Here is a 288,358-nt window from a genome sequence, read left to right on the forward strand (position 1 = left end):
ACACACACTGCATCCGCTACACACACTGCATCCACTACACACACACTGCATCCGCTACACACACACTGCATCCGCTACACACACACTGCATCCGCTACACACACTGCATCCGCTACACACACACTGCATCCGCTACACACACACACTGCATCCGCTACACACACACTGCATCCGCTACACACACTGCATCCGCTACACACACACTGCATCGGCTACACACACACTGCATCCGCTACACACACACTGCATCCGCTACACACACACTGCATCCACTACACACACATACACACACATACACAGGTCCCCTGTCTAAACACACTGCATCCACTACACGTGGCATGTATATTTTGTGCATTTACCTTTAGAAATAGTTTTTTATTTTCCAAAATGGTAAATGTACAGAATATCGGCAAATTATATCGGCTATCGGCCTGAAAGTTCACAGAATATCGGTATCGGTATCGGCTCTAAAAAATCAATATCGGTCGATCCCTAGAGCACAGCCCACTCACCAGCCTATTGGCGGTCCTCCATCACAGTCTCTCTTGTCACACAGGTCAGAGAGGACTTCAAGGGGTTCACTGCACACTACAAGAGCTCACACATCACAGGTCTTGGATCTCACCCCGTCCATGCAACCCTCAGCCACCAACTAGCTGCCATGGAAGACAAAAGAAGGTGGAAACACTCGAAAATTGGAGGCCTAGCAGACAGCGTCCCTACTGCAGAACTGCCTCATTTTTTGTGCAGACTTTTTACGGCCCTCCTGCCGCTATTGTTAGACAGCATGTTCCGCCTCCCTTAGCCTTCATCAGCCGCGGATCAGCCACTAGCAACTTATTAATAAAATTTCAAAATAGCCTGGACAAGGCCGCCATCTTAAACGCAGCCAGAGGGACAATCCCATATCGGTTCATAGACATGGGCCGTGCATTTTTCTCCAACCTTTCCCGTATGACGTAGCAATGGATTGTTTTACCCCCACCAAGGCATTGGGAAACCCCTGTGGCTTTCCTGGGTCATGACCGGGAATAACCCGGTTACGCTAGTTCCCCTATTACCACCAACTCCCCCCCCCCCCCCCATTCCCCAGCTCCGCACTAATAATTTCTCACTTTACTCCAACATGTGGAGCTGCCACCCATGTGGAGTGCACCGCTTACCCTATTTTTAAGATCGTATTCACCTTTGTTTTTGTTTTTTATTAGTTATTATTATGTTGTGATTCCATTTCCTGAACCTACTGCTTCTAACAACTACACTAAGTGCCTCGGCCGGCGGTTTACTCCGTTTACTCTAACTTACTCTAACTCACTCTAACTTACTCTAACTCACTCTAATTTTTTTTAAAAACCACAGTCAGCCTTAAGATTGAAGATTAACACAGTAAAGGAGTTTAAGCATGCGTGGGATAGGCATAAGGCTATCCTAACTATAAGATAATGCCAGAGACTCGTGAAAGTATTTAGAATTAGTATTTAGTATTTATTGGGCAGACTAGATGGGCCGAACGGTTCGTATCTGCCGCCACATTCTAAGTTTCTATGATTTCTGAGACAAATGAACACAGGACTAAATAAAGGCATCAAAGAGGAAGAAGAGTGAGAATATTTATTGAGTTTCTGCCTGTGCTTGGCACTTAGAGACAGAGTACATAGAGCACAGTGTATGTTACAGATTAATCACTGCTTGCATTCTATGCACTTAAATAACAGTATCTACAACATTTCAAAACACAAATCTCATTACGTTATACTTTGCAATGTCACACAAATTCAATTTTGGATATATATATATATATTTATATATATTTATATATTTAGCATTTTTTTCAAAGAATCAGTGGTTTATCAGATTATCTGATAGAAAGCTTTAAGGCATTGTTCAGGCCAAAGGCAGTAAACACGTGGTTCGCTGGCTGATTTTTGTAAATGTCCGGTTATCTTGAAATGTTTTGAAACAGTCAGTACGAGGTTTAATACTGGTGATTTCGACGTTCCAGCAGTTCTGCACATGCTGATGGGGATAGACTTGATATATACAGGCAGGACTGCGATGGGCCGTTGGGCTCTATAAACTGAGACAAATGAACGTGAAGAAAGGACTGAATGAGAAAACCGGTGGTGTTACACAGCTGATATAAATAGTGGGTTCAGGCACGCTCCATGTGTACATTCAATCAAGGCTGGGAAAAGCTGTTGTAACTCATTGCTTTTTGACCAAGGTGGGCTAACCTGCTGCTGCTGTTATCTTCAGCTTAAACAGCAACCCAAAAGGAAGTGGTAGATCTGAATAAGCAAACCACACCATTAAGCTGTAGCCACTGACATCTCAACGTGTGCCCTGTACGTGGGATCTACGATAAAAATGCAAAGCCTTAGGTTGATGCATGTGAACATGTATCAAGGTCCCAGGGTTGTGTCTAAGAACAAACATCAATATCTTTCCTTTAAGAGAAGAACAGACAGGGAGGTCTTTGATAATGGGTATGGACATCCATAAAGGTTATGGACTCTGAAAAGTACTTGTATTGAGGTCTTTCGATCATGAGAACATACAATAAAATGTTTGGTTCATGAGGAACCAAGGTCTTTGGTTTCTGCATCAAGATTTTTGGTTTCTGAAAAACACAAACATCGAGGTCTTTGGTTCATGATTATAAACATGGATCAACACCTTTAGTTCAGGACAATACAAGGCATCACGGTCTTTGGTTCATGAGTTAAGTCACCTATCAAGTCCATATATCAAGATCTTTCATTCCTGAAAGTTTGCAAGTATTAAGTCTACGTTGCGTTATGTTTAAAGGAGATACATTATGAAATATAACACAGAGAATTGTGAGCATCCCGACCACAAGATTAATGTTAAGTAGAGAATACAAATATATAATTTACTGAGTGACTGTTCTATTTAGTTTTTTGGTGATCCAATGCATTTATTCTTGTCCGAGCTGTCATCCTGAGATAGATATCAGATGTGTAGATCGAGGAAGTAATAGGTGATGGACACAGATTGTTTAAGGCGAGAGATATTTTATCCCTAGAAACGTATTGTGTCGGATTATGTTTGTTCTTAGAATGTGTTACATGAAGAACATTCAGATTCAGTCACATTATAAATGGAGACCACAGCTGTACGGAGGTGTTTGGTCATAAAGCTCTATATATCTGGCTATGAATGTTCTGTAGTGTGGCCATGTGACAGGTGGAAGAAACCGAGTACAATTCTTTACTTTTTCCTTTGCACAGTGATGGCTCTTTACCATGACATAGCACAGACTGTATGTATAATGGGGTGTGACATAGCAAAGGGCGTATAGATAATGGGGTGTGACATAGCAAAGGCCCTATAGATAATGGGGTGTGACATAGCAAAGGGCGTATAGATAATGGGGTGTGACATAGCAAAGGCCGTATAGATAATGGGGTGTGACATAACACAGGCCGTATAGATAATGGGGTGTGACATAGCACAGGCAGTATAGATAATGGGGTGTGACATAGCACAGGCAGTATAGATAATGGGGTGTGACATAGCGCAGACCGTATAGATAATGGGAGGTGACATAGCGCAGACCGTATAGATAATGCGAGGTGACATAGCGCAGACCGTATAGATAATGGGAGGTGACATAGCGCAGACCGTATAGATAATGGGAGGTGACATAGAGCAGACCGTATAGATAATGGGAGGTGACATAGCACAGACCGTATAGATAATGGGAGGTGACATAGCACAGACCGTATAGATAATGGGAGGTGACCTAGCACAGACCGTATAGATAATGGGAGGTGACCTAGCACAGACCGTATAGATAATGGGAGGTGACATAGCGCAGACCGTATAGATAATGGGAGGTGACATAGAGCAGACCGTATAGATAATGGGAGGTGACATAGCACAGACCGTATAGATAATGGGAGGTGACATAGAGCAGACCGTATAGATAATGGGAGGTGACATAGCACAGACCGTATAGATAATGGGAGGTGACCTAGCACAGACCGTATAGATAATGGGAGGTGACATAGAGCAGACCGTATAGATAATGGGAGGTGACATAGCACAGACCGTATAGATAATGGGAGGTGACCTAGAGCAGACCGTATAGATAATGGGAGGTGACATAGCACAGACCGTATAGATAATGGGAGGTGAAATAGCTCAGACCGTATAGATAATGGGAGGTAACATAGAGCAGACCGTATAGATAATGGGAGGTGACATAGCACAGACCGTAGAGATAATGGGAGGTGACATAGTGCAGACCATATAGATAATGGGAGGTGACATAGCGCAGACCGTATAGATAATGGGAGGTGACCTAGCACAGACCGTATAGATAATGGGAGGTGACATAGAGCAGACCGTATAGATAATGGGAGGTGACATAGCGCAGACCGTATAGATAATGGGAGGTGACATAGCACAGACCGTATAGATAATGGGAGGCGACATAGCACAGACCGTAGAGATAATGGGAGGTGACATAGCACAGACCGTATAGATAATGGGAGGTGACATAGCACAGACCGTATAGATATTGGGAGGTGACATAGCGCAGTGTGACAGCATTAAGGGAGAACTTTCCTATCAGAGAATAGATGAGGAGAGTAAGGATGAATGAGACTACATTTCCTATCAAAGTAAGAATGAAGAGAAGGTGTTTCACTATAGACAATGAAGAGACGTACTTGTGATGATATTTTTCATGTTAAACCTGACCCGTTTGCTGTCCATGCAGGCTCACTATACAGTGGGAGCCATGTCAGTGTAGGACGGACCCTGATTGGTATAAAATGGTAAAAATTCTAACATTTCTTTCTCCATGTTCAATCATTTCTCCATTGCCTGGAACATTTTATATAAATGCAATCCTCTCTTTATAATCAGTTGAAACATAATTTTCCATGTAAATAATTTAATTTTGGTGATAGAAAATCTTAACTCTTCAAGTGATGAGGAGAGAGCTTCTGTTTAAGCACTGAAAGAGTTAATGCCAAATTACCAGGTGCCCCCATGCCCCTGAGGCATGTGTTTTGTACTTTTTTTCCCAACATTAAGTAGCTCCTGAACTCAGATAACTGTCCAAACATTTTCTACTCACTTTCCACTTCAGTACACTCGATGGTTTCTAAATAAATCAGAATATTTTATCTCCCTCATTTGCCAATAATGTCTAATCTTCATCCGCTGATCTCCCAGCAGCCGTTCCTACACACAAAGTCACAAGTTCATCCCAAACATAAAACTATCCAAAGTAAAAATGGCCAAATACAGCGGTGAGAAAGCACAGTCTCATTTTCCATACCACTCTTAGATGGATCATGCTTTATCTTGGAGACTATTAGATTGGGTATCATAATATTCAACATGATACAAACCACTACTGGCGGATCCCGCCCGAGCCACACACTAATGTTTCAATGTCCACCCTACATGACTAAAAGGTTGTCCATCCCAGTGAGTTGAGTTTATCAAAGTCTCCCACGTTTTAGACTGGTGCAAAAACAATACTTTAGTCCTCTTTCATCTAACTGTAGAGGAAGTATTAAGGGGAGATTTGATAAACTTTCCCATTGAGGTGGATAGTGTTGGAACCTTGAAGTATTACTCAATTTGTTAAGCTTCTTCAGGAAGGTGTTGGGTATCAGTCAAGGCCACTAAAAGGTGTAACACATAATAAGTCTATTTAACGAGTCCACGTGACTACTCGTTATAAATGGTGCACGTATTTTGCTCTGTTTGCTGTCCCGAAATGTGAGAACTGGATTTCTATCAAGAATCCTCAGGCTGATATTGTCCTTTTAAGGCACATATGGTTCAGAATGTCTTTCTTTGGCCAACCACACCTCAATTAAACCATGTGCACAGACATCTGTGAGGAGCCAGGGACAGCTCCGTACTGTCTGCTGTCACAGGGGTTTGTTGCCTGCTGATTGGCTGAAGGGCTCCCAATCATGTGCATCGTCTCCATGCCAGTGGAGAGGTACTGCCTGTCCCCAAAAGCAACATTGGATGGAGAAGAGCAGAGTAAAGTGCCTTGGGGTGCAGCGAGTTTCTCTGGGCTTGCCGCCAAGCGGGGAGAGGCTGGGAAGTTGTATCCATACAGATTATAAGGATTGTGAATAGAGAATGCGTTGTAGGAGCTCTGCTGCATGTGGCTGCTACCAAACATGTGTGACGATGAGGAGCTGGAGGAAGGGCTGCCCGTCTGCATCACATACTGAAACTGGGAACTTGGATATGACCCCAGCTGGCCACCGTACGATTCCATTTTGCTGTTGTTTTGTAGAGATGTTGAAGTGGGCATCCCAGAGATCAAGGATGAAGTCCTCTGGGGCATAAAGGTCTCGGAGGCTTGAGGGGCAGAGGAGTTTCCACTCTGCAGTCTGTTGTATCCACTATCACTCAGTCCAGGGTAGTTCTGAAGAGCTGCCATGTTGCTCCTGGCACAGGCCGGGTACTCTGAGAGATTTAAGTTGCACAGCTGGTTTTCTCTACAGCCAACATTGAAGGAGTTAGGTGCCAGGTGGAAGGTGGGTGGTGAGCATGATGGGGAGAGCAGGTGGGAGGAAGGAGACGGTGTCCCAGTGCTGGAAGTGGTGGGAGATGTCCCTGTGCTTCCACCTAGAAACAAAGACACAAAAAGGAAACGTGTGAATCTTTAAGTAAGACTGTGGACTATCTGATCCATCCTAGTTTCCACATCCCTTAACCCCAACACTGTACACCTTACTTGGGTTATTTATATTGTAAACTCCTGTACAAGCTCATCAAGGAAGCATGGATTACTAGGGGCTAATTATCTACATTCTTTCTTGCCTGTAGCATGAGGCACATGAGAGGGCCAGGTATTATGATTTAGGTCTTTCCTGTGACGACCCGTCCGTGTGGGATACGTACATGAAGTGACGGGTGGATGCTGTTGCCCTCACAGAGTTAAACACATTTGTGACATGGCGTTGTGTCTCATTTCCTATTATATCCATATAAAATCCAGCGCGTTACCCTGCTTTGCTCTCGTGCCCTCTCGTGGGGTGCCAGGCCAGACGGGCAGGTGTGGGGCATGTGATGGTGAGACGGCTGCTTATTTCACCTCCCTTGATCATGGGATAAATGAGTCCTCAATCTACAGCCAACTGACCGAGAAGGTCAGCGATCGCTTTCCACCTGCGAGGAGACTGCGCCTTACCAGGCCTCATTAACCATATCACTGCCTGAGAAACTGATCCCAATCTTACGCTATGGTTAACTAATTAAATAATCATATTAACAAACCCTCACATGCCAGCTTTACTATCCTCACAGTATGAGTGAATTCTGAAGGATAGACATTAATAGCATGGATTGCCTACCCCCACACTACTGGAACACAACTCTCACTAACCTCAGCCTCCTGGAGGCGTTTGGGAGACCATTAATGAGAGCCACTGATCAGGCAGTTTAATGACACAGACACCTTCATTCCAGCTACTCCATAACATAGAACTTCAATCAAGCAGTTTAATGAGACAGACACCCTTATCCCTACAACTAAATGAGACATACACCCTTATCCCTACAACTAAATGAGACAGACACCCTTATCCCTACAACTAAATGAGACAGACACCCTTATCCCTACAACTAAATAAGACAGACACCCTTATCCCTACAACTAAATGAGACAGACACCCTTATCCCTACAACTAAATGAGACAGACACCCTTATCCCTACAACTAAATAAGACATACACCCTTATCCCTACAACTAAATGAGACATACACCCTTATCCCTACAACTAAATAAGACAGACACCCTTATCCCTACAACTAAATGAGACAGACACCCTTATCCCTACAACTAAATGAGACAGACACCCTTATCCCTACAACTAAATAAGACATACACCCTTATCCCTACAACTAAATGAGACATACACCCTTATCCCTACAACTAAATGAGACAGACACCCTTATCCCTACAACTAAATAAGACAGACACCCTTATCCCTACAACTAAATGAGACAGACACCCTTATCCCTACAACTAAATGAGACAGACACCCTTATCCCTACAACTAAATGAGACAGACACCCTTATCCCTACAACTAAATGAGACAGACACCCTTATCCCTACAACTAAATGAGACAGACACCCTTATCCCTACAACTAAATGAGACAGACACCCTTATCCCTACAACTAAATAAGACAGACACCCTTATCCCTACAACTAAATGAGACAGACACCCTTATCCCTACAACTAAATGAGACAGACACCCTTATCCCTACAACTAAATGAGACAGACACCCTTATCCCTACAACTAAATAAGACAGACACCCTTATCTTGCTGATAGACACCCTTATCCCTACAACTAAATGAGACAGACTGTATTGGGTTGCATGCCAGGCTGCCTGCCGTGCCAATCAGGGAGGCTGGGCACCAAAGGGCAGACCATAGAAGGAGCTCCTTTTCAGAGCTTTCTGCAGGGTCCTAATGCTCTTAGCATAGAACGAGCGTGTCTAATGATTTCCTTGTGCGATTTTTGTTGGGAACAGTTCAGAACGGTGGAACGGGACCCAAGAATATAGGCTCTCTATAGCCCACTGTCTATACCACCTTCTTGCCTTCCCACCTTGTACTGCGCCTGCAAAGGGAAGCTTGATCTCCCCTCCTTCTTTTAAAATGAACCCTCCCTGCCATCAACGCCTTCCTATTACGCTCTATTTCTGGGGGGAGAGGGAGTTCACAGCAACAAATTAAATGGACAGGATCAGATTACGTGGACAAGGTCAGATTACGTAGGCACGGTCAGATTACGTGGCCAGAATCAGATTACGTGGCCAGGATCCAATTAGATTCAGATTAAATGGAAAGGATAAGATAAAAGGGACAGAATCCTACCAGTCTGACAGAATCAGATTAAATAAAGAGGATCAGATTAAAATAGACAGTATCATACTAAATGCACAGTATCATACTTAACAGACTGAGTCAGATTACATGGGCAGGATCAGATTAAATAAACAGGATCAGATTAAAGGGACAGCTCTAGATAAAATAAATGGTGTCATATTAAATGAAGGAAATATTTTCATTGGTTAAATTCATAGATATACAATCAGTATGTGACTGAGTGGAGGAAAAATCTAGCTGGCATTTTCAGATGTGGCTAATCATGTGCTGTTTATTGGTGATCAATATTCCAGTTATGTAAACCCTTTGCTGCTCCAAAAGACAAATAAATCCACTTTTCACCACCTCTTCGTCTTTTTATTCTGTCTGTATTTTTTTTTTCATCCTTAACTGAAAGCATGGTTTTATGGCCTCAGCTGGCCGACAGATGGAAAAAAAATATAGAAAATGTAAAAAAAAAAAATCCAGACCATTGTAATCCCTGTATCTGGAGCTCACCTTGCTGCTTCTGCATGGTCGTAAAATCTTCAAAGGTAAGAGTGCGGACGGGTGGCCTCCAGAAAGCGTACGTCTCCATGATGGCCTCCAGACCCGTGCTGGAAATGAGAGAATGATGAGACAAATGGGAAGCAGACACCATGTACACAGCACTCAATAAACGTCTCAAGCAGGTATTCTCCTGACAGCCCGTGAATAAGGTCTGGTGGTTCACTATGTAGACCATAAATTTCACTAGCACTCTGGGTTCATAGACTCTGTCTATCGCAGGAAAGCTGCACCCCCTGGAAACCCTATTCCTTCTAATGCCACATTATCCAAAAATCTTGCTATTTCACGCCTCCAAGAAAACCTCTTATTCTATTCCTATAGGAAAGCCTCTCTAGCATACTTGCTGGATGTAGCGGAATGAACCTTGGACTGTTACCCTTATTCCTACTATGGGCTGTCCGTATCTTGCCCCCCCCCCCCGTTATTTCCTATGTTTGTGCTCATAGTCCCTGGATCATCTTGTTCTTTTCCCTGTTCGTCTGGCCGTTCGGTAAAACAGCAGCTACCTCGCATATTAAAAGCGGATTGTTCGACCACCAAACAAATTACCGAACGCCAGAGCACCCATATGTGGAGTGGACTGCTTGTTATCCCCAGTAACCTCTGTTCACACCACCACCAACTGCTATAATCTGAACATTCCAAGTGGTCGGCTGGGTGGCCGCCATTCGTATGTGCGAACACGTGGCGGCGGCAATCTTTAGCCACAAGTCATCGAGTGCATTGAACTAAAATCGGACACTCGATGGCACGAACACCACTGGGACTTCCACCCTCAGTTATGTTCGTAGGGATTCAGACTAACAGAGTGGCGTTCGGGGGAGAAAACTCCCAAACAAGATACACAAAAGAATGCCTGCATGCCTTGTCTTTCACCTATTTGATACTCCCGAAAGAGACACCGACCGCACAGCCTAATTTCATGGAACCTTTTTGGGCAGGCACCTCGTGTGCGGTCAGTCTAAAATTATACCCCGGTGGCATTTCAGCTGCGTTTGTGGGTTCTGAATGCTTTTTGGATATATTGGGCACTCAGACACAGGCTATCTGGGGATATAGGACTTAAGGGGGTATCTTGTGGTGAACTGTATGTTTTGGGGGGCTGTGTGTGGCTCCATTAAAATCAGTTATACCCCCAGAGCTGAGTGTCGTCCAGTTGCTGGGGAGGAGGTGGGAGAATCCTGGAGTAATTTTACAGTGTTTGGCTGTTCCCTTGGAGTATTCTACTTGTTCATGAGTGTATGTTGGATAAACCAGCAGAGGAGAATTCCTGCTACACTGGAAAACCTCTCTATTACATTCATGCCGGAAAGCCACGCTATTCAACACCAGCCAGAAAACCATGCAGTTCCATGGTTTCGAAGCAGCACTTCGAATAACCGAACAACCGCACAAACCAGAGACTACCCTGAAGCTTGTTAACACCTATTAACAACTTGGAATGTTTCTCACCGCAGTGTTCTAATTGTTCGTCTGGGTGGCCACAATTCCTATGGACAACCACGAGGTGGCTGCCATCTTGTTCGCATGAATGCAGGCAGCAGTGTTTGGGCATGAATCTCATGGAACTAAAATCGGACACAGAAACTCCCGAACACCGCTGGACTTCCATCATCGCCTGTGTTAGTTTTCTATACAACTTAGAAGGGCACTGTTCAGTGGGATCATTCATCTGGATGAAGGGAACAAGCTCCAGGGTAAGACTATTGACTCTGTTCGGTAGTTTGTTCGTTTTTTAAACTACCGAACTAGACTGACCGCAAGCCCTGATTCTCTGGAACTGTTTGGGCATGGGACCATGCCTGCGGTCGGTCATATAAATGACTTCCAGGAAATTCCTGAACCCCTGAACTGATCTGGGTGATTTTTGAATATGTTGGTCACCCAGATCAGGGCTATCATGTAACAATTGTGGTATTTTATGTATTTTTAGGGTACTTTTGGGGTGTTTTAAAAAAAAGCATGTTTTTTCTGTGCTTGGAGGTAATTGGATTAGCATTAGTACAGTTACTGATCCAATTATCTCCCAAGCAGAGGGGAGGGATTGTATGTTTGTGTAGGAGTGTCATGCCTTGTAACCTTATTGTTATTGGTCTGTGACATTGTAAATCAGTCTACCATCAGGTCCATGTGGGCGTACCCCTTGCATGGGGATTGTCATATAAGGCCAAGCGTGGCTCCCATTAAACTGAGATTCGTTTTACCCTTCATGAAGTCTATGCTCATGTTTGGGGGATTGCTATACTCACTATACTCCCTTGGATCACAACACTTGGTCTTATAAGAGCAGCCTGCTTCACTCTCTGGACTGGGAGAGGTCTACCCACTGGAAGCTGGATTTTGGTCTTGGGTCCAGGGTTGGTGGAGGACAGCAAGACCCCAACCAAGCTGCGGCGGTTTGTGGGGTTTACGGTGGTTATGGTGTTCCAGTGCAGTGCTTATGGTGCTCGCAAGTTCTAGGAAGCAGCGATTGATGGAGGTACCCGAGTATTGATGTCTTAAATTTTAAATTCACCTTATTCCTGATAATAATTAAGTGACTAAGAGTGAATACTGATAATCTAACAACATATGTCTGTTCTTAAACCCATGAGGGAATATATGCATGTATGAGACTTTGTTTTCATGCTTTGTACGTGCCCCCTGCAAGCCCCAAACACACATTCTGACTCTGCCTCAATGCACGCCACCACAACGCCGCATACATAGTTATTGGGCATTCTGTATGTTTAGATCAGACAGACGGCAGCCATTCATTGTGTATGTTCGTGTCACATGGCTCCCTAGATATAGTGTGGACGACTGAAACACAAACCAGCCCAAACAAAGTAGGGTATTTTCCATGTGCCCTGCGCACTGTGACGGTTATTTATTCTGCCTTTGCACTCCTGTTATACATCTCTACTTCAGTTTGAAGGACACAAAATAGAGCTGTTCCCAGTGATATACCATATCAGAGGGAGAACTTGGCTTCAGCTCCAACCTGTTACAGCGGTATCCATCATGGGATTCTGGGTAAAGTATGTATTGTTTATCCCTCTTGCATGCTTTAATTGCTGTGAGCAATGCTGGTTTTCCCTATCCGCACGTGTACCCAGAGCAGCGTGGGGGAGCCATTCATGTCAATGTCAGTGCTGGATCTCTCCAGAAGCCACATATTAGTTTAGCTTTGATCTCAGGCAAAAGGAAAGCCAATACAAACCCATGGGTCCCATAATATATATAAAAAATCTATTTAATAATCGATTGTAAGTAACTGCAATGTGTGCGCAGAATAATTCAAATGCAACGAGAATGTTTGTACTTAGTGCCTGCATTGCTGCTAGAACACAGAAACAGTTCATGTCATTATTAAACAGGAGCTGAAACGGACAGTCTATATTACGCCTGGTTAATCTCCGTGTTGGAAGCAGCTGATTGGAGCTGACAAGGGAAGCATTTTTCACTCGGTAATTTGTCTCACTTTAAAAGATTCTTTCAGTTGTGTTTTTGTGAACTTGGCATTTTCCGGAGAACATGTTAAATGATGTCCCAGTGCTGAGCAGATTAAACCTCATTATAGATAACTGATGTCCACACTGCATCCCGCGCATGGGCAGACGAAGAGAAATGTGTTTGTGCCGGGAAACCAGCAGATTAAAGGTGGAATCTTGAAATGGGATTTTTGTAAAATATTCAACATTTATTTTATCTGCCAACAGCTGTTCATAGCATCTAGAGCTTCCAGGCTCTGTGGAGCACTCTCACATCTTAACTGTGACTTAAAGAAAAACAAAAGAATTTACCGTCAACTTTACAGAACAAACCCAACCTAGCTAACCACGCTCAGCAGAACCTTTTCAAGTAATCTTGTAGTGCCAAACTGTTTTATTGATTGCTGAGGAGCAGTACTCCGATCCCTCATGTTTTTGAAGAGCGGGACTCAGTTCCCCTGTGTTGTTGCGGAGCAGGACTCAGTTCCCCTGTGTTGTTGCGGAGCAGGACTCAGTTCCCCTGTGTTGTTGCGGAGCAGGACTCGGTTCCCCCGTGTTGTTGCGGAGCAGGACTCGGTTCTCCTGTGTTGTTGCGGAGCAGGACTCAGTTCCCTCATGTTGTTGCGGAGCAGGACTCAGTTCCCTCATGTTGTTGCGGAGCAGGACTCAGTTCCCTCATGTTGTTGCGGAGCAGGACTCAGTTCCCTCATGTTGTTGCGGAGCAGGACTCAGTTCCCCCATGTTGTTGCGGAGCAGGACTCAGTTCCCTCATGTTGTTGCGGAGCAGGACTCAGTTCCCTCATGTTGTTGCGGAGCAGGACTCGGTTCCCACATGTTGTTGCGGAGCAGGACTCGGTTCCCTCATGTTGTTGCGGAGCAGGACTCGGTTCCCTCGTGTTGTTGCGGAGCAGGACTCGGTTCCCTCGTGTTGTTGCGGAGCAGGACTCGGTTCCCCCATGTTGTTGCTGAGCAGGACTCGGTTCCCCCATGTTGTTGCAGAGCAGGACTCAGTTCCCCCATGTTGTTGCGGAGCAGGACTCAGTTCCCCCATGTTGTTGGGGAGCAGGACTCAGTTCCCCCATGTTGTTGTGGAGCAGGACTCGGTTCCCCCATGTTGTTGCTGAGCAGGACTCAGTTCCCTCATGTTGTTGTGGAGCAGGACTCAGTTCCTCCATTTTGTTGGGGAGCAGGACTCAGTTCCCTCATGTTTTTGCAGAGCAGAATGTGCTCAACCAGGTCTTGCTGGGCAGCACATTTCCAAACATTCTTTTCCAGTCTATTTTGCTGGGCCAAGCATTGTCAAAAATCTTGTAGAATACATTTATTGTGAATATTTCAAAATAGAACCTCTTCAGCAGGTCTATAAAAACACAGTGCTTTCACACAATCTTAAATAGCAGCACCTTTTACTCCAGTCTTGCGGGGCTGTATGCTTTAGACTGATTTGCAGAGCAGTGCAATTTTGATCACAATTGGACCATTTTGCAGAGCATTGTTGGTCAGTCTTGCAGAGCGCAGTGTGCGACTGCTCATATTTCAGAACTTTATTATCTTCTTTGTAGAGCAGAACTTTATTGTGCTTTTTAGAAGAGCACTTTATTACCCACCGAGCAGAGCAGGGCTTTATACTTTACTATGTGAGTATTTATAGACCCGGCAGCCTTTCTAGTGGAGCCGGCAGATACACTGAAAGGTTATTTTAGGAGTGCTGCAGGCAATTATAGACGGTTTTTATAGACTGACTTTCTGCTCCATGTACTCTGCTTCCTATCTCATAGGAGACAGCAAAATTGAATTTGACATATTCCGTTTAACCCTTTCTTCTAGTCCTCGTAATAATTCAAGTGAAACAAAACAGACCACGGGTGTTTTAAAAAGCGTCTGGCCATTCGTACGTCTCTACTTATTAATAATCGCAAGCGTTACAGTGCGCACAATGGATTGCTTTGGTTTTCCAAAGTGAATCTTACTCATTCATAAAGTACATTTCATTCTCTTCATCAAGGAAGCAAAAATCACTGCTACGAAAAGTATGCATTGAATTCTACTTAAACAACATTAGAAAATGATGCACAAAGTAACAAATGCTTCATTCAACAGCCAAGTGTGGATATAATGTGTGTCATGTGACACAGTGTGTCTGATTGGTTAGTACCCTGGGTGTCATGTGACCGATGTGTCTGATTGGTTAGTACCCTGGGTGTCATGTGACATAGTGTGTCTGATTGGTTAGTACCCTGGGTGTCATGTGACACAGTGTATCTGATTGGTTAGTTAGTGACTTGGGTGTCATGTGATAGTGTTTCTGATAAAGATGCAGTAACCCATTTTGCCTATCAGGGATAGGAAGGCCAGAGGTTCAGGAAAAAAAAAAGACACCCATCATATGTGGGAGTGAGGTTGATACCCATCCTGACATCATTCATACCTCTACCAATGTCAGTCAGCAGTTACCTCCTGCTTCACAAGAAACTAGCAGAGTCCATGATGATCATTCAGTCACCATCACTACCTATAGTTAACCACAACTTTCACTCTTAGTCATACCATCCATTCTATTCTTTAGATTAATATAACGTATTTACATCTCACATCACATTCCTATTATGTTCCACATTTAAGGAAATTATGCCCCAAAAGAGGCAAATTTGAAGTAGCAGAGGGCTTTAGATCTTACCGGTTTCGTCCAGAGTCCCGAAATCCTTTGGCGAATGGATTTCTGTCAATTTTTAACCTCGTAATCTAGGCAAAAAATTTGCAGAATTATTCAGAAGCTTTCTGGATACTGGATAACAATATACGTAGGGGACTTGGGAATAGAAAACTGTGAGACTGAATGAGTGTGTTCAGTACTCCAGAAATTATGGGTAACTGACAAGGAAATAGAACATTCTAGAGCAAAATATCTAAAAAAAAGAATTCATGAAAAGAGATAAAGCTATGTTTCTAGATTGACAATGTTGGCACAAGATTTAAAATCACCTTTTCAAATCAACACCAATTCACACCTGATTTGGGAAGTCCCAAAGCATTTCATTTGGATCCATGGCTTACCTGCTGGTTCTGGTACGCCGTCACAGTTGTGAAGACAGTCTCAGGGAAGTTGAAAGTTTTCACTCCGTCACCGGATGGGATTGGCTTTGTGGGTGATAACTCGCTGCTGAAATCCTTACGGATTACGTGGACCCGTGGCTGATATTTGTGCATTGAGTGCAGGATTATCTGTAAAAACCAAATGTGAAACTAACATTAACTCAAAGAAACGTTCTGAAAATTTTGCAAACTAAAAACCAAAACAAAAGCAAAAAAAGAGCTAGACCTTTTGTTAACCCCCTTAAGGACGCATGACGGACCCAGTCCGTCGTGCTGGGGAAGCTCTTAAGGACCAGTCCGGTAGTAAATACATAAAATAGCACTCACAACTATTTTTTACCTGGCATTTTTCTTATTCTGTTCTCCAAGATATCCTAGGTGGGGATTATACCACCAACACTGACCTCAAAGAGCGGTTAGTCCGCTCTATACTTGTGAGTACTATTTTATTTATTCACTACTGATATTTTAATACAGTGAGCACTATCAGTTGTTTTTATTTCCCCCTTTCCTGAGTATTGAACTTTCTCCTGATGGATAAGAACTTACTGCATATACCACAAGCAGGGATCATACCGCTCGCTGTATGCCCCTCACGCCAGAGCTGGTTTTAGCTCTCATAAATGTGAGTTTAATACTACCTTTTTCGTATTAGTGTTTACTTCGGATTATACGGTGAGCACTATTAGTTGTCGTTTTTTACTTTCCCCCTTTCCCGAGTGTAGGACATTCCCTTGACGGAAAATAACTTACTGCATATCCCACAAGCAGGGATCATACCGCTGTATGCCCCTCACGCCAGAGCTGGTTATAGCTCTCATAAATGTGAGTTTACTACTATCTTTCCCATATTAGTGTATATATTTGTGGCGAAACCAGCTTCGCCACTGTGAACTGGAGAGGCCTGGCTGCTAGCCTCCTGCCCTGCGACTACGGCCCATGGACATATTGCTCTATAAACACTATATTTGGGCATGTAATAATTTATATTGCTGCTACTGGCCCTTTAAAATCAGCGATGGACATATTGGGACTTTTGGGACTAATGTCCCTTTAAGACTTTGTAACATATCACAGTAATACTGTCTTAAATATTATGTAGGTATTTATGTGTTCAGTTAAACTGGGGATATGTAGAAATGTGTGTTTTATGTGTTAAATGTATCAGTATGTAATTTTATGTCTTTTACTGTCTTTTTGCAACCATGTGGTTAATGGAGTCTGACTCTAGTCCTAGATAATTGGATTACTTCTCCAATTAACTCCAGGGCAGAAGGGAGGAAGCCGGGATGCATTGTGGGGGATGTTTTACTTCTGTTTGGGCCAGATTGTGCCATGCTGCAATCCAGGGCCCAAAATATACTTTTAGTAACTTTTAAACCCCTGGTCGGATTCATGCCATTTTTTAATATGTTGTTCCCCTGAATGGATTGATTGTGGATATGTATTTTTATGTGAATGTGATGTATGGTTTTAAAGTTATGAAAGTTGTGTAAAAGTATATTTTACTCTGTATGCATAATGGGATTATGTTTCACACTAAGGGGAGGGGATGTGTGGGAGGTAACATCTATGTTATTGGTTCTTTTATGCCTCCCCTTGGGTGTGGCCTGTATGTGTGAGTTGGAAATAAAAGCCAGACTGGGTGTCCCAGTCTAGAGTTCTTGCTTAACCCTCAAAGCGATGTGTCGTCTCGGTCTTTGGGGGAATGGGATTATATGCTGACTGCCAAGAGTGTAAGCCGAGGTCTGCTTTTCTTGTTCAGCTGTTCCAGTGTTCGTGTGGTTCCAGTCGGGAGAATGGTGTTTGCAGTAGCTGCCTGTGCATCTGGAAAGGGGATTATCGCCTAAACTGGGTTTTATCCTCTTGTAAGTGAAACGGTCCGTTACAATTGGTGGCAAGCGGCGGGATCGTTCCTACAACCAGAGGGACAGCTACAGACAACACCATTTCTGGATTACAAATTGAGGGCAACGCTAGTATCCGTACAGCGACCCTAGCTACAAAGGAAATAAGAAAATGGAAGGAGACAGAGTCGCAGCTGCTGCAGCACCTCCGAGGGAGGAGGAGGAATCCGAGTTTATCAGGGAATATAGGAGAAGGATGGCTTTTTTCTCACCAGCCCAAGCGGAGCATATGGTAGGCCGGATCTACGACGAGGTACATGAACACCTCATGCTGCTAATGACGCAGAGGACCCAACAAGCTGGGTCCTGTGAGGAACCACAACAGGCAGGTGGAGATGGGACCGAGTTCTCTCCACCGGGCCCAACGGGATGGTGGGCAGCAGGCCCAGATCCCCAGCGGCAGTGTGTACCCCAGGGAGATGAAGGTGTCGTCCTTCCTCCCCAGCGGCAGGCTGAGTTACAGGGGGCAGAGGTTGTTGTTCCTGCCCCCCAGCAGCAAAGTGATATGCCAAGAAGGCAGTGTGAAGTGAAGGGAGAGGAGAGCAGCGTCCTCCCTCCCCAGCGGCAGTGTGTGTCCCAGGGAGCAGAAGGTGCAGTCCTTCCTCCCCAGCGGCAGTGTGTGTCTCCGGGAGCTGATGGTGTCGTCCATCCTCCCCAGCGGCAGGCTGAGTTACAGGGGGCAGAGGTTGTTGTTCCTGCCCCCCAGCAGCAAAGTGATGTGCCAGGAAGGCAGTGTGAAGTGAAGGGAGAGGAGAGCAGCGTCCTCCCTCCCCAGCGGCAGTGTGTACCCCAGGGAGATGAAGGTGTCGTCCTTCCTCCCCAGCGGCAGTGTGTACCTCAGGGAGCAGAAGGTGCAGTCCTTCCTCCTCAGCGGCAGTGTGTACCCCAGGGAGATGAAGGTGTCGTCCTTCCTCCCCAGCGGCAGTGTGTACCTCAGGGAGCAGAAGGTGCAGTCCTTCCTCCTCAGCGGCAGTGTGTACCCCAGGGAGATGAAGGTGTCGTCCTTCCTCCCCAGCGGCAGGCTGAGTTACAGGGGGCAGAGGTAGTTGTTCCTGCCCCCCAGCAGCAAAGTGATATGCCAGAAAGGCAGTGTGAAGTAAAGGGAGAGGAGAGCAGTGTCCTCCCTCCCCAGCGGCAGGGTGTGTCTCAGGGAGCTGATGGTGTCGTCCTTCCTCCCCAGCGGCAGTGTGTACCCCAGGGAGCAGAAGGTGCCATCCTTTCTCCCCAGCGGCAGTTTGCCATCCAGAGAGAGGAACTTGTTACACCCTCTCTCCCACGGCAACCTAACCCACCAAGGGGAGATGTTAAGCCCCACAACTGTGCAGATGGGACCGTAGTCTCTGCACTTACAGCACAAGGGATAGGGACGGTCGGTCCTGTTCCCCAGCCTCAGTGTGATGGATCCAAAGGGGAGACAGTCGGTCTCCCCCTCCGGCAGTCGAGCTGTGCACCTAAAGGGGAGACAGTCAGTCTCCAGCAACCAGGCGCCCACCAGACTACTCCCGTGGTAGTGCTGGCAACCGGACAGAGTACCGCTGGTCTCTGGCCCCTCAGCAACCCACCAAGGCAGCCTACCAGTCTCCCACCCAGCAGTGGTGAAACACCAGAACCTCGACAAAATTCTTCCTCACCCAGATGTAGTAACCGGTTAGTGTGGGTGGGCTGCTCTGTTATTTCTGTTTTGTGGGTGGGTTGCTGGACTAACCAGGGCACTGACCGGCAGAAAGTCAGGTACCCTGTTAGTCTAATTGGCAAAGGGGAGAAATGTGGCGAAACCAGCTTCGCCACTGTGAACTGGAGAGGCCTGGCTGCTAGCCTCCTGCCCTGCGACTACGGCCCATGGACATATTGCTCTATAAACACTATATTTGGGCATGTAATAATTTATATTGCTGCTACTGGCCCTTTAAAATCAGCGATGGACATATTGGGACTTTTGGGACTAATGTCCCTTTAAGACTTTGTAACATATCACAGTAATACTGTCTTAAATATTATGTAGGTATTTATGTGTTCAGTTAAACTGGGGATATGTAGAAATGTGTGTTTTATGTGTTAAATGTATCAGTATGTAATTTTATGTCTTTTACTGTCTTTTTGCAACCATGTGGTTAATGGAGTCTGACTCTAGTCCTAGATAATTGGATTACTTCTCCAATTAACTCCAGGGCAGAAGGGAGGAAGCCGGGATGCATTGTGGGGGATGTTTTACTTCTGTTTGGGCCAGATTGTGCCATGCTGCAATCCAGGGCCCAAAATATACTTTTAGTAACTTTTAAACCCCTGGTCGGATTCATGCCATTTTTTAATATGTTGTTCCCCTGAATGGATTGATTGTGGATATGTATTTTTATGTGAATGTGATGTATGGTTTTAAAGTTATGAAAGTTGTGTAAAAGTATATTTTACTCTGTATGCATAATGGGATTATGTGTCACACTAAGGGGAGGGGATGTGTGGGAGGTAACATCTATGTTATTGGTTCTTTTATGCCTCCCCTTGGGTGTGGCCTGTATGTGTGAGTTGGAAATAAAAGCCAGACTGGGTGTCCCAGTCTAGAGTTCTTGCTTAACCCTCAAAGCGATGTGTCGTCTCGGTCTTTGGGGGAATGGGATTATATGCTGACTGCCAAGAGTGTAAGCCGAGGTCTGCTTTTCTTGTTCAGCTGTTCCAGTGTTCGTGTGGTTCCAGTCGGGAGAATGGTGTTTGCAGTAGCTGCCTGTGCATCTGGAAAGGGGATTATCGCCTAAACTGGGTTTTATCCTCTTGTAAGTGAAACGGTCCGTTACAATTGGTGGCAAGCGGCGGGATCGTTCCTACAACCAGAGGGACAGCTACAGACAACACCATTTCTGGATTACAAATTGAGGGCAACGCTAGTATCCGTACAGCGACCCTAGCTACAAAGGAAATAAGAAAATGGAAGGAGACAGAGTCGCAGCTGCTGCAGCACCTCCGAGGGAGGAGGAGGAATCCGAGTTTATCAGGGAATATAGGAGAAGGATGGCTTTTTTCTCACCAGCCCAAGCGGAGCATATGGTAGGCCGGATCTACGACGAGGTACATGAACACCTCATGCTGCTAATGACGCAGAGGCCCCAACAAGCTGGGTCCTGTGAGGAACCACAACAGGCAGGTGGAGATGGGACCGAGTTCTCTCCACCGGGCCCAACGGGATGGTGGGCAGCAGGCCCAGATCCCCAGCGGCAGTGTGTACCCCAGGGAGATGAAGGTGTCGTCCTTCCTCCCCAGCGGCAGGCTGAGTTACAGGGGGCAGAGGTTGTTGTTCCTGCCCCCCAGCAGCAAAGTGATATGCCAAGAAGGCAGTGTGAAGTGAAGGGAGAGGAGAGCAGCGTCCTCCCTCCCCAGCGGCAGTGTGTGTCCCAGGGAGCAGAAGGTGCAGTCCTTCCTCCCCAGCGGCAGTGTGTGTCTCCGGGAGCTGATGGTGTCGTCCATCCTCCCCAGCGGCAGGCTGAGTTACAGGGGGCAGAGGTTGTTGTTCCTGCCCCCCAGCAGCAAAGTGATGTGCCAGGAAGGCAGTGTGAAGTGAAGGGAGAGGAGAGCAGCGTCCTCCCTCCCCAGCGGCAGTGTGTACCCCAGGGAGATGAAGGTGTCGTCCTTCCTCCCCAGCGGCAGTGTGTACCTCAGGGAGCAGAAGGTGCAGTCCTTCCTCCTCAGCGGCAGTGTGTACCCCAGGGAGATGAAGGTGTCGTCCTTCCTCCCCAGCGGCAGGCTGAGTTACAGGGGGCAGAGGTAGTTGTTCCTGCCCCCCAGCAGCAAAGTGATATGCCAGGAAGGCAGTGTGAAGTAAAGGGAGAGGAGAGCAGTGTCCTCCCTCCCCAGCGGCAGGGTGTGTCTCAGGGAGCTGATGGTGTCGTCCTTCCTCCCCAGCGGCAGTGTGTACCCCAGGGAGCAGAAGGTGCCATCCTTTCTCCCCAGCGGCAGTTTGCCATCCAGAGAGAGGAACTTGTTACACCCTCTCTCCCACGGCAACCTAACCCACCAAGGGGAGATGTTAAGCCCCACAACTGTGCAGATGGGACCGTAGTCTCTGCACTTACAGCACAAGGGATAGGGACGGTCGGTCCTGTTCCCCAGCCTCAGTGTGATGGATCCAAAGGGGAGACAGTCGGTCTCCCCCTCCGGCAGTCGAGCTGTGCACCTAAAGGGGAGACAGTCAGTCTCCAGCAACCAGGCGCCCACCAGACTACTCCCGTGGTAGTGCTGGCAACCGGACAGAGTACCGCTGGTCTCTGGCCCCTCAGCAACCCACCAAGGCAGCCTACCAGTCTCCCACCCAGCAGTGGTGAAACACCAGAACCTCGACAAAATTCTTCCTCACCCAGATGTAGTAACCGGTTAGTGTGGGTGGGCTGCTCTGTTATTTCTGTTTTGTGGGTGGGTTGCTGGACTAACCAGGGCACTGACCGGCAGAAAGTCAGGTACCCTGTTAGTCTAATTGGCAAAGGGGAGAAATGTGGCGAAACCAGCTTCGCCACTGTGAACTGGAGAGGCCTGGCTGCTAGCCTCCTGCCCTGCGACTACGGCCCATGGACATATTGCTCTATAAACACTATATTTGGGCATGTAATAATTTATATTGCTGCTACTGGCCCTTTAAAATCAGCGATGGACATATTGGGACTTTTGGGACTAATGTCCCTTTAAGACTTTGTAACATATCACAGTAATACTGTCTTAAATATTATGTAGGTATTTATGTGTTCAGTTAAACTGGGGATATGTAGAAATGTGTGTTTTATGTGTTAAATGTATCAGTATGTAATTTTATGTCTTTTACTGTCTTTTTGCAACCATGTGGTTAATGGAGTCTGACTCTAGTCCTAGATAATTGGATTACTTCTCCAATTAACTCCAGGGCAGAAGGGAGGAAGCCGGGATGCATTGTGGGGGATGTTTTACTTCTGTTTGGGCCAGATTGTGCCATGCTGCAATCCAGGGCCCAAAATATACTTTTAGTAACTTTTAAACCCCTGGTCGGATTCATGCCATTTTTTAATATGTTGTTCCCCTGAATGGATTGATTGTGGATATGTATTTTTATGTGAATGTGATGTATGGTTTTAAAGTTATGAAAGTTGTGTAAAAGTATATTTTACTCTGTATGCATAATGGGATTATGTGTCACACTAAGGGGAGGGGATGTGTGGGAGGTAACATCTATGTTATTGGTTCTTTTATGCCTCCCCTTGGGTGTGGCCTGTATGTGTGAGTTGGAAATAAAAGCCAGACTGGGTGTCCCAGTCTAGAGTTCTTGCTTAACCCTCAAAGCGATGTGTCGTCTCGGTCTTTGGAGGAATGGGATTATATGCTGACTGCCAAGAGTGTAAGCCGAGGTCTGCTTTTCTTGTTCAGCTGTTCCAGTGTTCGTGTGGTTCCAGTCGGGAGAATGGTGTTTGCAGTAGCTGCCTGTGCATCTGGAAAGGGGATTATCGCCTAAACTGGGTTTTATCCTCTTGTAAGTGAAACGGTCCGTTACAATATTGACTTTACATATTGCACTATGTCTTTCATATAAGTGGATTCAACTGGATAACGATATTGTGGATACCGTTGCCGAAGCACCGTACTTAACATTGGATTAAGTGAAACCCTTCCATTTGGCATTTTTTGTTGTGACTTATTATATATTTGGACTTCCATCTAACAAGTGGGAAAATTGTCTGGGACCTAATCATGCCTATTGATATTTTTTACAATAGTATCCCACTTCTAAAAACGCTGTACTGCTTTAAGACCGTGGCCTGTGACACTATTCAGAAGAGTCGCACAGGTTTCCTAAAGGCTCTAGCAGAAAATAAAATAAAAAGGGGAGAAACAGCAGCTCTCTGCCAGAATGAACTGCTGGCACTAAAATCATCCTAACCACCATCCACGGTGAATGCAATCGCGAGGTCGCAGTTTGTGGCAGAGGGGAAATTAAATGGGTGCCAGTCTGCATAACACATTACAATCGGCATACGGGGGGAGTAGACGTGTCCGATCAACTGATGCAGCCGTACTTGATCATGCAAAAGACCAGGGCGTGGTACAAAAGAGTGGGCATATATATAATGCAGACGGCAATCCACAATGCTTTTGTTGTATTTAAAAAGTCAAATTCTGAGCTGAAATGCACGTTTCTTTCATTTCAGTTTCAGCTAATTTCTGGGCTGCTTGAGTGCCACAGAGGGGGACCATCAGTGGAGCCTAGCAGAAGATTGAGGCAAAAAAGAACCCCCCCCCCCCACCCCAGAAAAGGTGCAGGGTGTGTTACAAGAGGGGAGTAAGAGCGGAGACCAGTTATTACTGCCCTGATTGCCCCTCTCCGCCCAACCTATGTATTGCCCACTGTTTTTCACACCCAGGCCGAATAAGTAGATTGGTTTTGGGGTGTGATTTTAGTCATGTGGGGGCATCAATGAGTATATAGTTTATATAATTTTAGTTATTATAAGTTAAAGATGCTGAGGACGTCAGGCAAAGGAGGCTTCTAAAATTCTGACTGCTGACTGACTTTTCTATTATTTTTATTTTGGTGATTTAGATCATCGGGGGTAGGGGCGGGTAGTTAAATCAAACATTCACTTTCAACATCCAAATACACATAAAAAAAAAATGGTAGGCTTTTGTAGGGTAGTTTGGGCTAGCAATTAGCTAAAATGCTCCAAAATAGGACGTGAACCCAGCATCAAAATTCAGAGTTTGAAAAAAACTGAAATGGCAGTGTCTCAAATTTGCCCCTTCAACACCCACCTGGCAAATGTACGCATAGGGTATTGCTGTACTCAGAAGACATAACTGAGAAACATTTTAAATGTTATGCTGCCGTAGCAGAAATCAAATAATGCAGAAAAATCTCAACGTGTGTGTCAAAAAGGCATATAAACTGCTTATTACCACTACACTTGGTATGAACTACCGAAAAAATGGTCCCACACTAAGGTTCTAAATATGCTATTTGAGATACACTGAGGTGTCGTCACCAATATAATTTATGAAAATTTACGCTTAAAATCTGAAATGGTCACGTCTTCACAAAATAGTGTCTAGGTCATACATTGGGGAATTGTTTTATTTAAAAGATGTTGCTGGGCATAATTGGGGGATTTTATCACAGTGGCACACATACGATTTACAAAGTACTCATCAGTAATGCCATGTGTATGTAAAAAATGCAAAAATATTATTTTACTACAAATATTGACAACAACTGGTGAAATCCGGCGGCACGTTAACCCCTTAAGGACCAAACTTCTGGAATAAAAGGGAATCATGACATGTCACACATGTCATGTGTCCTTAAGGGGTTAAGGCACAATAAACACCATATGGGATACCATGGTGTGTCTGCTTTCACAAATGGTAGGCCTGCATGGCGTTATTTAAATGGTCAAACTGCTATAATGCTCCAAAATGAGATATAGGCCCATCAAACCAATCTATGAGAATTCTAACTGTAGAAACAGAAATAGCCAGGTCTCGTATAGGACACTGTAACTTCACGAGACCGTGGCAAAGGCATACATTGGGGGTATTGTTTTACAAAGAAGATGTAGCTGAACACAATGTGGGGTTTGGTACAGGAATAGCACACATCAGGTTTACAAAATACACATTAAAAAAACCCTTGTTTTATATGTGTATGTTAAAAATCTGAAAAACACAATTTTACTATAATATTTTGCAGAGATTAGCCGTTAAATGGCTATGTAAAAAGTGTCAAAAATGGTAATGGTAAATAGCCTGAGATGTTTACTTTATATAAATATATACTTTTGTGTTGCAATTTTGTTTTCCGTGAAGACGATTAAGCTTACAAGACAAACATACCAAATTCTAAAATAGTTTCACATTGAAATTTTATTTTACTCCTTGTGGTTTGTGACCTGTAACTACAAACAATATACTGAAATCGTAGACACATTATGTACTCTGTAAATCAGGACAAATAAATGAATTTATTTTAAATTACTTTTCTTAAGTTGTACTAATTATGTACACATTATTATTGCCAAAATTGCAGAAAAAACCCCCACAGTTTTTTCATTTTTTTCTTATCTTTTTGTAATTTTGTAATAATAAATGAGAATTTATATATGTATATGTCACATCAAACTAAAGCCTGTTTTGTCCTTTTAAAAACAGTATATAATATGTATTGGTGCAGTAAATGAGAAAGATGCAAATTGCAGTTTAACACAAACAGCAAAAAATGCAAAACTGGCGAGCGTCTGAAGCTGTGTCCTTACGGGGTTAATGTGATATTTCAATTCATTATGTATTTAATTCTTGACTTATGTCAGGCAGAGAGTAACAAGAATTGTGCTATTGCAGTTGCAATTTGATCGGTGTTTGTTTTTTGTTTTTTTACACCTGGGTTATGGATCTTTCATTCAATTATTAGTTTGTGTACAGTCCAATGCATCTTATTAGAGGTATAGGAGGTATATCCGTGGACCTGTCAATGAACTTACAATCATACGAGTAACTAAGTGCTCAAATCAATAATTCCTAGTAATGTCTGACCCCTAGGTGCATTCGATGAGGAGAAAAGAAACACAAATGAGTTGCTTCTAACGCAAGTCCCCCAAAACTCCACACCCTCTTTATCCATAAACGCAACTTACGTGGCCTTGATCGTCCAGTTCATTGTTGGTGAGTTTGAGTTTGTCAAAACTGACCACCTGCCTCATCCAAGTGTCACCTGATGCTAAGGAGTCTGGGTGGATATAAACACGCGGGGGAACTGGGGAGTCTGCATTCCCGGCAACCATCCACTTGGAGCTGTGATAGACGTATCTGGGTGGGAAGGGATTTAATTACTAGAAGGTACAACGGGGAAACCAGTGCTGAGTGTAAAACAAAATGCTGGGAAAATGATGGAAAAATAGCCTAGCTTGAAAATATTCCCAAATCAATTGTTTTTAGACAAAATTTGCAATTATTTATTTTTCATAAACAAATAGCTCTGCGTGTATTTTCCTTTACATTTCATATAATTAATACTGCCTATAATTAGTTCCCAATATCCCAGTGATGATAAATGTAACTTATATTACAACCAGATCCCAGAGTGTCCCCGGAAAGGAATAATATTTTACCCCTAGAAAGTTACCTGTATCGCTTATTATCCACCGGTACGATATCCATGGCAATATAATATTGGTGATGGGGATCCAGGCCAGAGATTTTCACTCGCATGGCTGGGAACATCCTCCTAAGAGACAGTATAAGAAGCTGATGATACATTAATAATCAGAATAATTACAGAAAATATCATCCCTACACCAGGAGGCCAACATGTGCCCCTGTAACATAAACCGCGTCTAGGGACACATTGTCCAAAGACTCCCTCCTGTAACATAAACCGCGTCTAGGGACACATTGTCCAAAGACTCCCCCCTGTAACATAAACCGCGTCTAGGGACACATCGTCCAAAGACTCCCTCCTGTATCATAAACCGCGTCTAGGGACACATTGTCCAAAGACTCCCTCCTGTATCATAAACCGCGTCTAGGGACACATCGTCCAAAGACTCCCCCCTGTAACATAAACCGCGTCTAGGGACACATCGTCCAAAGACTCCCTCCTGTAACATAAACCGCGTCTAGGGACACATTGTCCAAAGACTCCCTCCTGTATCATAAACCGCGTCTAGGAACACATTGTCCAAAGACTCCCTCCTGTAACATAAACCGCGTCTAGGGACACATCGTCCAAAGACTCCCTCCTGTAACATAAACCGCGTCTAGGGACACATTGTCCAAAGACTCCCTCCTGTAACATAAACCGCGTCTAGGGACACATTGTCCAAAGACTCCCTCCTGTATCATAAACCGCGTCTAGGGACACATTGTCCAAAGACTCCCTCCTGTAACATAAACCGCGTCTAGGGACACATTGTCCAAAGACTCCCTCCTGTAACATAAACCGCGTCTAGGGACACATTGTCCAAAGACTCCCCCCTGTAACATAAACCGCGTCTAGGGACACATCGTCCAAAGACTCCCTCCTGTATCATAAACCGCGTCTAGGGACACATCGTCCAAAGACTCCCCCCTGTAACATAAACCGCGTCTAGGGACACATCGTCCAAAGACTCCCTCCTGTAACATAAACCGCGTCTAGGGACACATTGTCCAAAGACTCCCTCCTGTATCATAAACCGCGTCTAGGAACACATTGTCCAAAGACTCCCTCCTGTAACATAAACCGCGTCTAGGGACACATCGTCCAAAGACTCCCTCCTGTAACATAAACCGCGTCTAGGGACACATTGTCCAAAGACTCCCTCCTGTAACATAAACCGCGTCTAGGGACACATTGTCCAAAGACTCCCTCCTGTATCATAAACTGCGTCTAGGGACACATCGTCCAAAGACTCTCTCCTGTAACATAAACCGCGTCTAGGGACACATTGTCCAAAGACTCCCTCCTGTAACATAAACCGCGTCTAGGGACACATTGTCCAAAGACTCCCTCCTGTATCATAAACCGCGTCTAGGGACACATCGTCCAAAGACTCTCTCCTGTAACATAAACCGCGTCTAGGGACACATTGTCCAAAGACTCCCTCCTGTAACATAAACCGCGTCTAGGGACACATCGTCCAAAGACTCCCTCCTGTAACATAAACCGCGTCTAGGAACACATCGTCCAAAGACTCCCTCCTGTAACATAAACCGCGTCTAGGGACACATCGTCCAAAGACTCCCTCCTGTAACATAAACCGCGTCTAGGGACACATTGTCCAAAGACTCCCTCCTGTAACATAAACCGCGTCTAGGAACACATCGTCCAAAGACTCCCTCCTGTAACATAAACCGCGTCTAGGGACACATCGTCCAAAGACTCCCTCCTGTAACATAAACCGCGTCTAGGAACACATCGTCCAAAGACTCCCTCCTGTAACATAAACCGCGTCTAGGGACACATCGTCCAAAGACTCCCTCCTGTAACATAAACCGCGTCTAGGGACACATTGTCCAAAGACTCCCTCCTGTAACATAAACCGCGTCTAGGGACACATCGTCCAAAGACTCCCTCCTGTAACATAAACCGCGTCTAGGGACACATCGTCCAAAGACTCCCTCCTGTAACATAAACCACGTCTAAGGACACATCATCCAAAGACTCCCTCCTGTAACATAAACCATGTCTAGGGACACATCGTCCATCGTCCAAAGACTCCCTCCTGTAACATAAACCGCGTCTTGGGACACATTGTCCAAAGACTCCCTCCTGTAACATAAACCACGTCTAGGGACACATTGTCCAAAGACTCCCTCCTGTAACATAAACCGCGTCTAGGGACACATTGTCCAAAGACTCCCTCCTGTAACATAAACCGCGTCTAGGGACACATTGTCCAAAGACTCCCTCCTGTAACGTCTTTAGATCATAGTATATCTGTTTGATATTTGAATTAAAAGATATGTTGCTTTGAAGTATACTGGATAACGTGCGCACCATTTCTATGTTTTACAAGTAATTGGGGACTGTGTTACCAGGTTTGTGGATTTGGTCCCTGGAAATCATTATTGGCACAATTATCTTCATTATTAATATTTGCTCCGTGGATTGCACTGAGCTACTTTATTTGACATATTTGATATTTTTAAACATATAACACACAGTTACTGGCACTCTACCTAACTGGCACATGCTTTGATGCCTTGGTGCCTGTATGTAAACTATTAACCAAGAATAGCAGCACTCACGGAATATTCTTTCATTTACCCACTAACTCGTGACAACTACCTTTGTGACCGATGTTTCGGATCCTCCACAGGCCTTTCGCAAGATAAAAGAAGATTATTCATTGCAGAAAAGTCCTGTGAGTGCTCCTATTTTTGGTTAATAGTTTATATGTATAATGGCAAAAAGAAAACAAAAATAGCATAATATAATTATAGAAACATTTAAATACATAAAGGGAATCAACACAGTAAAAGAGGAGACTGTATTTAAAAGAAGAGAAACTACCACAACAAGAGGACATAGTCTTAAATTAGAGGGACAAAGGTTTAAAAATAATATCAGGAAGTATTACTATACTGAGAGGGTAGTGGATGCATGGAATAGCCTTCATGCTGAAGTGGTAGAGGTTAACACAGTAAAGGAGTTTAAGCATGCGTGGGATAGGCATAAGGCTATCCTAACTATAAGATAAGGCCAGGGACTAATGAAAGTATTCTATGTTTCTATAAAATACCCACTGTGTTTAGGTGGACTTTTCCCCACTAGTCGGTTAATTTTACTACAGGTGGTGGGTGTTTTCTAATTGTATTGCGCAATTTTAATTTTTTTTACCCGTACTTGCATTTTTTTATATAGTTTATTATGGGAGTGCTGTACGCAATGTTTAGATTGTTAAAATAATAAAACAGATATATTTTACAACAATGTTATGACTTCTGCATGATTTTGGGTCTCTGCCACCATTATTGTTTGGTAAAAAGCTCAAATGATCCTGATGACACTCCCGGACAGGGGCACAACATATGAAATAAATACATAACTATGTCCGTCTTCTGCTCAATTATCAGAATTTTATGAAAAAAGACAATATGTTTTGGATATGAATTTTTCATTTAAAGGATTAAAGGAGCACTATAACTCGTTTTCTATAGGGGCACTATAGGGTCCTTTGGGTCCCGCTGGGCTGAGGGGGTTAAAACCTCTTCAGCTACTTACCTTTCTCCAGCGCCAGGCTCCCTCTGTGCTGGGGAATTCTCCTCCCCCTGCCAACGTCAGATCCGAATGCGCATGCGTAGCAAGAGCCACGCGCTCATTCAAACCGCCCGTAGGAAAGCATTGCTCAATGCTTTCCTATGGACATCCAGCGTCTTCTCACTGTGATTTTCACACTGAGAATCGCGGAAGCGCCTCTAGCGGCTGTCAGTGAGGTTTAGCCCTTAATGTAAACATAGCAGTTTCTCTCATTGCATTGTGAGGTGAGCTGAAGTGGTCTGGGTGCCTATAGTTGTCCTTTAATATGAATATATATAGCTCCGTGAACATGTTTTGAATCATGCTGGTTGTGATGAGCATTCTTTAATACTTTATTTAATGCTGATGGCTGCTCACCTGCCGGCCTTGGTAATGATCATCTCCGTGCCAATGTCATGGAACCTCTTCCACAAGTCGGCACACTGCAGCTCCACCTGAATCTCGTCCATCGAAGACACCGAGAGGGCCTGGGGATCAGGAACCCGGGATGGGGCAAGGTCTGGACATGACTCATAGGAGCAGGATGTCCTCTCAGCCAAGACCTCCGTGTCCGAGCTGGTGCTATGCTCCGAATCTGCAGAGGAAGCACAGGGATTGGTCAATCCGGAAAATATGCGTGCATGAGTCCTGACTGTAAAGGACAATGTCGTCAACTCTGTATTTCTCAATTTTTATCAATGTATTACATTTAATGAAACACATATTTATTTAAATAATGTGTATTGATCTTTTGAGAAACTTTGTATCTGGCTGAGCGGCCATGTTGAGTGAGATTCTACTTGCTGCTGCTGTGATTGGTCTGTGTGAGCCGGTCTGCCCGCCTCCTGTGCGTGTCTCAGGGTGTCAATGGCTGCCCAATGGGGGAGGTTTATTAAACCGCCATGTTATAAAAAGTAGTGCAAAGTTGTAAAAACGGAGCAATCAGCAATGGAATGTAGCAACTGATTCCACTGGTTTCCATGGTAACAGCTCCACTTTTATAACTTTACATACGTTTTTGGAGCTGAACTCTTTGATGAATTCCCCATTGGATCTCCTTCCTAGTTTGGTAGTTTCAGTTACGCCCCAATAAGCTCAAGACTTGACCAGGACGCCACCAGGCGAGAGGAAGAACGCTTTCCTTCATCTCTCACTGTGAAAAGGCGGTTTACTTATTTGCTGTTGCCCTGTGTCATAGTCACTGCCTCCCCTCTCCATTCCTCACATATGAGCGCTGTCTGTTTCTGTCCAGCTCGTTGGGCCTGTATCACGTTCAGCTTTGATGGCGGCCTCGCATTGTGTGAATGGTCAGGGCTTCGTTATAGCAGTAAAAATGCTACTGAATATCTGTAATTCTCTCAGCATTTGAATTAATCTATTGCAGCTTTCTACATTAGTAACTACCTCCGGCCGTGCGTCAGCCATTAAATTAGACTTGTACATTGCCTTTCCAACTTACGTTCTTTGCACCAATAGAAACTCGTTTTATTTTAACCCTGAACGTTAGCAAACGACTTTATTGACATAACCATGGAAAATGCAATTATCCCACTGATTAAATGTGAGGATAAAACCCGTGTGCGTTAAAATAAACATCTGGAGCCATTTACTGACTGTCTGAGATCTGACTGTACACTGGTACTCCACTAGCCTGCTTGGAACATGGCTGCGATCCTGCAAACAATTAAATGGATGACATCTGATAAATATCCAGGCGCTAACTCCCTGCGGAATATAAGAGACATATTCTCTTGTTCCACAGCGTTCAAGGAGTTGTCAGAGATTTACTTTTTCTTAGTGGTGGGATCACATTCCATTCAATTGAGGATATTATAACCATATATTCTACGCCACTCATTCAGTGCCAGGGTAATGTGAATTCCCAGAATCTCTCTTCTGCAATCTGTGAGATTTAGCAAGTTGCTGGCTTTTACTCTGCTACCCACGGCGTATTTACTAACGATAATATACTGAGCATTCCGATAAAAACATGAGATTGTATGTCAGACACCCCAAACAGACACAGATCGGCTGGGACCTTATTTGGGACTCCCACCATTAAATGACCGCATGACATAATAAGGACCAGCCTTGGAGGTGAGTGACCTCTGTGATAACAAATGGAGAACAGGGAGGTGCACAGCCAATGACAGAGACACCATAGTGAATTTATAGAAATGTAGGTTATTTATTAATCTCACAATGCACAGTCAACCCATAAACCCAGATGGACACACTACGCCTCCCAATCGCCCTGAATTTGGAGGGACAGTCCCACTTTTAGGGCCTTGTCCCACTGTCCTAACTTTGTTCCCTGGCATTCTGCTTTTGGAGACACATGGGAACTGTATCCAAAAAAGTGCCGCACTAGCGCCTCATTAGATGGACTTGATTGGCAGGCAGTGTGGCGTGCGTTTATGCCAGAACAACCTGCTAATTCTGTGTCTGGAGCGCATCCGTTTCCTGGTGGTGCTCCATCTTTGGGAAGTGTCTCTTTTACCCCACCTATAGGGTCACACTGACTCTGTGCACACAATAATCTTACAGACAAACAATGACATGCAATCAGAATGACTGTACACACAGAAACCCTCACATCCACCAATACTGCGCAAATCATAACCTTTTCATTTATTTAGTAGACAATTGTGGGATTAACAGACACACACAAACCATCTTAAGTAATGAATGTGTTTTTTTTGTGAGATAATGACAGTTTTTAACAGTAATAATGGGATGGTGGACATGGGAAGGGTCACTCACACGGTGCAGGCACTGCCGATAACGCAAGAATTAACGGCTTCTGTGACGCTATAAAGGGCTTTAGACCACAATCTATTGTCTCACACATGGGCAGGAAAACGCCTTGATTGGGAGTGGGTCTATGTGTTTGTATTTATGCACACTTTTACTATAGAAGTGAAATATTTGACTAAATTAAATTGTTTGATCTACAAACAGAGAATGTGTTCGCTGTGTATAAGTCGTGTTAAGAGAACAGTCATTTTTTTTTTAGAAAAAGTTCATTTATATTCGTCTGACTACTATTAATAGGGAACAGTTGGATGACACATTTATAGCCATAATGCTTGGAATGTGAGATACCATGTCTTCAAACACACAGTGCTGGTATTGGGGGACATAATATTTAGCCATAATGCTTGGAATGGGGGAGACCATGTCTTCACACACACAGTGCTGGTATTGGGGGACAATGTTTAGCCATAATGCTTGGAATGGGGGAGACCATGTCTTCACACACACAGTGCTGGTATTGGGGGACAATATTTAGCCATAATGCTTGGAATGGGGGAGACCATGTCTTCACACACACAGTGCTGGTATTGGGGGCACATTTCCAGCCATAATGCTTGAAATAGAGGAGACCATGTCTTCAAACACAGTGCTAGTATTGGGGGACACTTTTTCATCAGACAGACGCATGGTGCTAGGATTAGAACTGAGCTTCTATGTAATATACTTATATCCTTGGGTAGAACATTGGCTTAGAAATAGAGTATAGAGAGTTGTTATTAATGGTACATTTTCAAGCCAGACAGAGGTGGTAAGTTGGGTCCCTCAGGGTTCTGTTCTGGGACCCCTTCTATTTAACATGTTTATAAATAATCTTGAAATAGGAATTGAAAGTAATGTTTCAGTGTTTGTAGATGACACAAAACTCTGTAAAGTAATACAATGTGAGCAAGATATTACTTGATGGACTGAGCACTCAAATGGCAGATGAAATTTAATGTAGAAAAATGTAAAGTTATGCACTTCAGTGTAAAAAATACACAAGCAACTTACACCCTATATCATAGTGAATAAGGGATAACAACACACGAGAAGGGTTTGGGAATTGTTATAGACAACAAACTATGCAACAATGTGCAACGTCAATCAGCAGTGGCCAAGGCCAGCAAGGTATTGTCATGCATGAAAAAGGGCATTCATTCTCGGGACCAGAATATCATTGGTATATATATCTTTATAAATCACTGGTAAGACCACATCTTGAATATGCTGTGCAATTTTGGGCACCTGTTCTAAAGAAGGATATTATGGCACTAGAAAAAGTGCAGAGGCGGGCTACAAAATTAATAAAAGGAATGGAGCATATCAGCTTTGAAGAAAGGTTAACAAATTTAAACCTATTTAGTTTAGAAAAACGTCGCCTGAGAGGGGATATGATAACATTATACAAATATATTCGGGGCCAATACAAACCATTGTGTGGAAATCTATTCACAAACCGGACTTTACATAGGACACGAGGCCATGCGTTTAGACTGGAAGAAAGAAGATTTCGTCTAAGGCAAAGGAAAGTTTTTTTTACTGTAAGAACAATCAGGATGTGGAATTCTCTGCCTGAAGAAGTGGTTTTATCAGAGTCCATACAGATGTTCAAACAGCTACTAGATGCATACTTGCAAAGACAGAATATTCAAGGATATAATCTTTCAATGTAGGGTAATAACTGCTTGATCCAAGGATAAATCTGACTGCCATTCTGGGGTCAAAAAAATGAATTTTTTTCCTAGTTAGTTGCAAAATGTGAAGCGCTTCAGACTGGATTTTTTTTTGCCTTCTTTTGGATCAACAGCAAAAAACATATGTGAGGAAGGCTGAACTTGATGGACACACGTCTCTTTTCCACCTATGTAACTATGTCCTTATGGTTACTGGCAGCAATAGGTTTGTTTGTTTGTTTTTACCTTGGCAGCTCATATTCAATTCCTTGTTCGGACAAAATACATTTTAATTTTTATCATGATTTTTGCTAAATCAGACCGATGTAAACATTGGCCTCGATTTAATATTTTTGGAAAAACTTTTCAACTGATCACATTCTGTTAGAAAAAAAAAAACCTTTAGATTCATTTTATTTACAAAAGTCAACATTGAAGTCTAGGGGGATTTTTGTAGATAAATCATTTAAAAAAAGTTTTTCTAAGTGATTGTGATCATTTTAAAAGTGTATCCAAAATAAATAAATCGAGGCCATTGTTTGAGATATCGGATGCTGTTTATATTATTTAACATGCACCAAAACAGAAGACACTGAACTCATGCCATCTTAGACGTTTATTCCACGGAAATCCTGCCGTTTGTCCAGGTTTCAATAAGGGCATTTACAAAATACTTGAAGATAATATCCACAGATGGCATTTGAATTCGATTTTACTAAAAACAAATCACAATGCGGGGATTTGAAATCACGACTCTCTGAACCTGCAGAGCACACGAACGGCGAGAATGGAAAGCATTGCATTACAAAAATTTAACTTGCAACCTTTACTTTAAAAGCTCAGTTCTGTAACTCTTGGTTACTTTTTAAAAGATCACTCCAGGTACCGTAACAAGTTCATATGAATAAAGTGGTTATGGTGCAATGAGGTCCCTGGCACCGGCTAACCTTCAGGGGTTAAACCGTTAAAGAACGGTAGGATTTAGGGACTGACCTGCTTTCCTCAACAAACCTCATTATGTGAATCCCAAATCCTTGAATTATTGCACATGCACACATCCTATAAACAGATTTTACATTTATGTAAATTACCATTTTGAAAATTGCTCCATTATCTATACAACATCTATACACGGAGACCCTATAACATCTATAGCCTTCAGAATATAATGCGAACTATTAACACCCTGATTTTCATTATTTGGATGGTGAGGCTGTTTGGAAAAAGAGAAAATGTCTCTTCCTGGGTTCAAAGTTTGAATCTTGCACATATTCTCCAGTTTCTCCATATTTTATACAATTCCAGCCACAGATGTCCTGCTCAGTTGGACATTAAACATCTCTTTGACAATATCCACAGCATTTTAGTTCAGATAATTGTAATGGTTGTGTCTATTTTGGAATGTGGTTTAAAATATTCACGTTGTTTGACCAAAATATCCTGGTACTTTCTGGAATTTAGAGAGAGTCTCCTGGTACTGAGGAGTATGACCATGAGCAGAAGACATCAGGACAATCCTAACGTTAGAGCAGTCCACCATTCCATCACGGTATGCAATCTTAGACAAGATGTTTGGCTCCTTGTGTGACCCATTCTTTTAAAAGTAGACCTCTGTGGAGCATATGTTAGTAACTCAATCCTCCAAACATGAATTACGGCTCCAAGTTTCTTTGTAGTTTTAAAAATGGATGTCTCATTGTCGTTGTTTGGTGTCCAAACTGCCCACAAATATAACTCCACACACGATTCGTGTCCTGGATATCGAGTAGTTGTACACAACACATTGTATCCTGTCGAGGCCGTAGTGAAATGAAACCTCAAGGTGTCTTTATAGCTTGTTTGTAATTCCACACGAATATCCGGACAATATCATTAATGACCCATGGGTTTGTGCAACTCCGCAAAATACGTACTCAGGGATGTGAATGATTGCAATTATATTCTGAAAGCCGTGGTTTGAAACATACCTTTTTTATTTTTACAATATAAACATTACATATGTTTTTACATTATAGAGAGCACCCCGCAAATTCTATGCAATGCAAGCTATATAGCGGATCACAGTATATACTTTGAAGAGGAACGGTGAAAGTTTCTTAAAATGAAATTGACTTATCTCCTTTATTTATATACATTCTTTGGGGCAAAAATAATTTAGAAATCCACATCTCTATATCCAAGTCCCCCCTATAAATCATTCTTATAACCTCAGTCCTTTACACCTCGAAGTCAAAACAGAGAAATCATTCAGAGAATAGACAAAATAAAACGATCTTTCTATCTCCTCTTCATTTGCAATGTTTATCCTGGCAATACAGAGACCCTATAACATCTATACAGAGACCCTATAACATCTACACAGAGACCCTATAACATCCACACAGAGACCCTATAACATCTACACAGAGACCCTATAACATCTATACAGAGACCCTATAACATCTATACAGAGACCCTATAAACATCTATACAGAGACCCTATAACATCTATACAGAGACCCTATAACATCTACACAGAGACCCTATAACATCCACACAGAGACCCTATAACATCTACACAGAGACCCTATAACATCTATACAGAGACCCTATAAACATCTATACAGAGACCCTATAACATCTATACAGAGACCCTATAACATCTATACAGAGACCCTATAACATCCATACAGAGACCCTATAACATCTATACAGAGACCCTATAACATCTATACAGAGACCCTATAACATCTATACAGAGACCCTATAACATCTATACAGAGACCCTATAACATCTATACAGAGACCCTATAAACATCTATACAGAGACCCTATAACATCTATACAGAGACCCTATAACATCTATACAGAGACCCTATAACATCCATACAGAGACCCTATAACATCTATACAGAGACCCTATAACATCTATACAGAGACCCTATAACATCTATACAGAGACCCTATAACATCTATACAGAGACCCTATAAACATCTATACAGAGACCCTATAACATCTATACAGAGACCCTATAACATCTATACAGAGACCCTATAACATCCATACAGAGACCCTATAACATCTATACAGAGACCCTATAACATCTACACAGAGACCCTATAACATCTATACAGAGACCCTATAACATCTATACAGAGACCCTATAACATCTATACAGAGACCCTATAAACATCTATACAGAGACCCTATAACATCTATACAGAGACCCTATAACATCTACACAGAGACCCTATAACATCTACACAGAGACCCTATAACATCTATACAGAGACCCTATAACATCTATACGGAGACCCTATAACATCTACACAGAGACCCTATAAACATCTATACAGAGACCCTATAAACATCTATACAGAGACCCTATAACATCTATACAGAGACCCTATAACATCTATACAAAGACCCTATAACATCTACACAGAGACCCTATAAACATCTATACAGAGACCCTATAAACATCTATACAGAGACCCTATAACATCTATACAGAGACCCTATAACATCTATACGGAGACCCTATAACATCTATACAGTGCACATTACAGCCGCTATACAGAGACCCTATAACATCTATACAGTGCACATTACAGCCGCTATACAGAGACCCTATAACATCTATACAGTGCACATTACAGCCGGTATACAGAGACCCTATAACATCTATACAGAGCACATGTATGTACGTAGTGGGCATTGGATAGCATTCCCTTCATCCCCCATAAAACCATAATTTACCCCTTCAAATAACGACAGACAACTTCTTGGAGAAAACAGGCCACAGCATTTATTAACACAACCAAATACTGTATAACTCCTTTAACATATAACGAAATAATAATTATCATAAATTGACATAAACAATTTGCATATATATATACAGTAACCAAAGAAACCGTCCTTGCCAATCTAACTTCCCCAAGGCTCTCACCTCCCCCCCCCCTCGGCATAATAAAAACATCTTCCTTTTCAGGGCTCCCCACCAACTCGGTGGTTCCCAACCATAATGCTCCCCACTGGTCGACTTACAACCCAGTGGGGACACGTCCAACCTGTTACCTCCTCCAGGTTCACCATAAGAGACAGGGGGAGGATGAGACCCGGCCATTATCCCCTTTACATCGAATCTACCATCCCTTATTTGGCAAGGACACACGCCCGCCTCGCTGTGACAACCACCCGGGCCCAAAGCAGCAAAGGGAGGGTGGGCGGGAAACTTGTTGCTGGCCCGGCTCCTAAGTGGCACTGAGGTCAGTCTAATCTGTCACCACCCACTTCCTCACATCTCACACTCCCACACGTAGCACATAGCCAATCATGCTTTATCCATCCCACACTCATACATGTGCCCCTGTCCGCTAAGCTGCGCACTCTCCCTGGGGCCTTTACAGTCGGTATACAGAGACCCGATAATATCTATACAGAGCACATTACAGCCGGTATACAGAGACCCTATAACATCTATACAGTGCACATTACAGCCACTATACAGAGACCCTATAACATCTATACACAGCACATTACAGCCGGTATACAGAGACCCTATAACATATATACAGAGCACATTACAGCCGCTATACAGAGACCCTATAACATATATACAGTGCATATTACAGCCGGTATACAGAGACCCTATAACATCTATACACAGCACATTACAGCCGGTATACAGAGACCCTATAACATCTATACAGAGCACATTACAACCGGTATACCGAGACCCTATAACATCTATACAGTGCACATTACAGACGGTATACAGAGACCCTATAATATCTATACAGTGCACATTACAGCCGGTATACAGAGACCCTATAACATCTATACAGTGCACATTACAGCCGGTATACAGAGACCCTATAACATCTATGTGACGAGAGCAATCTCGCCACATTGCATTGGAGAAGCCTGGCTGCCCGCCTGCTGCCTTTGGACTATGGCCCTGGGAGATTGGGCCCTTTAAAAACAGTATTCGGCCATACCAGAGTGTATGTCACTCATTCTGGCCCTTTAAATACAGTGGGGTCATTTGGTACTTGCCCTGTGTGAGCTGTGGTAACCCAGATAGCTATGCCATGGAGCCTATTCGTGTGATTAAAGACTTTGGCTCCATGGCGATTAAACTGTATTCGGTTGGTCTGAGTGCCATTCACCTAATAATGTGCACTCAGACCTGAGCTATCTGGGGATATGTGAAATGTCTGTGTGTTATGTGTAAAATGTGACTTCATGTATTTTAAAGTGTTTTATGTCGTTTTGCAAACATGTGGTTAATGGAGTCTGCCTCTAGTCCTGGATAATTGGATTACTTCCCCCCATTGTCTCCAGGATAGAGGGCCCTGTAAAACCATGCTTCCAGAAGGTCAAATGCACATTTGTACTAACTTTTGAACCCCTGGTCCAATTCGTATGATTTTTGAGTATGTTGTTCCCCTGAATGTTATGCGAATGTTATGCGAATGTGATGTATATTTTGGGAGTTATGAATGTTGTGTAAAAACTGTATTTTCCCTACCTATGATAATTGTATTTCCCTGTGTGTACAGATAATTAGTTTACAGGTAGAGGGGAGGGCTATGTGTGGGATGTAACTATTGTGTGATTGGTTAATGTACGTTACTGTGTGTGTGTAGCGGAGAGCCGATCTTTCACAGCTATTCTCCACTAGAGATCCCAGTGAGGCTCAGGAACAAGGTGATGATAAGTCCACAGGCAAGGTTTCTAGCAGGTAGAGTAATACAGCAATATCCCCATCGCAATCCCAATCCCAACTGGACGACACACAGTTTCAGGAGTAGTACTGACAAGCTTTATTCCACAGTTCCTTATAAAGCCCTCTCCCATGCAAGGGAGGAGGTTCTATCACTTAAGACATTATCCAATCTGTGAACAGTAACCTCCCACACATCTCCTCCCCTCCTCTAGCATGATAATCCCCTTATCATGTACATAGTTTTACCCAGGTTTTGGATGTACCCTAAATACTTGGGGAACATCCACAAATCCAATATCTCCAGATAGCCCTAGTCTGGAGGAACAACATATTTTAAAATCAGCCCATTCGGATAAAGCGTTCGGGAGTTATGGGACTTTAAAGTATTGACCGACCGCAGAGGTAAAGTATCCGAAAACAGTTCCATGCATTTTGGCCCTGCGGTCGGTCACAAACAAGGGAATGAAAACAGACGAATTCCCTGTGTTATAGAGCCTGGAGAGGGTTTGAATGAATTCTCTTGTTTGTGGGGTTCTTTCTACCGAACGGCGGGTCATTCGGTAGTTTCTATACGAATTTCTGGAAGTATGGAGGTCTCAGCGGTGTTTGCCTAGTCAAGTGTCCGATTTTAGTTCCAGACACTCGACGGCAAAACACCACTGTTCGGCAGTTTAAGATGGCCGCCGACACGTGTTCGTATCCCGAATGGCGGCCACCCAGAGGACAAAGACCACACTGCACGAATAGGTAATTACCCGTTTGCAACATTGTTGCAAACGATAATTGAAGGCACACTTTACACAGGGTGGTCTGGTTGTTCGGTAGTTTCATTCCCTTGTTTCATTCGAATGATTCTACCGAACAACCAGAGGAATACAGTACTTTACACACATTCAACTGCCAATATAACCGGATACAATGATTTCTATGCATGTTCACACACATTAAACTAGCAATATGACCAAATACAATTATTCCCATACATGTTGTAGGACAGCCCGGTACCAATCCGCTACAGTGTGTCCCTCCCCTTCATGGGAGCACCTAATAAAAAGGGCTGCAAGCTAGCAGCCAGAGAATTCTATTTTTACCGTCAACTTGAGTCCTGTCTCTTATTGGGGGAATCTGCTACAAGGGATTGCTATGCTAGGCATATTCCCTTGCTATAATCACTGAGCTCTTGTAAGAGCTTGTTCCTGCTTCGTTCTGAAGGGAGATAGCTGCAGCCTGCGGTGCTTATGGTGTCTGGTGGAGTGCTTGTAGTCCTCTGGAAGCGCTAGGAGCATCCATTAACGGAGGTACCCAGTCGGGGTGCCAGGTGATCCGTTACATTGGTGGCAAGCGATGGGATGGCGTCCTAGTGCGAGGAGAAGCAGCTCAGAGACAACGGTAACGTGTGGAGTTGTGCAGCGTCCCTATCTTCAGCAACATAATGGAACCAGCAGTGGCTACAGCAAGCATGGCGTATAGCTACTCCGTACTAGAGTTTGTCACGATGGTAGGGTTGCACCTGAAGTTTTACGGACCCAATCCAGAGGAGAAATACGTGCGGTTTGTGTGGGACATGGTGATCCGGAACCTACAACACAGGGCGTTGAGGGAAGGCCAGTGGGCACCTTGGGAGAAACTCCAGCCACAGGTAGAGTGGGACGAGGAAGAAACCGAGGTGGCCGGTGGAGATGGGACCGAGGTCTCTCTACCGGCCCTACAGGGATGCTGGGCACCCGGCCCAGATCCTCAGCGGCAGTATGTTTTACAGGGAGGGGAGACAGTCGGTCTCATTCCCCAGCGTCAGAATGGGTTATTGGAGGAAGAAACAACCGGTCTCCCTCCCTAACAGCAACCAGAGGTACCCGAGGTAGAGGACCTCATAGACTGGTCCTGGGAGGACCCCCTGCAGGCAGGTGGAGATGGGACCGAGATCTCTCCACCAGCCCTACAGGGATGCTGGGCAACCGGCCCAGATCCCCAACTAGAGCTGGAGTTACAGAAAGTGGAGAGCATCGACCTCCCCCCCCAGCAGCAGGACACTGTATTGGGAGGAGAGACAGTCGGTCTCCCTCCACAAAGGCGGAAAGTATGTATGGGAGAGGAGCTTGCTACCACCTCTCCCCAGCAGCGGATCATTGATGTGCAGGGAATAGGGAGCCCAGTCTCCTTTCCCCAGCAGCAGGGCACTGTATTGGGAGGAGAGACAGTCGGTCTCCCTCCACAAAGGCGGAAAGTATGTATGGGAGAGGAGCTTGCTACCACCTCTCCCCAGCGGCGGATCCATAATGTGCAGGGAATAGAGAGCCCAGTCTCCTTTCCCCAGCGGCAGAGTGTTCTATTGGGAGAGGAGCCTGTTACCCCCTCTCCCCAGCGGCAGCTTAATGTACCAGGGGGAGACTGTAAGCCCCCCACCGGTGCAGATGGGACCGTGGTCTCTGCACTTACCACACAGGGGGTAGGGATGGTCGGTCCTGCCCCCCCACGACAGGGCTGTTTAGCCAAAGGGGAGACAGTCGGTCTCCAGCAGCAGAGCTGTGTAACTAAAGGGGAGACAGTCGGTCTCCAGCAGCAGAGCAGTGCAGCTAAAGGGGAGATATGATAATTGTATTTCCCTGTGTGTACAGATAATTAGCTTACAGGTAGAGGGGAGGGCTATGTGTGGGATGTAACTATTGTGTGATTGGTTAATGTACGTTACTGTGTGTGTCCCTCCCCTTCATGGGAGCACCTAATAAAAAGTGCTGCAAGCTAGCAGCCAGAGAGTTCTATTTTTACCGTCAACTTGAGTCCTGTCTCTTATTGGGGGAATCTGCTACAAGGCATTGCTATGCTAGGCATATTCCCTTGCTATAATCACTGAGCTCTTGTAAGAGCTTGTTCCTGCTTCGTTCTGAAGGGAGATAGCTGCAGCCTGCGGTGCTTATGGTGTCTGGTGGAGTGCTTGGAGTCCTCTGGAAGCGCTAGGAGCATCCATTAACGGAGGTACCCAGTCGGGGTGCCAGGTGATCCGTTACAATCTATACAGTGCACATTACAGCCGCTATACAGAGACCCTATAACATCTATACAGAGCACATTACAGCCGGTATACAGAGACCCTATAACATCTATACAGTGCACATTACAGCCGGTATACAGAGACCCTATAACATCTATACTGAGCACATTACAGCCGGTATACAGAGACCCTATAACATCTATACAGTGCACATTACAGCCGGTATACAGAGACCCTATAACATCTATACAGAGCACATTAAAGCCGGTATACAGAGGCCTGATAATATCTATACTGAGCACATTACAGCCGGTATACAGAGACCCTATAACATCTATACACAGCACATTACAGCCGGTATACAGAGACCCTATAACATCTATACAGAGCACATTACAGCCGGTATACAGAGGCCTGATAATATCTATACAGAGCACATTACAGCCGGTATACAGAGACCCTATAACATCTATACAGTGCACATTACAGCCGCTATACAGAGGCCTGATAATATCTATACAGAGCACATTACAGCCGGTATACAGAGACCCTATAACATCTATACAGTGCACATTACAGCCGCTATACAGAGGCCTGATAATATCTATACAGAGCACATTACAGCCGGTATACAGAGGCCCTATAACATCTATACAGTGCACATTACAGCCGCTATACAGGGACCCTATAACATCTATACAGAGCACATTACAGCCGGTATACAGAGACCCTATAACATCTATACAGAGCACATTACAGCCGGTATACAGAGACCCTATAACATCTATACAGAGCACATTACAGCCGGTATACAGAGACCCTATAACATCTATACAGAGCACATTACAGCCGGTATACAGAGACCCTATAACATCTATACAGAGCACATTACAGCCGCTATACAGGGACCCTATAACATCTATACAGAGTACATTACAGCCGCTATACAGGGACCCTATAACATATATACAGAGCACATTACAGCCGCTATACAGGGACCCTATAACATCTATACAGAGTACATTACAGCCGGTATACAGAGACCCTATAACATCTATACAGTGCACATTACAGCCGGTATACAGAGACCCTATAACATCTATACAGTGCACATTACAGCCGGTATACAGAGACCCTATAACATCTATACAGAGCACATTACAGCCGGTATACAGAGACCCTATAACATCTATACAGTGCACATTACAGCCGGTATACAGAGACCCTATAACATCTATACAGAGTACATTACAGCCGCTATACAGAGACCCTATAACATCTATACAGAGCACATTACAGCCGGTATACAGAGACCCTATAACATCTATACAGAGCACATTACAGCCGGTATACAGAGGCCTGATAATATCTATTAAGAGCACATTACAGCCGGTATACAGAGACCCTATAACATCTATACAGTGCACATTACAGCCGCTATACAGAGGCCTGATAATATCTATACAGAGCACATTACAGCCGGTATACAGAGACCCTATAACATCTATACAGTGCACATTACAGCCGCTATACAGAGGCCTGATAATATCTATACAGAGCACATTACAGCCGGTATACAGAGGCCCTATAACATCTATACAGTGCACATTACAGCCGCTATACAGGGACCCTATAACATCTATACAGAGCACATTACAGCCGGTATACAGAGACCCTATAACATCTATACAGAGCACATTACAGCCGGTATACAGAGGCCCTATAACATCTATACAGTGCACATTACAGCAGGTATACAGAGACCCTATAACATCTATACAGAGCACATTACAGCCGCTATACAGGGACCCTATAACATCTATACAGAGTACATTACAGCCGGTATACAGAGACCCTATAACATCTATACAGTGCACATTACAGCCGGTATACAGAGGCCCTATAACATCTATACAGAGCACATTACAGCAGGTATACAGAGACCCTATAACATCTATACAGTGCACATTACAGCCGCTATACAGGGACCCTATAACATCTATACAGAGCACATTACAGCCGCTATACAGAGACCCTATAACATCTATACAGAGCACATTACAGCCGGTATACAGAGGCCCTATAACATCTATACAGAGCACATTACAGCCGGTATACAGAGACCCTATAACATCTATACAGAGTACATTACAGCCGCTATACAGGGACCCTATAACATCTATACAGAGCACATTACAGCCGGTATACAGAGACCCTATAACATCTATACAGAGCACATTACAGCCGGTATACAGAGACCCTATAACATCTATACAGAGCACATTACTGCGGGTAATAATAATATAAATGTCCGCGTCCTGTATATAAATCGTATTGTTACATTGTGATTAGCGCTGTATAATAATATAAATGGCCGCGTCCTGTATATAAATCGTATTGTTACATTGTGATTAGCGCTGTATAATAATATAAATGGCCGCGTCCTGTATATAAATCGTATTGTTACATTGTGATTAGCGCTGTATAATAATATAAATGGCCGCGTCCTGTATATAAATCGTATTGTTACATCGTGATTAGCGCTGTATAATAATATAAATGGCCGCGTCCTGTATATAAATCGTATTGTTACATCGTGATTAGCGCTGTATAATAATATAAATGGCTGCGTCCTGTATATAAATCGTATTGTTACATTGTGATTAGCGCTGTATAATAATATAAATGGCCGCATCCTGTATATAAATCGTATTGTTACATTGTGATTAGCGCTGTATAATAATATAAATGGCCGCGTCCTGTATATAAATCGTATTGTTACATTGTGATTAGCGCTGTATAATAATATAAATGGCCGCGTCCTGTATATAAATCGTATTGTTACATTGTGATTAGCGCTGTATAATAATATAAATGGCCGCGTCCTGTATATAAATCGTATTGTTACATCGTGAATAGCGCTGTATAATAATATAAATGGCCGCGTCCTGTATATAAATCGTATTGTTACATTGTGATAAGCGCTGTATAATAATATAAATGGCCGCGTCCTGTATATAAATCGTATTGTTACATTGTGATTAGCGCTGTATAATAATATAAATGGCTGCGTCCTGTATATAAATCGTATTAATACATCGTGATTAGCCCTGTATAATAATATTAATGGCCGCGTCCTGTATATAAATCGTATTGTTACATTGTGATTAGCCCTGTATAATAATATAAATGGCCGCTTCCTGCATATAAATCATATTATTACATTGTGATTAGCGCTGTATAATAATATAAATGTCCGCGTCCTGTATATAAATCGTATTGTTACATCGTGATTAGCGCTGTATAATAATATAAATGGCCGCGTCCTGTATATAAATCGTATTGTTACATCGTGATTAGCCCTGTATAATAATATAATGGCCGAGTCCTGTATATAAATCGTATTGTTACATTGTGATTAGCGCTGTATAATAATATAAATGGCCGCGTCCTGTATATAAATCGTATTGTTACATCGTGATTAGCGCTGTATAATAATATAAATGGCCGCGTCCTGTATATAAATCGTATTGTTACATCGTGATTAGCGCTGTATAATAATATAAATGGCCGCGTCCTGTATATAAATCGTATTGTTACATTGTGATTAGCGCTGTATAATAATATAAATGGCTGCGTCCTGTATATAAATCGTATTGTTACATTGTGATTAGCGCTGTATAATAATATAAATGGCCGCATCCTGTATATAAATCGTATTGTTACATCGTGATTAGCGCTGTATAATAATATAAATGGCCGCATCCTGTATATAAATCGTATTGTTACATCGTGATTAGCGCTGTATAATAATATAAATGGCCGCGTCCTGTATATAAATCGTATTGTTACATTGTGATTAGCGCTGTATAATAATATAAATGGCCGCATCCTGTATATAAATCGTATTGTTACATTGTGATTAGCGCTGTATAATAATATAAATGGCCGCATCCTGTATATAAATCGTATTGTTACATTGTGATTAGCGCTGTATAATAATATAAAAGGCCGCGTCCTGTATATAAATCGTATTGTTACATTGTGATTAGCGCTGTATAATAATATAAATGGCCGCGTCCTGTATATAAATCGTATTGTTACATTGTGATTAGCGCTGTATAATAATATAAATGGCCGCGTCCTGTATATAAATCGTATTGTTACATTGTGATTAGCGCTGTATAATAATATAAATGGCTGCGTCCTGTATATAAATCGTATTGTTACATTGTGATTAGCGCTGTATAATAATATAAATGGCCGCGTCCTGTATATAAATCGTATTGTTACATCGTGATTAGCGCTGTATAATAATATAATTGGCCGCGTCCTGTATATAAATCGTATTGTTACATTGTGATTAGCGCTGTATAATAATATAAATGGCCGCGTCCTGTATATAAATCGTATTGTTACATTGTGATTAGCGCTGTATAATAATATAAATGGCTGCGTCCTGTATATAAATCGTATTGTTACATTGTGATTAGCGCTGTATAATAATATAAATGGCCGCATCCTGTATATAAATCGTATTGTTACATTGTGATTAGCGCTGTATAATAATATAAATGGCCGCTTCCTGTATATAAATCGTATTGTTACATCGTGATTAGCACTGTATAATATAAATGGCCGCGTCCTGTATATAAATCGTATTGTTACATTGTGATTAGCGCTGTATAATAATATAAATGGCCGCGTCCTGTATATAAATCGTATTGTTACATCGTGATTAGCGCTGTATAATAATATAAATGGCCGCGTCCTGTATATAAATCGTATTGTTACATTGTGATTAGCGCTGTATAATAATATAAATGGCCGCATCCTGTATATAAATCGTATTGTTACATTGTGATTAGCACTGTATAATAATATAAATGGCCGCGTCCTGTATATAAATCGTATTGTTACATTGTGATTAGCGCTGTATAATAATATAAATGGCCGCGTCCTGTATATAAATCGTATTGTTACATTGTGATTAGCGCTGTATAATAATATAAATGGCCGCGTCCTGTATATAAATCGTATTGTTACATTGTGATTAGCGCTGTATAATAATATAAATGGCCGCGTCCTGTATATAAATCGTATTGTTACATTGTGATTAGCGCTGTATAATAATATAAATGGCCGCGTCCTGTATATAAATCGTATTGTTACATTGTGATTAGCGCTGTATAATAATATAAATGGCCGCGTCCTGTATATAAATCGTATTGTTACATTGTGATTAGCGCTGTATAATAATATAAAAGGCCGCGTCCTGTATATAAATCGTTTTGTTACATCGTGATTAGCGCTGTATAATAATATAAATGGCCGCATCCTGTATTTAAATCGTATTGTTACATTGTGATTAGCGCTGTATAATAATATAAATGGCCGCGTCCTGTATATAAATCGTATTGTTACATTGTGATTAGCGCTGTATAATAATATAAATGGCCGCATCCTGTATATAAATCGTATTGTTACATTGTGATTAGCGCTGTATAATAATATAAATGGCCGCGTCCTGTATATAAATCGTATTGTTACATTGTGATTAGCGCTGTATAATAATATAAATGGCCGCGTCCTGTATATAAATCGTATTGTTACATTGTGATTAGCGCTGTATAATAATATTAATGGCCGCATCCTGTATATAAATCGTATTGTTACATTGTGATTAGCGCTGTATAATAATATAAATGGCCGAGTCCTGTATATAAATCGTATTGTTACATCGTGATTAGCGCTGTATAATAATATAAATGGCCGCGTCCTGTATATAAATCGTATTGTTACATTGTGATTAGCGCTGTATAATAATATAAATGGCTGCGTCCTGTATATAAATCGTATTGTTACATTGTGATTAGCGCTGTATAATAATATAAATGGCCGCATCCTGTATATAAATCGTATTGTTACATTGTGATTAGCGCTGTATAATAATATAAATGGCCGCGTCCTGTATATAAATCGTATTGTTACATTGTGATTAGCGCTGTATAATAATATAAATGGCCGCGTCCTGTATATAAATCGTATTGTTATATTGTGATTAGCGCTGTATAATAATATAAATGGCCGCATCCTGTATTTAAATCGTATTGTTACATTGTGATAAGCGCTGTATAATAATATAAATGGCCGTGTCCTGTATATAAATCGTATTGTTACATTGTGATTAGCGCTGTATAATAATATAAATGGCCGCGTTCTGTATATAAATCGTATTGTTACATTGTGATTAGCGCTGTATAATAATATAAATGGCCGCGTCCTGTATATAAATCGTATTGTTACATTGTGATTAGCGCTGTATAATAATATAAATGGCCGCATCCTGTATTTAAATCGTATTGTTACATTGTGATTAGCGCTGTATAATAATATAAATGGCCGTGTCCTGTATATAAATCGTATTGTTACATCGTGATTAGCGCTGTATAATAATATAAATGGCCGCGTCCTGTATATAAATCGTATTGTTACATTGTGATTAGCGCTGTATAATAATATAAATGGCCGCTTCCTGTATATAAATCGTATTGTTACATCGTGATTAGCGCTGTATAATAATATAAATGGCCGCATCCTGTATATAAATCGTATTGTTACATCGTGATTAGCGCTGTGTAATAATATAAATGGCCGCGTCCTGTATATAAATCGTATTGTTACATTGTGATTAGCGCTGTATAATAATATGAATGGCCGCATCCTGTATATAAATCGTATTGTTACATTGTGATTAGCGCTGTATAATAATATAAATGGCCGCGTCCTGTATATAAATCGTATTGTTACATTGTGATTAGCGCTGTATAATAATATTAATGGCCGCATCCTGTATATAAATCGTATTGTTACATTGTGATTAGCGCTGTATAATAATATAAATGGCCGCGTCCTGTATATAAATCGTATTGTTACATTGTGATTAGCGCTGTATAATAATATAAATGGCCGCGTCCTGTATATAAATCGTATTGTTACATTGTGATTAGCGCTGTATAATAATATAAATGGCCGCGTCCTGTATATAAATCGTATTGTTACATTGTGATTAGCGCTGTATAATAATATAAATGGCCGCGTCCTGTATATAAATCGTATTGTTACATTGTGATTAGCGCTGTATAATAATATAAATGGCCGCGTCCTGTATATAAATCGTATTGTTACATTGTGATTAGCGCTGTATAATAATATAAATGGCCGCGTCCTGTATATAAACCGTATTGTTACATTGTGATTAGCGCTGTATAATAATATAAATGGCCGCGTCCTGTATATAAATCGTATTGTTACATTGTGATTAGCGCTGTATAATAATATAAATGGCCGCGTCCTGTATATAAACCGTATTGTTACATTGTGATTAGCGCTGTATAATAATATAAATGGCCGCGTCCTGTATATAAATCGTATTGTTACATTGTGATTAGCGCTGTATAATAATATAAATGGCTGCGTCCTGTATATAAATCGTATTGTTACATTGTGATTAGCGCTGTATAATAATATTAATGGCCGCGTCCTGTATATAAATCGTATTGTTACATTGTGATTAGTGCTGTATAATAATATAAATGGCCGCGTCCTGTATATAAATCGTATTGTTACATCGTGATTAGCGCTGTATAATATAAATGGCCGCATCCTGTATTTAAATCGTATTGTTACATTGTGATTAGCGCTGTATAATAATATAAATGGCCGCGTCCTGTATATAAATCGTATTGTTACATTGTGATTAGCGCTGTATAATAATATAAATGGCCGCGTCCTGTATATAAATCATATTGTTACATTGTGATTAGCGCTGTATAATAATATAAATGGCCGCGTCCTGTAAATAAATCGTATTGTTACATCGTGATTAGCGCTGTATAATAATATAAATGGCCGCGTCCTGTATATAAATCGTATTGTTACATCGTGATTAGCGCTGTATAATAATATAAATGGCCGCGTCCTGTATATAAATCGTATTGTTACATTGTGATTAGCCCTGTATAATAATATAAATGGCCGCGTCCTGTATATAAATCGTATTGTTACATTGTGATTAGCGCTGTATAATAATATAAATGGCCGCGTCCTGTATATAAATCGTATTGTTACATCGTGATTAGCGCTGTATAATAATATAAATGTCCGCGTCCTGTATATAAATCGTATTGTTACATTGTGATTAGCGCTGTATAATAATATCAATGGCTGCGTCCTGTATATAAATCGTATTGTTACATTGTGATTAGTGCTGTATTATAATATAAATGCCCGCGTCTTGTATATAAATCGTATTGTTACATTGTGATTAGCGCTGTATAATAATATAAATGGCCGCGTCCTGTATATAAATCGTATTTTTACATCGTGATTAGCGCTGTATAATAATATAAATGGCCGCGTCCTGTATATAAATCGTATTGTTACATTGTGATTAGCGCTGTATAATAATATAAATGAGCGTCCTGTATATAAATCGTATTGTTACATTGTGATTAGCGCTGTATAATAATATAAATGGCCGCGTCCTGTATATAAATCGTATTGTTACATTGTGATTAGCGCTGTATAATAATATAAATGGCCGCGTCCTGTATATAAATCGTATTGTTACATTGTGATTAGCGCTGTATAATAATATAAATGGCCGAGTCCTGTATATAAATCGTATTGTTACATCGTGATTAGCGCTGTATAATAATATTAATGGCCGCGTCCTGTATATAAATCGTATTGTTACATTGTGATTAGCCCTGTATAATAATATAAATGGCCGCATCCTGTATATAAATCGTATTGTTACATCGTGATTAGCGCTGTATAATAATATAAATGGCTGCGTCCTGTATATAAATCGTATTGTTACATCGTGATTAGCGCTGTATAATAATATAAATGGCCGCGTCCTGTATATAAATCGTATTGTTACATCGTGATTAGCGCTGTATAATAATATAAATGGCCGCGTCCTGTATATAAATCGTATTGTTACATCGTGATTAGCGCTGTATAATAATATAAATGGCCGAGTCCTGTATATAAATCGTATTGTTACATTGTGATTAGCGCTGTATAATATAAATGGCCGCATCCTGTATATAAATCGTATTGTTACATCGTGATTAGCCCTGTATAATAATATAATGGCCGAGTCCTGTATATAAACCGTATTGTTACATTGTGATTAGCGCTGTATAATAATATAAATGGCCGCGTCCTGTATATAAATCGTATTGTTACATGGTGATTAGCGCTGTATAATAATATAAATGGCCGCATCCTGTATATAAATCGTATTGTTACATTGTGATTAGCGCTGTATAATAATATAAATGGCCGCGTCCTGTATATAAATCGTATTGTTACATTGTGATTAGCGCTGTATAATAATATAAATGGCCGCGTCCTGTATATAAATCGTATTGTTACATTGTGATTAGCGCTGTATAATAATATAAATGGCCGCGTCCTGTATATAAATCGTATTGTTACATTGTGATTAGCGCTGTATAATAATATAAATGGCCGCGTCCTGTATATAAATCGTATTGTTACATTGTGATTAGCGCTGTATAATAATATAAATGGCCGTGTCCTGTATATAAATCGTATTGTTACATCGTGATTAGCGCTGTATAATAATATAAATGGCCGCGTCCTGTATATAAATCGTATTGTTACATTGTGATTAGCGCTGTATAATAATATAAATGGCCGCTTCCTGTATATAAATCGTATTGTTACATCGTGATTAGCGCTGTATAATAATATAAATGGCCGCATCCTGTATATAAATCGTATTGTTACATCGTGATTAGCGCTGTATAATAATATAAATGGCCGCGTCCTGTATATAAATCGTATTGTTACATTGTGATTAGCGCTGTATAATAATATGAATGGCCGCATCCTGTATATAAATCGTATTGTTACATTGTGATTAGCGCTGTATAATAATATAAATGGCCGCGTCCTGTATATAAATCGTATTGTTACATTGTGATTAGCGCTGTATAATAATATTAATGGCCGCATCCTGTATATAAATCGTATTGTTACATTGTGATTAGCGCTGTATAATAATATAAATGGCCGCGTCCTGTATATAAATCGTATTGTTACATTGTGATTAGCGCTGTATAATAATATAAATGGCCGCGTCCTGTATATAAATCGTATTGTTACATTGTGATTAGCGCTGTATAATAATATAAATGGCCGCGTCCTGTATATAAATCGTATTGTTACATTGTGATTAGCGCTGTATAATAATATAAATGGCCGCGTCCTGTATATAAATCGTATTGTTACATTGTGATTAGCGCTGTATAATAATATAAATGGCCGCGTCCTGTATATAAATCGTATTGTTACATTGTGATTAGCGCTGTATAATAATATAAATGGCCGCGTCCTGTATATAAACCGTATTGTTACATTGTGATTAGCGCTGTATAATAATATAAATGGCCGCGTCCTGTATATAAATCGTATTGTTACATTGTGATTAGCGCTGTATAATAATATAAATGGCCGCGTCCTGTATATAAACCGTATTGTTACATTGTGATTAGCGCTGTATAATAATATAAATGGCCGCGTCCTGTATATAAATCGTATTGTTACATTGTGATTAGCGCTGTATAATAATATAAATGGCTGCGTCCTGTATATAAATCGTATTGTTACATTGTGATTAGCGCTGTATAATAATATTAATGGCCGCGTCCTGTATATAAATCGTATTGTTACATTGTGATTAGTGCTGTATAATAATATAAATGGCCGCGTCCTGTATATAAATCGTATTGTTACATCGTGATTAGCGCTGTATAATATAAATGGCCGCATCCTGTATTTAAATCGTATTGTTACATTGTGATTAGCGCTGTATAATAATATAAATGGCCGCGTCCTGTATATAAATCGTATTGTTACATTGTGATTAGCGCTGTATAATAATATAAATGGCCGCGTCCTGTATATAAATCATATTGTTACATTGTGATTAGCGCTGTATAATAATATAAATGGCCGCGTCCTGTAAATAAATCGTATTGTTACATCGTGATTAGCGCTGTATAATAATATAAATGGCCGCGTCCTGTATATAAATCGTATTGTTACATCGTGATTAGCGCTGTATAATAATATAAATGGCCGCGTCCTGTATATAAATCGTATTGTTACATTGTGATTAGCCCTGTATAATAATATAAATGGCCGCGTCCTGTATATAAATCGTATTGTTACATTGTGATTAGCGCTGTATAATAATATAAATGGCCGCGTCCTGTATATAAATCGTATTGTTACATCGTGATTAGCGCTGTATAATAATATAAATGTCCGCGTCCTGTATATAAATCGTATTGTTACATTGTGATTAGCGCTGTATAATAATATCAATGGCTGCGTCCTGTATATAAATCGTATTGTTACATTGTGATTAGTGCTGTATTATAATATAAATGCCCGCGTCTTGTATATAAATCGTATTGTTACATTGTGATTAGCGCTGTATAATAATATAAATGGCCGCGTCCTGTATATAAATCGTATTTTTACATCGTGATTAGCGCTGTATAATAATATAAATGGCCGCGTCCTGTATATAAATCGTATTGTTACATTGTGATTAGCGCTGTATAATAATATAAATGAGCGTCCTGTATATAAATCGTATTGTTACATTGTGATTAGCGCTGTATAATAATATAAATGGCCGCGTCCTGTATATAAATCGTATTGTTACATTGTGATTAGCGCTGTATAATAATATAAATGGCCGCGTCCTGTATATAAATCGTATTGTTACATTGTGATTAGCGCTGTATAATAATATAAATGGCCGAGTCCTGTATATAAATCGTATTGTTACATCGTGATTAGCGCTGTATAATAATATTAATGGCCGCGTCCTGTATATAAATCGTATTGTTACATTGTGATTAGCCCTGTATAATAATATAAATGGCCGCATCCTGTATATAAATCGTATTGTTACATCGTGATTAGCGCTGTATAATAATATAAATGGCTGCGTCCTGTATATAAATCGTATTGTTACATCGTGATTAGCGCTGTATAATAATATAAATGGCCGCGTCCTGTATATAAATCGTATTGTTACATCGTGATTAGCGCTGTATAATAATATAAATGGCCGCGTCCTGTATATAAATCGTATTGTTACATCGTGATTAGCGCTGTATAATAATATAAATGGCCGAGTCCTGTATATAAATCGTATTGTTACATTGTGATTAGCGCTGTATAATATAAATGGCCGCATCCTGTATATAAATCGTATTGTTACATCGTGATTAGCCCTGTATAATAATATAATGGCCGAGTCCTGTATATAAACCGTATTGTTACATTGTGATTAGCGCTGTATAATAATATAAATGGCCGCGTCCTGTATATAAATCGTATTGTTACATGGTGATTAGCGCTGTATAATAATATAAATGGCCGCATCCTGTATATAAATCGTATTGTTACATTGTGATTAGCGCTGTATAATAATATAAATGGCCGCGTCCTGTATATAAATCGTATTGTTACATTGTGATTAGCGCTGTATAATAATATAAATGGCCGCGTCCTGTATATAAATCGTATTGTTACATTGTGATTAGCGCTGTATAATAATATAAATGGCCGCGTCCTGTATATAAATCGTATTGTTACATTGTGATTAGCGCTGTATAATAATATAAATGACCGCGTCCTGTATATAAATCGTATTGTTACATTGTGATTAGCCCTGTATAATAATATAAATGGCCGCGTCCTGTATATAAATCGTATTGTTACATTGTGATTAGCGCTGTATAATAATATAAATGACCGCGTCCTGTATATAAATCGTATTCTTACATTGTGATTAGCGCTGTATAATAATATAAATGGCCGCGTCCTGTATATAAATCGTATTGTTACATTGTGATTAGCGCTGTATAATAATATAAATGACCGCGTCCTGTAAATAAATCGTATTGTTACATTGTGATTAGCGCTGTATAATAATATAAATGGCCGCTTCCTGCATATAAATCATATTATTACATTGTGATTAGCGCTGTATAATAATATAAATGTCCGCGTCCTGTATATAAATCGTATTGTTACATCGTGATTAGCGCTGTATAATAATATAAATGGCCGAGTCCTGTATATAAATCGTATTGTTACATTGTGATTAGCGCTGTATAATATAAATGGCCGCGTCCTGTATATAAACCATATTGTTACATTGTGATTAGCGCTGTATAATAATATAAATGGCCGCGTCCTGTATATAAATCGTATTGTTACATTGTGATTAGCGCTGTATAATAATATAAATGGCCGCGTCCTGTATATAAACCGTATTGTTACATCGTGATTAGCGCTGTATAATAATATAAATGGCCGCGTCCTGTATATAAATCGTATTGTTACATTGTGATTAGCGCTGTATAATAATATAAATGGCCGCGTCCTGTATATAAACCGTATTGTTACATCGTGATTAGCGCTGTATAATAATATAAATGGCCGCGTCCTGTATATAAATCGTATTGTTACATTGTGATTAGCGCTGTATAATAATATAAATGGCCGCGTCCTGTATATAAATCGTATTGTACATTGTGATTAGCGCTGTATAATAATATAAAAGGCCGCGTCCTGTATATAAATCGTATTGTTACATTGTGATTAGCGCTGTATAATAATATAAATGGCCGCGTCCTGTATATAAATCGTATTGTTACATTGTGATTAGCGCTGTATAATAATATAAATGGCCGCATCCTGTATATAAATCGTATTGTTACATCGTGATTAGCGCTGTATAATAATATAAATGGCCGCGTCCTGTATATAAATCGTATTGTTACATTGTGATTAGCGCTGTATAATAATATTAATGGCCGCATCCTGTATATAAATCGTATTGTTACATTGTGATTAGCGCTGTATAATAATATAAATGACCGCGTCCTGTATATAAATCGTATTCTTACATTGTGATTAGCGCTGTATAATAATATAAATGGCCGCGTCCTGTATATAAATCGTATTGTTACATTGTGATTAGCGCTGTATAATAATATAAATGACCGCGTCCTGTATATAAATCGTATTGTTACATTGTGATTAGCGCTGTATAATAATATAAATGGCCGCTTCCTGCATATAAATCATATTATTACATTGTGATTAGCGCTGTATAATAATATAAATGTCCGCGTCCTGTATATAAATCGTACTGTTAAATCGTGATTAGTGCTGTATAATAATATAAATGGCCGAGTCCTGTATATAAATCGTATTGTTACATTGTGATTAGCGCTGTATAATATAAATGGCCGCGTCCTGTATATAAATCGTATTGTTACATTGTGATTAGCGCTGTATAATAATATAAATGGCCGCGTCCTGTATATAAACCGTATTGTTACATCGTGATTAGCGCTGTATAATAATATAAATGGCCGCGTCCTGTATATAAATCGTATTGTTACATTGTGATTAGCGCTGTATAATAATATAAATGGCCGCGTCCTGTATATAAACCGTATTGTTACATCGTGATTAGCGCTGTATAATAATATAAATGGCCGCGTCCTGTATATAAATCGTATTGTTACATTGTGATTAGCGCTGTATAATAATATAAATGGCCGCGTCCTGTATATAAATCGTATTGTACATTGTGATTAGCGCTGTATAATAATATAAAAGGCCGCGTCCTGTATATAAATCGTATTGTTACATCGTGATTAGCGCTGTATAATAATATAAAAGGCCGCGTCCTGTATATAAATCGTATTGTTACATTGTGATTAGCGCTGTATAATAATATAAATGGCCGCGTCCTGTATATAAATCGTATTGTTACATCGTGATTAGCGCTGTATAATAATATAAATGGCCGCATCCTGTATTTAAATCGTATTGTTACATTGTGATTAGCGCTGTATAATAATATAAATGGCCGCGTCCTGTATATAAACCGTATTGTTACATTGTGATTAGCGCTGTATAATAATATAAAAGGCCGCGTCCTGTATATAAATCGTATTGTTACATCGTGATTAGCGCTGTATAATAATATAAATGGCCGCGTCCTGTATATAAACCGTATTGTTACATTGTGATTAGCGCTGTATAATAATATAAAAGGCCGCGTCCTGTATATAAACCGTATTGTTACATTGTGATTAGCCCTGTATAATAATATAAATGGCCGCGTCCTGTATATAAATCGTATTGTTACATCGTGATTAGCGCTGTATAATAATATAAATGGTCGCGTCCTGTATATAAACCGTATTGTTACATTGTGATTAGCGCTGTATAATAATATAAAAGGCCGCGTCCTGTATATAAATCGTATTGTTACATCGTGATTAGCGCTGTATAATAATATAAATGGCCGCGTCCTGTATATAAACCGTATTGTTACATTGTGATTAGCGCTGTATAATAATATAAATGGCTGCGTCCTGTATATAAATCGTATTGTTACATCGTGATTAGCGCTGTATAATAATATAAATGGCCGCGTCCTGTATATAAATCGTATTGTTACATCGTGATTAGCGCTGTATAATAATATAAATGGCCGCGTCCTGTATATAAACCGTATTGTTACATTGTGATTAGCGCTGTATAATAATATAAATGGCTGCGTCCTGTATATAAATCGTATTGTTACATTGTGATTAGCGCTGTATAATAATATAAATGGCCGCGTCCTGTATATAAACCGTATTGTTACATTGTGATAAGCACTGTATAATATAAATGGCCGCGTCCTGTATATAAATCGTATTGTTACATTGTGATTAGCACTGTATAATAATATAAATGGCCGCGTCCTGTATATAAATCGTATTGTTACATTGTGATTAGCGCTGTATAATAATATAAATGGCCGCGTCCTGTATATAAACCGTATTGTTACATTGTGATTAGCGCTGTATAATAATATAAAAGGCCGCGTCCTGTATATAAATCGTATTGTTACATCGTGATTAGCGCTGTATAATAATATAAATGGCCGTGTCCTGTATATAAATCGTATTGTTACATTGTGATTAGCGCTGTATAATAATATAAATGGCCGCGTCCTGTATATAAATCGTATTGTTACATCGTGATTAGCGCTGTATAATAATATAAATGTCCGTGTCCTGTATATAAATCGTATTGTTACATTGTGATTAGCGCTGTATAATAATATAAATGGCCGCGTCCTGTATATAAATCGTATTGTTACATTGTGATTAGCGCTGTATAATAATATAAATGGCCGCGTCCTGTATATAAATCGTATTGTTACATCGTGATTAGCGCTGTATAATAATATAAATGGCCGCGTCCTGTATATAAATCGTATTGTTACATCGTGATTAGCGCTGTATAATAATATAAATGGCCGCGTCCTGTATATAATTCGTATTGTTACATTGTGATTAGCGCTGTATAATAATATAAATGGCCGCGTCCTGTATATAAACCGTATTGTTACATTGTGATTAGCGCTGTATAATAATATAAAAGGCCGCGTCCTGTATATAAATCGTATTGTTACATTGTGATTAGCGCTGTATAATAATATAAATGGCCGTGTCCTGTATATAAATCGTATTGTTACATTGTGATTAGCGCTGTATAATAATATAAATGGCCGTGTCCTGTATATAAATCGTATTGTTACATTGTGATTAGCGCTGTATAATAATATAAATGGCCGCGTCCTGTATATAAATCGTATTGTTACATTGTGATTAGCGCTGTATAATAATATAAATGGCCGCGTCCTGTATATAAATCGTATTGTTACATTGTGATTAGCGCTGTATAATAATATAAATGGCCGCGTCCTGTATATAAATCGTATTGTTACATTGTGATTAGCGCTGTATAATAATATAAAAGGCCGCTCTATGTATGAGCCAGTGAGGAAGGAGTTACATTGTGTCCCATGTAGACATACAGAGATCTCCTGCTGAGTTTGTACGTGAAACCTTCGCCCTCTTGTGGTCAGATTCAGATACTGCTTTAGAGCAGACTTGACATTAGAGTCATGTTTCCCATGATACCCACGTCATTAATGTAATTTATTTTATTACTATACTATTCATAATGGAAATTTAAACCAGCACGTATAGGCCGTGTTTCCAGACCGATTCTATTGGCCGTAAACGTTACATTCACTCTGGATTTAGTGACTAACCCAGTAAATTACTAAATGCTGAAAATATCCCGGACACAGGAGAAAGGGAATGGATCCGTATATAACGGAGACATATCTGCAGGATGTTTGCAATGCTCCACAATTCTCCTTGGAGTGGATAAATCTCACTGACTATTGTCAACCTGTTCCATCTACTGGCAGCTTGAGTCAAACAGACTACAAAATAGCGCCCCCTAGTGACCGGTGGAATAGTTTTCATTGAATATGGAAAACTAGCAAAAAGACATATCCAATAAGAATTAAGCTCTGTGTACTTTTAGTTTGGTTAGTCCTCAGCAAGATGCACTCAGCGGTGACAGTGAGAATCATTCCAGCATACGGTGACAGCAATGCCCTCCAGTGGCAGTTAGAATCATTCCAGCGTACGGTGACAGCAATGCCCTCTAGTGGCAGTTAGAATCATTCCAGCGTACGGTGACAGCAATGCCCTCTAGTGGCAGTTAGAATCATTCCAGCGTACGGTGACAATGCCCTCTAGTGGCATTGTGAATCATTCCAGCATAAGGTGACAACATTGCCCTCTAGTGGCAGTTAGAATCATTCCAGCGTACGGGGACAATGCCCTCTAGTGGCAGTTAGAATCATTCCAGCGTACGGGGACAATGCCCTCTAGTGGCAGTGTGAATCAGTCCAGCGTACGGTGACAACAATACTCTCTAGTAGCCTGGAACAGCTGACTTTATTATGACAAATTCCTCTCTGGTAGAATTTTGATTTTGTTTTTCAGTTATCGAATAAATAAAATGCCCTTACTATAGGCGTAATGCTACGATTCTAATAAAATGTCAGCCTTAGAACCTCTGGACATGAAAGTTTCCAAATGCCAGATACTTATTATGGAACATTCGTATTCTCTTTTTATTGTCACACAAGGTCTGGAAACAGCCGTTAGCAATCTGTCATCTACATTTTCCAGTCACTGACCGTATCTAGCTTCTATCTGTATTCTGATTAAGGTAGTAAAAAACATGTCATTGTAAATTCGTCACTTTTATTCAAAAAATATTCTCAAACCGGACATAGTAACAATCTCCTTCAGACAGACGGACATGTATTAACCCCTTAAGGACACAACTTCTGGAATAAAAGGGAATCATGACGGAATGATCCCAAGGGGTTAAGGGGATTCAAACAAAGCGCTTTGTGCTGTCCCTAGCGTCAGTTTTTGCTCATTTGTATAAAACCCTGGATACTTCCCTCCCCATGCCGTCCGTGATCCCTCCGCAGCTATTTTGGGTTTGGGAACCGATGATTTATTTCATGATCCGTAAAAATCATACAAAGAACAAAAACATAAAGCTGGCGGGTTAGAAAAAGCCTGTACTTCATCTGAGAGTGATTTCTGAGCACCTGCAAGCAGTTTACAGTACATTAAAGAGACGATTATGGCTGATTATAACGTGTTCCATGGGCAGGTTAATACTTTAAATGGGTTTCCTGGATCCCCCCCACATTTCAAGCCTTGGTAATTGCATTGTTATTGCGGACTGCGTTGGGAATGTTCTCTGTTGCTGATGTCATTGGGTCTGCCTCCTGTATACCTCCAGGGCATTCACCTTTAACTGAACTATCCGCTCCCTGAGAATTCTACAGTCAGCGGTGAGCTTGTAATGTCCATATCCCTTTATGGGATTGTGCCAGTAACGTAATATTAATGGCCAACATTTAGCAACTTATCAATGGACACTTAACACGTACCAAAGCACTGTAAGTGGGATTCTCAGAGTTCAATCCTGCAGAATTAGAGACATTCGTTTGAGTAAATTATGTTATTGGTTTTAACTTGTTTTAATTGAAAGCTAATAAATAATTAAACATTTAATGAAATGATTTAAACAAAAAAAAAAAATCCTGCTTAATTTTTGGGAATGATTTCACTGACTGAGTTAAAATGGAGCATCCACACAGATACACTGGATGACCAAATGAAACTTTGGTTCCACATACAGAGCGCACTTGGCGTTGGCTTTCCTCCGGTTAATCCCAGCTGCAGGCTGATCTGCTAGTCATTAAGGGGAACAAGCCCAACAGACGCACATTACACTTTGATTTTATCGGACCTGCACGTGTAATGTTATCCTAAGGCCTATGTATATTTTTATGGAATTAACTGAGCGTTATATGGCATGTACCGGCGTGTAATTAAAAAATAAATATTCCAGAAATAAGAAAACCTCAATTCACAAACCATTTTTAATGAAAGCAAATGAAAATCCCAATAGTAAAACCGCAGTCAAAAGTGTATTCTCCCCGTCCAACATTAACCATATCGGCGCCAAACTGGCTGGTAAAATCCCTGCTACACTATTATTATGGCTATCGTCCCTCTCTTAAAATAACCAAACTAGTGTCTTTCACATCCCACATTATTCTTACACAGCTCGGTTTCTAACGCTACACAGACATCAGATCAATAGCTTTTCTAACCAGCTCGGGTACATTTAGAAGTTACAGAGAAAGTGGCCATCTTGGAATTGTGTCGCTGTATCTAAAACATCTGAACCAGTTCCCATTCAGAAACCGGCTGCTAAGACCATGTAAGTGCAACAGCCAACTAGACCTGGCTTTACTTAATAGTTCCCCCATTCCAGCGAGGAGGGAAGAGGGAACACCCCCATACCCACAACAATCAACATTACTTATATTTGTTTGTTTTTTTAACAATTAGTGAAAAACAAGAATAGTTTTAAAAACTGCTGAACGCTAGGTAATGATAGTTATTAGAGTACAATATGTAGAGCTTTCGTAAACGGGTACGAAACGTTAGGGTGCTTCGGACGGGTTCTCTCGGGAATCGATTCTACGTGGATTCTCATCCCACCCAGTAGTTTCAGCTCAGGGGTCCTGTCTCACGGTCCTTTGTTTTCAGGTGTCCCTCTTTTGGGGACGTGAGAGACAAGTTTGAAGTAACTGCAGTACAAGCAAACAATTCGACGCGTAAACTAAACTCTGCAGGCCGTCCCTTTTATATAACCTGTCATTAAGGGGAACGTTTTGCGGCATCTGATATTGATTGATCAAAGATCTGGCTTTTTATTAGATGACCAAAAAACAGCGCCATAATGGATTGCCTAATCAGCTGAAACTGGCTGTAAGGTCAAAATGAATATCGGCAAAATGTCCTGAGCTCAGCTCACTATAACTGTGGCCACATTTTCATTTCTTTCGCTATTGAATTGTGTTACAATTGGTAAACGTATGATATCTCCAATCGGTGCATGGGCTTTGTAGCTCTTTATTAATTAACTGATATTCACACACAAGCTGCAATAAAAGGCCATTTAACATTTAAGACAGAGAATGTTGTCGTGTCCAGGTGAAGGGTTATAGAGCAACACGAGAGGACGGCAGCTGTGATAATAGAGAATTGATTGAATTACTGTTTGGGAATTTGATACCCCATGATTTATAGAAATAATTCAGAGAATGCTTCATTTCTAGATAACTTCACTGATTTGCTGCCATAGTAAGAATGGCATTATCTGAGTAGCAGGAATATAAACATAATTAAAAAAACATACGTTATAACTCTGCCCGTTTACACAAACTGCACCCAGTGCCATTAATTCTGTATAATGCATTGTACGATGCCCACTATCGCAATGCAAATGTAATCAATTCTAGATTAAAATAGGAGATACATAATTAGAAATCTACCCAACATTCAGCTCAGCACAGTAGCCAGAAATGTCTTGAATAATTGGCATGGTTTTGTGATGTTTATCTGCTGTGAATGGTCTTTATCTGGTGTGGATTGCCAATCCGATGGGCTTTTTCACTATTTTATTTATTCAATTTTTCTTTGAATGGCGCATTGCTTTCCATTTGTGAATACCAACACTATCCTGTGCTCTGGCGTTCTCATAAACAGCCTACATGAACCATTTCTGCCCCAGCAGGCCCCTGGTGTCACATGATAATGGCGCTAGTCACTAGTGGTTACTGAGGGTATAGTCCTGTTTTTGGGACTTTCATGACTTTTCAAATATTCTGCAGGTAGTTTTGATGAAGGTGATTTGCGACTGTAACGTTTACATCTCTCTATATTTCTGGAAGATATAACTGAATGTTAGAATTAGGCACCAGACCACGAAGGCTGTACCGGTCCGCTTCTCCTAAACAAGCAGTGGGATTATCGTCTAAATCAGGCACGGTGCGAATTAACCAGGGAATTGTACAAAATTCTCAAACTCGGCCGTTTTTCCAGCAACGTTTTTTTAATCCTAGAATTTGCAATTCCCAGGTCCGTTTCCACGATTCGCAATTTACCAAACAAACTGCGTAGATTGACTTTTCAAATATCTGCCTGCAAGCGCGTCTCAAGCCAGTTTTGTATTGCAGCTTATGGTTTGCTTAGCAGAAAGCTAAAATTCTGTAACATTACACTATAGATAGTGAGTAACAGGGAATTAAAGCGTTAATACACCATCTCCCAAAATAGTTACTAAAGAAGGGACACCATTCCCCGCCCCCTCCCTCACCTGACAGCTGCCTGCTTGGGGGTGTCCTGCTTGGGAATTTTAGGATCCTGTGGAGATATAAATTACATTCAGATGCTGGACAGAGTGGCAAAGGCCTGGACACAACACACATACACAGCAACAAGGCCCAGCTACACAAAACTGACACGGGGGGGACTGGCACAGGAATCCACCAAAATCCACCAGAATTCACCTATCAAAAAAGAGACAGTTGAATCTTTCTCTATTATTACACCTAATATAACATTACATTGCATATTATCATCACAGCTTATTGTATCATTACAGCTTATTGTATTATTACACCTCAATGTATCACCACAGCTTATTGTACCATCACAGCTTATTCCTTTTTTATCCAAATGTCTCTTTTTCCTTTTTTCTTTCATGGACTTTGTTGTATCTGAGTGTGCAAAAATGTAAACAATTTGAAATATTGTTCAATATATAATATAGTGAGATTTAATGATATATTGAGGTGTAATAATACAAACATTGTTTAATATAATATAGTGAGATTTAATGATACATTGAGGTGTAATAATACCAACATTGTTTAATATAATATAATGAGATTTAATGATAGATTGAGGTGTAATAATACAAACATTGTTTAATATAATATAGTGAGATTTAATGATACATTGAGGTGTAATAATACAAACATTGTTTAATATCATATAGTGAGATTTAATGATACATTGAGGTGTAATAATACCAACATTGTTTAATATAATATAGTGAGATTTAATGATACATTGAGGTGTAATAATACAAACTTTGGTTAGAAATTAGTCTGTCACAGCTATTCATTATAGCGAGTGTTTAAGGTAAATTCGAAGTTAATGTTTGGATTTAAGGCCGATAAAACCCAACTAACTGGTGTAACTGACTGGGAGAATTACTCCACTTGGACGATTTGTCCTTAAATGAGAAATGTTGACATTTCTTTGTGACAAAATTATCTACAAACAGCCCTTTGGAATGCTGGGAGTTGTGCATCAAATGAGTTAATTCACTCATTAATAATAACTGGCTATAGCGTTACAGACACAATGATATGTCTCCTTCCTCAGAATCGGATCAGAAGATAAAATATGATTTATCACCTGAAAACAATTATTATAAATCAATTGAAACCGATTATTTTCCTCGAAGCGATACTAGGAGAATATCGGTAATTTATCAGGTGGGTAAGATCTGAAGGTTTTCACAATGCAGTTGGCTGTCTGGCAATTGTATTTCCCAAAAAAACAGCTTAGAGCATGTGATGCCCGCAGACAATCAGAAGCTCAGATTGAAAGAGATGAGTTGTTATATTCCCAGCATTCCATTGTGCAGCGATATTATGTCTGATACGTTTTAAGGAAGAGATCTACCATTTCTTTATTCAATGACAAATTACTACCGAAAATAATTTATGTAATGATAATATAATACGTTTTCATACATTGAGGGCAGTCTCACCAACCATTGTCAGCTGATAATTTAATAGTAGCTTCCTCTGTAACTAATTATCTGATAGTGGATAATATTGGACGTGTGCTTATTGCATTACGTCATGAAAACATTTATTCCTTTATTATTCTATTTGGTCAGAATTTTCACCACTTCCCTGATATAGGCTTACTCTCCCTCTGCACCCACGTCAATCTCTGGTTAATGCGTTTCGCTATTTTCTTGATCTGTTCTAACGGTGTCATATTCTATGTGTGTTATGTCGGGTGTTAGCTCGATAAACTCAATAGCATTAAGCTGAGTAATAATATTCCCTGAGTCAATACATTGAGACATGAGATCCCAGGATGCATCTGGAAACCAGCAACATCCATTAATGATCATTGTTATTATTGTTATTATTATTATTATTATTATTATTATTGTTATTATTGTTATTGTTATTATTATTGTTATTATTGTTTTGTTATTGTTATTGTTGTTATTATTATTATTATTATTATTATTATTGTTTTGTTATTGTTATTGTTGTTATTGTTGTTATTATTATTATTATTATATGAATACCTCCTCCCATCCTGAATCCCAGATTCTTTATTCCATTAGATTTTCTTGTTTGCGCTGAACGCATCATAACTTTTTATTTATTTAATCTAGTTCCACTTTCCTTACTACATCTGGCTTTAATTTCACACAAAAACATCTTCTGCTGAGTATTGGGCAAGCTACTACCCGGCTAACACTATATACGGAATTAACCCTTTATCCCTGCTAACACTATGTACGGAGTTAACCCTCTATCCCTGCTAACAGTATGTACGGAGTTAACCCTGTATCCCTTCTAACAGTATGTACGGAGTTAACCCTGTATCCCTGCTAACAGTATGTACGGAATTAACCCTGTATCCCTTCTAACAGTATGTAAGGAGTTAACCCTGTATCCCTTCTAACAGTATGTACGGAGTTAACCCTCTATCCCTGCTAACAGTATGTACGGAGTTAACCCTGTATCCCTGCTAACACTATGTACGGAGTTAACCCTGTATCCCTTCTAACAGTATGTACGGAGTTAACCCTCTATCCCTGCTAACAGTATGTACGGAATTAACCCTGTATCCCTTCTAACAGTATGTAAGGAGTTAACCCTGTATCCCTTCTAACAGTATGTAAGGAGTTAACCCTGTATCCCTTCTAACAGTATGTACGTAATTAACCCTGTATCCCTTCTAACAGTATGTACGAGTTAACCCTCTATCCCTGCTAACAGTATGTACGGAGTTAACCCTCTATCCCTGCTAACAGTATGTACGGAGTTAACCCTATATCCCTGCTAACACTATGTACGGAGTTAACCCTGTATCCCTTCTAACAGTATGTACGGAGTTAACCCTCTATCCCTGCTAACAGTATGTACGGAATTAACCCTGTATCCCTTCTAACAGTATGTAAGGAGTTAACCCTGTATCCCTTCTAACAGTATGTAAGGAGTTAACCCTGTATCCCTTCTAACAGTATGTACGTAATTAACCCTGTATCCCTTCTAACAGTATGTACGGAGTTAACCCTGTATCCCTGCTAACAGTATGTACGGAGTTAACCCTCTATCCCTGCTAACAGTATGTACGGAGTTAACCCTCTATCCCTTCTAACAGTATGTACGGAGTTAACCCTGTATCCTTGCTAACACTATGTACGGAGTTAACCCTGTATCCCTTCTAACAGTATGTACGTAATTAACCCTGTATCCCTTCTAACAGTATGTACGGAGTTAACCCTGTATCCCTTCTAACAGTATGTACGGAGTTAACCCTGTATTCCTTCTAACAGTATGTACGGAATTAACCCTGTATCCCTTCTAACAGTATGTACGGAGTTAACCCTGTATCCCTTCTAACAGTATGTACGTAATTAACCCTGTATCCCTGCTAACAGTATGTACGTAATTAACCCTGTATCCCTGCTAACAATATGTACGTAATTAACCCTGTATCCCTTCTAACAGTATGTACGTAATTAACCCTGTATCCCTGCTAACAGTATGTACGTAATTAACCCTGTATCCCTTCTAACAGTATGTACGTAATTAACCCTGTATCCCTGCTAACACTATGTACGTAATTAACCCTGTATCCCTGCTAACAGTATGTACGTAATTAACCCTGTATCCCTGCTAACACTATGTACGTAATTAACCCTGTATCCCTTCTAACAGTATGTACGTAATTAACCCTGTATCCCTTCTAACAGTATGTATTGAGTTAACCCTGTATCCCTGCTAACAGTATGTACGGAGTTAACCCTGTATCCCTTCTAACAGTATGTATTGAGTTAACCCTGTATCCCTTCTAACAGTAAGTATTGAGTTAACCCTGTATCCCTGCTAACAGTTTGTACGTAATTAACCCTGTATCCCTTCTAACAGTATGTACGGAATTAACCCTGTATCCCTGCTAACAGTATGTATTGAGTTAACCCTGTATCCCTGCTAACAGTTTGTACGTAATTAACCCTGTATCCCTTCTAACAGTATGTACGGAATTAACCCTGTATCCCTTCTGACATTATGTACGGAATTAACCATGTATCCTTTCTAACAGTATGTACGGAGTTAACCCTGTATCCCTTCTAACAGTATGTACGTAATTAACCCTGTATCCCTTCTAACAGTATGTACGGAATTAACCCTGTATCCCTTCTAACAGTATGTACGTAATTAACCCTGTATCCCTGCTAACAGTATGTATTGAGTTAACCCTGTATCCCTGCTAACAGTTTGTACGTAATTACCCCTGTATCCCTTCTAACAATATGTACGTAATTAACCCTGTATCCCTGCTAACAGTATGTACGTAATTAACCCTGTATCCCTGCTAACACTATGTACGTAATTAACCCTGTATCCCTTCTAACAGTATGTACGTAATTAACCCTGTATCCCTGCTAACAGTATGTACGTAATTAACCCTGTATCCTTTGTAACACTATGTATGGAATTAACCCTGTATCCCTTCTAGCAGTATGTACGTAATTAACCCTGTATCCCTTCTAACAGTATGTATTGAGTTAACCCTGTATCCCTGCTAACAGTATGTACGGAGTTAACCCTGTATCCCTTCTAACAGTATGTATTGAGTTAACCCTGTATCCCTTCTAACAGTAAGTATTGAGTTAACCCTGTATCCCTGCTAACAGTTTGTACGTAATTAACCCTGTATCCCTTCTAACAGTATGTACGGAATTAACCCTGTATCCCTGCTAACAGTATGTATTGAGTTAACCCTGTATCCCTGCTAACAGTTTGTACGTAATTAACCCTGTATCCCTTCTAACAGTATGTACGGAATTAACCCTGTATCCCTTCTGACATTATGTACGGAATTAACCATGTATCCTTTCTAACAGTATGTACGGAGTTAACCCTGTATCCCTTCTAACAGTATGTACGTAATTAACCCTGTATCCCTTCTAACAGTATGTACGGAATTAACCCTGTATCCCTTCTAACAGTATGTACGTAATTAACCCTGTATCCCTGCTAACAGTATGTATTGAGTTAACCCTGTATCCCTTCTAACAATATGTACGGAATTAACCCTGTATCCCAGCTAACACTAGGTACGGAGTTAACCCTGTATCCCTGCTAACAGTATGTACGGAATTAACCCTGTATCCCTTCTAACAGTATGTACGGAATTAACCCTCTATCCCTGCTAACAGTATGTACGGAATTAACCCTGTATCCCTTCTAACAGTATGTACGGAATTAACCCTCTATCCCTGCTAACAGTATGTACGGAATTAACCCTGTATCCCTTCTAACAGTATGTACGTAATTAACCCTGTATCCTTTGTAACACTATGTATGGAATTAACCCTGTATCCCTTCTAACAGTATGTACGTAATTAACCCTGTATCCTTTGTAACACTATGTACGTAATTAACCCTGTATCCCTGCTAACAATATGTACGGAATTAACCCTGTATCCCTTCTAACAGTATGTACGGAATTAACCCTCTATCCCTGCTAACAGTATGTACGTAATTAACCCTGTATCCTTTGTAACACTATGTATGGAATTAACCCTGTATCCCTTCTAGCAGTATGTAAGTAATTGACCTTGTATCCCTTCTAACAGTATGTACGTAATTAACCCTGTATCCTTTGTAACACTATGTATGGAATTAACCCTGTATCCCTTCTAGCAGTATGTAAGTAATTGACCTTGTATCCCAGCTAACAGTATGTACGGAGTTAACCCTGTATCCCTTCTAACAGTATGTACGGAATTAACCCTGTATCCCTGCTAACAGTATGTACGGAATTAACCCTGTATCCCTTCTAACAGTATATATGGAGTTAACCCTGTATCCCTTCTGACATTATGTACGGAATTAACCCTGTATCCCTTCTAACAGTATGTACGTAATTAACCATGTATCCTTTCTAACAGTATGTAAGGAGTTAACCCTGTATCCCTTCTAACAGTATGTACAGAATTATCCCTGTATCCCTGCTAACAGTATGTACGGAATTAACCCTGTATCCCTTCTAACAGTATATATGGAGTTAACCCTGTATCCCTTCTGACATTATGTACGGAATTAACCCTGTATCCCTTCTGACATTATGTACGGAATTAACCCTGTATCCCTGCTAACAGTATGTATTGAGTTAACCCTGTATCCCTTCTAACAGTATGTACGGAATGAACCCTGTATCCCTTCTAACAGTATGTAAGGAGTTAACCCTGTATCCCTTCTAACAGTATGTAAGGAGTTAACCCTGTATCCCTTCTGACATTATGTACGGAATTAACCCTGTATCCCTTCTAACAGTATGTACGGAATTAACCCTGTATCCCTTCTGACATTATGTACGGAATTAACCCTGTATCCCTTCTAACAGTATGTAAGGAGTTAACCCTGTATCCCTTCTAACAGTATGTACGTAATGAACCCTGTATCCCTGCTAACAGTATGTATTGAGTTAACCCTGTATCCCTTCTAACAGTATGTACAGAATTAACCCTGTATCCCTTCTAACAGTATGTACGTAATGAACCCTGTATCCCTTCTAACAGTATGTATGGAGTTAACCCTGTATCCCTTCTAACAGTATGTACGGAATTAACCCTGTATCCCTTCTAATAGTATGTATGGAGTTAACCCTGTATCCCTGCTAACAGTATGTACGGAATTAACCCTGTATCCCTTCTAACAGTATGTACGGAATTAACCCTGTATCCCTTCTAATAGTATGTATGGAGTTAACCCTGTATACCTTCTAACAGTATGTAAGGTGTTAACCCTGTACGCCTTCTAACAGTATGTAAGGAGTTAACCCTGTACGCCTTCTAACAGTATGTAAGGAGTTAACCCTGTATCCCTTCTAACAGTATGTACGTAATTAACCCTGTATCCCTTCTAACAGTATGTACGTAATTAACCCTGTATCCCTTCTAACAGTATGTACGTAATTAACCCTGTATCCCTTCTAACAGTATGTATTGAGTTAACCCTGTATCCCTTCTAACAGTATGTACGTAATTAACCCTGTATCCCTTCTAACAGTATGTACGTAATTAACCCTGTATCCCTTCTAACAGTATGTACGTAATTAACCCTGTATCCCTTCTAACAGTATGTAAGGAGTTAACCCTGTATCCCTTCTAACAGTATGTACGGAATTAACCCTGTATCCCTTCTAACAGTATGTACGTAATTAACCCTGTATCCCTTCTAACAGTATGTACGGAATTAACCCTGTATCCCTTCTAACAGTATGTACGTTATTAACCCTCTATCCCTTCTAACAGTATGTACGTTATTAACCCTCTATCCCTTCTAACAGTATGTATGGAAATGATCAATCTGTATCACTTCTAAGAGTATGTAAGGAGTTAACCCTGTATCCCTTCATATATGATGTACGGAGTTAACACATTCATTTCCTAACCTCCCAAGCTGTCTCACATGGCTGAGGGGATGCAAAATATACTGAGGCTCCCTCTCTCAGACATTCGGGGCAAGAATTGTAGCAATCTGGACCCCAATCCACTATCCTGGAAACGGTGTTGGTTAATATACCGAGTCCCCCATCACTGTTTAACCCTCACCCTGCCATGCTGGGAGGAAAAAAATAAAAACCATATAGCAGGGAAGACATTATGTGGTGCCATATAGCAGGGAATACATTATGTGGTGCCATATAGCAGGGAAGACATTTTGTGGTGCCATATAGCAGGGAAGACATTTTGTGGTGCCATTTAGCAGGGAAGACATTATGTGGTGCCATATAGCTGGGTAGACATTTTGTGGTGCCATATAGCAGGGAAGACATTTTGTGGTGCCATATAGCAGGGAAGACATTTTGTGGTGCCATATAGCAGGGAAGACATTTTGTGGTGCCATATAGCAGGGAAGACATTTTGTGGTGCCATATAGTAGGGAAGACATTTTGTGGTGCCATATAGCAGGGAAGTCATTTTGTGGTGCCATATAGCATGGAAGACATTTTGTGGTGCCATTTAGCAGGGAAGACATCACTGCTTGTCTGATGGGAAATAAAGATGTCCGAATCGGGCAATATGCTTTTTATTCAGAGCAGTCACATATATCCCAAGATTAAAACTTCTCCTATAAAGAAAATCTGGCTCGCGAGGCACCAGCATTAACCCCCTGCGCGTGTGGCCACCATCGCAGCGTAACAGTCCCACACACCGTTAGCTGGGATGTTAATAGGAAATTGTGTAAACATGTTACTGTATGGCAGATTTACACAGAACGCCTGCTTTATTCATTATATCTTATTAGTTTTCCCATAAACACAGCCATTCGCACCTGGCCCCTTATTACATTCCAGGAGCACAGCATGAAATGTGAGTGACATCATGAGGTGCGGTGCTGGTGTACAGTCACATCCAGCCGCCATATATTCCGTCGCCACAAACTATTTTATGGAATATAAACTCCATTTATAGAGCTGGTAATTGCTACATTATTTAATAAACACATAACATTGCAGACTCTGCCCGGAGCCATGTGGTGCTGGTCTATATACTAAGCAGCCATTGAAGATCCATTAACACTAATCGAGTGCGTGCTGAGTGTGAAGAAACAGGGTTACACTCAGTCTAATGTACTGTCTTATCATTTACATATTTCATGCATTTACACACTAAACACAAAGCTTTGTTTCTGTTCCAAAATACCCCAAATATTCATTAAGAGGATAAAGTGCGGACATCTACAGACCCGTGGGGGAATTAAGGCCTGGAGAGTTTGTCATTCTCCTTACTGCCATACAACGGTTTGTTCCCTTAACTCCCTTAGGACACATGACGGAAGTTTTCCGACATTCTGGACTTTACTTCTGAAGCTGTTTCCTTAAGGGTTCAAATTTTGGGGGGGGGGGGGGGGGGGGAGGGGGTATATAAAAACAGCTTGTAAAAGCTGCCGCCCAGCCCTCCTTTGCAAACTCCCCCGTTTTTCTCCAGTCCAGACTTTCAGTCTGTGCCAGGGAACACACCAAGACTCTGTGCCGGATTGATGGGCATGCAGGCATAGACGTTCACAGCTTTCAGATTCTACTCAAAGAGCTGTAGGGATGGGGAAAGCAGGCATGTGCTAGCTCAGGAACTATGGTTCTAAAGGAAGTGGAAGAAAACCTCCCAGGCTGTCTGAGTGACTGTTAGTGTCTGAATGTCAGTGTCTGAGTGACTGTCAGTGTCTGAGTGACTGTCAGTGTCCGAGTGACTGTCAGTGTCCGAGTGACTGTCAGTGTCTGAATGTTAGTGTCTGAGTGACTGTTAGTGTCTGAGTGACTGTCAGTGTCTGAGTGACTGTCAGTGTCTGAGTGACTGTTAGTGTCTGAGTGACTGTTAGTGTCTGAGTGACTGTCAGTGTCTGAATGTCAGTGTCTGAGTGACTGTCAGTGTCTGAGTGACTGTCAGTGTCTGAATGTTAGTGTCTGAGTGAGTGTTAGTGTCTGAATGTAAGTGCCTGAGTGAGTGCTAGTGTCTGAATGAGTGTCAGTGTCTGAATGTTAATGTCTAAGTGACAGTCAGTGTCTGAGTGACTGTCAGTGTCTGAATGTTAGTGTCTGAGTGACTGTTAGTGTCTGAGTGAGTGTCAGTGTGTGAGTGACTGTCAGTGTCTGAATGTAAGTGTCTGAGTGAGTGTCAGTGTCTGAATTTTAGTGTCTGAGTGACTGCGAGTGTCTGAGTGAGTGTTAGTGTCTGAATGAGTGTCAGTGTCTGAATGTTAGTGTCTGAGTGACTGTCAGTGTCTGAGTGACTGTCAGTGTCTGAATGTTAGTGTCTGAGTGAGTGTTAGTGTCTGAATGTAAGTGTCTGAGTGAGTGTTAGTGTCTGAATGAGTGTCAGTGTCTGAATGTTAGTGTCTGAGTGACTGTCAGTGTCTGATTGTTAGGGTCTGAGTGAGTGTTAGTGTCTGAATGTAAGTGTCTGAGTGAGTGTTAGTGTCTGAATGTAAGTGTCTGAGTGAGTGTTAGTGTCTGAATGAGTGTCAGTGTCTGAATGTTAGTGTCTGCGTGAGTGTTAGTGTCGGAATGTAAGTGTAACGGATCACCTGGCACCCCGACTTGGTACCTCCGTTAATGGATGCTCCTAGTGCTTCCTGAGGACTCCAAGCACTCTGGCAGACACCACAATCACCGAACCGATTCAGCATATGAACCTTCTCAAGCATATGAATGCTGTAGACCGTTGAATAGGAACCATACGAATAGGCTTACACTCCTAGCAGTCAACTGGAACAGCATGCAATAAATCCTTCCCCCAATAATGAGACGACACTTCACTTTGAGGGTTAAACAGGAACTCTGGACTGTCTCATCCAGCCTGGCTTTTATTACAATAATACACATACAGGCCACACCCAGGGGGAGGCATAAAATAACCAATCACATACATGGTTCAGCCCACACATCCCCTCCCCTCAGATAACATTAAACCCAATTATCCGGTACACTTTTCCAGCCAATTCTGGATGTACCCCAAAACCAGGGGGTACACCTTTAAATCCAGCATCACTGGATAGCCCTTATTCAGGGGGACAACATATTCAAAATTCAAGTCATTCGGATGAACGGTTCGTGAGATATGGGGTTCCAAAGATTTGACCGACCGCATGGGTAAAGTATCCGAAAACAGTTCCATGCATTTTGGCCCTGCGGTCGGTCACAGAAAAGGGAATGAAACAGACGAATTGCCTGGGTTATAGAGACTAAGGGGAATTCGCATGAATCCCCTAGTTCGTGAGTTTCTTTCTACCGAACGGCGGGTCATTCGGTAATTTCTATACGAATTTCTGGAAGTATGGAGGTCTCAGCAGTGTTTGCCTAGTCAAGTGTCCGATTTTAGTTCCAGACACTCAACGGCAAAACACCGCTGTTCGGTAGTTTAAGATGGCCGCCGCCACGTGTTCGGCTCCCGAATGGCGGCCACCCAGAGGACAAAGACCACACTGCACGGATTGCCAATTACCCGTTTGCAACATTGTTGCAAACGGTAATTGGAGGCACACTTAGTCCTGGGTGGTCTGGTTGTTCGGTAGTTTCCCTCAATATAATGAATGGAGTGATTCTACCGAACAATCAGATGAATGCTGCATACAAATCCCAGGTAAAACTGAACACAGTATAACATATATAATATGAAAGGCAATATACTGAAATATGCTCCACAGTCTTAAAGGGACAGTAGTCCCAAAAGTCCCAATCTGTCCATAGATGATTTTAAAGGGCCAGTAGCCGCCATATAAAGTACAATATGCCCCAAATAACCCAGGGGCCATAGTCAGTAGGTAGGAGGCTAGCAAACAGGCTTCTCCAGGGCCCAGTGGCGAGGTTGGTTTCGCCACAGTAAGTGTCTGAGTGAGTGTTAGTGTCTGAATGAGTGTTAGTGTCTAAGTGACAGTCAGTGTCTGAGTGACTGTGAGTGCCACTGAGTGACAGCCAGCTCTCGTCACACGTGGATATATGTCTGGGCACACGTGGATCTTACAGGGCCAGACATATATTAAATAAAGTACAAACTGCCAGGAATTCAAAGTTAACTTTCAATTTTAGGCCAAAGTGTCAAACTGAAACCATCACTTATTGGAGAATTGGAACAATTTAAGTCTAAAACCTGAAATTCACTTTAAATTCCGTTCAGTCCCCCCTTTAGTAAATAACCCTGATAATATCTTCCGTAATAAAATCAATGTATTGCTAATCTATTAACCCTTTGTGTTCTACCAGCAACAAAACCAAGACAAATAGCCGGGACAAGTCTGATACCCGAAATGGATCGAACGGGCAACAAATAACAAATATTACACCTTTACAATACCTCTCCTTACCCCAATGTAATAGTACCAGCAGGTCTGGGTAACAGTATGAGTGTATCTGGGTAATAGTAGGAGTGTATCTGGGTAATAGTATGAGTGTATCTGGGTATTAGTATGAGTGTATCTGGGTATTAGTATGAGTGTATCTGGGTATTAGTATGAGTGTGTCTGGGTAATGGTACCAGTGTGTCTGAGTAACAGTATGAGTGTATCTGGGTAATAGTATGAGTGTGTCTGGGTAATAGTATGAGTGTGTCTGGGTAATGGTACCAGTGTGTCTGAGTAACAGTATGAGTGTATCTGGGTAATAGTATGAGTGTGTCTGGGTAATGGTATGAGTGTATCTGGGTATTAGTATGAGTGTGTCTGGGTAATGGTACCAGTGTGTCTGAGTAACAGTATGAGTGTATCTGGGTAATGGTACCAGTCTGAATGAGTGTCAGTGTCTGAATGTTAGTGTCTGAGTGACTGTCAGTGTCTGAGTGACTGTCAGTGTCTGAATGTTAGTGTCTGAGTGAGTGTTAGTGTCTGAATATAAGTGTCTGAGTGAGTGTTAGTGTCTGAATGAGTGTCAGTGTCTGAATGTTAGTGTCTGAGTGACTGTCAGTGTCTGATTGTTAGGGTCTGAGTGAGTGTTAGTGTCTGAATGTAAGTGTCTGAGTGAGTGTTAGTGTCTGAATGTAAGTGTCTGAGTGAGTGTTAGTGTCTGAATGAGTGTCAGTGTCTGAATGTTAGTGTCTGCGTGAGTGTTAGTGTCGGAATGTAAGTGTAACGGATCACCTGGCACCCCGACTTGGTACCTCCGTTAATGGATGCTCCTAGTGCTTCCTGAGGACTCCAAGCACTCTGGCAGACACCACAATCACCGAACCGATTCAGCATATGAACCTTCTCAAGCATATGAATGCTGTAGACCGTTGAATAGGAACCATACGAATAGGCTTACACTCCTAGCAGTCAACTGGAACAGCATGCAATAAATCCTTCCCCCAATAATGAGACGACACTTCACTTTGAGGGTTAAACAGGAACTCTGGACTGTCTCATCCAGCCTGGCTTTTATTACAATAATACACATACAGGCCACACCCAGGGGGAGGCATAAAATAACCAATCACATACATGGTTCAGCCCACACATCCCCTCCCCTCAGATAACATTAAACCCAATTATCCGGTACACTTTTCCAGCCAATTCTGGATGTACCCCAAAACCAGGGGGTACACCTTTAAATCCAGCATCACTGGATAGCCCTTATTCAGGGGGACAACATATTCAAAATTCAAGTCATTCGGATGAACGGTTCGTGAGATATGGGGTTCCAAAGATTTGACCGACCGCATGGGTAAAGTATCCGAAAACAGTTCCATGCATTTTGGCCCTGCGGTCGGTCACAGAAAAGGGAATGAAACAGACGAATTGCCTGGGTTATAGAGACTAAGGGGAATTCGCATGAATCCCCTAGTTCGTGAGTTTCTTTCTACCGAACGGCGGGTCATTCGGTAATTTCTATACGAATTTCTGGAAGTATGGAGGTCTCAGCAGTGTTTGCCTAGTCAAGTGTCCGATTTTAGTTCCAGACACTCAACGGCAAAACACCGCTGTTCGGTAGTTTAAGATGGCCGCCGCCACGTGTTCGGCTCCCGAATGGCGGCCACCCAGAGGACAAAGACCACACTGCACGGATTGCCAATTACCCGTTTGCAACATTGTTGCAAACGGTAATTGGAGGCACACTTAGTCCTGGGTGGTCTGGTTGTTCGGTAGTTTCCCTCAATATAATGAATGGAGTGATTCTACCGAACAATCAGATGAATGCTGCATACAAATCCCAGGTAAAACTGAACACAGTATAACATATATAATATGAAAGGCAATATACTGAAATATGCTCCACAGTCTTAAAGGGACAGTAGTCCCAAAAGTCCCAATCTGTCCATAGATGATTTTAAAGGGCCAGTAGCCGCCATATAAAGTACAATATGCCCCAAATAACCCAGGGGCCATAGTCAGTAGGTAGGAGGCTAGCAAACAGGCTTCTCCAGGGCCCAGTGGCGAGGTTGGTTTCGCCACAGTAAGTGTCTGAGTGAGTGTTAGTGTCTGAATGAGTGTTAGTGTCTAAGTGACAGTCAGTGTCTGAGTGACTGTGAGTGCCACTGAGTGACAGCCAGCTCTCGTCACACGTGGATATATGTCTGGGCACACGTGGATCTTACAGGGCCAGACATATATTAAATAAAGTACAAACTGCCAGGAATTCAAAGTTAACTTTCAATTTTAGGCCAAAGTGTCAAACTGAAACCATCACTTATTGGAGAATTGGAACAATTTAAGTCTAAAACCTGAAATTCACTTTAAATTCCGTTCAGTCCCCCCTTTAGTAAATAACCCTGATAATATCTTCCGTAATAAAATCAATGTATTGCTAATCTATTAACCCTTTGTGTTCTACCAGCAACAAAACCAAGACAAATAGCCGGGACAAGTCTGATACCTGAAATGGATCGAACGGGCAACAAATAACAAATATTACACCTTTACAATACCTCTCCTTACCCCAATGTAATAGTACCAGCAGGTCTGGGTAACAGTATGAGTGTATCTGGGTAATAGTAGGAGTGTATCTGGGTAATAGTATGAGTGTATCTGGGTATTAGTATGAGTGTATCTGGGTATTAGTATGAGTGTATCTGGGTATTAGTATGAGTGTGTCAGTCTGGGTAATGGTACCAGTGTGTCTGAGTAACAGTATGAGTGTATCTGGGTAATAGTATGAGTGTGTCTGGGTAATAGTATGAGTGTGTCTGGGTAATAGTATGAGTGTGTCTGGGTAATGGTACCAGTGTGTCTGAGTAACAGTATGAGTGTATCTGGGTAATAGTATAAGTGTATCTGGGTAATAGTATGAGTGTGTCTGGGTAATAGTATGAGTGTGTCTGGGTAATAGTATGAGTGTGTATGGATAATAGTATGAGTGTGTCTGAGTAACAGTATGAGTGTGTCTGGGTAATAGTATGAGTGTGTCTGGGTAATAGTATGAGTGTGTCTGGGTAATGGTACCAGTGTGTCTGAGTAACAGTATGAGTGTATCTGGGTAATAGTATGAGTGTGTCTGGGTAATAGTATGAGTGTGTCTGGGTAATGGTACCAGTGTGTCTGAGTAACAGTATGAGTGTATCTGGGTAATAGTATAAGTGTATCTGGGTAATAGTATGAGTGTGTCTGGGTAATAGTATGAGTGTGTCTGGGTAATAGTATGAGTGTGTATGGATAATAGTATGAGTGTGTCTGAGTAACAGTATGAGTGTATCTGGGTAATAGTATGAGTGTGTCTGGGTAATAGTATGAGTGTGTCTGGGTAATGGTACCAGTGTGTCTGAGTAACAGTATGAGTGTATCTGGGTAATAGTATAAGTGTATCTGGGTAATAGTATGAGTGTGTCTGGGTAATGGTACCAGTGTGTCTGAGTAACAGTATGAGTGTATCTGGGTAATAGTATAAGTGTATCTGGGTAATAGTATAAGTGTATCTGGGTAATAGTATGAGTGTGTCTGGGTAATGGTATGAGTGTATCTGGGTATTAGTATGAGTGTGTCTGGGTAATGGTACCAGTGTGTCTGAGTAACAGTATGAGTGTATCTGGGTAATGGTACCAGTGTGTCTGGGTAATGGTACCAGTGTGTATGGATAATAGTATGAGTGTATCTGGGTAATAATATGAGTGTATCTGGGTAATAATATGAGAGGGTCTGGGTAATGGTACCAGTGTATCTGGGTAATGGTACCAGTGTGTATGGGTAATAGTATGAGTGTGTCTGGATAATAGTATGAGTGTGTCTGGGTAATAGTATAAGTGTATCTGGGTAATAATATGAGTGTGTCTGGGTAATAGTATGAGTGTATCTGGGTAATAGTATGAGTGTGTATGGATAATAGTATGAGTGTGTCTGGATAATAGTATGAGTGTATCTGGGTAATAATATGAGTGTATCTGGGTAATAGTATGAGAGGGTCTGGGTAATGGTAGCAGTGTATCTGGGTAATGGTACCAGTGTGTATGGGTAATAGTATGAGTGTGTCTGGATAATAGTATGAGTGTGTCTGGGTAATAGTATAAGTGTATCTGGGGAATAATATGAGTGTGTCTGGGTAATAGTATGAGTGTATCTGGGTAATAGTATGAGTGTGTCTGGGTAATAGTATGAGTGGGTCTGGGTAATAGTATGAGTGTATCTGGGTAATAGTATGAGTGGGTCTGGGTAATAGTATAAAATAGTCTGGGTAATAGTATAAAAAATAAAATAAAAAATTATATATATATATATATTTATATATATATATATATATATATATATTTATATGGCTGCTAGAGGTGCTTCCTGGGGCAGTGCTGCACAGTGTGACTGACATTCAGTGTCTCCACCCATTACCATGCAGACACTGAACGTTCCTCATAGAGATGCATTGATTCAATGTATCTCCATGAGGAGATTCTGATAGGCCATGGTGGCATTTAACCCCTCCTCCTATAAATTCCAGCCAATCCATTGCTTTCCTATAGGAAAGCATTGTGATTGGCTGAGATCATCACTTCTAATTATGTCAACCAAGGAGACAGAGCCAGCAACAGCAGGCTGGAATAAAGGTAAGCTTTTACTATATTTATGGGGGCTAGGTGGTGTTTTTAACACTATAGGGTCAGGAATACATGTTTGTGGTACTTTAAGTAAATATGTGTCTGTGAGATATGAAAAACAATCTTTCTGTCTCCTCTTCGTTTGCCTCGTCTGTGCCAGAGCTGAACTGGATTATCATGTCAATTGCTAAATCATTAATATTAATTCTAAAAGAAAACAGAGCGTAACATGAAAAAATTAAAATGATGGTCGGTTTTCCGTGAGAAGTGATGGTTCTCTTGTAATAACGTGTAAACAGTCAAATTGAACCAAAATCTGTTTATACAATCACAGATAAACTGTGCCTAATGTGGTAGCTGTATACGTTTGTCAACATTTCACATTATTTCATTAGTGGAGATCAGGATTGGTCACGGTAGCGAACTTAGATAAAGAGACAGACAGACAGACAGACAGACAGGACACATTATTCCGCTATCTAACAAAACTACAATAAATAAATTACTCCTCAATCTCCTCCAACATCACAAAGACTTTTACAATGTCACTTAATAATCCAAGTAAATTATACATAATTAAGAAGCATTTTCTCATGCACATAGCTCAATTTAGTATCTACAATATAAACTACACTAAGTTTATTAATTTTATTTTATTTTCCAAACCACACACGGAGTGTGAAATGTCAAACGTTTGCTGAGGGCTGGGTTCACGCCAGGACAGCCAGACAAAGGAATCTGGTAGCCATACGTTTCTATATATTGATCCTTCTCTAAAGGGCCTGGGCCCAGCGTGTCAGTAACAAGCCTGGCCTGAAGTAAACATGTCCTGACTGAGGCCCGGTCTGTCAGTAACAAGCCTGGCCTGTAGTAAACATGTCCTGACTGAGGCCCGGTCTGTCAGTAACAAGCCTGGCCTGAAGTAAACGTGTCCTGACTGAGGCCCGGTCTGTCAGTAACAAGCCTGGCCTGTAGTAAACATGTCCTGACCGAGGCCTGGTCTGTCAGTAACAAGCCTGGCCTGTAGTAAACATGTCCTGACTGAGGCCCGGTCTGTCAGTAACAAGCCTGGCCTGTAGTAAACATGTCCTGACTGAGGCCCGGTCTGTCAGTAACAAGCCTGGCCTGTAGTAAACATGTCCTGACTGAGGCCTGGTCTGTCAGTAACAAGCCTGGCCTGAAGTAAACATGTCCTGACTGAGGCCCGGTCTGTCAGTAACAAGCCTGGCCTGTAGTAAACATGTCCTGACCGAGGCCTGGTCTGTCAGTAACAAGCCTGGCCTGTAGTAAACGTGTCCTGACTGAGGCCCGGTCTGTCAGTAACAAGCCTGGCCTGTAGTAAACATGTCCTGACTGAGGCCCGGTCTGTCAGTAACAAGCCTGGCCTGAAGTAAACATGTCCTGACTGAGGCCTGGTCTGTCAGTAACAAGCCTGGCCTGAAGTAAACATGTCCTGACTGAGGCCCGGTCTGTCAGTAACAAGCCTGGCCTGTAGTAAACATGTCCTGACTGAGGCCCGGTCTGTCAGTAACAAGCCTGGCCTGTAGTAAACATGTCCTGACTGAGGCCCGGTCTGTCAGTAACAAGCCTGGCCTGTAGTAAACATGTCCTGACTGAGGCCTGGTCTGTCAGTAACAAGCCTGGCCTGAAGTAAACATGTCCTGACTGAGGCCCGGTCTGTCAGTAACAAGCCTGGCCTGTAGTAAACATGTCCTGACCGAGGCCTGGTCTGTCAGTAACAAGCCTGGCCTGTAGTAAACGTGTCCTGACTGAGGCCCGGTCTGTCAGTAACAAGCCTGGCCTGTAGTAAACATGTCCTGACTGAGGCCCGGTCTGTCAGTAACAAGCCTGGCCTGTAGTAAACATGTCCTGACTGAGGCCCGGTCTGTCAGTAACAAGCCTGGCCTGTAGTAAACATGTCCTGACTGAGGCCCGGTCTGTCAGTAACAAGCCTGGCCTGTAGTAAACGTGTCCTGACTGAGGCCTGGTCTGTCAGTAACAAGCCTGGCCTGTAGTAAACGTGTCCTGACTGAGGCCTGGTCTGTCAGTAACAAGCCTGGCCTGTAGTAAACGTGTCCTGACTGAGGCCCGGTCTGTCAGTAACAAGCCTGGCCTGTAGTAAACGTGTCCTGACTGAGGCCCGGTCTGTCAGTAACAAGCCTGGCCTGTAGTAAACGTGTCCTGACTGAGGCCCGGTCTGTCAGTAACAAGCCTGGCCTGTAGTAAACATGTCCTGACCGAGGCCCGGTCTGTCAGTAACAAGCCTGGCCTGTAGTAAACGTCCTGACTGAGGCCCGGTCTGTCAGTAACAAGCCTGGCCTGTAGTAAACATGTCCTGACTGAGGCCCGGTCTGTCAGTAACAAGCCTGGCCTGTAGTAAACATGTCCTGACTGAGGCCTGGTCTGTCAGTAACAAGCCTGGCCTGTAGTGAACATGTCTTGACTGGGGCCTGGTCTGTCAGTAACAAGCCTGGCCTGTAGTAAACATGTCCTGACTGAGGCCCGGTCTGTCAGTAACAAGCCTGGCCTGTAGTAAACATGTCCTGACTGAGGCCTGGTCTGTCAGTAACAAGCCTGGCCTGTAGTAAACATGTCTTGACTGGGGCCTGGTCTGTCAGTAACAAGCCTGGCCTGTAGTAAACGTGTCCTGACTGAGGCCTGGTCTGTCAGTAACAAGCCTGGCCTGTAGTAAACGTGTCCTGACTGAGGCCCGGTCTGTCAGTAACAAGCCTGGCCTGTAGTAAACATGTCCTGACCGAGGCCCGGTCTGTCAGTAACAAGCCTGGCCTGTAGTAAACGTCCTGACTGAGGCCCGGTCTGTCAGTAACAAGCCTGGCCTGTAGTAAACGTGTCCTGACTGAGGCCCGGTCTGTCAGTAACAAGCCTGGCCTGTAGTAAACATGTCCTGACCGAGGCCCGGTCTGTCAGTAACAAGCCTGGCCTGTAGTAAACGTCCTGACCGAGGCCCGGTCTGTCAGTAACAAGCCTGGCCTGTAGTAAACATGTCTTGACTGGGGCCCGGTCTGTCAGTAACAAGCCTGGCCTGTAGTAAACGTGTCCTGACTGAGGCCTGGTCTGTCAGTAACAAGCCTGGCCTGTAGTAAACGTGTCCTGACTGAGGCCCGGTCTGTCAGTAACAAGCCTGGCCTGTAGTAAACATGTCCTGACCGAGGCCCGGTCTGTCAGTAACAAGCCTGGCCTGTAGTAAACGTCCTGACTGAGGCCCGGTCTGTCAGTAACAAGCCTGGCCTGTAGTAAACGTGTCCTGACTGAGGCCCGGTCTGTCAGTAACAAGCCTGGCCTGTAGTAAACATGTCCTGACCGAGGCCCGGTCTGTCAGTAACAAGCCTGGCCTGTAGTAAACATGTCCTGACCGAGGCCCGGTCTGTCAGTAACAAGCCTGGCCTGTAGTAAACGTCCTGACCGAGGCCCGGTCTGTCAGTAACAAGCCTGGCCTGTAGTAAACATGTCCTGACTGAGGCCCGGTCTGTCAGTAACAAGCCTGGCCCGTAGTAAACATGTCCTGACTGAGGCCCGGTCTGTCAGTAACAAGCCTGGCCTGTAGTAAACGTGTCCTGACTGAGGCCTGGTCTGTCAGTAACAAGCCTGGCCTGTAGTAAACGTGTCCTGACCGAGGCCCGGTCTGTCAGTAACAAGCCTGGCCTGTAGTAAATGTGTCCTGACAGAGGCCTGATCTGTCAGTAACAAGCCTGGCCTGTAGTAAACGTGTCCTGACTGAGGCCCGGTCTGTCAGTAACAAGCCTGGCCTGTAGTAAACATGTCCTGACTGAGGCCCGGTCTGTCAGTAACAAGCCTGGCCCGTAGTAAACATGTCCTGACTGAGGCCTGGTCTGTCAGTAACAAGCCTGGCCTGTAGTAAACGTGTCCTGACCGAGGCCCGGTCTGTCAGTAACAAGCCTGGCCTGTAGTAAATGTGTCCTGACAGAGGCCTGATCTGTCAGTAACAAGCCTGGCCTGTAGTAAACATGTCCTGACTGAGGCCCGGTCTGTCAGTAACAAGCCTGGCCCGTAGTAAACATGTCCTGACTGAGGCCCGGTCTGTCAGTAACAAGCCTGGCCTGTAGTAAATGTGTCCTGACCGAGGCCTGGTCTGTCAGTAACAAGCCTGGCCTGTAGTAAACATGTCCTGACTGAGGCCCGGTCTGTCAGTAACAAGCCTGGCCTGTAGTAAACGTGTCCTGACCGAGGCCCGGTCTGTCAGTAACAAGCCTGGCCTGTAATAAATCTTTAACATTACAGTTTATCTAACATGTTTTACATGGCATGTGCAATGAGATGAAGTGATTTGGGTGATTATAGTGTCCCTTTAAAGGACAACTGTTACCTTACACTATTTTAATATAATGATCCTTTCATACAATTTTGAAAATAAATAAATTTGGTGTTAAATTAGTTATATGTTAAAAAAAAAAAAAGAGGAAAACTCCTCTGTACAGCCTCAAAATAATATTGCTCCAACGTCAAAATACTGCAACCTCAAAATAATACTGTGCCAGTCTCAAAATACTACAACAATCTCAAAATAATACTGTGCCAGCCTCAAAATACTACAACAATCTCAAAATAATACTGTGCCAGCCTCAAAATACTACAACAATCTCAAAATAATACTGTGCCAGCCTCAAAATACTACAACAATCTTAAAATACTACAACCTCAAAATAATACTGCTCCAACGTCAAAATACCACAACAACCTCAAAATAATACTGCTCCAACGTCAAAATACCACAACAACCTCAAAATAATACTGCTCCAACGTCAAAATACCACAACAACCTCAAAATAATACTGCTCCAACGTCAAAATACTACAACAACTTTAAAATAATACTGCTCCAACGTCAAAATATCACAACAACCTCAAAATAATACTGTGCCAGCCTCAAAATACTACAACAGCCTCAAAATAATACTGATTCAGAGTGTCACGGCCCGACCGCGCGGACAAGCTGAGCTAACCAGCTCGGCGGCAAGCCGGGAACCGCTCCTCCGCATCTACAACAGCCTCAAAATAATACTGCACCCGCGTCAAAATACTACAATCTCAAAATATTACTGCTCCAGCGTCAAAATACTACAACAACCTCAAAATAATACTGCACCGGCATCAAGAGACTACAACAACCTCAAAATAATACTGCTCCAACGTCAAAATACTACAACAATCTCAAAATAATACTGCCCCAGCCTCAAAATACTACAACAATCTCAAAATAATACTGCCCCAGCCTAAAAATACTACAACAATCTTAAAATACTACAACCTCAAAATAATACTGCTCCAACGTCAAAATACCACAACAACCTCAAAATAATACTGCCCCAACATCAAAATACTACAACAACCTCAAAATAATACTGCTCCAACGTCCAAATACTACAACAACCTCAAAATAATACTGCTCCAACGTCAAAATACCACAACAACCTCAAAATAATACTGCCCCAACATCAAAATACTACAACAACCTCAAAATAATACTGCTCCAACGTCCAAATACTACAACAACCTCAAAATAACACTGCTACAACGTCAAAATACTACAACCTCAAAATAATACTGCGACAACATCAAAATAATACTGCTCCAGCGTCAAAACACTACAACCTCAAAATAATACTGCACCAGACTCAAAATACTACAACAATCTCAAAATAATATTGCTCCAACGTCAAAATACTACAACCTCAAAATAATACTGCTTCAGCATCAAAATACTACAACAACCTCAAAATAAAACTGCTCCAACGTCAAAATACTACAACAATCTCAAAATAATACTGCACCAGCATCAAAATACTACAACAATCTCAAAATAATACTGCTCCAACATCAAAATACTACAACCTCAAAATAATACTGCACAAGCCTCAAAATACTACAACAATCTCAAAATAATACTGCACCAGCCTCAAAATACTACAACAATCTCAAAATAATACTGCTCCAACATAAAAAAAACTACAACAACCTCAAAATAATATTGCTCCAACGTCAAGATACTACAACCTCAAAATAATACTGCTTCAGCATCAAAATACTACAACAACCTCAAAATAATACTGCCCCAACATCAAAATACTACAACAATCTCAAAATAATACTGCTCAAACGTCAAAATACAACAATCTCAAAATAATACTGCTCCAACGTCAAAATACCACAACAGCCTCAAACTAATACTGCCCCAACATCATAATACTACAAAAACCTCAAAATAATACTGCTACAACGTCAAAATAATACTGTGCCAGCCTCAAAATACTACAACAGCCTCAAAATAATACTGATTCAGAGTGTCATGGCCCGACCGCGCGGACAAGCTGAGCTAACCAGCTCGGCGGCAAGCCGGGAACTGCTCCTCCGCATCTAGAACAGCCTCAAAATAATACTTCACCAGCGTCAAAATACTACAATCTCAAAATATTACTGCTCCAGCGTCAAAATACTACAACAACCTCAAAATATTACTGCTCCAGCATCAAAATACTACAACAACCTCAAAATAATACTGCTCCAGCGTCAAAATACTACAAGAACCTCAAAATAATACTGCCCCAACATCAAAATACTACAACAACCTCAAAATAATACTGCTCCAACGTCAAAATACTACAACAATCTCAAAATAATACTGCCCCAACATCAAAATACTACAACAACCTCAAAATAATACTGCTCCAACGTCAAAATACTACAACAACCTCAAAATAATACTGCTCTAATGTCAAAATACTACAATTTCAAAATAATACTGAGCCAGCCTCAAAGTACTACAACAACCTCAAAATAATACTGCACCGGCATCAAAATACTACAACAATCTCAAAATATTAATGCTCCAGCACCAAAATACTACAACCTCAAAATAATACTGCTCCCACGTCAAAATACAACAACCTCAAAATAATACTGCTCCAGCACCAAAATACTACAACAACCTCAAAATAATACTGCTCCAATGTAAAAATACTACAATTTAAAAATAATACTGCACCAGCCTCAAAGTACTACAACAACCTTAAAATAATACTGCACCGGCATCAAAATACTACAACAATCTCAAAATAATACTGCTCTAATGTCAAAATACTACAAGAAACTCAAAATAATACTGCGCCAGCATCAAAATACTACAACAACCTCAAAATAATACTGCTCTAATGTCAAAATACTACAATTTCAAAATAATACTGAGCCAGCCTCAAAGTACTACAACAACCTCAAAATAATACTGCACCGGCATCAAAATACTACAACAATCTCAAAATATTAATGCTCCAGCACCAAAATACTACAACCTCAAAATAATACTGCTCCCACGTCAAAATACAACAACCTCAAAATAATACTGCTCCAGCACCGAAATACTACAACAACCTCAAAATAATACTGCTCCAATGTAAAAATACTACAATTTAAAAATAATACTGCACCAGCCTCAAAGTACTACAACAACCTTAAAATAATACTGCACCGGCATCCAAATATTACAACAATCTCAAAATATTACTGCTCCAGCACCAAAATACTACAACCTCAAAATAATACTGCTCCCACGTCAAAATACTACAACAACCTCAAAATAATACTGCGCCAGCATCAAAATAATAATGATTCAGAGTGTCACGGCCCGACCGCACGGACAAGCTGAGCTAACCAGCTCGGCGGCAAGCCGGGAACCGCTCCTCCGCATCTACAACAGCCTCAAAGTAATACTGCTCCAGCACCAAAATAATACAACCTCCAAATAATACTGCTCCAACGTCAAAATAATACTGTTCTAAAGTCAAAATACTACAACAACCTCAGAATAATACTGCTCGAAACGTCAAAATACTAGAACCTCAAAATAATACTGCTCCAACGTCAAAATACTACAACAACCTCAAAATAATACTGCTCCAAAGTCCAAATATTACAATAAAACGTCCAAATATTACAACAATCTCAAAAATATACTGCTCCAACGTCAAAATACTACAACAACCTCAAAATAATACTGCACCAACGTCAAAATACTACAACAACCTCAAAATAATACTGCTCCAACGTCAAAATACTACAACCTCAAAATAATACTGCTCCAACGTCAAAATACCACAACAACCTCAAAATAATACTGCACAAGCCTCAAAATACTACAACAATCTCAAAATAATACTGTGCCAGCCTCAAAACACTACAACAATCTCAAAATAATACTGCACCAGCCTCAAAATACTACAACAATCTCAAAATAATACTGCTCCAACATAAAAAACTACAACAACCTCAAAATAATATTGCTCCAACTTCAAGATACTACAACCTCAAAATAATACTGCTACAACAACCTCAAAATAATACTGCGCCAGCATCAAAATAATAATGATTAAGAGTGTCACGGCCCGACCGCACGGACAAGCTGAGCTAACCAGCTCGGCGGCAAGCCAGGAACCACTCCTCCGCATCTACAACAGCCTCAAAATAATACTGCTACAGCAGCAAAATAATACAACCTCCAAATAATACTGCTCCAACGTCAAAATAATACTGTTCTAAAGTCAAAATACTACAACAACCTCAGAATAATACTGCTCGAAACGTCAAAATACTAGAACCTCAAAATAATACTGCTCCAACGTCAAAATACTACAACAACCTCAAAATAATACTGCTCCAAAGTCCAAATATTACAATAAAACGTCCAAATATTACAACAATCTCAAAAAAATACTGCTCCAACGTCAAAATACTACAACAATCTCAAAATAATACTGCTCCAACGTCAAAATACTACAACCTAAAAATAATACTGCTCCAGCGTCAAAATACTACAACCTAAAAATAATACTGCGCCAGCATCAAAATACTACAACAACCTCAAAATAATACTGCAACAGCCTCAAAATACTATAACAATCTCAAAATAATACTGCTCCATCATCAAAGTACTACAACAACCTCAAAATAATACTGCTCCAACGTCAAAATACTACAACCTCAAAATACTGCTTCAGCCTCAAAATTCTGCAACAATCTCAAAATAATACTGCCCCAACATCAAAATACTACAACCTCAAAATAATACTGCTCCAACTTCAAAATACTACAACAACCTCAAAATAATACTGCTGCAAAGTCCAAATATTACAATGTCACAATACTACAACCTCAAAATAATACTGTGCCAGCATCAAAATACTATAACAACCTGTGGCGAAACCGACCTCGCCACGTGTCCTTGGAGGGGGCTGATTGCCCGCCTCTTGCCTTTGGACTATGGACCAGACTTTATGGGAATGTGATACCCCAGATAGCCATACCATGGAGCCTATTCATATAATGAAAGACTATGGGAAAGACTTTAGCTCCATGGCAATTGTACTGTGTGAGTAGGATCTGCGCGCTATTCGGTAGTTTTGTGCGTGCAGATCCCAGCTATCTGGGGATATGTGAAATGTCTGTGTGTTATGTGTAAATGTGACTTTATGTATTTTAAAGTGTTTTATGTCGTTTTGCAACCATGTGGTTAATGGAGTCTGCCTTTAGTCCTGGGTAATTGGATTACTTCTCCAATTAACTCCAGGGCAGAAGGGAGGAAACCAGGGTGCATTGTGGGGATGTTTTTCTGCCAGCCAGAAAGGAACAAAAGATACTTTTAGTAACTTTTGAACCCCTGGTCGGATTCATGCCATTTTTTAATATGTTGTTCCCCTGAATGGATTGATTGTGGATGTGTATTTTTATGTGAATGTGATGTATGGTTTTAAAGTTATGAAAGTTGTGTAAAAGTATATTTTACACTGTATGCATAATGGGATTATGTGTCACACTAAGGGGAGGGGATGTGTGGGAGGTAACATCTATGTCATTGGTTCTTTTATGCCTCCCCCTGGGTGTGGCCTGTATGTGTGAGTTGGAAATAAAAGCCAGGCTGGATGAGCCAGTCCAGAGTTCCTGTTTAACCCTCAAAATGAAGTGTCGTCTCGTTCTTGGGGGGAATTGGATTGTAAGCTGACTGCCAAGAGTGTAAGCCGATTGTATGCTTTTCTTGTTCAGCTGTTCCAGTTCGGAGTGTTATTTCGTATCCAGATCGGGAGTTTGGTGTTCTGCAGCAGCTGTGCCTGTCTATGGAAAAGGGGATTATCGCCTAAACTGGGTTTTATCCTCTTGTAAGTGAAACGGTCCGTTACAATTGGTGGCAGCGGTGGGATGGCGTCCTAGTGCGAGGTAAAGCAGCTCAGAGACACTGTTTGGATTTACAAATTGAGGGCAACGCTAGCAGTCGTGCAGCGCCCCTGGGAGCAGACAAATATGGAAGGTTCTGGCTCTGGAGATGATTGGCTGGCCGAGGTGAGGCAGCGAGTGGCCGAGTATGGGGATGATATACCCATGGAGACACGCCGGGTGATCTGGAACCAGGTCATGGCCGAGCGAAACACAAGGCTGGACCGAGAATTCCGGCTGGCGAAAGAGAGGAAGTATGCTCAGCAGCAGGAGCGTTACAGCAGCCGAGTAGAGGCTGCATCCGAGGAGGTTAGCTGTCTTTTCCTGAGGCGGCGAGAGGAACCCGAAGTGGGGGTCCTCATAGACTGGTCCTGTGAGGAACCACAACAGGCAGGTAGAGATGGGACCAAGGCCTCTCCACCGGGCCCACCGGGATGCTGGGCAGCCGGCCCAGATCCCCAGCAGCAGCCAGAGTTGCCAGGTGGCCCTTACTCACAAATGTTGAGGGACCTCACGGATTGGTCCTGGGAAGACCCACAGATGGCAGGTGGAGGTGGGACTGCGGTCTCTCTACCGGCCCTACAGGGATGCTGGGCAGTTGGCCCAGATCCCCAGCGGCAGGTTACAGTTCAGAGAGAGGAGCTTGTTACACCCTCTCTCCGGCGGCAGCCTAACCCACCAAGGGGAGACCGTAAGCCCCACACCAGCGCAGATGGGACCGTGGTCTCTGCGCCCAAGTTACAGGGAGCTGAAGGAGCCGTCCTCCCTCCCCAGCGGCAGTGTGATTTGTTGGGAATTGGGAGCCCGGTCTCCATTCCCCAGCGGCAGAGTATCCAGCAGGGAATAGAGAGCCCAGCCCCCTTTCCCCCACAGCAGGACTCTGTGCTGGGAGGAGAGACAGTCGGTCTCCCTCAGCAGAGACGGGAAGTATGCATGGGAGAGGAGATTGTTACCACCTCTCCCCAGCAGCGGATCATTAATGTACAGGGAATGGAGAGCCCAGTCTCCATTCCCCAGCGGCAGAGTGTTCTAATGGGAGAGGAGCTGGTTACCACCTCTCCCCAGCGGCAGCTTAATGTACCAGGGGGAGACTGTAAGCCCCACACCTGTGCAGATGGGACCGTGGTCTCTGCACTTCCAGCACAGGGGGTAGGGACGGTCGGTCCTGCCCCCCCACAACAGGGCTGTTTAGCCAAAGGGGAGACAGTCTGTCTCCAGCAGCAGAGCTGTGTAACTAAAGGGGAGACAGTCGGTCTCCAGCAGCAGAGTTGTGTAACTCAAGGGGAGACAGTCGGTCTCCAGCAGCAGAGCGGTGTAACTCAAGGGGAGACAGTCGGTCTCCAGCAGCAGAGCGGTGTAACTCAAGGGGAGACAGTCGGTCTCCAGCAGCAGAGCGGTGTATTTAAAGGGGAGACAGTCTGTCTCCAGCAGCAGAGCTGTGTAACTAAAGGGGAGACAGTTGGTCTCCAGCAGCAGAGCTGTGTAACTCAAGGGGAGACAGTCGGTCTCCAGCAGCAGAGCGGTGTAACTCAAGGGGAGACAGTCGGTCTCCAGCAGCAGAGCGGTGTATTTAAAGGGGAGACAGTCGGTCTCCAGCAACCAGGCTCCAACCAGACTACTCCCGTGGTAGTGCTGGCAACAGGACAGAGTACCGCTGGTCTCTGCCCCCTCAGCAACCTACCAAGGCAGCCTACCAGTCCCCCACACAGCCGTGGTGAGGCACCTGAACCTGGACAAGATTCTCCCTCACCCAGGTGTAGTAACTGTTTATTGTGGGTGGGCTGCTCTGCTGTTTCTGTCTTGTGGGTGGGCTGCTGGACTAACAAGGGCACTGACCGGCAGGAGGTCAAGTACCCTGTTAGTCTGGGGGGTAAAGGGGAGAAGTGTGGCGAAACCGACCTCGCCACGTGTCCTTGGAGGGGGCTGATTGCCCGCCTCTTGCCTTTGGACTATGGACCAGACTTTATGGGAATGTGATACCCCAGATAACCATACCATGGAGCCTATTCATATAATGAAAGACTATGGGAAAGACTTTAGCTCCATGGCAATTGTACTGTGTGAGTAGGATCTGCGTGCTATTCGGTAGTTTTGTGCGTGCAGATCCCAGCTATCTGGGGATAGGTGAAATGTCTGTGTGTTATGTGTAAATGTGACTTTATGTATTTTAAAGTGTTTTATGTCGTTTTGCAACCATGTGGTTAATGGAGTCTGCCTTTAGTCCTGGGTAATTGGATTACTTCTCCAATTAACTCCAGGGCAGAAGGGAGGAAACCAGGGTGCATTGTGGGGATGTTTTTCTGCCAGCCAGAAAGGAACAAAAGATACTTTTAGTAACTTTTGAACCCCTGGTCGGATTCATGCCATTTTTTAATATGTTGTTCCCCTGAATGGATTGATTGTGGATGTGTATTTTTATGTGAATGTGATGTATGGTTTTAAAGTTATGAAAGTTGTGTAAAAGTATATTTTACACTGTATGCATAATGGGATTATGTGTCACACTAAGGGGAGGGGATGTGTGGGAGGTAACATCTATGTCATTGGTTCTTTTATGCCTCCCCCTGGGTGTGGCCTGTATGTGTGAGTTGGAAATAAAAGCCAGGCTGGATGAGCCAGTCCAGAGTTCCTGTTTAACCCTCAAAGCAATGTGTCGTCTCGTTCTTGGGGGGAATTGGATTGTAAGCTGACTACCAAGAGTGTAAGCCGATTGTATGCTTTTCTTGTTCAGCTGTTCCAGTTCGGAGTGTTATTTCGTATCCAGATCGGGAGTTTGGTGTTCTGCAGCAGCTGTGCCTGTCTATGGAAAAGGGGATTATCGCCTAAACTGGGTTTTATCCTCTTGTAAGTGAAACGGTCCGTTACACAACCTCAAAATAATACTGCGCCAGTCTCAAAATACTATAACCTCAAAATAATACTGCTCCAACGTCAAAATACTACAACCTCAAAATAATACTGCCCCAACATCAAAATACTACAACAATCTCAAAATAATACTGCCCCAACATCAAAATACTACAACCTCAAAATAATACTGCTGCAAAGTCCAAATATTACAACAAAATGTCCAAATATTACAACAATCTCAAAAAATACTGCACCAACGTCAAAATACTACAACCTCAAAATAATACTGCTCCAATTTCAAAATACTACAACCTAAAAATAATACTGCTCCAACATCAAAATACTACAACAAGCTCAAAATAATACTGCCCCAACATCAAAATACTATAACAACCTCAAAATAATGCTGCTCCAACGTCAAAATACTACAACAACCTCAAAATAATACTGCTTCAGCATCAAAATACTACAACAACCTCAAAATAATACTGCTTCAGCATCAAAATACTACAACAACCTCAAAATAATACTGCTTCAACGTCAAAATACTACAAACTAAAAATAATACTGTGCCAGCCTCAAAATACTACAACAATCTCAAAATGATAGAGCGTCAACATCAAACTACTATAACAACTTTAAAATAATACTGCTCCAACGTCAAAATACTACAACAACCTCAAAATAATATTGCTCCAACGTCAAAATACTACAACCTCAAAATAATACTGCTCCAAAGGCAAAATACTGCAAGAATCTCGAAACAATACTGCGTCATCAAAATACTACAGCAATCTCAAAATAATACTGCTCCAACGTCAAAATACTACAACCTCAAAATAATACTGCCCCAACATCAAAATACTACAACAACCTCAAAATAATACTGCTCCAACATCAAAATACTACAACAACCTCAAAATAATGCTGCTCCAACGTCAAAATACTACAACCTCCAAATAATACTGCTCTAAAGTCAAAATACTACAACAACCTCAAAATAATACTGCTCCAATGTCAAAATACTACAACCTCAAAATAATACTGCTCCAAAGTCCAAATATTACAACAATCTAAAAAAAATACTGCTCCAACGTCAAAATACTACAACAACCTCAAAATAATACTGCTCCAACGTCAAAATACCACAACAACCTCAAAATAATACTGTGCAAGCATCAAAATACTACAACCTCAAAATAATACTTCCCCAACATCATAATACTATAATAACCTCAAAATAATACTGCACCAGTCTCAAAATTCTGCAACAATCTCAAAATTATACTGCCCCAACATCAAAATACTACAACAACCTCAAAATAATACTGCTCCAGCGTCAAAATACTACAACCTCAAAATAATACTGCGCCAGCATCAAAATACTACAACAACCTGGGGGGCGGAGACAGCTACCGAACCGACAGGTCGCATCTTCAGAGGGCTCCTGGCGAAATCAGCTTTAAAGTCCCAAAATATTGGAAAATCACCCCCCAAAAAAGCACACTAACTACCCACGTAAGAAGCAGACATGGGCAGGAAAAGTAAGAAGCCCAAGCCCGATCCATCCCGACCAGGCGCCAGCATAGGAGACCTGTGGCGGCGAGCGCATGGTGCACATGAACCGGACATGGCCGCCTACATGGAGGGCATCGAGGACTCCGACGACTTGCTCTCTGAGTCGGAGGAGCTATACCAGCCCGTGACACAGGCATCGGAGAAGCCCAACCCGAAGCCTGCCAAGCCACTTGACACAGCCCCGGTCACAAAAGCCGAAATGAGGTGCTGGCGGAGCTTCGCCAGAATATCCAGGAGGACGTGGCAGGCATGCGGAGAGACATACAAGGCCTCATAGACCGCATGGAAACTGCGGAGCAAACCTCCAACACGCACACAGGGCAAGTGGCCGCACTCCAACAGGAGATGGCCCTACTACAACAGAAGCATGCGAAAATGGAGCAGGCCATGGCTGCTATGGAGGACTCACGACGCGCACAGAACCTTAAGGTAAGGGGCATCGCTGACTCAGTCCCGGACTCTGAGCTCCCCCACCTAGTGCGGCGCCTGTTAAACACGATACTGCCACCAAAACAGGCCAAAGGAGTAGGCCTTGATGGCGTGTTTAGGCTCCCTAAACCATTGACGGCCCCACCTGCAGCAACCAGGGATCTGATAATACGATTCCAGAAAAGACAAGATAAAGACGCAGTCATGGCCGCAAGCAGGGGCACCACACAGCTCAACTTCGAGGACATGTCGTTGACATTTTATTCAGACTTCGCTAAGGGGACTATGGCCTGGCGCTCTACCCTGAGGCCTTTTACCGCCTTGCTCCGTAAACGTGACTTCAGATACAGATGGCGCTCACCGCACAAACTGCAAGTGTACCACGGAGACGCCACATACCTCATAGCGGACCTACGTGAGGCGGAGACCCACCTCCATGCCTTGGGCTTACCAGCAGACGCCATGAAGCGACACCACGCTACTTACAAGCCGCATAGATGGAATCCGGCTAACTCTAAGCCCTTCGTTCCGGGTGGATCCACCAATGCTGCACAGACTGGAGCCAATACCTGAGAGCTCCCGAGGGACTGCTAGGCCTCACTGGCCACTAACACCATACCATTGCATTACTTTTCCCTGTCATAGGCTTATTGCAGTCGCTCAGCTTTAAATTTGTATATAGTTATTTTTAATTTAATTTTATATTTTGTGTTTTATGGTTTTTGTATTATTCTTGCCTATAATAGCATATGTATGTGCGGATAACTTTAACTGGATAGGCTTTTGTGAATCGTGCTCCCCAAACAATGGACACATATGCCTGTGCACTAACAGCCAGACCCCACTAGTCTTCATGACACTCACCCTAGGGCGCACACTCTAGGCCTGAACTACCCACGTACTACACATGCCCACACCCTGTTCCTTCGTACGACTAATGTCTAGTAAATGTAACGAGATTGAACACACAATGCTTAGCTTATTTAACGTACTAATTTTTACTAGCAGATGTTTTCTCAAAATAATGTTAATAAGCTAGCTTATCGCTATACCAAACGACAGGGGGTACTCTGGCATTAACATTTTTGCACCCACTGAGTTTATACAACACTGTCTCAATTTATTTTTATTTTATTATTATCTTTACTTTATGTACGTATGCGCTCGCAAACCGTACTATTGGATATTGCTATAACAAAGCTAAATATGTATAGCCACCCTAGCTACTGCCTACTTAACTAAACCCTAGCAACGGTCAACACTTGTTTATTACCTTTTTAAAATTGTCCATGACCGATAGGAACACCCATAGGTTACCCGGTATATCAAGCTACTGTCTACGCATTATCTCAACAAAACTTAAAAATTTGTGCCATATATTCTTATGTCATGTTTTGATCATTGTATGTTACCGCTTACGACCGCTATCGTGGCTGAGTAAGCATATTGTTATATCTTGCACTACAAAAAAAAAGAATTAAAAAAAAAAAAAAATACTACCACAACCTCAAAATAATACTGCTTCATCATCAAAATACTACAACAATCTCAAAATAATACTGCACCAGCCTCAAAATACTGCAACAACCTGAAAATAATATTGCTCCAACGTCAAAATACTACAAGCTCAAAATAATACTGCTCCAACAGCAAAATACTGCAAGAATCTCGAAACAATACTGCGTCAACATCAAAATACTACAACAATCTCAAAATAATACTGCTCCAACGTCAAAATACTACAACATCAAAATAATACTGCTCCAAACATCAAAATACTACAACCTCAAAATAATACTACTCCAACGTCAACGTTCTACAACCTCAAAATAATACTACTCCAACGTCAACGTTCTACAACCTCAAAATAATACTACTCCAACGTCAAAATACTACAACCTCAAAATAATACTGCGCCAGTCTCAAAATACTACAACCATAATATAATACTGCTCCAACATCAAAATACTGCAAGAATCTCGAAACAATACTGCGTCAACATCAAAATACTACAACAACCTCAAAATAATACTGCTCCAACATCAAAATACTACAACAACCTCAAAATAATACTGTGCCAGCATCAAAATACTACAACAACCTCAAAATAATACTGTGCCAGCATCAAAATACTTCAACTTCAAAATAATACTGCTCCAATGTCAAAATACAATTTCAAAATAATACTGCGCCACCCTCAAAGTACTACAACAACCTCAAAATAATACTGCACCGGCATCAAGAGACTACAACAACCTCAAAATAATACTGCTCCAACGTCACAATACTACAACCTCAAAATAATACTGCTTCATCATCAAAATACTACAACCTCAAAATAAAACGACTCCAACGTCAAAATACTACAAACTCAAAATAATACTGCCCCAACATCAAAATACTACAACAATCTCAAAATAATAAGGATATTATGACACAAGAATAAGTGCAGAGACGGGCTACAAAATTAAGAAAAGGAATGGAACATTTTAGCTATGAAGAAAAACATCACCTCCGACGTGATATGATAGCATTATACAAATATACCCGAGGCCATCAGGCCAATACAAGCAATTCTCTGGAAATCTAAGCACAAACAGGACTGTACATAGGACACAAGGTTGTGCTTTTAGACTGGAAGGAAGACGATTTTGTCAAATGCAAAATAATTATTTTACATTTTTTTTACCATCAGAACAATAAGGATGTGGAATTATGTGCCTAAAGAAGTGGTTTTATCAGAGTCCATACAAATGTTTAAACAGCAACTAGATGCATACTTGCAAAAACAGAATATTTACGGATATTATTTTCAATCCAAATATCCAAGGACTAATCTAACTGCCATTCTGGGGTCAAGAAGGGTTTGTTTCCTAGTTTGTTTTAAATTGGAAGTGCTTCAAACTGGGTTTTTTGCCTCTTTTTGGATCAACAGCAAAAAATAAATACGAGGAAGGCTGAACGTGATGGACGCAAGTCTCTTTTCAGCCATGTAACTATGTAACTATTATACTGAACCTACTTCAAAATGATACTGCTCTTACCTCAGTGTAACTGTCTTGAAAATGATACTGCTCTTACCTCAATGTAACTGTCTTCAAAATGATACTGCTCTTACCTCAGTGTAACTGTCTTGAAAATGATACTGCTTTCACCTCAATGTAACTGTCTTCAAAATGATACAGCTCTTACCTCAATGTAACTGTCTTCAAAATGATACAGCTCTCACCTCAATGTAACTGTCTTCAAAATGATACAGCTCTCACCTCAATGTAACTGTCTTCAAAATGATACAGCTCTTACCTCAATGTAACTGTCTTCAAAATGATACAGCTCTTACCTCAATGTAACTGTCTACTAAACAATACTGCTCTTACCTCAATGTAACTGTCTTCAAAATGATACTGCTCTTACCTCAATGTAACTGTCTTCAAAATGATACTGCTCTTACCTCAATGTAACTGTCTTCAAAATGATACTGCTCTTACCTCAATGTAACTGTCTTCAAAATGATACTGCTCTTACCTCAATGTAACTGTCTTCAAAATGATACTGCTCTTACCTCAATGTAACTGTCTTCAAAATGATACTGCTCTTACCTCAATGTAACTGTCTTCAAAATGATACTGCTCTTACCTCAATGTAACTGTCTTCAAAATGATACTGCTCTTACCTCAATATAACTGTCTTCAAAATGATACAGCTCTTACCTCAATGTAACTGTCTACTAAACAATACTGCTCTTACCTCAATGTAACTGTCTTCAAAATGATACTGCTCTTACCTCAATGTAACTGTCTTCAAAATGATACTGCTCTTACCTCAATGTAACTGTCTTCAAAATGATACTGCTCTTACCTCAATGTAACTGTCTTCAAAATGATACTGCTCTTACCTCAATGTAACTGTCTTCAAAATGACACTGCTCTTACCTCAATGTAACTGTCTTCAAAATGATACTGCTCTTACCTCAATGTAACTGTCTTCAAAATGATACAGCTCTTACCTCAATGTAACGGTCTTCAAAATGATACTGCTCTTACCTCAATGTAACTGTCTTCAAAATGATACTGCTCTTACCTCAATGTAACTGTCTTCAAAATGATACTGCTCTTACCTCAATGTAACTGTCTTCAAAATGATACTGCTCTTACCTCAATGTAACTGTCTTCAAAATGACACTGCTCTTACCTCAATGTAACTGTCTTCAAAATGATACTGCTCTTACCTCAATGTAACTGTCTTCAAAATGATACAGCTCTTACCTCAATGTAACGGTCTTCAAAATGATACTGCTCTTACCTCAATGTAACTGTCTTCAAAATGATACTGCTCTTACCTCAATGTAACTGTCTTCAAAATGATACAGCTCTTAGCTCAATGTAACGGTCTTCAAAATGATACTGCTCTTACCTCAATGTAACTGTCTTCAAAATGATACTGCTCTTAGCTCAATGTAACGGTCTTCAAAATGATACTGCTCTTACCTCAATGTAACTGTCTTCAAAATGATACTGCTCTTTCCTCAGTGTAACTGTCTTCAAAATGATACAGCTCTTACCTCAACGTAACTGTCTACTAAACAATACTGCTCTTACCTCAATGTAACGGTCTTCAAAATGATACTGCTCTTACCTCAATGTAACTGTCTTCAAAATGATACTGCTCTTACCTCAATGTAACGGTCTTCAAAATGATACTGCTCTTACCTCAATGTAACTGTCTTCAAAATGATACTGCTCTTACCTCAATGTAACTGTCTTCAAAATGATACAGCTCTTAGCTCAATGTAACGGTCTTCAAAATGATACTGCTCTTACCTCAATGTAACTGTCTTCAAAATGATACTGCTCTTTCCTCAGTGTAACTGTCTTCAAAATGATACAGCTCTTACCTCAACGTAACTGTCTACTAAACAATACTGCTCTTACATCAATGTAACGGTCTTCAAAATGATACTGCTCTTACCTCAATGTAACTGTCTTCAAAATGATACTGCTCTTACCTCAATGTAACGGTCTTCAAAATGATACAGCTCTTTCCTCAATGTAACTGTCTTCAAAATGATACTGCTCTTTCCTCAATGTAACTGTCTTCAAAATGATACTGCTCTTTCCTCAATGTAACTGTCTTCAAAATGATACTGCTCTTACCTCAATGTAACTGTCTTCAAAATGATACAGCTCTTACCTCAATGTAACTGTCTTCAAAATGATACTGCTCTTTCCTCAATGTAACTGTCTTCAAAATGATACTGCTCTTACCTCAATGTAACGGTCTTCAAAATGATAATGTTCTTCCCTCAACGTAACTGTCTACTAAACAATACTGCTCTTACCTCAATGTAACGGTCTTCAAAATGATACTGCTCTTTCCTCAATGTAACTGTCTTCAAAATGATCCTGCTCTTACCTCAATGTAACTGTCTTCAAAATGATACTGCTCTTACCTCAATGTAACTGTCTTCAAAATGATACAGCTCTTACCTCAATGTAACTGTCTTCAAAATGATACTGCTCTTTCCTCAATGTAACTGTCTTCAAAATGATACTGCTCTTACCTCAATGTAACTGTCTTCAAAATGATACTGCTCTTACCTCAATGTAACTGTCTTGAAAATGATACAGCTCTTACCTCAATTTAACTGTCTTCAAAATGATACTGCTCTTACCTCAATGTAATTGTCTTCAAAATGATACAGCTCTTACCTCAATTTAACTGTCTTCAAAATGATACTGCTCTTACCTCAATGTAATTGTCTTCAAAATGATACAGCTCTTACCTCAATGTAACTGTCTTCAAAATGATACTGCTCTTTCCTCAATGTAACTGTCTTCAAAATGATACTGCTCTTACCTCAATGTAACTGTCTTCAAAATGATACTGCTCTTACCTCAATGTAACTGTCTTGAAAATGATACAGCTCTTACCTCAATTTAACTGTCTTCAAAATGATACTGCTCTTACCTCAATGTACCGTATATACTCGAGTATAAGCCGACCCGAATATAAGCCGAGGCCCCTAATTTTATCCCAAAAAACTGGGAAAACTTATTGACTCGAGTATAAGACTAGGGTGGGAAATGCAGCAGCTACTGGTAAATTTCTAAATAAAATTAGATCCTAAAAAAAATATATTAATTGAATATTTATTTACAGTGTGTGTATCATGAATGCAGTGTGTGCGTATGTGTGTGTGTGTGTATGAGTGCAGCGTGTGTGTATGAGTGCAGCGTGTGTGTATGAGTGCAGCGTGTGTGTGCATGAGTGCAGCGTGTGTGTGCATGAATGCAGTGTGTGTGTGCATGAATGCAGTGTGTGTGTGCATGAATGCAGTGTGTGTGTGCATGAATGCAGTGTGTGTGTGCATGAATGCAGTGTGTGAATGCAGTGTGTGCAGGGCCGGTGCAAGGATATTTGCCGCCGTAGGCAAAAAAAAAATTTGCCGCCCCCTCCCCCCCCCCATATGTCCTGACTTCCCCTCCTCCTCCCTCAGTGGTCCTTACCTCCCCACCCCCCGTGGTCCTGACTCACCCCTCCCCTAGTGGTCCTTACCCTCCCCTCCCCTAGTGGTCCTTACTTCCCCCTCCCCTCCCATAGTGGTCCTTATCCCACCCCCTCCCTCTCATAGTGGTCCTTATCCCACCCCCTCCCTCTCATAGTGGTCCTTATCCCCCTTCTCCCTCCCATAGTGTTCCTTATCCCCCCCCCATCCCTCCCATAGTGGTCCATATACCCCCCCCCCTCCCTCCCATAGTGGTCCTTATCCCACCCCCTCCCATAGTGGTCCTTATACCCCCCCTCCCTCCCATGGTGGTCCTTATCCCACCCCCTCCCTCCCATGGTGGTCCTTATCCCACCCCCTCCCATAGTGGTCCTTATCCCACCCCCTCCCATAGTGGTCCTTATACCCCCCCTCCCTCCCATAGTGGTCCTTATACCCCCCTCCCTCCAATAGTGGTCCTTATCCCCCCCCTCCCTCCCATAGTGGTCCTTAACCCACCCCCTCCCTCCCATAGTGGTCCTTATACCCCCCTCCCTCCAATAGTGGTCCTTATCCCCCCCCTCCCTCCCATAGTGGTCCTTATCCCCCCCCCCTCCCTCCCATAGTGGTCCTTATCCCCCCCTCCCTCCCATAGTGGTCCTTATACCCCCCTCCCTCCCATAGTGGTCCTTATACCCCTTTTTTTTTGTTATTATTCATTTTTTTTTATTCTTATTATTTTTTTTATTATTTCTTATTTTATTTATATATTTTTTTTTTCGTCCCCCCTCCCTGCTTGATATATGGCAGGGAGGGGGGCTCTCCTTCCCTGGTGGTCCAGTGGCAGTTCAGTGGGGGGGAGAGGGGGGCTGGCAGAGCTGTAACTTACCTGTTGTGCAGCTCCTGTCAGCTCTCTCCTCCTCTGCGCCGTCCGTGCAGCTCCTTCTATCAGCTCACACTGTAAGTCTCGCGAGAGCCGCGGCTCTCGCGAGACTTACACTGGGAGCTGACCGAGGTGCTGAACGGACGGCGCGGAGGAGGAGAGAGCTGACAGGAGCTGCACAACAGGTAAGTTACAGCTCTGCCAGCCCCCCTCTCCCCCAGTCTGTATTATGGCAATGCAAATTGCCATAATACAGACTATGACTCGAGTATAAGCCGAGTTGGGGTTTTTCAGCCCAAAAAATGGGCTGAAAAACTCGGCTTATACTCGAGTATATACGGTAATTGTCTTCAAAATGATACTGCTCTTACCTCAATGTAACTGTCTTCAAAATGATACTGCTCTTACCTCAATGTAACTGTCTTCAAAATGATACTGCTCTTACCTCAATGTAACTGTCTACTAAACAATACTGCTCCAGTCTGCAAAATCAGTGCTATTTCACTACTAAAAGCTGAACTGGAAAATGCATTATGATTAGCCGTGGAAAACCAGGAGAATCTTTCTTTATATTTAACACTGTAACACTATAATCTCCAGATTATGAAAGGCCCAACACAGTGGCTCCAACTGAACACATATCACAATCTGGTTTATTTTACTACAGATCAAAATAGAAAATATCATCTATTTTCCAAGAATCCTGACTGATCCCATCAACCAGTATTTGTTCCTGCATCTCAATCGACAAGGATCTCGCCAGCGGGGGGCAAAGCCTGGGAACTGTTTTTTCCAAAAAGCCGCTGGTTTGGTAGCTGGATTCAAGACAGCAGAAACATGAGGAAGGAAAACACATGATCTTTCTCGGAGGCGTATGGGAACTCACACAGCTTGGAGGACTGGCTTTTAATATCAGGCTTTCAGAATTAAGGAAAAAAGTAACCAAACTAGCGGGGAATCTAGAACAAATTTATACAACTCTACGGCTGGATCAGAGATTTCTATTGAAATATTGCCAGCTGGTTGTCAAGTAGACACAATTTAGTGATGTTGAGGTATATAAAAAGTGGTATCTTAAATCTCTGAGCTGCTAACCACAATCCAATGTCAACCTCAAAAACACTCTAAAAACATAAAAGATATACGATTATAAGGTAGCGCTTAAAAAAACCAACAATTGATTTGAGAAATTTCACTTTCAGGAGTGTCCCAACATTCAAAAAAAATTCAAATTACAACCAGAATCCAATTTGTGTTATAAAGTGCTCATGCAGTTCAAAAACATAAATTGTGTGCGAAACCGTTTATGATTAATACCTTAACAAACGTGTTGTTTTGAGCCCCAGTTTAGTGTTTAGCCAATCTAAATCCTTCGATATCATACATGGTGCAATTAAAGTGCAATACGTGCAGTTAGGCCTTCCTGAACCTACAGCCCCTACGGGTTAATGCAAACTAACTAATCAAACATTGAATTATATGGAACTGAAAATCAAACTACAAAATTAAGGCAAAAAAAGTTACGGAAATTCTTCAACTCCGATCCATTCGGAATGTGCTTTTGTTCTGCAATTCTGGGTTTTTCATCTCCTACAATACTGTGTTTAGTTAATAAATCCTGGTATGTATTCAGCTCGGAATAAACACTATGAATAACTAATTGATACTAGCAAAGTATGCAGTCAAAATGATTTGAATATATCTACATATTTATCATATTTATATAACACAAGGAATTAAACAAATAAAAAGGCTGATATTAATAACAGAAGATTGCTTACATTATTTAAAGGGCTGTCTGAACACCATAACCACTACATGTCGTTGCTGTGGTTATGGTGCGCCATCAGTCAGTTCATGTTCATTTCTGTATGATTTGGCCAACACCAGGGGTCGCTGTGCTGAGGCTTAGAAGTTATCAATTTCATCTATATTTAAAGCCATTTATTGGCTGAAAGTCTCCTTTAGAAAACAGGTTAAAGCTGGTATTTGAATCATCAAAAAACAGTGTTTTAGGTAAGAACTTCTGGAGGACGGACTGTGCCAGTAAGTATCCAAGTGTCAGTGCAGGAACATTGGGTTGTTTTGTTCTCTGTATGAAACCCATGTCTGAGTTATATTATATTTTTTTCTATACAGTATATAGTACAAAACACGTATATTATTCCACTGTACATTAGAAGAAGATCACATGATTCATCCCCAAAAATGCAAATTCCTGCTACGCATTTCCAAATAAGCTTCTGTCCTTTTTCCTTGCTACCCTTTTCCCAGTACAGAGAAATTCTTTAATTCTGTGTAACATGGGCCAGCAACCAGTAACCAAACCACTGGTAGGTAGGTCGCCACATGCCACAAATAGTTGCAAACTAGCTGAAAAAATTTGTCACAGATACGTGTAGTAAATATGGGTAAATGACCGGAAATCAAGGTACAAAGATCAATGTACAATGTGTCATTTTATTCAGTGGAATTGTCAGGGTCCTGGCCCGCCTTCTCGATTTAGTTCCCTATTGTGCCATATCTGGGGACTGTCCTCAGGCAGCGAAGCGCAAGCCTATCACTAGACAAGCTTGTGCTGTGCACTGGCACTGGGGTTCTGCAAGGAGCACTTGAACAGAGCTCTCTACAAGGTCCTGCTGGTAGGGAGCTGGATGGCCAGGCCCATTATGGGCATCGCCTGTGATGCAAGACTTGTCAGTGGTGATGCCCCCTCAGACTGGCCAACGTATCCCGATTGTATTCCGTTCAATGTTGGGAGTTATGCACTAGTGCTTTGTGTAGTTACGTTAATAACGGCGAATATTAAAGGAACACTCCATACAGTCCACATATCTTGTTGACGTTCTCTATTGTCTGGAGTCTGTCATTTTTTTTTACGTTGGTAAAAGTACCAATTGTTCAATCTGACGACACACACTGAAAGTTGGAGAATAGCTACAAATAATCCCTGCTATACAGCGCCTGGCCCATCTTAATCCTCATTTACAGATTCCCAAGAAATCAGATCACACACGCGTGTTCATTGTGTAGGCAAATTGTTTACATATTAATTGACAGATTCTGTTTGTGTTACACACATTCTATAACAAGACACAATCAGACACACTACAAACTGCAGCACATTCAAATATGGTCTAAAAACATAGTTTGTTACAATGTCATAACATGTGAATAGGCTCCAATTAATTGTACACATCTGTGTACACAGCATTACAAGGGCTCTCGCTAACGTGGGAATTGTACAGAATTAAAGTGAAATCAAAGGAAATTATGTTTTTTGAAAGTTGAACTGAAAACTGCAGAGTGTCGAATTTTCCAGTTATTTTGGTGGTCCCATTGAATACTTGGTTATTGCGACTTTACTAAAAGGCCTTCATTGTATATTGATCACAGGAGACCCTAATGTATGAGCATGTGTTTCTCTGTGACCCACCAGACGATGGCATAAAGACTTGTGTAAGAGTGACATTGATTTACCCTACGGGGTTACTTTATGCACCATAACCACTACAGACCACTGTGTCTATGGTGCCAGGAGTACCCTGGTCCAGTTATCCAGTAATGTTGTAAACCAAGCCAGAAGCCAATCTAGTCATCATTTATTGGCTGAGAGTGTCAGCTGGCCACTCCTAGTCAATAAATGGCACATAATTGACATTAGCCAGCCCGAAACGCTTGTTCAGGCTGAATGGTGAGGCCTACATGATATATATAGCCCAGTTATATATCACATATAGACACATATAGCCCAGTTATATATCACATATAGACACATATAGCCCAGTTATATATCACATATAGACACATATAGCTCAGTTATATATCACATATAGACACATATAGCTCAGTTATATATCACATACAGACATATATAGCTCAGTTATATATCACATACAGACACATATAGCGCAGTTATATAACACATACAGACACATATAGCCCAGTTATATATCACATATAGCCCAGTTATATATCACATACAGACACATATAGCCGAATTATATATCACAGACAGTCAAGTATAGCTCAGTTATATATCACATACAGACATATATAGCTCAGTTATATATCACATACAGACACATATAGCGCAGTTATATAACACATACAGACACATATAGCTCCGTTATATATCACATACACACACATATAGCCCAGTTATATATCACAGACAGACACATATAGCACAGTTATATATCACATACAGACACATATAGCCGAGTTATATATCACAGACAGACACATATAGCTCAGTTATATAACACATACAGACACATATAGCCCAGTTATATATCACATACAGACACATATAGCCCAGTTATATATCACATCCAGACACATATAGCCCAGTTATATATCACATCCAGACATATATAGCCCAGTTATATATCACATACAGACACATATAGCCCAGTTATATATCACATACAGACACATATAGCTCAGTTATATATCACATACAGACACATATAGCCCAGTTATATATCACATACAGACACATATAGCTCAGTTATAAATCAAATACAGACATATATAGCCCACTTATATATCACATACAGACACATATAGCTCAGTTATAAATCAAATACAGACACATATAGCCCAGTTATATATCACATACAGACACATATAGCACAGTTATATATCACATACAGACATATATAGCTCAGTTATAAATCAAATACAGACATATATAGCCCACTTATATATCACATACAGACACATATAGCCCAGTTATATATCACATACAGACACATATAGCCCAGTTATATAACATAACACATACAGACACACATATAGCTCAGTTATATATCACATACATATAGCCCAGTTATATATCACAGACAGACACATATAGCCCAGTTATATAACACATACAGACACACATATAGCTCGGTTATATATCACATACATATAGCCCAGTTATATATCACATACAGACACATATAGCCGAGATATATATCACAGACAGACACATATAGCTCAGTTATATAACACATACAGACACATATAGCCCAGTTATATATCACATACAGACACATATAGCCGAGTTATATATCACAGACAGACACATATAGCTCAGTTATATAACACATACAGACACATATAGCCGAGTTATATATCACATACAGACACATATAGCCCAGTTATATATCACATACAGACACATATAGCTCAGTTATATAACACATACAGACATATATAGCTCAGTTATAAATCAAATACAGACATATATAGCCCACTTATATATCACATACAGACACATATAGCCCAGTTATATATCACATACAGACACATATAGCCCAGTTATATAACATAACACATACAGACACACATATAGCTCAGTTATATATCACATACATATAGCCCAGTTATATATCACAGACAGACACATATAGCCCAGTTATATAACACATACAGACACACATATAGCTCGGTTATATATCACATACATATAGCCCAGTTATATATCACATACAGACACATATAGCCGAGATATATATCACAGACAGACACATATAGCTCAGTTATATAACACATACAGACACATATAGCCCAGTTATATATCACATACAGACACATATAGCCGAGTTATATATCACAGACAGACACATATAGCTCAGTTATATAACACATACAGACACATATAGCCGAGTTATATATCACATACAGACACATATAGCCCAGTTATATATCACATACAGACACATATAGCTCAGTTATATAACACATACAGACATATATAGCTCAGTTATATATCACATACAGACACGTATAGCTCAGTTATATATCACATACAGACACATATAGCCCAGTTATATATCACATACAGACACATATAGCTCAGTTATAAATCAAATACAGACATATATAGCCCACTTATATATCACATACAGACACATATAGCCCAGTTATATATCACATACAGACACATATAGCCCAGTTATATATCACATACAGACACATATAGCCCAGTTATATATCACATACAGACACATATAGCTCAGTTATATAACACATACAGACATATATAGCTCAGTTATATATCACATACAGACACATATAGCACAGTTATATATCACATACAGACATATATAGCTCAGTTATAAATCAAATACAGACATATATAGCCCACTTATATATCACATACAGACACATATAGCCGAGTTATATATCACAGACAGACACATATAGTCCAGTTATATAACACATACAGACACACATATAGCTCAGTTATATATCACATACATATAGCCCAGTTATATATCACAGACAGACACATATAGCCCAGTTATATATCACATACAGACACATATAGCCGAGTTATATATCACAGACAGACACATATAGCTCAGTTATATAACACATACAGACACATATAGCCCAGTTAAATATCACATACAGACACATATAGCCGAGTTATATATCACAGACAGACACATATAGCTCAGTTATATAACACCTACAGACACATATAGCCCAGTTATATATCACATACAGACACATATAGCCCAGTTATATATCACATACAGACACATATAGCTCAGTTATATAACACATACAGACATATATAGCTCAGTTATATATCACATACAGACACATATAGCTCAGTTATATATCACATACAGACACATATAGACCAGTTATATATCACATACAGACACATATAGCTCAGTTATAAATCAAATACAGACATATATATCCCACTTATATATCACATACAGACACATATAGCCCAGTTATATATCACATACAGACACATATAGCCCAGTTATATAACACATACAGACACACATATCAGTTATATATCACATACATATAGCCCAGTTATATATCACAGACAGACACATATAGCCCAGTTATATATCACATACAGACACATATAGCCGAGTTATATATCACAGACAGACACATATAGCTCAGTTATAAATCAAATACAGACATATATAGCCCACTTATATATCACATACAGACACATATAGCCGAGTTATATATCACATACAGACACATATAGCCCAGTTATATATCACATACAGACACATATAGCCCAGTTATATAACACATACAGACACACATATCAGTTATACATCACATACATATAGCCCAGTTATATATCACAGACAGACACATATAGCCCAGTTATATATCACATACAGACACATATAGCCGAGTTATATATCACAGACAGACACATATAGCTCAGTTATAAATCAAATACAGACATATATAGCCCACTTATATATCACAGACAGACACATATAGCCGAGTTATATATCACAGACAGACACATATAGCTCAGTTATATAACACCTACAGACACATATAGCCCAGTTATATATCACATACAGACACATATAGCCCAGTTATATATCACATACAGACACATATAGCTCAGTTATACAACACATACAGACATATATAGCTCAGTTATATATCACATACAGACACATATAGCTCAGTTATATATCACATACAGACACATATAGACCAGTTATATATCACATACAGACACATATAGCTCAGTTATAAATCAAATACAGACATATATAGCTCACTTATATATCACATTCAGACACATATAGCCGAGTTATATATCACAGACAGACACATATAGCCCAGTTAAATAACACATACAGACACACATATACCCCTTTTATATATCACATACATATAGCCCAGTTATATATCACAGACAGACACATATGGCCCAGTTATATATCACATACAGACACATATAGCCGAGTTATATATCACAGACAGACACATATGGCCCAGTTATATATCACATACAGACACATATAGCCCAGTTATATATCACAGACAGACACATATGGCCCAGTTATATATCACATACAGACACATATAGCCGAGTTATATATCACAGACAGACACATATAGCTCAGTTATATAACACATACAGACACATATAGCCCAGTTATATATCACATACAGACACATATAGCTCAGTTATATATCACAGACAGACACATATAGCCCAGTTATATATCACAGACAGACACATATGGCCCAGTTATATATCACATACAGACACATATAGCCGAGTTATATATCACAGACAGACACATATAGCTCAGTTATATAACACATACAGACACATATAGCCCAGTTATATATCACATACAGACACATATAGCCGAGTTATATATCACAGACAGACACATGTAGCTCAGTTATATAACACATACAGACACATATAGCCCAGTTATATATCACATACAGACGCATATAGCCCAGTTATATATAATGTACAGACACATATAGCCCACTTATATATCACATACAGACACATATAGCCCAGTTATATATCACATACAGACATATATAGCTCAGTTATATATCACATACAGACACATATAGCACAGTTATATATCACATACAGACACAGATAGCCCAGTTATAAATCAAATACAGACATATATAGCCCACTTATATATCACATACAGACACATATAGCCGAGTTATATATCACAGACAGACACATATAGCCCAGTTATATAACACATACAGACACACATATCAGTTATATATCACATACATATAGCCCAGTTATATATCACAGACAGACACATATAGCCCAGTTATATATCACATACAGACACATATAGCCAAGTTATATATCACAGACAGACACATATAGCTCAGTTATAAATCAAATACAGACATATATAGCCCACTTATATATCACATACAGACACATATAGCCGAGTTATATATCACAGACAGACACATATAGCCCAGTTATATATCACATACAGACACATATAGCCGAGTTATATATCACAGACAGACACATATAGCTCAGTTATATAACACATACACACACATATAGCCCAGTTATATATCACATACAGACACATATAGCTCAGTTATAAATCAAATACAGACATATATAGCCCACTTATATATCACATACAGACACATATTTATATATCACATATAGACACATATAGCCCAGTTATATATCACATACAGACACATATTTATATATCACATATAGACACATATAGCCCAGTTATATATCACATACAGACACATATAGCTCAGTTATAAATCAAATACAGACATATATAGCCCACTTATATATCACATGTAGAGATATATAGCCCACTTATATATCACATATAGACACATATAGCCCAGTTATATATAACGTACAGACACATATAGTCCAGTTATATATCACATACAGACACATATAGCCGAGTTATATATCACAGACAGACACATATAGCTCAGTTATATAACACATACAGACACATATAGCCCAGTTATATATCACATACAGACACATATAGCCGAGTTATATATCACAGACAGACACATGTAGCTCAGTTATATAACACATACAGACACATATAGCCCAGTTATATATCACATACAGACGCATATAGCCCAGTTATATATAATGTACAGACACATATAGCCCACTTATATATCACATACAGACACATATAGCCCAGTTATATATCACATACAGACATATATAGCTCAGTTATATATCACATACAGACACATATAGCACATTTATATATCACATACAGACACAGATAGCCCAGTTATAAATCAAATACAGACATATATAGCCCACTTATATATCACATACAGACACATATAGCCCAGTTATATAACACATACAGACACACATATCAGTTATATATCACATACATATAGCCCAGTTATATATCACAGACAGACACATATAGCCCAGTTATATATCACATACAGACACATATAGCCAAGTTATATATCACAGACAGACACATATAGCTCAGTTATAAATCAAATACAGACATATATAGCCCACTTATATATCACATACAGACACATATAGCCCAGTTATATATCACATACAGACACATATAGCCGAGTTATATATCACAGACAGACACATATAGCCCAGTTATATATCACATACAGACACATATAGCCGAGTTATATATCACAGACAGACACATATAGCTCAGTTATATAACACATACAGACACATATAGCCCAGTTATATATCACATACAGACACATATAGCCGAGTTATATATCACAGACAGACACATATAGCCCAGTTATATATCACATACAGACACACATTTAGCTCAGTTATATATCAAATACAGACATATATAGCCCACTTATATATCACATGTAGAGATATATAGCCCACTTATATATCACATATAGACACATATAGCCCAGTTATATATAACGTACAGACACATATAGTCCAGTTATATATCACATACAGACACATATAGCCGAGTTATAAATCAAATACAGACAAATATCCCAGTGTTTAAATACCCCAACTACATCCTATTAACTCAATCATATAATAATAAAACCTATCCCAGTGTTTAAATACCCCAACTACATTCTATTATCTCAATCATATAATAATAAAACCTATCCCAGTGTTTAAATACCCCAACTACATTCTATTATCTCAATCATATAATAATAAAACCTATCCCAGTGTTTATATACCCCAACTACATTCTATTATCTCAATCATATAATAATAAAACCTATCCCAGTGTTTATATACCCCAACTACATTCTATTATCTCAATCATATAATAATAAAACATATCCCAGTGTTTAAATACCCCAACTACATCCTATTAACTCAATCATATAATAATAAAACCTATCCCAGTGTTGTAATACCCCAACTACATCCTATTATCTCAATCATATAATAATAAAACCTATCCCAGTGTTTATATACCCCAACTACATTCTATTATCTCAATCATATAATAATAAAACCTATCCCAGTGTTTATATACCCCAACTTCATCCTATTAACTCAATCATATAATAATAAAACCTATCCCAGTGTTTAAATACCCCAACTACATCCTATTATCTCAATCATATAATAATAAAACCTATCCCAGTGTTTAAATACCCCAACTACATTCTATTATCTCAATCATATAATAATAAAACCTATCCCAGTGTTTAAATACCCCAACTACCTCCTATTATCTCAATCATATAATAATAAAACATATCCCAGTGTTTAAATACCCCAACTACATCCTATTATCTCAATCATATAATAATAAAACCTATCCCAGTGTTTAAATACCCCAACTACATCCTATTATCTCAATCATATAATAATAAAACATATCCCAGTGTTTAAATACCCCAACTACATCATATTATCTCAATCATATAATAATAAAACCTATCCCAGTGTTTAAATACCCCAACTACATCCTATTATCTCAATCATATAATAATAAAACCTATCCCAGTGTTTAAATACCCCAACTTCATCCTATTATCTCAATCATATAATAATAAAACCTATCCCAGTGTTTAAATACCCCAACTACATCCTATTATCTCAATCATATAATAATAAAACATATCCCAGTGTTTAAATACCCCAACTACATCCTATTATCTCAATCATATAATAATAAACCTATCCCAGTGTTTATATACCCCAACTACATTCTATTATCTCAATCATATAATAATAAAACATATCCCAGTGTTTAAATACCCCAACTTCATCCTATTAACTCAATCATATAATAATAAAACATATCCCAGTGTTTAAATACCCCAACTACATCCTATTATCTCAATCATATAATAATAAAACATATCCCAGTGTTTAAATACCCCAACTACCTCCTATTATCTCAATCATATAATAATAAAACCTATCCCAGTGTTTAAATACCCCAACTACATCCTATTATCTCAATCATATAATAATAAAACATATCCCAGTGTTTAAATACCCCAACTACATTCTATTATCTCAATCATATAATAATAAAACATATCCCAGTGTTTAAATACCCCAACTACATCCTATTATCTCAATCATATAATAATAAAACCTTTCCCAGTGTTTAAATACCCCAACTACATTCTATTATCTAAATCATATAATAATAAAACATATCCCAGTGTTTAAATACCCCAACTACCTCCTATTATCTCAATCATATAATAATAAAACCTATCCCAGTGTTTAAATACCCCAACTACATTCTATTATCTCAATCATATAATAATAAAACCTATCCCCGTGTTTAAATACCCCAACTACATTCTATTATCTCAATCATATAATAATAAAACCTATCCCAGTGTTTAAATACCCCAACTTCATCCTATTAACTCAATCATATAATAATAAAACATATCCCAGTGTTTAAATACCCCAACTACATCCTATTATCTCAATCATATAATAATAAAACCTATCCCAGTGTTTAAATACCCCAACTACATTCTATTATCTCAATCATATAATAATAAAACCTATCCCAGTGTTTAAATACCCCAACTACCTCCTATTAACTCAATCATATAATAATAAAACCTATCCCAGTGTTGTAATACCCCAACTACATCCTATTATCTCAATCATATAATAATAAAACCTATCCCAGTGTTTATATACCCCAACTACATTCTATTATCTCAATCATATAATAATAAAACCTATCCCAGTGTTTATATACCCCAACTTCATCCTATTAACTCAATCATATAATAATAAAACCTATCCCAGTGTTTAAATACCCCAACTACATCCTATTATCTCAATCATATAATAATAAAACCTATCCCAGTGTTTAAATACCCCAACTACATTCTATTATCTCAATCATATAATAATAAAACCTATCCCAGTGTTTAAATACCCCAACTACCTCCTATTATCTCAATCATATAATAATAAAACATATCCCAGTGTTTAAATACCCCAACTACATCCTATTATCTCAATCATATAATAATAAAACCTATCCCAGTGTTTAAATACCCCAACTACATCCTATTATCTCAATCATATAATAATAAAACATATCCCAGTGTTTAAATACCCCAACTACATCATATTATCTCAATCATATAATAATAAAACCTATCCCAGTGTTTAAATACCCCAACTACATCCTATTATCTCAATCATATAATAATAAAACCTATCCCAGTGTTTAAATACCCCAACTTCATCCTATTATCTCAATCATATAATAATAAAACCTATCCCAGTGTTTAAATACCCCAACTACATCCTATTATCTCAATCATATAATAATAAAACATATCCCAGTGTTTAAATACCCCAACTACATCCTATTATCTCAATCATATAATAATAAACCTATCCCAGTGTTTATATACCCCAACTACATTCTATTATCTCAATCATATAATAATAAAACATATCCCAGTGTTTAAATACCCCAACTTCATCCTATTAACTCAATCATATAATAATAAAACATATCCCAGTGTTTAAATACCCCAACTACATCCTATTATCTCAATCATATAATAATAAAACATATCCCAGTGTTTAAATACCCCAACTACCTCCTATTATCTCAATCATATAATAATAAAACCTATCCCAGTGTTTAAATACCCCAACTACATCCTATTATCTCAATCATATAATAATAAAACATATCCCAGTGTTTAAATACCCCAACTACATTCTATTATCTCAATCATATAATAATAAAACCTTTCCCAGTGTTTAAATACCCCAACTACATTCTATTATCTAAATCATATAATAATAAAACATATCCCAGTGTTTAAATACCCCAACTACCTCCTATTATCTCAATCATATAATAATAAAACCTATCCCAATGTTTAAATACCCCAACTACATTCTATTATCTCAATCATATAATAATAAAACCTATCCCCGTGTTTAAATACCCCAACTACATTCTATTATCTCAATCATATAATAATAAAACCTATCCCAGTGTTTAAATACCCCAACTTCATCCTATTAACTCAATCATATAATAATAAAACATATCCCAGTGTTTAAATACCCCAACTACATCCTATTATCTCAATCATATAATAATAAAACCTATCCCAGTGTTTAAATACCCCAACTACATCCTATTATCTCAATCATATAATAATAAAACATATCCCAGTGTTTATATACCCCAACTACTTCCTATTATCTCAATCATATAATAATAAAACCTATCCCAGTGTTTAAATACCCCAACTACATCCTATTATCTCAATCATATAATAATAAAACCTATCCCAGTGTTTAAATACCCCAACTACATTCTATTATCTCAATCATATAATAATAAAACCTATCCCAGTGTTTAAATACCCCAACTACATCCTATTATCTCAATCATATAATAATAAAACCTATCCCAGTGTTTAAATACCCCAACTACCTCCTATTATCTCAATCATATAATAATAAAACCTATCCCAGTGTTTAAATACCCCAACTACATTCTGTTATCTCAATCATATAATAATAAAACCTATCCCCGTGTTTAAATACCCCAACTACATCCTATTATCTCAATCATATAATAATAAAACCTATCCCAGTGTTTAAATACCCCAACTACATCCTATTATCTCAATCATATAATAATAAAACCTATCCCAGTGTTTAAATACCCCAACTACATCCTATTATCTCAATCATATAATAATAAAACATATCCCAGTGTTTAAATACCCCAACTACCTCCTATTATCTCAATCATATAATAATAAAACCTATCCCAGTGTTTAAATACCCCAACTACATTCTATTATCTCAATCATATAATAATAAAACCTATCCCAGTGTTTAAATACCCCAACTACCTCCTATTAACTCAATCATATAATAATAAAACCTATCCCAGTGTTGTAATACCCCAACTACATCCTATTATCTCAATCATATAATAATAAAACCTATCCCAGTGTTTATATACCCCAACTACATTCTATTATCTCAATCATATAATAATAAAACCTATCCCAGTGTTTATATACCCCAACTTCATCCTATTAACTCAATCATATAATAATAAAACCTATCCCAGTGTTTAAATACCCCAACTACATCCTATTATCTCAATCATATAATAATAAAACCTATCCCAGTGTTTAAATACCCCAACTACATTCTATTATCTCAATCATATAATAATAAAACCTATCCCAGTGTTTAAATACCCCAACTACCTCCTATTATCTCAATCATATAATAATAAAACATATCCCAGTGTTTAAATACCCCAACTACATCCTATTATCTCAATCATATAATAATAAAACCTATCCCAGTGTTTAAATACCCCAACTACATCCTATTATCTCAATCATATAATAATAAAACATATCCCAGTGTTTAAATACCCCAACTACATCATATTATCTCAATCATATAATAATAAAACCTATCCCAGTGTTTAAATACCCCAACTACATCCTATTATCTCAATCATATAATAATAAAACCTATCCCAGTGTTTAAATACCCCAACTTCATCCTATTATCTCAATCATATAATAATAAAACCTATCCCAGTGTTTAAATACCCCAACTACATCCTATTATCTCAATCATATAATAATAAAACATATCCCAGTGTTTAAATACCCCAACTACATCCTATTATCTCAATCATATAATAATAAACCTATCCCAGTGTTTATATACCCCAACTACATTCTATTATCTCAATCATATAATAATAAAACATATCCCAGTGTTTAAATACCCCAACTTCATCCTATTAACTCAATCATATAATAATAAAACATATCCCAGTGTTTAAATACCCCAACTACATCCTATTATCTCAATCATATAATAATAAAACATATCCCAGTGTTTAAATACCCCAACTACCTCCTATTATCTCAATCATATAATAATAAAACCTATCCCAGTGTTTAAATACCCCAACTACATCCTATTATCTCAATCATATAATAATAAAACATATCCCAGTGTTTAAATACCCCAACTACATTCTATTATCTCAATCATATAATAATAAAACCTTTCCCAGTGTTTAAATACCCCAACTACATTCTATTATCTAAATCATATAATAATAAAACATATCCCAGTGTTTAAATACCCCAACTACCTCCTATTATCTCAATCATATAATAATAAAACCTATCCCAATGTTTAAATACCCCAACTACATTCTATTATCTCAATCATATAATAATAAAACCTATCCCCGTGTTTAAATACCCCAACTACATTCTATTATCTCAATCATATAATAATAAAACCTATCCCAGTGTTTAAATACCCCAACTTCATCCTATTAACTCAATCATATAATAATAAAACATATCCCAGTGTTTAAATACCCCAACTACATCCTATTATCTCAATCATATAATAATAAAACCTATCCCAGTGTTTAAATACCCCAACTACATCCTATTATCTCAATCATATAATAATAAAACATATCCCAGTGTTTATATACCCCAACTACTTCCTATTATCTCAATCATATAATAATAAAACCTATCCCAGTGTTTAAATACCCCAACTACATCCTATTATCTCAATCATATAATAATAAAACCTATCCCAGTGTTTAAATACCCCAACTACATTCTATTATCTCAATCATATAATAATAAAACCTATCCCAGTGTTTAAATACCCCAACTACATCCTATTATCTCAATCATATAATAATAAAACCTATCCCAGTGTTTAAATACCCCAACTACCTCCTATTATCTCAATCATATAATAATAAAACCTATCCCAGTGTTTAAATACCCCAACTACATTCTGTTATCTCAATCATATAATAATAAAACCTATCCCCGTGTTTAAATACCCCAACTACATCCTATTATCTCAATCATATAATAATAAAACCTATCCCAGTGTTTAAATACCCCAACTACATCCTATTATCTCAATCATATAATAATAAAACCTATCCCAGTGTTTAAATACCCCAACTACATCCTATTATCTCAATCATATAATAATAAAACATATCCCAGTGTTTAAATACCCCAACTACATCCTATTATCTCAATCATATAATAATAAAACCTATCCCAGTGTTTAAATACCCCAACTACCTCCTATTATCTCAATCATATAATAATAAAACCTATCCCAGTGTTTAAATACCCCAACTACATCCTATTATCTCAATCATATAATAATAAAACCTATCCCAGTGTTTAAATACCCCAACTACATCCTATTATCTCAATCATATAATAATAAAACCTATCCCAGTGTTTAAATACCCCAACTACATTCTATTATCTCAATCATATAATAATAAAACCTATCCCAGTGTTTAAATACCCCAACTACATCCTATTATCTCAATCATATAATAATAAAACATATCCCAGTGTTTAAATACCCCAACTACATCCTATTATCTCAATCATATAATAATAAAACCTATCCCAGTGTTTAAATACCCCAACTACATCCTATTATCTCAATCATATAATAATAAAACCTATCCCAGTGTTTAAATACCCCAACTACATTCTATTATCTCAATCATATAATAATAAAACCTATCCCAGTGTTTAAATACCCCAACTACATCCTATTATCTCAATCATATAATAATAAAACCTATCCCAGTGTTGTAATATCCCAACTACATCCTATTATCTCAATCATATAATAATAAAACATATCCCAGTGTTTAAATACCCCAACTACATCCTATTATCTCAATCATATAATAATAAAACCTATCCCAGTGTTTAAATACCCCAACTACCTCCTATTATCTCAATCATATAATAATAAAACCTATCCCAGTGTTTAAATACCCCAACTACATCCTATTATCTCAATCATATAATAATAAAACCTATCCCAGTGTTTAAATACCCCAACTACATCCTATTATCTCAATCATATAATAATAAAACCTATCCCAGTGTTTAAATACCCCAACTACATTCTATTATCTCAATCATATAATAATAAAACCTATCCCAGTGTTTAAATACCCCAACTACATCCTATTAACTCAATCATATAATAATAAAACCTATCCCAGTGTTGTAATACCCCAACTACATCCTATTAACTCAATCATATAATAATAAAACCTATCCCAGTGTTTATATACCCCAACTACATTCTATTATCTCAATCATATAATAATAAAACCTATCCCAGTGTTTATATACCCCAACTTCATCCTATTAACTCAATCATATAATAATAAAACCTATCCCAGTGTTTAAATACCCCAACTACATTCTATTATCTCAATCATATAATAATAAAACATATCCCAGTGTTGTAATACCCCAACTACATCATATTATCTCAATCATATAATAATAATAAAACATATCCCAGTGTTGTAATACCCCAACTACATCATATTATCTCAATCATATAATAATAATAAAACCTATCCCAGTGTTTATATACCCCAACTACATTCTATTATCTCAATCATATAATAATAAAACCTATCCCAGTGTTTAAATACCCCAACTACATCCTATTATCTCAATCATATAATAATAAAACATATCCCAGTGTTTAAATACCCCAACTACATCCTATTATCTCAATCATATAATAATAAAACCTATCCCAGTGTTTAAATACCCCAACTACCTCCTATTATCTCAATCATATAATAATAAAACCTATCCCAGTGTTTAAATACCCCAACTACATCCTATTAACTCAATCATATAATAATAAAACATATCCCAGTGTTTAAATACCCCAACTACATCCTATTATCTCAATCATATAATAATAAACCTATCCCAGTGTTTAAATACCCCAACTACATTCTATTATCTCAATCATATAATAATAAAACCTATCCCAGTGTTTAAATACCCCAACTACCTCCTATTATCTCAATCATATAATAATAAAACCTATCCCAGTGTTTAAATACCCCAACTACATCCTATTATCTTAATCATATAATAATAAAACCTATCCCAGTGTTGTAATATCCCAACTACATCCTATTATCTCAATCATATAATAATAAAACCTATCCCAGTGTTTAAATACCCCAACTACATTCTATTATCTCAATCATATAATAATAAAACCTATCCCAGTGTTTAAATACCCCAACTACATTATATTATCTCAATCATATAATAATAAAACATATCCTAGTGTTGTAATATCCCAACTACATCCTATTATCTCAATCATATAATAATAAAACCTATCCCAGTGTTTAAATACCCCAACTACATTCTATTATCTCAATCATATAATAATAAAACCTATCCCAGTGTTTAAATACCCCAACTACATCCTATTATCTCAATCATATAATAATAAAACCTATCCCAGTGTTGTAATATCCCAACTACATCCTATTATCTCAATCATATAATAATAAAACCTATCCCAGTGTTTAAATACCCCAACTACCTCCTATTATCTCAATCATATAATAATAAAACCTATCCCAGTGTTTAAATACCCCAACTACATCCTATTATCTCAATCATATAATAATAAAACCTATCCCAGTGTTTAAATACCCCAACTACATCCTATTATCTCAATCATATAATAATAAAACCTATCCCAGTGTTTAAATACCCCAACTACATCCTATTAACTCAATCATATAATAATAAAACCTATCCCAGTGTTTAAATACCCCAACTACATCCTGTTATCTCAATCATATAATAATAAAACCTATCCCAGTGTTTAAATACCCCAACTACATCCTATTATCTCAATCATATAATAATAAAACATATCCCAGTGTTGTAATACCCCAACTACATCATATTATCTCAATCATATAATAATAAAACCTATCCCAGTGTTTAAATACCCCAACTACATTCTATTATCTCAATCATATAATAATAAAACATATCCCAGTGTTTAAATACCCCAACTTCATCCTATTAACTCAATCATATAATAATAAAACATATCCCAGTGTTTAAATACCCCAACTACATCCTATTATCTCAATCATATAATAATAAAACATATCCCAGTGTTTAAATACCCCAACTACCTCCTATTATCTCAATCATATAATAATAAAACCTATCCCAGTGTTTAAATACCCCAACTACATCCTATTATCTCAATCATATAATAATAAAACATATCCCAGTGTTTAAATACCCCAACTACATTCTATTATCTCAATCATATAATAATAAAACCTATCCCAGTGTTTAAATACCCCAATTACATCCTATTATCTCAATCATATAATAATAAAACCTATCCCAGTGTTTAAATACCCCAACTACATCCTATTATCTCAATCATATAATAATAAAACCTATCCCAGTGTTTAAATACCCCAACTTCATCCTATTATCTCAATCATATAATAATAAAACCTATCCCAGTGTTTAAATACCCCAACTACATCCTATTATCTCAATCATATAATAATAAAACCTATCCCAGTGTTGTAATATCCCAACTACATCCTATTATCTCAATCATATAATAATAAAACCTATCCCAGTGTTTAAATACCCCAACTACCTCCTATTATCTCAATCATATAATAATAAAACCTATCCCAGTGTTTAAATACCCCAACTACATCCTATTATCTCAATCATATAATAATAAAACCTATCCCAGTGTTTAAATACCCCAACTACATCCTATTATCTCAATCATATAATAATAAAACCTATCCCAGTGTTTAAATACCCCAACTACATCCTATTAACTCAATCATATAATAATAAAACCTATCCCAGTGTTTAAATACCCCAACTACATCCTGTTATCTCAATCATATAATAATAAAACCTATCCCAGTGTTTAAATACCCCAACTACATCCTATTATCTCAATCATATAATAATAAAACATATCCCAGTGTTGTAATACCCCAACTACATCATATTATCTCAATCATATAATAATAAAACCTATCCCAGTGTTTAAATACCCCAACTACATTCTATTATCTCAATCATATAATAATAAAACATATCCCAGTGTTTAAATACCCCAACTTCATCCTATTAACTCAATCATATAATAATAAAACATATCCCAGTGTTTAAATACCCCAACTACATCCTATTATCTCAATCATATAATAATAAAACATATCCCAGTGTTTAAATACCCCAACTACCTCCTATTATCTCAATCATATAATAATAAAACCTATCCCAGTGTTTAAATACCCCAACTACATCCTATTATCTCAATCATATAATAATAAAACATATCCCAGTGTTTAAATACCCCAACTACATTCTATTATCTCAATCATATAATAATAAAACCTATCCCAGTGTTTAAATACCCCAATTACATCCTATTATCTCAATCATATAATAATAAAACCTATCCCAGTGTTTAAATACCCCAACTACATCCTATTATCTCAATCATATAATAATAAAACCTATCCCAGTGTTTAAATACCCCAACTTCATCCTATTATCTCAATCATATAATAATAAAACCTATCCCAGTGTTTAAATACCCCAACTACATCCTATTATCTCAATCATATAATAATAAAACATATCCCAGTGTTTAAATACCCCAACTACATCCTATTATCTCAATCATATAATAATAAAACCTATCCCAGTGTTTAAATACCCCAACTACCTCCTATTATCTCAATCATATAATAATAAAACCTATCCCAGTGTTTAAATACCCCAACTACATCCTATTATCTCAATCATATAATAATAAAACCTATCCCAGTGTTTAAATACCCCAACTACATCCTATTATCTCAATCATATAATAATAAAACCTATCCCAGTGTTTAAATACCCCAACTACATTCTATTATCTCAATCATATAATAATAAAACCTATCCCAGTGTTTAAATACCCCAACTACATCCTATTAACTCAATCATATAATAATAAAACCTATCCCAGTGTTGTAATACCCCAACTACATCCTATTATCTCAATCATATAATAATAAAACCTATCCCAGTGTTTATATACCCCAACTACATTCTATTATCTCAATCATATAATAATAAAACCTATCCCAGTGTTTATATACCCCAACTTCATCCTATTAACTCAATCATATAATAATAAAACCTATCCCAGTGTTTAAATACCCCAACTACATTCTATTATCTCAATCATATAATAATAAAACATATCCCAGTGTTGTAATACCCCAACTACATCATATTATCTCAATCATATAATAATAATAAAACATATCCCAGTGTTGTAATACCCCAACTACATCATATTATCTCAATCATATAATAATAATAAAACCTATCCCAGTGTTTATATACCCCAACTACATTCTATTATCTCAATCATATAATAATAAAACCTATCCCAGTGTTTAAATACCCCAACTACATCCTATTATCTCAATCATATAATAATAAAACATATCCCAGTGTTTAAATACCCCAACTACATCCTATTATCTCAATCATATAATAATAAAACCTATCCCAGTGTTTAAATACCCCAACTACCTCCTATTATCTCAATCATATAATAATAAAACCTATCCCAGTGTTTAAATACCCCAACTACATCCTATTAACTCAATCATATAATAATAAAACATATCCCAGTGTTTAAATACCCCAACTACATCCTATTATCTCAATCATATAATAATAAACCTATCCCAGTGTTTAAATACCCCAACTACATTCTATTATCTCAATCATATAATAATAAAACCTATCCCAGTGTTTAAATACCCCAACTACCTCCTATTATCTCAATCATATAATAATAAAACCTATCCCAGTGTTTAAATACCCCAACTACATCCTATTATCTTAATCATATAATAATAAAACCTATCCCAGTGTTGTAATATCCCAACTACATCCTATTATCTCAATCATATAATAATAAAACCTATCCCAGTGTTTAAATACCCCAACTACATTCTATTATCTCAATCATATAATAATAAAACCTATCCCAGTGTTTAAATACCCCAACTACATTATATTATCTCAATCATATAATAATAAAACATATCCTAGTGTTGTAATATCCCAACTACATCCTATTATCTCAATCATATAATAATAAAACCTATCCCAGTGTTTAAATACCCCAACTACATTCTATTATCTCAATCATATAATAATAAAACCTATCCCAGTGTTTAAATACCCCAACTACATCCTATTATCTCAATCATATAATAATAAAACCTATCCCAGTGTTGTAATATCCCAACTACATCCTATTATCTCAATCATATAATAATAAAACCTATCCCAGTGTTTAAATACCCCAACTACCTCCTATTATCTCAATCATATAATAATAAAACCTATCCCAGTGTTTAAATACCCCAACTACATCCTATTATCTCAATCATATAATAATAAAACCTATCCCAGTGTTTAAATACCCCAACTACATTCTATTATCTCAATCATATAATAATAAAACCTATCCCAGTGTTTAAATACCCCAACTACATCCTATTAACTCAATCATATAATAATAAAACCTATCCCAGTGTTTAAATACCCCAACTACATCCTGTTATCTCAATCATATAATAATAAAACCTATCCCAGTGTTTAAATACCCCAACTACATCCTATTATCTCAATCATATAATAATAAAACATATCCCAGTGTTGTAATACCCCAACTACATCATATTATCTCAATCATATAATAATAAAACCTATCCCAGTGTTTAAATACCCCAACTACATTCTATTATCTCAATCATATAATAATAAAACATATCCCAGTGTTTAAATACCCCAACTTCATCCTATTAACTCAATCATATAATAATAAAACATATCCCAGTGTTTAAATACCCCAACTACATCCTATTATCTCAATCATATAATAATAAAACATATCCCAGTGTTTAAATACCCCAACTACCTCCTATTATCTCAATCATATAATAATAAAACCTATCCCAGTGTTTAAATACCCCAACTACATCCTATTATCTCAATCATATAATAATAAAACATATCCCAGTGTTTAAATACCCCAACTACATTCTATTATCTCAATCATATAATAATAAAACCTATCCCAGTGTTTAAATACCCCAATTACATCCTATTATCTCAATCATATAATAATAAAACCTATCCCAGTGTTTAAATACCCCAACTACATCCTATTATCTCAATCATATAATAATAAAACCTATCCCAGTGTTTAAATACCCCAACTTCATCCTATTATCTCAATCATATAATAATAAAACCTATCCCAGTGTTTAAATACCCCAACTACATCCTATTATCTCAATCATATAATAATAAAACATATCCCAGTGTTTAAATACCCCAACTACATCCTATTATCTCAATCATATAATAATAAAACCTATCCCAGTGTTTAAATACCCCAACTACATCCTATTATCTCAATCATATAATAATAAAACCTATCCCAGTGTTTATATACCCCAACTACATCCTATTAACTCAATCATATAATAATAAAACCTATCCCAGTGTTTAAATACCCCAACTACATCCTATTATCTCAATCATATAATAATAAAACCTATCCCAGTGTTTATATACCCCAACTACATCCTATTAACTCAATCATATAATAATAAAACCTATCCCAGTGTTTATATACCCCAACTACCTCCTATTAACTCAATCATATAATAATAAAACCTATCCCAGTGTTTAAATACCCCAACTACATTCTATTATCTCAATCATATAATAATAAAACATATCCCAGTGTTGTAATACCCCAACTACATCATATTATCTCAATCATATAATAATAATAAAACATATCCCAGTGTTGTAATACCCCAACTTCATCCTATTATCTAAATCATATAATAATAAAACCTATCCCAGTGTTTAAATACCCCAACTACATCCTATTATCTCAATCATATAATAATAAAACATATCCCAGTGTTTAAATACCCCAACTTCATCCTATTAACTCAATCATATAATAATAAAACATATCCCAGTGTTTAAATACCCCAACTACATCCTATTATCTCAATCATATAATAATAAAACATATCCCAGTGTTTAAATACCCCAACTACCTCCTATTATCTCAATCATATAATAATAAAACCTATCCCAGTGTTTAAATACCCCAACTACATCCTATTATCTCAATCATATAATAATAAAACCTATCCCAGTGTTTAAATACCCCAACTACATTCTATTATCTCAATCATATAATAATAAAACCTATCCCAGTGTTTAAATACCCCAACTACCTCCTATTATCTCAATCATATAATAATAAAACCTATCCCAGTGTTTAAATACCCCAACTACATCCTATTATCTCAATCATATAATAATAAAACCTATCCCAGTGTTTAAATACCCCAACTACCTCCTATTATCTCAATCATATAATAATAAAACCTATCCCAGTGTTTAAATACCCCAACTACATCCTATTAACTCAATCATATAATAATAAAACATATCCCAGTGTTTAAATACCCCAACTACATCCTATTATCTCAATCATATAATAATAAACCTATCCCAGTGTTTAAATACCCCAACTACATTCTATTATCTCAATCATATAATAATAAAACCTATCCCAGTGTTTAAATACCCCAACTACCTCCTATTATCTCAATCATATAATAATAAAACCTATCCCAGTGTTTAAATACCCCAACTACATCCTATTATCTTAATCATATAATAATAAAACCTATCCCAGTGTTGTAATATCCCAACTACATCCTATTATCTCAATCATATAATAATAAAACCTATCCCAGTGTTTAAATACCCCAACTACATTCTATTATCTCAATCATATAATAATAAAACCTATCCCAGTGTTTAAATACCCCAACTACATTATATTATCTCAATCATATAATAATAAAACATATCCTAGTGTTGTAATATCCCAACTACATCCTATTATCTCAATCATATAATAATAAAACCTATCCCAGTGTTTAAATACCCCAACTACATTCTATTATCTCAATCATATAATAATAAAACCTATCCCAGTGTTTAAATACCCCAACTACATCCTATTATCTCAATCATATAATAATAAAACCTATCCCAGTGTTGTAATATCCCAACTACATCCTATTATCTCAATCATATAATAATAAAACCTATCCCAGTGTTTAAATACCCCAAGTACCTCCTATTATCTCAATCATATAATAATAAAACCTATCCCAGTGTTTAAATACCCCAACTACATCCTATTATCTCAATCATATAATAATAAAACCTATCCCAGTGTTTAAATACCCCAACTACATTCTATTATCTCAATCATATAATAATAAAACCTATCCCAGTGTTTAAATACCCCAACTACATCCTATTAACTCAATCATATAATAATAAAACCTATCCCAGTGTTTAAATACCCCAACTACATCCTGTTATCTCAATCATATAATAATAAAACCTATCCCAGTGTTTAAATACCCCAACTACATCCTATTATCTCAATCATATAATAATAAAACATATCCCAGTGTTGTAATACCCCAACTACATCATATTATCTCAATCATATAATAATAAAACCTATCCCAGTGTTTAAATACCCCAACTACATTCTATTATCTCAATCATATAATAATAAAACATATCCCAGTGTTTAAATACCCCAACTTCATCCTATTAACTCAATCATATAATAATAAAACATATCCCAGTGTTTAAATACCCCAACTACATCCTATTATCTCAATCATATAATAATAAAACATATCCCAGTGTTTAAATACCCCAACTACCTCCTATTATCTCAATCATATAATAATAAAACCTATCCCAGTGTTTAAATACCCCAACTACATCCTATTATCTCAATCATATAATAATAAAACATATCCCAGTGTTTAAATACCCCAACTACATTCTATTATCTCAATCATATAATAATAAAACCTATCCCAGTGTTTAAATACCCCAATTACATCCTATTATCTCAATCATATAATAATAAAACCTATCCCAGTGTTTAAATACCCCAACTACATCCTATTATCTCAATCATATAATAATAAAACCTATCCCAGTGTTTAAATACCCCAACTTCATCCTATTATCTCAATCATATAATAATAAAACCTATCCCAGTGTTTAAATACCCCAACTACATCCTATTATCTCAATCATATAATAATAAAACATATCCCAGTGTTTAAATACCCCAACTACATCCTATTATCTCAATCATATAATAATAAAACCTATCCCAGTGTTTAAATACCCCAACTACATCCTATTATCTCAATCATATAATAATAAAACCTATCCCAGTGTTTATATACCCCAACTACATCCTATTAACTCAATCATATAATAATAAAACCTATCCCAGTGTTTAAATACCCCAACTACATCCTATTATCTCAATCATATAATAATAAAACCTATCCCAGTGTTTATATACCCCAACTACATCCTATTAACTCAATCATATAATAATAAAACCTATCCCAGTGTTTATATACCCCAACTACCTCCTATTAACTCAATCATATAATAATAAAACCTATCCCAGTGTTTAAATACCCCAACTACATTCTATTATCTCAATCATATAATAATAAAACATATCCCAGTGTTGTAATACCCCAACTACATCATATTATCTCAATCATATAATAATAATAAAACATATCCCAGTGTTGTAATACCCCAACTTCATCCTATTATCTAAATCATATAATAATAAAACCTATCCCAGTGTTTAAATACCCCAACTACATCCTATTATCTCAATCATATAATAATAAAACATATCCCAGTGTTTAAATACCCCAACTTCATCCTATTAACTCAATCATATAATAATAAAACATATCCCAGTGTTTAAATACCCCAACTACATCCTATTATCTCAATCATATAATAATAAAACATATCCCAGTGTTTAAATACCCCAACTACCTCCTATTATCTCAATCATATAATAATAAAACCTATCCCAGTGTTTAAATACCCCAACTACATCCTATTATCTCAATCATATAATAATAAAACCTATCCCAGTGTTTAAATACCCCAACTACATTCTATTATCTCAATCATATAATAATAAAACCTATCCCAGTGTTTAAATACCCCAACTACCTCCTATTATCTCAATCATATAATAATAAAACCTATCCCAGTGTTTAAATACCCCAACTACATTCTATTATCTCAATCATATAATAATAAAACATATCCCAGTGTTGTAATACCCCAACTACATCATATTATCTCAATCATATAATAATAATAAAACATATCCCAGTGTTGTAATACCCCAACTTCATCCTATTATCTAAATCATATAATAATAAAACCTATCCCAGTGTTTAAATACCCCAACTACATCCTATTATCTCAATCATATAATAATAAAACATATCCCAGTGTTTAAATACCCCAACTTCATCCTATTAACTCAATCATATAATAATAAAACATATCCCAGTGTTTAAATACCCCAACTACATCCTATTATCTCAATCATATAATAATAAAACATATCCCAGTGTTTAAATACCCCAACTACCTCCTATTATCTCAATCATATAATAATAAAACCTATCCCAGTGTTTAAATACCCCAACTACATCCTATTATCTCAATCATATAATAATAAAACCTATCCCAGTGTTTAAATACCCCAACTACATTCTATTATCTCAATCATATAATAATAAAACCTATCCCAGTGTTTAAATACCCCAACTACCTCCTATTATCTCAATCATATAATAATAAAACCTATCCCAGTGTTTAAATACCCCAACTACATCCTATTATCTCAATCATATAATAATAAAACCTATCCCAGTGTTGTAATACCCCAACTTTATTAAAATAACTCAACCATATAATAATACAATCTTCCAGTGGTTAAATACATTAACTGCATTTTTTTAACTCATTAATATATTGATTGGTGAAATAACATTACAATAACAGTATTTAAATACAGTAAATTAAATCATTGCTATAATAATGTCCCAGAATATCATAAATGCTGTATGTTAACTCACTAATAAAAGTATGAATTAATATTAAATACTTCAACTGTTTTATATTAACTCACTCATGTAATAATATAATAATCTCCCGGCGTTTAACCCCTTAAGGACACATAACATGTGTGACATGCCATGATTCCCTCTTATTCCAGAAGTTTGGTCCTTAAGGGGTTAAATACATCATGTGCTTTATATTAACTGCCTAGTGTAATAATATAATAAAGATACCTCTTCCTCTGTATACTAACTCACTAATAAAACAATGATATCGCTGTACGAGAACTAATATACTAGATACATCCATTCCCGATTTGTATATAAAATATCTAGCATAGATAGTACACATTTTATATACATATACAGAGAGAGAGAGAGAGATACATATTACATTGTTACTCTCTGCTACATTCTAATCACATCATTCTAATATGGTAATATCACTTTGTATATTATTTAATACAGTTACTATGTGTGCAGTAATCCGGTGTGATACCCCCTATCTGTGATACATTACATGTACACAGTCTATAGATTAAACATGTAATATTACAAGTGTAAAATATAGAGATATTAACTGAGTGATACATTACATGTACACAGTCTATAGATTAAACATGTAATATTACAAGTGTAATATATACAGATATTAACTGAGTGATACATTACATGTACACAGTCTATAGATTAAACATGTAATATTACAAGTGTAATATATACAGATATTAACTGAGTGATATATTACATGTACACAGTCTATAGATTAAACATGTAATATTAAAAGTGTAATATTTAGAGATATTAAATGAGTGACTTTATATATACACAGTCTCTCTATACAGATTAATGGGGATTATTATATAGATAAACAGTCACGCTATGACAGTCAGCTAAACATAAGATACAAAGTATATATAAACCGCTTTGTGTATATTATTATTATTAATATATCCCCCGGCAGCTCAGGAGATTCAAACACAGACCTATTGAGGATTCTATTAAATCTCACGTGAAATACAGGCCAGAATTCTTAGCTGGGAAAAATATATCGACAGTTTTACCGAATTTTATTGAATAGACCGCAGTATATAATCACCGATATACTATGATAAATAAACAATATACACAACCATATTATATCACCTAAATCACTTTCTAAATATACCTATAGATTCCTGTCCCTGTATGTTACATGTCAGGGATAACATTATATTGTGATTTATTAAATCCCACTCATATATCATGATATATCATAACGCGAGAAGGCACACTCCATATATATTAATATAATAACACACACTCTATATATTCCAACACGACACTATAATATAATGGTATAATATACCGCACTCCATAAATATTATAACACGGGGACACTGTGTAATACAATATATTAAATCACACTCAGATATTGAGGACACTGTGTAATACAATATATTAAATCACACTCAGATATTATATTATAACACGGGGACACTGTGTAATACAATATACTAAATCACACTCAGATATTGAGGACACTGTGTAATACAATATATTAAATCACACTCAGATATTATATTATAACACGGGGACACTGTGTAATACAATATACTAAATCACACTCAGATATTGAGGACACTGTGTAATACAATATATTAAATCACACTCAGATATTATATTATAACACGAGGACACTGTGTAATACAATATATTAAATCACACTCAGATATTGAGGACACTGTGTAATACAATATATTAAATCACACTCAGATATTATATTATAACACGGGGACACTGTGTAATACAATATATTAAATCACACTCAGATATTGAGGACACTGTGTAATACAATATATTAAATCACACTCAGATATTATATTATAACACGGGGACACTGTGTAATACAATATATTAAATCACACTCAGATATTGAGGACACTGTGTAATACAATATATTAAATCACACTCAGATATTATATTATAACACGAGGACACTGTGTAATACAATATACTAAATCACACAACATATTTTATAATATAGTATAAGACGAGGACACTGTAATATAATATATTAAAACACACTATATATTTTATAATATAGTATAATACGAGGACACTGTGTAATATAATATATTAAAACACGCTATATATTTTATAATATAGTATAATACGAGGACACTGTGTAATATAATATACTAAATCACACTATATGTTTTATAATACAGTATAATACGAGGACACTGTGTAATATAATATATTAAAACACACTATATATTTTATAATATATTATAATACGAGGACACTGTAATATAATATATTAAAACACACTATATATTTTATAATATAGTATAAGACGAGGACACTGTGTAATATAATATATTAAAACACACTATATATTTTATAATATAGTATAAGACGAGGACACTGTGTAATATAATATATTAAAACACACTATATATTTTATAATATAGTATAAGACGAGGACACTAATATAATATATTAAAACACGCTATATATTTTATAATATAGTATAAGACGAGGACACTGTGTAATATAATATATTAAAACACACTATATATTTTATAATACAGTATAAGACGAGGACACTGTAATATAATATATTAAAACACACTATATATTTTATAATATAGTATAAGACGAGGACACTGTGTAATATAATATATTAAAACACACTATATATTTTATAATATAGTATAAGACGAGGACACTGTGTAATATAATATATTAAAACACACTATATATTTTATAATATAGTATAATACGAGGACACTGTAAGATAATATATTAAAACACACTATATATTTTATAATATAGTATAAGACGAGGACACTGTAAGATAATATATTAAAACACACTATATATTTTATAATATAGTATAATACGAGGACACTGTAAGATAATATATTAAAACACACTATATATTTTATAATATAGTATAATACGAGGACACTGTAATATAATATATTAAAACACGCTATATATTTTATAATATAGTATAATACGAGGACACTGTAATATAATATATTAAAACACACTATATATTTTATAATATAGTATAATACGAGGACACTGTAAGATAATATATTAAAACACACTATATATTTTATAATATAGTATAATACGAGGACACTGTAATATAATATATTAAAACACGCTATATATTTTATAATATAGTATAATACGAGGACACTGTAATATAATATATTAAACACACTACATATATCATAAAGTATTAAAAAATTGTCCTGCTTTTGTAATAACTTAAAACACAGATACAGAACACACCGTTTCCCATTGGAATGATGTGAAATCCCCAATATTGTTTATACCGCTTCTAAATATTTAGCACAAATATAACATACTTACCGTGAACAGTCACATTCACACTCCCATCATGTGAATGTAAAATCCGAATAAAATGCTGGCTCTGACACTGAATTTATAATATATCACAAATATATAGAATCCCTAACCCATTAAATACAAATAAAATGTAACAAGAAATGGAACGGGCAATCAGATATTAAGGAATTGGCGAATTCAGGAGAATGACAACATTATATATTATATACTATATATTAGACATGTATTATATACTATATTACATACTGTATTATAAACTATATTACATACTGTATTATAAACTATATTACATACTGTATTATATACTATATTACATACTGTATTATAAACTATATTACATACTGTATTATATACTATATTACATACTGTATTATATACTATATATTATACATGTATTATATACTACATGAAATGCCGTATTATAAACTATATTACTTACTGTATTATATACTATATTACATACTGTATTATAAACTATATTACATACTGTATTATATACTATATTACATACTGTATTATAAACTATATTACATACTGTATTATATACTATATTACATACTGTATTATATACTATATTACATACTGTATTATATACTACATGAAATGCTGTATATTATATACTATAATTAATGCTGTGTTATACACTATATTATATATTGTAGTATACTGTATTATATACTATATAAATTGCCATATTATATACTATACTACACTCTGTATTCTATGCTATATTACATACTGTATTCTTTATTGTTTTATATACTAAGTTATATATTGTATTATACATTACATACCGTATTATATTAGTATACAGTATTATTATCTGTTATATATACTAGATTATGTATATTGTTTTGTATTACATATTATATAATATTACATTATAATATATTATATGATATTTATTTTTCAAACTTCAATGTAGGTTTATAAGGTATAGCCCTCCCCAGAAAGGAATGACTCCCATTACTGCCAGACTGACTGGATATTATTATAGAGATTATTCTGCTCCCTATAGAACTGTCTGCGTTATTTTGAACTGATAATAAACAGACGGACACATGTTATATATGGAAGTCTATCATAGCTTTCATTTTTATAAAAGGTGTAAAATATATTACATGTGTTATATTTACAAGCAATGCTATAATATAATTTTATAAAGTATAATTTGTCTATTTATTTTTTATAACGCAAATAAAATGTATGATAAGTATATAAAATCCATGTTTTGAGGTATATTGAGCAGTTTTGAAGACAGATTGTAAGTAACTGGGGCCTGTGGAAGTAAGGTTCGCATGCAATCAGATTGAGTGACACTGGCACACACACTGACACTGGCACACACTGACACTGGCACACACTGACACTGGCACTCCCGGCACACACACTAACACTGGCACACACACTGACACTGGCACACACACTGACACTGGCACACACACTGACACTGGCACACACACTGACACTGGCACACACTGACACTGGCATTCCCTAGCACACACTGATTACACTGGCACACACACTGACACTGGCACTCCCCGGCACACACACTGACACTGGCACACCATGGCACACACACTGACACTGGCACACACTGGCACACACTCTGACACTGGCACTCCTTGGCACACACACTGATTACACTGGCACACACACTGACACTGGCACTCCCTTTCACACATTTTGACACTGGCACTCCCGGCACACACACTAACACTGGCACACACACTGACACTGGCACACACACTAACACTGGCACACACACTGACACTGGCACACACACTGACACTGGCACACACACTGACACTGGCACACACACTGACACTGGCATTCCCTAGCACACACTGATTACACTGGCACACACACTGACACTGGCACACACACTGACACTGGCACACACACTGACACTGGCACACACACTGACACTGGCATTCCCTAGCACACACTGATTACACTGGCACACACACTGACACTGGCACACACACTGACACTGGCATTCCCTAGCACACACTGATTACACTGGCGCACACACACTGACTCGGGCACTCCATAGCACATATACTGATTACACTGGTACACATACTCACACTGGCACTCCATGGCAACACTGGTATACAACAGACTCACACTGGCATTCCCTGGCACACATAATGATTACCCCTGGCACACATTTATTAACAATGGCACATGCGCTGACTCAAATTTTCAGTAGTAACAGCACAGACACACACACACACATGCACTATAGCCAACTCCTGTGGACACGCTGACAGACACTCTATGATACAGTGACAGACACACTGTCCCACTCACACTAACATACTGACAGACACACTGCCACACACTGTCACTGTCTGACATACCTACATTAACACACTGACAGACACACTGCCACTCACTGACATACACTGACTGACAGACACACTGTTACACACTGACAGACACTGTGACATACCCACACTAACACACTGACAGACACACTGTAACACACTGACACACACACTGTAACACACGGTAACACACTGACACACACTGACTGACACACTGACACACACTGACAGACACATTATATGAAATTATGGTACAAACAGATATGGAGATACAATGTATCCAGTCTAATAGTAAATAATACTACTAATAATATTATTCATACTTTAATTTATAAAGGATCTGACACTGTGACCTGAGATATTGACTCTAACAAATATTAGGGTGTAATAGAGAGAGACATGGACTCTATAACAAATATCAAGGTGTAATACAGAGAGACATGGACTCTATAACAAATATGAGGGTGTAATACAGAGAGACATGGATTCTATAACAAATACAAACAGATATGGAGATATAATGTATCCAGTCTTATAGTAAATAATACAAAATAGTATTCACACTACAATGCATAAAGGATCTCACACTATGACTTGAATGGGGAAATGACACACCGCACCACATACATGACACATACATGTGTCTGCCATGGTTTTGAGGGACACTCTCCTGCCATGGTTTTGAGGGACACTCTCCTGTCATGGTTTTGAGGGACACTCTCCTGTCATGGTTTTGAGGGACACTCTCCTGTCATGGTTTTCAGGGACACTCTCCTGTCATGGTTTCAAAGGACACACTCAGAGCAAGGTACTCACCAGGGTTGAGGTCCAGGCAGTGAGCAGTGTCCTCTCCTTCCCCCAGCTCTCCATGAGGACTCAGGCTCTCCATGGACAAATCCAATCCCTTCTCCTCCCAGTCCCGGAGTTTCCTCTTCTTGTTTGTCCCGATCAGAGCCTCCACCGAGAAGGCATGAGCTCTGGAGCTGAGAGTGACTGCGGATCTCCTCCTGTCACTCATGGTCTGCCCCCCAAAACCAGTCCTGGCACCCCCTTCCAAAGCCCCAACCCAAAGCCCCACCACCAAGCTGAGTCCTGGCCGAGCCCTACATGGAGGAGAAGGGGTCTGTGGCCCCTGCTCAGGCAGTTTTGGGGCCCCTGGGTGGCCAGTATGAGAGCTCCACAAGGTCCAGGCTGTCCTCTCAGTGATTGATCCAGACTGCTGGGAAAGTGTCTCCAGTGTGGGGCTGGCTGTCAGAATCCCCCAGCCCAATAGGGGGAGAGCACAGACACACAGCCCAATGGCAGGGGCTGGAGGGGGGGCTACAAACCTAAAAACTGCTTCACCTTTAACCCTTGCTGCTCCGAGAAACTGGCATCCCAGCAGAACCCCAAAGACCCAGCAGAGCAATGGGTGTCTGATTCCTGCTTTGTATTGGGTTCTCTGGGAAAGTGGGGTGAAACTTCTCCCCCAGGGGCCCTTCTGGGGTAACTGCCACTAAAAACAGGAGTTTTTAGCTTCTACCATCTGCCGCTTCACTAACCTAGAGATTGGTATCTCCTTATGTGTAATAATATCTTATATACTGTATATACACTGTATCTCCTTATCTTCATACTGTATGTACATTATATCTCCTGTATATACACTGTATCTCCTTATCTTCATACTGTATGTACATTATATCTCCTGTATATACACTGTATCTCCTTCTACCTTCATACTGTATGTACATTATATCTCCTGTATATACACTGTATCTCCTTCTATCTTCATACTGTATGTACATTATATCTCCTGTATATACACTGTATCTCCTTATATCTTCATACTGTATGTACATTATATCTCCTGTATATACACTGTATCTCCTTATCTTCATACTGTATGTACATTATATCTCCTGTATATACACTGTATCTCCTTCTATCTTCATACTGTATGTACATTATATCTCCTGTATATACACTGTATCTCCTTCTATCTTCATACTGTATGTACATTATATCTCCTGTATATACACTGTATCTCCTTATATCTTCATACTGTATGTACATTATATCTCCTGTATATACACTGTATCTCCTTCTATCTTCATACTGTATGTACATTATATCTCCTGTATATACACTGTATCTCCTTATATCTTCATACTGTATGTACATTATATCTCCTGTATATACACTGTATCTCCTTATATCTTCATACTGTATGTACATTATATATCCTGTATATACACTGTATCTCCTTATATCTTCATACTGTATGTACATTATATCTCCTGTATATACACTGTATCTCCTTCTATCTTCATACTGTATGTACATTATATCTCCTGTATATACACTGTATCTCCTTCTATCTTCATACTGTATGTACATTATATCTCCTGTATATACACTGTATCTCCTTCTATCTTCATACTGTATGTACATTATATCTCCTGTATATACACTGTATCTCCTTATATCTTCATACTGTATGTACATTATATCTCCTGTATATACACTGTATCTCCTTATATCTTCATACTGTATGTACATTATATATCCTGTATATACACTGTATCTCCTTATATCTTCATACTGTATGTACATTATATCTCCTGTATATACACTGTATCTCCTTCTATCTTCATACTGTATGTACATTATATCTCCTGTATATACACTGTATCTCCTTCTATCTTCATACTGTATGTACATTATATCTCCTGTATATACACTGTATCTCCTTCTATCTTCATACTGTATGTACATTATATATCCTGTATATACACTGTATCTCCTTCTATCTTCATACTGTATGTACATTATATCTCCTGTATATACACTGTATCTCCTTCTATCTTCATACTGTATGTACATTATTATATATCCTGTATATACACTGTATCTCCTTCTATCTTCTATACTGTATGTACATTATATCTCCTTATCTTATAGCATATATATATATTATTCTGTATATACATCATATCTCCTGTATATACACTGTATCTCCTTCTGTATAATAAAATTCTGTATCTACAATATACCCTCTAAGTATGCATTATATCTCCTGTATATCTCATATTCCGTGTATATATTGTATGCCCTATATCTATGTGTTGGTTAAATGCTTCTCTATATGTTACTTAGAGGACTCTTACTGATCTGCCCTAATTGCCCCAGAGAGTTATATTCCCACTTTTCCCATAGATTAACCTCTGAAACCCTTACCCAGAGTCCCAGAGATACTCCTGTCTGTACTACCACTAGTAACATTATTATTATTATTATTATTATTGTTATTGTTATTATTATTATTATTATTATTATTATACAGCGTGTTACAATGTTACACAGCTCTACTGCCCCAAATGAACTATTTCCTCTAAGTAAATGCCCTGAGTATTACAGGTACCCATAATGATGCTGATTGTGCATGATAATGATATGATTATCCATTATATACAGGCACACGGCTTTAATTACACTTTTTTAGCCGCTTAACATGAAATAAGTGACACCAGGATCTGAATGGAATATTTCAATGGATGGATAGTAGGTGTTATAGTTATATATTCTATTTATTTATTATTAACCAGAGCTCTGTGTCACATCGTATCGATTTACAATCACCTTCTATTCATTTGTATCATGGTCATCCACTATTTCAATTATTCTTTAGCAAATGGAATCTGTTTTAATTACCTTGTAATTACTCATTATACATTTAGTATCACAGTGTATTGCTGTGTATATTGTAACATATTATATATTGTATTACTTTGTATCACTTTGTATATTGTAACATATTGTATATTGTATCACTTTGTATCACATTGTATATTGTAACATATTGTATATTATTTTACTTTGTATCACATTGTATATTGTAACATATTGTTTATTATATTAATTTGTATCACATTGTATATTGTAACATATTGTTTATTATATTAATTTGTATCACATTGTATATTGTAACATATTGTATATTGTATCACTCTGTATATTATATCACTTTGTATCACTTTGCATATTGTATTACTTTGTATCACATTGTATATTGTAACATATTGTTTATTATATTAATTTGTATCACATTGTATATTGTAACATATTGTATATTATATTACTTTGTATCACATTGTATATTGTAACATATTGTATATTATATTACTTTGTATCACATTGTATATTGTAACATATTGTTTATTATATTAATTTGTATCACATTGTATATTGTAACATATTGTATATTATATTACTTTGTATATTATATCACTTTGTATCACTTTGTATATTGTATTACTTTGTATCACATTGTATATTGTAACATATTGTATATTGTATCACATTGTATAATGTATCACATTGTATATTTTAACATATTGTTTATTATATTACTTTGTATCACATTGTATATTGTAACATATTGTATATTATATTACTTTGTATCACATTGTATATTGTAACATATTGTATATTATATTAATTTGTATCACATTGTATATTGTAACATATTGTATATTATATCACATTGTATATTGTATCACATTGTATAATGTATCACATTGTATATTGTAACTTATTTTTATTATATTACTTTGTATCACAGTGTATATTATTTATTGTATTACTTTGTATCACATTGTATATTGTAACATATTGTATATTATATTACTTTGTATCACATTGTATATTGTAACATATTGTATATTGTATCACATTGTATATTGTAACATATTTTTTATTATATTACTTTGTATCACATTGTATATTGTAACATATTGTTTATTATATTACTTTGTATCACATTGTATATTGTAACATATTGTATATTGTATCACTCTGTATATCACTTAGTATCTTTTTGTTTATTGTATTACTTTGTATCACATTGTATATTGTATCACATTGTATATTGTATCACATTGTATATTGTATCACATTGTATATTGTATCACATTGTATATCACTTTGTATCACATTGTATATTGTATCACATTGTATATTGTATCACATTGTATATTGTAACACATTGTATATTGTATCACATTGTATATCACTTAGTATCTTTTTGTTTATTGTATTACTTTGTATCACATTGTATATTGTATCACATTGTATATTGTATCACATTGTATATTGTATCACATTGTATATTGTATCACATTGTATATTGTATCACATTGTATATCACTTTGTATCACATTGTATATTGTATCACATTGTATATTGTATCACATTGTATATTGTAACACATTGTATATTGTATCACATTGTATATCACTTTGTATCACAGTGCAAGTTTGTGTGACTGTTTATTGTGCCACATTATATCAGGTGATTATTGACATTAGTTTCGATTTGACAGAATAATCAGAATTCACTTCTCTGTATAAACAGCTCGCCCCATTCTCTATGCCCAATATTAAACCCTGGGGTAGAGATCGAGCAGACTGGGGGCGTTCTATTCCGGATATTGGGGTGCACAGCATCCAGACGCATTGATTTGGTATATGTTTCCATTCCCAGCGTGTTGTACAGTTTGAGAAAGAGAAATATTATTAACAATAAATGAATGAAATGATAGTTTTATAATGAATTATAACGAAATCCATTGGGATAATAATCCCAGTGCTGGCAATCCGTGTCCTGAGCATCACAAGCCAACGAATGTTACCGGCTTTGGGATCTTTATTCTCTCGGTACAAATCAGACATTAAATCGGAGTAACGCCGAGTCCAATCACTTCTTATCGCTATTTACTAACCTCATTCTGTTATTTGTATTTATCGCTTTCCTGTATTTACATAACTGATTCAAACATGTTTTTGATAAAAGGTGAAGATCCCAGAAAATATAGAAACCCTCGCTATTTCACACATTTCACGATATTTCACGCTATTTCAGGATATCTCATTTTAGGATATCTCAGGGTATCTCATTTTAGGATATTTCAGGGTATCTCATTTTAGGATATTTCAGGATATCTCATTTTAGGATATTTCAGGGTATCTCATTTTAGGATATTTCAGGGTATCTCATTTTAGGATATTTCAGGATATCTCATTTTAGGATATTTCAGGGTATCTCATTTTAGGATATTTCAGGGTATCTCATTTTAGGATATTTCAGGGTATCTCATTTTAGGATATTTCAGGATATCTCATTTTAGGATATTTCAGGATATCTCATTTTAGGATATTTCAGGGTATCTCATTTTAGGATATTTCAGGATATCTCATTTTAGGATATTTCAGGGTATCTCATTTTAGGATATTTCAGGGTATCTCATTTTAGGATATTTCAGGATATCTCATTTTAGGATATTTCAGGGTATCTCATTTTAGGATATTTCAGGGTATCTCATTTTAGGATATTTCAGGGTATCTCATTTTAGGATATTTCAGGATATCTCATTTTAGGATATTTCAGGATATCTCATTTTAGGATATTTCAGGATATCTCATTTTAGGATATTTCAGGATATCTCATTTTAGGATATTTCAGGGTATCTCATTTTAGGATATTTCAGGGTATCTCATTTTAGGATATTTCCGGGTATCTCATTTTAGGATATTTCAGGGTATCTCATTTTAGGATATTTCAGGGTATCTCATTTTAGGATATTTCAGGATATCTCATTTTAGGATATTTCAGGGTATCTCATTTTAGGATATTTCAGGATATCTCATTTTAGGATATTTCAGGGTATCTCATTTTAGGATATTTCAGGGTATCTCATTTTAGGATATTTCAGGATATTTCATTTTAGGATATTTCAGGGTATCTCATTTTAGGATATTTCAGGGTATCTCATTTTAGGATATTTCGGGATATCTCATTTTAGGATATTTCAGGATATCTCATTTTAGGATATTTCAGGGTATCTCATTTTAGGATATTTCAGGGTATCTCATTTTAGGATATTTCAGGGTATCTCATTTTAGGATATTTCAGGGTATCTCATTTTAGGATATTTCAGGGTATCTCATTTTAGGATATTTCGGGATATCTCATTTTAGGATATTTCAGGGTATCTCATTTTAGGATATTTCAGGGTATCTCATTTTAGGATATTTCAGGGTATCTCATTTTAGGATATTTCAGGGTATCTCATTTTAGGATATTTCAGGGTATCTCATTTTAGGATATTTCGGGATATCTCATTTTAGGATATTTCAGGATATCTCATTTTAGGATATTTCAGGATATCTCATTTTAGGATATTTCAGGGTATCTCATTTTAGGATATTTCAGGATATCTCATTTTAGGATATTTCAGGGTATCTCATTTTAGGATATTTCAGGGTATCTCATTTTAGGATATTTCAGGGTATCTCATTTTAGGATATTTCAGGGTATCTCATTTTAGGATATTTCAGGGTATCTCATTTTAGGATATTTCAGGGTATCTCATTTTAGGATATTTCGGGATATCTCATTTTAGGATATTTCCGGGTATCTCATTTTAGGATATTTCAGGGTATCTCATTTTAGGATATTTCAGGATATCTCATTTTAGGATATTTCAGGATATCTCATTTTAGGATATTTCAGGGTATCTCATTTTAGGATATTTCAGGGTATCTCATTTTAGGATATTTCAGGGTATCTCATTTTAGGATATTTCAGGATATCTCATTTTAGGATATTTCAGGGTATCTCATTTTAGGATATTTCAGGGTATCTCATTTTAGGATATTTCAGGGTATCTCATTTTAGGATATTTCAGGGTATCTCATTTTAGGATATTTCAGGATATCTCATTTTAGGATATTTCAGGGTATCTCATTTTAGGATATTTCAGGATATCTCATTTTAGGATATTTCAGGGTATCTCATTTTAGGATATTTCAGGATATCTCATTTTAGGATATTTCAGGATATCTCATTTTAGGATATTTCAGGGTATCTCATTTTAGGATATTTCAGGATATCTCATTTTAGGATATTTCAGGATATCTCATTTTAGGATATTTCAGGGTATCTCATTTTAGGATATTTCAGGATATCTCATTTTAGGATATTTCAGGATATCTCATTTTAGGATATTTCAGGGTATCTCATTTTAGGATATTTCAGGATATCTCATTTTAGGATATTTCAGGATATCTCATTTTAGGATATTTCAGGGTATCTCATTTTAGGATATTTCAGGGTATCTCAGTTTAGGATATTTCAGGGTATCTCATTTTAGGATATTTCAGGATATCTCATTTTAGGATATTTCAGGGTATCTCATTTTAGGATATTTCAGGGTATCTCATTTTAGGATATTTCAGGGTATCTCATTTTAGGATATTTCAGGATATCTCATTTTAGGATATTTCAGGGTATCTCATTTTAGGATATTTCAGGATATCTCATTTTAGGATATTTCAGGATATTTCATTTTAGGATATTTCAGGATATCTCATTTTAGGATATTTCAGGATATCTCATTTTAGGATATTTCAGGATATCTCATTTTAGGATATTTCAGGATATTTCATTTTAGGATATTTCAGGGTATCTCATTTTAGGATATTTCAGGATATCTCATTTTAGGATATTTCAGGATATCTCATTTTAGGATATTTCAGGATATCTCATTTTAGGATATTTCAGGATATTTCATTTTAGGATATTTCAGGGTATCTCATTTTAGGATATTTCAGGATATCTCATTTTAGGATATTTCAGGATATCTCATTTTAGGATATTTCAGGGTATCTCATTTTAGGATATTTCAGGGTATCTCAGTTTAGGATATTTCAGGATATCTCATTTTAGGATATTTCAGGATATCTCATTTTAGGATATTTCAGGATATCTCAGTTTAGGATATTTCAGGGTATCTCATTTTAGGATATTTCCGGGTATCTCATTTTAGGATATTTCAGGATATCTCATTTTAGGATATTTCAGGGTATCTCATTTTAGGATATTTCAGGATATCTCATTTTAGGATATTTCACGATATCTCATTTTAGGATATTTCAGGGTATCTCATTTTAGGATATTTCAGGATATCTCATTTTAGGATATTTCAGGATATCTCATTTTAGGATATTTCAGGATATCTCATTTTAGGATATTTCAGGGTATCTCATTTTAGGATATTTCAGGGTATCTCATTTTAGGATATTTCAGGATATCTCATTTTAGGATATTTCAGGGTATCTCAGTTTAGGATATTTCAGGGTATCTCATTTTAGGATATTTCAGGATATCTCATTTTAGGATATTTCAGGATATCTCATTTTAGGATATTTCACGATATCTCATTTTAGGATATTTCAGGATATCTCATTTTAGGATATTTCAGGATATCTCATTTTAGGATATTTCAGGGTATCTCATTTTAGGATATTTCAGGATATCTCATTTTAGGATATTTCAGGATATTTCATTTTAGGATATTTCAGGATATCTCATTTTAGGATATTTCAGGATATCTCATTTTAGGATATTTCAGGATATCTCATTTTAGGATATTTCAGGGTATCTCATTTTAGGATATTTCAGGATATCTCATTTTAGGATATTTCAGGGTATCTCATTTTAGGATATTTCAGGATATCTCATTTTAGGATATTTCAGGATATCTCATTTTAGGATATTTCACGATATCTCATTTTAGGATATTTCAGGATATCTCATTTTAGGATATTTCAGGATATCTCATTTTAGGATATTTCAGGGTATCTCATTTTAGGATATTTCAGGATATCTCATTTTAGGATATTTCAGGATATTTCATTTTAGGATATTTCAGGATATCTCATTTTAGGATATTTCAGGATATCTCATTTTAGGATATTTCAGGATATCTCATTTTAGGATATTTCAGGGTATCTCATTTTAGGATATTTCAGGATATCTCATTTTAGGATATTTCAGGGTATCTCATTTTAGGATATTTCAGGGTATCTCATTTTAGGATATTTCAGGATATTTCATTTTAGGATATTTCAGGGTATCTCATTTTAGGATATTTCAGGATATTTCATTTTAGGATATTTCAGGATATCTCATTTTAGGATATTTCAGGATATTTCATTTTAGGATATTTCAGGGTATCTCATTTTAGGATATTTCAGGATATCTCATTTTAGGATATTTCAGGATATCTCATTTTAGGATATTTCAGGATATCTCATTTTAGGATATTTCAGGATATTTCATTTTAGGATATTTCAGGGTATCTCATTTTAGGATATTTCAGGGTATCTCATTTTAGGATATTTCAGGGTATCTCAGTTTAGGATATTTCAGGATATCTCATTTTAGGATATTTCAGGATATCTCATTTTAGGATATTTCAGGGTATCTCATTTTAGGATATTTCAGGATATCTCATTTTAGGATATTTCAGGATATCTCATTTTAGGATATTTCAGGGTATCTCATTTTAGGATATTTCAGGGTATCTCATTTTAGGATATTTCAGGATATCTCATTTTAGGATATTTCAGGATATCTCATTTTAGGATATTTCAGGGTATCTCATTTTAGGATATTTCAGGATATCTCATTTTAGGATATTTCAGGGTATCTCATTTTAGGATATTTCAGGGTATCTCATTTTAGGATATTTCAGGATATCTCATTTTAGGATATTTCAGGGTATCTCATTTTAGGATATTTCAGGATATCTCATTTTAGGATATTTCAGGGTATCTCATTTTAGGATATTTCAGGATATTTCATTTTAGGATATTTCAGGATATCTCATTTTAGGATATTTCAGGATATTTCATTTTAGGATATTTCAGGGTATCTCATTTTAGGATATTTCAGGGTATCTCATTTTAGGATATTTCAGGGTATCTCAGTTTAGGATATTTCAGGATATCTCATTTTAGGATATTTCAGGATATCTCATTTTAGGATATTTCAGGATATCTCATTTTAGGATATTTCAGGGTATCTCATTTTAGGATATTTCAGGATATCTCATTTTAGGATATTTCAGGATATCTCATTTTAGGATATTTCAGGATATCTCATTTTAGGATATTTCAGGATATCTCATTTTAGGATATTTCAGGGTATCTCAGTTTAGGATATTTCACGATATCTCATTTTAGGATATTTCAGGGTATCTCATTTTAGGATATTTCAGGATATCTCATTTTAGGATATTTCAGGATATCTCATTTTAGGATATTTCAGGATATCTCATTTTAGGATATCTCAGGATATCTCATTTTAGGATATTTCAGGATATCTCATTTTAGGATATTTCAGGGTATCTCATTTTAGGATATTTCAGGATATCTCATTTTAGGATATTTCACGATATCTCATTTTAGGATATTTCAGGATATCTCATTTTAGGATATTTCACGATATCTCATTTTAGGATATTTCAGGGTATCTCATTTTAGGATATTTCAGGATATCTCATTTTAGGATATTTCACGATATCTCATTTTAGGATATTTCAGGGTATCTCATTTTAGGATATTTCAGGATATCTCATTTTAGGATATTTCACGATATCTCATTTTAGGATATTTCAGGATATCTCATTTTAGGATATTTCAGGATATCTCATTTTAGGATATTTCAGGGTATCTCATTTTAGGATATTTCAGGATATCTCATTTTAGGATATTTCAGGATATTTCATTTTAGGATATTTCAGGGTATCTCATTTTAGGATATTTCAGGGTATCTCATTTTAGGATATTTCAGGGTATCTCATTTTAGGATATTTCAGGATATCTCATTTTAGGATATTTCAGGATATTTCATTTTAGGATATTTCAGGGTATCTCATTTTAGGATATTTCAGGGTATCTCATTTTAGGATATTTCAGGGCATCTCATTTTAGGATATTTCGGGATATCTCAGTTTAGGATATTTCAGGATATCTCATTTTAGGATATTTCAGGGTATCTCATTTTAGGATATTTCAGGGTATCTCATTTTAGGATATTTCAGGATATCTCATTTTAGGATATTTCAGGGTATCTCATTTTAGGATATTTCAGGGTATCTCATTTTAGGATATTTCAGGGTATCTCATTTTAGGATATTTCAGGATATCTCATTTTAGGATATTTCAGGGTATCTCATTTTAGGATATTTCAGGATATCTCATTTTAGGATATTTCAGGATATTTCATTTTAGGATATTTCAGGATATCTCATTTTAGGATATTTCAGGATATTTCATTTTAGGATATTTCAGGGTATCTCATTTTAGGATATTTCAGGATATCTCATTTTAGGATATTTCAGGATATCTCATTTTAGGATATTTCAGGATATCTCATTTTAGGATATTTCAGGATATCTCATTTTAGGATATTTCAGGATATTTCATTTTAGGATATTTCAGGGTATCTCATTTTAGGATATTTCAGGATATCTCATTTTAGGATATTTCAGGATATCTCATTTTAGGATATTTCAGGGTATCTCATTTTAGGATATTTCAGGGTATCTCAGTTTAGGATATTTCAGGATATCTCATTTTAGGATATTTCAGGATATCTCATTTTAGGATATTTCAGGATATCTCAGTTTAGGATATTTCAGGGTATCTCATTTTAGGATATTTCAGGATATCTCATTTTAGGATATTTCAGGATATCTCATTTTAGGATATTTCAGGATATCTCATTTTAGGATATTTCAGGGTATCTCATTTTAGGATATTTCAGGGTATCTCATTTTAGGATATTTCAGGATATCTCATTTTAGGATATTTCAGGGTATCTCATTTTAGGATATTTCAGGGTATCTCATTTTAGGATATTTCAGGGTATTTCATTTTAGGATATTTCAGGGTATCTCATTTTAGGATATTTCAGGATATCTCATTTTAGGATATTTCAGGATATCTCATTTTAGGATATTTCACGATATCTCATTTTAGGATATTTCAGGATATCTCATTTTAGGATATTTCAGGATATCTCATTTTAGGATATTTCAGGGTATCTCATTTTAGGATATTTCAGGATATCTCATTTTAGGATATTTCAGGATATTTCATTTTAGGATATTTCAGGATATCTCATTTTAGGATATTTCAGGATATCTCATTTTAGGATATTTCAGGATATCTCATTTTAGGATATTTCAGGGTATCTCATTTTAGGATATTTCAGGATATCTCATTTTAGGATATTTCAGGGTATCTCATTTTAGGATATTTCAGGATATCTCATTTTAGGATATTTCAGGATATCTCATTTTAGGATATTTCACGATATCTCATTTTAGGATATTTCAGGATATCTCATTTTAGGATATTTCAGGATATCTCATTTTAGGATATTTCAGGGTATCTCATTTTAGGATATTTCAGGATATCTCATTTTAGGATATTTCAGGATATTTCATTTTAGGATATTTCAGGATATCTCATTTTAGGATATTTCAGGATATCTCATTTTAGGATATTTCAGGATATCTCATTTTAGGATATTTCAGGGTATCTCATTTTAGGATATTTCAGGATATCTCATTTTAGGATATTTCAGGGTATCTCATTTTAGGATATTTCAGGGTATCTCATTTTAGGATATTTCAGGATATTTCATTTTAGGATATTTCAGGGTATCTCATTTTAGGATATTTCAGGATATTTCATTTTAGGATATTTCAGGATATCTCATTTTAGGATATTTCAGGATATTTCATTTTAGGATATTTCAGGGTATCTCATTTTAGGATATTTCAGGATATCTCATTTTAGGATATTTCAGGATATCTCATTTTAGGATATTTCAGGATATCTCATTTTAGGATATTTCAGGATATCTCATTTTAGGATATTTCAGGGTATCTCATTTTAGGATATTTCAGGGTATCTCATTTTAGGATATTTCAGGGTATCTCAGTTTAGGATATTTCAGGATATCTCATTTTAGGATATTTCAGGATATCTCATTTTAGGATATTTCAGGGTATCTCATTTTAGGATATTTCAGGATATCTCATTTTAGGATATTTCAGGATATCTCATTTTAGGATATTTCAGGGTATCTCATTTTAGGATATTTCAGGGTATCTCATTTTAGGATATTTCAGGATATCTCATTTTAGGATATTTCAGGATATCTCATTTTAGGATATTTCAGGGTATCTCATTTTAGGATATTTCAGGATATCTCATTTTAGGATATTTCAGGGTATCTCATTTTAGGATATTTCAGGGTATCTCATTTTAGGATATTTCAGGATATCTCATTTTAGGATATTTCAGGGTATCTCATTTTAGGATATTTCAGGATATCTCATTTTAGGATATTTCAGGGTATCTCATTTTAGGATATTTCAGGATATTTCATTTTAGGATATTTCAGGATATCTCATTTTAGGATATTTCAGGATATTTCATTTTAGGATATTTCAGGGTATCTCATTTTAGGATATTTCAGGGTATCTCATTTTAGGATATTTCAGGGTATCTCAGTTTAGGATATTTCAGGATATCTCATTTTAGGATATTTCAGGATATCTCATTTTAGGATATTTCAGGATATCTCATTTTAGGATATTTCAGGGTATCTCATTTTAGGATATTTCAGGATATCTCATTTTAGGATATTTCAGGATATCTCATTTTAGGATATTTCAGGGTATCTCATTTTAGGATATTTCAGGATATCTCATTTTAGGATATTTCAGGGTATCTCATTTTAGGATATTTCAGGGTATCTCATTTTAGGATATTTCAGGATATCTCATTTTAGGATATTTCAGGGTATCTCATTTTAGGATATTTCAGGATATCTCATTTTAGGATATTTCAGGGTATCTCATTTTAGGATATTTCAGGGTATCTCATTTTAGGATATTTCAGGATATCTCATTTTAGGATATTTCAGGATATCTCATTTTAGGATATTTCAGGGTATCTCATTTTAGGATATTTCAGGGTATCTCATTTTAGGATATTTCAGGATATCTCATTTTAGGATATTTCACGATATCTCATTTTAGGATATTTCAGGGTATCTCATTTTAGGATATTTCAGGATATCTCATTTTAGGATATTTCAGGGTATCTCATTTTAGGATATTTCAGGATATCTCATTTTAGGATATTTCAGGATATCTCATTTTAGGATATTTCAGGATATCTCATTTTAGGATATTTCAGGATATCTCATTTTAGGATATTTCAGGGTATCTCATTTTAGGATATTTCAGGATATCTCATTTTAGGATATTTCAGGGTATCTCATTTTAGGATATTTCAGGATATCTCATTTTAGGATATTTCAGGATATCTCATTTTAGGATATTTCAGGGTATCTCATTTTAGGATATTTCAGGGTATCTCATTTTAGGATATTTCAGGGTATCTCATTTTAGGATATTTCAGGGTATCTCATTTTAGGATATTTCAGGATATCTCATTTTAGGATATTTCAGGGTATCTCATTTTAGGATATTTCAGGGTATCTCATTTTAGGATATTTCCGGGTATCTCATTTTAGGATATTTCAGGGTATCTCATTTTAGGATATTTCAGGATATCTCATTTTAGGATATTTCAGGGTATCTCATTTTAGGATATTTCAGGATATCTCATTTTAGGATATTTCAGGATATCTCATTTTAGGATATTTCAGGGTATCTCATTTTAGGATATTTCAGGGTATCTCATTTTAGGATATTTCAGGGTATCTCATTTTAGGATATTTCAGGATATCTCATTTTAGGATATTTCAGGGTATCTCATTTTAGGATATTTCAGGGTATCTCATTTTAGGATATTTCAGGGTATCTCATTTTAGGATATTTCAGGATATCTCATTTTAGGATATTTCAGGGTATCTCATTTTAGGATATTTCAGGGTATCTCAGTTTAGGATATTTCAGGGTATCTCATTTTAGGATATTTCAGGATATCTCATTTTAGGATATTTCAGGGTATCTCATTTTAGGATATTTCAGGATATCTCATTTTAGGATATTTCAGGGTATCTCATTTTAGGATATTTCAGGGTATCTCATTTTAGGATATTTCAGGGTATCTCATTTTAGGATATTTCAGGATATCTCATTTTAGGATATTTCAGGGTATCTCATTTTAGGATATTTCAGGGTATCTCAGTTTAGGATATTTCAGGGTATCTCATTTTAGGATATTTCAGGATATCTCATTTTAGGATATTTCAGGGTATCTCATTTTAGGATATTTCAGGGTATCTCATTTTAGGATATTTCAGGGTATCTCATTTTAGGATATTTCAGGATATCTCATTTTAGGATATTTCAGGATATCTCATTTTAGGATATTTCAGGGTATCTCATTTTAGGATATTTCAGGGTATCTCATTTTAGGATATTTCAGGATATCTCATTTTAGGATATTTCAGGGTATCTCATTTTAGGATATTTCAGGATATCTCATTTTAGGATATTTCAGGGTATCTCATTTTAGGATATTTCAGGGTATCTCATTTTAGGATATTTCAGGATATCTCATTTTAGGATATTTCCGGATATCTCATTTTAGGATATTTCAGGGTATCTCATTTTAGGATATTTCAGGGTATCTCATTTTAGGATATTTCAGGATATCTCATTTTAGGATATTTCAGGGTATCTCATTTTAGGATATTTCAGGGTATCTCATTTTAGGATATTTCAGGGTATCTCATTTTAGGATATTTCAGGATATCTCATTTTAGGATATTTCAGGGTATCTCATTTTAGGATATTTCAGGGTATCTCATTTTAGGATATTTCAGGATATCTCATTTTAGGATATTTCAGGGTATCTCATTTTAGGATATTTCAGGATATCTCATTTTAGGATATTTCAGGATATCTCATTTTAGGATATTTCAGGGTATCTCATTTTAGGATATTTCAGGGTATCTCATTTTAGGATATTTCAGGATATCTCATTTTAGGATATTTCAGGGTATCTCATTTTAGGATATTTCAGGATATCTCATTTTAGGATATTTCAGGGTATCTCATTTTAGGATATTTCAGGGTATCTCATTTTAGGATATTTCAGGGTATCTCATTTTAGGATATTTCAGGGTATCTCATTTTAGGATATTTCAGGGTATCTCATTTTAGGATATTTCAGGATATCTCATTTTAGGATATTTCAGGATATCTCATTTTAGGATATTTCAGGGTATCTCATTTTAGGATATTTCAGGGTATCTCATTTTAGGATATTTCAGGGTATCTCATTTTAGGATATTTCAGGATATCTCATTTTAGGATATTTCAGGATATCTCATTTTAGGATATTTCAGGATATCTCATTTTAGGATATTTCAGGATATCTCATTTTAGGATATTTCAGGGTATCTCAGTTTAGGATATTTCAGGGTATCTCATTTTAGGATATTTCAGGGCATCTCATTTTAGGATATTTCAGGATATCTCATTTTAGGATATTTCAGGGTATCTCATTTTAGGATATTTCAGGGTATCTCATTTTAGGATATTTCAGGATATCTCATTTTAGGATATTTCAGGGTATCTCATTTTAGGATATTTCAGGATATCTCATTTTAGGATATTTCAGGATATCTCATTTTAGGATATTTCAGGGTATCTCATTTTAGGATATTTCAGGGTATCTCATTTTAGGATATTTCAGGATATCTCATTTTAGGATATTTCAGGGTATCTCATTTTAGTATATTTCAGGATATCTCATTTTAGGATATTTCAGGGTATCTCATTTTAGGATATTTCAGGGTATCTCAGTTTAGGATATTTCAGGGTATCTCATTTTAGGATATTTCAGGGCATCTCATTTTAGGATATTTCAGGATATCTCATTTTAGGATATTTCAGGGTATCTCATTTTAGGATATTTCAGGATATCTCATTTTAGGATATTTCAGGGTATCTCATTTTAGGATATTTCAGGGTATCTCATTTTAGGATATTTCAGGATATCTCATTTTAGGATATTTCAGGGTATCTCATTTTAGGATATTTCAGGGTATCTCATTTTAGGATATTTCAGGATATCTCATTTTAGGATATTTCAGGATATCTCATTTTAGGATATTTCAGGGTATCTCATTTTAGGATATTTCAGGATATCTCATTTTAGGATATTTCAGGATATCTCATTTTAGGATATTTCAGGATATCTCATTTTAGGATATTTCAGGGTATCTCATTTTAGGATATTTCAGGATATCTCATTTTAGGATATTTCAGGATATCTCATTTTAGGATATTTCAGGGTATCTCATTTTAGGATATTTCAGGATATCTCATTTTAGGATATTTCCGGATATCTCATTTTAGGATATTTCAGGATATCTCATTTTAGGATATTTCAGGATATCTCATTTTAGGATATTTCAGGATATCTCATTTTAGGATATTTCAGGATATCTCATTTTAGGATATTTCAGGGTATCTCATTTTAGGATATTTCAGGGTATCTCATTTTAGGAATTTTCAGGATATCTCATTTTAGGATATTTCAGGGTATTTCAGGATATCTCATTTTAGGATATTTCAGGGTATCTCATTTTAGGATATTTCAGGATATCTCATTTTAGGATATTTCAGGGTATCTCATTTTAGGAATTTTCAGGATATCTCATTTTAGGATATTTCAGGGTATCTCATTTTAGGATATTTCACGATATCTCATTTTAGGATATTTCAGGGTATCTCATTTTAGGAATTTTCAGGATATCTCATTTTAGGATATTTCAGGGTATCTCATTTTAGGATATTTCAGGATATCTCATTTTAGGATATTTCAGGGTATCTCATTTTAGGATATTTCAGGATATCTCATTTTAGGATATTTCAGGGTATCTCATTTTAGGATATTTCAGGGTATCTCATTTTAGGATATTTCAGGGTATCTCATTTTAAAGTTTCCATTCTGATTTTAAACTAAAAGCAATCTAAGACTTTAACAATAAGATATTTGTAATCAAAGCTTTTTGTTAGTTTTTTTTTGTTATTGTAAAATATTGTTTGTTTGATTTTCCCAGTAAAAGGGACAGAGAACACATTATCAATGTGTAAGTCCTGTATGTTATGTTTTATGTTTTCTTCTAATGTGTAAAACATGGAGGGGTGTCATGTCTCCAGTGATAGTAAACTGGGGGAGCCTCTGATTAATCCCACAGAGAATTGTCAGAGAGAGAGAGAGAGAGTGTGTGTGTGTGGGTGTGTGTGTGTGTGTGTGGGGGGGGTGTCAGTGTGTGTGTGTGTGGGGGGGGTGTCAGTGTGTGTGTGTGGGAGTGTGTGTCAGTGTGTGTCGGGGGGTTTCAGTGTGTGTGTGGGGGGGGCTGTCAGTGTGTGTGTGTGGGGGGGTGTCAGTGTGTGTGTGTGTGTCGGGGGTGTGTGTGTGTGTCAGTGTGTGTGTGGGGGGGTGTCAGTGTGTTTGTGGGGGAGGTGTGTGGGGGGTGTCAGTGTGTGTGTGGGGGGTGTGTGTGTGTGTGTTTGTCAGTGTGTGTGTGTGTGGGGGGTGTCAATGTGTGTGGGGGTGTGTGTGTGTGGGGGGTGTCAGTGTGTGGGGGTTTGTGTGTGTGTCGGGGGGAGTCATTGATTGCACCATTTTGCAAATTTGCTCTATAGGGATCTTCAATGCAGGATCCAATGTATTTGGAGACATTCAGGCACCCCTTGCACGCAGGAGAGAGTTAATGATGGCAGCTTTCTGATTAATGGGGATGAATAAACATACGTGACTGATGACCCGATGGGGTGAGGTTGTTCATGGCGCTTGCTTTGGGGTGAAGTTCGATGGTAACCCCAATAACTCAGGCACTGCATTCTAGAGGAACATGGATATATACACACACACCGTGATAGACAGAAACACACTAACAAGCACACACAGTCATGCACAGAAACATACATACACACTGACAAACAAACACACACAGTCATACACAGAAACACACACACATCCATACATACACAAACACATACACACACACACACACACAGAGAAACACATACACATCCATACATACAGAGAAACACACACACACACACACACATCCATACATACACAAACACATACACATCCATACATACACAGAAACAAACACATCCATACATACACAAACACATACACATACATACATACACAGAAACACACACATCCATACATACACAAACACATACACATACATACACACACACACACAGAAACACATACACACACACACACACACACAGAAACACATACACATCCATATATACAGAGAAACACACACACACACACATACATACACAAACACATACACATCATACATACAAAAAATAAATATAAACACAAACACACATATATACATACACACACTGACATACACAGAACACATCTATGCATACAGCCATGAATACAAATATACACATATACAGAAATCAAACATACACACACATATCCCAACACAAACATATAGACAGGAAAAAACACACAAACCGAAACACACATAGACAACACATACAGAAAAATGTACACACAGGCGTGGATAAACACAGACACATAAATATACCCTCACTGCTGGTCACAATGCATTTTATTACCACAATGCAATAATGTATAGATATTTGTTTTCATATATATTAACCCTTTCACTGCCTGTGTCATGCAGTAGAACACACACTGTATCATTCTGTGTACTCAGAAAAGAGCTCATATTAATTAATGAGTATATAGACAGACAACAATAGGTATATATATAAACCACACAGACAGACAGCACTAGGACCATATATAAACCATACAGACAGACAGCATTAGGACAATACATAAACCATACAGACAGAGACATAAAGCACAGGGTCAATAAATAAACAATACCGACAGACAGACAGACAGACAGCCCTGGTCAATACATAAACCATACAGACAGACAGCACTAGGACAATACATAAACCATACAGACAGACAGCCCTGGGTCAATACATAAACCAGACAGACAGACATACAGCACTGGGTCAATACATAAACCATACCGAGAGACAGACAGCAGTAGGACAATACGTAAACCATACCGACAGACAGACAGCCCTGGGTCAATACATAAACCATACAGACAGACAGACAGCACAGGGTTAATATATAAACAATACAGACAGACAGGCAGACAGTGTATAATCTGGCACAATGAAGCTCTATTTAGCTGTAAGCTCCCATGCAGTTCTTATCATTTCGTCTGGTTAAATATCCACTCCATGACTGAAGCTATGTGGACACCTAGTTGCCAGGCCATGGACATTTAAAGGGACTTGGTTACTGCTGACACATACTCCCCTCTGGCTGCTTTGTTCCCATTCAGACACAGAGGATGAACGAGGTCTACCAGTGATGTTGGGCGATTAGTTGTGCAGTGGATTTTGTCCACACTGATCTCGATAAAATCATGACCATGATCCCTTCTCCACCAAACTTTGCAGCTGGTAGCATGCAGCCAGGCAGGTGGCTTACTCCTTGGAGCAATATATAGCTCTATGCAGGCCATGTCTGGGGAGAGCCGCTGAGCACGGTGCTTTAAAAGATAAGGTACTAGCTCCACTCAATACTATTGGAGGTTTCAGTGAAAAATCTCTAACATTTTATCACATTAAAAAATGGACATATCCCTCCCCTGACCAAAGAAACAACTTCATCATTTCAAACCTATTATTACCATTCTATAAATAGCCAGAGGACCAGGTCGGAGTAATTACAGAACATTTGTCCAATAACAGGGAAGATTTAAGTCATTTTTCTCTTACTTGACACATTTTGTATGTGATGTATGTCCATTACTTCCTGTCCCCACCTCCTGTAGACTGGGAGCTCGTTTGAGCAGGGACCTCTTCAACCTATCGTTCCTGTAAGTTTTCTTGTAATTGTCCTATTTATAGTTACACCCCCCCTCTCGTAATATTGTAAAGCGCTACAGAATCTGTTGGCGCTATATAAATGGCGATAATAATAATAATCCATGTATGTGTCTGCGTGTGCATGTCTACATATGTGTATACAGGTTAAAGATTGTGATATATACATACACATATAGGCCTATATATAAGCATAGAGAAAACAATAACTATCCCTTACTGAGATAGTGAGTGATATACTAAAGTGCCTGAATAAAAGCAGCTCAACACAAAAAGTGGAATACCTTAATCCACAATAAAGTGCAAAATATAAGAAAAAAGGTATAAACAATATACCAGCAAGTGGAGCGCTATAATGAATATTAATATAAATAATGAGGGGGTATACTCACCCCTCCAACATAGTGATACAATGTGTCCAAATGTACATACAAAGTAAAACAACAAAAAGAGAGAATATAGTGCAGATGGTTTACAAAAATAAAAAATGAATAATAGTAGCAATTGGTTGAAACCACTCACGTGGGTTGGAGCCTATAAGCTATTGGCTCCGTAAGTGACTCCTTTTTGCTCTTGAGGCAGCAACACACCCCTTTATCCCAAACGATGTTCTCCCGAAGATATGGAACAAGCAGAGAGAGAGAACCTCATAGGTGGTATTGTACAGATAGTGTATACAAAATAGTGAGATAGCAATGATTATGCTCACCTTAGACAGAGCCTTGAATTCCTGGCTCTGAGGTTTGTTGGCAATATGCTAATTTATTGGGATAGCATTCCCCACATAGTGTCCCTGGAGGCTAGAAAGGACTATATGGACTGATATAAAAAAATAACGATTTATTGTAGAGATAAAAAATAATAATAAAAACAATATTAAGACTTCTCAAAAGCATATAAGCTAAATGATAGAAAGTCCAAGTATAAAAGTCCAAACTACACTATATTCTCTCTTTTTGTTGTTTTACTTTGTATGTACATTTGGACACATTGTATCACTATGTTGGAGGGGTGAGTATACCCCCTCATTATTTATATTAATATTCATTATAGCGCTCCACTCGCTGGTATATTGTTTATACCTTTTATTCCTATTTATAAGCATATCTAAGAACGTACGGCTATTTTTGATCTTAAAAGATTTCTCTTCATTCCGTGATCAGAAAATATTCCAAACAGTGCGGTATAAAGAGGGTTTTGTAGAAATGTGACAACCGCATGTGTTAATCTGAAGAGGATTTACATTCAATTGTATCAGCGGAAGATCGAAAGAAACTCGAAACATAAATCATTTTTCTAAAACTCTAAATTAAATTATAATCTTTCATTATTTCGGACAATCCCCAACACCGCGCAAACATTTGATAAAGTGTAGAACCCTCAACATTTTAAAGTAGTCTTTGATTATATAAACAATATGTTTTTAAGCCTCGCGATGTTTCTTTAGAGAGCACTCGCTTGCATGGAGGCTGTTTGCGTAGCTGTTCTCAATGTAGCTGCATTTTGCTATCTGTCTGTGACTAAACCGTGTAGTAATGTCCTATTAAATCTCTTAGAAAATACCTAGAACCATATGTGAGGCTTTCATGCCTTTTACCCTGTCAAAGATCTCATTTATGGTATTAATCTAAAATACTCCAAAATGCTTCGAGCCAATAAAAATGTTCTCTTTGTATTTTCTTATACAATAGAGAAATGTTACATATATACAATGTGGGAGTATTGCTTTTAAACACAAGAATAGGGAGATATATATATATATATATAAATAGCCTATTGGTCTTACACTATACAGATGTTTGCAATAAAATGTTAAAGTTAGTTTCCTGTGGGAATAGAAATAAACTTTTACTAGTTTTAGGTCCTAATTATTGCCAAGGCCCCCTCCATAAATTTATCTGCTTTTTATCAGGAGCAAAGAACGACTAGCGTTTAGTTTTATTATAGCAACAGATTTAAAATGTCAATTAAATGCTTATCTTAAGGGACTATTTGTTACGTTGTACGAATGACCACTAATCGTTGTATGTAAGGGATATTAAACAATGACAATATCTCCCATCACAGGAAAATTCTCATTAGACTTTATTTTGGGAGTTGTACTTTATAAATATTTTACTGAGAGGGGGGAAACTATTTGCTTAAAATATCTGCAGAAGAATACATTTGTCAAATAAAAATAAAATAAAAATTAATTTAAAAAAAATCATAATAAAAAAATATATACATATATTACATTTATATCACTAATAGTATCATTTTTTTATTTCATTGTTTATTGTGGAACAATTTCTAATTTATTCAACCCTCTACGTACAGTTCTGCTGAGCATGTGCGTCCATATTTCTATGTTAGGCATACACTTAATATGTGTTTTTATTTTTTTGATGGAGAGTGGCAGTTGACATTTGTCATAGATCCGAAAAGATGCCATTTTATAACAAATGAAGACTAAATCGACTCGAATTAGTGGCCAGGGGTTTTATTTTATTACCATCTGAGTAATAACAGATTAACCGCCATCTTTATTACTGCCTATGGTAAAGTTGCTGTTCTTTGTGAAGCCAGATGAACGTCATTCTGCCAAACCTCATTTTAACAGCCAAGTTACGGGTGTCGTATTCTACCAAGACACAACGGTGTGAAATTCAGCTTATTGATGCGCCAGCAGGTCAGTTTATTGTATTACTGCCCTACGAGCCATGTATCTTTAACCTAATTGTATTGATTCATTGATATCGTTTTGCCAAGGTGTATGGGTCTATTCAATAAACACTGAGCTGACGGGAGTAATGACTTGTAAATAAATATGCCAAAGGCGTCAGAACAGACTAGGAAATCTTTGTCTATTTGGCGATAGTGGTGGTGGTGTACATTCTGTGAGCTCATGTAGAGCTTGTTGGTGATTTTGTGAAGCCAGCAGTTCTTTAGTAGAATAAATTAAACCAGCAGTAATTAGCATAATGTGTTTAAACAACCAGCAGTAATATTTACAGTAAAAAACACCTGCTTTTAAATATCCACTCGACTAAAGCTGAAAATCAGATTAGTTTGTAGCCCGTCAAATCATTCATTTTACCAGATCCGTAGGATAAGATGGTGGGAGGATATAACTCACATGGTGACCCAGTAATAGGAGAGATGCACAATATGTGGGTGCAATAAACAGGATGCTGGAATTTCTCTCTCTCTCTCTCTCTCTCTCTCTCTCTCTAAAACACATTAAAGACTTGTTTCTATAGCTGCTTCTATATTTGGTGTTTCCGATGTAAAAAGAATTTTACTGCTTGACACTTGCAAGTCCAGTGTGTAAAAGAAGAGAATGAATTGCCCATCTCCTGGGTCCGACTGTTGGCAGTGGGGCCTAACTGAGCACAATGTTAATTCTATGGAAAGCTGCTGGGTAAATCAGAATTGAGGAATCTGTTCTGTCATTAGATGCCCACTTAATAACCTTTTGCTTTTGGCTGCCATATTTGGAATCTCAAAATTCAATAATTTTATTTTACTCATTGTCTTAGAATTGATGGAACAATGAAGCAGTTGCCATGGAATCTCACATAAAGCATTGTACAAAACAGTATTTCTAACAATTAAGTCTTCTTCTGACCTCTCCTCCCTCGAGGCCCTACCACGGTACCGAGCGGGTTAAATATTCCTCTCTTTTACCCACCTTATTCCAGCACTCTTCCAACATCAGTGCCAAGGGAGAACTTAATATGCATGAACAGAGAGTTTCTCTAAAACCGCAATGTTTAACATTGCACAGATAAGGGGGACATGGACACTACACCCAGACAACTTCAATGAAATGAAGTGAACTGGGTGCCTATAGTGTCCCTTTAACATGACATCACTCAGAGTTTCATCTTTTCCTTAAAAAAACAAAAACATAACTTATTCTTAGAGACATCTGCAAATGACAAATGTACTTTTTAATAACATATCTTGTTGCTATATACAATCGCTTCTAAAATCAGATCTTTCTATTACAGTCCACATAGCTCATCTATCTATAGACAAATCATGGCGGACAGATTGGCTATGTTGGCTGTTTCAAACCATATGTCAAACTACACTGCCTGACACAATGTTTACATTTTATATTATTAAATGATTTATTGATTATATACATTATATTCAGTGATATAACAAGGCGAGTTATTATATACATTATATTCAGTGATATAACAAGGCGAGTTATTATACACATTGTATTCAGTGATATAACAAGGCGAGTTATTATATACATTATATTCAGTGATATAACAAGGTGAGTTATTATATACATTATATTCAGTGATATAACAAGGCGAGTTATTATATACATTATATTCAGTGATATAACAAGGCGAGTTATTATACACATTGTATTCAGTGATATAACAAGGCGAGTTATTATATACATTATATTCAGTGATATAACAAGGCGAGTTATTATATACATTATATTCAGTGATATAACAAGGCGAGTTATTATACACATTGTATTCAGTGATATAACAAGGCGAGTTATTATATACATTATATTCAGTGATATAACAAGGTGAGTTATTATATACATTATATTCAGTGATATAACAAGGCGAGGTATTATATACATTATATTCAGTGATATAACAAGGCGAGTTATTATATACATTGTATTCAGTGATATAACAAGGCGAGTTATTATATACATTGTATTCAGTGATATAACAAGGTGAGTTATTATATACATTATATTCAGTGATATAACAAGGCGAGTTATTATATACATTATATTCAGTGATATAACAAGGCGAGTTATTATATACATTATATTCAGTGATATAACAAGGCGAGGTATTATATACATTATATTAAATTATATACCACAGTGAGTTATTATACACATTATATTCAGTGATATAACAAGGTAAGTTATTATATACATTATATTCTGTGATATAACAAGGCGAGTTATTATATACATTATATTCAGTGATATAACAAGGCGAGTTATTATACACATTGTATTCAGTGATATAACAAGGTGAGTTATTATACACATTGTATTCAGTGATATAACAAGGTAAGTTATTATATACATTATATTCTGTGATATAACAAGGCGAGTTATTATATACATTATATTCAGTGATATAACAAGGCGAGTTATTATACACATTGTATTCAGTGATATAACAAGGCGAGTTATTATATACATTATATTCAGTGATATAACAAGGTGAGTTATTATATACATTGTATTCAGTGATATAACAAGGTGAGTTATTATATACATTGTATTCAGTGATATAACAAGGCGAGTTATTATATACATTATATTCAGTGATATAACAAGGTGAGTTTATTTATTTATTTATTTATTATTGCCATTTATATAGCGCCAACAGATTCCGTAGCGCTTTACAATATTATGAGAGGGGGATTTAACTATAAATAGGACAATTACAAATAAACTTACAGGAACAATAGGTTGAAGAGGACCCTGCTCAAACGAGCTTACATTCTATAGGAGGTGGGGTGTAAAACACATTAGGACAGGAATTTACACTCAAATAAGGTGGGCTGCCCTTTAGGAGAGGGCAAGAGACAGGTATGTGAGGTATTGGTTAGTCTTGGAGGCCATAAGCTTTCCTAAAGAGATGGGTTTTAAGGCACTTCTTAAAAGATGCAAGACTAGGGGAGAGTCTGATGGCGGTAGGCAGGCTATTCCATAGGAAGGGAGCCGCCCGCGAGAAGTCCTGCAAGAGCGAGTTGGCCGTACGAGTGCGGACAACGGACAGGAGGTGGTCACGGGCAGAACGGAGAGACCGAGAAGGGACATACCTATGGATCTGTGAGGAGATATAAGAGGGGCTAGAGTTGTTCAGTGCTTTATAGGTGTGAGTTAGTACCTTGAATTGACTCCTATAGCATACAGGAGTTATTATATACATTGTATTCAGTGATATAACAAGGTGAGTTATTATACACATTATATTCAGTGATATAACAAGGTAAGTTATTATATACATTATATTCTGTGATATAACAAGGCGAGTTATTATATACATTATATTCAGTGATATAACAAGGCGAGTTATTATATACATATTAAATTATATACCACAGTGAGTTATTATACACATTGTATTCAGTGATATAACAAGGTGAGTTATTATACACATTGTATTCAGTGATATAACAAGGCGAGTTATTATATACATTATATTAAATTATATACCACAGTGAGTTATTATACACATTGTATTCAGTGATATAACAAGGCGAGTTATTATACACATTGTATTCAGTGATATAACAAGGTGAGTTATTATATACATTATATTAAATTATATACCACAGTGAGTTATTATACACATTGTATTCAGTGATATAACAAGGCGAGTTATTATACACATTGTATTCAGTGATATAACAAGGTGAGTTATTATACACATTGTATTCAGTGATATAACAAGGCGAGTTATTATACACATTATATTCAGTGATATAACAAGGTGAGTTATTATACACATTGTATTCAGTGATATAACAAGGCGAGTTATTATACACATTATATTCAGTGATATAACAAGGTGAGTTATTATACACATTGTATTCAGTGATATAACAAGGTGAGTTATTATACACATTGTATTCAGTGATATAACAAGGTGAGTTATTATACACATTGTATTCAGTGATATAACAAGGTGAGTTATTATACACATTGTATTCAGTGATATAACAAGGCGAGTTATACACATTGTATTCAGTGATATAACAAGGTGAGTTATTATACACATTGTATTCAGTGATATAACAAGGTGAGTAATATTCTATATATATTATATTCACCGATTTAAAAAGGTGATATATTTATTAAACGCAATACACTCAGTACAGAACAATAAATAAATGAATTGTTTAAATTGAAGCACAACGTGTAACTGGGTGAAATGCAGACAATGGATTAATTAGGGTTAAATTCAAATCTTTATTATTCAGCAAAATGTGAAAATGTACAAATGCTTTGACTTCTGTGTCTGACATTTTATTTGATTGAAAATGTAACGTTTTTAAAGATGTACAAAAGGCAAGAAAGAAATGGAAAGAAGGAAAGGTTAGAATGTAATGAATGTGCTGATTGCACTATTTCTATCTCTATCAGCTCCATACCTACACACACACACACACACACACAATTTATAAACCTTGTATTACGAGTAATAGAATAGGATTGAAAAAGACAGGAATCTGAGCACAAAGCCAGCATTTGGTATATTATGTTTGCTATTGTTAAGCAAAATGTTGATGGTAAATATGACAAAGTATAACATTAGATTTTAGTTTTTTGAATAAAAATAAATAAGTAATTTAGGAGTGAATATTTAGTAAATGTGTGCACACCCTAATAATAATTCTATATACACACATATAGAGAGAGAGATATCTAATGGATCATGTAAGAGAAGGTATTGCTACATGTCCCGGGTAATTGTTTATATCATTCCTTATACCATCTCCATCTCACCTTACGTTCGGTTTCTGTGACAGTGTATAAATACATTCACAATCTCCCTACTGATCATTTATCCGGGACACAATCCCTGGTCAGATTAAATACAAAGTATAACTAGAGGAGGCACAAAATGGCACGAATTCCTCTAGTGATAGCATTGTGTATACATAGAACGCCTGTTTGCAGGATTTGTCACAATAACCAGATAACAAGGGAACCTAGAGTGACACCAAACGTGAATTACTTTGTCCATGTGTTACAGTGAGCCTGGAGACAATAAGCACACCCCTTGCGAACACCTATTGTTAGATGAACAAAATCTATCTGTCTGTCTGTCTATATATCAATCTATCTGTCTATCAATCCATCTATCTATCAGTCTATCTATCTATCTATCTGTCTGTCTATATATCAATCTATCTATCTGTCTGTCTGTCTATATATCAATCTATCTATCTGTCTATCTATCTATATATCTATTCGTCTATCTATCTATCCATCTATCTATCTATCTATCAGTCTATCTATCCATCTATCCATCTATCTATCTATCGATCGATCTATCTATCAGTCTATCTATCTGTCTATCTTTCTATCTATCAGTCTATCCATCTATCTATCAGTCTATCTATCGATCTATCTATCTATCTATCCATCTATCTGTCTATCTATCTATCTATCTATCTATCTGTCTGTCTATCTATCTATCTATCGATCTATCTATCTATCTATCTATCTATCTATCTATCTGTCTATCTATCTATCTATCTATCGATCTATCTATCTATCTATCTATCTGTCTATCTATCTATCTATCTATCGATCTATCTATCCATCCATCCATCCATCCATCCATGAGTGTAAACCACATATACAGCAGCAGTGAAAGGGTTAATGAGAAGGTCTGTCTCAGTTGCTATACCTGCATCTTACAAGTCCCATATGCAGCGCATTTGGCTGCCAATCTCCGAAATAGTCTAGATTTTATAATCCGCCTTAGACATCTGTCTAAAGCCAAACATTCTCATTAATAATAAATCACGGTTTCTATAAAGTATCGTGCCAGGAAAAGGCACGGGGTTCATTTAGTGAACTTTAAATGTGAAGAACCAACATGGGAATCACAAATGTCAGTTGACTATTTGTGGAAAGCAAGACTTTAGATTAGACATTCCCAGCCTCATGTTTATTAAGCCCTTATTATATACGTTGGGTGTCCTAGAAAGCAACGTTTCGATGTATTGTCAATTTCCGTACGCAGACACAGTACATTAGGTAATGGAAACAAAAACAAACATTTTGATTGGCCAGAAAAGGTTTGAAAAACAATTGACCAAATAATGCAGTTACATATAGGAAACCAATGCAGGAAATAAATGTTTCTTAATATGTAACAGACAGAGTCTATAATCCTCCCACATGTACTCTATCCCATAAACACCCAGCTCTCAGCTGTGCACATCTACAGTATACTGGCCCATGTATATGTGTCACATTACCACGCACGCACGCACTCTGATGCATTCACACACACACACACACATATATATATACACTCTGATACATTGACACAAACTCTGATGTGTGACATTTATCACAATACCATCAAGTTACACCTGACTGGCATCCAACATCACATGTTTCCCTACTTCCCTACAGCACCAGTTTCCTTTCATACTATCCAATCAAGACGATGCTTAAGGGGATATTCTAATCTAGCGCTCCAACCAATCAGCAAAGCCTGCCAGTCTATAGGAATTATTCAAAGACATATCCACCTTAGTAGACTCAGCAGCTTTACAACATCCAGCCAGACATTCCAGTACACGTCACTAAAGTCACTGGGTCGATGGATGTCATCAGCCTATTTATTATTTCTACCACAACCTGTATGGGAATGTGAAGGGTTTTCTTATAAATAGCAGCATAAGGTAATCACTTTGTATTATGTTAATTGTCTCGATATATTCACACGACATGGTGATTATTTATTTTTTGCTTACTTTTATCTACACACACACACACATATATACTCTGATACATTCACACACACACACACACACACATATATACTCTGATACATTCACACACACACACACACACACACACACACATATATACTCTGATACATTCACACAAGCATATATATATATATACTCTGATGCATTCACACACAGACACACACATATACTCTGATACATGCGCACACAGACACACACACACACACACTCTGATATATGCGCACACAATGAGCAATTCAATTTGTGATAGTTATAATCGTATATACACAATTTGTGTAGTCAAGGGGTTAATATGCTCTAACTAATGTGGGAGATATGGTCTTAGAATCTGATAATTTAATATGAATGACACTATTGTTATACTGTAGTCGGTATATTTGTGTCCACATATTTTAATCCAATCTACCTCCTACATTTGTCAATCATTCAGTTTCAATAAAATTTCAATGTAGTTTCAATGCAGGTACTGAAGCTAGTGCAGGTAGTTGATTTAATGCAGGTAGTGGAGGTAATACATGTAGTGGATGTAGTGCAGGTAGTGGAGGTAATGCAGATAGTGAAGCTAGTGCAGGTAGTTGATTTAATGCAGGTAGTGGAGGTAATACATGTAGTGGATGTAGTGCAGGTAATGCAGGTAGTGGAGGTAATGCAGGCAGTGGAGGTAATGCAAGTAGTGGATGTAGTGCAGGTAGTGGATATAGTGGAGCTAGTGCAGGTAGTGGAGGTAATGCAGGTAGTGGAGGTAGTGCAGTTAGTGGAGGTAATGCAGGTAGTGGAGGTAGTGCAGGCAGTGGAGGTATTGGATGTAATGCAGGTAGTGGAGGTAATACATGTAGTGGACGTAGTGCAGGCAGTGGAGGTATTGGATGTAATGCAGGTAGTGGAGGTAATGCAGGCAGTGGAGGTAATCCAGGCAGTGGAGGTATTGGATGTAATGCAGGTAGTGGAGGTAATACATGTAGTGGATGTAGTGCAGGTAATGCAGGTAGTGGAGGTAATGCAGGTAGTGGAGGTAATGCAGGTAGTGGAGGTAATGCAGGCAGTGGAGGTAATCCAGGTAGTGGATGTAGTGCAGGTAATGCAGGTAGTGGAGGTAATGCAGGTAGTGGATGTAGTGCAGGCAGTGGAGGTAATGCAAGTAGTGGATGTAGTGCAGGTAGTGGATATAGTGGAGCTAGTGCAGGTAGTGGAGGTAATGCAGGTAGTGGAGGTAATGCAGGTAGTGTATGTAGTGCAGGCAGTGGAGGTAATGCAGGTAGTGGAGGTATTGGATGTAATGCAGGTAGTGGAGGTAATACATGTAGTGGATGTAGTGCAGGTAATGCAGGTAGTGGAGGTAATGCAGGCAGTGGAGGTAATCCAGGTAGTGGATGTAGTGCAGGAAGTGGAGGTAATGCAAGTAGTGGAGGTAATGCAGGTAGTGGATATAGTGGAGCTAGTGCAGGTAGTGGAGGTAATGCAGGTAGTGCAGTTAGTGGAGGTAATGCAGGTAGTGGAGGTAGTGCAGTTAGTGGAGGTAATGCAGGTAGTGTATGTAGTGCAGGCAGTGGAGGTATTGGATGTAATGCAGGTAGTGGAGGTAATACATGTAGTGGATGCAGTGCAGGTAATGCAGGTAGTGGAGGTAATGCAGGCAGTGGAGGTAATGCAGGTAGTGGATGTAGTGCAGGTAGTGGATATAGTGGAGGTAGTGCAGGCAGTGGAGGTAATACAGGTAGTGAATGTAGTGCAGGTAATGCATGTAGTAGATGTAGTGCAGGTAGTGGATATAGTGGAGGTAGTTCAGGCAGTGGAGGTAGTGCAGGCAGTGGAGGTAATACAGGTAGTGAATGTAGTGCAGGTAATGCAGGTAGTAGATGTAGTGCAGTTAGTGGATATAGTGGAGGTAGTGCAGGCAGTGGAGGTAATACAGGTAGTGAATGTAGTGCAGGCAGTGGATGTAGCGCAGGTAGTGGATGTAGTGCAGGTAGTGGAGGTAATGCATGTAGTGCAGGTAGTGAAGGTAATGCAGGTAGTGAAGGTAGTAGATGTAGTGCAGGTAGTGGATATAGTGGAGGTAGTGCAGGCAGTGGAGGTAATGCAGGTAGTGAATGTAGTGCAGGTAGTGGATGTAGCGCAGGTAATGCGGGTAGTGGATGTAGTGCAGGTAGTGGAGGTAATGCATGTAATGCAGGTAGTGAAGGTAGTAGATGTAGTGCAGGTAGTGGATATAGTGGAGGTAGTGCAGGCAGTGGAGGTAATGCAGGTAGGGAATGTAGTGCAGGCAGTGGACGCAGCGCAGGTAATGCAGGTAGGGGTGGATGTTGAAAAGGCAGAAACACTGTGTTGTGGGGAAGATAGTCAAATAAAAACTCTCGATGCATCACGTTTCACACAGTGCAATGGTTTAAACCTATTGATAACAACAAATAAAATGAGGGTGTGATGGCTCTTAAAAACCACAATTTCTTAATATTCTCTAACTCCTGTGCCCTATGGAAGAGATCACTGACTCTATACAGTATAAAGGACCGAATCTATATTTTTGCAGCTAATGGCGCCACCTAATGGACAGAAAGGTTATAAGGCACTTTAGAGAGAAGTTATTTTATTGAATCACAGACGTCATTAGTTATTTATTTTGATATTTTTTGTTCTTTGACGTATTTAATATTTGGAAATCTGAAAACAAAATTTCTTCTAAGTAGCTGGAAATTCCTGTGCACAACCACAACATGCAGCCACACACACCATGCTACAATCAGACACACACACACACACACACACCATACAGACAGCAGACACACAACATGCAGCCACACACACCATGCAACAATCAGACAACACACACACACACACACACACACACTAAAATCAGACAACACACACACCATACAGCCAGCAGACACAAAACCACAACATGCAGCCAGCACACACCTTGCTACAATCAGACAACACACACACCATACAGCCAGCAGACACACAGCCACAACATGCAGCCAGCACACACCTTGCTACAATCAGACAACACACACACCATACAGCTATCAGACACAAAACCACAACATGCAGCCAGCACACACCATGCTACAATCATACACACACACACACCATACAGCTAGCAGACACAAAACCACAACATGCAGCCAACACACACCTTGCTACAATCAGACAACACACACCATACAGCTAGCAGACACAAAACCACAACATGCAGCCACACAGACCATGCTACAATCAGACAACACACACACACACACACACACACACCATACAGCTAGCAGACACAAAACCACAACATGCAGCCAGCACACACCTTGCTACAATCAGACAACACACACACTATACAGCCAGCAGACACACAATCACAACATGCAGCCACACACACCATGCTACAATCAGACAACACACACACACCATACAGCTAGCAGACACACAATCACAACATGCAGCCAGCACACACCTTGCTACAATCAGACAAGACACACACCATACAGCTAGCAGACACAAAACCACAACATGCAGTCAGCACCCACCATGCTACAATCAGACAACACACACACCATACAGCCAGCAGACACAAAACCACAACATGCAGCCACACACACCATGCTACAATCAGACAACACACACACAACACAATATACAGCTAGCAGACACACAATCACAACATGCAGCCAGCACACACCTTGCTACAATCAGACAACACACACAACATACAGCCAGCAGACACACAACCACAACATGCAGCCACACACACCATACAGCCAGCAGACACACAACCACAACATGCAGCCAGCACACACCTTGCTACAATCAGACAAAACACACACCATACAGCCAGCAGACACAAAACCACAACATGCAGCCAGCACACACCTTGCTACAATCAGACACACACACACCATACAGCCAGCAGACACAAAACCACAACATGCAGCCAGCACACACCTTGCTACAATCAGACAACACACACACCATACAGCTAACAGACACAAAACCACAACATGCAGCCAGCACACACCATGCTACAATCAGACAACACACACACCATACAGCTAGCAGACACGAAACCACAACATGCAGCCAGCACACACCATGCTACAATCACACACACACACACACACACACACACACACACACACACACACACACACACACACACACACCATACAGCCAGCAGACACACAATCACAACATGCAGCCAGCACACACCATGGTACAATCAGACAACACACACACCATACAGCTAGCAGACACAAAACCACAACATGCAGCCAGCACACACCATGCTACAAACACACACACACACACCATACAGTCAGCAGACACACAATCACAACATGCAGCCAGCACACACCATGCTACAATCAGACAACACACACCATACAGCCAGCAGACACAAACCCACAACATGCAGCCAGCACACACCTTGCTACAATCAGACACACACACACACACCATACAGCCAGCAGACACAAAACCACAACATGCAGCCAACACACACCATGCTACAATCAGACAACACACACACCATACAGCTAGCAGACACACAATCACAACATACAGCCAACACACACCATGCTACAATCAGACACACACACACACCATACAGCCAGCAGACACACAATCACAACATACAGCCAACACACACCATGCTACAATCAGACAACACACACACCATACAGCTAGCAGACACAAAACCACAACATGCAGCTAGCACACACCATGCTACAATCAGACACACACACACACCATACAGCCAGCAGACACACAATCACAACATGCAGCCAGCACATACCATGCTACAATCAGACAACACACACACCATACAGCCAGCAGACACAAGACACACAACCACAACATGCAGCCAGCACACACCATGCTACAATCAGACAACACACACACACCATACAGCTAGCAGACACACAACCACAACATGCAGCCAGCACACACCTTGCTACAATCAGACAACACACACACCATACAGCTAGCAGACACACAATCACAACATACAGCCGGCACACACCATGCTACAATCAGACAACACATACACCATACAGCTAGCAGACACAAAACCACAACATGCAGCCAGCACACACCATGCTACAATCAGACACACACACACCATACAGCCAGCAGACACACAATAACAACATGCAGCCACACACACCATGCTACAATCAGACAACACACACACACCATACAGCCAGCAGACACAAACCCACAACATGCAGCCAGCACACACCTTGCTACAATCAGACACACACACACACACACACACACACCATACAGCCAGCAGACACAAAACCACAACATGCAGCCAACACACACCTTGCTACAATCAGACAACACACACACCATACAGCTAGCAGACACACAATCACAACATACAGCCAGCACACACCATGCTACAATCAAACAACACACACACCATACAGCTAGCAGACACAAAACCACAACATGCAGCTAGCACACACCATGCTACAATCAGACACACACACACACCATACAGCCAGCAGACACACAATCACAACATGCAGCCAGCACACACCATGCTACAATCAGACAACACACACACCATACAGCCAGCAGACACCAGACACACAACCACAACATGCAGCCAGCACACACCATGCTACAATCAGACAACACACACACACCATACAGCTAGCAGACACACAACCACAACATGCAGCCAGCACACACCTTGCTACAATCAGACAACACACACACCATACAGCTAGCAGACACACAATCACAACATACAGCCGGCACACACCATGCTACAATCAGACAACACACACACCATACAGCTAGCAGACACAAAACCACAACATGCAGCCAGCACACACCATGCTACAATCAGACACACACACCATACAGCCAGCAGACACACAATCACAACATGCAGCCACACACACCATGCTACAATCAGACAACACACACACACCATACAGCCAGCAGACACCAGACACACAACCACAACATGCAGCCAGCACACACCATGCTACAATCAGACAACACACACACACACACACACACACCATACAGCTAGCAGACACCAGACACACAACCACAACATGCAGCCAGCACACACCATGCTACAATGAGACAACACACACACCATACAGCCAGCAGACACACAACATGAACCTCACACACAATGCTACAATCAGACAACACACACACACCATACAACCTGCAGACACACAACCACAACATGCAGCCAGCACACACCATGCTACAATCAGACAACACACACACACACACACACCATACAGCCAGCAGACACACAACGACAACATGCAGCCAGCACACACCATGCTACAATCAGACAACACACACACACACACACACACACCATACAGCCAGCAGACACACAACCACAACATGCAGCCAGCACACACCTTGCTACAATCAGACAACACACACACACACACACACACACACACACACACACCATACAACCAGTAGACACACAACCACAACATGCAGCCAGCACACACCATGCTACAATCAGACAACACACACACACACCATACAACCAGCAGACACACAACCACTACATGCAGCCAGCACACACCATGCTACAATCAGACAACACACACCATACAGCCAGCAGACACACAACCACAACATGCAGCCAGCACACACCATGCTACAATCAGACAACACACACACCATACAGCCACCAGACACACAACCACAACATGCAGCCAGCACACACCATGCTACAATCAGACAACACACACACCATACAGCTAGCAGACACACAACCACAACATGCAGCCAGCACACACCTTGCTACAATCAGACAACACACACACCATACAGCTAGCAGACACACAATCACAACATACAGCCGGCACACACCATGCTACAATCAGACAACACACACACCATACAGCTAGCAGACACACAACCACAACATGCAGCCAGCACACACCATGCTACAATCAGACACACACACCATACAGCCAGCAGACACACAATCACAACATGCAGCCAGCACACACCATGCTACAATCAGACAACACACACACCATACAGCCAGCAGACACCAGACACACAACCACAACATGCAGCCAGCACACACCATGCTACAATCAGACAACACACACACACACACACACCATACAGCTAGCAGACACCAGACACACAACCACAACATGCAGCCAGCACACACCATGCTACAATGAGACAACACACACACCATACAGCCAGCAGACACACAACATGAACCTCACACACAATGCTACAATCAGACAACACACACACACACACCATACAACCAGCAGACACACAACCACAACATGCAGCCAGCACACACCATGCTACAATCAGACAACACACACACACACACTGTGGCGAAACCAACCTCGCCACTGGGCCCTGGAGAAGCCTGTTTGCTAGCCTCCTACCTACTGACTATGGCCCCTGGGTCATTTGGGGGCATATTGTACTGTATATTGCTGCTACTGGCCCTTTTAACAGCATCTATGGACATATTGGGACTTTTGGGACTACTGTCCCTTTAAGACTGTGAAGCATATTCGAGTGTACTGCCTGTAATATTATATATGTATTTATAGATGTGTTAAGTTTATCCTGGGTGATTTGTATGCAACATTCATCTGATTGTTCGGTAGAATCACTCCATTCAGTATATTGAGTGAAACTACCGAACAACCAGACCACCCAGGAATGAGTGTGCCTCCAATTACCGTTTGCAACAATGTTGCAAACAGGTAATTGGCAATCAGTGCAGTGTGGTCTTTGTCCTCTGGGTGGCCGCCATTCGGGAAACAAACACGTGGCGGCGGTCATCTTAAACTACCGAACAGCGGTGTTTTGCCGTCGAGTGTCTGGAACTAAAATCGGACACTTGACTAGGCAAACACCGCTGAGACCTCCATACTTCCAGAAATTCGTATGGAAACTACCGAATGACCCGCCGTTCGGTAGAAAGAGCCCCATAAACAAGGGAATTCATTCAAACCCTCTCCAGGCTCTATAACACAGGCAATTCGCCTGTTTTCATTCCCTTGTTTGTGACCGACCGCAGGGCCAAAATGCATGGAACTGTTTTCGGATACTTTACCCATGCGGTCGGTCAAATCTTTGGAACCCCATATCTCACGAACCATTCATCCGAATTACTTGAATTTTGGATATGTTGTCCCCCTGGATTTAAAGGTGTACCCCCGGGTTTTGGGGTACATCCAGAACTTGGCTGAAAAAGTGTACCGGATAATTGAGTTTAATGTTATCTGAGGGGAGGGGATGTGTGGGCTGAACCATGTATGTGATTGGTTATTTTATGCCTCCCCCTGGGTGTGGCCTGTATGTGGATTAGTGTAATAAAAGCCAGGCTGGATGAGCCAGTCCAGAGTTCCTGTTTTAACCTCAAAGTGATGTGTCGTCTCATTATTGGGGGAAGGATTTATTGTATGCTGTTCCAGTTGACTGCTAGGGGTACAAGTCGGGGTGCCAGGTGATCCGTTACACACACACCATACAGCCAGCAGACACACAACGACAACATGCAGCCAGCACACACCATGCTACAATCAGACAACACACACACACACCATACAGCCAGCAGACACACAACCACAACATGCAGCCAGCACACACCTTGCTACAATCAGACAACACACACACACACACACACACACACCATACAACCAGTAGACACACAACCACAACATGCAGCCAGCACACACCATGCTACAATCAGACAACACACACACCATACAGCCAGCAGACACACAACCACAACATGCAGCCAGCACACACCATGCTACAATCAGACAACACACACACCATACAGCTAGCAGCCAGCAGACACACAACCACAACATGCAGCCAGCACACACCATGCTACAATCAGACAAACACACATCATACAGCCAGCAGACACAGAATCACAACATGCAGCCAGCACACACCATGCTACAATCAGACAAACACACACCATACAGCCAGCAGACACAAGAAACAAAATCACAACATGCAGCCAGCACACACCATGCTACAATCAGACAACACACACACACACACAATACACTCAGCAGACACAAGACACACAACCACAACATGCAGCCAGCACACACCATGCTACAATCAGACAACACACACACCATACAGTCAGCAGACACCCAACATGCAGCCAGCACACACCATGCTACAATCAGACAACACACACAGCATACAGCCAGCAGACACCAGACATACACCATGCTACAATCAGATAACACACACCATACAGTCAGCAGACACAAGACACACAACCACAACATGCAGCCAGCACACACCATGCTACAATCAGACAACACACACACCATACAGCTAGCAGACACCAGACACACAACCACAACATGCAGCCAGCACACACCATGCTACAATCAGACAACACACACCATACAGCCAGCAGACACACAATCACAACATGCAGCCAGCACACACCATGCTACAATCAGACAACACACACACCATACAGCCAGCAGACACCAGACACACAACCACAACATGCAGCCAGCACACACCATGCTACAATCAGACAACACACACACCATACAGCTAGCAGACACCAGACACACAACCACAACATGCAGCCAGCACACACCATGCTACAATCAGACAACACACACAGCATACAGCCAGCAGACACCAGACACACACCATACAGCCAGCAGACACACAACCACAACATGCAGCCAACTCACACAAACATACAGCCAGCAGACACCAGACACACAACCACAACCTACAGCCAGCACATACCACGCTACACAGACCACACACCGCATACAAGCAGCACATACCACAATATATAGCCAACACACACCACGTTACACACACCATACAGCCAGCACACACAACCCTAACATACATCCAACTCATACAAACATACGGCAAGCAGACAAAACACATAACCACAACATACAGCCAGCACACACCACGCTACATACAGAGAACAAATACCATACACCCAGCACATACACCACCACAACATACAATCAGCACACAGAACCATAACATACAACCAACTCAAACAGACATACAGCCAGCAAACACTAGGCACACACGACATACCGCCAGCACTGACAGCCAGCATCACATACACACTATGGGGAGGACAGAAGATGCAACACTAAATTGGAAAAAAATAGGTAGTTATAATTATAATTACATTTTTTTTTATTTTAGATTTATTCTGGGAAAATTCATTGTTTAGTGAATAACCCCGTTCAGGTCTAACTAGGCCCCTAAACGTTCTAATTTTCAATTTTGTGTAAGGACAAGTAGATTGTCATGATAGATATGTAGGTTGGGATACCACTTTATTGCCTTGGGCAAGTAGATTTTAAAAAAAAGTTCCACACCTGTGCAGCCCCTATTCCCCCACTACAGTCTCTCTTCTCCCACTACAAAAATCCTATTACTCACTACAGCCCTTGTCTCCCCACTACAGGCCCAATCTCCCCCAATACTACATCCCCTATGGTGGTGGGACCACCAGCAGAATCTCGCCCAGGGCCAATTTAATATTAAAGACGGGCCGGATATACTATATCAGTACATACATTTTTGTGTGGAGATCTTACCTATAGTATTTTGACACCTAAATGAAATTGGTTCTATGTAATTTGTTAAATTTGGGATAACCTAAGACAACCATAGGAATTAGGTTCTCAACATTAGGTTCTACACTTTGAAAAGGTCTGTTAATTACCCTTTGTACTGCACTTATCTTATATCAAAGTCTGCACTATATTTCTACCTCTGCTTTTTTACATAAACACAATATGAAGAGGAATTCCAGTTATCCCGGTAGGGGGGGGGGGGGGGGGGAGGGGGAGAAAGGAGGGGGGTTGTACCACTATACACTACACATTTAGAGCCACGTTATAGGCTCTTTAACATGTGAGTGTAATTAAATTTTTCCTTCAATACTTGAATATACTACATTATGTGATCATTTTCTGTTTTTGTTACATAAACCCTGCATTGTCAAGAGGAACCAAGGGACACTAAAAGCATTCTTAAGCGGGGATTATACCACTCACATGCCTACAAGTGGAGCTCTTACTAGCTCCCACCATTTGTAATTGAATTTTCTTTTTTTCCTCCATTTTCCAATATTTTTACTCCATTTACCACCTGTGAACTTTATGAGGCACTGCTCCATCCTTCTTACACCGTAAGAAGGTATTTGGTCAAAATAAAAATAATCCATACAGGGTTGTCGAGCTGAATCCCCTATCTCAACAATACAGTTGAAGTGTGTGGCGAATTTGATGGCAGTGGTGGGATGACTTCCTAGTGAGTATATAAGCATCCTGGAGACACCCGTTGAATTGTACAAATTGAGGGCAACCATAGTATCCATACAGCGCCCCTGTCTACAGCAGTATGGATTTATATTGAGGGCAACGTTAATATCCGTACAGCGCCCCTGTTTACAGCAATATGGAACCAGCTAGTTCCCAGACAGCGTTCCTATAGGAGGAGGAGAATGAACTGGACTGGAGGGATGCAATCCTGAAAGACGCCTGGTATGAAGCCCTGGAGTGCGTACAGTGTCGGCAGGGCAAGAGTCTTCCCAGTGACGAGCAGCGGCTACAGAAGCGTGTGGCAATGCAAATGTGTCTCTTGGGAGAGCAGCCCCTGGATGAGAGAATGACAGAACTTGAGAGCCTGGTATGTAAGGAGCTTTGGCTAGACAACGCCTACAAGGCCCTCTGGTGGTATATGGTTCGGCATACCCCCTGGATGGCCGAGCACGACTGGCCCGAAGGTGACTATTTTGATGGCCCTGGTTTACTATGGGAGGCCATGGAGGAGGACATTTATTTTGGGACATCTATGACTACAGGGTGGGCATGCATGTTTGGGCTGACGCCAGCGAGGTGAGACAAGACATGACCCACCTGGTAACAAAGGAGTGGGAGCTGGGGCAGGACTACCAACACCTGCTCAGCTCAATTCGGCCCCAATCTACCCAACACTAGGCAGCGTTACCGGGAGTGGAGACAGTCGGTCTGACTCCCCAGCGGCAGAGTGTGTTATTGGGAGAAGAGACAACCGGTCTCTCCCCCAGCGGCAGTGCATCCTACAGGGAGAGGAGGCAACCAGTCTCTCTCCCCAGCGGCAGTGCATCTTACAAGGAGAGGAGACAACCGGTCTCTCTCCTCAGCAGCAGTGCATCTTTCAGGGAGAGGCAACAGCTGGTATTTCTCCCCAACTACAGGGGGACAACACCCCTGACCCCCAATGGTACAGATGGGACCGTGTCTCTGTGCCGGATCTACAGGGATGCTGGACGGCCGGTCCAGATCCCCAACTAAAAGTTAGCCTCTGCCCTCCCCTGGTCCTTGATCCAGGAGCTAGCAACTCACCCCACTACCAAGCTGCAACGCTCGGTACAGGACAGAGCACCGCTGGTGTCTGCCCACCGAGTAACCCAAGCCAGAGAGCAACAAAGGAACTGGGAGTACCAGAGGCCCACGTAGCCCTTGGGGTCGTACAGGACCGAGACATACTACAGGAGTCACCTGGTCCAGTAATTGTTTGTTGTGGGTAGGTTACTCGACTAACTCAGGCACCGACCGACAGGAAGTCAGGTACCTGGTTAGTCTCCCCTTGGTAGGGAAGATATGTGGCAAAAGTAACCTCGCCACTTGTACCTGGAAGGGCCTGCTTGCCAGCCTCTTGCCCACAGACTGGGCAGGAGGCTGCAGGGGTTTCTTGCAGGGAAACCTGTAAAAGACTACCGAACTTGACCGACTGTTAGCACTGATTTCCCTGGAACTCTTTTGGGCATAGGACCGGTCAAAACTGACTTCCAGGAAATTCCTGAACTAATCTGGGTGATTTTTGGATATGTTGTTCACCCAGATCGGGGCTATCAGGGGATGTAACATTTATGGTGTTTTATGTGTTTTTAAGGTACATTTGGGGGTTTAATAAAATGTCATGTTTTTTCTGTGCTTGGAGATAATTGGGTTAGATTAGTACAGTTCCTGATTCAATTATCTCCCAAGCACAGAGGAGGGATTCTATTGTTTATGTATGGGTGTCAGTGAGTGTCTCACTGTATGACTCTGTTTTTATTGGTTTGTTCACTTTGTGTCCCTGTGCCCAACAAGGTCCACCTGGGTGTCACCCTTGTTGGGAAACGTGCATAAAAGGCCAGTGTGCCGCCATTAAAATTCTGTTCCTGCTTACAATCAACATAGAGTCTCATCTCATGCGTGGGGGTAAACGGCGGTATCTATTCTGGGGATTGCTATATCACTATACTCGCCAGGAATTATGATCACTAGCTCTTATAAGAGTTGTTCCTGCTACACTCTCTGGGAGCAGGCGAGGTCTGCCCACTTGAAGCTGGATCCCGGTCTTGGGTCCAGGGTGGGTGAAGGACGGCAAGAGCCGGGTGCAGCTGCATCACTGGAAGTGGGTTCTGCAGTGCTTATCGTGTCTGGTGGAGTGCTGGAATCCCTCGGTGAGCACTAGGAGCATCGATTAGCGGAGGCACCTGGTTGGAGTGCCAGGTGGTCCGTCACAAAGTGCTAAACCACAACACAAACTGTATTAGGTTCTCAAAGTATTAATGGAGGCCAGCTACTGGAGTGAATGTGTGGCTTCACATATAGACCGTGTGTGTCAGTGTCGCCTTGCTTATTAGGGAGCAGCATAGATTTTGCTTTTATTTCAAGCAGTTTAACATTTAGATAAATATTTGTTTTGGGCGGAACGTGAGAAGGTGTTTCATCACACAAGGTTTTACAAACTACTAACCTTCCATCATAATTGTTTATCGTTTGTATATCAGGAGGGTGACATGTGTGTGTCCATGGGGTATGTGGGGAGAGCCAGAGGTGTGTTAGGGTAAGGACTCCATAGGGTGTTTTATGGTCAAGGGTACATACCTATAGAGTGCGTCAGGGTGAGGAGTGTGTGTCCACTGAGTGTGTTATCATGACATTGAAAGGTATGTTACTATACTCATTTTCTCATTTAAAAAGTTTCTGAATTCAATAAGGTTTACTAGTTTATAAAAATATTAAAACCATGTACCATCTCCAAGTTACTGCAGATAGTCCCCACCTCATAGAAAACATTGTGCTGTCCCTTTCCCATTGCAGAGCCTTCTACCGGGTAAGTCTGTGATCAGTCTATTAAGCAATGACAGTAAATTGAATTAAAGAAATGGATTGCTAGAATGCTCTATAAATAAAACACAGTGACAGACGTAAGCCGTATTAAACACACATTAGATAAGAACCTTTTTGTTACGTTGAAAGAATGTCCCCTTAGAGCGCCCTGAAGCAGAGGACAGTGGGTTCACAATTGAGCTGTGTTCATGCGTGCTGCATGTAATGCGCGGCGTGCCCAGTAAAGGTGTTACATCACATGTAAGCGTGTCAAATTGTGTTAATAGAATTAAAGGCTAATGTGCACCAGGCGGCTGCACTAAAGCTACATTTCACTTTGTTCTGCAGTTTGCCGCCTGGGAGGGGGGGGCAGGGGAAGCGGACAAACTGACCTGTCTGCTCCCTAAAATGAGAAACACAAACCTTGAATGGCTGGGAGCCCGAGGGGCCCTTTGACTGACAGGAGTCTCGGTGGGGCAGTACAAGGAAAGCCCTGTGTCTGTCACTGGGGTGGGCGGATTTCAAGTTTAGACAGACGAGCTCGGAATTCACATCCAAAAGCTGCAGTTATTACAGCAAGGGTTTAATAGTGTCAAAGAATAAGCCATGCCGTCACATGGTTGTTACACATACAAGGACGGGTTCCTACCCTTTGCAAAACAATACAGAGAGTAGAAGAGGCATACATGTATTAGGAAGAAGTGCATGGCCCAGTGTCAGTATTAGGAGGAGGTGAGAGGTAGGTGTCCTGGTGTCTGTGTATTAGGAGGAGGGGAGAGGTAGGTGTCCTGATGTCGGTGTATTAGGAGGAGGGGAGAGGTAGGTGTCCTGATGTCGGTGTATTAGAAGGAGGGGAGAGGTAGGTGTCCTGATGTCTGTGTATTAGAAGGAGGGGAGAGGTAGGTGTCCTGATGTCTGTGTATTAGGAGGAGGTGAGAGGTAGGTGTCCTGATGTCTGTGTATTAGGAGGAGGGGAGAGGTAGGTGTCCTGATGTCTGTGTATTAGGAGGGGTTGAGAGGTAGGTGTCCTGATGTCTGTGTATTAGGAGGGGTTGAGAGGTAGGTGTCCTGATGTCTGTGTATTAGGAGGGGGTGAGAGGTAGGTGTCCTGGTGTCTGTGTATTAGGAGGAGGTGAGAGGTAGGTGTCCTGATGTCTGTGTATTAGGAGGAGGTGAGAGGTACGTGTCCTGAGGTTTGTCTATTAGGATGCCCAACATTCTAATTCTTCCCACCAAACAAACAAAAACAATTAATATAAAACCACAAAATATAGATATTCAGAAAATTATATTTTGCTTCCTTGCCCTACTGACTGACAGAATCTACAACATACACGAGCAAGTAACCTGGTTATTGGTAAACTAACATGTTTGTTTAACCCCTTAAGGACACGACATGTGTGACATGTCATGATTCCCTTTTATTCCAGAAGTTTGGTCCTTAAGGGGTTAAAAAGACCTTGTTAGTCTTCTTACCCCATCCTGTTGAAATAATCAAAAGAGGCAGTTCTGTGGAATCAGGGTCACATTCTCTTTTTTTTTTTTAAAGAAAATCTTTATACAAAAAAAAAAAAAAAGAAAAAAAGGTAATTTCAAGGAATAAATTTTCTGCAGCAAAATAAATGCAACCCAGGACAGCACATGATGTAATTTCCACGATAACACGAGTCTCCTAATTAGAACTCACCATAAGTTAGAAAGCCCAGGGACAGTGGGGCAACACGTTAACAGGTTCACAGAGACCAGAACCCCGGAAGGTTTGCAGCCGCTGCAGCCTGAATGGTAGCAGTGTGGAGTCACAAATAGATGTGACAGAGGTTTTTAAGAGAGACAGACTTGACGGGTCATTTGTCATAAATGAGTTAAAATCAATCTGACATGCTTTTATAAGAAAATAAATTAAAGTGAAAACACCAACGGGTTGATCCCACCAAACGTCATCAATGGTTTAAGGCGGTCCATCTTCTTCCTGCGTTCTGATTCCTTGATCTCTCTGATCCCATAAAGTCAGCAGTTATATTAATCCTGTATTGAACATATGTTGCAGATTTCACTGAAATTGGAACTTTTATAAACTGTCACAAATATGACACAGAACGTGCCTGGAGTGTTCATTTCAGGACATCAGTTCGGTTCCTTCTCATAACAGGGAAGTTCAGTAGAGTGCCTGATATCCTCTGCAGGTATCATCTAAATCCGACCATTTTACACACATCATCATAAACTGAAGAAGCAAGTTCCCGAGCCTTCTGGGCACCACTATTCAGCACATTCTTTAAGTACCCCACGTCCCCCTGCAGACGCTGGAATTCTTCCCGGATTGGGGTCAGTTTCTCCACAACCATCTCCGCCACTAACAACTTGTACTGAGCGGTTTCAATCCCTCGACTCTGACGCACGATATCCTCTGTACCTAGACCGGTCATGGCAGAGTGTATGGAGACCAAATTGGAGACCCCAGGACGGAGTACAGGGTCATAGGTAACTTCAGAGGTGAAGTCTGTGACAGCTTTCCGAAACTTCAGCACAATGTCCTCCGGGGTGTCAGTCAGGCGCACTGTAGCCAGTTTTTGAGGGTCTGACTTGGACATCTTAATGGAGGGGTCTCTGAGGGAACGAATCTTCTTGGAGGTGCCTGGAAATGAACATATGACATTGTCAGTTAAGGGAAATGGAACGGCTGATTGTAAACTCACATTATTGTGACACCTCACACAAACTTGCTGTATTGCTAGTGCAGTATCTGAGATATATTATATCAGTACAGAAGGTTTTGGGTGGAAGATCTTACCGGTTTATCTGGCAACCTGATGAAATTGGGTTCTGAGTAATTGATTAATATTGGGGAATCAAAGACACCTGGAGACATTATGTTCCCAAAGTCTTGATGGTGGCCAGCTACTGGAGTAAGTGTTACAGATAACTGATCCCCTGTGTTTCTGTTCCCCTGGTTTAAGAGATTTAGTGTTTCTTTTATAGCTGTTTAATGTTTCACTAAAATATTATTTGTGTGTAGAACGTGAAAAGGTGTCACAGCTACGCATTTAATAAGCAAAGTAACAACGTTTGATTTCTAGAAGCTTAAGGAACATCTCATTTCCTCTGTAACACCAAGCCTCAAAGACATTTGGAAAATAAAAACCAGATTATATTACACTTGCCTTCGCATCACACCTAACCAGCTTCACAGATGTAGCCACCACAGTGTGACCTGTTCACGATCTCACTGTAAATATTAAAATACTGAAATACACAGTAATATAGGTTTAGGGCCATTAAGAGATATAATTTGATGCGGTCAGCTGCCTATACAACATAAATGCACAGATTGCTTTATTGTGGGCAAGAGAGCTTACATTCCATTCACAATGTTGGCTTACTTTGATAACTAAATATCAATGAAAGCAGTGTGATAGTCTAAAGACAACCCTACACCACCAATAAAGGTAACCTGATAAAACCAAGGTACAAACTGCTGCCCTATATCAGGGGTATTGAGTCAGTATCAGTAGGTGACTGGTCGAAGCTACCGCTTTATACAGAGTCTAACCAGGAGAGAGATTCGAGGTAAACCTGTCACACGGACCTGGTGTCTTTACATGTACTCACCCATTATAGCCACTGGAATGGGAAAGAAATCTCCATATGTGTTATTAAATTTACGAGCTGTATCTTGAGTGAGTTCCAAGTGCTGGACTTGGTCATCTCCCACGGGGACATGAGTAGACCTAAAATTACAGGTGTATAGTTATATAAGAAATACAAAAAACGTGATGATCTATTACTCTACAATATGGCCACCAACTCCTACTCAGACACAAAATATGACCAACTCAACTTTCTCAGGCATTTAGAAGGCCAACACATCCTCTCCAGGCAGCAACATGGCCACTTCCTGGCCGAGACACTGTGGCCACCACACCCACTCAAACAAACAGCAAGGAAACATCTTCTCTGGACAGACAGGAAGACCACCATAACCTCTTCAGACAAACATATAACCAACAAACTATCTCTAAAGGGATAGACAGCATTCAAACTGCATTCTCTTTATTAAAAGGGTGGACAGAATCTACAGTGGGATATTAAGATGTGAAAGATATACATGTCAACCGTCCTATTGAAAGGACAAATCTGTGATTCTTCAGCAACAACAGCTAAAATACAACTCCCATCACTCAATACAGCAGAGCTGTGGAGCTACAGATCAGTCACTGCATCATATGGTTAATGGTTCCCTGTCTAATACTCAGTTCCTCCGCCAATGCTCTGAATAGTCAAACGACCCTTACTTGTAAAGCAGGATATCTGCAGCTTGCAGTACAGGGTAGGTGAACAATCCCACACTCCCCTCGTTCTTCTGGCTCTTGATCTAATGAAAGACATTAACTGGTTAAAGATCATGGGGATAGAGGAAACACAACACTGGAAGTCTCATATAATTGTCCCTGGGCCATGCGACTGAGTGGATTGTGACTTGCCTGGTTTGGTGTATACTAAATGATCAAATTGGAGGAAATGTCATTACATACAGGAAATCAGGAGGTCTTTCAGGTAGGCTTGATCATCTCCAACTGGGTAAAGACTGGGCCTCTATATTATAAATATATAGTTATAGGAACACGACAACAAAGTCATCAGTCCCTTCTCAAAGGAACAATATGGCCACCAGTCTCTTCCCATACAGGCAACACAGCCATTTCACTCTTCCTGGACAGGAATATGGCCATCACCTACTACTGGGACAGACAACATGGCCACCTCACTTCCTGGATAGACAATATGGTGACCGCCCACTTTCCGGACAGACAACATGGCCACCACTCTCTCTCTGAGATGGTTGAATATGGCAAAATAGGGGATTACTGGGCTGTTGTCAGAGTACCTGTTGTCAGTTATCAGGTTAGGACTCAGCCTGGGGATCTCCTCCAGAAGGAGATGGACTGTCCTCCGTTTCCTTCCTCTCTACAGCAGTTACGATGCGGCCACTCTGGCTCTGCCCCTTTTAAGGACGCGGTGTGTGTGCTCCGACATCATAATGTCACGGCCCGCTGAAACGTTTCACATTTTAAAGTTTTGGGGGTGTGGCTATCAAATTAAAGAGCCACACTAAAAAAGGGCTCATAGGGCTTGGATCATTGCCCTGCTGTGGTTCAAAGTTGCTTTGTTCACTATAGTGCATTTTCTAGTTTGCTGTATTTGGTACTTTGGCTCTGTTTTGACTATTCATATTCTCCTTCCCGGTGACTCTGTTTGTACTTTCTCGCCTATTCTGATTTCTGGTTTCCTTGACCTCAGCTGGTCTTGGACTACTCTCTGTCCTTGCTAACGTTATCCGGACACTCTAAGGTCCAGTATACGTTTTCTTGTTTGCACACTGCGTATGGTATCTCTGTGACGTTCCTGACAGCTGGGAGTTCTAAACATTAATTTCCGGGGTCTCAGCTGCATAACGGTGGTGAAAAATTGGTAACTACACATGTTACCTAAATCTAACAACGCACTGGGCTCATGGGAACATTTACAGGATGCGGCCCAGTTTGGTAGCTCTTTCCAAGCCCCTACCTTCCACTGAGGTAGATGCATTAGCCGCGGCATTGAGGTCAGACAGTTCAGGATCCAGCCAAGCTCTGCGTGTTCCGCAACCTGAAGGAGAACCAACAGCGTGACAATAAGAAAACAACGCTTCACGGTATGGAGAGAAAAACAGGGATCTGCTGGATACAATGTACGGGAAGAGGCAGCGACAGGAGATGATGGACACGGAAACACGTCTACTAAAGTCTTTATATATTTCCATCTTCCTGAGCATCAAATATCGTGAGACCAAAAAAAATGAATAAACCCTTTTTAGAAAGAAATGGTTTGGTTTTAATTCATATTTTGTCAAATTGAGGTGAACTCCAGTATATTGCAAAGCACAACGATCTAGAACAGTATTTTGTACGATGTATAAATATTATTTTTATGGAAAAAGTGAGCGCTGAGGAGTTAGAATGCGGGGGTTCTTGTAGGAACCAGTATTTGTTATACAGCTGCCTGAATTCACACTGGTAACTGCGTGCACTGTATGTTGCATTATAGCTACACACATTTTTTGGCATGATGCCGGTAATAGAAGGTCCCGATGTTCTGACTTTTTTACCTGAGACTGCTGGAAGATGCAGCTTCTATCTGGGTTAATCCCGCAGGCCAGCAGGCAGGCGGTCATGTTCAGAATACTCTGTCGCAGGGTTTCTGGATCCTGTGGCACGGTGATAGAGTGCAGGTCCACGATGCTGTACAGGACAGAGCTGTACCCCTCCTGAAGCTGCACCCAGCTCTGTAGCGCCCCCAAGTAGTTGCCCAGGTGGGGGGCACCAGTGGGCTGGATTCCAGAGAACACTCGAGGCTCAGCAATCTGTAACAAAAGGCACAGAATCTCACTGACAGAAACAGAAAAAAAACCCCGGCTAACTCTCAACTAATAGCGAACGCACATTTACATACAGAGTATTTTACCACAACTAGCACATTTCACTAAATTGGGAACAGACAAAAGTAAAGAAAAATCGTGCATTTTAGGTCAAAACAGATCATAGAATTTTTCAAATTCAGCAACTTTGGCCTAAAAATCAGTTCCTTCACAATCTAGATAACCCCCGGTTACATGATTTCTATAAAACGCGTGACACAAACACACTACGATTATACTGTAGCGAGGCTTTCTGGGCTTTACAATAGTGGCAGATTATAAGGCTGAGCTACCTTTCATGAAACCTTGTGAAGCCCCCAGTCACAGAGGGCTGAGTGTTAAAAGGCTCTGTCTATGGCGGATCCGGCAGTCTCAGCATTGTACTTTCACACATGCACAAGAGTACAATGCAGACGTAGGAGCACCACGAGTTGAATGGTGGTAGCTGAAAGTCAGGTAAGTATAACTCACCTTCCCCTGCCGTCATTCATTTCTGGCACTATTTTACATCGCAGCTATTGTCACTAATGTACTTTTTGAGACAACACGTCCTACGATAATAGGAATCTTTAGAAGAGGAGCATTTGTGACACTAAGAATTTAAGATTTAAGTAATTTGTCTATAGAACGAAAGATGCTCTGTGTACATGGGAGCCAAAGTAAGCCTTCATCTCGATCTATCTTTTTACACGGTTTCCATATCAATCTGTAAACTATCTTCATTATCAATGACATTAAAGGGACACTCCGAACAACATAACAACTACAACTGGCTGGCACAGTCCTATGGCAAGCAGTTAAACTGTTGTAGCAGCCCCACTTCCATTTGTCGGATTATTTACAGGAAGCGTTTAGGAAGACTGTGCGAGTCACATGCAGGAAGGTGTGGCTAGGGCTGCATAAACAAAGTGCTTTAACTCCTAAATGACAGATTTGAGCAGTGAGGCTGCAGGGGCATGTTCTATACACCAAAACTGCTTCATGAAGCTAAAGTTGTTTTGGTGAATAGAGTGTGCCTTTTATTCTATAGAGACACGGGCTTCCCCAGCTGGTAAAGACCACACTATGTCACGGGCAACCAGGTAAGTTGTCAAAGCATCTTCCAGTGAGAAAATTGCTGGCACCATAACCACTACAGTGGGCTGTACAGTGATGCTTGGTATGTACCTTTAAATAGTGTATTATGTAAGCAGAATGGCATGAAAATAAATTAACATTTTACTTTCCCAAACAAAACTCGCCTCCCCATAAAATTAAAATAAACGGTGGCTCAATTGCTTGCCAATAACTTGGTAGTAAAAGGGTTAACCCCTTAGTGCCAAAAGCAAAGGCTTCAAAAACCAAGAGATTTGCACATGGCGTTAATCACAGGGTAGATAATCACCACATGCCTCGTGCCGCATGACATCAGATCACCACCTCTGTCTGTCGGCTTCACGCTCTGACATCATACCAAGTGGCTGTTACGGTGTTTGTTTAGGCAGCGCAGTGAGATTTTCCCCTCTGAGAACCTGTAGGGCGCTTTGGAATAAAAACAAAACGTTCTGAGCGGCCCCCGCTTTAATTAGCTCGTTAACGGGAGAGTTAGTATATTAATCTTCCTGTCAGTCGTGCCTGCAGAGTTAAAAAAGCTCAGAATAAATGCTAGAGAGTGTTAGCTCTTCAGGGCAGAGAGCCAGCACTATATAGAAGTGCAGAGAAGGAAGGCGCCGGAAAATGCAAGATTTTTCCATTGATTTCTCTTAACGCTTCACAAAGTAAATGAACTGTCAGCACAAAATTTATGATACCTGCATAATGAAAGCCAGCTCTCCACCAGACGGGCACTTAGGGGTTAATGTAGTGGAACCCATTTGGCGTGGGCCCAGGGACTGGCAAGTTAACCCCATAAGTTGACACTCAGGGGACGTAACACTGAATGGGACTCAATTAGTGAGGACTGTAGCTGCGGATTCAGCGGATGGACCCTTCCCAATAGAATGTTATTCACATTGTACCCAGGGATGGAGCAGAGATGGCACTGCCTACTGGGGCCTGCATGCCAGGGCTGCCTTCTCTGGAACTACAAAGGGCATTTTAATTCTGCTGCTCTGTGCTCTCTGCGTGGGAATGGTGGCATAGGGCTGTGATTTCTCATATTCCCACATACGTTCAAACCTTGCGTACAGAAACATGTTGCTTACACGCGCACACAAAAATATGAACTCGTACACCACAGACACTGAAATAAACACAAACATTGGCAAATTATTTTTTGTATTATCAGCATTTATTCCTTTTGGGTGAGGCCAGAAAGGGGGAGGGGAGAGTCTTAAGTACAGCCCTGTATTTCGTTCATAATGTTAGATTTGACTATTTGTCAATTTGTCTGGGAGGAGATTTGCCCACTCTAATATCAAACACTTTGACAGATTGTATTGCTGTAAAGAGAGGAGGCTGAGCAGCTTTTTTTGACATGAACATGGCAGGTGGGAGATCAGTGCTCTTCCTGAATTTACAAGTAATCTGGGGAGGGTCAGCCGCTACCAACTGGTGGAATCCAAGTTACTCCCTGTGCCAGCCATTACATACAGTGCATGGCCGGGTGGATAACTCGTAGTCCCAGCTGCAGGCATTAATGAAGCGGGTATGTGGACGGTATGTGATATGGGGTGTGAAAAACCTCCCCTTTTCAAGTGAGTTTGCTACGAGTTCCTGGAGGAGCCTGCTTGCCAGCCTCCTGCCCACCGACTATGGGCAACCTGTAAACTGTGATATAAAAGTCTCCGTTCGTGTATTTGGACTATACGGTTCGGGAACCGAACAGCCGCACGAACCGGAGACCACCCTGGAGCTTGTTAAGCCTAATTGCTATTTTGTAACAATTTCCACCTCAGCGCTCTAAGTGTTCGTCTGGGTAGCCACAATTCCTATTGACGACCACAAGGTGGCGGCCATCTTGAACGCAGGCAGCGGTGTCTGGTCGTCGAGTTCATGGAACTATTTTTGGACACTGAAACTCCTGAACACCGCTGGACTTCCATGATCGCATGCGTTCGGTTTTATAACACTTAGGAAGACACTGTTCGGTGGATTCATTCGTCTGAATAAGGGGAACACGCTTCAGTGTAAGACTTGACTCTGTTCGGTAGTTTGTTCGTTTTCAAAACTACCGAACTAGACCGACCGCAAGCCCTGATTCTCTGGAAATGTTTTGGGCATGGGAGCATGCGTGCGGTCAGTCAAACAAATGACTTCCAGGAAATTCCTGAACCCCTGAACTGATCTGGGTGATTTTTGGATATGTTGGTCACCTTTGGATATAACTTTTGTGGGGTTTTCTGTATTTTCAGGGTACTTTTGGGGTGTTTGGTAAAAAGTATGTTTTTCTGTGCTTGGAGATAATTGGATTAGATTAGTACAGTTCCTGATCCAATTATCTCCCAGGCACAGAGGAGGGATTATCTGATTATGTGTGGGAGTGTCCTGGATCTCAGAACCAATGTCATTGTTTTTCCTGTGGTTTACTCTCAGGTCCCGCGGGGAGTGCCCCTTTCATGGGGACCTGCATATAAGGCCAGTTGAGGCTGCCATTAAAATATTCCAGCTTGTACGCCCAGAACTATGTGTCGTCTGGTTATTCTTTAATCACTGTTCCAGTATGGAGGATTCAACAGGGAAAGTCCTTGTAAGGACTAGAGCTCCGGGGACCTGTCGTCCAGTGCATGTTCCCCATTCGGCTCCAGGAGAGAGCGGTTCCAAGGCCCCAGTCAAGCCACGGCGACTGTGGGCAGAAGTGCTGCAGTTTGTCCCTTGTTCCAGCTAGGAAACAGTCCTTGGCAGAGGTACGCAGCCAGGGGCACAGGGAGCTCCGTCACATGGGATAACAGAGCTGGAGAATTAAGCTTTTTAAGGTACAATCAGAATTTCCTGCACACTGGTCTTAGCGCCACATCGCCGAGCTTTAAAAGCAAGCACCCTAACGTCAGCGTGGTCTGGAGGGATTATAAAAAAACAAACACTTTATTGGCACTTACAAAACAGGCACAATTGTAAGCTTTTATTTAACGTTACATTATTAATGTTAATTCTACTCACCCAGTTATGGAGAGACTATAAACACCATAACCACTGCTGCAGGCCTGGCACCATCACAGTGCAGTCTGTCAAACGGTTTAGCACCCTTTGACACTTCCCTGCGTGTTGCTGAGGGCCTGTCTTTTCAAACTGGACAAATCACGTCAGTTTATTGAATACAGGAGCTTGTTAGGCTCATTCAATGGGTGACGCTTACAGTCAATTAATGAACATAACTAGTACAGATAGTGGTTATGGTGTGTGCAGTGTTCTGTTAACCATTACGATGTACATTATGTAGCGCAGACTATGCATTAAAGGAATCAGAGTTTTCATCGAAATATTTCCCAGGTAACTTGTTATACTATTTATATTAAAGATACATGGAACAGAGAGGGATATAAAACATCTCCCAACACGTACTCCCCCCATTAACGGTCACTAAGGCGGAACAAGTCACTCTCAGACGACACGTAAGAAGGTCCACCTACATCTCACAAACGAGATCAATACATCTCTGGTCTTAAACAGATTTAAAGCATATTTTCCAAGGCCTGAGAAGGGGAGTCTCAGCCTGCATCACTGGCTGCCGGATTTACTTATTCAGCATTGGTGCTAAGGCCAGGAGAGGGGAGGCAGCCAGGTTGGACAGCAAAAGACATCTCCTGCTGCTCCATCTGACAGGAGAGATTGATGGGCTTTTCCCAGGAGCTGGCTGGGGGCACGGGGCGAGGACGCACAGACAGAGGAATGGCTGTCCTTAATACAACAAGCTCCGGGTACTAGAGGGGTGATTAATGAGGCTGCTGGAAGAGGGGAGCAGAGATTCCTCTTGGGGTTCACATGCCAAACTTCACGCCCGTAACAGCTCTGGAAAATGCAGAATTGTGCTGTAAAAACATTTGTAGGCGCTGTCAGTAAACGCCTCTTTCAGGGAACCAACAATATGAACAAACAGTACTCTGCTGGCCAAGAAAGGCGTCCCACAGGCACCTTCCTCGTTCACAGCTATCCAATAATGACATATTCATTGGTTGGAGGTTAAACAGAGATCTATGGAGAACCGATAAAGGGATGTCAATTCTGAATTCAAAATTGCCCATTTTGAAAAAAATCTAAATTTTTTGCTTTAAAAAAAATAAAAAATAAAAATTAACTGAGCTCTCTTGGCTTAAAAGTCATAACTTCCAAGTGTCTCTATTTAGGAAGGACAGACTAGTTTGGGCCATATTCCTCTGTCCCGCTTTTCTCTCTTAATCCCTTAAGGACACATGACGTCATGATTCCCTTTTATTCCAGAAGTTGTGTCTTTAAGGGGTTAATGTCCCTCTTTTCTAGGAACTCCATATTGCTAGTGTATAACAGAGCCCCACAGTAATAATACTCCCAGTAATGTGTCTGAGTGTATAACAGAGCCCCACAGCAATAATACTCCCAGTAATGTGTCTGAGTGTATAACAGAGCTCCGCAGCAATAATACTCCCAGTAATGTGTCTGAGTGTATAAAAGAGCTCCACAGCAATAATACTCCTAGTAATGTGTGAGTGTATAACAGAGCTCCACAGCAATAATACTCCCAGTAATGTGTCTGAGTGTATAACAGAGCTCCACAGTAATAATACTCCCAGTAATGTGTCTGAGTGTATAACAGAGCTCCACAGCAATAATACTCCCAGTAATGTGTCTGAGTGTATAAGAGAGCTCCACAGCAATAATACTCCCAGTAACGTGTCTGTGTGTATAACAGAGCTCCACAGCAATCATACTCCCAGTAATGTATCTGAGTGTATAACAGAGCTCCACAGCAATAATACTCCCAGTAATGTGTCTGAGTGTATAACAGAGCTCCACAGCAATAATACTCCCAATAATGTGTCTGTGTGTATAACAGAGCTCCACAGTAATAATACTCCCAGTAATGTGTCTGAGTGTATAACAGAGCTTCACAGCAATAATACTCCTAGTAATGTGACTGAGTGTATAACAGAGCTCCACAGCAATAATACTCCCAGTAATGTGTCTGAGTGTATAACAGAGCTCCACAACAATAATACTCCCAGTAATGTGTCTGAGTGTATAACAGAGCCCCACAGCAATAATACTCCCAGTAATGTGTCTGAGTGTATAACAGAGCCCCACAGCAATAATACTCCCAGTAATGTGTCTGAGTGTATAACAGAGCTCCACAGCAATAATACTCCCAGTAATGTGTCTGAGTGTATAACAGAGCTTCACAGCAATAATACTCCCAGTAATGTGACTGAGTGTATAACAGAGCCCCACAGCAATACTACTCTCAGTAATGTGTCTGAGTGTATAACAGAGCCCCACAGCAATAATACTCCCAGTAATGTGGCTGAGTGTATAACAGAGCTCCACAGCAATAATACTCCCAATAATGTGTCTGAGTGTATAACAGAGCTTCACAGCAATAATACTCCCAGTAATGTGTCTGAATGTATAACAGAGCTTCACAGCAATAATACTCCCAGTAATGTGTCTGAGTGTATAACAGAGCCCCACAGCAATAATACTCCCAGTAATGTGTCAGTGTATAACAGAGCTCCACAGCAATAATACTCCCAGTAATGTGTCTGAGGGTATAACAGAGCTCCGCAGCAATAATACTCCCAGTAATGTGTCTGAATGTATAACAGAGCTCCGCAGCAATAATACTCCCAGTAATGTGTCTGAATGTATAACAGAGCTCCGCAGCAATAATACTCCCAGTAATGTGTCTGGGTGTATAACAGAGCTCCACAGTAATAATACTCCCAGTAATGGGTCTGAGTGTATAACAGAGCTCCACAGCAATAATACTCCCAGTAATGTGTCTGGGTGTATAACAGAGATCCACAGTAATAATACTCCCAGTAATGGGTCTGAGTGTATAACGGAGCCCCACAGCAATAATACTCCCAGTAATGTGTCTGAGTGTATAACGGAGCCCCACAGCAATAATACTCCCAGTAATGTGTCTGAGTGTATAACAGAGCCCCACAGCAACAATACTCCCAGTAATGTGTCTGTGTATAACAGAGCTCCACAACAATAATACTCCCAGTAATGTGACTGAGTGTATAACAGAGCTCCACAGTAATAATACTCCCAGTAATGGGTCTGAGTGTATAACGGAGCCCCACAGCCATAATACTCACAGTAATGTGTCTGAGTGTATAACAGAGCTCCACAGTATTAATACCCCCAAGTAATGTACCTGAGTGTATAACAGAACTCCACAGCAATAATAGTCCCAGTAATGGGTCTGAGTGTATAACAGAGATCCACAGTAATAATACTCCCAGTAATGTGTCTTTAAAGGGACACTATAGTCACCCAGATCACTTCATCTCTGGGTAAAGTCCATCTCTAGTGGCTGTCAGTATCACAGCTGCTACAGTAACCAATTAAAACTCTGCCACGTGATGTGGAAGGCCCATAGGAAGACATTGATTCAATTCTTTCCTATCTGGAAGTTTAAATACACATGTGGCACTCGCAGCACAAGTGCATTAGGTCCCCAATGCTCCTCTATGAGGAACGCTAGCTCCCTGGTGGCCGTAACCCACGAACAGTCCTCAGCGGTACTTAGCCGTGACCGCTATGGAACCAATTCCGGCATAAGGACTTTGTGGGTCCACTGTCACCTCAGCAGTACATAAAGACACGAATGTTATGTAACGGTTTTCTGTATGAGGTGACCGTGCAGTTCCCGAACAACTTGGTCCAGGGTTTTGAACCAGTTTGGAACCCCCCCCAGGAGAGCGTCTTTTGGAGGGAAGGTGCCTGAGTCTAAGGGGAACAAACGCTACCTGAGAGCCAGGACGAGCACCCCGTATTGAGGCCGCAGAAGCACCCAGAAAGTTGACCAGCAAAAGCACCAAACGCCATGGAACTATTTTGGGCATATTTTGTGTGGCGGTTCCCCTACACTGTATGAATCTGAGCGCTATTTGGACAACTTGGGCACTCAGATCAGTGCTATTTGGGGATGTATTATTATACTGTTCCTGAGAGATAATTAGCTTACCGGTCTTTAACGCAATTATCTCCCAGGATCTCCCTGGGAGGGGCTTGTGTTGAATACATGCTGGGGTCTGAGCATAAAAGGCAGAGTTTGGCTCATTAAAATCAGTTGTACTCCCAGAACTATGTGTCGTCTAGTTACTGGGAGGGAAAGAGCCAACGATGCTCAGCACCTTGTTCCATCTCGTGGAGGATTCGGAGGGGAAAGTCCTTGTGAGGACTAGAGCTCCCAGGACTGTGTCGTCCATTCCCTGGGAGGAATTAGAGTTAGACCCCTATCCTGTTCCAGGACGGAGAGGCTCCAGAAGGAGCCACGGCGACTGGGGCAGAAGTGTTAAAATGTTACCCGGTTCCAGCTAGGAAACGATCCTTGGTGGAGGTACCCAGCCGGGGTACAGGGAGCTCTGCTACAGAAGTCATGGTTTCTTTGTGACAGGGACAATATAGCATTGGGAATACAGATTTGCATTCCTAACACTACTCCTTTAACCCCTTAAGGACCAAACTTCTGGAATAAAAGGGAATCATGACATGTCACACGTCATGTGTCCTTAAGGGGTTAAACTACAACAATTTTTTTTAGAAATCAGTGTATAAAAAATACATTGTTTTTGTTCAAAATTACATTTTAGTTGCAAATATTGTGGTTAGTAAAATAACTAAAAGGTGAGATTTTTTAAAAAAATTACCAAGATAGACACTGTATGTAAAGAATCAGAGAGAATCTGTAAATATATTGATAACTAAATTACTGGACGTTCACAGGGTACTACTGACTCTCCGGCAGATATCCGGCACAGAACACCCCGGCGCAGAGCACCCCGGTGCAGAACCAGGTCAGTGTGAGACAGTCCCTGATCGCACTATACTCGGCCAGGATGGGGGACACCTACACACACAGGACCTGGATTAATAATAATTATATTAAATGTTGTTACTCTCTCAATATGAAACAAACCACTTCCTGATTAATTCTATTAATCTCAATTTTAGCTCATTGTCAAAACAATTTATAACAAGTAACTTCCTCAAAGGACACAGCTCGCCTTCTGGCACTGACAGGGTTAACAGGGATTCCGTGTCACTAAAGTATTAACTCTGTAAGTGCCAGTCCCAGGTTCCCCCGGGGTGAGGAGCTATATTAACCCCGTCAGTGCCAGTCCCAGGCTCCACCGGGGTGAGGGGCTATATTAACCCTGTCAGTGTCGGTCACAGGCTCCACCCGGTGGGGGCCAAATTAACCCTGTCAGTGCCGGTCCCAGGCTCCCCCAGGGTGAGGAGCTATATTAACCCTGTCAGTGCCGGTTCCAGGCTCCCCCGGGGTGAGGAGCTATATTAACCCTGTCAGTGCCAGTCCCAGGCTCCCCCGGGGTGAGGGGCTATATTAACCCTGTCAGTGCCGGTCCCAGGCTCCCCCGGGGTGAGGAGCTATATTAACCCTCTCAGTGCCGGTCCCATGCTCCCACGGGGTGAGGAGCTATATTAACCCTGTCAGTGCCGGTCCCATGCTCCCCGTGGTGAGGGGCTATATTAACCCTGTCAGTGCCGGTCCCAGGCTCCCCCGGGGTGAGGAGCTATATTAACCCTGTCAGTGCCGGTCCCAGGCTCCCCTGGGGTGAGGAGCTATATTAACCCTGTCAGTGCCGGTCCCAGGCTCCCCCAGGGTGAGGAGCTATATTAACCCTGTCAGTGCCGGTCCCAGGCTCCCCCGGGGTGAGGGGCTATATTAACCCTGTCAGTGCCGGTCCCAGGCTCCCTCGGGGTGAGGAGCTATATTAACCCTGTCAGTGCCGGTTCCAGGCTCCCCCGGGGTAAGGAGCTATATTAACCCTGTCAGTGCCAGTCCCAGGCTCCCCAGGGGTGAGGGGCTATATTAACCCTGTCAGTGCCGGTCCCAGGCTCCCCCGGGGTGAGGGGCTATATTAACCCTGTCAGTGACGGTCCCAGGCTCCCCCAGGGTGGGGAGCTATATTAACCCTGTCAGTGCCGGTTCCAGGCTCCCCCGGGGTAAGGAGCTATATTAACCCTGTCAGTGCCGGTCCCAGGCTCCCCGGGGTGAGGGGCTAAATTAACCCTGTCAGTGCCGGTCCCAGGCTCCCCCGGGGTGAGGGGCTATATTAACCCTGTCAGTGCCGGTCCCAGGCTCCCCCGGGGTGAGGGGCTATATTAACACTTTCAGTGCCAGTCCCAGGCTCCCCCAGGGTGAGGAGCTATATTAACCCTGTCAGTGCCAGTCCCAGGCTCCCCTAGGGTGAGGAGCTATATTAACCCTGTCAGTGCCGGTCCCATGCTCCCCCGGGGTGATGAGCTATATTAACCCTGTCAGTGCCGGTCCATTGCTCCCCCGGGGTGAGGAGCTATATTAACCCTGTCAGTGCCGGTCCCAGGCCCCCCCGGGGTGAGGGGCTATATTAACCCTGTCAGTGCCGATCCCAGGCTCCCCCGGGGTGAGGGGCTATATTAACCCTGTCAGTGCCGGTCCCAGGCTCCCCCGGGGTGAAGAGCTATATTAACCCTGTCAGTGCCGGTCCCAGGCTCCCCCGGGGTGAGGGGCTATATTAACCCTGTCAGTGCCAGTCCCAGGCTCCCCCAGGGTGAGGAGCTATATTAACCCTGTCAGTGTCAGTCCCAGGCTCCCCCAGGGTGAGGAGCTATATTAACCCTGTCAGTGCCAGTCCCAGGCTCCCGCAGGGTGAGGAGCTATATTAACCCTGTCAGTGCCGGTCCCAGGCTCCCCCGGGGTGAGGGGCTATATTAACCCTGTCAGTGCCAGTCACAGGCTCCCCCGGAGTGAGGGGCTATATTAACCCTGTCAGTGCCGGTCCCAGGCTCCCCCGGGGTGAGAGGCTATATTAACCCTGTCAATGCAAGTCCGCCCAGGCTGAGGAGCTATATTAACCCTGTCAGTGCCAGACTCAGGCTCCCCCGGGGTGAGGAGCTATATTAACCCTGTCAGTGCCAGTCCCAGGCTCCCCGGGGTGAGGGGCTATATTAACCCTGTCAGTGCCGGTCCCAGGCTCCCTCGGGGTGAGGAGCTATATTAACCCTGTCAGTGCCGGTCCCAGGCTCCACCAGGGTGAGGGGCTATATTAACCCTGTCAGTGCCGGTCCCAGGCTCCCCCGGGGTGAGGAGCTATATTAACCCTGTCAGTGCCGGTCCCAGGCTCCCCCGGGGTGAGGAGCTATATTAACCCTGTCAGTGCCGGTCCCAGGCTCCCCCGGGGTGAGGGGCTATATTAACCCTGTCAGTGCCGGTCCCAGGCTCCCCCGGGGTGAAGAGCTATATTAACCCTGTCAGTGCCGGTCCCAGGCTCCCCCGGGGTGAGGGGTTATATTAACCCTGTCAGTGCCGGTCCCAGGCTCCCCCGGGGTGAGGGGTTATATTAACCCGGTCAGTATCAGTCCCAGGCTCCCCCAGGGTGAGGAGCTATATTAACCCTGTCAGTGCCGGTCCCAGGCTCCCCCGGGGTGAAGAGCTATATTAACCCTGTCAGTGCCGGTCCCAGGCTCCCCCGGGGTGAGGGGCTATATTAACCCTGTCAGTGTCAGTCCCAGGATCCCCCAGGGTGAGGAGCTATATTAACCCTGTCAGTGCCGGTCCCAGGCTCCCCCGGGGTGAAGAGCTATATTAACCCTGTCAGTGTCAGTCCCAGGCTCCCCCAGGGTGAGGAGCTATATTAACCCTGTCAGTGCCAGTCCCAGGCTCCCGCAGGGTGGGGAGCTATATTAACCCTGTCAGTGCCGGTCCCAGGCTCCCCCGGGGTGAGGAGCTATATTAACCCTGTCAGTGCCGGTCCCAGGCTCCCCCGGGGTGAGGAGCTATATTAACCCTGTCAGTGCCAGTCCCAGGCTCCCCCGGAGTGAGGGGCTATATTAACCCTGTCAATGCAAGTCCCCCCAATGTGAGGAGCTATATTAACCCTGTCAGTGCCGGTCCCAGGCTCCCCCGGGGTGAGGAGCTATATTAACCCTGTCAGTGCCAGTCCCAGGCTCCCCCGGGGTGAGGGGCTATATTAACCCTGTCAGTGCCGGTCCCAGGCTCCCCCGGGGTGAGGGGCTATATTAACCCTGTCAGTGCCGGTCCCAGGCTCCCCCGGGGGGAGGGGCTATATTAACCCTGTCAGTGCCGGTCCCAGGCTCCCCCGGGGTGAGGGGCTATATTAACCCTGTCAGTGCCAGTCCCAGGCTCCCCCGGGGTGAGGGGCTATATTAACCCTGTCAGTGCCAGTCCCATGCTCCCCCGGGGTGAGGAGCTATATTAACCCTGTCAGTGCCGGTCCCAGGCTCCCCCGGGGTGAGGGGTTATATTAACCCTGTCAGTGCCGGTCCCAGGCTCCCCCGGGGTGAGGAGCTATATTAACCCTGTCAGTGCCGGTCCCAGGCTCCCCCGGGGTGAGGAGCTATATTAACCCTGTCAGTGCCGGTCCCAGGCTCCCCCGGGGTGAGGAGCTATATTAACCCTGTCAGTGCCGGTCCCAGGCTCCCCCGGGGTGAGGGGCTATATTAACCCTGTCAGTGCCAGTCCCAGGCTCCCCCGGGGTGAGGAGCTATATTAACCCTGTCAGTGCCGGTCCCAGGCTCCCCCGGGGTGAGGAGCTATATTAACCCTGTCAGTGCCGGTCCCAGGCTCCCCTGGGGTGAGGAGCTATATTAACCCTGTCAGTGCCAGTCCCAGGCTCCCCCGGGGTGAGGAGCTATATTAACCCTGTCAGTGCCGGTCCCAGGCTCCCCTGGGGTGAGGAGCTATATTAACCCTGTCAGTGCCAGTCCCAGGCTCCCCCGGGGTGAGGGGCTATATTAACCCTGTCAGTGCCGGTCCCATGCTCCCCCGGGGTGAGGAGCTATATTAACCCTGTCAGTGCCGGTCCCAGGCTCCCCCGGGGTGAGGAGCTATATTAACCCTGTCAGTGCCGGTCCCAGGCTCCCCCAGGGTGAGGAGCTATATTAACCCTGTCAGTGCCGGTCCCAGGCTCCCCCGGGGTGAGGAGCTATATTAACCCTGTCAGTGCCAGTCCCAGGCTCCCCCGGGGTGAGGGGCTATATTAACCCTGTCAGTGCCGGTCCCAGGCTCCCCCGGGGTGAGGGGCTATATTAACCCTGTCAGTGCCGGTCCCAGGCTCCCCCAGGGTGAGGAGCTATATTAACCCTGTCAGTGCCGGTCCCAGGCTCCCCCGGGGTGAGGAGCTATATTAACCCTGTCAGTGCCAGTCCCAGGCTCCCCCGGGGTGAGGGGCTATATTAACCCTGTCAGTGCCGGTCCCAGGCTCCCCCGGGGTGAGGAGCTATATTAACCCTGTCAGTGCCGGTCCCAGGCTCCCCCGGAGTGAGGAGCTATATTAACCCTGTCAGTGCCGGTCCCAGGCTCCCCCAGGGTGAGGAGCTATATTAACCCTGTCAGTGCCGGTCCCAGGCTCCCCCAGGGTGAGGAGCTATATTAACCCTGTCAGTGCCGGTCCCAGGCTCCCCCGGGGTGAGGAGCTATATTAACCCTGTCAGTGCCAGTCCCAGGCTCCCCGGGGTGAGGGGCTATATTAACCCTGTCAGTGCCGGTCCCAGGCTCCCCCGGGGTGAGGGGCTATATTAACCCTGTCAGTGCCGGTCCCAGGCTCCCCCAGGGTGAGGAGCTATATTAACCCTGTCAGTGCCGGTCCCAGGCTCCCCCGGGGTGAGGAGCTATATTAACCCTGTCAGTGCCGGTCCATTGCTCCCCCGGGGTGAGGAGCTATATTAACCCTGTCAGTGCCAGACCCAGGCTCCCCCGGGGTGAGGGGCTATATTAACCCTGTCAGTGCCGGTCCCAGGCTCCCCGGGGTGAGGGGCTATATTAACCCTGTCAGTGCCAGACCCAGGCTCCCCCGGGGTGAGGGGCTATATTAACCCTGTCAGTGCCGGTCCCAGGCTCCCCCGGGGTGAGGAGCTATATTAACCCTGTCAGTGCCAGTCCCAGGCTCCCCCGGGGTGAGGGGCTATATTAACCCTGTCAGTGCCGGTCCCAGGCTCCCCCGGGGTGAGGAGCTATATTAACCCTGTCAGTGCCGGTCCCAGGCTCCCCCGGAGTGAGGAGCTATATTAACCCTGTCAGTGCCGGTCCCAGGCTCCCCCAGGGTGAGGAGCTATATTAACCCTGTCAGTGCCGGTCCCAGGCTCCCCCAGGGTGAGGAGCTATATTAACCCTGTCAGTGCCGGTCCCAGGCTCCCCCGGGGTGAGGAGCTATATTAACCCTGTCAGTGCCAGTCCCAGGCTCCCCCGGGGTGAGGGGCTATATTAACCCTGTCAGTGCCGGTCCCAGGCTCCCCCGGGGTGAGGGGCTATATTAACCCTGTCAGTGCCGGTCCCAGGCTCCCCCAGGGTGAGGAGCTATATTAACCCTGTCAGTGCCGGTCCCAGGCTCCCCCAGGGTGAGGAGCTATATTAACCCTGTCAGTGCCGGTCCCAGGCTCCCCCAGGGTGAGGAGCTATATTAACCCTGTCAGTGCCAGTCCCAGGCTCCCCCGGGGTGAGGAGCTATATTAACCCTGTCAGTGCCAGTCCCAGGCTCCCCCGGGGTGAGGGGCTATATTAACCCTGTCAGTGCCGGTCCCAGGCTCCCCCGGGGTGAGGAGCTATATTAACCCTGTCAGTGCCGGTCCCAGGCTCCCCCGGAGTGAGGAGCTATATTAACCCTGTCAGTGCCGGTCCCAGGCTCCCCCGGGGTGAGGATCTATATTAACCCTGTCAGTGCCAGTCCCAGGCTCCCCCGGGGTGAGGGTACCTGTATCTTGGCTGCCCGGCTCCCCAGCCCCCGGTTTCCGCTTTTCAGTCGGCAGAACACAGCACGCCTGGCCATGGGCAGCGCCATCTTTTTGGAGTCACCAGCGAAACCGCAGGAGCTACAGCCACTAGTGACGTCATATCTGTGCGACAGCTGGAACTGAATATCCCATGGGTTATAGTGTATGGGGGTTATATTGTATGGGGGTTATAGTATATGAGGGTTATATTGTATGGGGGTTATAGTGTATGGGGGTTATAGTGTATGGGGGTTATATTATCTGTGGGTTATATGGGGGTTATAGTGTATGGGGGTTATAGTGTATGGGGGTTATATTGTATGGGGGTTATATTGTATGGGGGTTATAGTGTATGGGGGTTATATTATCTGTGGGTTATATTATCTGTGTATTGTATGGGGGTTATATTATATGGGGGTTATATTGTATTGGGGTTATATTGTATTGGGGTTATATTGTATTGGGGTTATATTGTATGGGGGTTATATTGTATGGGGGTTATATTGTACGGGGGTTATATTATACGGGGGTTATATTATACGGGGGTTATATTATACGGGGGTTATATTGTATGGGGGTTATATTGTATGGGGGTTATATTGTATGGGGGTTATATTGTACGGGGGTTATATTGTACGGGGGTTATATTGTACGGGGGTTATATTGTACGGGGGTTATATTGTACGGGGGTTATATTGTACGGGGGTTTATATTGTATGGGGGTTGTATTGTATTGGGGTTGTATTGTATTGGGGTTGTATTGTATGGGGGTTGTAGTATATGGGGGTTGTAGTATATGGGGGTTGTAGTGTATGGGGGTTGTAGTGTATGGGGGTTATAGTATATGAGGGTTATATTATCTGTGGGTTATATTATATGTGGGTTGTATTATATGTGGGTTGTATTATCTGTGGGTTGTATTATCTGTGGGTTGTATTATCTGTGGGTTGTATTATCTGTGGGTTGTATTATCTGTGGGTTGTATTATCTGTGAGTCATATTATATGTTCCATGATTTATAAGATCTGTAGGTTCCATGTTCCATGTTTTATACTATCTGTGGGTTCCAATGTCCGTCGCTCTCCAGACCCCATTACCCGTGCTTTACATGGCTATTCGATCTCTGGGATTACATTACTCATATCATTTTGTCTTTATTCAATTTACCTCACTGCTTCATAATGTTCCTAAATACCCCTAACAGCTTCCAAATGTGCCGCCGCCGTCCACATCAGTCCTGCAGGCGTTAATAAACTTATTGGCAGCGCCTGACGTGTCCGATTGCCCATTACAATCTAATAACAGAGAAATACAGCGTCAGGAACACCGCCTGCAGCAAATCTCACTCATTCCGAGCTTCCCACGGGACGGACCTCAGACTGAAACTGATTATATGTCAGCTATTTACCTTATCGCTAAACCTCTCTGACACACTCCTTCTTTCTCTCATTTTTTTGGAATTTTTAGCAACTCTTAAATATAGCTTTTTATTGCAGAGTTGAAGTGAGGGAAAAGCTATCAATCGAGCAGATCTGGGTAAATTTTAGATGCTTGTTTATATTACATTATTTCCTAACATATTGAACCAGACGTCAGCAAATTATCAACAGGACCAAACTGTCTCCATATCGACTCTAATATTATAAGTCCACTAAAATGGTGAGTTTGTTTTATATAAATCTATCCAGCAATGTATTACGAAGACAGTGTTCCCAATACAATGAGTCCTGTTCATTTAATCTGCCATGCATCTTTAAGAAGAACAGGAGATTCTGGAACAAGAGCATTGTTTATTGTTGTTGGGTTTTTTTGGGGGGAGGAGTGTGTGGCGGAACCCGCCTCGCCACTGGGCATTGGAGAGGCCTGGCTGCCCGCCTCCTACCTGCTGACTATGGCCCCTGGTAAAGTTGTACTTTTGAATGCAATATTTGGGCATATTGTATTTTATTGTGCGGCTACTGGCCCTTTAAGCACAGTGAATGGACTTACTGAAACTTTTTGGACACTTCCTCTTCCCCCTCCCCCGGATCCATTGTTCTCCAGCAGGGTGTTGTCCCAGGGACACTGCCAGACCAGTGGGAACTGGTCTGGGCAGGAAAAGCCATGCCTGCAAGTGAAAACAAAGGTTTTCGACCTAACCGTTAAACCCCTGAACCTATTCAAGTGAGTTTTGGATATGTTTGTCCCCAAGTTATACTGGTTAAAATAATATAAGTTTTATGATTGTACGATGTTAACTCACAAAGTTATAAAAATGTATAAAAAGTGGGGCGGAGCCAGCAACCGAGCTGAACGGTCGCACAGCAAAAGAGCTCCGGCTTTTTCGGGCCATAAACTGCCCAATTACCGCTATTCCCAGCACATTGAGCTCCCTAACGAGACAACCAGCAACAACTAAGACAATGGGTCGAAAAACTGCCCAATTACCGCTATTCCCAGCACATTGAGCTCCCTAACGAGACAACCAGCAACAACTAAGACAATGGGTCGAAAAAACGAATATTGTGGATCTCCTGCAGCAGACATGTGAAACTGCTAGGCCCAAGATGGCCGTTTACATGGACAACTACTCAGAGATGTCGGACGACTTCTCCTCGGGAGAAGAGGCGACGGACCTCACCCCGGTACCAAAGCAGAAACCGGTAACCCAGACAGCGGATGCATCTCCGGTGACTACGGGGGTGCTGAAGACGCTCCTTGCGGACCTTCAGAAAACAATCCAAGCAGACGTCGCCACGATCCGCAATGAAATACAAGGCCTGACAGGCCGCATGGGAGCGCTGGAGGTTACCACCGGCGCCTGTACCGACCAACTGACCTCTCTCCAGCAAGTGGTTCAGGAGCTTCAACGGCAGAATGAGGCACACGAACACCGCTTCACGGCCCTGGAGGACGCACGCCGGGCTAATAATGTAAAGATTAGAGGCATCCCAGAGGCCACTCAACAGGCCAAGTTGCCGCACCTGCTCAGGCGCCTCCTGACAGCTCTGATACCAACGAGGCAGACCAAAGCAGTTGCCCTAGATGACTTCTTTAGAGTCCCGAAACCAGCCTCGGCGCCCGCCACAGCACCACGAGACCTCATCGTGAAGTTCCAGCATCATTCGTCCAAAACCGCAGTACTAGCGGCGACCAGAGACTGCTCCCCATACACGTTCGAAGGGATGGATTTATCCTTCTATACTGACCTCACTGGGGGCACCCTGGCATGGCGGAGGTCGCTCCGACCTTTCACAAAGCTGCTGCAGAAACGAGGAGTCACTTATAAATGGCACCAATCCCGCACATTGAGGATACAACACGGAGGGACTGACCATAAGGTACGAGACCTTCAGGAAGCCAAGGCCTTATTGCCGACACTGGGACTCCCACTGGACGCTCTGACTATTGAAGAGCCCCAAGGAGTGAGCCAGCCGCAGAGCAGATGGAACCCTGACAGGATCACACCCTTTGTTCCCCGACGACCTGCAGTAAACATGACCGGGACTGAGCCCACCTGAGGCCCCAGGCTGCCTATTGCTTTACCACAGGCCTTTATGGCACCAAGTTACCTGTTTTAACAGTTAGAGTATATAAGTTAGAATACACCTTGAATTGCATGTTACTCCCTTTAGGAGAGGTCAACTGACCATACCACCCCCCCCCCACGACCCTTTAAAGTGCCTAGGCTTAATTCGGACACGCACAGGCTAGTCCACTATCGGCACTGAACATACTTAACCTCACCCAGTGAGCTTGGGGATATCGTACGGCTACCCACATTAAGCCTCCGTTAAGCCGTTTGTATTTTTTCTTAGCGATTTTGTAGAAACGTTTTAATCCTTAATTTTAGTTATAACTTTTTTCAGTCTACTATGAGAATGGACCGAGGCGCTACACACTGCGACTGGTACATGACATACTTAAATGGCCAGGACACCTCCACTACAAATGGTCACATAAAATATAAGGGTTTAAGCACTAACCTGGTTAGCACAACACATGATTTAACTGCGAATGTAGCAATGATGTTTTTATAAGTTATGTACTATGTATACCAATTTCTTTTTTTCGTGAAGAGACTAATCTTAACCAAAGTCCGCTTCCCCCAGCCTCTTACACTACACTAGGACACCCACCTTGTACGACTTAGGCATGCACGGAGCACTTCAGCAGCGTTCTGATCAGAGGTTTAACCACTTTAGCTAGCAACATGCAACACAGCGACACAGAACGTAAAGATTTGTACCATATTCTTGTGCCCATTACAGTGACCACAAACCTCATTACATTTAATCCCTGTGCAAACACGGAAATAACCATATAAGCATGATCTCTACCAAACAGCGCAGAACAAACCAGTAAATATCTATGTAGTAATTATCCAACACTGAACCTAGCTATGTGTTAGCTTTTATATAAAAATGTGCACTGTTTCATTGCCATGACTGTACAATAACAATGATGTACTTAGGCTTACAAACGCTGTTGTGGCGATGTAGGCTGTCTTGTAACTTTCATGCACGCAAAAAATAAAGAATTTAAAAAAATAAAAAAAAATGTATAAAAAGTGTAACTTTTCAGCTTGGAGATAATTGAGTAGATACAGTAATTGACTCAATTATCTCCTAAGCAGAGGGGAGGAATATGCTGGGTGTGTTTCTATTGTTCCATTGTGTCTGATTGGCTGCTGTACTTGCATTGTATGTGTTGTAATGTGTTTATTGGTTGTTCTGCAAAACCCTGTGGGCAGTACTATGTTTTGTCGATTGTGAATAAAAGAGGCTGTATGTGCCAGTACAGTCAGTTCCTGCTTAACCCTCAAAGTGAAGTGTCGTCTCATTATTGGGGAAGGAGTTATTGTATGCTGTTCCAGTTTGACTGCTAGGAGTCTAAACCTATTCGTATGGTTTTGTCTATTCAGCTGTTTATAGCATTCATATGCTTGTGAGACTTTATATGCTTCTCCGGTTCGGTGATTGTGGTGTCTGCCAGAGTGCTTGGAGTCCTCAGGAAACGCTAGGACCATCCATTAACGGAGGTACCCAGTTGGGGGGCCCGCCGATCCGTTACAGAGTGGAATCTAGAACTTTCAGCTTGTAAAAGAGCTTGCCGTGAGAGGGTGTTTCCATTAAACAGGCTTATGCTGAATCATGCCATGTGTTCAACCCAGAGCCTGTCAGTCACCACCTTCAGTAACCCTTGTAACGGACCGCCTGGCACCCCGACTGGGTGCCTCCGTCAATCTCTGCTTCCTAGTATGTGAGCACCAAAAGCATGGCACTGGAATACCATAACCACCTTAATCCCCACAGTCGCCGCAACTTAGCTAGGGGTCTCGCCGTCCTCCACCCACCCTGGACCCAAGACCAGGATCCAGCTTCCAGTGGGTAGACCTCTTCTAGTCCAGAGAGTATAGCAGGAACAGCTCTTATAAGAGCTAGTGATTATAATCCCAAGGAGTATAATGAGTATAGCAATCCCCAGAGTGAATATAGCTGTTCCCTCCAAGCATGAGACGAGGCTCTATATTGAGGGTGAAGAGGAACTGTCTAATGGCAGCCACAACTGGCCTTATATGCAAGTCCCCATGCAAGGGGTTTTCCATAACATATTCCAGGGGCATTCCCCACTGGACCTGAGAGGGGACTGTGACAAAGTACATACTGTAATTACATTGGCTCTCAGGTCCAAGACACTCCCACACAAAACAAGATAATCCCTCCCCTGTACCTGCGAGATAATTCAGTCAGGAACTGTACTAAACTCAATTCTCTCCAGGCACAGAAAACATATATTTACAATAACCCAAAAGTACCCCAAAAACACATGGAATCCCCACAAAAGTCATATCTCCAGATAGCCCCGATCTGGGGACCAACATATCCAAAAATCACCCAGATCGGTTCAGGAATTCGGGATTTCCATGGAAGTCATAGTTTTGATCGACCGTGCACATGGTCCTATGCCCAAAACAGTTCCAGGGAATCAGGGCTAACGGTCGGTCTCTCTTTCTGGAGTACAAAACTACATAAATCATATGAACGGAGCCTTTTAAAGTGCATTGGACAAGGTATATTGTACGGCCCATAGTCCTGAGGCAGGAGGCTGGCAAGCAGGCCTCTCCAAGAGCCCGTGACAAGGTTCAGTTCATCACATTTCTTCCCCCCCAAGGTAAGACTAACCAGGTACCTGACCTTCTGTCGGTTGGTACCTGAGCTAGTCGAGTAGCCCACCCATAAACAACCACTTGACCTTGTGGCCTCTGGTGCCCGGCTCTGTCCTGTCTGTTCCAGGTTGCTGTGTGGGGCTCTGTCACCCCTAGTCTCTCCTTTGCTCCCAGTCTTGGCGCAGCCTGGGCTTAGGGGGCAGAGGCCAGTGTAGTCAGCTCTTCTGCTGGGGTGACCTGCGGGTATTCAGGCCCTGGACAAAGGGGAAGGGGAGGGCAGAGGCCAGCTGCTCTCTGCCCAGATGCCAGCTCCTCTGCTGGGGGGACTGGTGGATAGTCCTGCCCTGTAACAAGGGGATAGGTAAGGCAGAGGCCAGCGGCGCTCTGCTCTGATGCCAGTTCTTCCACTGGAAGGGGGTTAGTGGAGACTCTGTCCCATCTACACCTTCTATTTCTGGTGTCCTGTCTTGGCCTAACAGGTCGTCTACACTCCCAGGAGTTCCCACTGTGGCTGGCGAAAGGGACCAGCTGTCTCCTCTCCTGGTATCTCTGGCTGCCGTTGAGGAGGGGGTCCAATTATCCCTTCTCCTTGTATGGTATGCTGCAGCTGAGGAGTAGGACGACTGTCCTCCCTCCTGGCACTTCCAGCTGGGGTTGGGGATCTGGGCCGACTGCCTAGCAACACTAGGGCCAGTGGAGAGACCTCGGTCCCATCTCCACCTGCCAGTTAGGGTTCCCTCCAGGACCTGTCTATAAGGTCCCCCTGTAATTGCGAAGAGGGAACAGCTGTCTCCTCTTTCGGTATCTCCGGCTGTGGTTAGGGATCTGGGTCGACTGCCCAACATCCCTGTAGGACCGGTGGAGAGACCTTGGTCCCATCTCCACCTGCCGACTAGGGGTCTTCCCAGGACCAGTTGATAAGGTCCCCTACTTCTGGAGTCGGTAGGGAAGCATGGGTTGTATCAGCCTGGTCTCCCCCTCCAGAGTGTGGCAGGTCTGGGTCTGGTACCCAGTTTTCCTGCTCTGCATCACTATCCTGTGGCTGAACTGCATCTAGCAGTTCTACATAATCTCTTTCTAGTTACCACTCCATGGCAGCCAGGCGGGCAAGGTCTGGTCCCAGCCCCAGGACTGAGGGATACTGTAGGCATAAATCGCCCAGTAGGCATAAATCGCCCAGTATCGTGACTGGGCAGGACTGTCGAAGTCGCCAACCTCCTCAAGGGCCTTCCATAACAGGCCAGGGCCACCATAGCCTTCTGCCTCCGGCGAGGCGCCCTCCGCCAAACGGGCATCCTGTTGCATTGCGTACCACCACAGTGGCCGATACGAATTGTCTATGAACATATCCCTCTCTACTAGGGATTCCAGGTGCCTTATCCTCTCAGAAGCGACAGCCGTTTGTAGCGGAGTACTGATTTCCCACAGACTATTTCTGCTGGTATTCCAAGTAGGGCTCAGGAACAAGTAGTAAAACCAAAGAGAAAAGCATCGACAGTCAGCAAAACAATCCAAGGATATCCCATCACCTTTCCCAATGACTGGACGACACACAGTATCAGGAACAGAACTGATCTTTTATTCCAGATACCCTGCTTATATGCATCTCTCCCATGCAAGGGAGACACCCACAAGAATTAGTACAATAACCAATCAGATACACATTACCTCCCACACATGTCCTCGCCTCAGCTTAACAGATAATCGAATTATACTGTACATACTTTCCCCCAGTTTCTGGAAGTACCCCAAATATACCAGGTACACCCCTAAATTTGGTATCCCCTGATAGACCTGATCTGGGTGAACAACATATTCAAAAATCACCCAGATCGGAACCGGGGTTCGGGAGTTAGGTGGAAGTGTTCATTTGACCGACCGCACAAGAGGCAATAGCCGAAATCAGTTCCACACATTCTGGCCTTGTGGTCGGTCTCCGTTCGTGAGGTAAAAGACATGAAAATCCTTGCAATCCAGGGTTGAGCTGGGGTTCGTATGAATCCTCTTGTTCGGGAGATTAATTTAGCCGAACAGCGGGCTGTTCGGATGTTTTGTTCAACAGTTATGGAACCCTGGAGGTCTTAGCGGTGTTCACGTAGTCGAGTGTCCGATTTGAGTTCCAGACACTCGACGACCAAACACCGCTGAGCGTTCGTATGCTAAGATGGCCGCCGCCACGTGTTCGTATGCCGAATGGTGGCCACCCAGGGAACAGTGTGTTCGTGCCTTTTCTAATAGGTGTAATAAAAACGAATGGGGAGGTAAATTGAAGCCACGCTTCACACAAGGGTGGTCTGGTTGTTCGGTATTTTGGTTCGTATGTCGAATGAAGCAGTTCACTGAAGTCTTTTTTGAGGCTTTTTACCGAACAACCAGACGAATGCTCATGTATACAATAAATCCACACGAAAGTTGCCAAATAAAAAGGGAATATGATGGACAGCCAGAAGGTCTCTGCTACACCGTTGTACTACCTGGTCCTACAAGTGCTGGGCTATACTGGGGAGTCTCACTGAAACTGGATCTCTTCCAAGGCATCTTTCCTGTATAGCCCCCGGGTTTCATTTCTCCATTCTTGGTCACTCTCGTCCCGGAGTGTGAACGCTGATGAGAGGCCAGCACGCTCCATTTTGCTGAGCTCCTCCGCAACCAGGGGCACTGCACGAATGCTAGCATTGCCCTCAATTTTAAATCGAACTATACCAGTGTCTCCAGAATGCTTCTATACTCACTAGGAAGCCATCCCACCAATTGCCACTAATGTAACGGACCGCCTGGCACCCCGACTGGGTACCTCAGCCAAATAGCTGCTTCCTAGTAATTGCGATCACCATAAGCACCGCACTGGAATCACACTCCAGAGGAGAAGCATTCAAAATATCCTACAAGCAGGGATCATTCTGCTGAATACCTGTTACCCCTGAGCTGGTCATAGCTCATGTAAATGTGAGTGTAATATATCTTATTATCCTTCAACCATTTTATTTTATACACTCTGCACGATTGGTCCTCTCCCTTTGTGTTTTCCATATCATGAGACGATTTGAAGTATCACAGACAGAGAAAATACCCTACCAGTGGATCCTGTGGAACAGATATTCTATCCTCTGATATATATTGGGACTCTTTTTATTTATTTATTCTGTTTTAAATTTTGGCGCAGTATAACAAGTATAGCAATCCTTAGACTGAATATAGCTGTCCCCTCCACAGATGAGACGAGGCTCTATATTAAGGGTGAAGAGGAACTGTTTAATGGCAGCCACAACTGGCCTTATATGCAAGTCCTCATGCAAGGGGTTTTCCATAACATATTCGATTGGCATTCCCCTGGCATGGACCGGAGAGGGGACCGTGACAAAGTCACTGGGGGCAAAAAGATAGCTGAAAAGAGACTTGTGTCCATCAAGTTCAGCCTTCCTTACATTTGTTTTTTGCTGTTGATCCAAAAGAAGGCAAAAAACCCAGTTTGAAGCACAATTTTGCAACAATCTAGGGAAAAAATTCCTTCTTGACCCCAGAATGGCAGTCAGATTTATCCTTGGATCAAGCAGTTATTACCCTACATTGAAAGATTAAATCCTTGAATATTCTGTTTTTGCAAGTATGCATCTAGTAGCTGTTTGAACATCTGTATGGACTCTGATAAAACCACTTCTTCAGGCATAGAATTCCACATCCTGATTGTTCTTACAGTAAAAAAACCTTTCCTTTGCCTTAGACGGAATCTTTTTTCTTCCAGTCTAAACGCATGACCTCGTGCCCTATGTAAAGTCCGGTTTGTGAATAGATTTCCACACAATAGTTTGTATTGGCCCCGAATATATTTGTATAATGTTATCATATCCCCTCTCAGACGACGTTTTTCTAAACTAAATAGGTTTCAATTTGTTAGCCTTTCTTCATAGCTGATATTTTCCATTCCTTTTATTAATTTTGTAGCCCGCCTCTGCACTTTTTCTAGTGCCATAATATCCTTCTTTAGAACAGGTGCCCAAAATTGCACAGCATATTCGATATGTGGTCTTACCAGTGATTTATAAAGAGGCAAAATGATATTCTCGTCCCGAGAATGAATGCCCTTTTTCATGCATGACAATACCTTACTGGCCTTGGCCACTGCTGATTGACATTGCACATTGTTGCATAGTTTGTTGTCTATAACAATTCTCAAGTCCTTTTCGTGTGTTGTTATCCCTAATTCACTTCCATTAAGGGTAAAAGTTGCTTGTGTATTCTTTACGCCGAAGTGCATAACTTTGCATTTTTCAACATTAAATTTCATCTGCCATTTGAGTGCCCAGTCCCCCAGTCTATCTAAATCCAACTTGGAATTTTCACAGCTGGTCATCGAGCACCCATGTCATATTTGGGACATTTTTTAAGCCGGACAATGTTATTTACCCCCATCAAACCATATATTTTTGAAAAGTAGACACCCTAGGGTATTTCAAAGGGTGGTATTTTAACACTTTCCATGCATTAATCCTACCACCAGTCTTTGTCAAACTTTTGGGTAGTCATTTTTTTGTGTTATTTTTCTCTCACATTGTACTTTAGGCATGGATTCTCAGTTCATGTTGTGGGTTACTGACAAACACATCCCACTATGTGTTCAGCAACATCTCTCGAGTACAACAGTGCCTCCAATCAGTGGCGTACATACCAGGGTCGCAGGGGTCGCGGCTGCGACCGGGCCCGGCCCACCAGGGGGCCCGGCCGCCCCTGCGACCCGGTATGTACGCTCTGGGCCAGCCTCTTCTCCTGGGGGGCCCAGGAGCCGGCCACCTCCGGGCCCCCCGAGGCTGGCCCTGCTTACACCCGGCGGCCGGCTGGTGCGCGAGGGAGCACTCTCCCCTGAGTGCTTCCTCTTCAGCTCCCTCGCGCACCGCACTGATACCGGAGCCGGAAGATGATGTCATCTTCCGGCGCCGGTATCAGTACGCGGAGCGCGAGGGAGCTGAAGAGGAAGCACTCAGGGGAGAGTGCTCCCTCGCGCGCCCGCAGGACCAGCCAGCCCGCCGGGTGACCGCCCCCCCCAGGAGCCCAGCAGCACCACTGGACCCCAGGGAATCCCCTCAGCACTCCAAAAGGTAAGGAGGCTGGGGGGATTAAATAAAAAAAAAACACAAGTGTAAGTGTGTGAGTGTGTTAGTGTGAGTGTGAGTGTTAGTGTGTGTATGTGTGTTAGTGTGTGAGTGTTAGTGTGTGTGTGTGTGTTAGTGTGTGTGTGTGTGTGTGTGTTAGTGTGTTAGTGTGTGTGTGTGTGTGTGTGTGTGTTAGTGTGTGTGTTAGTGTGTGTGTGAGTGAGTGTTAGTGTGTGTGTGTTAGTGTGTGTGTGTTAGTGTGTGTGTGAGCGTGTGTGTGTGTGTTAGTGTGAGTGTGTGTTAGTGTGAGTGTTGGTGTTTGTGTTAGAGTGTGTGTCTGCTAGTGAGTGTCAGTGAGTGTGTTACTGTGTGTCTGTTACTGAGTGTGTTTGTGTGTGTGTGTGTTAGTGAGTCTATTTGATGTCTGTTAGTGAGTGTGTGTTTGTCAGTGAGAGTGTATGTTTTGTAAGTGAGTGTGTATGTATGTCTGCCGCTGAGTGTGTCTTTGTCAGTAAATGTGTGTGTCTGTTAGCTAGTGTGTATGCATTTGTTCGTGAGAGTGTGTGTGTGTGTGTCTTCAGCACTTACCTTTCTCCAGCGCCGGACTCCCATGGCGCTGGGGATCCCTCCGCCTCTCAGCTCCGAATGCGCATGCACGGCAAGAGCCGCGCATGCATTCAAACCGCCCATAGGAAAGCATTACTCAATGCTTTCCTATGGACGTTCAGTGTCTTAAAATGGCGCAAGCGCCTCTAGCGGCTGTCAGTGAGACAGCCACTAGAGGCTGGATTAACCCTCAGTGAAACATAACAGTTTCTCTGAAACTGCTATGCTTTCAGCTGCAGGGTTAAAACTAGAGGAACCTGACACCCAGACCACTTCATTAAGCTGATGTGATCTGGGTGTCTGTAGTGGTCCTTTAAGTGTATGTGCATCTGCATGCACTGGCGTACATACCGCGGTCGCAACCCCTGCGACCAGGTGCCCGCCGCCATGTGTTGCTGCCCCGGCCCGCGCAGAGTGGGGGGGGGGGGGGGCCACGGATCAATTTTTGCACCGGGGCCCCATGGGTCATGTGTACGCCACTGCCTCCAATGTACAGGTTTTATGGGTTTTTTGCAAGCTTACAGGGGTCAAATGTAGGGCTTTCCCCTTTTCCATGTTTGCACATTGAAATTTGCCAGATTGGTTTGCTGGGCCTATGTGGCCTTTGAGACCATATAGCAGCCGAGGAATGAAAATGAACCCCATAATGTCATACCATTTGTAAAAGTAGACAACCCACGGTATTCAAAATGGGGTATGTCCAGTATTTTGTAGTAGCCACTTAGTCACAAACACTGGACAAAGTTAGCGTTTTTATTTGTTTTTTCTAGATGTTTTTTTTCAATTTATATATTTATATAATGAGTGTGTGTGGTTTTTATATATACACACACAAATATATATACACACATGTATTATACATATATATATAATATATATATATATATATATATATATATATGTACGGCACATTGAAGGAACGTATGGTTATGGTATTATATAATCTAAGAACAAAAGTCGGTTGAGGTGTGCCGAAACCGACGTGAGGTTAGACCTGTAATAAGAGGGCAAAAATTATGAAAACAAATTCTTTGCAAGACATATTTTATTTAGCAAGACATTATTTAGACATTTCATGGAAAGCTAGTCTGATGTCCTTTTCTGGATTAGGGATGTACCTGTTGTATGCAAAAGATTTCCAGCATCCCATGTTCTTAATGATATGTGTTGGTACGTGATTACCGGAAGCTGCTGTGGCCACCCCAATACGAAATGAATGGCCAGAGAATGAATGCGGGCTGTGTCCCAGTCTGAGTATCAATGTGCATATGTATAGCATGAATTGTTTGGTGGTTAGGGTTTTCTCTTGAATGGCTAATAGTGGGAATTCAGGGTTAGCTGTAAACTGTTCCTTAACTAAGTTATCCAATATATGAATTGGACTCCACTTGGTAGAGGTAGGGTAATATTTAATCTCTACTGGGGGTCCAGTCTGGCTCGTTTTGGTATGAGAGATTGACAGAATATAGTGGTTGTTTACTTTAGTTGTTTCCTCTTAAGGCATGACTTAAAGTCTGATGTCTTCTCCACAGAAAACTCTGTGGGTCTCAGGAAACCGTAAAAGACTAGGCTGCGGATTTGATTATCAGATTAGTGACAATGTCGAAAGGGTTTTTGTCTAGTAAATCGTAGATGTTCCTTAATAGGTTATCAATCGGGAGTCTTTTAAGGAGATTATGAAGTGTTAGCCTCTGAACACCTCTTAGGACACTATTAACTGGATAAGAGGCTAAGATTGGAGCTTTGTTTGGATAAATAGTTAAAATGTAGTGTTGTATGCCTGTTAAGTAAAGTTTGATTGTATTGTATGCTAATTTTAAAGATATGTGGCAAAAAGTTGTGAACGTGACCATTGTTTCTATGGAAAAAACATTTGTTACATTATAATCGCTGTGAAGGATTTCCCACAACCCATTCGGTTGTTTCCACTCCCTGCTAATTTATCCCCTGGATTATTTCGTTTATTTTTTCGTTGTTCGGTAAAACATTAGTTTTACCGAACGGAGACCACCCTGGGTACCAATTAGAACGTGGAACACTGTGTAACTACACGAAAACCGCAAGTTAATTGAATGCTTCTAGGTGGCCGCCATTTAGTGCATACGAACGCACGTGGTGAGAACAATGGACGGCGGCCATCTTTACTCCCGAACGCAGCCACCGGGACTTGGTCGTCGTGTGCCTGGAACTGTTTTGGGCATAGTACTCGCACAAACACCCAGTCTCTATGGAAGTCCCATACGAACTACTTCCCCATACCGTAGACGAACAGCGTTCGGGAGTTTCACACAGACGAACAAGGGGAGCATTCTACACGAATAATCTTTATTTCATCCTTGGCGGTTTTCGTGTAAATTCATCCGAACGGAGACCGGCTCTTGCTGCCAATTCTATGGAACTCTTGGTCAGCTACAACCTCGTGACGAGCCGGTCAGACTTCCACACGTTGCCGTTCGGAAAGTACTGAACGGATTTTCGTGAATTTTTTTATGTTAATCCCATCATGCTCAGCTACCCAGGGATATTTTTATGTGGTTTAGATATGTATAAAGTATATTTCTAAAAATTGTGAAATTGTTAACTTTTTCTGGCCAGCAGATAATTGAGTTTAGTATCTTCCTAAAACTCAGTTATCTCACTGGTGTTGTATAAATTGAATGTCCTTGCTTCCATTAAATCAGTCTTGTTCCAGCATTAAGCTTTGGCTCATGTGTGGATTATTATGCGATACCAGCGATATTTTGCCCTGTGGATTATTGGTGATATTGTTTTATGGGAATAAGGGAATACTTGACAGTGATAATTATACAGACCGTCACAATCACGTACAAATTTTTTTAACAGATCATGCTCTCGCATAGGCTTTTTTAGTATTGAGTGATAAACCAGCCTGTGCGAGCGACCTACTGTGATTTAAAGGGACACTATAGTCACCAGAACAACTACAGCTTATTGAATTTGTTATGGTGAGTAGAATCATTCCCTTCAGGCTTTTTGCTGTAAACACTGTCTTTTCAGAGAAAATGCAGCGTTTACATTTCAGCCTAGTGATAACTTCACTGGCCACTCCTCAGATAGCTGCTAGAGATCCTTCCTGGGTCATGGCTGCCTAAAATGGATCCAAATATTCAGTGTCTCCTCCCTCTGCATGCAGACACTGAACTTTCCTCATAGAAATTTATTGATTCAATTTATCTCTATGAGGAGATGCTGATTGGCCAGGGCTGTGTTTGAATTGTGCTGGCTCTGCCCCTGATCTGCCTCTTTGTCAGTCTCAGCCAATCCTATGGGGAAGCATTGTGATTGGATCAGGCTACCACTCCTGATGTCAGCAGACTGCTTGTTTTCTGAGTATAACAGCATGCAGAGTTACAGCTTCAGGCTTGAATACAGTAAGATTTTTACTATATTTAGGGAGACATGAGGAGCCCAGGGGGGCTAGATGGTGGTTTTTAACTCTATAGGGTCAGGAATACATGTTTGTGTTCCTGACCCTATAGTGATTCTTTAACAGGGTATTCAGAGCATTATTAGGTCTGTGAACTGTGGAGGTTCTTTGGGCTGCAAGTTTGCTGTCGGATGGATTCTGAAATCTCCTGTAAATTAGAACGTGAGAGTGTGTCAGCTGCGTTGCTCTGAATGCCTGGAACGTGGATACAACTAAGACAGAACTGTAGATATGCCGCTAACCAGGTAAGTTTCCTTACTAAGTTCATGATTGTAAGGGACTGAGAGCAGCCTTTATTAATGATGTTACACACTGCCAGGTTGTCTGAAAAGCACCTAACTGATTTGCCTCTCCACTCTTTACCCCATATGTGTGCTGCAGCTACAATCAGGAACATTTCAAACAGTGCTGAGGTTGTGTTGACATTTTCTAATGAGGACGTTTCTGGTGGCCAAGAGTCATATACCCAGTCATTATCAAAAATAGCTGCGTAACCTATGGCTCCTGCTGCGTCAGTCCAAATTACCGGGGAATCGTCAGAGATTGGGGGAACGAATAAGGACCTGCCATTTCAAGAGGATAAGAATAGATGCCACATTCCCAAGTCGGCCCTAGCTGGTTCATCTAAGTTAGTTCTGGAATCGTCATCAGGTAGACCATGTAGGAGAGAGAGAATTCTAGAAATGAAAGACCTCCCTTGAGGAATAATCCTCATAGTGAAATTGAGTGAACCTAGAAGTGACTGTAGTTCTTTCCTGGTGCAAGACCCTTGTGAGGTGCAGATATCAATAAATGCTAAAATTCTAGCTACCTTTTCTTGAGGTAGGATAGCTTGCATGGAACTGAATTTAGTGTTATCCCCAAGAACGTAATCTCGTTGTTGGGACCTTCTGTTTTGTCCAGAGCTACCGGAACTCCTAGATTTTCAAATGGTGACAGCATGTGATGTAGGCTGCCTGGTGTGAAGTGTTGTGGTTCAATAGTGAGAAAATCGTCCAGATAGTAAATCACTACTGGACATCTGCATTTGTCAAGTAGGAGCCAGGTCAAAGTTTCAGCGAAAATATCTAAAATCTTTGGGCTACTTTTTGGAGCCGAAAGTTAGTCTAGTTGCGAAATAATACTTGCGTGGCAGAACCAACCTCGCCACTGGGCATTGGAGAAGCCTGTTTGCCCGCCGCCTGCCTGCTGACTATGGCCCCTGGGCGATTTGACCCTTTAAATACAGGATGTGGGCATGTATCAGAGGCACATGGTGAGAACAATGGATGAAGCACATGGTGAGAACAATGGATGGCGGCCATTTTAACTCACAGACACTGTTGTGACTTTACTACACGGTGCCATCTCGCCGGTATTTGGTGCACAAAGACATTGTGCAGTAGTTTTAAACTATACAACAGGGGACACATTATACAGTGATTATTTTTCATATAGCCTGTATATGTTCTGCGGAATCTGCATTAAACTGTATCTTCCAAACCACTGAACGGATCTGGGTGAATTTTGGATATGTGGTTCACCCAGATCCCCCGGTTCCCCCGGGTTATTGCATGTTTTGGGGTCTCTGTGATATGTTTTATAATACTGTATCTTTATAGTTTTTCTGTATCTTTTAAGTTTTTTCTTGCATGTTTTGGGGTCCCTGTGATATGTTTTATAAAACTATTTCTCTGCCTGTGATAATTAGATTACCCATTGTGTTCAGTAATCATATCACAGGCAGAGGGGAGGATTTTGTGTGGGAGTGTCTGTGTGTATTGTACAGATTGATTGGTTGCATTTAAAAACCTTGTGGGCAGTACTATGTTTGTGGATTGTGAATAAAAGAGGCTGTATGTGCCAGTACAGTCAGTTCTGCTTTGACCTCAAAACGAAGTGTCGTCTCGTTATTGGGGGAATTGGATTGTATGCTGATTGCCAGGAGTGTAAGCTGATTGAATGCTTTTCCTGTTCAGCTGTTTACAGCATTCATATGCTTGAGAGCATTCGTATGCTTCTCCGGTTCGGTGGTTGTGGTGTCTGCTGCAGTGCTTGGAGTCCTCAGGAAGCGCTAGGAACATTCGTCAATGGAGGTACCCAGTCGGGGTGCCCGTCGATCCGTTACATTGGTGGCAAGCGGTGGGATGGCGTCCTAGTGCGAGGAGAAGCAGCTCAGAGACACTGGTAACAATTGGAGTTACAAATTGAGGGCAACGCTAGCACACGTGCAGCTCCCCTGGGAGCAGAGGTATCCAGCGACTTGGAGCAGACAGGTATGGAAGGCTCTGGCTCTGAAGATGATTGGCTGGCCGAGGTGAGGCAGCAAGTGGCCCAGTATGGAGATGTACCAATGGAGATACGCCGGGTGATCTGGAACCAGGTCATGGCTGAGCGAAACACAAGGCTGGACCGAGAATTCCGGCTGGCGAAAGAGAGAGAGTATGCTCAGCGGAAGGAGTGTCACAGCAGCCGAGTAGAGGCTGCATCCGAGGAGGTTAGCCGTCTTCCCCTGAGGCGGACGGAGGAACCCGAAGTAGGGGTCCTCATAGACTGGTCCTGTGAGGAACCACAACAGGCAGGTGGAGATGGGACCGAGGTCTCTCCACGGGGCCCACTGGGATGCTGGGCAGCCGGCCCAGATCCCCAGCAGCAGCCGGAGTTGCGAGGTGCGGAAGCAGGTGGTCCTTACTCGCAAATGTTGAGAGACCTCACAGACTGGTCCTGGGAAGATCCACAGATGGCAGGTGGAGATGGGAAGGCGGTCTCTCTACCGGCCCTACAGGGATGCTGGGCAGTCGGCCCAGACCCCCAGCGGCAGTGTGAAGTGCAGGGAGTGGAGAGCATCGTCTCCCCTCCCCAGCGGCAGTACACCTTGCAGGGAGAGGAGAGCAGCGTCCTCCCTCCCAGCGGCAGGGTGAGCTACAGGGATGCTGGGCGGTCGGCTCAGATCCCCAGCGGCAGTGTGATTTGCAGGGAATAGAGAGCAGTGTCTCTTTTCCCCAGCGGCAGTGTGAAATGCAGGGAGTGGAGAGCAGTGTCTCCCCTCCCCAGCCGCTGAAAGTGTGTAAGGAAGAGGAGCTTGTTACCCCCTCTCCCCAGCGGCAGCTTAGCCCACCAAGGGGAGACACTAAGTTCCCCACCGGCGCAGATGGGACCATGGTCTCTGCGCCCAAGCTACAGGGAGTACGGACAGTCGGTCCTGCTCCCCAGCAGCAGAGTCGTCTACTGGGAGGGGAGAACCTTGTCCCCCCTCCCCAGCGGCAGTCTAGCCCACCAAGGGGAGATGATAAGCCCCACACCGGGGCAGATGGGACCATGGTCTCTGTGCCCAAACCACAGGGGGTAGGGACGGTCGGTCCTGTCCCCCTGCAGCAGGGCTATTTATCCAGAGGGAAGACAGCCTGTCTTCCCCTTCAGCAGCAACACCAGGTCCAGAGGGAGGAGCCTACTAACCCTTCTCCTCAGCTGAGCCCCAACCAGGCTACTCCCGTGGTAGCGCTGGCACCAGGGCACAGTACCGCTGCTCTCTGCCCATGCAGCAACCCACCGAGCTGGAGGGCTAGTACTCCCCAGACCCGTGGTGGAGCCCCTGGACATGGACAAGCTACCCACTACCCCAGGTACAGTAACTTTTCATTGTGGGTGGGCTGCACTACTGACTATGTTTTGTGGGTGGGTTGCAGGACTAACCAAGGCACTGACCGACAGGAGGCCAGATACCTTGTTAGTCTTTTTGGGAAAGGGGAGAAATGTGGCAGAACCAACCTCGCCACTGGGCATTGGAGAAGCCTGTTTGCCCGCCTCCTGACTGCTGACTACGGCCCCTGGGAGATTTGACCCTTTAAATACAGGATTTGGGCATGTATCAGAGGCACATGGTGAGAACAATGGATGAAGCACATGGTGAGAACAATGGATGGCGGCCATTTTAACTCACAGATACAGTTGTGACTGGTGCCATCTTGCCGGTATTTGGTGCACAAAGACATCATGCAGTAGTTTTAAACTATACAACAGGGGACACATTATACAGTGATTATTTTTCATATAGCCTGTATATGTTCTGCGGAATCTGCATTAAACTGTATCTTCCAAACCACTGAATGGATCTGGGTGAATTTTGGATATGTGGTTCACTCAGAGTGTAAGCTGATTGAATGCTTTTCCTGTTCAGCTGTTTACAGCATTCATATGCGTGAGAGCATTCGTATGCTTCTTCGGTTCGGTGGTTGTGGTGTCTGCTGCAGTGCTTGGAGTCCTCAGGAAGCGCTAGGAACATTCTTCAACGGAGGTACCCAGTCGGGGTGCCCGTCGATCCGTTACAACTTGTCTTCCCACTTAACGCCATGCAGGTGCCAGAGTGATTGATGGATTGGCAGTAGTTTAAATGCATTTGTAATATCTGTTTTACTTAACCACGCGGCCTTGTTAATGATGGCTTGTATGGCATCACCTATTCTTGCATATTGTAAAGAGAAATCCTTGGTCGGTATCAGTGCATTTAAGCTAGGTGTCGTGGGTAGAGTGAGGTGCTGAAAAATCGATGAGTCTTTTTTTATTATTAAATTTCGCTGTAGCTATGCCTAGAGGGTTTGTTCTCCAGGAGGTAAAAGGTGGGGTAGTGAAGGGCCCTATCATGAAACCATTCTTGATTTCTTTATTGAGGAGTTCCTGCAGACTACATGTGTCAGTGAGTGCGGACTGTAGGTTGGGGCATTCCAGAATTCCTGTGGGGAGTGCAACAAAACCTGTGTGAAACCAGAGGTGAGAAATTCTACCAGATCTGAAGAAAGATAATCAGTCAGGTAACTTTGCAAATTAGGTACCTTTATTGGTGTAGAAGATCTTTTTGGGTACAATCTGTTTGGGCACATTGGTTTGGCATGTGCTCTGAAACAAAGTGAGCACACGTGAAGGAGTCTGCAAGCACTGTAACTACATCCGCCAGCATTGAAGTTATTACAGACTTGAGCCTTTCCAAGAAAAATGATAGGCCATATTGGGTTGAAATTCTGGGTTGGCATTGCTAGTGGAAGGTATTGCCACATTACTGGAACAGAAGTTAAAGGATCATTATAGTGTCAGGAAAACAAACCAGTTTTCCTGACACTATGTCCTCCTTGTGGGACCCTCACCCTCAGGGTCCCCACCCCGTGGCGCTTAAGGGCTTAAAACCCTTTCAGCAGCTTACCTTAATCCAGCGCTGGGCTCCCTCGGCGCTGGTGACCTCTCCTCCCCCGTCGACGTCAGCTCCTGAGTGGAGCGGAATGCGCCTGCGCGGTAAGTGCCGCTCGCGCATTCTAACAGTCGGTAGGAAAGCACTTCTCAATGCTTTCCTATGGACGTTCTGCACGCTGGATGCGAATTTCGCATCCAGCGTCGCAGATGCACCTCTAGCAGCTGTCAGAAAGATAGCCACAAAGTATATAAAATGAACTAAAGCGGCACAGAGTGAAAATAAACGATACAACGTGATACAGAGTGATACAAAGAGAGGCAAAGAGACGCAGAGCGATACAAGTGATACTAATTGATCTAAATTATTATTATTATTATTGCAATTTATATAGCGCCAACAGATTCCGTAGCGCTTTACAATATTAAGAAGGGGATTTAACTATAAATAGGACAATTACAAATAAACTTACAGGAACAATAGGTTGAAGAGGACCCTGCTCGATCGAGCTTACATTCTATAGGAGGTGGGGTGTAAAACACAGAGATACAAAGTATTTCAAATTGCCTCTAAGCAAACTCAAAGAGTTTTAAAGCAACAGGAAGGATTTAAGAGCTCTAAAGTGTTATATATTAGGCTGCAAGTGCTTTAAATGGCTAATAAGAGCTTCTGAACGCTGCAAGGCATTGCAAAGTATTGTAAATTGCTTCAAATTGTTTTAAGTCTTTGGGAAAGATCTAAAGTAAATAAATAAGTGATTTAAACGGTGATCCAAATTGCAGCTGAAGCAATGATAAAGTGATATAAAGGAGACAGAGCAACATCAAATTATTTTTAAAAAACCAAAGCGCTCTGAGGTGTAGTGAATAGATTGAGGAGAGGAAAGGAGTGAACAGTGAATTAAACTTACTAGAATAAAACTACATATTATATTGAAGCAGTACAAGACATCAAGAACCAGAAAAGGAGAAGAAAGAGGAAAGAGAAAGAAGGGAAAGGAAGAGAAAAGAAAGGCAAATATATTTTCCCCCCTTTTTAGCACCTCAACACTGTATCAACTTATAAAATTTAATATAGTTTTTCAGCACTACCTACACGGCCACCAGATGGCGCCGCCGAAGGCACAGAAACAACATGAGTTCTTTAAAACAAATAAGAAAGACAGAGGAAGAACAGAGCGGGGTGCTGGAGGCAGTGCGAGATCTCCCTCCTATCACTCTGAAGCAGGCTCTGATACAGATTCTACACAAATCTTAGGAGAAAATGCAGAAGATCTCTCCCTGTCAGAAAAAAGATTGGCAGATATGCTCTCCACCCTGAGAACATCATTACAGCTAGATTTTAGAAAAATATCGGAAGAAATACGCAAGGAAGTCCATGAGTTGGGTACAAGGACATCTGCTCTGGAAGAAAAAATGGATGAGCTCTGCGAGAACAACAACAAAATGAGGGAAAAACTCATCAAAATGGAAGAGGACTATCAAAAACTCCAGGGAAAAATGGCGGATATAGAGGATAGGTCTAGATGCAATAATATCCGCGTTAGGGGTGTGCCCGAAACAGTCCAGGGGGCAGATATACCACCTTATTTAGTCTAGCTGTTCAAGGCAATAGCTCCCACTCTCAATACAGAAGACTTGCGGTTTGATAGATCACATAGGGTGCCAAAGCCTAAAATGTTAACTACTGAGGTTCCCATACTCAAAAATCACCCAGATCAGACTAGGGGTTCGGGAGCTATGGACACAGGCAAAGTGACCGAAAATAGTTCCATGAGGTTTGGCCTTGCGGTCGGTCTCTGTTAACGTACTAAAAAGTCATGAACGGCTTGCCATCCATGGGTTTCCTTATGTTCGTTAGACTCCCCATGTATACATTAGTCTTTCTACCGAACGGCGGCTCGTTCGGTAGTTGCGGCACGAATCCACGGAAGTCTGGAGGTCTCAGCGGTGTTTGCCTAGTCGAGTGTCCGATTTTAGTTCCAGACACTCGACGGCAAAACATCGCTGTTCGACGAACAAAGGCCACCCAGCGTTCGTCAATTAAGCTGCGGTTAACCGCAGCTGCTGGGTGGTCAATTGACGGCACACTCCAGTTCCCAGGTGGTCCTTAGATCGGTACTTTGTTCGGTAGATTGAATCTACCGAACACCCCAGCAGTAAGGCACGCAGGGCCATAGTCTAAAGGGAGCAGGTGGGCAACCAGGCTTCTCCAGTGTACAGTGACGAGGTTGGTTTCGCCACATCTACATATTAGCGTTTGAAGCACTGGCACAGGCAATTCGAGAAAATAGCCAAATATGTGGTGTAAAAATCGGGGAGACAAATCATGTATGTACGTAGTGGGGAATTCTGATGCAACATAAACATAACTAACACCATTCAACGCCCCAATAACGACAGACAACTTAGTATGGATGAACAGGCCACAGCATTTATTATAACATAAATAAATTACTGCATAACACATCCATAACTTTATTTATTAAACTCTTCTTTTCTGTAACCAAATTGTTAGAAATAAATAGTCATAAATTAACATATATACATAAATAACTCAACATATAGTGTTATACAGAGACCCAACCGTCCTTGCCAATAAACATACAGTGGTTCCTAATCACCTAATCACCACCTCTCACCTCCCCCCTCATCATAAAAACATATCCTTCCAATGCCCGCCATCAGCTGACCTTATCCACGCTCGATGGGCACGACACCTCAGGCAACCTAATGTTAAACCTTTTGAAGCAGGGGAGGTTGAGACCTGCAAACATAATGAACTTACTCCATCCTTAAACATAACCCCTCAAACTTAATTGGCAAGGACATACCCCCGGCTCGCTGTGACTAACTAATCCTACAAGGGGTGGGCGGGCGGGAAGCTGTTTGCTGGCCCGAATCCCAAGTGGCACTGAGGTAAGACCTCCCCCCTACCAGCTCACATAGCCCTAACCCCACCCACACACATACATACACTTCCAAAGACACTACCACGCATCTATCCCCATACTCCTACATGTGCCCTTCTCCGCGTAGCTGCGCTATCTCCCCAGGGCCTTAATATCACTTTGTTTGCGGACGATATCATGTTGTCCTTCACTAAACCGGAGGTATCGCTTCCAGCCTTCCAGATGATTATGCAACAATACAGCGCATGCTCCTATTATAGACTAAATATAGCTAAACCGCAAGCATTAAGCGTTCACATACCTAAAGCGCTCTTGCATACTCTGCAACAAACACACACTTATAAATGGAGAAAAGACAACCTCACGTTCCTGGGGGTAAAACTCACAACCAATGCACACAAGCTTACATAAGGCAAATTACTCCAATCTAGTAAACGGAATCAAACACCAAATCGAGAGCTGGAAAAACTAATATATTTCCTGGTCCAGTAGAATAATGGCGGCAAAAATGCTAATACTGCCAAGGCTCCAATATCTCTTCCGCAAATTGCCTATTAAGCCGCCCACAGGCTACCTTCAGGAAGCGCAAAAGGTGCTTAATAACTTTGTGTGGGAAGGTAAACGACCTAGAATCGCTGCCCAAACCTTATACCAGCCCTTCAAATACGGAGGCATGGGACTACTGAACTTGGCTAAATACTACAGAGCCTCTATCCTTAGCCCTCTGATAACGGCCTTTCATAGACAAGAATCTCCACCACCATGGCTGAAAATAGAAGCAGAACACACAGACAAACACTACCTCACAGCCCTGGCCTGGTTGTTACCGCAACACAGGAAACAGTATCGATACATCCCACCTGTAATCCACCTAACACTGCAATTATGGGATAAATACAGGATAGCTCACAACTTACACACAGCTCTTTCACCACCAGCGCTCTTACAAACGTTTGCCATACTGATACCTGACCTAAACATAAAGACATAAAGGGTGAGATGTGGCCTAACGCACCTACACCAGATAATTGATCACAACAAGCCCATTCCCTTAGCAGATCTGCAAGAAAAGTACCAACTTCCTGCCAAGGCTGCGTTCGACTACATGCGGATCAAGTCGTGGCTGGGAATGAATAAGGGGATAAGTCCAAAGTATGAAAACGGGCAGCGGTTGTCAGGGCTGGAGAACACATGCATGCAACATAAGCAACCCAAAAAAAATGATGTCATGCATATACCAAAGCGAATTCCAACAAACAGAGGCCCGTAAGTTTCCCTTTGTGCAAGCGTGGGAAAAAGACCTAAAAAAGCGATTTAACGACCGACCAATGTCAAAATATTTTCAGGACAATAGGAGGCTCACGCTTTGCACATCGCACATAGAGATGGCAAGAAAAATCTTACACCGTTGGTACATAGTACCCACCAGATCAAAACAAATAGACCCCAGTAAAGCAGATGTGTGCTGGAGATGCGGCCAATCCCCAGGCGCAATGCTTCACATATGGTGGTCATGCCCAAAACTATAAACGTTATAAACGGTAATTTCGGAACTTTGGGACCTCGGCAATTCGGACATTCGGAAGTACCCGAATGTCCTAATTGTCCGAAATTCGTCCGAATTCATATTCGGACCGAAACAAATTGCACATGTCTACAAGATAATGAATCACTGATAGTATGCCCGCCCTGCATGCCCAAAATGATTAAACACACCTACGGCCAACACCGGTGTAAATTGAGGAAGAAGGCCCGCATCATAGCGATACAGCAAAGCACAGGGGTACAATGACAGTACCGTTAGGACTCCCCCATCTCCCTCCCCTCCTACCTAGTTAACAGGTATATGGGAATGTTATGTTCTTACATATAAAAATTTAAATAAGGCGCACCACGGATGCTTAACAATGTATATGATTAATGGTGAAATATGTGAATATGGGAAGTCAGTTGATAACATACCATTTCTGTACAAATTCATGAATAGATACAATTGTTAACTGCAAATATACATGTGTAATGGTTGTACAATGCGCACTTGAGTTAAAATTGCAACAACAAAAAAAATGAACAAACTACCAAACATAAGGCAACTTCGCCTCTGGTTTTTGGAAAGGACTAATGGCCAGCCATTTGCCTTGTGAATATGGCCCCTGTGACTTATTTGGCTTGTGGCAGAAATGCTACGTGTTCCTGGAGGGGCCTGCTAGCTAGCCCCCTGCCCAAAGACTATGGGCCCTGCAAAAAGACATGTTAAAAAGTGACTTCCATGTAAAAACCAAACCACTGAACCGATCTGGGTGATTTTTGGAGATGTTGTTCACTCAGATCAGGGCTGTCAGAGGATGTGACCCTTGCGGGGTTTCCATGGATCTTGGGGGTACTTTTGGGGTGTTTGTAAATTGTGTGTTTTTCTGTACCTGGAGATAATTAATTATCTCTGAGATACAGAGGAGGAGTATGTGAATGTATTGTTTGTTTGTGCCTCTCCCCCTCCCCCCTTTTTCCTGTCCTATTGTTTCCCCAGCAGGGCGTTGTCCCAGGGACACTGCCAGACCAGTTTAAACTGGCTGCTTTGTCCCTCCTCAATCTCCCATCAGCCCTTGCTATTGTCTGACCCCATCCTTCCTTGTACTATAGTGCTCTATGTCAGTGCTCCCCAACCTTTTTATCGCCGCGGACCGGTAAACATTTGATAATTTTTCCGTGGCCCGCTTGTTTTGATTTAATAAGACAAAAAAAAAACAGTCACATATATTAAAAAAACACACAGACACATACATAGTCAGAAAATCACAAACACAGTCACATAAAGACAGACTCAAAATTGTGTGTATGTGTGTGTGAGCGGTGAAGTGTGTATGTGAGGGTGGCAGTGTGTGTGAGAGTTGCAGTGTGTGTGTGTTTGGGGCGGTGTGTCTATGGGGGGCAGTGTTTGCGGGGCAGTGTGTGTAGTGTGTGTATGGGGCAGTGTGTGTAGTGTGTGTATGGGGCAGTGTTTGTGGGGCAGTGTGTGTAGTGTGTGTATGGGGGCAGTGTTTGCAGTGTGTGTATGGGGCAGTGTTTGGGGGCAGTGTGTGTAGTGTGTGTATGGGGCAGTGTGTGTATGGGGGAGTGTTTGTGGGGCAGTGTGTGTAGTGTGTGTGTGGGGCAGTGTGTGTATGGGGCAGTGTTTGTGGGGCAGTGTGTGTATGGGGGCAGTGTGTGTATGGGGAGTAAGGAGGGTAGGGAGGCTTTTTTTTTATTTATTTAATTAAAAATAATATATTGATGTCCCCCCTCCCTTCTTACCTTTACTGGGAGGAGGGGGGACATTTCTTAGTCCCTGGTGGTCCGGTGGGGATTCCCTGGTGGTCCGGTGGTGGTGAGGTGAACTCTAGCCCAGTTACAGGGCTAGAGTTCACTCTCGCGAGATTTGGAGCGTTGCCGTGGTTACCGCGGCAACGCTCCAAATCTCGCGAGAGGAGGACCCGGAGGAGCTGCAGGTAAGAGCTCCCGGGTCCTCTCTCACTCCCTCCCCTGCCGGCTGTCAGCAATGTGCCTGCAGACCGGGGAGGGAGATCTCTGATCTCCCCTCCGGTCCGCAGGCACATTGCAGGGCTGGCACTTGGCAATGCCAGCCCTGCATTAGCCGGCAGGCTCGCACACCCCTGGGCGGCCCGGTACCGTTTGATCCACGGACCGGTACCGGTCCGCGGCCCGGGGGTTGGGGAACACTGCTCTATGTGACCTATTGTATGTAAATGAGGCTGTTGGGGGTTTAAATGTGTGTATAAACAGACTTATTCTACCCTTCATGAAGTCTTGGCTCATGTTTGGGGGATTGGAGAACTACCTGCACTCTGGGGATTGCTATAATCACTATACTCCCCAGGGTATAATCACTAAGCTCTTGTAAGAGCTGTTCGTGTTCCTGCTCTCTGGACTAAGAGAGATCTGCCTACTGGAAGCTGGATCCTGGTCTTGGGTCCAGAGTGGGTGAAAGACGGCGAGATCCCAACCAAGCTGCGGCGGTTTGTGGGGTCTGCAGTGGTTGTGGTGTTCCGGTGCAGTGCTGATGGTACTCGCAAGTACTGGGAAGCAGCGATAGACAGAGGTACCCGGTCGGGGTGCAAGGCGATCCGTCACAATAGTCAATAATCTTACCCTGGAGCTTGTTCCCCTTGTTCGTGGGAACGTTTCCACCGAACAGTGTCTTTCTAAGGGTTGTAGAACCGAACGCAGGTGATCATGGAAGTCCAGCGGTGTTCGGGAGTTTCAATATCCAAAAATAGTTCCATGAACTCGACGACCAAAAGCGGCTGCCTGCATTCATGCGAACAAGATGGCCACCACCTCGTTGTCACGGTTCTCACCGCGACATCTAGATGGCCAGACGAGGTCGCCTCAGAATTGCCCAATGAGGGACTTGAACCTGGGTACTCTGCAATCCTGGACCTGCTCTCTTGCCTCTGAGCCACTATACAGCTGTAGAAATTGCCTGAAGTATAATCTTGCCTTGTATCTAGCACTGGGGGCTGGACGTTATTCTGTGGCTGCTCCAACATTCTCAGCACACCTGTGGCTGATCACCAATTAGCCAGGTATAAGACACTGCTTCTCCCTGAGGGCAGTGTCAGTTCATTGACTCTGGTTCGAGTATTGCTGTTTCGCGTTCCAGTGTTCTCCTGACCTTGGATTGTTATTTCTTTGTACCCTGACCTCTGGCATCCTCTGACCTCGGCTCTCTACTCGTTTATCCTGATTTCTGGCACCCACTGACCTCTGGCTAACCCATGACTATTCTCCTGGTTTATCCGTTTCTGTACTGCGACTTGGAGTATTAACCTGCACAGCCCCCGTGCACAGACTCACAGGCCAGGTGAGTTCTTACCTGACCACCTTGGCCTGTGTTTAATTGCAAGGGTGAGCATATATCTGCGCTACAGACTCCCAACCAAGGTAAGCCCCTACACTCGTGGCCGTCCATAGGAATTGCGGCCAACCAGACGAACACTTAGAACACTGAGGTGGAAATGGCTACAATGAAGCAATTAGGCTTAACAAGCTCCAGGATGGTCTCCGGTTTGTGCGGCTGTTCGGTTCCCAAACCATATAGTCCAAATACACGAACGGAGACTTTTACATCACATTTTACAGGGTCCATAGTCTGTGGGCAGGAGGCTAGCAAGCAGGCTCCTCCAGGAACTCGCGGCAAACTCACTTGAAAAGGGGAGTTTGTCACATATATAATACAGACACTCCTCACTTACCAACTGGGTTCCTACAAACCGGTCGTAGAACGAATCGGTCAGTAAGTGAGGAGTTAAGGGATTCCCTGCTCTGGTACATTCGTCTATGTTCGGGGAAACTTCCCCAAACATAGATTAGAGGGATTCCCTGCTCTCGTGCGTTCGTCTATGTTCACGGATGTTTGAGGTATGTCCGCGGTCCTTAAGGACCTTTTTTGTCGGATGTACCTCATATGTCCGCGATTCTTAAGTGGTTAGGCATAGGAACATTAACCATTTAAAACAACACATATGACCAATCTAAAATTTTCTCTAAGCAGATCAGACAACCTCCTGTAACAACTCCCCACTTTATCCCTAAAAAGCGCACTTTTTTTCTACCTTCATTATTTACTCCCCTATACCTCGAAGCTTCCAGAACTGCCTTTTTACCTGACTAGTCTTTCCAATTCCAACTCTCTCCTTGACCTTCCTCTGTGGTTTATGCTCTCTTAAAACAGCTCTACTTATAGTGCCTAATGATTTAATTACCACTGTGACAGAAGTCACCATCCCTGGGAGCACGTCTGACACTTCATGTAGGTCCCTGGATAACTGTATCAGATTCAGTGTGTATCAGACTGACACTGTATCAGACACTGTGTGTATCAGACTGACACTGTATCAGACACTGTGTGTATCAGACTGACACTGTATCAGACACTGTGTGTATCAGACTGACACTGTATCAGACACTGTGTGTATCAGACTGACACTGTATCAGACACTGTGTGTATCAGACTGACACTGTATCAGACACTGTGTGTATCAGACTGACACTGTATCAGACACTGTGTGTATCAGACTGACACTGTATCAGACACTGTGTGTATCAGACTGACACTGTATCAGACACTGTGTGTATCAGACTGACACTGTATCAGACACTGTGTGTATCAGACTGACATTGTATCCAATGTTGGGTATTATTTAAAGGGGTTCTTAGTGTTTTAGTGAAAGCAGGCGCCTGTAACTTAATAACAGAGCTGTAACACAGGCTCCCCATGGCTCCAGCTACGGTCCTGCTCGATGACAGACGTGTCAGAGGTGTCAGGGCCCCGGGGAGAATGAGGAGAATTAAAGCAATGTAACAGGAACTGCTGTCTGGCTTTCAGCAGCTCAGTCTATAACAACAAACAGCAGCAAATCCTCCAGCACATGTTCAACATATCATCTTCTATCTCCGCCTGTTTATCTATCTATCTATCTATCAGTCTATCTATCGATCTATCTGTCTGTCTATCTAATCTATCAGTCTATCTATCGATCAGACTATCTATCTATATATCTATCCATCTGTCTATCTATCTATCTATCTGTCTGTCTATCTATGTCTATCTGTCTGTCTGTCTATCTATCTCTATGTATCTATCTTATATCTATCTTGAATCTATCTGTCTATTAGGTAACTATCTATCTATTTCTGTCTGATTGTCTATCTGTCTATCTATCTCCGTCTATCTATCTATCTTGAATATATCTGTCTATTAGGTATCTATCTATCTGTCTGTCTGTCTATTGGTATCTATCTATCGATTTACAGTTGTGCTCAAACGTTTACATACCATTGACTGTTTTGCCGTATTACAGACACACAATGTGACACACACAGGTTAAAATGGCAATTAAAGATGAATTTCCAACACCTGTGGCTATTTAACCCCTTAAGGACGGCGGGCGTGCTATACCGTCATTAGGGGCCTGGCTTTAAATGGCGGGGGGGTGAAAGGGGCGGCATAGCACGTCCCCACCGTCCTATGTACTTACCCGGTCGCCTGCGATCCTACGCCGGTGATCACGGTGTGGGGACTCACCTGGGAGCATAGGGAGTCCCCCTCCGTCTCTTTCGGCCCCTCTGGGCCATGTGATGGCGAGGTCCTTGTGAGGACCTCGTGATCACATGGACAGCATAGCCGTCCATGTCAATGCCTGCAGGGGGAGTGCCTGTAATGATAGGTACTCCCCCTGCTGCCTGAAAAAAAAATGAAAACAGTTTAAAATAACATTATATATACTTATATCCTATATATATATATATATATACATACATACACATAAATATACATACACTGTCTAAGTGTATTTTAATATGTAGTAAGGCCTTTTGGCCTGTGTTTGTGGGAGGGGCGTATGACACACCCCTTCTCTACTTAAGGGACACCCCTTACCTGGCTCCATACCTTCGAGGTCAGCGTTGCATCCTGAATCCACTTCCGGTTCACGGACGGCGCCATCTTGCTTTCGGAAACCCGCGTTTTTCTTCGGTGTCAGCTGTGTCCAGGAACTCCTTACAGGTCTTTCCACGGCCAGCCACGCACAAAAAACCCGGTCTTCTTCGCTGATCGAGTCCTCAGGACTTCTCAAACGTAAGTCCGTCGCCCGGATCACTTCCCACGGCGTTGCAATAATTTTCAGCCTTACTTTACGGCCACACGCTTTACGGCCAAAGTCTCAGGCAAATTAACCCTCCGGTTTCCGGAAACCAAGTACTAAGTATGTAGCATTCTTATGCTTTACTTTTTCCCTCCTTTATTTCAGTTTGTTTCTATATGATAAATTTTTAGTACCTGATAGTAGGATTATTCATTTTTAATGCAGATTATAGTTCATTAAATACCAGTCTGTTTTATATACATATAACGATTATAGCATGTATTTCATAATTTATGCTGTCACATTAATTATACCTAGGTTAGGGCTCATGTATTATTAGTTCATGATATATTATCCTGGTATACATATACATAGTTTGGCTTGAACAACTTTACTTTTGTGTACCTTCCATTTACACTTAGGAAATTTGTTTTAAACAAACGTTTTTTTTTTTTTTTTCCCCTCCCTGTTTAAACACACCATGTACACTTTTCATTACATGGCACGTGTCATATGCTGACTTTTCTTTATGTACTCAAATTACATACACAAGAACTCAGATAATTAATCAGGAATAGGTATAATGTGTATATATATGTGATAAGGTTTTCTCTAATTTATTTGTGTATATTACGTTGTCACTACCATGTACACCCAATTACATGGCACGTACATTTCCTGACCTTTCTGCATATACTCAAACGATATATCGTGTATACAGAACACGGTCCCAACATCTCACACTTTCAGGATTGAATCACACTTTTGGTTTAACCTCTCATACGTCAACTTTTCTGCATATGGTCAATTTTCATATTTTAACTCATACTCCCTGCACTATGATTACTACAGTAGCACGGCCATATATATATTTTAAATTTGGTCACCATGTATACACATTATACGTAGCCACTACAAGCTAATCCTGCGTTACGGTTTTTCTCCATAACAAATCAGGCGGGGTACTTCCTTACTCTAATTGTTCCCCTTCAACACATACGGTTAATAAAATCAACCACAGCATATCTAGTCTACGTTAGTATCACAGGATCCATTTCTCATACTATCATATCTATTTCTACCCTTTTAGGTTTATCCAGGTTTTCTATACCTTACGCACCATATACGTATACATACTATCAGGTACGTAAGCCTGCTCACGTGTCACATACGTTCTCCCTAAATAGGACATAGAGTACTGGCAAGTTAGGGGTATAGGCCCAAATAGGTATCTCCCCTCTTGGCATACCGCCTATAGTTTAGAGGTCCGCGAGGCCAACACCCCGCCTCAAACGTTTCGGAGGCAAACACCCCTCGAGCCACACATTAGTTAGCCGCCTCGCAAAGTTTAGAGAGGGCGTCACCTGTCACTCCCTTCCCCTGTTTTTCTTTTATTGTCACCGAGAGGCCTACGAATTCCTGCCACTACATGGGTGGCCTCAATATTCCCTCGCGCCAACGCATAGATAGAGCCTCTCATAGCCACTTGGCAAATAGCAGGGCCTCACCTGTCACCAAAGGACAAGATTAATTTTTCGCCTCACACGGCATAATTAGCCCGCCAGTACATCCCCTGGGTTTCAACACTAACGGTATATTTTCTCATCTAGTATGTCTCAAGAAGGGGTAGAGGATTTCTCCATCCCGAGCACTCCGGCTAGACCAAACTCCCCACCACCGGAAGAAGACATGGCTAGTCCTGCATCATTCAGGTCCTGGACAATCCCTCGCATAACTAGCGAACTCAGGAGGCGACACATTCCTTTCCCCGCTACTGCCAGGAAAGCGGAACTATACAAACTGTTGCACACCTCAACTGATAACTCTGATGCAGGGGAAGGGACTAGCCAGTCTAACCCGACAGATATACATGGCATGCTTACATCCCTCATGTCATACATGGGCAAGGTAAACTCCAGGCTGGAGAAACTGGAATCGGTCACCACAGCCCTTACCTTGGCTGGGTCAGCCACTGTGACCCCTCCGCCACTGGTCGAGTTGCCACTAGTTTCTCCAGCCACCACCTCTGACGAGCAGGAGGTTAACCCTGCCCATATGATACCTGAGCACCTTAAGAAAGACATCCTGGAAGGTAAAGATGTCAACTTAGCTGCACTACTAATTGCCTCCCAGGATGTGGTGGAGCATAAAACTTATGCGTATGAGGATATTTCTGTGGTGGTCAAGTCCAGGGATGCACGCCTAAACAGGAAACTCACCATCCCGGAATTTGTGTTGGCTTTTGGCATCTACCGGGATGTCATATGTGCCGTTTACCCACACAGGCGTGAGGAATTTGACATGTATATGCACAAGCTGGTGGACCTGGGCAATAAATATGGTGGATCGGCATTCTACGATTACCATAGATCTTTTTCTGCAAAAGTGTCAGGCGCCTTCTCACAGTACGGGACAAGGTCCAACTGGAGTAAGATAGACACAGTGATTTTCTGCAGACACTTTGCAGGGCTAAGGACGCCGGCTTGTGCATACTGCTCCTCCATGTCTCATTCGGCAAATTTTTGTCCCACCACTGCTAACGAGCATACCCACGTGCAAGGACCTAGCTCCGCTGGTCCTACGGAGAAAATAGCTAAAGACAAACTGGGTAGACCTATCAAGTTTCTGGGCAAATCCCAGATATGTAATAACTTTAATGTTGGTACATGTAATTACAGCGGTTGTCGTTTATTGCATATATGCTCAAAATGTTTCAGGGCACATGCAAAAATCATGTGTCCCAATAAAATGTATCCCAAACAGTACCTAACGTCTATCAACATATCCCTACTTGCGACATTTCTGTCACAGCATCCATCTACACATTTAGTAGATTTCATAATCTCTGGTCTATCAGAAGGATTCCACACAGGTATCATACATATGCCTTCAGGAATCCTGGAATGTCCAAATCTACAATCCGCCCAACACAACCCTACAGCTGTTGACACACTCATAGCTAAAGAAGTGTCAGAAGGTTTTTTATTGGGACCTTTTCAATCCCCTCCTTTCACTACATGGAGGACAAACCCTATCGGGGTTGTCACAGGAAAATCTTCCAACAAGCAGAGACTTATTATCGATTTGTCGGCACCACACACCTCTACCACTCCTAGCCTCAACTCCCTAATACCATCGGAGGAATTCTCCCTGCAATATTCCACTATAGACCACGCCATTACGGCTATCTTACAGGCAGGAGTCGGTGCATGGCTCAGTAAGACCGACATAACAAATGCATTCAAACTACTACCAATCCACCCCACACTGTGGCACCTACATGGCATCAAGTGGGAAGGGAACTACTACTTTTTCTCACGACTAACTTTTGGTTCTAAAAGTAGTCCAGCCATATTTGACACATTTGCCGAAATCCTATGCTGGTTACTACTCAATATATCCAGATGCCCTACAGTCATACATTATCTGGACGATTTCCTAATGGTCGAGGAGAATTCTTCCCCTCCCAGTAGCCTCAAAGAAACTGTCAGCCTATTCAACCAGTTGGGGGTCCCAGTCTCCCCTACCAAGACCGAAGGCACAGATACCATCATCACTTTCCTGGGCATCATGCTAGACTCAGCCAACATGCAAGCTAGCCTACCACGCACCAAGGTAGAAAACATCCTGACAAACATCAACCTCTATATACAACTACGCACTTGCAACCGCAAAGAATTACAATCTTTACTGGGGTCACTCAATTTTGCCATGCGTATTATACCTCAAGGCAGTGCTTTCATATCACGTCTCCTCAGCATGTTCCCACGGTTTCTACATGATGCACACAGATTAACCCTAGATACCCAAGCCACGGCAGACCTTCTCATGTGGAGAAACTTTTTAAACTCCTGGAACGGAAAAAGCATGTTCCTCCCTCAATTGTCTGACACTTCTCCTACTGTTTGGACAGACGCGGCGTCTACCACAGGTTTTGCAGCGATTTTTGGGAACGAATGGCTTTGGGGTAGCTGGCCTTCAGAGGTGCAGGACCTGGAGTGTTTTTTCTCTACCTCAGCTCTTTTCGAGATATATCCCATCGTGGCGGCTGCCGTGGCATGGGGACATCTATGGACAGGTTCATCAGTCAGGTGTTACTCAGACAACCAAGCAACCTGTTCCATTATCAACAAAGGTCGCTCCAACTCCCTTACTATCATGAGATTTTTGAGGAAACTCACTTGGTTGGCAGCATGTCATAATTTTTTCTTGCATTGTGTTCATATTCCAGGTATTTGTAACGAGGCAGCTGATAATTTGTCTCGTTTTAAATTCCAGGCCTTTCATCAACTTCTCCCATCAGCCGCGCTCACAGCCACGGCCACTCCACTGTTCCATCAGCTAACAATGGACTAGACGTTATCATGCAACATTGCAGAACTTTGTCCCAACTAGCTCTATCTACAAATACCAGGAAAACCTACAACAGAGCTTTCAGTTTATTCAAAAGATTCCTTTTGGAACACAACATCTTACAACCATTCATCATGACATCTTTTTTAGGTTTTGCCTCTTTTTGCCACCTCAAACTCAAACTTTCTTACAACACAATCAAACTATATCTTACAGGCATCCAACATCACATGCTGACCTTACAACCCAACAACTCAAGTTTCATGTCATCATACCAAATCAAGAACATCCTTAGGGGTATACAAAGATCCGAACCCCCGCATACAGCACAGAGGCTTCCTATAGATTTTCATATCCTTAAGAAATTATCACAACTACTAGATCTAAAACCCTTCTCCTTCAACACAACACTAGTCATCAAAACAGCTATTTACGTGGCTTTTTATGGGTTTCTGAGACCTAGAGAGTTTACCGCCATCAATACAACACAATCCACTCACCTACTGCTTCATTCGCACTTAACCAAACACATGGACTATTATATCCTGACACTACCTCATTCCAAAAACAGTCAACACGCTCCACCCGTAGAGGTTAAATACTATCCGACTCACAACAGTTGGTGCCCCGTCCAAATACTGGACTCTTATACAGAGAGTCTCAAGGCACCACCATCACAACCACTTTTTGTTCTACGAGGTTCAGTTCTCACTACTACCAACTTCATGACCCACGTTAGGTCATTACTAACACAGCTGGGACTCAAGCCAGCTAACTATTCAGGCCACTCCTTCCGCATAGGAGCGGCCTCCACAGCCTCCAGTGTTAACATACCGGTTCATGTTATCAAGACACTGGGGCGCTGGAAATCATCCGCTTACACACGGTACATTCCTAACCCTGTACAAGAAGTAAGAAATGCTTTTCAGAACATGTCTTGTTAAAAGTATGTATATTGGTAGTTTGTATTAAAATATTGAAATTTCTATTTTTGCCCTCTTTATTTTCAGGCCTACCTCATCGTCGGTTTCGGCACACCACAACCGACTTGCTACTTTTATACCATCCTACACTTATTAGGTCTTATTTCTCTTTGCCATCATGAGCCCTTCACACAAGTAGTAAGGCCTTTTGGCCTGTGTTTGTGGGAGGGGCGTATGACACACCCCTTCCCTACTTAAGGGACACCCCTTACCTGGCTCCATACCTTCGAGGTCAGCGTTGCATCACCCTCCCACCCACACCTCTTTATCAACTCCTTTTTCTTACATTTCTTCTTGGTGGGCCCTCTTTATTTTCAGGCCTACCTCATCGTCGGTTTCGGCACACCACAACCGACTTGCTACTTTTATACCATCCTACACTTATTAGGTCTTATTTCTCTTTGCCATCATGAGCCCTTCACACAAATATATATATAAATATCAAAATTCACATAGAATGATATTGATTAAATATATATATATATATAAAATTATCATTATATATAATATAAAATAAGTAAATACATAACAGAAAAAAATAAAGGGGGCGGAGCACAGGGCTGAATTTAAGCCTTTCTGGCCGCAACACAGCCAAGCTAAACAGGCTCCACACCCACTCGCCCCACGGAGTCCCTGGTGGGATCAAGAATGGGGCAATGACAGCGCTCCGGAGGCACCCACCGAGGCAGGTTCGACCTGTGGCTTAGCAGTCGATGCGGGGCTGGGGAATCACCAGCCAGTCCTCCAGCCCCGAAGTCCTGCAGATGCAGAACCTCCCCTCTCCCCCCCCCCCCCCCTTGGACAGTCGGCGGTCATCTCGGTCCACCACGGCACGGTCACAAGCATGAGCTTACAAGTACGGTCCCTGTTGGACGGCCACAGGCGGGTGGAAGCAACAACACCCCGCTCACTTAAGATGGCGACGGCCTATAACACAAAGACCCCACTTGCAACGTGGCCTCAAACACCAAGGAAGCCAACGACTGAGCGAGTGGCAGGACAGGTCAGTGGCAGCAACCTAACGAGGGACGGAGCCCTGGGGGAGATGTAGTGGAGGAGAGCCCCAAATCATACAACGGAAAGAGGCCTTATCCACTCCCTCAGGCCGTAATGGCAGTCACACGATCCGGCAGCATCTAGTTCCGACCTCCTCCTAGCCACAACCTGGGGGTTCACAGAGACAGTCACAAACAAAGTCCCACCCTGGCACTAATACCTAGCCTGAAGAACATTCTCAGCTCCTTAGCCAGCCGCATGCCGCTTCTGTTCTGGCCTCCAAGAGTCACCTTGCGGGCAGCTGATCCAGACCAACAAGGAATTCTGTGCAGCAATACCTGCAGCCGCCAGCGCAGGCAATGACCAACTCCACAGGGATTGACCGGCTCTGCCACACACAGAGCGTGCCGGGGTATGCACTGTGAGGACTCTACCTAAAGCTCTGCAGGGCTTTACGGTGCATGCCCAATAATTACATGCTTCAATCTGCCAATCTTAATATTCAGATAACCAAGCTTGTAAAACGAGTGACACTGCCACGGCTCACTTAAAATGCTTTCCCCACAACACACACCATAAAGTCATACTACACCAGAATATATTAAATGTGTTGTAACCTTACCTACATTACAAGACAGCCGAGCAGCTCGAACCTAACCTGTATACCACATGCTACAACCCTGTAACACACATTGGGTACACCTGTATACTGAAACACTCAACTGATCCCAATCAACTAGACTAAGCTTGTTAAAAAATACTAGCCTGAGCAACCACTCACCCCCCCCCCCCTGCTTACAGCCTCTCTTGTTATTAATTAATATCATAGCGTTGTGCAGGGCAGCTCTGTAACTACGTTGGAAGAGCCTAAAATATAAAAATGTGCATTGCTTTTATGTGCCATGTCAATGTATAACTGTACGAATAACTCGGTCTGCACTGCTGTCGTGGCATTGCAGACTATACTTCTCTGCACGAAAAATAAAACATTTAAAAATACATAAATTTAAAAAAATATAAAAAATAAATAAATACAAAATATATATGTGTAATTTTGTTCTAACTGTATTTTAAACTTAATATATATATAGATATCAAAATACATGTAGAACGGAATAATCACTATATATATATAACTATATATAAATAAAAATAATTAAAAATAATTATATACATATATACACACACACGTGTGTGTATATATATATATATATATATATATATATATAAAAATTCTACGTATATATTTATGTAATAATTTTACATAATTAGGTATTTTAATTATTTACAATTAGCGGGACCTGCCTGACAACCCAGGCCGAAAGTATAGGGAATTTAATTTTCTAGCACTATATTTAACCCTATAACTTTCCAAGACACCATGAAACCTGTACATGGGGGAAACTTTTTCTCTGGGAAGACTTCGCTGAACACAAATATTAGTGTTTCAAACCAGTAAAATGTATTACAACGATTATATCGTCAGTGAAAGTGAAAGTTTTTGCATTTTCTACACACAAATGGCTCAGTCCTTAAGGGGTTAAATTGCAATTAGTGTCTTTGTGTATAACTAGTCAATGAGTTTGTTAGCTCTCACGTGGATGCACTGAGCAGGCTAGATACTGTGCCATGGGGAGCAGAAAAGAACTGTCAAAACAACAAGGTAACAAGGTAATGGAACGCATAGGTATCTCCACTATACCTTCCTCGAAGCTGAAAGAAGTAGTAGTAACCCAAGACCCTTTTCCCCCCAGCAACTAGATGACACATAGTTCTGGGAGTCAACTGATTTTATTTTGGTTGCACACGGCTTTTATGCATGGACCCCTAGCATGGGGTCTCCCATATCAAAAATACAAGGGCTTTCCTCCCAAGAGCCTCTGTTTCTGAGAGATAATTGCGTGAGAAAACTATAACTCAATTTTCTCTCAGATACAGGAAAACATACAATATTTCTAAAACACCCCCAAAACACATTTTAATACCATAGGAACCCCACAAAAGTCATATCACTGAATAGCCTGGGTCTGAGCGCCCACTTTGTTGAAATAGCGCTCAGATCCTTTCGGTGGTTCGGGAATGCCATTCGAATTAAGTTCCATAGAAAACAAGGCAATGATCGGTCATCTTTTGGGGGTTCTCACACGAACACCGATGAATACCAAGCTAAGGTCAGGTAGACCAAGAAAGATTTGAGTCACAACTGCCAAAATAATTGTTCGGGACACAATGACAAACCCACAGGTAACCTAAGGAGTGTCACGGAAGTCGTACTCGAACACACAGAAAATAGGAAACCCACAAAAGGTGGATTCGAAAGACGAATTACTGAGCCTTAGAATGGCCGGACTTAATGTACTAAATTAACGAGATCAAGGTCAGGGACCGAATGTAAGCGATATCTATTCAGGCCGCACGGCCAGGTGAAGCATTTTGGCTGCCCGAGGATTGAGTTAATGCAGCAATGCAGTGCATTCTGCCCACGTGGCCTGAGGAGGGGAGTGGTGTGGGCGCCAGGCACAGGTAACTTAATGACAAGGAGAAATACAGGCTGCTCTGGAAAAAGATGGTGTGGTTGTTTCTGGGAGCACAATACGACAATACTTGATCAAAAATTAGCTGTATGGTTGAAAAGTCCAACCGCTGCCGCATAGTTTGTGTTCCTGTGTTGGCACACCATATACTCGGCACGGTGCACAGTTTGTGTTCCTGTGTTGGCACACCCTGTACTCGGCACGGTGCACAGTTTGTGTTCCTGTGTTGGCACACCCTATACTTGGCATGGTGCCGCATAGTTTGTGTTCCTGTGTTGGCACACCCTATACTTGGCATGGTGCCGCATAGTTTGTGTTCCTGTGTTGGCACACCCTATACACGGCAGGCTACCGCACAGTTTATGTTCCTGTGTTGGCACACCATATACTCGCCACAGTGTTTCACAGTTTGTGTTCCTGTGTTGGCACACCCTATACATGGCACGGTGCCGCACAGTTTGTGTTCCTGTGTTGGCACACTCTATACTCAGCACGGTGCTGCACAGTTTGTGTTCCTGTGTTGGCACACCCTAAACGTGGCACGGTGCCGCACAGTTTGTTTTCCTGTGTTGGCACATCCTGTACTCGGCACAGTGCCGCACAGTTTGTGTTCCTGTGTTGGCACACTTTATACTCAGCACGGTGCTGCACAGTTTGTGTTCCTGTGTTGGCACACCCTAAACGTGGCACGGTGCCGCACAGTTTGTGTTCCTGTGTTGGCACACCCTATACATGGCACGGTGCTGCACAGTTTGTGTTCCTGTGTTGGCACACCCTATACTCGGCACATTGTTGCACAGTTTGTGTTCCTTTGTTGGCACACGCTATACTTGGCACGGTGACGGACTCTGGGTACTTCTGAGTCCAGGGCTGACAGATTGACATCAGTTTTCAGGATCCACATGAATTAATCCCAGTGGCAAACACCGGGATTTATTGATTTTACCATGGAAGCACATGAATCCCACATACTCTAGGGCAGCCTACCCTATCCCTGCCTGTGATAGCTTCCAGAGAGTTTTTATCTATCGAGGGTTGTTCAGTAAAAGACTGGCCACGTGCTGCCATTGAAATTGCTGGTTCAAAGCGCAAATCTACTCTGGCCTTAAAATTAAATTTCACTTTGAATTCTCACCTTAGTAAATAATCCTGTGAGAGTTATTCACAAAAGCAAGAACTGTTAGGAATTCAAAGTTAATTTTACATCTAAGGCCAAAATAGCTGAACTTGAAAAATCTCCAATTCTCCATCTTTGCACCCATTCCGACACTAGAGGCACCACAAACACTACAGCTTGATGCATCGGCTATGATGCATGTAGCCTGGAGCCAAGCAACGCTAACGCTGCCTTTTCTGAGAACAGAAATTGACGGGCACTCTCCATAGAGATACATTGTCTCTCTGCATCTCTATGAGGAGGTTCTGATTGGCGCAGTGCGGCGGTTTGCTGCGCACTATTCACCCAATGTTTCCTTATGGTGAAGCATTGGATTGGCTGAGATCACCACGATTGATTATTATAATAAGGATTAAAAAGCGGGCGCATAGCTGATAGTTTAGCATGTTCTTCACATTACCCGGATTTCCCTTTTATTTATCCATCCAGTAGTAGATCCTTCACTCAAAGAGTGGGAATGAATGATGTGTCTCAAGCATAAGAGCCACTCAGCCCAATGGAAATTGACGTTTGTCGTGAATTAGAAAAATATTTTCTGTTTGTCCCAGGATCGATGCGTCGTGACAATGTACTTTCTGACATTGGCATCAACAGATTTCGTTAACAAACAGTAACATTTACTACACAGTTCTGCTTCCAGGTCCGTTTTTCCAAGAGGATGAAAGCTGTGATTTAAAGCATCGAGGTCTCTGTGTTTGTCGACCCCTTAAGCGCACATCATTAGCAATGTGTCCGGCTGGTCTGCTGTAGGTCGTCATGACTTCAAAGTCTCCCTCTGAGCTACACATTCTAACAGGAGAATCACCGCACACATCTCGCGGTCTGGTCCTTATCTCTCCCGTCCATAAAGCTGGCCAAAGTAACGCAGCGTGTGCGATCAGCAAGCGTAGCGGCAAAATGAGGTGTTAATGGGCTGCCATACTGCGCCCAGATGTCCACATTCCACACTGTTTTATAGATGTGTTTTTCGCGGTGGAATAAGGGGTTTACTGCCTGCAAATGTCGACGAATTTACAGGACGGGAAACAGAAATTCTCCATAAATCTCAAACAGGTACATGGTGGGCAGCCATGAGCCGTGGCTTAAAACAGAACTCTCACTCCTGGTTACAACATCACTTACAGTAAAGGCGTAATCCGTCCAGCTCCGGGATCAGACACACGGTCACCGCCTCCGCCGATTTGTTTCGGATTTCCTCAATTACCAAACTGCTAAACGGATTTTAATAGGTGACAGTTCTCACACCGTTTCGGTTGAGGGAAAAATCCAGATATTTCTGGCCGTGATCTGCTCCATACAAAACGGAAATGTCTTTAATACGTTCAAAGCGCCACACTGAGCGGCATGTACACAACGAATAGATATTGATTTGTATCAGTAGAATTGACCAGTGAAAGCTTAAGCTAAAATAGTCAGAATATAAAAATAGTTCTCGTTCACCTAGAAATATGCGTTTTTCTAATCAATTCTTTCCAAACATGCTTGCGGTCATTCCCAGTCCAGCAATAGAGCTACAAATACTGTGTGTTATCAGATGTGTATGAGGTAATAGTCAGTGTGAACACCTGCCCCCAACAGGATCTCCTCGCACCATAACAACGTCATTCCAATGAAGTTGTTATGGTGCTCAGCGTGTCCCTTTAATTGCTATTATTATGGCAATATAATGGGCCAGTATCAGGCAAAGTTCCTGAACACATGAAATGGTTTTATTAGTTACTATGGATGAACACCATGGCACTGCTGGTACCATAACTACCACGACGCACTGTTGTGGTTATGATGCCTACTCTGAATCATTACATATGTAAAGCATTATGGGATACATCGAGCTGTGTTTTCTATGAAAAGCATGAATGAAATGACCTTGTAGCATGTACGAATGAAACTCCTCGTGTCTGTTTCAGCTGCACACGTACGCAGTGGTGATCACTGTATGCATGGTGCTCCCATTGAAGACGATGGACAGGGATTGTCTGAGGCACCTCTGCCACGTTCTGGCCCCACAGACATCAGTGCACTTACTGAAAGTCCTAAGGATTCTCAGCAAAAAAAGAAATGTGTCTGATTGTTTTGGAATATTTTTAATATGTTATATGCATAGACCATTACAAACAGATAATTATTGTATAATCACAGCTAAATGTATTATTACAGCTCATTGTACTATTACAGCTAAATTTATTATTACAGCTCAGTGTATTATTACAGCTCAGTGTATTATTACAGCTCATTGTATTATTACAGCTCAGTGTATTATTACAGCTCATTGTATTATTACAGCTCAGTGTATTATTAGAGCTCAGTGTATTATTAGAGCTCAGTGTATTATTACAGCTCATTGTATTATTACAGCTCATTGTACTATTACAGCTCAGTGTGCTATTACAGCTCATTGTATTATTACAGCTCATTATATTATTAGAGCTCAGTGTATTATTAGAGCTCAGTGTATTATTAGAGCTTATTGTATTATTAGAGCTCAGTGTATTATTACAGCTCAGTGTATTATTACAGCTCATTATATTATTAGAGCTCAGTGTATTATTAGAGCTCAGTGTATTATTAGAGCTCAGTGTATTATTACAGCTCATTGTATTATTACAGCTCATTGTACTATTACAGCTCAGTGTACCATTACAGCTCATTGTATTATTACAGCTCATTATATTATGACAGCTCAGTGTATTATTAGAGCTCAGTGTATTATTAGAGCTTATTGTATTATTACAGCTCATTGTATTATTACAGCACATTGTACTATTACAGCTAAATTTATTATTAAAGCTCAATGTATTATTACAGCTCAGTGCATTATTAGAGCTTATTGTATTATTACAGCTCATTGTACCATTACAGCTCATTGTACCATTATAGCTCATTGTATTATTACAGCTCATTGTATTATTACATCTTATTGTATCATTACAGTGCATTGTATTATTACAGCTCATTGTACCATTACAGCTCATTGTTTTATTGCAGCTTATTGTATTATTAGCGCTCAGTGTATTATTACAGCTCATTGTACCATTACAGCTCATTGTATTATTACAGTCCATTGTACCATTACAGCTCATTGTATTAGTACAGCTCATTGAATTATTACAGTTCATTGTACCATTACAGCTCATTGTACCATTACAGCTCATTGTATTATTACAGCTCATTGTATTATTACAGCTCATTGTATTATTAAAGTTCATTGTACCATTACAGCTCAGTGTATTATTACAGCTCATTGTACCATTACAGCTCATTGTATTATGTATTATTACAGCTCATTGTACCATTGCAGCTCAGTGTATTATTAAAGCTCATTGTATTATTACAGCTCATTGTATTATTACAGTTCACTGTACCATTATAGCTCATTGTATTATTACAGCCCATTGTATTATTACAGTTCATTGTACCATTAGAGCTCATTGTATTATTACAGCTCATTGTACCATTACAGCTCATTGTACCATTACAGCTCATTGTACCATTACAGCTCAGTGTATTATTAGAGCCCAGTGTAGTGGTTATAGTGCAGTCAGCCAATGGGAGCAGTTTCTCTAGTTGGTCTGTTAAGCTGTTTTAAAACAAATTGTAATGAAAATCCACCCAGCACCCTAACCCAGTCCCATCTCCAGCTGATACAATACATTGGAGATGTGGTGGCAATGACGGCTGACAGTGCTAACATTCATAGCGGAACATTGTATAAGGAAAGTAAAATCATTACCAATGGTGACTTTTTTACAATTTTAGAACTGCTGTCAGACATTAAATTCCGTTCGATTCACACTATGTTATCAGTGCATAAAATCAGAAACATTTAGTGAATTATTTAGATGCTAAATCCATTTACAAAAACATCCAGTCTGCTGTGTTATTATCACTCCCTCTAGAATGTAAACTCACTGAGCAGGGCCTCAATCCCTCTGTTACTGTGTCACTATACCCCACTCCCTCTAACATGTAAACTCACTGAGCAAGGCCCTCAATCCCTCTGTTACTGTCACTATACCCCACTCCCTCCAACATGTAAACTCACTGAGCAGGACCCTCAATCCCTCTGTTACTGTGTCACTATACCCCACTCCCTCTAACATGTAAACTCACTGAGCAGGCCCTCAATCCCTCTGTTACTGTGTCACTATACCCCACTCCCTCTAACATGTAAGCTCACTGAGCAGGCCCTCAATCCCTCTGTTACTGTGTCACTATACCCCACTCCCTCTAACATGTAAACTCACTGAGCACAGCCCCAATCCCTCTGTTACTGTCACTATACCCCACTCCCTCTAACATGTAAACTCACTGAGCAGGCCCTCAATCCCTCTGTTACTGTGTCACTATACCCCACTCCCTCTAACATGTAAACTCACTGATCAGGGCCCTCAATCCCTCTGTTACTGTGTCACTATACCCCACTCCCTCTAACATGTAAACTCACTGAGCAGGCCCTCAATCCCTCTGTTACTGTGTCACTATACCCCACTCCCTCTAACATGTAAGCTCACTGAGCAGGCCCTCAATCCCTCTGTTACTGTGTCACTATACCCCACTCCCTCTAACATGTAAACTCACTGAGCACAGCCCCAATCCCTCTGTTACTGTCACTATACCCCACTCCCTCTAACATGTAAACTCACTGAGCAGGCCCTCAATCCCTCTGTTACTGTGTCACTATACCCCACTCCCTCTAACATGTAAACTCACTGATCAGGGCCCTCAATCCCTCTGTTACTGTGTCACTATACCCCACTCCCTCTAACATGTAAACTCACTGAGCAGGCCCTCAATCCCTCTGTTACTGTGTCACTATACCCCACTCCCTCTAACATGTAAACTCACTGAGCAGGTCCTCCTCAATCCCTCTGTTACTGTGTCACTATACCCCACTCCCTCTAACATGTAAACTCACTGAGCAGGCCCTCAATCCCTCTGTTACTGTGTCACTATACCCCACTCCCTCTAACATGTAAACTCACTGAGCAGGCCCTCAATCCCTCTGTTACTGTGTCACTATACCCCACTCCCTCTAACATGTAAACTCACTGAGCAGGGCCTCAATCCCTCTGTTACTGTGTCACTATACCCCACTCCCTCTAACATGTAAACTCACTGAGCAGGCCCTCAATCCCTCTGTTACTGTGTCACTATACCCCACTCCTTCTAACATGTAAACTCACAGAGCAGGCCCTCAATCCCTGTTACTGTGTCACTATACCCCACTCCCTCTAGAATGTAAACTCACTGAGCAGGGCCTCAATCCCTCTGTTACTGTGTCACTATACCCCACTCTCTCTAACATGTAAACTCACTGAGCAGGCCCTCAATCCCTCTGTTACTGTGTCACTATACCCCACTCCCTCTAACATGTAAACTCACTGAGCAGGTCCTCCTCAATCCCTCTGTTACTGTGTCACTATACCCCACTCCCTCTAACATGTAAACTCACTGAGCAGGCCCTCAATCCCTCTGTTACTGTGTCACTATACCCCACTCCCTCTAACATGTAAACTCACTGAGCAGGTCCTCCTCAATCCCTCTGTTACTGTGTCACTATACCCCACTCCCTCTAACATGTAAACTCACTGAGCAGGCCCTCAATCCCTCTGTTACTGTGTCACTATACCCCACTCCCTCTAACATGTAAACTCACTGAGCAGGCCCTCAATCCCTCTGTTACTGTGTCACTATACCCCACTCCTTCTAACATGTAAACTCACAGAGCAGGCCCTCAATCCCTGTTACTGTGTCACTATACCCCACTCCCTCTAACATGTAAACTCACTGAGCAGGGCCCTCAATCCCTCTGTTACTGTCACTATACCCCACTCCCTCTAACATGTAAACCCACTGAGCAGGCCCTCAATCCCTCTGTTACTGTGTCACTATACCCCACTCCCTCTAACATGTAAACTCACTGAGCAGGCCCTCAATCCCTCTGTTACTGTCACTATACCCCACTCCCTCTAACATGTAAACTCACTGAGCAGGGCCCTCAATCCCTCTGTTACTGTCACTATACCCCACTCCCTCTAGCATGTAAACTCACTGAGCAGGCCCTCAATCCTCTGTTACTGTCACTATACCCCACTCCCTCTAGCATGTAAACTCACTGAGCAGGCCCTCAATCCTCTGTTACTGTCACTATACCCCACTCCCTCTAGCATGTAAACTCACTGAGCAGGCCCTCAATCCCTCTGTTACGGTGTCACTATACCCCACTCCCTCTAACATGTAAGCTCACTGAGCAGGCCCTCAATCCCTCTGTTACTGTGTCACTATACCCCACTCCCTCTAACATGTAAGCTCACTGAGCAGGCCCTCAATCCCTCTGTTACTGTGTCACTATACCCCACTCCCTCTAACATGTAAACTCACTGAGCAGGCCCTCAATCCCTCTGTTACTGTGTCACTATATCCCACTCCCTCTAGCATGTAAACTCACTGAGCAGGGCCCTCAATCCCTCTGTTACTTTCACTATACCCCACTCCCTCTTACATGTAAGCTCACTGAGCAGGCCCTCAATCCCTCTGTTACTGTGTCACTATATCCCACTCCCTCTAGCATGTAAACTCACTGAGCAGGGCCCTCAATCCCTCTGTTACTATGTCACTATACCCCACTCCCTCTAACATGTAAACTCACTGAGCAGGCCCTCAATCCCTCTGTTACTGTGTCACTATACCCCACTCCCTCTAACATGTAAACTCACTGAGCAGGGCCCTCAATCCCTCTGTTACTGTCACTGCACCCCACTTCCTCTAACATGTAAACTCACTGAGCAGGGCCTCAATCCCTCTGTTACTGTGTCACTATATCCCACTCCCTCTAGCATGTAAACTCACTGAGCAGGGCCCTCAGTCCCTCTGTTCCTGTGTCACTATACCCCACTCCCTCTAACATGTAAGCTCACTGAGCAGAGCCCTCAATCCCTGTTACTGTGTCACTATACCCCACTCCCTCTAACATGTAAGCTCACCGAGCAGGGCCCTCAATCCCTCTGTTACTATGTCACTATACCCCACTCCCTCTAACATGTAAACTCACTGAGCAGGGCCCTCAATCGCTCTGTTACTGTGTCACTATACCCCACTCCCTCAAACATGTAAGCTCACTGAACAGGCCCTCAACCCCTCTGTTACTGTGTCACTATACCCCACTCCATCTAACATGTAAACTCACTGAGCAGGGCCTCAATCCCTCTGTTACTGTTTCACTATACCCCACTCCCTCTAACATGTAAACTCACTGAGCAGGGCCCTAAATCCCTCTGTTACTGTGTCACTATACCCCACTCCCTCTAACATGTAAACTCACTGAGCAGGGCCTCAATCCCTCTGATACTGTCACTATACCCCACTCCCTCTATCATGTAACCTCACTGAGCCGGGCCCACAATCCCTCTGTTACTGTGTCAGTATACCCACTCCCTCTAACATGTAAACTCACTGAGCAGGGCCCTCAATCGCTCTGTTACTGTGTCAGTATACCCCACTCCCTCAAACATGTAATCTCACTGAGCAGACCCTCAATCCCTCTGTTACTGTGTCACTATACCCCACTCCCTCTAACATGTAAACTCACTGAGCAGGGCTCTCAATCCCTCTGTTACTATAACGCACTCCCTCTAACATGTAAACTCACTGAGCAGGGCTCTCAATCCCTCTGTTACTATAACCCACTCCCTCTAACATGTAAGCTCACTGAGCAGGGCCCTCAATCCCTCTGTTGCTGTGTCACTATACCCCTCTCCCTCTAACATGTAAACTCACTGAGCATGCCCCCAATCCCTCTGTTACTGTGTCACTATACCCCTCTCCCTCTAACATGTAAACTCACTGAGCAGGGCCCTCAATCCCTCTGTTACTGTGTCACTATACCCCACTCCCTCTAGCATGTAAACTCACTGAGCAGGGCCTCAATCCCTCTGTTACTGTGTCACTGTACCCCACTCCCTCTAACATGTAAACTCGCTGAGCAGGGCCCTCAATCCCTCTGTTACTGTCACTATACCCCACTCCCTCTAGCATGTAAACTCACTGAGCAGGCCCTCAATCCCTCTGTTACTGTCACTATACCCCACTCCCAACATGTAACCTCACTGAGCAGGACCCTCAATCCCTCTGTTACTGTGTCACTATACCCCACTCCCTCTAACATGTAAACTCACTGAGCAGTGCCCTCAATCCCTCTGTTACTGTGTCTCTGTACCTGGGAGTCCTGGAGGTGGGAAACCCTGAGAAGGGGTGGCAGGAACTGGGGACAAAGGGACTGAGGTTCCCATTCCGTTATACGACCCCCGGGCGGGGGAGGACCCTGGGAGGGGACGTTGTCATTGTGTGTGTTCCACTACTTGCATGGGGAAAGTATAAAGCTGAGTGTGGCCTGTAACTGATCCTATTATCCCTGTAGGTAAGATCCTTGTAGCTTCTCCCGAAATCCCAGCTGAAGTAGAGCAGAATAGTGATTATAGCTCTCAATCCCCCAAACATGAGTCGAGACTTCATGTAAGGATAAAACGATTTGTTTATTGATGGCCAAAGCTCGGCCTTTTATGCAGGTCCTCCAGCAAGGGATACTCCCACAGGGACCTTGTGGAGGACTGAAACACAAGATACATTAACCAATCCTTTTACAGTACAATATAAAACACACCCACATAAACAGTGAAATCCCTCCTCTCTATCCTGAAGATAATTGGGTTAAGTATATGTAGTAAACTTAATTATCTCCAGCTAGAGAAAATATTTCTATTTTACAAAAGTAACAAAATACATTAAAATATATAACTTTTATTTTACCGAACGGAACCCACACATTTGACATATCCCCATATAGCTTCGGTCTGAGCGCTCAATCTAACCGAACAGCGCTCAGATCCCACGAACACAGTCCAAACGTCATGGAGCTAAAAAATCTGTTCACCGACTGTTCGCTAGAAATATGTACAACATTGGCTCCTTGGATTTAGCTATCTGGGATCGGTCTCATTCATGTATTGAATGTACCGAACGACGCGGCGTTCGTTTAAATGGAGATGAAAAAGGTGGAAGTTGGATAGTCCCAGCGGTGTTCGTGTGAAATTGTGGGCAAAAATAGTTCCATGCGGTTGACGACCAAACACCGCTGGGCGTTCGTCAGTTTAAAATGGCTGCCGCTACGTGTTCGTTCAAACAAACGGCGACCACCAGGCTGTTCGTCAAATAGTTGTGGTTAACCGCGATTAATGAGCTGCACACTCCTATTGCGGATGGTCTGGCTGTTCGGTAGTTTGTTAGGTTTTTAAGAAAGGAACGAAATAGGGATAAATATACGAACAGCAGACAAAATAGAGGGTCCTGGCATTCACAAAACAGGGGTTTTGTCACATGGCCAATAAAGTGTTGTTACACCTCTAGAACTGTGTGTCGTCCAGTTACTGGGGGAAAATGGGTCTCTTCATTTAGTCATAGCTGAGGTAACCGGTCGGGTTACCTAGGGCCCGCTACACGTGTTATTACCCACATATATGTTATTATTGTTATTTGTATATTTATTATTACGAGTTATTTTTCTATATCTTTATTTTTTTATTATTACTATAAATTGGTTCCCAGATTTGTGGTTCTGGACTGACTCTGTTCCATAGGATACAGAACGACTTTCCTCCTGTATTTGGCCCCGGGCCCCCAGTCCATGTGAAATCCGAATTGTCAACACTCTCCCTGGCATTTTATAAAGCTGGTGTGAACTAACCCTATCTTATCCACGTCTACAGGAGCTGTGTGCTGGATAGCACAAGGAGTTAGTTAGGGCCAGTACATAGGGAGCAGTGAGCGCCACAGAGCAGGTCACCGAGAGAGGCTCTATCCATCATGTTGGGTGAGGGGGGTAGAACCTTCCTCCCCGGATAGGATCCGCTTACTCTCTGGTGCCCTTTGTGATGCCCTGTCAGGATTCCAGTTACTGATCACAGACACACAGCGCGTTTGGGAGACGCAGAGTGCCTGTCAGCACGCCATTGGATAAAAGCCATAAACGGGGAGAAGCGCATGGCTTGGGGTACTGTCAGACCTCGTGACGCGCCAGATAGGTCATTCATTTTCAAACCGTTACAAATCATCATCATCATCATCACTGTGCGTCAGACAAAGGGGATTTAGAACGAGGTTTTGATAATCGCACTATAACTGACTCCAGATCCTCATTATGCAGAGTAGGGAGCCTTTGGGGAGCTCTGGATCGCAGTAGGAGCCGAAGCATCAGATATATCAAAGGAAAAAACTTTAACGAACTGTTCACTTTGATAAATTCAGTGACGTCATCGGAAGGCAATGTTTTCCAAACACTCTCCAGAAGGCGGACATTGGACACAAACTGCAGAAAAATGCAGCAACAGTTGGTGTTAATGAGACCCAAATAATCTAAAGAACTAAATCTGAACCAACATATAGAGGAAGGGACAAGAGGAACACACTGGGGACATTAATTAAAGTGTCACTCACACAAGAGTGGTGCAGCCAGGCAGTCACCATGGAAACCAATTCATTCCACAGATACATTTCAGGATTTCTGTGTCAATTTTTGGTCAAATTCTAACAGTCAATCCTGCTTCTGAGTTACATTTTAATAAATCTCCTTCAAAGTAACACAGAGTGGATTATAAGTACATATACACACAGAGATATTCAATGTGATATGGAATGTTTAGACAACGTCTGGCAATCTGTGCATCGAGTGATACTGTGTAACGTCTGTCAATCTGTGAATCGGGTGACACTGTGTAACGTCTGACAATCTGTGCATCGAGTGACACTGTGTAACGCGTGACAATCTGTGCATCGAGTGATACCGTGTAACGTCTGACAATCTGTGCATCGAGTGACACTGTGTAACGCGTGACAATCTGTGAATCGAGTGATACCGTGTAACGTCTGGCAATCTTTGAATCGAGTGATACCGTGTAACGTCTGACAATCTGTGAATCGAGTGATACCGTGTAACGTCTGACAATCTGTGCATCGAGTGACACTGTGTAACGCGTGACAATCTGTGAATCGAGTGATACCGTGTAACGTCTGGCAATCTGTGAATCGAGTGATACTGTGTAACGTCTGACAATCTGTGAATCGAGTGACACTGTGGAACGCGTGACAATCTGTGCATCGAGTGACACTATGTAACGTCTGACAATCTGTGAATCGAGTGATACCGTGTAATGTCTGACAATCTGTGAATCGAGTGATACCGTGTAACGTCTGACAATCTGTGCATCGAGTGATACTGTGTAACGTCTGACAATCTGTGAATCGAGTGATACCGTGTAACGTCTGGCAATCTGTGAATCGAGTGATACCGTGTAACGTCTGGCAATCTGTGAATCGAGTGATACCGTGTAACGTCTGACAATCTGTGAATCGAGTCACACTGTGTAACGTCTGACAATCTGTGAATCGAGTGATACCGTGTAACGTCTGACAATCTGTGCATCGAGTGATACTGTGTAACGTCTGACAATCTGTGAATCGGGTGACACTGTATAATGTCTGACAATCTGTGCATCGAGTGATACCGTGTAACGTCTGACAATCTGTGAATCGAGTGACACTGTGTAACGTCTGACAATCTGTGAATCGAGTGATACCGTGTAACGTCTGACAATCTGTGCATCGAGTGATACCGTGTAACGTCTGACAATCTGTGCATCGAGTGATACTGTGTAACGTCTGACAATCTGTGCATCGAGTGATACTGTGTAACGTCTGACAATCTGTGCATCGAGTGATACTGTGTAACGTCTGACAATCTGTGAATCGGGTGACCAACGTATCCAAGAATCACCCAGATCAGTTCAGGAATTTCCAGGAAGTCTTATTTTAACCGACTGCACGCCTGGTTTCATGCCCAAAACCGTTCTAGAGAATCAGGCTGTGCGTCCGGTCTACTTCTGGGATTCGAAGTACAGTTCAAAATACCGAACCTAGCCGTTCGTGGATAAAGTCAGAGTATGTCCCTTGTTCGTGAGTTTATTCTTACCGAATGCTGTTCGACTCCCGTTCGAATAGCCGAACCTCCATGGAAGGTAAGAGTTTAGCAGTGTTTGCACCGTTCCATGAACTCAACGACCAAATACCGCTCATTGTACTCGCGGTTTAAGATGGCCACTGCCACGTGGTCTAATGGCTTTGGGAGTTCGAAGTGCCGGTTCGAATGTTCGAATTGTTCCTGTTATAAGTCCCAACAGGCGCAAACAGTGTTTTAACCAGGGTTTAACACAGGGACCATAGTCACAGGGTAAGAGGCTAGCAAGTATGCCCCTCCAAGAATCCATAACGAGGTCCAGTTCGTCACTATATATAGATATGTGTGTGTGTGTGTGTGTGTGTGTGTGTGTGTGTGTGTGTGTGTGTGTATAGTATATATCATGTTTGGAATCATTATTTTGAAAAGGCGCTTAAAAGAATGGTATTTTGGTTTTTGCACTATTTTCTAAATTCAGAAGTGCATTTACTGTATTCAGAGAGTATTTTGTGTTGGTGAGCCCGGCCCATCGTAGAGCTATGATGTGGGATATTTAGCAACTTATATATTATTTCCAGGGGCCAGATGAGAGGGGCACATTGCTCTAGGTAACCACAGGAGGCAGGGAAAAGCTGCTGATTAACCCTGCACCTCAATGTACACGGTAAGAGATAGTGAGAATGATTATTGGGGTTTTCGAACTCCTTTAGGTAAATAACAGCATTTAATCATAAGAACTCATTTGCCGATTCGGAACACTAGGGGTTAATGATAGTTACAAGCCATTCTCTCTCTGTGTCCGCTAGACATCTCCCAGCGTGCGTGTCCTAGTTAGGGGTTAAATCTCCCGTTAGCTCCAGGGTTCACTGGAGTATATCGGAGTTATTACTAAGGTGAGAACTGGTAGTGAATTCGTAGTGAAAGTTCAATACCTCCGTCATTGGCGAGACAATTACAATGTTGTAGATAGACTAAGACCTGAGTTGTAAAACTTTTCCAGGTACTTTGCCATTTCCCCAGTTCCTTATTCAGTGAACAGATTCCTATCACACAATAGGGCACTGAAAGTGCAGCTCTCTGGGAGAATGTAAAATCTTAAAATCTTCCCTCAGCCTAAAGTCCTGTAAGAGATCCCTCTCTACATACCTCAAAACAGAATGCACCTGTCATGGGTGATTATATATTTCCTACCTGTTCTATGTTACATTTTGTATATATCGTGTATTAATATTGTATTTGTATTTTATTGTACACTAACTGTATCAATGCAATGATTTGTGGACCCAGGACATACTTGAAAACGAGAGAAATCTCAATGTATCTTTCCTGGTAAAATATTTTATAAATAAATAAATAAATGTTTAAACCGAAATCCCCACTTTAGTGAATAGTCTGTGAGTGTGTGCTGGTTTGGAAACATTGTTTTTGCTATCGCTATCTGTATCAGTCGGCTTTTCCTTTACATCCGTTCCCCCATATGGTTCCGATTTCCTTTCCGCTTGGATCTCTGGAGAAATGTCCACAAACACTGCTCACCAATTAGTCTTCAAATGGTGCTGGAATAAGTGAAACTGCCAAATTTCATCCCCTAGCTGAGACCTTCGCCCCACATCCCTCATCACCCCGCGCTGCTTCAGGCCACCTCCAACCCACGGGGGACACTGCCACTTCTAATCCTACTTCTACACAGCGCCGGCTGATCTGTAACTGCAGCGGAATAATTATTCAGAAAATAATAGTCAACTGACGCTTCACTTTCTGGTTTCCAAATGTCTTTCAGTTAAAGAATTTGGTTGGAATATTTTGAGTTACTGTGGGGTTTATTTACTGAACGACGACTTGAAGTGAGCTGCAGACCTAACATTTAGCCAAAATGTTCTTATTTGGAAAATTCTCAAACTGTGCTACAATCACAGCGAGGCTGCTATAGACTAAACGAGTCCATGCAATCCACTATATATTGATTGAGATCTATGTACTAACACAACTGTCATTTCAAACAATAACCGAGCATCAGGGTACAGGAAGGCAGAAGAGATATAGATTTAAAGGCAGATCCATTCCTCTCAATCGTGTGATCTGGTTATAGTGGCCCTATATTTTTAACCCTTTCATTTAAGCCCTTAAGGACACATTACATGTGGGACATGTCATTATTCCCTTTTATTCCAGAAGTTTGGTCCTTAAGGGGTTAAAGCATTGCCATTTTGTAGAAATAGCAATGTTTAAATTGAAGGGTTGAATATACCTTTATTTGCTGTCTTTCGGACGCTTCCGATTCCAGAACCAAGTCAGACTGGACTCTTGGAGTGTGGTCGTTTGAGTTCTCATTCCCAATGCTTCTCTCACAGAAGGCTGGGATTGGACAAGATCATGGAGAGTCAGCAGGCTTGCTGGCGAAGCCTGAAGCAGAGGAGTCTTGGCTCTGGAACCAAGGACAGTAATCTTTATTAAACACTAGACCGGGTGAACAGAGATCACAGAAGGATATTTATAATCCCTTATAAACTATTGTTATTTTCTGTATTATAGGCTACCTTTACAGATCTATGTTCAACCGATGTTAAATCAGACGAGGCTCCTACTGAAGTACTTTTGCACTTTTGCACCAATGGGAACACAATTTCCTCCATTTATAATAAATGATTGAAAGTCCTGTGTACAGCAATGGGTTAAACTGTTACATTACATCAGTGACACTGAGCACATTACAGAGAGGCCAAACATTCGCCTTAGAATCCAAGGAGACGGGTGGGGAAAAGTAGAAACAAAATTACCCAAACCTTACTTATGTCTTCAGGGTAGCAGATTATGGAATAATTATGGTTTCATTTAGTTTTGGTTTTACCGTGATGCACTGTTTAGTAAATAAGTCCCTGTGTTATTTCAATGATTACGTGGGGCTTGGAGGATCTGCATTTAAGATGAATGGATTGCTGACGAAGATTTCCCCAAATCTTACTTGGTTGCCACACCTTGTGAACCCCAGATCTGTGCACGGTAACCTTTAAAAATCATTTTAGAAGGGGCTGGGCCTCGAAGGAGTTCTGGGGGACATGTCACTTCCCCTGCATGTCTGTGCAAGGTCTCAGATCTAACACTCTACACCCCTCTGTGTAAATCCCAGAGCTCCAGCAACTGACTTCAATGGAGAGAATATGTCAGCTGAAATCATAAACACACATCAAGTTATAAAGGGCTTATTCCTGGAGCGGGATGTCGCGGTCATTATCCCAAATACCACGCAGGAACCATCCCAAGATACCACGCAGGAACCATCCCAAAATACCACGCAGGAGCCATCCCAAAATACCACGCAGGAGCCATCCCAAAATACCACGCAGGAGCCATCCCAAGATACCAGACAGGAGCCATCCCAAAATACCACGCAGGAGCCATCCCAAAATACCACGCAGGAGCCATCCCCAAATATCACGCAGGAGCCATCCCAAAATACCACGCAGGAGCCATCCCAAAATACCACGCAGGAGCCATCCCAAGATACCAGACAGGAGCCATCCCAAAATACCACGCAGGAGCCATCCCAAAATACCACGCAGGAGCCATCCCCAAATATCACGCAGGAGCCATCCCAAAATACCACGCAGGAGCCATCCCAAAATACCACGCAGGAGCCATCCCAAAATACCACGCAGGAGCCATCCCAAAATACCACGCAGGAGCCATCCCAAAATACCACGCAGGAGCCATCCCAAAATACCACGCAGGAGCCATCCCAAAATACCACGCAGGAACCATCCCAAGATACCACGCAGGAACCATCCCAAAATACCACGCAGGAGCCATCCCAAAATACCACACAGGAGCCATCCCAAAATACCACGCAGGAGCCATCCCAAAATACCACGCAGGAGCCATCCCAAAATATCACGCAGGAGCCATCCCAAAATATCACGCAGGAGCCATCCCAAAATACCACGCAGGAGCCATCCCAAAATATCACGCAGGAGCCATCCCAAGATACCACGCAGGAGCCATCCCAAAATACCACGCAGGAGCCATCCCAAAATACCACGCAGGAACCATCCCAAAATACCACGCAGGAGCCATCCCAAAATACCACGCAGGAGCCATCCCAAAATACCACGCAGGAACCATCCCAAAATACCACGCAGGAGCCATCCCAAAATACCACGCAGGAACCATCCCAAAATACCACGCAGGAGCCATCCCAAGATACCAGACAGGAGCCATCCCAAAATACCACGCAGGAACCATCCCAAAATACCACGCAGGAGCCATCCCAAAATACCACGCAGGAGCCATCCCAAAATACCAAGCAGGAACCATCCCAAAATACCACGCAGGAGCCATCCCAAAATACCACGCAGGAGCCATCCCAAAATACCACGCAGGAGCCATCCCAAAATACCACGCAGGAACCATCCCAAAATACCACGCAGGAGCCATCCCAAAATACCAGACAGGAGCCATCCCAAAATACCACGCAGGAACCATCCCAAAATACCACGCAGGAGCCATCCCAAAATACCACGCAGGAGCCATCCCAAAATACCACGCAGGAACCATCCCAAAATACCACGCAGGAGCCATCCCAAAATACCACGCAGGAACCATCCCAAAATACCACGCAGGAATCATCCCAAATACCACGCAGGAGCCATCCCAAAATACCACGCAGGAACCATCCCAAAATACCACGCAGGAACCATCCCAAAATACCATGCAGGAGCCATCCCAAATACCAAGCAGGAACCATCCCAAATACCACGCAGGAGCCATCCCAAGATACCACGCAGGAACCATCCCAAAATACCACGCAGGAGCCATCCCAAAATACCACGCAGGAATCATCCCAAATACCACGCAGGAGCCATCCCAAATACCAAGCAGGAACCATCCCGAAATACCACGCAAGAGCCATCCCAAAATACCACGCAGGAGCCATCCCAAAATACCACGCAGGAGCCATCCCAAAATACCACGCAGGAGCCATCCCAAAATATCACGCAGGAGCCATCCCAAAATACCACGCAGGAACCATCTCAAAATACCACGCAGGAGCCATCCCAAGATACCACACAGGAACCATCCCAAAATACCATGCAGGAGCCATCCCAAAATACCATGCAGGGGCCATCCCAAGATACCACGCAGGAACCATCCCAAAATACCACGCAGGAACCATCCCAAAATACCACGCAGGAGCCATCCCAAAATACCACGCAGGAGCCATCCTAAAATACCACACAGGAGCCATCCCAAAATATCACGCAGGAGCCATCCCAAAATACCACGCAGGAGCCATCCCAAGATACCACGCAGGAACCATCCCAAAATACCACGCAGGAGCCATCCCAAAATACCACGCAGGAGCCATCCCGAAATACCATGCAGGAGCCATCCCAAGATACCACGCAGGAACCATCCCAAAATACCACGCAGGAGCCATCCCAAAATACCACGCAGGAGCCATCCCAAAATACCACGCAGGAGCCATCCCAAGATACCACGCAGGAACCATCCCAAAATACCACGCAAGAGCCATCCCAAGATACCACGCAGGAGCCATCCCAAAATACCACGCAGGAGCCATCCCAAAATATCACGCAGGAGCCATCCCAAAATACCACGCAGGAACCATCCCAAAATACCACGCAGGAGCCATCCCAAATACCACGCAGGAACCATCCCAAAATACCACGCAAGAGCCATCCCAAGATACCACGCAGGAGCCATCCCAAAATACCACACAGGAGCCATCCCAAAATACCATGCAGGAGCCATCCCAAATACCACGCAGGAACCATCCCGAAATACCAGACATGAGCCATCCCAAAATACCATGCAGGAGCCATCCCAAAATACCAAGCAGGAACCATCCCGAAATACCAGACATGAGCCATCCCAAAATACCATGCAGGAGCCATCCCAAAATACCACGCAGGAACCATCCCAAAATACCACGCAGGAGCCATCCCAAAATACCACGCAGGAGCCATCCCAAAATACCACGCAGGAGCCATCCCAAGATACCACGCAGGAACCATCCCAAAATACCACGCAGGAACCATCCCAAGATACCACGCAGGAACCATCCCAAAATACCACGCAGGAGCCATCCCAAAATATCACGCAGGAACCATCCCAAAATACCACGCAGGAACCATCCCAAAATACCATGCAGGAGCCATCCCAAAATACCACGCAGGAACCATCCCAAGATACCACGCAGGAACCATCCCAAGATACCACGCAGGAGCCATCCCAAAATACCACACAGGAGCCATCCCAAAATACCACGCAGGAGCCATCCCAAAATACCACGCAGGAACCATCCCAAAATACCACGCAGGAGCCATCCCAAAATACCACGCAGGAACCATCCCAAGATACCACGCAGGAACCATCCCAAAATACCACACAGGAGCCATCCCAAAATACCACGCAGGAACCATCCCAAGATACCACGCAGGAACCATCCCAAAATACCACACAGGAGCCATCCCAAAATACCACGCAGGAGCCATCCCAAAATACCACGCAGGAACCATCCCAAGATACCACGCAGGAACCATCCCAAAATACCACGCAGGAGCCATCCCAAAATACCACGCAGGAGCCATCCCAAATACCACGCAGGAGCCATCCCAAAATACCACGCAGGAGCCATCCCAAGATACCACGCAGGAACCATCCCAAAATACCACGCAGGAACCATCCCAAGATACCACGCAGGAGCCATCCCAAAATACCACGCAGGAGCCATCCCAAAATACCACGCAGGAGCCATCCCAAAATACCAAAAATAAGACGTTTATATTTCGTTAGTCCGTTCCTTGCTATCCTAAACTCTGCGTGTTTGGGTTATACTCCGTGACACTAAGGGGTCTTACACTTGATAGGTCTTCATCATCCTAACAACAGGGTTCTCCCTTCTCCTTAAATCCTGATATTTCACGTATTGTTATTGTCTAATTTGTACAACGCCAATATATAACACAGTGTGGTACAAAAATTGGGCTTTCTATCTGCTAAATCTGCTAAATCAGTCTCTAAGCACTGTATACATAGTATTCACGATCATCCTCAGATATGGATTCAGACAGTTTCATTAGACTTTGTGCATGGCGAGAATATTTGCCTTGGGCAAAAAAAATTCTGAAAATAGAACATATTACAGAACAATACATTTGTGGCAAATTTTGGTTCAGCTCAGCAGAATTTTGGAAACGAATCAGAAAAATAAAAAAGTGTGCGAAAATGGGCCAATCAGTGTGCTGCAAAGTATATTTATAATATCAAATTGTTATATTTTGCAGTTCACTTATAAGAGCTTTTTGGACCAAAGATAAAGTGAAAAAAGTAACCAATAGAGGCAAAAAGATGAGAAACAGTATTAAAAAAATAACATTTTATATTTATTAAATATATGATATATACATGTTTCCCTCTATTGCTCAATTGTCACTTGATCTGTGAATAAAACCAACCTTTATTGCCTCTCCTCTAACCATCTTTCTTTCCCATAAATTATCTCTTTTTTTTGGGCTCTACAAACAGAACCCAGAATCACATGTTCGGCAATGTGGGTTTTGGTTGTTTCGTGATTCCGGTACATTTCGATCATCACCTGATTTGCCAAATTTGTCCGAATTGCGGTTCGGCCCGAAATGAATCTCCAAGTTAACATTTATCCCCCAACAGCTCGCGATTGGGACAACGCAACAATTCAAAGATCATGTATCCCAGCAGCACACCGTTATGGCTGGTATTCTGACATTACCTTGGACCCCAATATCCGATCACTGGACTGGCTGAATGACAATCCTATTCTCATAGCACGGGTCGGGTCACCACGTCTGCCATCACAGTTGGGTACCTTCACTTGATAAATAGTCCAATGGCAAGACATAAGATGCAAAATGTTATAATTTATCCTTATACAGTAAAGATAAGCCTACGTACTTATAAATAAAGATTACAGAAAATAACTGACTGTTTTATTACATTTCAAAATCCAGCTGCATCTGTTATAAATATGTATGAATAAATATTAACTAGAAAAGCTATAATTTCTGGGGAAATTGTGTGAAGTGTTCTTGCCTCCACCAGTAGTCTACAACTGTAACTGTTATCATTTATTTAGCACATTTAATTGCAACGTTGTTGCACAGTTACATTAAAACATACATTTATAAAAACATTAGCAGATGCAAAAGGCCCTGTCTATGACATCACTTGCTGCTGCAGCCTGGCACAGGTCAGAGTATTTTGGCGGTTGCCATCTTCAAACGGTCGTATTTTAAAAACTATGCATCCTACAGAAGAGCTTTATATTGTGAGAATCACAAGACCCCGACCTACATTTTGATGCATAGTATTTCTCTGAAGTTTTAAAAATGAAGGCACAGTCACTGTTTAGAAATTGCCCTTCAAGTTTGAGCTGGCTTGAGTGAAGTTTCAATGAATGTCAATGGAAGGCGTGAGTTGCAAATAAATGGTCATATTGTGAAAACTATCAGGACTATGGCTTAGCTGTGGACATGTCTAGTGGCAGCAGGGATAGCTGAACGTTTTGATATAAGATTTGTGTAGGTGGGCTTGAAAATGAGGGAGTGGTGGCAGTTTAGAAATCATGTCCGGATTTTTCAGCTTTTGCCAGCTCCCACTCTAGCTTTGCCATTCATTCCTATGGGACAAATTTTGCCTCGAGAACGATGATATTCCGTGAACCATTCAGCGAAACGTTCCACAAAGTAATAGCAATCCGATCGGGAACAATCTGCACGTTTTGGTATATTTTTGTCTATGTAGTGTAAAAACTGTGGGAGGAGTTAGGGTGGTAAATTTGGCAATAATAATAATAATATATATGTGAGATAACAGTAAGTGGTCTTGCTATGCAAGAACACTTAATTAAGTGTTCTTGCATAGCAAGACCACTTAATGTTATCTCACATATATATTATTAAGTGTTCTTGCATAGCAAGACCACTTAATGTTATCTCACATATATATTATTATTATTATTCTTATTATAGCCAAATTTGCCACCCTAACTCCTCCCACAGTTTTTACACTACATAGACAAAAATTTACCAAAACGTGCAGATTGTTCCCGATCGCGTTGCTATTACTTTGTGGAACATTTCGCTGAATGGTTCTCGGAATATCGTCGTTCTTGTGGCGAAATTTGTCCCAAAGGAATGAATAGCAAAGCTAGAGTGGGAGCTGGCAAAAGCTGAAAAATCAGGACATGATTTCTAAACTGCCACCACTCCCTCATTTTCAGGCCCACCTACACAAATCTTATATCAAAACGTTCAGCTATCCCTGCTGCCACTAAAAATGTCCACAGCTAAGCCATAGTCCTGATAGTTTTCACAATATGACCATTTGTTTGCAACTCACGCAGTCCATTGACATTAATTGAAACGCCACTCTGCAAAGCTCACATTTGAAGGGCAATTTCTAAACTACGACTGTGCCTTCATTGTTAATATCTCAGAGACATACTATACATCAAAATGTAGGTCTGGGTCTTGTGATTCTCACAATATAAAGCTCTTCACTGTAGGATGTATAGTTTTTAAAATACGACCGTTTGAAGATGGCAACCGCCAAAATATTCTGACCTGTGCCAGGCTGCAGCAGCAAGTGATGTCATAGACAGGGCCTTTTGCACCTGCTAATGTTTTTTATAACTGTATGTTTTAATGTAACTGTGAAGCACTTTGGGCAACAACGTTGCAATTAAATGTGCTATATAAATAAATACTAACAGTTACTCCGCCCACTCTAGTTGTAAACTACTGGTGGAGGCAAGAACACTTCACACAATTTCCCCAGAAATTGCAGCTTTTCTAGTTAATGTATATTCTCTATTAGAATGTGTCGAAACTCTGCACTTTCCCGTGACCTGCTCCTTCTTACCTCTCCTCGTGATTTCAATGTGGGAGCCTGTCAGCACGTGGCTTGGTGGGTGATAAATGGCCACGTATCTCGTAGAGAGGAGGGGGCTTCCTAGTGAGTTTGGGGGTAGCCAGCGGGTTCTGCCAGCAGCATAAACGCCAAATGTCCTGTGTTATATTGGCCCACTCAACAGCAACATTATATATAGATAGATAAACGTTTAATCCAGAACTTCGAGACTGTTAATATTTATAATAATACATGGTTATATTAATATGAAGACATGAAAGCAGTGATAATGGTAGAAGGTTGTAACATGTTTTCAGCGCTAAAAGTTAATCTCCTATTCCTACGCCCTGTACGGATTTAGAAAAATACCCCTCTCTGTCTCATTAGAGATTTCTTTGGCTGAAGCTCAAGGAAGCAAGGTGAAAGGTCAGTGTAGGACCCACCTGGGGAGGTTTGCCTTCACGTGGCAGGTGGACTTCCATCTAATGGCCATTGGAGTTATTAAATAACCTTAATTTGTTTAAATATGCATAGGGTTTGGGCAAGTATGCAGGTAAATCTTTTTTTTATTTGGTTTTATTGTGTGTATTGGGGCTGATGTGTACTATGGTCGTTGCTGCCGCCCAGGAGTAGTGGGAGTTTGAGCGCAGGACTTATTTTTTGTCTAACTTTATTTAAGTTTGTCTGCAAAGTAATCTATACAAAAAAGTGCTGTGCTATATGTTTATATCTTAGCTATGCATATTTTGCTTCAAATAAATCTTATAGTAATATTTTTTTAAGCAAAAAGTACTTTGTAGTGAAGGGGTTAAGGCAGTGGTTCCCAAACTTTTTAGGTTCAAGTTCATATTTCAATATTTTTCCAAGGCGCCCCAAGTCAGAATTTCTAGGTTGTAGGTCCGCAATATGGAACGCAAAAGTGCGACCATAGATGTTATATCATCTGGTATGACTTTTTCACTTCGAGGCCTGACACGCAATCGGTGCGTACAGCGGTGTTTGCATGAAGCCGCCGATCCCGATTGGCTTACAAGAAATTCGGGATAGCGCGAAAAACAGCTTTTTAAACCCCAGCGAGGCGAAGACCTTCATTCACACTAGAGTCGCCCCTGAAGAAGTCCTACACATAAGGACGAAATGCGTAGGGCTAGAGACATAGTGTTTATTCTTATATTATTTGATTTGTACCAATACATTGTCATTGTGGATACTGTTCGCTGCACATCCTTCCTGTAAGACTTTTCGCCAAGGTCATATTCTGGGGTCCTGTTTCGGGGAACGAGCAAGCTATTGATGTGCCTGACACTGTCTTTTATCTTGTGAGTGCAACTTTAAATAAAATTGTTACTTGTATTATGATGCTACACTGTGTTTCTGCTTCTTTCTTTCTCCTTCATATAGTGGAAGTGAAGAAAAGATGAATTAAGAAGGTCATACTTGCAAAAGCCTTTCTACGTGCCTACTATCATTTTTACTTTTGTGAGTGAAACAATTGACTTCAAATTTTCCTGGTGATATACAGTGTTACCCTATCTGTGTTCCTTTTTTCTTTGTATTTTATCCTTTTAGATTGTATTTTTGTATACACACACACACTCATACATAAACACACACACGCACACACTCATACACATACACACACTTATACACATACACACACACGCACACACTCAGACATACACACTCACACACTCATATACACACACACACTCATACATAAACACACACACGCACACACTCATATATACACACACACTCATACACATACACACACGCACACACAAGTGATATTTTTAATGTTAGCTTACCTTATGTGTCCAGGAGGGTGGCTTGGAGTCCTGCTGCTGTGGGTGGGTGTGAGGGGTCTGGAGGTCTTCGTGCTCCTTTCCCCTCATGCTGCGGCTGCCTCCTCTCGCTCCTGCGCTGTCTCCCTGCATGTTGCTGGGAGGAAGTGACAGGCTGACAGGGGCCTGGTCGCAATCTTAAAAGGACCGCAGCACCCGACGGGGACCCTGTTTAGAAGTAATGTTTCCCCAGTGCTATAATCATAGCACCAGGGAAACATTCCGCTGCACCCCTGTGTGCCAGTCGCTGCGCCCCAGGGCACTGCAGCACACAGTTTGGGAACCGCTGGATTAAGGCGAAAGGACAAATAACCTGATGTTGGAAACAGACAAAATACAGTCATGGGAAAAAGAAAGTACAAAAAGAAAGTACACCCTCTTTGAATTCTATGGTTTTACAGATCAGGACATAATAACATCATCTGTTCCTCAGCAGGTCTTAAAATTACAACCACAGATGAACAACAACACATGACATATTACACAGTGTCATATAATAAAGCCAAAATGGAGAAGCCATGTGTGAATACTAAGTACATCGTATGATCCAATAGCTTGTAGGACCACCTCTAGCAGCAATAACTTGCAGTGAACGCTTTCTGTCTGGCTTTATCAATCTCTCACATCGATGTGGAGGGATTTTGGCCGTCTCCACTTTAAAATATGGCTTCATTGTTTATGCACAGCTCTCTTATAGGGACACTATAGTCAGGGTCGGATTAATAGTCAGGGTCGGATTAATAGTCAGGGCCGGATTAATAGTCAGGGTCAGATTAATAGTCAGGGTCAGATTAATAGTCAGGGCCGGATTAATAGTCAGTGCCGGATTAATAGTCAGGGCCGTATTAATAGTCAGGGTCGGATTCAGGGGCGGACTGAGAACCATCAGGGCCCCCGGGCAAAATAAATCAAGGGCCCCCTTACAGGCCCCACCCATACTCCGCAGCAAGTGCCACCCATGTCCCGCCTCCATGCACCGCCTCCAGCCACACCCTACACAATCTTTAGACACAAGGAACAAAAGTGCAATAATCCCTTCAAGGCCCCAGTAGAGACTACAATTGAGGGCTAATGGGCCATGGAGGGGGGTCTTTCTAGCAGAGGCTATCTCAGTGTCCTTTAGAGAGTGTGTTAGAAAGAATCCCCTCCAGGCCCTATTAGAGACTACAATGGAGTCTAATAGGCTTGGAAGGGGGTCTTTCTAACAGAGGCCATCTCAGTGTCCCTGCTGGAAACAGTCGCCTCCAGGCCCCAGTAGAGACTACAATTGAGGGCTAATGGGCCATGGAGGGGGGGAGTATTCTAGCAGAGGCTATCTCAGTGTCCTTTAGAGAGTGTGTTAGAAAGAATTTCCTCCAGGTCCCATTAGAGACTACAATGGAGTCTAATGGGGCCTGGAGGGGGGTCTCTCCAACACTCTGGTTCCTATTCACAATATAGCAACACAACATAGCTCGCTGATACCTAGGCCAAGTTGGCTCCTCTTACCTTAATTACTGTTGTTGGCTGGCAGTCTGTGGGCTTGCTGGAAGGCTGTGGGCTTACTGGCTGCGGCTGGCAGGCTGTGGGCTTGCTGGCAGGCTGTGGGCTTGCTGGCTATTGCCAGCAGGCTGTGGGCTTGCTGGCTGCGGCTAGCAGGCTGTTGGCTTGCTGGCGGTGGTTTGCTGGCTGGCAGGCTGTGGTTTGCTGGCTGCGGTTGGCAGGCTGTGGGCTTGCTGTCTGTAAGCCTAACTGGTGGCCTGTGGGCTGGCTGGCTGGCTACTGGCCAGCCTGTGGGCTGGCTGGCTGGCCGGCCTGTGGGCTGGCTGGCTTGCTGGCTACTGGGGCACTTGGAGATTATTTAAATAAATAATCCATGCACAATAACCACTAGTGCTCTGTGTAGTCATTATGGTGCCAGGAGGGCCGGGTCCCCCCTCCCAGAGTAAATAGTCAAACCGTTTAAGAACAGTTTGACAACTTACCTGGGGTCTGCTGGGATATGAGGCTGTTGTAGGGTATAGGAGCAGTGGTGCAATGTGTAAGGGGTGCAGTGTGTGTGAAAGGTTCAGTGTGTGTGAGGGGGTGTAGTGTGTGTGATGGGGTGTAGTGTGTGAATGTGTAGGGTGTGTGGGGCAATGTGTGTATGAGGGGGCTGTGTATGTGTGTGGCAATGTTAGTATGGGGGGCTGTGTGTGTATGGGTGGGCAGTGTATGTGTGTGTGTGTGTGAGGCAATGTGTGTAAATGTGTATGGTGTGTGTGGGGGCAGTGTGTGTGTATGGGGGCAGTGTGTGAATGTGTATGGTGTGTGGGGGTAGTGTGTTTATGGGGCTAGAGTTCACTCTCACCACTGCAACCACCAGGAATCCCTGGTGGTCACAGTGTTGAGAGTGAACTCTAGCCCGTAGCTCCAGGGCTAGAGTTTACTTTCGCCAGAGCCGTAACGTTGCCGTGGTAACCGCGGCAACGATCTGTGCTCGTGCAAGAAGGACCCAGAGGAGCTGCAGGCTGAGCTCCCGGGTCCTCTCTTCCTCCCTCCCCTGCCGGCTGCCCGCACGGTGCCTGCGGACAGGGGAGGGGGCAATTGCCCTCCTCTTACTCCCCCCTACCCCTCTTCTTACTCCCACCTCTTCTTACTCCTCCCTCTTCTTACTCCCCCCTCCCCCTCTTCTTACTCCCGCCCCCTCTCTTCTTAACCCCCTCCCCTTCTTCTCACTCCCCTCTCCCCCTCTTCTTACCCCCCTCCCCCTCTTCTTACCCCCCTCCCCCCTCTTCTTACTCTTCCCTCCCCCCTTTCTTACCCCCTTCGTATTCCCCCCTTCCCCTCTTCTTACCCCCTTCTTACTCCCCCTCTCTTCTTACTCCCCCCTCCTCTCTTCTTACTCCCTCTCCCTCTCGTTTTACCCCCTCCCTTTCTTTTTACCCCCCTCCCTCTCTTCTTACCCCCCTCCCTCTCTCTTCTTACCCCCCTCCCTCTCTCTTCTTACCCCCCTCTTCTTACCCCCCTCCCTCTCTCTTCTTACCCCCCTCTTCTTACCCCTTCCCTCTCTCTTCTTACCCCCTCTCTTCTTACCCCCTCCCTCTCTCTTCTTACCCCCCTCCCTTTCTCTTCTTACCCCCCCTCCCCTCCTTTTCTCTTTTTGCCCCCCCTCCTTTTCTCTTTTTGCCCCCCTCCCCTCCTTTTCTCTTTTTGCCCCCCCTCCCTTTCTCTTTTTGCCCCCCTCCCCTCCCTTTCTCTTGTTGCCCCCCTCCCTTTCTCTTGTTGCCCCCCTCCCCTCCCTTTCTCTTGTTGCCCCCCTCCCTTTCTCTTTTTGCCCCCCTCCCCTACCTTTCTCTTTTTGCCCCCCTCCCTTTCTCTTGTTGCCCCCCTCCCTTTCTCTTTTTGCCCCCCCTCCCCTTCTCTTTTTGCCCCCCCTCCCCTTCCCTCCTTTTCTCTTTTTGCCCCCCCTCCCCTCCCTTTCTCTTTTTGCCACCCCTTTTTTTTTTACTCCCTCCCCTCCCTCTCTCTTTTTGCCCCCTCCCTTTCTCTTTCCCCCATCCCCTCCCTTTCTCTTTTTGCCCCCCTCCCTTTCTCTTTTTGCCCCCCCTCCCTTTCTCTTTTTGCCCCCCCTCCCCTCCCTCTTTTTGCCCCCCCTCCCCTCCCTTTCTCTTTTTGCCTCCCCTCCCCTCCTTTTCTCTTTTTGCCCCCCTCCCCTCCTTTTCTCTTTTTGCCCCCCTCCCCTCCATTTCTCTTGTTGCCCCCCTCCCTTCCCTTTCTCTTGTTGCCCCTCTCCCTTTCTCTTGTTGCCCCCCCTCCCTTTTTGCCCCCTCCCCATCCCTCCCTTTCTCTTTTTGCCCCCCCTCCCCATCCCTCCCTTTCTCTTGTTGTCCCCCTCCCTTTCTCTTCTTGCCCCCCTCCCCTCCCTTTCTCTTCTTGCCCCCCCTCCCTTTCTCTTTTTGCCCCCCTCCCCTCCTTTTCTCTTTTTGCCCCCCTCCCCTCCCTTTCTCTTTTTGCCCCCCTCCCCTCCTTTTCTCTTTTTGCCCCCCCTCCCTTTCTCTTTTTGCCCCCCTCCCTTTCTCTTTTTGCCCCCCCTCCCCTTTCTCTTTTTGCCCCCCCTCCCCTTCTCTTTTTGCCCCCCTCCCCTTCTCTTGTTGCCCCCCTCCCTTTCTCTTGTTGCCCCCCTCCCTTTCTCTTTTTGCCCCCCCTCCCCTACCTTTCTCTTTTTGCCCCCCATCCCCTCCCTTTCTCTTGTTGCCTCCCTCCCTTTCTCTTTTTGCCCCCCTCCACTCCCTTTCTCTTTTTGCCCCCCCTCCCCTTCCCTCCTTTTCTCTTTTTGCCCCCCCTTTCTTTTTACTCCCTCCCCTCCCTCTCTCTTTTTGCCCCCCCTCCTTTTCTCTTTCCCCCCATCCCCTCCCTTTCTCTTTTTGCCCCCCCTCCCTTTCTCTTTTTGCCCCCCTCCCCTCCCTTTCTCTTTTTGCCCCCCCTTTCTCTTTTTGCCCCCCTCCCTTTCTCTTTTTGCGTCCCCTCCCCTCCTTTTCTCTTTTTGCCCCCTCCCCTCCTTTTCTCTTGTTGCCCCCCTCCCTCCCCTTTCTCTTGTTGCCCCCCTCCCTTTCTCTTGTTGCCCCCCCTCCCTTTTTGCCCCCCTCCCTTTCTCTTTTTGCCCCCCCTCCCCATCCCTCCCTTTCTCTTGTTGCCCCCTCCCTTTCTCTTCTTGCCCCCCCTCCCCTCCCTTTCTCTTCTTGCCCCCCTCCCTTTCTCTTGTTGCCCCCCTCCCCTCCTTTTCTCTTTTTGCCCCCCTCCCCTCCCTTTCTCTTTTTGCCCCCCCTCCCCTCCTTTTCTCTTTTTGCCCCCTCCCCTCCTTTTCTCTTTTTGCCCCCTCCCTTCCTTTTCTCTTTTTGCCCCCCCTCCCCTCCCTTTCTCTTTTTGTCCCCCCTCCCCTCCCTTCCTTTTCTCTTTTTGCCCCCCCTCCCCTCCCTTTCTCTTTTTGCCCCCCTCCCTTTCTCTTTTTGCCCCCGCTCCCCTTTCTCTTTTTGCCCCCCCCTCCCATTCTCTTTTTGCCCCCCTCCCCTTCTCTTTTTGCCCCCCTCCCCTTCTCTTTTTGCCCCCCCTTCCCTCCCCTTCTCTTTTTGCCGAGCTGCTCTCCGGTCCGCGGTGCCCGGCCGGAGTGATAGGAAGGTGCACACTGAGTGTGCACCTTCCTGTCAGTCCGGCCGGGTACAGGAAACAGAAACGCCTGTTCCGCGCGGAACAAGAGTTTCTCTTTCCTGTACCCGGCCGGACTGACAGGAAGGTGCACACTGAGTGTGCACCTTCCTATCACTCCGGCCGGCACCGCGGACCGGAGTGCAGCTCGGCCACGCTACAGGGGAGGGGAGGTGAGAAGCTGCAGCCGTCTGAGCGCTCTTAAGAGAGCGCTCAGGCGGCTGCAGCATTTAAAGGAGCGGCCGGGCCCCTGATGGCGGGCCCCCCTCCCGGCCGGGCCCTCGGACCATGTCCGAAGTGCCCGACCGGTCAGTCCGCCCCTGGTCGGATTAATAGTCTGGGCCAGATTAATAGTCAGGGTCGGATTAATAGTCAGGATCGGATTAATAGTCAGGGTCGGATTAATAGTCAGGGTCGAATTAATAGTCAGGGCCGGATTAATAGTCAGGGCAGGATTAATAGTCAGGGCCGGATTAATAGTCAGGGCCGAATTAATAGTCAGGGCCGGATTAATAGTCAGGGCAGGATTAATAGTCAGGGCCGGATTAATAGTCAGGGCCGGATTAATAGTCAGGGCAGGATTAATAGTCAGGGCCGGATTAATAGTCAGGGCAGGATTAATAGTCAGGGCAGGATTAATAGTCAGGGTCGGATTAATAGTCAGGGCCGGATTAATAGTCAGGGCAGGATTAATAGTCAGGGCCGGATTAATAGTCAGGGCCGGATTAATAGTCAGGGCCGGATTAATAGTCAGGGCCGGATTAATAGTCAGGGCAGGATTAATAGTCAGGGTCGGATTAATAGTCAGGGCCGGATTAATAGTCAGGGTCGGATTAATAGTCAGGGCCGGATTAATAGTCAGGGTCGGATTAATAGTCAGGGCCGGATTAATAGTCAGGGTCGGATTAATAGTCAGGGCCGGATTAATAGTCAGGGCCGGATTAATAGTCAGGGTCGGATTAATAGTCAGGGCAGGATTAATAGTCAGGGCAGGATTAATAGTCAGGGCCGGATTTATAGTCAGGGTCGGATTAATAGTCAGGGCCGGATTAATAGTCAGGGCCGGATTAATAGTCAGGGTCGGATTAATAGTCAGGGTCGGCTTAATAGTCAGGGCCGGATTAATAGTCAGGGTCGGATTAATAGTCAGGGCCGGATTAATAGTCAGGGCCGGATTAATAGTCAGGGTCGAATTAATAGTCAGGGTCGGATTAATAGTCAGGGCCGGAGTAATAGTCAGGGTCGGATTAATAGTCAGGGTCGGATTAATAGTCAGGGTCGGATTAATAGTCAGGGCAGGATTAATAGCCAGGGCCGGAGTAATAGTCAGGGCCGGATTAATAGTCAGGGCAGGATTAATAGTCAGGGCCGGATTAATAGTCAGGGCCGGATTAATAGTCAGGGTCGGATTAATAGTCAGGGCCGGATTAATAGTCAGGGCCAGATTAATAGTCAGGGCAGGATTAATAGTCAGGGTCGGATTAATAGTCAGGGCCGGAGTAATAGTCAGGGTCGGATTAATAGTCAGGGCCGGATTAATAGACAGGGTCGGATTAATAGTCAGGGCAGGATTAATAGCCAGGGCCGGAGTAATAGTCAGGGCCGGATTAATAGTCAGGGCAGGATTAATAGTCAGGGCCGGATTAATAGTCAGGGCCGGATTAATAGTCAGGGTCGGATTAATAGTCAGGGCCGGATTAATAGTCAGGGCCAGATTAATAGTCAGGGCAGGATTAATAGTCAGGGTCGGATTAATAGTCAGGGCCGGATTAATAGTCAGGGCAGGATTAATAGTCAGGGCCGGATTAATAGTCAGGGCCGGATTAATAGTCAGGGCCGGATTAATAGTCAGGGTCGGATTAATAGTCAGGGTCGGATTAATAGTCAGGGCCGGATTAATAGTCAGGGCCGGATTAATAGTCAGGGCAGGATTAATAGTCAGGGCAGGATTAATAGTCAGGGTCGGATTAATAGTCAGGGCAGGATTAATAGTCAGGGCCGGAGTAATAGTCAGGGTCGGATTAATAGTCAGGGCCGGATTAATAGTCAGGGCCGGATTAATAGTCAGGGCTGGATTAATAGTCAGGGCCGGATTAAGAGTCAGGGCCGGATTAATAGTTAGGGCAGGATTAATAGTCAGGGCAGGATTAATAGTCAGGGCAGGATTAATAGTCAGGGTCGGATTAATAGTCAGGGCAGGATTAATAGTCAGGGCCGGATTATCAGGGCCGGATTAATAATCAGGGTCGGATTAATAGTCAGGGCAGGATTAATAGTCAGGGCCGGATTAATAGTCAGGGCCGGATTAATAGTCAGGGCTGGATTAATAGTCAGGGCCGGATTAATAGTCAGGGCCGGATTAATAGTCAGGGCAGGATTAATAGTCAGGGCAGGATTAATAGTCAGGGCAGGATTAATAGTCAGGGCCGGATTAATAGTCAGGGCAGGATTAATAGTCAGGGTCGGATTAATAGTCAGGGTCAGATTAATAGTCAGGGCCGGATTAATAGTCAGGGCCGGATTAATTGTCAGGGTCGGATTAATAGTCAGGGCCGGATTATCAGGGCCGGATTAATAGTCAGGGCCGGATTAATAGTCAGGGTCGGATTAATAGTCAGGGTCGGATTAATAGTCAGGGCCGGATTAATAGTCAGGGCAGGATTAATAGTCAGGGCCGGATTAATAGTCAGGGTCGGATTAATAGTCAGGGTCGGATTAATAGTCAGGGCAGGATTAATAGTCAGGGCCGGAGTAATAGTCAGGGTCGGATTAATAGTCAGGGCCGGATTAATAGTCAGGGTCGGATTAATAGTCAGGGCTGGATTAATAGTCAGGGCCGGATTAATAGTCAGGGCCGGATTAATAGTCAGGGCCGGATTAGTAGTCAGGGCAGGATTAATAGTCAGGGCCGGAGTAATAGTCAGGGTCGGATTAATAGTCAGGGCCGGATTAATAGTCAGGGCCGGATTAATAGTCAGGGCAGGATTAATAGTCAGGGCCGGAGTAATAGTCAGGGTCGGATTAATAGTCAGGGCCGGATTAATAGTCAGGGCCGGATTAATAGTCAGGGCCGGATTAATAGTCAGGGCCGGAGTAATAGTCAGGGTCGGATTAATAGTCAGGGCCGGATTAATAGTCAGGGCCGGATTAATAGTCAGGGCAGGATTAATAGTCAGGGTCGGATTAATAGTCAGGGCCGGATTAATAGTCAGGGCAGGATTAATAATCAGGGCAGGATTAATAGTCAGGGTCGGATTAATAGTCAGGGCAGGATTAATAGTCAGGGCCGGAGTAATAGTCAGGGTCGGATTAATAGTCAGGGCCGGATTAATAGTCAGGGCCGGATTAGTAGTCAGGGCTGGATTAATAGTCAGGGCTGGATTAAGAGTCAGGGCCGGATTAATAGTCAGGGCAGGATTAATAGTCAGGGCAGGATTAATAGTCAGGGCAGGATTAATAGTCAGGGCCGGATTATCAGGGCCGGATTAATAGTCAGGGTCGGATTAATAATCAGGGCCGGATTAATAGTCAGGGCAGGATTAATAGTCAGGGCCGGATTATCAGGGCCGGATTAATAGTCAGGGTCGGATTAATAATCAGGGCCGGATTAATAGTCAGGGCAGGATTAATAGTCAGGGCCGGATTAATAGTCAGGGCCGGATTAATAGTCAGGGCCGGATTAATACTCAGGGCCGGATTAATAGTCAGGGTCGGATTAATAGTCAGGGTCGGATTAATAGTCAGGGTCGGATTAATAGTCAGGGTCGGATTAATAGTCAGGGCTGGATTAATAGTCAGGGTCGGATTAATAGTCAGGGCAGGATTAATAGTCAGGGTCGGATTAATAGTCAGGGCCAGATTAATAGTCAGGGTCGGATTAATAGTCAGGGCAGGATTAATAGTCAGGGTCGGATTAATAGTCAGGGCAGGATTAATAGTCAGGGCAGGATTAATAGTCAGGGCAGGATTAATAGTCAGGGTCGGATTAATAGTCAGGGTCGGATTAATAGTCAGGGCAGGATTAATAGTCAGGTTCGGATTAATAGTCAGGGTTGGATTAACAGTCAGGGCCGGATTAATAGTCAGGGTCGGATTAATAGTCAGGGTCGGATTAATAGTCAGGGCCGGATTAATAGTCAGGGTCGGATTAATAGTCAGGGCCGGATTAATAGTCAGGCCAGGATTAATAGTCAGGGCAGGATTAATAGTCAGGGCCGGATTAATAGTCAGGGCCCGGATTAATAGTCATGGCCGGATTAATAGTCAGGCCAGGATTAATAGTCAGGGCAGGATTAATAGTCAGGGTCGGATTAATAGTCAGGGCCCGGATTAATAGTCAGGGCCGGATTAATAGTCAGGGTCGAATTAATAGTCAGGGCCGGATTAATAGTCAGGGCCGGATTAATAGTCAGGGTCGGATTAATAGTCAGGGCCGGATTAATAGTTAGGGCCGGATTAATAGTCAGGGCAGGATTAATAGTCAGGGTCGGATTAATAGTCAGGGCAGGATTAATAGTCAGGGCAGGATTAATAGTCAGGGTCGGATTAATAGTCAGGGTCGGATTAATAGTCAGGGCCGGATTAATAATCAGGGCCGGATTAATAGTCAGGGCCGGATTAATAGTCAGGGCAGGATTAATAGTCAGGGCCGGAGTAATAGTCAGGGTCGGATTAATAGTCAGGGCCGGATTAATAGTCAGGGTCGGATTAATAGTCAGGGCTGGATTAATAGTCAGGGCCGGATTAATAGTCAGGGCCGGATTAATAGTCAGGGCCGGATTAATAGTCAGGGCAGGATTAATAGTCAGGGCCGGAGTAATAGTCAGGGTCGGATTAATAGTCAGGGCCGGATTAATAGTCAGGGCCGGATTAATAGTCAGGGCAGGATTAATAGTCAGGGCCGGAGTAATAGTCAGGGTCGGATTAATAGTCAGGGCCGGATTAATAGTCAGGGCCGGATTAATAGTCAGGGCAGGATTAATAGTCAGGGCCGGATTAATAGTCAGGGCCGGATTAATAGTCAGGGCCGGAGTAATAGTCAGGGTCGGATTAATAGTCAGGGCCGGATTAATAGTCAGGGCCGGATTAATAGTCAGGGCAGGATTAATAGTCAGGGTCGGATTAATAGTCAGGGCCGGATTAATAGTCAGGGCAGGATTAATAGTCAGGGCAGGATTAATAGTCAGGGTCGGATTAATAGTCAGGGCAGGATTAATAGTCAGGGCCGGAGTAATAGTCAGGGTCGGATTAATAGTCAGGGCCGGATTAATAGTCAGGGCCGGATTAGTAGTCAGGGCTGGATTAATAGTCAGGGCTGGATTAATAGTCAGGGTCGGATTAATAGTCAGGGTCGGATTAATAGTCAGGGCCAGATTAATAGTCAGGGTTGGATTAATAGTCAGGGCAGGATTAATAGTCAGGGTCGGATTAATAGTCAGGGCAGGATTAATAGTCAGGGCAGGATTAATAGTCAGGGCAGGATTAATAGTCAGGGTCGGATTAATAGTCAGGGTCGGATTAATAGTCAGGGCAGGATTAATAGTCAGGTTCGGATTAATAGTCAGGGTTGGATTAACAGTCAGGGCCGGATTAATAGTCAGGGTCGGATTAATAGTCAGGGTCGGATTAATAGTCAGGGCCGGATTAATAGTCAGGGTCGGATTAATAGTCTGGGCCGGATTAATAGTCAGGCCAGGATTAATAGTCAGGGCAGGATTAATAGTCAGGGCCGGATTAATAGTCAGGGCTCGGATTAATAGTCATGGCCGGATTAATAGTCAGGCCAGGATTAATAGTCAGGGCAGGATTAATAGTCAGGGTCGGATTAATAGTCAGGGCCCGGATTAATAGTCAGGGCCGGATTAATAGTCAGGGTCAAATTAATAGTCAGGGCCGGATTAATAGTCAGGGCAGGATTAATAGTCAGGGCCGGATTAATAGTCAGGGCCGGATTAATAGTCAGGGCAGGATTAATAGTCAGGGCAGGATTAATAGTCAGGGCCGGATTAATAGTCAGGGCCGGATTAATAGTCAGGGTCGGATTAATAGTCAGGGTCGGATTAATAGTCAGGGCAGGATTAATAGTCAGGGCAGGATTAATAGTCAGGGTCGGATTAATAGTCAGGGCAGGATTAATAGTCAGGGCAGGATTAATAGTCAGGGTCGGATTAATAGTCAGGGCCGGATTAATAGTCAGGGCCGGATTAATAATCAGGGCCGGATTAATAGTCAGGGCCGGATTAATAGTCATGGCCGGATTAATAGTCAGGGCTGGATTAATAGTCAGGGCAGGATTAATAGTCAGGGCCGGATTAATAGTCAGGGTCGGATTAATAGTCAGGGCCGGATTAATAGTCAGGGCCGGATTAATAGTCAGGGTCGGATTAATAGTCAGGGCCGGATTAATAGTCAGGGTCGGATTAATAGTCAGGGCTGGATTAATAGTCAGGGCAGGATTAATAGTCAGGGCCGGATTAATAGTCAGGGTCGGATTAATAGTCAGGGTCAGATTAATAGTCAGGGCAGGATTAATAGTCAGGGTCGGATTAATAGTCAGGGTCGGATTAATAGTCAGGGCCGGATTAATAGTCAGGGCCGGATTAATAGTCAGGGCCGGATTAATAGTCAGGGCCGGATTAATAGTCAGGGTCGGATTAATAGTCAGGGTCGGATTAATAGTCAGGGTCGGATTAATAGTCAGGGTCGGATTAATAGTCAGGGTCGGATTAATAGTCAGGGCAGGATTAATAGTCAGGGCCGGATTAATAGTCAGGGTCGGATTAATAGTCAGGGCCGGATTAATAGTGTGGCGAAACCAACTTCGCCACTGTGAACTGGAGAAGCCTGGTTGCTAGCCTCCTGCCCTGCGACTATGGCCCCTGGACATATTGTACTGGAAAAACTATATTTGGGCATGTAATAATGTATATTACTGCTACTGGGCCTTTAAGTGCCATCCGTGGATCTATGGGGACTTTTGGGATACTGTACCTTTAAGACTGTGGAGCGTAGTACAGTAATCCTGCCTTTAATACTTTAATGTCATGTATGTATTTTTGTATGCAGTTAACCTGGGTTATATATATATGCAGCCTTCATCTGATTGTTCGGTAGAATCACTCCATTCATTGTATTGAGGAAACTACCGAACAACCAGACCACCCAGGACTAAGTGTGCCTCCAATTACCGTTTGCAACAATGTTGCAAACGGGTAATTGGCAATCAGTGTAGTGTGGTCTTTGTCCTCTGGGTGGCCGCCATTCGGGAAACAAACACGTGGCGGCGGCCATCTTAAACTACCGAACAGCGGTGTTTTGCCGTCGAGTGTCTGGAACTAAAATCGGACACTTGACTAGGCAAACACCGCTGAGACCTCCATACTTCCAGAAATTCGTATAGGAACTACCGAATGACCCGCCGTTCGGTAGAAAGAAACATACGAACTAGGGGATTCATGCGAATCCCCCTTAGTCTCTATAACCCAAGTAATTCGTCTGTTTCATTCACTTGTTTGTGACCGACCGCAGGGCCAAAATGCATGGAACTGTTTTCGGATACTTTACCCATGCGGTCGGTCAAATCTTTGGAACCTCATATCTCCCGAACCATTCATCCGAATGACCTGATTCTTGAATATGTTGTCCCCCTGAATAAGGGCTATCAGGGGATACCTGTTTTGGAGGTGTAGCATATGTATTTGGGGTACATCCAGGAATTGGGGAAAAGGGTGTACGGTATAATTATATTAAGTGCTAATCTAAGGGGAGGAAATGTGTGGGAGGTACATCCCTGTGATTGGTTAATTTCATCCTCCCCCTGGGAGTGTCCTGTATGTACTTGTTTGTAATAAAAGCCAGACTGGGTGTCCCAGTCCAGAGTTCCTGCTTAACCCTCAAAATGAAGTGTCGTCTCGTTATTGGGGGGAATTGGATTGTAAGCTGACTGCCAAGAGTGTAAGCGGATTGTATGCTTTTCTTGTTCAGCTGTTCCAGTTCGGAGTGTTATTTCGTATCCAGATCGGGAGTTTGGTGTTCTGCAGTAGCTGTGCCTGTCTCTAGAAAAGGGGATTATCGCCTAAACGGATTTTATCCTCTTGTAAGTGAAACGGTCCGTTACAAATAGTCAGGGTCGGATTAATAGTCAGGGCCGGATTAAGTGGTGCTGACAATTATGATGGGCCGTAATTTCAGAATCTTATCGACAGAAACACTAAAACAGTCCTACCTCCCAAGCGTCATGTACCTGGTGGAGGTGGTGCTGGAGGGAAACTCACAGGATATAGCTATCGGAAAACACATTCCTTATGCTAATCTCTCGCTTTCATCTTTTAAGTAAATCCCTATCCCCTAACAGCAGTGTCCGGTGAAGCAGGATTTTGGCGGGCGGTATAAAAGGGCGGGCCCCTGCCGCGAATCACGTAACCAGGACTGCCCAAAGGGACAAACATGCCCAAAAAGAGGTGTCTGCACAAAGAATTAGATGGTCAGCCTGGCATGAATGCAGATCAGGCTGCCTGCCAACTATGCAGGATGACCAACCAAGGGCATACTGTGCAGACAGCACCCTGCGCTTGGCATAAATGGGTTTAATGCTAGCACTCGCTCTATGCTTTCTACGGACTGTCCCATAGCCATCGCTGGTCCACTCCTTTCCTAACCTTATTACTAGGAGGCAGAAGCTCCTGTTACACATTCTGGGACAGAGAAAAGGTGGATGTAGTGAGTGTAGAAGAAAGGGAACATCCACAGTGTAAGAGAGACTGAAGCAGCAAGAGCATTTGCATAGTGTGCAAAATCAGCTTTACCTTAACTAATTTCATTGTCAGCCAATCCACATACGTTTTGTTTCCCTACATCCCTCTTAAGTTTCCAAACTTAAGCAAGAGCATGTGAAGAGTAGTAAACAAATTAACAAAAAACTTTTTTTTTTTTTTTTTAACAATGGGCCTATTCCATAGGCCTGGAGCTGCAGCTCCATCAACCCCTATGTTAATCCCACCCTGACTATAGTCCCCAGAACAACTACAGCTTAAAGGGAAACTCCAGTGCCAGGAAAACGATCCGTTTTCCTGGCACTGGAGGGTCCCTCTCCCTCCCACCCCCCAATCCCCAGTTACTGAAGGGGTGAAAACCCCTTCAGTGACTTACCTGAGGCAGCGGCGATGTCCCTCGTCGCTGTTTCCGCCTCCGCGACGCTCCTCCTCTTAATTGCGTCGGCCGGTGGGCGAGACTGATCTCGCCCACCGGCCGAGGGGACCTAATGCCACGCGCATTACGTTTCCCCATAGGAAAGCATTGAAAAATCATTTCAATGCTTTCCTATGGGGTTTTGAGCGATGCTGGAGGTCCTCACACAGCGTGAGGACGTCCAGCGACACTCTAGCACAGGTTTCCTAATAGACAGCCACTAGAGGTGGAGTTAACCCTGCAAGGTAATTATTGCAGTTTATAAAAAACTGCAATAATTACACTTGAAGGGTTAAGAGTAGTGGGAGTTGGCACCCAGACCACTCCAATGAGCAGAAGTGGTCTGGGTGCCTAGAGTGTCCCTTTAATGAGCATAGTCAGTGAGTATAGTCAGTCCCTGCAGGCCTTTTCAGAGAAAAGTTGTGCTTACATTACGTCTTAAGGACACCTCCAGGGGCAGTCACTCAGTCGGCCACTGGAGAAGCTTCCTTGGTCAGTGCTGCACTGTGTGCAGCACTGACCTTCAGCCTCTCCACGCTCTACATGGAGGTGCTGAAAATTCCTCAAAGAAATCCACTGATTCAATACATCTCTATGAGGAGATGCTGATTGGCGCAGCACAGCATTTTGCCGTGCACGCTCAATAGCCTCCCAATACACTAATGACCACCAGGTGGGTATTTGTAAGCAGGGGCCCTGTCGCGCTGTGGCCGTTTAACAGCGTGACCGGGCCCCTTGCTTTTTGGCAGCCTGGGAGGAAGTGACCACCGCAAGTTACTTCCTCCCACAGAAAGCCATGCGGGAGACACCAAAGAGGCAGAGAGGAGGGGGGCTGGGCCGGAAGAGCTAACCCAAAAGAGCCTCAGCCACCATTCTGGACACCAGGGAAATCACCCTGCAAGGTAGGAAACTGGATGTGGGTTTAAAAGTGTACATTTTGTGTGTTAGTATGTCTGTCAGTATATGTGACTGTGTCAGTATGTCTGTCTGTGTATGTGTGTGTGTCAGTTTGTCTGTCAGTGTATGTGCCTGTGTGTCAGCATGTCTGTCAGTGTGTGTGTTAGCGTATGTGTCAGTATGTCTGTCAGTGTGTGTGTCTGTGTCAGTATGTCTGTCAGTGTGTGTGTATATGTGTCTGTAAGTATGTCTGTATGTGTGTCTGTTGTGTGTATGTGTGTCAATATGTCTGCCAGTATATATTTGTGTCAGTGTATGTGTATGTCTGTATGTGTGTCAGTGTGTATATCTGCCAGTATGTCTGTATGTGTGTCTGTGTGTCAATATGTCTGTCAGTGTATGTGTATGTCAGTATGTCTGTCAGTGTGTATATCTGCCAGTATGTCTGTGTGTATGTGTCAGTATGTCTTGCACCTCTCTACTTTAGTTCCCCCACTGCGTTAGGATAAAAGGCATGATTGAATGCCAGGGAGTGTCGGCGGGAGGCATGGTCCAGGGGGCCCAAGAAAATGCTTTGCCCAGGGTCCTATTAATATTATAGACGGCCCTGCTTGGGATCAGTGTCCTGTTACATAACTTAATTTCAGGCCCAGCTTTAGCTGTCGGAGAGATGGCCTCACAATTGACCCTAGTATACTTTAGTAAACAGAGGTGTTTGTGGTAGACTCAATGGCTGCATAATTCCAAGGTCCGCTGTGGCTGTAAAACAAGCCCAATTTATCAACCCTCCACCACTGAGCTCGATAGTTGGTATGAGGTGTTTGTGCTGATATGCTGTGTTTGGTTTTCACCAAACGTGGTGCTGTGCATTATGGCCAAACATCTCCACTTTGACCTCGTCTGTCCAAAGGACATTGTTCCAGAAGGCTTGTGGTTTGTTCGGAGGCAACTGTGCAAACCTAGGCCGTGTTGCCATGTTCTTTCTAAATACAAGAGGCTTTCTCCTGGCAACCATTCCAGACAAACCATACTTTTTAGTACTTTTCTAATTGTACTGTCATCTTTTCCCCATGACTGTATATGGAAACTCTGTGCGAGAATATTTGGGTAACTACACTATTTAAGGAAACTAACTCTAGATCAACATTTCCGCTCGCTCACTTGGCCTTCGCCAGTGAATATTCAGCCCTATTGAGTAGAAATTCATCCCAGGTGAGTATGCCATGGGCCCTCCAGACTTGCAGTATCTTTTAATCCTGGTTAGTGGCACAGGTCTGAAATTTGGAGCCCTACATATACATATTGTTTTGTGTTTGGTATTAGTCCTGATTTTCTGTTCACTGTGGCTTTTGGGTTTCAAAGTCAACTTACCTGATGGCTATTATCCTAGCTGCCTCTCATGGGGACACGCAAACACACAGATACATACTCTCAGACACACGCAATAATACAGAACAGAAAGACTGCTCTCCCCTGGACATGCATACATTATAAATGGGACCAGTAAATAGAAAAAACACTAATTCTCATACAGATTTTAAAACTGCTGACATAGGTAAAATAACAGAGTTTAACTTTAAAGTTGAATGTTCTGTATTTTGCAAGATTCATATGTAAGTATATAACTTCCAAAACCACCAGACACATCATAATTGGCCGGCACTGGCATCAAGCCTCCAAACTGAGTTAAATCCGATATGCCAACACTCAGTGCCCTCAGCGTCTGGAACCAAAGGATGTTCTTCAATATAAAGAAGGCAAGGACCTGCAGCCCAACGACATCGAAGTAACTGTACCAATAGCAAACAAGGAAACCTTCTGAGGATGGACATAGAATGAACACTACGGAGGGACCTGGAGGAGTTCTAAAAGGATGAAATACAAATGGAGCTTTGGGGAGTAAGGGGAGGGGGGAGGGGGTTATTTCAGCTACAATACAGGCAGGACCATAATTTGGATAATCATACTCATTTAATCAGGACAAACATCTAACCTAGTGAAATATAAGAGTTTTTGTTTGGGGAAAAAGATAAGAACAGAGACAAAGACTAAAATATCTGGCACAAAAAAAGATTAGATTTCTATTCTATTCTCTGCAGTGTTGGAGCGCCATCTAGAGGCTGTTATACAGTAATACACTATTCAGTAATACACAGTGATGCCTCCAGTTGGTGTGGGGTATAGGCGGCCCTTCCATCAATACATTGAAGGAAATCTTTACAATAATGCATGATTCATGGCTTAACTGGCTAAAGGGACGCCCAGACCCCTAAAGCATTTCCTGGATTTCATGTGTAACAAGCGGTTTATTTAATGGCCTAAGGGTGGTACTGATTCATTAAATTATCTGCAGCCCCTGAATCGATCAAGGCCGTGGTAGTTATAGATGTGTCAATGACACGCAGTACAAAAGTTAACATTAGTGGAAAGGGATAAAGTCATTACTCCCAAGGCCGGGCCCTCATTTGGCCTCGGGTGCTGGAGTTTCTCTGCTTTGCTTGGGCACTACTTTCTCAAGTGTCCTTTTCCCCACAATAAAGGCAGAAAACCCTCCTTTCTG

The 288,358-nt window shown here is 41.5% G+C and overlaps 2 protein-coding genes across 3 annotated transcripts; both read right to left on the minus strand.

Moving 5' to 3' along the window:
- Positions 1-1,594: 1,594 nt before the first annotated feature.
- On the minus strand, positions 1,595-140,197 carry TBX15 (T-box transcription factor 15). Its single transcript, XM_063446065.1, has 8 exons — positions 139,811-140,197; positions 31,024-31,240; positions 27,049-27,150; positions 26,561-26,732; positions 15,985-16,152; positions 15,608-15,672; positions 9,407-9,504; positions 1,595-6,633 (listed from the first exon to the last, which is right to left on the minus strand). Exons 1-8 carry the CDS (start codon positions 140,010-140,012, stop codon positions 5,861-5,863), a joined length of 1,797 nt encoding a protein of 598 aa, XP_063302135.1. The 5' UTR covers positions 140,013-140,197; the 3' UTR covers positions 1,595-5,860.
- Positions 140,198-186,038: 45,841 nt separating this feature from the next.
- WARS2 (tryptophanyl tRNA synthetase 2, mitochondrial) lies at positions 186,039-236,216 on the minus strand. 2 transcript variants are annotated; one of them, XM_063446095.1, is made up of 6 exons: positions 236,150-236,216; positions 190,593-190,847; positions 190,013-190,093; positions 188,740-188,819; positions 188,057-188,175; positions 186,039-187,082 (listed from the first exon to the last, which is right to left on the minus strand). In XM_063446095.1, exons 1-6 carry the CDS (start codon positions 236,204-236,206, stop codon positions 186,634-186,636), a joined length of 1,041 nt encoding a protein of 346 aa, XP_063302165.1. In that variant the 5' UTR covers positions 236,207-236,216; the 3' UTR covers positions 186,039-186,633. The 2 variants fall into 2 exon arrangements, with proteins under 2 accessions (XP_063302165.1, XP_063302156.1); XM_063446086.1 differs by lacking the exon at positions 236,150-236,216 and adding an exon at positions 205,736-205,831.
- Between the last annotated feature and the right edge of the window lie 52,142 nt (positions 236,217-288,358).

The sequence above is a fragment of the Pelobates fuscus genome, chromosome 1 (genome assembly GCF_036172605.1).
Source record: "Pelobates fuscus isolate aPelFus1 chromosome 1, aPelFus1.pri, whole genome shotgun sequence".
NCBI lineage: Eukaryota > Metazoa > Chordata > Amphibia > Anura > Pelobatidae > Pelobates > Pelobates fuscus.

Excerpts from the sequence above, each read along its gene's own strand:
- TBX15 (XM_063446065.1), bottom strand. The coding sequence starts at position 140,012 with ATGAGTGACAGGAGGAGATCCGCAGTCACTCTCAGCTCCAGAGCTCAT. Across the intron at positions 16,153-26,560 it reads AACTGGACGATCAAGGCCAC|ATAATCCTGCACTCAATGCA; the intron begins GTAAGTTGCGTT and ends TGGTTTTTACAG. Across the intron at positions 6,634-9,406 it reads GACCATGCAGAAGCAGCAAG|GTGGAAGCACAGGGACATCT; the intron begins GTGAGCTCCAGA and ends CTTTGTTTCTAG.
- WARS2 (XM_063446086.1), bottom strand. The coding sequence starts at position 205,822 with ATGGCGCTGCCCATGGCCAGGCGTGCTGTGTTCTGCCGACTGAAAAGC. Across the intron at positions 190,848-205,735 it reads GCCGGGCAGCCAAGATACAG|ATTGCTGAGCCTCGAGTGTT; the intron begins GTACCCTCACCC and ends CTTTTGTTACAG. Across the intron at positions 188,176-188,739 it reads GCAGATATCCTGCTTTACAA|GTCTACTCATGTCCCCGTGG; the intron begins GTAAGGGTCGTT and ends CTGTAATTTTAG.